Raw genomic sequence first — 283105 nt, forward strand, 5'->3', positions numbered from 1 at the left:
CATCCAAAATACCTTGCTCTGGACAGGCCACAGACAGCCAGGTAGAGGCTGGGGAGCCCTCTTTCATCAGCCCTGTTATACAGGAGATGCACGAAGTTCAAGTTAGTAAATGAGTCCAACTAAAACCATGGAAGGGAACAAAAAAGGAAGATCAGACCTTTCCTATGGCTGTATGGGCAGTGTGCTGCAAGCCTGCAGCAGCAAGGAAGCCAGCATCACCTCATTCCCCTACTGGAGTAAAGACAACAAATCAGAGCAGTTGTCGGGTCACCAAAAGGTTTCAGCTAACGATTTAGAGAAGAAATATATCCAGCTTTACTGGGGTCTCCCCTTGCTCCACAGTGAGTCCCTAGTGGCTCCTGTCAACATGGCAGTGTCCCCACTAGATCCAACTTGTTTAATGGACTCTCTACTTACAGCCCGTTACACGGTAACACTAAAGGCCTCTGTTCTCCAAAGCCCTTGCTTCAACACTTGGTCAAATCCGATCCTTTGACTCTAAATTTTTCTTAGTCCCGAACACCATCAGAGACTAGAATCCAAGCAGAGGCCCATGACCCATCCTCTCTCTCTCAAATCTGTCGTGCAATTCAGCTCCACTAGGAAATATGGGACTTCTTGTCCTATGCCTCTGAGAGCCCAATTTATTGTCTCACCTAATGATCGACACCTAGAACGCCACCTTTTGAAGAAAGACCAAGAAATCTGGAGTGATTTGCCAGTATTGGTTAAAAAAATCACAGGAAGCATTTAATCAACAGACTTCCAACAGTTGGGGCTTGCAACAGCCAGGGGCCTGTTGTCCATCTCCAGGGGGATTACATTATCCCCAAGCTATGGGAGCAGACAGAAGAAGATTTCAAAAAGAGACTCATACAACACCAAGGTCAATGGCCCCCCAAAGTCCAGCTATCTCTTGGCTTGGGTCAGGCAGAAGTTAATCATAGGACTTCATGTCCCTCAGCACAGGCAAATGAAAGTGGTTAGCATCTACAGACTGTCTCATTAAAAGGTCAAAAGATGTTACAACCATGGAGGACCCCACACAAAGATCTTCTAACCCCTCTGGGAAGAGCTCTGGAAAAAGATCTGCAAAGGCCCCCAGAAGGTTCCCTGGGCAAAATTCTTGAGGCCTTCTCTGAGACAAAGGGGGAATCTTGACACATGAGATGCCAAACAAGTGACCTGCAAAGTGTTTCCCCAGTGGGACCAGGAAACAAACAGCTAGGAGGCACCATGAGAAAAAACGCAAATCCTAACAGAAAGCAGACCAGTGACACTGAGTTGTCAGGAGGAGTCTGTTATGACAAATGTGTAGACCATGTACTCATTGGTCCCATCTGAAATCTCCAAGCCAAATCTGGAAACTTCAAACAAACCATCCTTCAATGGAGCAATCACTAAAAAGAACTCTACTAATGGGCCTTCCTTCCTAGATCTGGGCACCCAGAAGGTGCTAGATGCACATATTACAAGACACCTAGTAAGGCACAGATGGCGCCTGCAACCTCAGAGGCCTCAAGACCATACATATTTTGAAGATGAAGAAGGACACAACTTTACCCTTTCCACAGTCCTCCAATGATTCTCTGTTTTGTGACTCTACAGACAACTCTATCATGCAACTGGCCAGTAACCTGGGAGAACCCATTCAATAATCCCCATAATGAGACGTGAAGACAAAAGCTTTCTCTGTGAAATCTCAGTCCACACAGAACTGTCCTGCCCTCCAGACAGCACTCCTGAGAGATTCTCCACCTAGTAACATTTCTGGGCCCTCTGAAGCCCCTACAACTGCCCTCGGGTACAATGTGACTTCGGTGTCCACTTGAGAGAGCCTTGTGGGTAGAGCGTGGCACAAAGATACACTTGTTAGATCTTGGGAAGAATACCTAGAGCCTAATCAGGCCGAATCCAGAAGAATGAGGGCTAGACTTTAAGACATTATGACAACGAGGTCTCAGTTTGAGAGATCAGTGGGGCTTCTCAGTCCTCAAGGAACAGGGGTACCAGAAAGCTGGAGGAGACAGAGGAGGAAGAATCTTGTGAGTGGACAATCCCCATGGAAGCTGCGAAGATGGCTGATTTTCAAATCAATCAGTTTCTGGAGGCAAGTGGAAATCTACCTAAAACCTTTCCCAGGATGCAGAGGACTTGGGCCTGAGCACACCTCACTGCTCAGCTGCTGCCGTCATCCTGCAGGATTGTGCCACTGGCGAGTTATGCCAAGACTGAGACCCCGAGGTTGTGATTGCTGCAGAGATCCTGGCTTCCAGGGCCGCCCAAAGCAACCTCAAGACTGAGCCCGCTACAATCAAGCCAACCTTCCATTACAGGTCCCCTTTTCTTAGGAAGCGATAGCAATGCCCTCAAGTATTATAATTTACAGTAGCCACGCGCATAGATATAGATATGTCACAAATATCCAAAATGATAAATACAGAAGTTCTCCCAGGCAGATTATACAACTTAAAGGGATAAAGCCTGACTAAGCATACACATCAAATAATGTAAAGTTTGGAGACAGAATGAAGACAGTTTTACTATCAATTTTAAACCCAAAATATAAAGTGTCAGACAACTCCAAAGAAAAATGCAAGGGTGTACCATCAATGACCCATAGCCAGAGATTCAAAAAAACATTAGCACAGTTTGTCATGCAAAGCTCAAGATTCAGAGTCAACCTTAACCTGATGGAGGGATGCCCTATGGTAACAAGCAGGCCCTGGCATCCAGAGACCTTGTCTACCTAGCTAGCTCCTATCAGGACAGAGCCCATGTTGCACATGTTCCAGGGATCCCTGGCTACTGTCCGGGGCATGAACATTGCATTAAAGTATGATCTACAAAGAAGTCTATCCCCAAATTAAACTTTTAGACATTACTTCCTCTAAGTATGTTTTATTGTGAGGTTATATCTGCTTGCTAGGCCACAAAGAAATGTCTGCATGTGATCCACCTTAGAGTACTGCTTCAGGAGAGGACATGGCTCCACAAAGGGGGGACAGAACCATCCTCAAGATCCATCACTGTTATTAGAGTCAATTATACTGTAAATATGGAAATAAAGGGCTTTAGGATTTGTGTGTGTGTGTGTACATGCGTGCCCGCGTGTGTATGTGTGTTTGTGTGTATGCAGGGAGGAGTCAAAATGAACCCTAGAAGACATAAACAAGAAGTCTTTAGGACTCGGGCACGTGAAGAGTCAACCAGGTAAGACCCTACCCTAAGGTTCAGCTTCCATCCCAACCGCCACATGCCTTGACCACTGAAGCTGGTCCACCTCATTCTCTACAAGCCTTGATGACACAAGTAGGCCTGCCTCAGGCTTTTCCAGGTACCAGGTAGCTGCCAAAACCTGGTGCCACCCCAAATCCTCACATGGTGAGTCCTAGCAAGAGAATCTTTCCCTCAGCATCCACGAAGCCACGCTATGGACAGGCCCCACATACAGGCAGATGGAGCCTGGGAACTCTCTTTTATCAACCCTGATATCCAGGAGATGCTGGAAGTTCAGATTCGGATTAGCGTTCAACTGAAAGTTTGGAAGTGGAAATAAAAAGAGATCTGAGTGTGCCTTAAGCTGCATGGACCATATCCTATAGTAGTAGAGCCGGAAGCAGGTCAGCACCACCTCATGCTCCGTTTGGAGATGAAACTGCAAATCAGAGCAGTTTTCAAGTTCTTGAAAGTTCCCTTACCAGGTTTTAGACAACAATTTACAGCAGAAATGGTCCAGTTTTTCTGGGACTTCTACTTTCTCTGCAATGAGTCCCCCGTGGTTACTGTCAACACGGCAGGGTCCCCACTAGATCACCTCTCCATCTAAATCAATGGACGCTCTATTACACCCCTAAACAAGTGAGGACTATCATAGCTCCACAGCTCTTTCTCAGAATTCCTTGTTTCATCAATTGTCAAATCCAAACATTTGACTCAGAATCAGTCCTGGTCCTGATTGCTACCAGTGGCTTAATCCAAATCTAGGCCCATGATCCATCCTCTCTCCCAAAGCTACAGCACCAATCAGCTCCAACAGTACTTTCAGGAGTGAGGCCCCATTGTTCTGCTGGCTGCAGATATCCTGTCCGACCACCATAACAAAAGTTCTCAAATGTGGACTCAGATTCTAGGCATATTTTCATAGTACTGGGAATAAAATAGGGCTTCCCATATGATTAAGCAAGCGGTCTATACATAATTATATTTTGTAATGACTCTAACTCACCATTTTTAAATCACAAATGAGGAAGAAGGCAGGAGGGGACTCAGATCAAACAAGCTAACTGCTAACTGTCATAATAAATGAGCTGCCCAAATGGTGCTTCTCTGAGGATAACACTCACCTATGGGTTGTTCCATTTCTTTCCTTCTTCTGTCAGACACAATGCAACAAGAAGTTATTACCCTACGAGTCTGGGGACTGTACAAATAATGTCCTTCCTTAGCAACAAAGACTCACAATGTGTTGCAGTTTTTAATGCATCATGTTAGAAATTCATGGCAGATAGCTAAGACAACGAAGCCTTCATGTAGGAATAGTTTTATGACTCACAGTTGCTGTGATTTGTAGTCCATGATTCCCTGGTCCCATAGTTTTGGGCCTGCAGTAGAAGATATGCAAAGTTGCACATGATGGACTAGCACAGTTTAATTCAACACTTCCTGGAAGCAGAGAAAAATGGAAACATTGAAGAAGGACACCAAACAATCTAGCTTTGAGATTGACCTAAGACAAAACCATAAAAGACATTGGCACCTCAGGAGTTTTCTCTCAGCTTTCAATAATGCCCCTAACTTATGACATCATTAGTGGATCAGTCTCGTGATCGTGTCAGAGCTGTCACCGTTCAATCCCCTCTCTGTGATCAGATCCACCCGCTAGGACCAACTTTCAATACAAGACCTTTTCAGAAACTCTTCATATCCAACCTGTAGTATATGTTAACAACTAAAAACAGCTTCCCGAGTTTTCAGGTCTGTGATACACACATAACAATTACTATACAATCCTAAAGACCTCTGTTCAAACCCGAGAACATCCAAATAAAGCTACATACATACACCTATGATGTTATGACTCCTAAGGCCAAATAGGAGATAAGCACAGGAGATTTCAACACTCCTCTCACCAATGGACAGGTCAACCAGACAGAAACTTAACAGAGAAATAAGAGAACTAACAGATGTAATGAATCAAATGGACTTAACAGACATCTGTAGAACATTCCCCCCAAATAGAAAAGAATATACTTTTCTCTCAGCATCTCATGTAACCTTCTCAAAAATTGATCACATTCTCGGAAACAAAGCAAACATCCACAGATACAATAACAATTGTAGTAACCACCTGTGTACTAACAGATCACCATGGAATAAAGTTAGAATTCAACAACAGTTCAACCCCCCAGAAAGTCTACAAACTCATGGAAACTGAACAGTCAACTACTGAACCACTCTTGGGTCAAGGAAAAAATAAAGAAAGAAATTACAGTCTTCTTTGAATTCAATGAAAATAAAGACACAACATACCCAAACCTATGGAACACTATGAAATCAGTGCTTAGAGGAAAGTAAGCACTAAGTGCCCACATAAAGAAAATGGAGAAAGCACACATTAGAGAATTAATAGCACACCTGAAAGCTCTAGAAAAAAAAAGAAGCAGACTCACACAGGAGGAGAAGATTGGAAATACTCAAACTGAGGGCTGATATCAACTAAATGGAAATAGAAAACATTTCAAAGAATCAATGAGAAATGGCTCCAGAGGTTAAGAGTACTGAATGTTCTTCCGGAGGTTCTGAGTTCAATTCCCAGCAACCACATGGTGGCTCATAACCACTTGTAATGAAATATGGTGCCCTTTTCTGGCCTGCAGACGTGGAGGCTGAACACTGAGTTACATAATAAATAAACAAATATTTAAAAAAAAGAATCAATGAAACAAAGATCTGGTTCTTTGAGAAAATCAACAAGATTGACAACCCTGTGCAAACTAATCAAACGGCAGAGAGAGAACACACAAATTAACAAGATCAGAAATGCAAAGGAGGACATAACAACAGACACTGAGGAAATTCAGGAAATCATTAGGATTTACTACAACATATGCCACAAAATTGGAAAATGTAAAAGAAAAGGACATGTTTTAGATAAGATCCATATACCAAAATTAAATCAAGACCTGGTGAACAATTCAAATAGACCTATAAGTCGCAAAGAAATAGAAGCTGTAATCAAAAACCTCCCAACCAAAAGAGACCAGGACCATGTGATTTTAATGCCGAATACTACCAGAACTTCCAAGAAGAGCTAATACTTATACTCCTTAATGTGTTTCACAGAATAGAAACAGAAGAGTCATTACCAAACTCTTTTTATAAAGCTACAGTTACCGTGATCCAAAACCACAAAAAGACTTAATCAAAAAAGAGGATTACAGACCACTTGCACTTATGAACATTGACACAAAACTTCTCAATAAAATACTGGCAAACTGAATCCAAGATAATATCAAAAATTATTGATTATGATCAAGAAGGCTTAATCCCAGAGACGCAGGGCTGGTTCAACATATGAAAATCTATCAATGCAATCCATCATATAAATAAGCTGAAAGAAAAAAATACATATGATCATTTCATTAGATGATGAAAAAGTATTTGACAAAATTCAACACCCCTTTATGATAAAGGTCTTGGAGAGGTTAGGGATACAGGGTTAATACCTAAATATAATAAAAGCAATACACAGATAGCCGATAGCTAACATCAAATTAAATGGAGAGAAACTTAAAGCCATTCCACTAAAATCAGGAACAAGACAAGGCTGTCCACTCTCTCCATACTTTTTCAATATAGTTCTTGAAATTCTAGCAATAGCAATAGGATATCATAAGGAGATCAAGGGGATTCGAATTGGAAAGGAAGTCAAACTTTGTTATTAGCAGACGATATGATAGTGTACATAAGTGATCCCAAAAACTCTACCAAAGAACTCCTACAGCTGATAAACACCTTCAGTAATGTAGCAGGTTACAATATCAACAAAAAAAATCAGTAGCCCCACTATACACACAAAGAGAATAAAGAGGCAGAGAGAAAAATCAGAGAAACCTCACCTTTCTGGATAGCCACAAATAGCATAAAGTATCTTGGGGTTACACTAACCAAGGAAGTGAAAGATCTATTTGACAAGAACTTTAAGACTTTGAATAAAGAAATTGAAGAGGATACCAGAAAATGGAAGTATCTCCCATGCTCTTAGGTTGGTAGGATCAATATAGTAAAAACGGAAATTCTACCAAAGGCAGTATATATATAGATTCAATGCAATCCCCATCAAAATCCCAACAAAAATCTCCATCAAAATCCCAACAAAATTCACAAACCTTGAGAGGACAATAATCAGATTTATATGGAAAAACAAAAAAACCCAGCATAGCCAAAACAATCCTATACAATAAAAGTATTTCGGGAGGCATTACTATCCCTGACTTCAAACTCTATTACAGAGCTACAGTAATGAAAACAGCTTGGTATTGTCATAAAAACAGAGATGTCGACAAACAAAATCGAATGGAAGACCTGGATATTAATCCACAAACCTGTGAACATCTGATAAAGGAGCTAAAATTATACAATGAAAGAAAGAAAGCATCTTTAACAAATGGTGCTAGCATAACTGGAGGGCAACCTGTAGAAGAATGAAATAGATTCATATCTATCACCATGCACAAAACTCAAGTCCAAATGGATTAAAGACCTCAATATAAATCTGACCACACTGAACATGATAGAGGAGAAAGTGGGAAGTAGTCTGCAACACATGGACAGAAGAGACCACTTCCTACGTATAACTCCAGTAGCACAGACAATAAGAGCATCAGTGAATAAATGGGACCTCCCGAAACTGAGATTCATCTGTAAAGTAAAAGACACTGTCATTAAGACAAAAAGTCAACCTACTGAATGGGAGAATATCTTCACCAACCCCACATCAGACAAAGGCCTGATCTCCAAAACATATAAAGAACTCAAGAAACTAGACATTAAAATTCTAAATAACCCAGTTTTAAAAATGGGGTTCAGAACTGGATACAGAATTCTCAACAGAAGAAGTTCAAATGGCCAAAGGATACTTAAGGTCATGTTCAACTTCCTTAGCATTCAGGGAAATGCAAATCAAAACAACGTTGCGATACAATCTTACACCTCTCAGAATGGTAAAACCAAAAACACCAATGACAACACTTGCTGGAGAGGATGTGGAATAAGGGGAACACTCATCCATTGCTGATGGGAATGCAAACTTGTGCAACCACTTTGGAAATCAGTGAGCAATTTCTCAGGAAACTGGGAGTCAATCTACCTAAGAATCCAGCAATTCCACTCTTGGGAATATACCCAAGAGATGTCCAATCATACTACAAAAGCATTTGTTCAACTATGTTCATAGCAGCACTATTTGTAATAGCCAGAACCTGGAAACAACCTCGGTGCATTCAATGGAAGAATGGATAATGAAAGTGTGGCACATATACACATTTTTACTACTCAGCAGTAAAAAAAAAAAAACAATTACATCTTGAGTTTGCATGCATATGGATGGAAATAGAAAACACTATACTGAGTGAGATAAACCAGACCCAAAAAGATGAATATGATATGTACTCATTCATTAGTTGAATCTAGCAAAAAACAAAGGACCTTTAGCTTATAGTTCATGATCACAGAGAAGCTAAATAATATGGTGAACCCAAAGAAAAACATATATAGATCCTCCTGGAAACTAGAAGCAGACAAGATCATTGGGCAAAAGTTGGGAGCATGGGTGTGGGGGTGTGGTAGAGGGGAAAGGAGAAGGGGAGGATAAAGGCAAAGAGGAGGATTGGGGAGAGCTTGGGGGAGTGGGATGGTTGAGATGAAGGGTGGATATGGGAGCAGGGAAGATGATATCTTAATTAAGGGAGCCATTTTAGGGTTGGCAAGAGACTTGGCTCTAAACGGGCTCCCAGGTGTCCACGGAGATGTCCCCTGCTTGGTCCTAGGACAGTGGAGGAGAGGGTGCCTAAACTGGCCTTGTCCCATAGCTACACTGATGAATATCTTGCATATTACCATAGAACCTTCGGAAAGTCCAACAGTCATTTTTCTGTGAATCCTGCATGTCCAGTTTATATAGTGTATCCTTAAGCAGTCCAGACAAGAGTAGTTTCTTGCCCAAATGGCTAGCTTGTCACATTGAAGGCAAATTCCATAACGAATTTCTTCAATGCCCATCAATCTCTCAGAAGTAATTGCTGCTGCCAGAAGCAGACATGTTTCACTGTCAAGAATATTCTAAGTTCCTAAAAAAATTTAATAACATATTCTATAGGTCTTTGAGGTGTTGAAGATTACCTTACAGATCTATGTATATCCAGAAAATGTACAAAATGTAATTAAAAGTTTGATTACTATAGAAGAATACCTACTAATCTGTATTTCTTAACTATATATTGCATTTTTAAATAAGCTGTCTAAACATATCTTAAACAAGAGTAGAAACATGCATATAACAAGCTGACCTTAAATTTATATCCATAAACCAATGTCCATAACAAGAAAAGCATTCATTTCTATTTTTATATACATCCCCCACCATTTTTTTTGAGATAGAGATTGTCTGTGACCATTAACCTATTATAATCAACCACTTTAAATAAAAACAAAACCTCACAAAAAATCATTTTGGGAATTTGGGTCTTGTTTTGCTCAAACTACTTCGTGCTGATCATTGGGCAAAATATTTTTAGGGTTCAAAGAGAACTCTCAGGGGTCCTTTTCCAAAACCATTAATCTTGAAGGAATACATAGGTTCTGTTCTTCTGTGAAAACAAACACAGAATCTCTTTTCCAAACTAACATATACTTCAACTCAAAATCTAAAGTCAAGATACATTTAAAATAAATATGTTGGCCTAACTTTGCAGTCCGTATAATGAAGTTTCTCTCTATAGTTAGCTTAGTCACAATCAAAAAATTCAAAGAAAATACAATATTATACATAATCTAGACCCTTTGTCTATTTTCCATCTTTATGTAATTTTTACTCTATTTTTTTATTGATAAGTTTTTTTAGAAAATGTTTTTTCTGGGTAGCACTGGCTACCCTTGATCCCACTTTGTAGACCAGGCTGCCTTTGAACTCAAGATATATGACTGCCTCTGCTTCCCAAGTGCTGGAATTAAAGGCATGTGCCATACCCAACTACTCTTTTTCTTTTCTTTTAATGGACTTTCTCTATTCTTTTCTTTTTTCTCCCAAGCCTATGTATATTTTAAGCACACTGTAATTTAATCACACCGTAATCACCCTGTGTTTAGAGGTTCTTTTTTTTTTAATGAATTCTTCTTTCCTGCATATTTCTATTTTTTTCTAAGCACACAGGCCTTTAATTTGCTAAGTGATGTATCTAGTATTAAAGCTTTGGCCTTGGTGGTTTGCTTCATCCTTTTCCTTAGCTTTTTGAGAGTCCAGCTTCGTGATGGAAATTTAAGTAGAAGCCACATTAATTGCCACAACTTGGATCTGTTCTTTTCTGTCTAGAATCTTTTTGTTGTTGTTGTTGTTTGCTCAGGCTTTATGTGGAAACTTGTGCCAAATAACTGGACACCATTTTCTGGACAGAGACTGTGCTTTCATTTCCTGGTCTCCCAGACCTGAATGATTACACAAAACTATATTAATTACAACACTGTTTGACCAATGGCTCAGCCATATTCCCAGCTAGCACTTAAATCTTAAATTAACCCATTTATTTTAATTTGTGTATCACCATGAGGCTGTGGCTTACAAGTAAGATTCTGGCATCCTTCTCCTTTGGCAGCTACGTGGTTATCTGCCTGGAACTGCCTTCTTACTTTCTGCATTCAGTTTAGTTTTCCTTCTTAGTCATATTCTTCCCTGCCATAGGCCAACAAACCTTCTTTACTATGCAATGGTAATAAAACTTATTTACAGAATACAGAGTGGAATCCCACACCAGGCACTTGGGGAAGAGTCCATGCAGGAACACACCAAGGACTCCATGATCATAGGTTCTTTGCTATATTAATCCCACCAATCACAGAGGACTAAATTGAATGCAGGATAGGAGACTGGAGTTGACATCCACCCACATGGTCACCTGGGAGGCTGAAACCCCATCTAAATCATCACGTAGCCTTTTGGGGATCCTTTCTTCTTTCTGCAAGTTTATTCATTCTCCTCCCTATTTCTCTCCTTGCCTAGGGAGGTCAGAGAAGCTTCCAGATTCATCTAGGATTAGGGATGCCTTCTTTGCTTTGATGATATCTTTGTTAATCCTCCCTCCATTAATATGTCTACAATTCTCTTACAGACCATGTGCTGAAAACTGTTGTGTGGTGTTTTTGCTTTTTTTTTTCAGGGGGCCCACCAAGCTGCCAAGTAAGCATATGTAATGGATTATTCTTGTTTATGAATGCCCAGCCTTAGCTTGGCTTGTTTCTTGCCAGCTTTACTTAAATTAACCTGACTACCTTTTGCCTCTTGGCTTTTATCTTTCTCTACTTCTGTATACCCATCTTTGCTTCTTTCTTCATAGTTGAGTGTGTAGCTGGATGGCTGGCCCTGGTGTCTTCTTCTCCTTGTTCTCCTGCACCTTGTTCTCTCTTCTCTCAGAATTTTCCTTTTATTTATGATTTCTGCCTGTTAGCCCCAACTATTCTTATTCCAGCCTTTCTATTGACCTTTCATCTCTTTATGAGGACCATCAGGTATTATAGACAGGCGCATTAACACAGCTTCACAGAGTTAAACCAATGAGGCATAAACAAAAGTAACACCTGAAATTAATATTCCCCAATATTTCCTCTTTTTCTAAATATAGTAACACTGGATATAATAGGAACAATTATCAAGTAAAGATTACATTCATAATGTAATGAATTCTAGTTGATTTGTGTCTGGCACACTAAAATAAAATACCCCATTATTTCCTATCTTATTCAATCTACAGTTTTATACCTCATTTACTTTCTATTATAACAAAATAAAACCCTGTAACTATATCTGGTCTTCAACTTTATCAAAGACTCCAGATAATTAAAAAACAAAATGTGCATTGCAAATGACTTCAAAAATCTTTAGAAATGACAAAAACATCTGAATGCCTGGACAGACACTCAAATTTCCTTTCCAATGTTGGGGAATCCATCAACAGCATACAGGCCCATAGAATCCAAAAGGCCTTTAAATTAAACAGAATATTTGGATGACTGTCACCTCTATATTAGCTGTTGTAAGTCACTTTCCTATGTGTCCTGCAGAATGTCTGGCAGTTTCTTCTGTAAAGCAGGAACCCTGAAGGACTTTCCCACCTTTTTCAGTCTGGCAAAGTTCAATGATCCCTTTCCTGTTGGTCCAGCATGCCCAGTATATACAATATACTTTCAAGTAGTCCAAGCCAGAACATCTTCTTGTTCGACTGGCTAATCTCGTCACAATGACAGCAAACTCCATTAGGAGATTCTTCAATACCCATCATCTCTGAAGTAAATAGTGCTGCCAGGAGCAAGTGTATCTCATTGTCATAAACAACCCTAAATTGACAAGCATTCAAAATTCTATATGTCTTTGAAAGGATTAAAGTCCATCTATCTATTTAAAATAAATCTTATATGATATGGAAAACAAACCTAGCATATCTACAAATTAGAATATTATAGATGATTAACTACTGACCTGTGTTTCTTGATTATCCTAAATAGTTCATAATAACACTTTTTAAAAACTAGTATTTTTTACCTTACATTTTTAAAATGAACTGCATAGGTATAGTACCTTAAGAAAGAACAGAAGCATATATACAATATGTTGTAACAAAAATAAAGGTAAATCTTATCAACAAAAAATTCTTTAAACAAGAATAGAAACATATACACAGTGTTGCAACAAAAAGTGTCTTAAATTTGTATCAACATGAAATTCTTTTAAACAGGAATAAAAACATATATACAATGTAACAAAATTGACTTTGAATATGTACCTACATACCAAAATGCATGCTGATACAAAATATCTGGGATAGTTTTCTTTTTATTCTATATTCCTATATAAACAGTATAATAACAAACATCAATGAACCACAAGATAACCAAAGACCACCCACATCCCCTTTCCTCTTGGGAATGTGGACGTTGTGTTCTCTAGACTACTTCCTGCTGAATGTGGGCGAAGTATCTTTAGGGTCCCAGAGAAAGAGTTTGAGATGGTGACCAAGCCCTGGGTATATCAGTTATAACTTTTTTTGATAGGTATCACCTGGCAAGTTTCAGGAGGCCTTCCCTGATCAAACTAGATCCAAATCAAGCTGGATCAAACACATAGCCTCTTATTTCCTGCGAAAACAGAAGAAAAGTCTCTTCTCCAATGCATTTGTGATTTCCATTTGACAAATACATTTCTTTTTATCATTTTTTAAAGTTAGACATTCTTAAAATAACTAGACTGGTTTATTTCCACAATCCCTCTTTTAATTCTAGAACTCTTAGCCGCTGACCTTTGCTTTTCAGCAATCAAAAATAATTAAAAATCAACACAATACAATACAGGAACCAGACTCCCTGTGTGTTTCCCATCTTCATGTGGCGGCTTATTTTTAAGCTTTTAAAAACACTTTATTATTTTTAATTTATTTCTCGCTATGACTGCCATTACACATTTTTTTCTTTCTAGAGTCAATGCACATTTTAAGACACACTGCAATCTATTTAGAGGATTTTTTTCTCCACCTCTTTTACTGATAGTTTTTTTTTAGCCTTTTTTGACCATACCAGCTAACTGTAGACTGCTAAGCTACAGTTGGATCCTCCCAATGCTCTGGCAGTGTCTCCACCCACTCTCACACTTGGTCATGAAAGCCACTCCCAAACTTACAGAAAGGTCAGAAGTGGGGACCAGGAGCTGCATTCAACCTTCCTAGACTCTAGAATGATGACAGTTGTGCTGTTGCAGGCATTTTTCTTCATTTCTGATTCGTACTAAATGTACTGGCTGCTCAAGGACTTTCCAGGAGGCACAAACTCTTAATAATCAAACAATGAGTAAAGAAATAGAACAGTATCTTAAGTGCCTCTTTCTTCTGAATAGGAATGACAGAGGTAGTACAAACCACCAAAACAATAATAGTCAGGAAGCTCAGTCAACAGAACGTCCATTTTTATCCCTGGAAAACTCAAGAGTATAAGGAAACGAGGAGATAACCTTTTCTGAATACCTCAACAAGCTGCAAGAGAACTTCTAATGGGCCTTCCTTCTTAGATCCCAGCACTCACAAGTTGCTGGAAACACTTCTTACAAGAAGCCTGGAGTAGCACAGATGGAGCCTGCCCCTCAGAGACTGCACACCATATTTGTTTTCAATTGAACAAGGCTTTGCCATTTCCACAGTCCGGCAATGCCTCTTTGTCCTTCTGGGATTCTAGAGATTGTCCAAATGTCCAATGCGGGGAAAACCTTTTCAGAAAGGCCCAGCAGAGGACGTGACATAAAGAACTCGCACTGTGGAATCTCTGTCCACATGTAACTGTCCTTCTGCCCTCCGCTAGGATTCCTCACGGGCAGAGCCTGGCACAGGGATGCGGTTCTTGGATCTTGGACAGACAATCCAGAGCCAAGTCCAGGCCTAGTCAAGGAGGCCTCTGGGTCACAGGAGAGTGAGGGTGTGGTGGATACAAGTGGAGTGATTTGAGAGAAATGTACCAGGGGTGTCAGTTTGGAAGATCAGTGTGGCATCCCAATCACCAAGTAGCAGGCACACAAGGGTGCTGGAAGAGGCAAAGAAGGAAGAATCCTGAGAGTGGGCACTCCCCGTGGAAGCTGGGGAAATGGCTAACTGTCTCTGACATCAATAAAGAATCGCTGGAGACCAGTGAAGTCCATCCACTTGGAGAACTATTTCCCAAGATCCAGAAGACCGGAGCCTGAGCCCACCTCATTGCTGGGCACTGGGGCTGTCCCGTAGACTGTTGTACAAAATATTCTCCAAGACTGTGCCCCAGAGCTTCGGTTTGCTGCAAATATCCTGGCTGCCAGGACTTACCAGTCCAGCTTCAAGACTTTGCCCACTACAACCCAGTCATCCTTCCAGGACAGGTATCCTTTCTTATCAAGAGAAGGGAACATCCCTACCATTTCCAAACTCCGGGACACATGGTATAGTCATATTTTTTGTCCAAATAATGACAAAACTGAATATACAAGTCACAGAAAGGACATACAGCTTATAGAGATGAGGCCTATAGAAGCCTACAATATAAATAATAATGAAAAGAATTCTGGGGACAGGATAAAAGGCTTTTTATTGTCATACTGACCCCAAAAAACGGTGCAGAACAACTCTCCACGGAAAGTCAATGGTTTATCAGCCACGACACAAACACAACAATCAGTATGAGCCGACTATTCTCCCCCCACAGGCCACTGAAGGACATGACCCCATGACCTCCGATGACAGAAAAACATAGAACAAACGAACACTAGCGATTGTTCCCAGGCCAATCCTAAAGTTACAGTCAACCTTTCCCAGACAAATGGATTGCTATGGTCAACCTATGTGCAGAGAAACTGGGTCCGTAGACAGCCACTCTCAGCGCAGGGCACTGGCACCACGGGCCCCAGGCTTCCCTGTCCATTGTCATAGGCACTGCATAATGGTATGATCTAAAAAAGCAAATGCTTTTCCTCATTTAAGGTAATGAAACAGAACTAACCATGAGTAAAGTAAGACTTTAGTGTCCACCTCACAGAGCATCGTGTGCAGAGCCTGGAACAGTGATATGGTTCTTGGATTTTGAACAGACCATCCAGAGGCAAATATACCCTAGTCAAGCCATGTCTGTGAGTCACAGGACAGTGAGGATGTGGCTTTAGGAGAATGAACAAAGAAGTTTCAGTTCGGGAGATCAGTGTGACATGCCAGGCATCAAGCACCAGGGATACCAGGGGCTGGAGGGCACAGAAGAGGAAGAGTCCTGTGAGTGAGCACTCCCCACGGAATCTGCAGAGATGAGGGTAAGTCTCAAAACAGTGAATTGCTGGAGACTTTTCCCCAGGATCCAGAAGACTCAGGCCTGAGCACAACTCACTGCTCGGCCGCTGGCGTTGTCCTTTAGGACTGTGCCACTGGGAAGTCCTTTCAAGACTGTGCCTTCGAGGTTCTGCTTGCTGCGGATATCCTCACCTCCAGAGCCTCTCAGTCAGGCTTCACGACTGTGCCTGCTACAACCAAGTCAGGCTCCCAGGACAGGAATCCTTTCCTCTCTAGAGAAGGGATCGTCCCCAAGATTTCAAAACCCCAGGAGCATGGCATAGCCATGTGCTTAATGCAAACAGTAAAATAGAGGGGCCTGGAAGTCCCAGGCAGTCCTGGGCAAACTGAGAGGTCACATGACTATCAAAAGATCGTTGGGCACAGCATAAAAAGATTTGTATTTTCATTTTGACCTCCAAAGTTAAAGTGCAAGAGAACTCTGCACAAAAGCTCAAGGGCTTATCCTCCAAGACACAAAACCAAGGGTCAGTCCTGAGCAGACTCTTCATGACCCAACAGGTCGCTAAGAACAGGACCTCACGAGCTCTGTTGGACAGACTCCAGTAGAGAAATTGGGGATTATCCATAGATGTGCTCCTGCAAAGAAAACTCTATACAATGAACCAGCCCAAGACCCAGTGTGTTGGCATGTCTGCCACCACAGGATTCCCAAAAAACACAAAACATTCAAATACTAGCTGTGTTCATCACTCTAATCCTAAAGTACATGGTCAAGCAGCCAAAGGCAAATGGAAGCCGTGGGTCATCCTATATGCAGAGATCCTGTGTCCTGAGCCAGCGATTATCAGCACAGGGTACAGGCACTATGTGTCCCAGGCATCCCTGTCCATTTGTCTGAGGCACTGCCTCTGTAGAAGGGTACTATCTGGAAAAGCAAATGCGACCCCATCTGAAAGCAAGGAAACCTTTAGGCATTACTTCCTCTGTGTATGATTTATCTTGAGGTCCTGTCTGCAGTGCAAGGCCACAGGGAAAGGTCTGTATCTGGTCCACCTTGGAGTACTGTTTCCGGAGAGGATATGAATCGACAAAGAGGTGATAGTGGCGTTTGAGGTCTCACCATCTCCTAGTTCCGTCATTGTAGTTAGTGCCAATTATACTGTAACGAAGGAAACAAAAGTCTTTAGATTTCCTTCTGAGGGTGGTGTTTGGGCTAAGTCAACCCTACAGGACCAAAACAAACAAATTTTTAGGACTGGAGAGAGTGCTAAGTCAACCACGTAAGACCCCAGCCTAAACGTCATCTAACCTTGTCTTTCTCCTGATTTGCTCTCACTTGATCTTTGTGTGGCTGTGTACAGAGGCACCAGAGAGCCAGCCCAGTGTCTACCCAAGTCACAAAGTAGGCACAGTCATCAGGACAGTAGTGTGGCATTCTTGAGTTCACAGCAGATGAATTTCTGGATATCATGACAAAGAATAAAGGACCTAGGGACCCTAGGGACTTCATACTCAACTAATTGGAGATGGGCAACCAGCTGAGTTTTCCAGGCCCTCCGGGCTCGGCCTGGATATCAAAGCCAAGTTACTCTATCCTATGTCTGTCTTCAATCTCAGAATGGTGGCCTGCATGTCACTGACAACTTTTCATGACATGGCAGTTGCAGAGACCCATGGTCATATGTGATTTCTTCTGGTACATTGTGTATACAGTACCCATCTGACTGTGGGTACAATGAGCATAAGGTGAAGGTAGAAATACAAAGGTTAGAGCTAAGGCAGGAAAGGCCAGAAGTTAGGAATGAGTAATGTTAAAATATAAGAGATAACTAGAAATAAGCTTGAGACATTGACCAATCAGTTTTGTAATTAATATAGTTTCTTTGTGATTATTTCAGATCTGTGGGCTGGGGAATGAACTAACTATTAGTGTCCATTTAAATAATGGTGCAAACATAGGCCAATTACATCCACATAAAACCTGAGAGAACTTGGGAAGGAATCTGAGACACAAAAGAACAGAGTTAAGAGACGAAAGAGCAGTGTTAAGGACGGCTTATTGTTAGCAGCATTTTCTCAGGTAGGCTCTGCTTGCTGGCCACGAACAGAGGCACATCTTCTTTAAGAGAAGGCTTCCAGACTCAGCCTTAGCAGCAAAACTGACCAGCTTCTTTAAGAGTCGGCTTCCAGGTTTGTGCTGATTGCATGAAACTCTGGCTCTTGCTGGGGGTCTTGAACTTAAATAGGCTCTGTGAACAGTGTGCTATAAACTGCTCATGGTGACATAGACCCACTGTGTCCCTGGAGCTGGGACAGTGAGCATGACAAAATTGGGAGCATGGAGATGGGGGAAGAAGGGAGGGTGGAAGGGGAGGAGAACTTGAGGGAATGGGATAGTTGAGATGAGAGCATGGAAAGAGATATTTTAACTGAGGGAGCACTATGGGGGCTAGCAAGAAACCTGACTCTAAATTCACAGAATTAACAAGGAGGGCCCTAGCTAAGACCCTAGGCAATAGAGGAGAGTGTGGACAAACTAGCCTTTCCCTGTATTCAGACTGATGAATATCTTGATTGTCACCATAGAACCTTCATCTAGCACCGGAATGAAACAGAGGCAGAGACCCACAGCAGAACATTGGGCTGAGCTCCCAAAGCCCAATGGAAGAGTAAGGGGAGTGAGAATATGAGCAAAGAGGTCAAGACCATGATAGGGACACCCACTGAAACAGTTTATCCGAGCTGATGGGAACTCACCAACTCCAGCTGGACAGGAAAGGAATCAGCATAGGACCAAGCTAGAGCCTCTGAATGTGGTTGACCATTGGATGGCTGGAGCAGACTGCAGGGCCACTGGCAGTGGCACCAGGATTTATCCCTACTCCATGTACTGGCTTTTGGGGAACCCATTCTCATTGGATGGAACCTTGCTCAGTCTGGATATAGTGGGGAGGCCCTTGGACTTTCCACAAAGCAATGTGCCTTACCCTCTTTGTGGAGTAGATGGGGAGATGGGGGCCATGGGGGGAAGGTGGAGGGAATGGGAGGAGTGAAGGAAGTGGAAACTGGGATTGGTAATAAAATGAAAAAAGATAGTTTTTTTCCTTTTTTAAAAAAGCAAAATAAAAATTAAATGGGCCTAATTATCATTTTAATTGAGAAGTAGCATTTTCAAAAGCCATATATTCAATTATTATTTGTATTGCTTTTGAATTTCATATCATTCTATTTACTGATATATTTGGTCGTTGGAAGAAATCTGTGAAGCCTTCCTTTGGCCTGCATGATTTTAGTAGATGACTCATTTTTCTTTCCTATTTCTCCAATTCTGTCCCAAGCTTTCAAAGCTGCTGCATGGCAAAAATCCATGGCATGGTCATCATATAGAGAATGCCATGGTGCATCATCATAAACTCCCTCTCTAGCAAGTTGATCTTGGGAGATTTCCATACCTCTAACCCTATTTTGTTGTTCAATGGTCTAAGCCTCTTCTCAGAATCAGGTACATCATTGCAATTGTTGGCCAGGCCCTGAGAAAGCTTTAATCAAGTCTATGCTGTCTTTAGGGAGAATTCTATTACAAACTGACCATGAGTTTAACACCTATTTCACAAAAGGTGAATGCATGCTATATGAGACTATTGCTTCCTTGAACCTTCTTAAATCCAACATTTTCACAAGAGTCCATTTAACTCTTGCATAGCCTTGGGGAAATCTATCATTTGGCAATTGTTCCTGTAAGATGACTGGATAAATTAAAGTTGACTGTTTGAAAACCTTATGCTCTCTTCCTCTCTGTTCTTATACTGCAATACTGAACTTGTTTCTCCATCAAATTCCTCTGTCTGGATTTGACTCTCTCTGTGATACGTTTTATTAAGTTTTTCTAAAACTTCTTAGGACTCAGATTTGCCAATATTTTTAGTGATATTTACATCACTAAAGCAGATATTTATGACTGACATTAAGTAAATCCCATCTACCATAGTTCTACTCTCATTTAATCATCCCAGTTTCAAACTGTCCACCATATAATCATCCAGAGATTGAAATTCCTCCTTTGAGATGTGTGGGATTAGAGGAGGAGAGGAAGATAGGGAAGGAGAGAAGCCCTGGCTCTAGAGTCCTACTTCCTCAGATTGTTTCTTTGAAATCTTGAAACCATATACAGATGGTCCTCATCTCAAGACGGGGGCACATGCCAAAACCCCATCCAGGTATGAATTTCCTGATTTTGATATGGAATGATCAGACCTATCAAGATCACAGCTCAGGCCTGACGAGCTTGTGTTCAGAACACTTGCTTCAACTAACTGCAGTTAGGCAAAGCCAAGCCACACAAACCCTCATTGATAATTAAGCGCTCAATAAGGTAAATGATTGACAATGGCACTGAAAGAAACACAAAGTGTTGATAGTTGTGGACTCACCTGCCTGGAAGGCTGAAAATGTGTGCATAGGACCATGCATGTCAACCTCTTCTTTATTCTTCTCCAGTGAGAACAAGTGTCTAGAACAGAGCAGGTGGCATGGACTCTGAAATCAGAGAGAAATTCAACCTTTATGGCTATGGGGAGGGGGAGTCAGGAACCTGGAGGTGGTGTCCATTTAACCTGCAATGTGGAGGCCTTCACCTTCCTGGGAGTCCACCGGTGTGGTGTAGAGCCAGAATGCCAAGGACCCCTTCAGCTCTCCCTGTCTGCACTGCCCTAGCAACCTCCTCCCCTTTCTGGTCCCCTCAGCCTCCTCCACCCCTCCCATGCTTTGAAATCTGCTGTCACCATCTCCTCCCAATGCCAGATGCTGCAAGGCTCTCAGGCTGGGCTACAATTAACAGTGTAACACTGAGCTCTGGAGAGGTGAGAGGCCCCAGATACTGTGACTTCTATACTGCTAGGCAACTCAGCTTCTCATTCAAGACTCAGCAGCTCCAGCACCTCTGAATTCCCAGCAAACGCCACGGAGGACAAAGACAGGTTCTCTGCTGGTGTCTGGGTGGGGATCCTTACAGGACATCTGTCAGCAGACAGATTAAGAAGGGCTGAGCGCTTCTCCATCCTGCAGCACCAGAGACCAGGCCGTTAAACCGCCAAAGAGCAGGGACCAGTTCAGAAACAGGCAGCCCGATTGGCTGCAGACAGCTGGTCCTACCATGTGATTCAATGGTAGCCTGTGATTGGCTGAAGCATCATTGCTGGGATTGGCTGATCGATGGCTACAAGAGTCTCCTGTAATATTAAGCTACAGGTTACTCAGTAAATCGGGTTACAGATGTCTTTGTGTGGTGGCCACGTGAATACAAACTATCAGCCAAAGCCTGGATAAAGGTGCAGGTCAAACAGGTTAGAATTTCACAGCCTCAGGCTGATCATCCTTTTCCTGTCTTGAGGGACTAAAACAAAACGTGAGTTTGACCAGTGAACCTTCTGCCAGGATCACAATGATCTGCGGCACTCCAGATAGACATCTTGATCCCACAGTGTCAAGTTAGCCAAACATTCCTGGATTTTACCCTTTTGTTATTCAGAGGCCTTCAAAACACAAGGACTGTTGGCTACGGCTGTTTACATTGGAAAGGAACTTGTATAAAAGTGTAAACCTAAAATCAATTGTGTTGCAAAAAGAATAAACACCAGTGAATATATATTTTAATCTTTGAAGTGTCTGCTAGATGATACAGTGCAGAAGGAACAGGTCTTTTGTTGTTGTTGTTGTTGTATCGTTAGCTTTTTTGTTTTGTTTTGTTTTGCTTTGTTTTTACAGAAGCCACCATGAGACAGTTCAAGCAAATCCACTGGAGGGTCTGATGTGGGAGTCCCCTCTGTGATTGCCATTAATGAATAAAGAAAACTGCCTTGGCCTATTGATAGGGCAGAACTTAGGTAGGTGGGGAGGACTGGACTGAATGCTGGGAGAAAGAAGGGTGGAGTCAGGGGACGCCATGGATCCCCTGCTGAAATTGTGCAGGTAGACTATGACCTCATGTTGTTATACAGATTAATAGAAATGAGTTAAATTCAGATGTAGGAGTTAGCCAATAAGAAGCCAGAGCTAATGGTTCAAATAGTGATATAATGAATACAGTTTCTGTATGGTTCTTTTGGTTCTGGGTGGCCGGGTTGAACGGGTCAGCTCTCAGAGGCAGCTCAGCAGCTGGTGGGTGATGTGGTGCAGGCTGAGAACCACACGTCCTTTACTGCTCTTCTCCTCTTCCCAAAATGGGAGCTCCACGAGGCAGCAGCCACACTCCTTCCTTCTCTACTGCTCTTCTCCTCTTCCCAAAATGGGAGCTCCACGAGGCAGCAGCCACACTCTTTCCTTCTCTACTGCTCTTCTCCTGTTCCCAAAATGGGAGCTCCACGAGGCAGCAGCCGCACTCCTTCCTTCTCTACTGCTCTTCTCCTCTTCCCAAATGGAAGCTCCACGAGGCAGCAGCCACACTCCTTCCTTCTCTACTTCTCTTCTCCTGTTCCCAAAATGGGAGCTCCACGAGGCAGCAGCCGCACTCCTTCCTTCTCTACTGCTCTTCTCCTCTTCCCAAAATGGGAGCTCCACGAGGCAGCAGCCACACTCCTTCCTTCTCTACTGCTCTTCTCCTGTTCCCAAAATGGGAGCTCCACGAGGCAGCAGCCGCACTCCTTCCTTCTCTACTGCTCTTCTCCTGTTCCCAAAATGGGAGCTCCATGAGGCAGCAGCCACACTCCTTCCTTCACTGCTGAGTTCTCAGGAGACCTGGTCAGATAATGACTGACCACATTTACCTGACAGTCTGTCTCTGCTCTAACTTCTGCTTGCATGAGCCTGTGTGCGCGCGCGCGCACACACACACACACCTGCAGTGCAGGGAACATCAACCTTCTTACTAAACCTGACCATTTCTTAACTGATCCCCTCATGTGACTTTTGTTTATCTGTCGTATAGACACTACAATTTCTCTAAGATTTTCAGAACTTAGAAAGGAAGCCATGGTTGTTTATTATTGTTGTTGTTGTTGTTGTTATTTTGGCCTCATCTTGCTCACTTGACAGGCTTGTACACACGCTACTTCCTGTCTGGAATGCCCCTTTTTCTCCTCCTCTCTTCCACCTGCCATAGCTAAATTCTTACAAATATCTGGGTATTTCATGATTCAGGTCTGTCTTTCCTGAATTTGATATTTGTGCCTTTGGGGCATCTTCAGAGTCCTAGTCAAATAGTTCTGAGTGAAGAAATACAACTTTAAAGCTACGGCATGGAACTGTAATGCTTCTGTAAGAGACATAAGGAATGCACTCATGAATATGAGCAGGCATGCTCTGAAAGATCTCAGAAAATGCAGGCCAGCATCTGTGAAGTCTCTGCTGGGAGACGGAGTGAGGGGGCAGACTCAAGTTATCAGGCAGAAGTGGCTTTTATGTTCTGAGCCATCTTGAGGACCCTACATTCTTTTACTGTGGGTTCCCTGTCTATTCAAGGATGTTTTACATGATTTCTTATGAATTTTTCTGACTTCCATAACTGCTACCCCCTTTTTTTTGCCAATCTTCTATTTTTGTCATGATTTCCTTTTATTTTATTTGTATTGGTGTCTGTCCCATGTCAGTGAGGTACCCCCGGAGGCCTGATGTTGGATTTCCCAGGACTGGAGTTAGAGACGGTTTTGAGCCACGGTGTGGGTGCTGGGAATCAAGCCCAGGTTCTCTGGAAGAGCAGCCAGACTCTTAACTGCCATCTTTCCATCCTCCCAGGCAAGCTTCTTTGTTTTCTTTCCTTTCCCTAGTTCTTTCATTCCAGTTCTCTGTATCCACAGATATTTTGCCCTGTCTGATCACAAGGAAAGGATATATTTTTCAATTTTGAAAAAATAACTATTGTCTTTTTATTCAACTTTTTTCCCTGACAATTTTGTGCAGTTGTCTCTTTCTAGTAGGGATTTTAAATTTCCAAATTACAAAGATTATTTTTACATCCCTTATTGGAGTTAATTCACTTGGGAGCATTGTTTTTTATCCTTCATGAGTTCCTTAATAAATATTTTCACTGGACAGAGAAGTCTGATCTTCTCTTTTTGTATTTGGTGTTAGGTTTGCCCTTGTGTTGAATTTTTCCTTCTAAGCAGTAGTGCTGGGTATGAGATGTCTTGCTAATTCAGTTTTTTAGTTCATGAGTGCCCTCTTGTGTTGATACAATGAACTGTAGTTTAGAGAAAGCGTTTTTATCTTGTTTGCTTAGCTTGCTGGTTCAATATTTTTCTTATGCTTTGATATCTTCATGTTACTATAGAATTTTAGCTCCATCCCTTTCTTTCTTCAGCCATTTGCCCTTTATTTTTAAGTTGGTGCAAAAGTTGGTGTCTTCCCAACTTTTCTCTGTTCCCTCAAGAATTTTATATCCTTCTGGTTAGTGCTGGTGCACGTCTTAAATCTCACTACTTGGGAGGCAGAAGCACATGGATCTCTGTGAGTTTGAGGCCAGCCCGAGGTATAGAGCTAGTTCCAGGATATCCAGGACTACAAAAACCAGTCTTGAAATACAACACACACACACACACACACACACACACACACACACACACAATTTCTTAATCTTTTCTTGTGGCTCCAGCTGTAATTAGCTCAGCTCAAATTCTTCATTTATTGAAAGAAGAAAACTCTGTGATTCATACATGAATGGATTTTAATGACATTATTCTAAGTACTCTCATTTATTTGAAAAGGATGCTATTTAGTTTGCTTTCTGTGTCTCTGATAAAGACCATGACCAAAAGCAGCTTGGGGGTAAAAAGCGTTTATTTGGCTTACACTTCCGGAATAGAGTCTATTGTTGAGAAAAGTTAGGGCAGGAACTCAAACAGGAATGCAGGCGGGAAACCACCTGGTAAAACTGTCACACACCCATCAGAAGCACGTCTTCTACTGGCCTCCAGATCCATGCTGCTTCTTTGACATCATGTGAATAAAGGCCTTTTACAAGGCCATGGCATCTCATCCATCTGTGTTAACCTGTTTACAGCGTCTCAGAGTCCTCTTTGTGTGTAAGTGACGTTCTCTTCCAGTGCATTCGGTAAGGCTGGCTGGAAGAGAAACTCGATCCCAAGAAATGTTTGCAAGTGACATCTGCCAGATAGTTGATGAAATTGTGCCTGCTCTGCTTCCCGTTGTCCAGGATAAAGCTTTTGCATTTTTTGGCCACAGGTATTTAACTTCTGTTGTACACAGAAAGGTGCCTCTCTGTCTCTCTGTTTCTCTCTCTCTCTCTCTCTCTCTCTCTCTCTCTCTCTCTCTCTCCTCTCTCTCTCTCTCTCTCTCTCTCTCTCTCTCTCTCTCTCTCTCCTCTCTCTCTCTCTCTCTCTCTCTCTCTCTGTGTGTGTGTGTGTGTGTGCACGCATGCACACATGCACGTGCGCATGAGTTTATATTTATAGAAAAATACAGGCCAGGTGGGGGTGGTGCACTCCTTTAATCTCAACATTAAGCACTCAGGGGGCAGGTGGATCTCTGAGTTCGAGGCAGGCCTGGTCCACAGAGTGAGTTCCAGGACAAACAGGGCTACAGGGTGAAACTCTGTCTTGAAACCTCACCCGAAAGAAAAGAAAGAATGGTATAGATCAGCAGTTCACAGAGGATGTGCATACGAGAATCTAATACTCTAAAGGCTGTATTCAGTTAGGATCTAAATACTCCATTTAGTGCCCATTAACATTCTAGTGATAGTCTTCATAGGAATAGAGAAATAATTCTTAAAAATCATATGGAAGCACAAAAGACCAAATTTCTAAAGCAGTCCTGAACAAAAACAAACAAATAAGCAAACAAAAAACAATGCGACACCAGGTCTCGCCACACCTGATTTCCAATCACACTATAGAGCCATAGGAAGCAAGGCAACTAGAGAACACACGCAGGTCTGTGGAAGAGTCGGTGCCAACGGCGGCTACAGTCGGGAACTCTATGTTGTCGTCTTGAGGTTTGCTAAGGGCAGTGTTTTAAGACATTCTTGTCACAGAAAGATCAGTTTGTGTAGTAATATGAACAGCGGCGGGGCTGCGTCCCCAAACACCCCAGCTGCCTGCTCCGGCTAGCTTATGCCCCAAAATAATTACACAGACACTGTATTCATTTAAACACTGCTCTGGCCCATTCCTATCTAGCCTCTTCTAGGCTAATTCTCACATATTAATTTAGCCCATTTCTAATCATCTGTGTAGCGCCCCTAGGTGTGCTTACCGGGAAGATTCTAGCCTAAGTCCATCCTGGGTCGGAGCTTCATAGCGTGCGTCTTCCCTGGAGCAGGTAGCATGGCGTCTCTCTGAAGAGTCTGCTCAGGAAAGGAGAGCTGCGGAGTAGTCTGAGCTCACTTTCTCTTTCTCCCGGCATTCCGTTCTGTTTAGTCCACCCACCTAAGGGTGGGCCTATCCAATGGGCCTAGCAGTTTCTTTATTGCTCAGCCAATGAAATCAACAAATTGATATATGACACTCCCACATCAAGTTTGTGTTCAGCTGTCTTCACCATCCCTCTGCCTTTGTCATTCAAGCAGTAACGTGGAAAGAAGCGTCCATTGGGATGGCAAGGGGCTGCCAAGAGCAGGGACAACGAGACACCTCTGCGGCCTCTCCTTTCCCTTATCACCTAAAATCCTTTTCAAACTTTATTAACTAAAAACTAAGCTTTAGGAATTGAAACAGAATAGTACTGGCATAAGAAAAGACATACCAACTAATGCAGAGAATTAGAAGGGGCACAAATAAATTACATATTTATGCTAAATAGCAAAATATAAATAGAATATACTATGGGGAAAGGATGTTCTAATACATTTAAACTATTATTTATTCGTTAATTTATTTACTCTCAGTGTGGGAGGAAAGTGTATGCTCATGCATAAGTATACATGAGGAAGTCAGATAACTTTGGAAACTTTTGAAACTTGGTTCTTTCCTTCCACCGTGTGGGTCCCAGAAATTGAACTCAGGTAATGAAGCTTGGTTGCAAGCATCTTTGCTCACTGAGTCATCTTTAGCCCAGTACAGTCTCTTTAATTAATAAACAATTTTGGGATCCTGGATATCCAATGTAAAAGTAGAAAATTGGATTTTTACTATACACACACATCATACAATAGTATATGTGTATGTTTATATATGTACAAAAATCATGTGAAATATATGTGTATATATATGTAATTCAGAATTACACGAACATAAAGTCACACAGGGATGGCCCTCTCCACGTGAGAAGTGCCCTCAACATTCATACTCTTCTTAGGGACTCACACTGGGCTGTCTCCTCACAGTTAGCTTCCTCCACACTCCAAAGGCGCTTTCCAATCTGCCCTTGAATCTTCTCTCATCTCCCTTCCTTCTTCCTGTTTCCAAATCTGCCCTGCCCTCCCCTCTCCTTAGCTCTCAGCTTCTTAAAATATATCACACGAGGCCCACAGGCATCTCTCGGCCCTCCCCATCTCCATCACCAAGGTGCAGACCATTAGCCCACTTTAAGCTGGGAGAGATCAAAGCCTGTGACCCCTCCCCCAGCTCTGTCTCCTTCCCCATGAACTTCACATTTGTTCTAATGGAGAGAGGAAATCGCTGTGATTGTCTTCCTTGTTGGGACCAGCAGAAGAAGGGGAAGAAGCAAGGCTGTATACCCTGTTTCCTTTCAGTGAAGTCGGGAAGAGGAGAAGACTGGGATGTTAAAATGAAATTACAAACAGCCTTTTCTCATTTACAGCTTTGACATGCCCTCAGAGGCTCTTCTTTCTCAGGACATAACATGCTTTTTCGGATCTGAAGATACAGTAAAGGACATAAAAGGTGAAATTGCTTTTATATTTCGGGGTATTTTCTTGAAAGATGTGTTGGAGGGTTCTCGGCATATGTCAGCTAACATTCACTGAAACACATAGAAAATCAGCCTAAGATTTCCTGTGTGTAAACAAAGAGATGCTGGTCTCCAGTAAAATTTAAGATACGGGTCACACCACTGAATACCGGTAGGTCTTAAAGAAACAAAAAAACACGGGATACACAGAACCTGAGACCCTGGATGTAACTCTATCACTGAGTGTCAGCTTTTAGTGAAATAGTACCTGGAAGTAAGTCTGCTGTCATTGGCTGATGCCATTGGTTACTAAATACAATGCTGTATATTCCTTAGGTTGGGAAGACATAACCAGCGGGAAGGTTGACAGCCACGTGCTGCCAGGTGACCACTTTTATCTGTTGGAACCTGACAACGAGAACTTCATCAAGAACTATATAACCAAGTGTTTGGAAGTGTCGTTACTTGCTTGCTTTAGATGGGCCTTCAATATGCAAACCAATCACAAGCTGTCCCTCTAGCTCCTGAGATGGAGCACTTTAGTGTCCAGAGATTGGTAGGTGCACATTGATGGATTTCTGTTGAGGGAGCTGCGGGCTGCGTTCCTGCCACCCAGCTCCCAGCCACCGGCTAGCTTATGACCCAAAATAACAACACACAAACTGTATTCATATAAACACTGCTTGGCCCATTTCTATTAATGTGTGTAGCACCACGAGGTGCGCTTACCAGGAAGATTCTAGCCTACGTCCATCCTGGGTCGGAACTTTATCGTGTCTGCCTCAAAGAGCAGAGCTATGGCGTCTGTCTGAGGCATCTTACCTCACTTCCTCTTCCTCCCAGCATTCTGTCTGTTTACTCCACCCACCTAAAGGCTGGCCTATTAAATGGGCCAAGGTAGTTTCTTTATTAGCCAGTGACCTTCCTCCACCAGATTTCTTCATGGAGCATCTCTCTATCTGGGGAAATGGCTAATGCTAAGGGTCAGGGAGGTGAGGAGCTGCCGTAGTTGACAGCTGCAGCAGGAAGGGGCTGCTTTTCTTTGGGGGACGTGGCCAGCAGTCGGTTACTCCTGCTCCCTGTGCACCCACTGATGGGTTACTCCTGCTCCCTGTGCACCCACTGGTCGGTTACTCCTGCTCCCTGTGCACCCAGTGGTCGGTTACTCCTGCTCCCTGTGCACCCACTGGTCGGTTACTCCTGCTCCCTGTGCACCCACTGATGGGTTACTCCTGCTCCCTGTGCACCCACTGGTCGGTTACTCCTGCTCCCTGTGCACCCACTGGTGGGTTACTCCTGCTCCCTGTGCACCCAGTGGTCGGTTACTCCTGCTCCCTGTGCACCCAGTGGTCGGTTACTCCTGCTCCCTGTGCACCCACTGGTCGGTTACTCCTGCTCCCTGTGCACCCACTGGTGGGTTACTCCTGCTCCCTGTGCACCCACTGGTCGGTTACTCCTGCTCCCTGTGCACCCACTGGTCGGTTACTCCTGCTCCCTGTGCACCCACTGGTGGGTTACTCCTGCTCCCTGTGCACCCAGTGGTCGGTTACTCCTGCTCCCTGAGCACCCACTGGTCGGTTACTCCTGCTCCCTGTGCACCCAGTGGTCGGTTACTCCTGCTCCCTGTGCACCCACTGGTGGGTTACTCCTGCTCCCTGTGCACCCACTGGAGGGTTACTCCTGCTCCCTGTGCACCCACTGGTCGGTTACTCCTGCTCCCTGTGCACCCAGTGGTGGGTTACTCCTGCTCCCTGTGCACCCACTGGTGGGTTACTCCTGCTCCCTGTGCACCCAGTGGTCGGTTACTCCTGCTCCCTGTGCACCCACTGGTCGGTTACTCCTGCTCCCTGTGCACCCACTGGTGGGTTACTCCTGCTCCCTGTGCACCCAGTGGTCGGTTACTCCTGCTCCCTGTGCACCCACTGGTCGGTTACTCCTGCTCCCTGTGCACCCACTGGTCGGTTACTCCTGCTCCCTGTGCACCCACTGGTCGGTTACTCCTGCTCCCTGTGCACCCACTGGTCGGTTACTCCTGCTCCCTGTGCACCCTGGTGGCACAGCAGGCAGCTCGAATTGGACTCAGTGCGCTGTTTAAAAAGAAGATGAGAAGAGCGGCACAGAATTGGGAGGGGTACACATTGAAGGACATCCGTGGGGGGTGGGTTGGAAAGGCCAGTGACGGGTGGATATGATCAAAACACATGTATGCATTTAGGAAAAGTTCAAAGGATAAATAAAAATATTGTTAGAGGAAGAAAACTTCTGCTAGTGTCCTTTATCTTTTTATTAAAATCGAATTTGATTGACTTTTATATAAAGTTTTATCAACAAAGTGTCTTCAGGTGGGGTTACACCTGAAGTCTCTTGCATTATTCTAGGGGCAAGAGTGATGGACAGAAGGAATTGATCATTTCTCCATCACCACACTGTGACTCAAGGTGTAATGTAGTCTATAGAATCTATAGAAATATACACTACATCTACTGCATAAGAAAGAGGACTTGCTCATTTTTTTTAAATGAAAATACAATACTAAACAATTCCTGTCCATCATGATAGGAAGACCTCGGGGTGCTTACAATCCACCTGTCCTGTGTTCCTGCTGCCCTGGCAGGGATTGGAGGGCACTCAGCCCTTCCATGGGCAGCCAAACCACAGCCTGGTTAGGTAACTTGTCCATATCATTTAGGAAGCCAGGAAGTGGCCAGGAGGCAAATCCACCCATCACTCCAGAGCGCCCACATTCATGGAGCCCGCAGTACATGGTGCAGCAAAGGAACTGAACTGTTCTGTTTCTCCAACCTACTCACCCTTTCCTTCAGTATTAGGCTTTCCAGTTTTGACACAGGGTCTCATGAAGTTAGGTTGTCCTTAACCCATGACTCTCCTGGCTCCACTTCCTGAAGCATCCAGAATAGTCTGCCTGCTATTCATTCTGAGCAAACTTTTCTTTATGCCCAGTAGCACTAACTCGTCGTATATGAACAGATTAAATCAAGAAAACAAACACTGAGGCTGGGAGATGGTTCAGTCAGTAAAGTGCTTGCCTTATAAACAAGAGGACCTGAGTTCAAGCCCCAGATCGCCAATCATGATGGAACACATTGTAACCCCAGTCCTGGGGAGGCAGAGGGAAGAGGATATCTGGGGCAGTCAGTCGAGCATACTTGTTGAGCTCCAAGCAAGGAGAGACCCTGCCTCACAGGAAGCAAATAACATATCGTAGAAAAACAGCCAAGGTTATTCTCTGGACTCCACATGCGTGCATACATGATGTGTAACACACACATATGAACACCCATACACAGACATAAATGCAAAAAGGAAACAGGTATTTATTTAAGTTTATATGCAGACTACAAAATGACTTTTTAACGTCACCTTTCACAAGCAAGTAAAATTAGGTAATTATGTTGACATAGTCCAAAGTATTAGAATGCATGCTATTAGGAAAATACACAAGATTTATACAGCTGTCAATGCATTTCCCCCTACACACCATGTGGCTATTACGAAAGCTTTCAAAGGAGATCTGTCTCCCAAGTCAAGTTCTAAATTCCGTATTTCTCGATCAGCTCTCTTGCTTTAGAAATATAGGCACTCATGGCATCTTCCTTCGACAACCCTAGGAGATACAAACACGTTATCCAACTGACTTGTGTAGGTTGAGGTTAAGAAGGTTTTTTTTTTTTATCTTATTTAAGAGTTAAAAACCTTTTTGGAGGCTCCATGCTTCCCACTTGGCCTTGCCCTTCATATCTAACATTACTGGACATGCTGTCAAGAGGAGGAGAGAGTTGCAATGTTACTTTTCACTGTGCACTTCTACAGACACTCAAGCAAGCCCATCTATTTGTCTAAAACAAGCACCAGGTACCACCAATGTTGATGTCTCCGATGATGGACTGTTTGTAGAGCCCGTAGAGTTCTTTGAGTTCTTCATCTTCCGGTCTTCTTTTCAGCTTCCTCACGTCTTGTGCGGCCTGGTCAAACTTAGCCTAAGACAAAAGACAACAAGAACACAAAACGTGCATATGTGGTATGTACATACACCTGCAAGCAAGACATGCACATGAAATCTAATTCTTTTTATTGTAAGTCTCATGCCAACTGTCTTCCAGTAAAGCTGTTTAGCTTACATTGGGTTGAGTGGCAAATGTGTCTTATCACGAGGAAAAATTTGTTTTGCAATATCTCCCTCTCTTCCCCTCTCTGCTCTCCTCCCTCCCTCTATAACAAATGCTGAAGAGAAATCACTGTAGAAAAAAAAAAGTTGCTTAGCAGCCATTGGTTTGAGCACAGAGCCGGATTATAGCTACCGGGAAACACATCTGGAGGAACCTGCCTCAGAGGCTGGTGCTTGCAGTGACTCCTGGGAAAGGGTGCACAGGTATCCAGTGAGAAGACAAGAGCTGGCAAAGGCGGTCCTGACCATCCAGACAAAATTCACCAGGGTCGAACATAAAGGGTGGGTCGAATCACATCAGTTTGTTCCCCTGAACATCCACAATAAAGGGCAGACACAACTCTTCACCCCTGTCTGCTGACTGTTGGCAAGAACCTGATCACAGACCATTATTAGATCCTGGTGGGTGGATCAGAATATTACCACAGTTGACATATCTTTATGTGTAGCCATTGGCAGTGAATTTCAAAGCATTCTGGGCAAAGGGAATGGCACACTCCTTATGTTCCCATGCCCAGGGAGCTGGACTCTGTGTGGCAGGCATCTCTATTTTGGCTATGTGAGTGTCCCGCATTCTTATTGAATGTGTGTCGTGATTCCTCTCACTTGCGAACAATGCCCCTCTCCTGGTCACGGGTGTGCTCCAATGCCATCTTGTTCCCACCCTTCCTGTGGTTGTGATGATTCCCATAACGAGCACAGGACAGAATCTCAAAGAATGACCTGTGGCCTCAGGATCCTTCCATTCAAAGCTCACCCCTCTGAAGACAGCCTCTGAAGGGGGCTCACAGTTTGCCTCCCTTCACTTTTGTAGAGAGTGAACTGAGCAGTCAGCTTACATATCAGCCTGGTAAATCCTTTTGAGCAAGTCTCCCTTGATGAAGAACTGCATTAGGAAGATAAATCCCTCAGTTATTTGAGTCACACAAGTGTGTGTGTGTGTGTGTTCTGGGTATAAACATCACCACTCCCCTGCAGCCCCACCATTTTTTGTTGTGTCTTGGAATCAAACCTAGGGTCTCTGGCAAGCCTTTTATTATTGAGCTGCATCTACTGCCCAGAAAACACACAACACCCAGGCCACTGCTTTAGCGCCATGGTCAAGCAAGGAAACGTGTCTGAATAAGCTGACAGTCCTGCCAGGTGTGAAAGCAACACCTGTAATCCTAGCAACAGAGAAGCCGAGGCGGTAGGATTAGGCAAAGGTTGAGGCTAGCTTGAGTTAAATAAAATAAAATAAACAAAAGACCTATATTACAATTTACATATAAAATTGGGAGATTATAACTGAATTAGGAATTCCATCCGTGTTTTCACTTCTAGAACAATAGTGAATGCACCCTCACTGCCCCTTCAACTAGTGAGCCACTAACAGCTCCCAGGAGGTACATAATGTCTATCTCCTTCCATTTCCATTTTGAAGAGAGAAGAGCTTTGAATATGCTAACCAGCTACTAGATGTTCGCTTTTCAGCATATTGTTTACTTTATTTACAATTTTGATTTTTGAAATAATTTCAGACCCAGGTACAATTTATAAAAATACCACATCTTTATTACCTGCCAGGTTTTCCTGGGTATCGTCTTTGTAACAAGTCCTTACTTCCCGTTCTCTCAGTGTGCAAATGAACTAACAGTATAGACGTGTGTGTGTGTGCATGTGTGTTAAGCCCAGGCTATCCCAGAACATCCAGGTTTAAAACATCCCACCCCCTTCAGTTTTCCTAGTGGTGGCAAATGACTCCAGGGACCTCCCGCATACTAAGTGCCCTACCAACTGAACCAGACAAGCCAAATCCCCTTTATTTCTTAAATGGACTTCCCACCTGCCTTCATCTTTCTTTTCTGCTCAGACTACTTTGTTTTGGTGTGTGTTTTGTTCTGAGACAGGGCCTCATTAGTACAGTGTAGCTTTGAAGCTGCTGTGTAGCGAAGGGTGGGTGTTGATTCCTGATCCTGCTGTCTTCAAGTCCTGAGTGCTGTGAGTAGAGGTGTGTACTACTACACCCGGCTTGAACTACCGCTCTCCCCCAGAACATATTGTATTTATTGTTACATTATTACTTTTGTAAGGATTTCAAATTGAAATAATAAGCATATGTTTTAACAAAATTTCATCTGTAATACTTTATTCAAGTATAAACAATTGCAGTGGCTATAATTCAAGCATTCTTTGATCATACTGATGCTGATATCAAGTAAGCGTGTGTTTTAAAACTACAATCTTTGTTTCCTTCTTTTTTGTTTTTGTTTTTGGTGACAGGGTTACTGCATAACACTCTTGGCTGTCCTGGAACTGGATTTGTAGACCAGGATGGCGTTGAACTCACTGAGATCCACCTGCCTCTGCCTCCTGAGTGCTGGGATTAAAGGCACAGGCCACCAACGACCCAGGCTAAGTAAAGATATCTTACTTAGAAAGTTTCAGGGCAGCCAGGATGGTCTCGAACAAAACAAAACAACAAGAAGAAGATATCCATACCTACTGCTGCTTTAAATGCTGCCTATGTAGATCATCCAATGAGCTCTCTCCTCTACTTTATTTGTCATACATTTACTGTTGTGTGAGTTTGCATGCACAGGGACCATGGTGTGGATGTGCAGCTTAGGGAACAATGACAACAGTCAGTTCTCTGTCAACTACATGGGTGCCAAGGGTTGAATTCACATAAACAAGTTTGCCAGAAGGCACCTGGCCCCACTCCTCTACTCTGAGAGAAGACGATAACTGAGGTGTACAAACACACACACACACACACACAAACACACAGAAAGAGAGACAGAGAGAGAGAGAGAGAGAGAGAGAGAGAGAGAGAGAGAGAGAAGGAAGGAGGGAGAGAGAGAATTAACATGCCACAGTCTAAGAGGGAGATGCAAACCACAATGTCTCTGGGGAATGTCATTCAGCCGTGATATCATCTTGCCTGAAGAAATAGTTAAAGAAGTTGGCTATACTCATGATAGAATATGGTAAGCATTAACAATGTGCATCTTATAAGGTGACATAGTGAGGAAGTGTTCCTAAGGTAACCGCTACATAAGCAAATCGCGAATGTATAATGCTCACATACCTATAATCACACAAATGGAAAAAAGACCTAAGAAAGCAACCTACCATGTGGGTGTCTACTAGGGGAAGGCTCTCCTGGTTTTTAATTTATTCATCTGTATTCTCTCCACTTCTGTCAATAAAACGGTAGGTTATACTTCATAGAGGAACTAGCCATGCCAGTCACCAAACCCTTGCCTATGAGAACCTCTGGAGGTCCCAAGAGCAAGGGGACTTGAGACCCCTGTGGATGTCACCTGCTTGCCCGAGTTGTTGAGAGAGAGGTGAAGGAGGGAAGCTTGTCAATTTTTCAGGTCTGGGTAATTTAAACCATCCCTGGAGCCCAGAGGGGTTGCTATGGAGAACCTGGGTCCTTGTCAACAGATGGCGCAGTGCAGTCTAAGGTGAAATAACAAGACACTTAGGCAGGTGTGGGGAGGGACTGCAGGGTCACAGCTGGGCGCCCCTGAGCGCTCCACTTGCCTCTGCCCTGCCCCAGAGCTGTCATGCCTCCTCTCGCTCCATCAGAGCACTCCTTGGAGAGTTGTTCCTGCAAAGCCTCCCCAGATCTGGCTTACCTGCAGGGACATAGTGATGAGGAAAAGTAGGCTGTGGCTCTCCAGCTCTGGGTCCCAGTCCCCAGGGTTTGGCCACTTGCTTAAAGAGAAGAGCTCCTCCTCCGGCCTCTCCTATAGGTTGTGCTCTCGGCATGGGAGACTCTAACTGGTCACAGAAGCTGAGGGGCGGAGCCGGACGATGGCTTGTACCAGCCCAGTCTCTCAGAGGAGGGGCCTAGGCTGCCTCTACTTGGAAAAAGTTGCTAGATTATTATCTCTCTGCTCCTGGCTCACACTTCAATTTTTTTCTTTTTCCTCAAGAGGTGGTTTGCAGGAAGCTAAGAGAGGTCTCCCCAGGCTTTGGAACTCACCTGGGAGTCCTGAGATCTTTCCTCTGTGAGTCTAGAAATCTGGACGGTGAGTGAGTGGCCTTTTCATTAAGAAAGTACAAGCTAGATTGAGTGGCAGGGGTCAGAGCAGGGCAGGGGTATGGCAGTTGGTGCGCAGTTTGCCACTTTCAGAGCTGATTGGCACTGCCGGCTGGCAAGTCCTCCGTGGTCTGTTGAACAATGAGCATGAGGCTTTGAAGAACAGAAACCATAACATCTGCACTGTGTAAGCTAAATACTCGGTGGTTTTTCTCGAGTGTGCTTTCTACACCGGATACCATGACTACACATGAACACAGGGCTCTGAGGATCCCAACAGAGGGATTCTCCAATCTTTCTGGATGGGACAAGGAAAGACTGCAGCAGCAGTGGTTTGCCCTGTGTGCGGTCCTGTAAACTGTCTTAGTGGGCTTGTTCCTCCCACCCTTCGCCATTATGCTTTTGACACACCGTCCCTGAAATAAACGCTTAGGGTGCAGAGCAGAGTCTTACATTAACGACGCTGTTCATTTTCTTGTTGATCCTGATGAAGAAACTGTCTTCTGCTGGGTCTTGAGGTGGTTAATTCCCAGTTTCCAGATACACTGCCATACTGATTTCCAGAGGGGTTGTACAAGTTTGAACTCTGGCCTGCAGTGGAGGAGTGCTCCCCTTACTCCACATACGCTCCCCAACATAAGCTGTGACCACTGTGTTTCATCCTAGCCATTCTGAGAGGTGTAAATTGCTATCTATTGTCATTGCCCTTTGCACTATCATGATGCCTAAGGAATTTGAAATGTCTTTCAGCCATTTGAGATTCTTCTGTTAAGAACACTCTATTTAGATGTGTACCTTATTTTTTAATTGGATTATTTGGTATATCGATGTCTAGTTTTTTGAGTTCTTTATATATTTTGCAGATCAACCCTCTATCAGATGTGCAGTTGATGAAGATCTTTTTCCATTCTCTAGGCTGCCATTTTGTCTTAAAGACCTTGTCTTTTGCCTTACAGATGCTTCTCAGCTTCAGGATGTCCAATTTACTAATTATTGCTCTCGGTGTCTGTGCTACTGGTGTTATATTTAGGAACTGGTCTCCTGCGACAAGGCATTCAAGGCAGAGAGGTTTCAAGACAGTTTACTCTTGTCTCTGTTGTGTGGTTTTTAAAGATCAATCATTGCTATGCACATCTACAATGAGAAAGATCAAGCACGGAAGAAGGAAATACAAAGGTACAGTTAGAAGGGACGAAGAGCACCAGAAATGTAGTGTTGGAGCCTTGCTTGGTGCTGAAGAGATAAATTAGAAGGAAGTAAAGGGAGGGGTCCCCACAGGGCAAGGCCCCAGCCAGCTAATCCTGCAACTGTGGGAAGAAAATGCCTTAAGGAATGACTCTTCCCTAAAGATTCAAGAAGGGTCCAGGCTAAGCGGCCAGCAAAGCTTGGCTACTTTGGTCATGTGGTTCTGGTGATAGAGTCACGAAGGGAACCTGAGTAAGGGGTAGTGGGATCATCCTCTGTGCTTAAGGAAAGCTGCTGAGACCAGGCATAGTCGGGGATGTCCCTGCATGGAGGCCTAGAGAGGACAATCCGTGAGCTATAAAGGTGAAGCCTAGAATCCTTGGAGACCCTAGGATGTTGGAGATGCCAGAGCTGTGGATCTCTGCCAAGGAAAGCTGCTGACAGGAGTGGACACAGCCCAAGAGAAGGAAGTGTGCTGCAGTCAACTAAGCTGAGAGGACTGGAGAGCTGAAGAGCCCTTTGATATCAGACATGGACATGCAGAGTCTGGGCTTTGCCCTGCTGGGTTTTGCTTTTGCTTTGTTCCAGCCTTTCTTCACAACACCCTCTTTTCTCCCTTTAGGAATGGAAATATGTTTTCTGTGGCATTGTATGTTGAAACCGGCAATTTGAGTTTTACTTATATATTGTGTTTCACTTAAGAGATTGACTTGAGTCTCAGAAGAGATTTTGGACTTTGAAATAGTGTTAAGACTGTGAAAGACTATGGGGACTTTTGAACTTTGACTACGTGAATTTTGCTTTATGATCGCTACAAGCCTATGGAGGGCCAGAGAATGGACTGTGGTGGGTGGAATAAACCCCCATAGGCTCATATATTTGAGTGCTTGGTCTCAAGTTGGTAGAACTTTTGGAAGGGATTAGGAGGCAGGGCCATTTGAAGGAGGTATGTCACTGGAGGAGACAAGGAGGTCTGAAGCCCACAGAACATGGACAAGCCTCTGTCTGGGCATAGGAGAGGAAGAGAAACTGGACAAGACTCTATTTCTGATGGAGTGTGCAGATGGAACTGGAAACAGACACAAAGGGCTGTGGAGGATGGAGCCCATCCAGGCTGCAGGACAGGGAGTGATTGTTTGGTAGACTCTTCCTAGCGCCCCTCTCCCACACCCAAGGGCCCTTTGTGACAGGGAGACAGGAGCTCTGTGATGTGGACCTGACCCAGCTGCCAACTCCCAGAGAAAACTCTCAGAGTTCAGTTGCCTGAGAGCAACAGGGCGATTCAGATGGAGAATTTTCTCTCTCTACTTGAAAGCGTTGAAACTTCATGGCTGACCCTCAGCTCCACCACTTGGGCAATGGACATGATTCTTGCCTTTGTGTGTGGGCTGGGGCTCTTCTGCCTTATATTACCCCTCCTCCCCCTTGACTCACCCTCACCTACACCAGCAGAAAACACCACCCCACAGAAGGTAAGTTTGCCTTAGGTCCAACCCAAGGAAGAATAGTTCCTTCTCTCCAGGCTTCACGTTCTGAATCAATTAGGGAGGTGAAGAGAGGGCATCTCAGCCAAGAGCCGGACCTTATCCTCTTGAGACCTGGCAGGTAGGGGAGAGGAAGAGTGGGCTCCAAGATGTCTGCTCTCAGAACATCCATACCTGGGAGAAGCCCTGTGACTTGATGGTCGGGGGGGGGGTGTTCTTGGGTTGGATAGGGATCTCAGAGAAAGGAAAGCTTCTGAGCCATGGTTTCTATGTCCCCTTCTAACATACAAGCTTATAGGGTTGATCGAGCTGATATGAAGGGGGCCATGACCTCCAGGACATCAGGAAGTGACTGCTGGTACTTCAGAGCTGAGCCTCTGGTCCCTAAGCAGAACAACACTGACATCCATGTGGCTCTCACAGAGACGGTCCCCATTTGAGTTTTCCAAGAGAAAAAGAACACATATTTGCCCACAGAATGGAGCGGCAGGTTCTCTCTCTCTCTCTCTCTCTCTCTCTCTCTCTCTCTCTCTCTCTCTCTCTCTCTCTCTCTCTCTCTCCCCTCTCTCAGGTGTTGAGGAAGGAGCACAGAAAAGTCAGGAAGAAAATCAGGACTGTAAAAGGTAGGCCACTTTCTCCCCCTGGCGAGGTGACTTCAGCCCCCCATCCCACTATAACACTAATGAGTTGCAGGACCCTCGAGGAGACAGCTCCTGGGAAGGAACCCAGAGTTGAAGACATTTCCCAGGTCCTGTGCTTGGAATGAAGCTATGGACCGCCAGACTGGGTACTGCCTGGGGAGGGATGGTGTGGCAGGAAGTGGTGCCATGGGATGAAGTGGGGCCATGCTGCCTGGATTTGGAGGTAAATTGGTGGTTTGCCCCTTCTGAGAGACAATTTCCTCTCTCAGAGCCCTGGTCCTTCCCTGCCCTCCACAGGGAGACAATGACGCCTATGGAGGTCATTAGAATTGGAGGCTCCTGGTTCATGGCATTGTCCTGCCCAACATGTGCCCAGCTCTCCATGCATTTGGTCGCCCGGCCTTGCTCATGGATAACAGAGCTCCTGTTTAACTTTCATTTCTCCGGAAAGGACAGTTCATTCAGCCTCGGGTAAGATACCCAGTCCCTCCTATACCCACCAATAACCCAGTCTCCAACTCCAGCTTACAGAGGCAGCAGGAAGAAACCTAAGGAGGACAAGGTCCTGGGTTCACATCTGCACAGGTGAGCCATCTCCAGTTCTGTCTGGCTCACTCCTCCTGTCTCTATGTGATCACCACTGACCAGGGCATAGTTATCCTGGGAATAGGAACTCTCTGAATGGGTGGGAAATGAGTACAGCCCTGGAGGTTAAGATAACAAGGTCTCCTAAGACCAGAGTGTTGAACAATGGTTCTGATGGGCTGCGAGGGTCCTTCCCTATTCATCTAGCCCCACCCCCTGGCCCCATGAGCTCCTGCTTGCAATCATCTCTCCTGCCTCTTACAGCATGCCAGAGAGGCTTGTCAATTCCATCAGCATTTGCCAGCATTTAGGACAAGATGCCTCAGGTGAAGCCTTCAAACCTGATGCTGTCAAAGCCCACCTGCCACCTAGGCAGCCGACAGGGAAGTCTGTGGCCACCTTGTCATCCCTAGAGACTTCCTCTGCTCCTTGCAACGAACACCTGTTGCTCAAGGCTTCTAAACCATTGTCTCCTGCCCTGCTGAATTCCTCACCGATTCAGTCACAGACTTCTGAGTGGACCTCTTGGCCACCAGAGACCTTGACAACGGGAAGACGGCATTCACCACCACAACAATGGGCACCTTCCTACCCATCTCAGCCTCTGGATCCTATGGCTTATCCTCCACCCATGCCAGATCTCGGAATGGCAGTGACCTCACAGAGCTCACAAACTCTGCCAGGTTTGCCTTCTCCCATGCCAGGCACCCCAGGCATTAACCTTTCAAGGAGGCCTACCTTGACCACCCCAGGCCTTAATTACTCTAGCAGGTCTACTTCAACCAGCCTAGGCCTTAACCATTTAAGCAGGCCCACCTCAACCACCCCAGGCCTTAACCATTTAAGCAGGCCTACCTCAACCACCGAAGGCCTTAACCATTTAAGCAGGCCCACCTCAACCACCGCAGGCCTTAACCATTTAAGCAGGCCCACCTCAACCACCGCAGGCCTTAACCATTTAAGCAGGCCCACCTCAACCATCCCAGGCCTTGACCATTTAAGCAGGCCCACCTCAACCACCGAAGGCCTTAACCATTTAAGCAGGCCTACCTCAACCACCTCAGGTCTTGACCGCGTAAGCAGGCCTACCTCAACCACCTCAGGCCTTGAACACTCAAGAAGGCCCACCTCAACCACCGAAGGCCTTAACCATTTAAGCAGGCCTACCTCAACCATCCCAGGCCTTGAACATTTAAGCAGGCCTACCTCAACCACCGCAGGCCTTAACCATTTAAGCAGGCCCACCTCAACCACCGAAGGCCTTAACCATTTAAGCAGGCCCACCTCAACCACTGCAGGCCTTGATGTCTTAAGCAGGCCTACCTCAACCACCCCTGGCCTTAACCATTTAAGCAGGCCCACCTCAACCACCGAAGGCCTTAACCATTTAAGCAGGCCCACCTCAACCACTGCAGGCCTTGATGTCTTAAGCAGGCCTACCTCAACCACCCCAGGCCTTAACCATTTAAGCAGGCCCACCTCAACCACCGAAGGCCTTAACCATTTAAGCAGGCCCACCTCAACCACTGCAGGCCTTGATGTCTTAAGCAGGCCTACCTCAACCACCCCAGGCCTTAACCATTTAAGCAGGCCCACCTCAACCACTGCAGGCTTTGATTTTTTAAGCAGCCCTACATCAACCATCACAGGCCTTGACCAATTAAGCAGGTCTACCTCAACCACCTCAGGTCTTGACCGCTTAAGCAGGCCTACCTCAACCACCTCAGGTCTTGACCGCTTAAGCAGGCCTACCTCAACCACCTCAGGCCTTGAACACTCAAGAAGGCCTACTTCAGGCCCTTTCAGGGACCAGGTTACTTCCAGAACCTTGTGCAGCTCAACCTCCTCACCGAGTGAGTCCTTGCAAAAGGATCTTTCTCTCACCATCCACAAGGCCTCATTCTGGACAGGCCCCACAGACAGCCAGATAGAGCCTGGGGAGCCCTCTTTCATCAGCCCTGTTATACAGGAAATTCTTGAAGTTCAAATACGCCGAAGAGTCCAACTAAAACTTTACCAGGAAAAAGGAAAAGGAAGATCAGACCTTTCCTATGGCTGTATGGGCAGTATGCTGCATGTCTGCAGCAGCAAGGAAGCCAACATCACCTCACACCTCTTCTCGAGCAAAGACAACAATTCTAAGCAGTTGTCGGGTCACCAGAAGGTCATAGCTAATGACTTAAAGGACAAATATATCCAGCTTTACTGGGGTCTCCCCTGGCTCCACAGTGAGTCCCTAATGGCTCCTGTCCTCATGGCAGGGTCCTCACTAGATCCCCCCTCCATCTTGTTTAATGGACTCTCTACTTACAGCCCGTTACACGGTAACACTAAAGGCCTTCCACAGCTCTGTTCTCCACAGCCATTGTTTCACCACTTGGTCAAATCTGATTCTTTGATTCCAAAGGTTTCCTGCTCCCAAACACCATCAGAGACTAGAATCCAAGCCAAGGCCCATGACCCATCCTCTCTCTCAAAGCTGTCGTGCAGTTCAACTCCAATTAGGAAAGATGGGGCTTCTTGTCCTACACCTACAAGAACTGAAGTTATTGTCTCACCGAGTGTTCGACAGCTAGAGTGCCACCTTGTAAAGAAACATCGAGAAAGTAGGAGCAATTTGCCAGTCATGGTGAAAAATTCACAAGAAGCAGTTAATCAACAGACTTCCAACAGTTGGGGCTCGCAGGGCCAGGGGCCTGTTGTCCATCTCCAGGGGGATTACATTAGCCCCAAGCTACGGGAGCAGACGGAAGAAGATTTCAAAATGAAGCTCACACAACATCAAGGTCCATGGCCGCCAAAAGTCCAGCTATCTCTTGGCCTGGGTCAGGCAGAAGTTAATCCTAAGAGGAAGCAGACCAGCGACAGTGAAGTACCTGGCGGAATTTGTTATGATACATGTATAGACCATGCTTTTGTCCCGTCTGAATTTCCCAAGCTTAATCCGGAAACTTGGAACAAACCATCCTTCCATGAGTCAGTCACCAACAAGAACAATACTAATGGGCCTTCCTTCGTAGATCTGGGCACTCAGAAGTTGCTAAAAGCACATATTAAAAGACACCTAGTGAGGCACAGATGGCGCCTGCCCCTCAGAGGCCTCAAGGCCATCCATATTTTAAAGATGAAGAAGGACACAACTTTACCCTTTCCACGGTCCTCCAATGATTCTCTGTCTTGTGACTCTACAGATAACTCTATGATCCAACTGGCCAGTAACCTGAGAGAACCCATCCAGCACGCCCCAGAAAGAGAAGCGAAGACAAAAACTTTCTCTGTGGAATCGCAGTTCACACAGAACTGTCGTGCCCTCCAGCCAGCACTCATGAGAGAGGCTCTGCCTAGGAACGATTCTGGGCCCTCTGAAGCCCCTACAACTACTCTGGGGTACAGTGAGAATTTGTTGTCCACCCCAGAGAGCCTCGTGGGCAGGGCCTGGCACAAAGATACACTTTTTAGATCTTGGGAAGAATTCCCAGAGCCCAATCGAGGCCGAATCCAGGAGAGTGAGGGTGGGACTTTAATACATTACAATGAGGTTTCAGTTCGAGAAATTAGTGCGGCTTCTCAGTCCTCAAGGAACAGGGCTACCAGGGAGCTGGAGGAGACAGAGGAGGAAGAATCTTGTGAGTGGACAATCCCCGTGGAAGCTGCGAAGATGGCTGATTTTCAGTTTCTGGAGGCCAGGGGAAATCTATCTAAGACCCTTCCCCAGAATGCAGACGGCTCGGGCCTGAGAAGAGCTCACTGCTCAACTGCTGCCGTCATCCTGCAGGATTGTGCCACTGGCGAGTTATGCCAACACTGGGACCCCGAGGTTGTGATTGCTGCAGAGATCCTGGCTTCCAGGGCCGCCCAGGGCAAACTCAAGACTGAGCCCGCTACGATCAAGCCAACCGTCCATTACAGGTCCCCTTTCTTAGGAAGAGACAGCAATGTCCTCAAGAATCACAAATTAGAGGAGCCACAGCACACCAATAAATATGGCACAAACATCCACAACGAGAAACACAGGAGTCCTCCCAGGCACAACATACAACTCAAAGGGACGAAGCCTGACCGAGCTTACATACCAGATAATGTAACGTTTGGGGACAAAATGAAGAGAGTTTTACTAACAGTTCTAAACCCAACACATAAAGTAACAAACCACTCCATAGAAAACTGCAAGGGTGTACCATCAATGACCCCTAGCCAGGGAAACCAAAAACATCTTAGCACAGTTTGCCATGCAAAGCTCAAGATTCAGAGTCAACCTTCTCCTGACGGAGGGATGCCCTATGGAAACAGGCAGGCCCGGGCATCCAGAGACCCTGTCTACCTAGACAGCTCCTATCAGGACAGAGCCCATGTTGCACATGTCCCAGGGATCCCTGTCTACTGTCCGAGGCATGGACATTGCATTAAAGTATAATAAACAAGTCTATCCCAAATTAACCTTAAACTTTTAGACATTACTTCCTCTGAGTATGTTTTATTTTGAGGTTATATCTGCTTGCTATGGCACAAAGAAATGTCTACATCTGGTCCACCTTAGAGTACTGCTTCATGAGAGGATATGGCTCCACAAAGTGGGGACAGAACTATCTCCAAGTTCCATCACTGTAATTAGAGTCAATATACTGTAATTTTGGAAACAAAAGACTTTAGGATTTGTGTGTGTGTGTGTGTGAGAGAGAGAGAGAGAGAGAGAGAGAGAGAGAGAGAGAGAGAGAGGAGAAAGAGTTGACAGGAGAACAAAATCAGCCCTACAAGACACAAACAAGAAGTCTTTAGTTATGGGGAGCATGATAAGTCAACCACGTAAACCCTACCCTAAGGGTCAGTTCCCATCCAGACTACCCCAGGCCTTGACCATTCAAGCAGGCCTTCCTCAACCATCCCAGGCCTTGACCATTCAAGCAGGCCTTCCTCAACCACCCCAGGCCTAGACCACACAAGTAGGCCTTACTCAGGCATTTCCAGGTACCAGGTAGCTGCCAAAACCTGGTGCCACCCCAAATCCTCACATGGTCAGTCCTAGCAAGAGGATTTCTCCCTCAGGTTTCAAGAAGCCTCGCTATGGACAGGCTCCACCTACAGGCAGATGGAGGCTGGGAACTCTCTTTTATCAACCCTGATATCCAGGAGATGCTGGAAGTTCAGATTAGGATTAGGGTTTAACCGAAAGTTTGGAAGTGGAAATCTGACTGTGCCTTAAGCTGCATGGACCATATCCTCTGGTAGTGGAGGCGGAAGCAGGTCAGCACCACCTCATGCTCCGTTTGAGCTGAAACTGCAAATCAGAGCAGTTTTCAAGTTCTTGGAAGTTCTTTTACCAGAAGGTTTTAGACAATGATTTACAGCAGAAATGGTCCAGTTATTCTGGGGACTCTCCTTTCTCCACAAGGAGTCCCCCTTGGTTACCGTCAACACGGCAGGGTCCCCACTAGATCACCTCTCCATCTAAATCAATGGATGATCTATTACACCCCTAAACAAGTGAGGACTATCATAGCTCCACAGCTCTTTCTTAGAATTCCCTGTTTCATCAATTGTCAAATCCAAACATTTGACTCAGAATCAGTCCTGGTCCTGATTGCCACCAGTGGCTGGAATCCAAACCCAGGCCCATGATCCATCCTCTCTCCCAAAGCTACAGCACCAATCAGCTCCAAGAAGGGAAAGTTCCTTCAGGAGTGGGCCCCCGAGGCACCAGAGAGCCAGCCCAGTGTCTACCCAAGTCACAAAGTAGGCACAGTCATCAGGACAGTAGTAGTGTGGCATCTTTGAGTTCAAAGCAGTCGAACAGTCACCTCCAAATATCCTGCCGAGGCATAAAGGACCTAGAGATCATAGGGACCTCCTACTCAACTCATTGGAGACAGGCAACCAGCTGAGTTCTCCAGGCACTTCCAGCTGGGCCTGGATGACAAAACCATGTCCCCCTGTCCTATGTCTGCCTACAATGCCAGGTTGGTGGCCAGCATGGAACAGACAACTTTCATGACGGTGGTGGTTGCAGAGACCCCTAGTCATTTGTCATACACTCTGGACAACTGTATATACAGAACTCATCTGACCATGGGCATGACTATCCTAAGGAGAAGGTAGAAAATACAAAGTTTAGAGCCAAGGCAGGTGGCTATGTAATGTGAGGATGACCTAATAGTTTCCATGCATGCGAATCCCCTGCCCCTCCAGGACAGACTGTTGACATGGGGGTCAGAGCCACACACCTAACTTCAGCCCAGTCTCTTTGCCATGGACGAAAGGAGCCCTTTAGCTTGCAGGGACTTTCCATTGTCACAGTCCTGAGGACAACGCCAGCAACTGAGCAGTGAGGTGTGCTCAGGCCCGAGTCTTCTGGAACCTGGGAAATAGTTGTAGAATTAGATAGATGTTTCTTTTCTCCAGCATTTCATTGATTTGAGAGTTACCCATCTCCAGAGCTTTCACGGGGAATGCCCACTCACGGGACTCGTCCTTCTTTGTCTGCTCCAGCTCCCTGCTATTCCTGCTATCTCTGCTATCCCTGTTACTTGGCAGGTGGGATTCCATATTGATCTCCTGAATTGACACCCCTTTGTACATTTTTTTAAAGCCAAAACCCTCACTCCTGTAGCTCATAGATATTATTGTGTAGGCCTGGATTCCTCTGGGTTGCCTGTCCAAGATTCAAGAACTGTATCACTGTGTCAGGCTCTGCCCACGAGGCTCTATGGTGTGGACTCAAAAGTCATCTTGTCCTCCTGGATAGTTGTGTTTAATTAATTTATGTTGGGTAAAGCACTTGCTTTCCCAGATAGTACATTTCTGCAGAGGCAGCGCCTTCGAGAGTGGATAGGAATCCCTGTGATGCATGGTGCCTGTACCCTGTGATAATACAGGATAGCTTAAAACCCAGGTTCTCTGCACATACAATGATCATAAGGCATCCAGTTGTCTGTGGAAAGTTGGCTGTGCACCTTAGGGTTGCTTTGGCTAACACAGTTACTGTTTCCGTGAATCTTCTTAGATTGTACCATAGTAATCCTGTGGTGGTAGACATGCCGCCTTGCTGGATGAAGCGTTGGGTGTTTCTTTGTTCATGTTTTCTTTCGGACCTCTTGTGAAGCCCCAGTTTCTATTCTGGATTGAATCCAACAGAGGTCATGAGGTCCTTTCCTTCAGTAACTTGTTGAGGCATGAATAATCTGCTCACAACTGACCCTTGTCTTTGTATCTTGGCTAATAAACCCTTGACTTTTTGCAAATAGAGGGTAGCTTCCCAACAGCACATCCAGCAATCTGCATGTTCTTCCCTCTGAGTTCTAGAGATGAGTTGCTGGAAAGACCAGAAGGTCGGGATTCTGAATGTCCCTCACAGCCTGGGGGTCTTCCCATGCACATTGTCCTAGAATTACTCTCAAGGGAATAGAGGGGACACCTGGAAATCTTTGAGGGGAAACTCTGTGTTCACACAGCAAGGCATTCTAGGCCTTCAGCCCTTGTCTTCCCACGAGACCAGCAGAACAGGCCATCTCATAGTGCTGGTTCACACAGCAGAAGAGACTTGTCTAAAATGTGGCTCTGGACTGGCATAATGTGTCCCTTCCTGAGCATTGCTTGGCTACCTTCCGTGGTTTCCTTGCCCCAGTCTCTGTTTCTTAGGAAACTCGTGGGCATAACTGCATACAACTGCACACAAGAGCAGCCTAGTCCCAGGGTGGCCCGCACTGTTCCTCACAGAAGGCAGCCAGGAAACAGCTCCAGCAGCATCACTTATGCCCTGGTAGAAAATGTGCTTCTAGAAGGTGTCATCAAGGACATGGCCATGGGGCCTGCTCCAGCACACTTCAGCAGAAACCCACTCAGCCCTCCACGGGCATGCGCACAGAAACCCAAGGCAGACCTCTACTGAGACCCACACAGAGAGATGTCACCCCCAGAGTTTCAGAATTCCACAGAAATACACCAACAAAGATCAGCACTAAAACCCTGACAATGACCCCCAAAGAGACTTCTGATGGTTGGTACATCCTACAACATGCAAAAGGAACAAACTTCAGAGTACACACAGAGTTTTCAAAGACACTTTTGATGGAGACACTAAGGGAGACCTCAGAAGCTTCCCTGGACTTAAGTAGAGATGTCACTTGGTAGCTTAAGGGTGCCGCACACACTCCTTCACAGTGATACCTCTCGGCCTTCCAGACCCTCACACAGCCCCTTCAGATGGACAATCAGACAGACTTTCTCCATACCCAGAGACCTCTCGTGACACATGGAGGTGATGCAGACTTCCAGAGACCTCACATCGTCCCTTGGGGTTCCACACAGAACATCTGTATGTCTCACAGAGAGTTTTCATGGAAAGACCTATCACAAAACTCATACACAGTCACCTGCTGAGATCGCAGGGGACTATCAACAAGACCTCATGCAGCCCCACAGGAAAGGTTGCTGTAGGAAGTATTACACCTTGTAATTACCTGCCTTCTGGGGTGTGGTCTCATATACAATATACATGGAAGCCGACCGGGTGTCAGTCCCTTTGTTCTCCTTCTCCTTGCTCTTCTGCCAGCTGCTTCTTTGGATCACGTGATTCAATCCATTAAGCAGAGGATTCTGATTTGTGAGTTTACCCCGTAATAATAATGGACTTTATATAATAAATAAATTTCTTGATTTTGAGGTAGTGTGGGATTTCTTTTAAGCATACAAAAGGTCTCAGATGTGGACCCAGGAGGGACATTGACATGGGTTGTTAAGGATCTGGAGTGTATTAGAAGGGATGTTAATGCCATGAGCAGGCCAGCAGCCTATCCTGATGGAGGCTCTGAAGAGAGTTGGGGAATAGGTTTTGCTTTGGTTTGCACAGGAGAAGAAAAGCTATGCATATCATCAAAATTAATAAAGATTCTATTTGAATATGAAAAAATCACTTAGCATAGTTGTATGCTGTACCAAAATGTATTATTTATGCCTTCAAAAATGCAAAACGATGTTCTCACCACCACTGCTATAAAGATGTGGCTCTTAGACTTAAAGGACATTTGAAACTGTGAGCATTGATGTCTTCTGTTGGTCACTGAATTACTGTAGAGCAGGAACTCCCTTATTCATTAAAATCGTCTGTGAGAGACAACTGTCATGTATGACATAACATGACAGCTGTGACAGTTGTGCACCGTGTAAGCACACCATGCATGTTCCAGTAATCTGTCGAGGCCACCACGTCAGCCAGACGACATCGCTATTGATGAACTTGTCATTGACTGTGTTTTACTTCTAAAGTAGCCTTCCAGAGATCTAACAATTATCCATGATCTTTTCAATGCTCTAATAGGAATTGGAGATTTCTATTTTACATTTAATAAAACTAAGTGTTTGTGTTGAACAACTTACAGCACACTGTGTAATTTCATATTCTCTGAAAATAATGTACACTTTCCCCATGTATTTTGAAAAGTCTTTTTGTAAAACATGCCTCCAGAACATCATGGGGTTCTTCACACAGCACCAAGAACCTGGCAAGAGGCTAGCTTTGGCATTGTTACTTGAAAACCCTAAAATTCTTAAATGACTACAAAAGTAATAAAATGATCACAGGATTATATGGTGATATTTATAATTTTTTACAAGTTACGTATCAATGATAATTAAATGTTATGTTTATTTTGAAATGACATTTTCCTAAAATATCAGACCTTTATAACATAATTAAAGGTTTTCTCATTGTAATGGTGCCCTATTGTAACATGAAGGGGGCCTGTTTGTTTGTTACACCAACGGAGCCTGCTTGTTGTTGGTGTTTTTGTCGTGCCCGGTACCCCACAACTGTTTAGCCCCAAAGAAAATCACACATAGGTCTCCATAAATTATAAGCTGGTTGGCCCATTAGCTCTAGCTTCTCACTGGCTAACTCTCACATCTTGATTAGCCCATTTTTTTGATCTATGTTAGCTATGTGGCTCAGTACCTTTTTTAGTGGGGCAGATCACATCCTGCTGCTTTGGTGGTCTGGACAGGAGTGGAAGGAATCAACTTCCTCTTCCCAGAATTCTCCTGTTCTCATTACATAATTTCTACTTCCTGTCTTGTTTTCCCACCTATATTTCCTGCCTGGCTAATCAGCGTGGTTTCTTTGGGGCTTCCTGTCTGTGGAAACTAGGGCAGGACATAAACCCAAACAGCCCAGCCCTCATGTTACAACAGTGGTCTTTAACTCATAGTAAACTATCATGATTCTAGAGTATATCACAAACTCTTATAAAGAAATAAGTATAATATATGGGTCAGTTTCAAATGTAATGAAATACAAAACTAACTCTGTAGAGTAGTTCAATTTTACAAGGAAACAGGTTCAAAGTAAATGTGCACTAGAATATCCAAGACACACATTAAAACAATTTTTAAGCAGAAGAGTCAATGATAAGCTCAGAGATAAAATAAAGTATGCAGAATCCTCCCTGACTACCAGAGAAGCACACATTGAGGACAGGTGAAGTGATGTATATGCTAAAAAAAGGGGGTAATTACAGTCATGATATACATTAAACAGATACATCAATAGTCAATATTAATGTGAGTGTCTAAAATAGAATCAAATATAGCAGGTCTTATAGAACATAAGATAGACATAGGTATGAGGTATCTTCAGTAATATTGCTTGAAGTATAAAATACAGGCTCAAATGTCTCTGTATGTCAACATTTTGAAAAATGTAACACTTGAACCTCTGATTTCAAAATCATTTTCTGCTCAGGTGATAAGGCCATCAGAACGTAAAACCAACACAATTTTACTTCCTTGTCTCATCGCCCCAGGAATATTTTCAATTTCTCTTCAACTACGGTGTATAAATTTTGCTAGGTCACAATATTTGTTGGAATTGGCTTTTGTATTTTCAAACTTTTCATTTTATGTTATTTTTTCATAATTTTACAAATATCTCCTGGGTATTAATCACTTTGCCTCCTTGAGTGTACTCAATCCTTCATTTTTCAGTAATTCTGTATTTTAGTCTCTTATATATTTCTGGGAGAATTATTTCATCAAAACCAGTTCTTTACTACATTTTTTCATCTGAACATAGCTGTGGATAACCTACGCCTTGTTTACATATCTCATGTATTTTGACATATAGAACTTTGTATTCTTAAATATCAAAGCTCTTAGGCTTGGCTTGTTTCTTGCCAGCTTTTCTTATGTTAAATTATGAGAACCATTTGATTTCATATTCTAACCAAATTTTCATGTTACTGAAACTAAAATAGGGCTTCCCATTTGTTTAGGCAAATAGTCTATGCTGAATTATATTTTGTAATGACTCTAACCATTTTTAAATCACAAATGAGGAAGAAGGCAGGAGGGGACTCAGATCAAACAAGCTAACTGCTAACTGTCATAAAAAATGAGCTGTCAAAATGGTGCTTCTCTGAGGATAACACTGACCTATGGGATGTTCCATTTCTTTCCTTCTTCTGTCAGACACAATGCAACAAGAAGTTATTACCTCAAGGTTCTGGGAACTGTACAAATAATGTCCTTCCTTAGCCAACACAGAGTCACAATGTGTTGCAGCTTTTAATGCATCATGTTAGAAATTCATGGCAGATACTAAGACAAAGAAGCCCTCACATAGGAAGAGCTTTATGACTCACAGTTGCTGGGATTTGTAGTCCATGGTTCCCTGGCCCCATAGTTCTGGGCCTGCAGTAGAAGATATGCAAAGTTGCACATGATGGACTAGCACAGTTTAATTCAACGCTTCCTGGAAGCAGAGAAAAATGGAAACATTGAAGAAGGACACCAAACAATCTAGCTTTGAGATTGACCTAAGACAAAACCATAAAAGACATTGGCACCTCAGGAGTTTTCTCTCAGCTTTCAATAATGCCCCTAACTTATGACATCATTAGTGGATCAGTCTCGTGATCCTGTCAGAGCTGTCACCGTTCAATCACCTCTCTGTGATCAGATCCACCTGCTAGGACCAACTTTCAATCCAAGACCTTTTCAGAAACTCTTCATATCCAACATGTATTATATGTTAATGACTAAAAACAGCTTCCCGAGTTTTCAGGTCTGTGATACACACATAACATTTACTATACAATCCTAAAGACCTGTGTTCAAACCCCAGAACATCCAAATAAAGCTACATACAGCTGCACTCACCTATGATGCCATGGCTCCTAAGGCCAAATAGGAGACAGGCACAGGAAAGGCCTAGAATCTCACTGGTTAGCTTGCCCAATGAGCAAGGGACCCTGCTTCAAAATGAAGGGTGGCTACTGGATCTGGATCTCCTCTGACCTCCACATGTGTACCATTATCAGGTTTCTGTCCACATTCACACACAAACAATCATACACACATATATACCATGCATATACAGAGATAAACTTAAGAAAATTAGCTGGGGTGCCAGTGGTACACACCTTATAATCGAGCACTTGAGAGGCAGAGGAAAGCAGATCTCTGAGTTTGAGGCCAGTCTGGTCAACAGAATGAGTTCATGAAAGCTGGGGCTGCACAGGAAAATCTGTCTCAAAAATGGGTGTGGGGTGACACCTGGAGGGATGGGTCAGCATTAAGAGCACTTGCTGCCGTCTCACAGACCTAGGGTCTGTCCCCAGCTTCCACATGAATAAACTCATAACCAGCAGTTCCAGGTTTAGGGCATCTGGCACATTTTTATCCTCTATTGATACATGCATTCAGCATTTACATTCATACAAGCAAAACTCATTCATGGAAAATAAATTAAGTAATTCTTTAAAAAGAAAATAAGAAGCAATTGGTCTCCTTTTATATTGGGCATGTCTAGTCTATCTCTCAGCTATTGGTTTCCAGACCTCCTTCCGTTTCTCTTGAATATGCGCTGTGAAGGGTTGTTATGTGCATGGTGCTTATTATGGATAATTGGAGGACTTTTACTCTTCCTTCTGTGGTTGGGAGCCAAACCACTGAAAAGAAGGATCAAAATAAAGCTTCCAGCATGTTGCAGTGTGTGTCAAAGAACCAAGTTATAGTAATTAGTTATCTGGATGCCGTGTGAGCTCTGGATTAGTTGCCAGAGTTTAGGACTTTTAATTTTATATTCCAAGTATCGCTGTTATCACTTCCAGCTATTACGTGTCTCTTGCACTACACTCAGATGCGAGGCCCATCAGCTCCCTGTTGATTTACGTTAATCACTCAGATCTCACATGGCACCTGTCTTTAAGTCATTTCCTAAATGTCAGCTAATCGCACACCCTCAGGAACTGTTCAGCATTGTCATGTGTATCACATGTATAACAAGACCAATGTGCAACGTGGTTAAAAGTCTCACTAAAGGCTTTGCAGGGGTTGGTATCAAAGGTCAACCCCCAATCCCTCCCAGTTTCATTTCTTAGCCCAATATTTGAAAACTAGAGGCTGCTTCATGCTCAAAAAAATAAAAAGTATCACGTGGTGTTTTTTAGTACAGAGTGTTTGGACATCAGCAATGAAGCATCTTATTGATTGATACCTTAGCATCTTTGTTGCCACTGGGGGATAAACAGACTAACTAATCAAGCAGTTCATTTGGAAGGCAACTGTCAGATCTAACAGCTCAGTGCTCCAAGGTGAGCCACCATGTTGTTATCCTACAGTCCCATCACCATTGTCACAGTACTGCATTTTATTGATGTTCAGGAGCGATTGTTGTCCACATACATGGCTTCAAGGCCTGTAACTGAATATTAAGTATTACTTTCTTTGAAACATGAGGGCCGACTTGTTGGGGTTTCTGTCCTGCCCAATTCCCATAGCAGGCAAGTCAAAGAAAATCACACAGAGGTCTCCATAAGATTATTAACAGATTGGACCATTAGCTCAGGCTTCGTATTAGCACTTAAAACATATATTAACCCATTATTCTTATCTATGTTAGTCACATGGCTCTGTACCATTTTGATGGGACACATCACATCTTGCTTCTTTGGTAGTCTGCACAGGACTGGGGAGAGAGCTTCTTTCTTCCCAGAATACTCCTGTTCTCATTTCCTCACCTCTAATTCTTGTCTGGTTTTCCCGCCTGGCTACTGGCCAACCAGCATTTATTTAAAACGTAATTGATGGAATATAGAATTCTCCATATGGTGTAGGAGATACTTCTGTCTATGTGTTGCTTTCATTGGTTGAATAAAAAAACTGCCTTGGCCTATTGATAGGGCAGCACTTAAGTAGGTAGAATTGAATGCTGGGATGAAGGGCAGAGAGAGCTGCCATGGAAGTGCCAGGTCAGACATGCTGAATCTTTCGCGGTAAGTCATGACCATGAGGCCACATACAGATTATTAGAAACGGGTTGAATCAAGATGTGAGAGTTAGCCTATAAGAGGTTAGAACTAATGGGACAGGCAATATTTAACTGAATACAGTTTCTGTGTGATTATTTTGGGTGTAAGCTAGTGGGACTGAAAGGAGCCCCGTGCACCCCTTCAACACTTCTTGGTAACCTATATATCAGAATATGGTCTGAGGTCATTGGACAAACTACTTCTGTCTGCTGTAAGCATTTATCTTGTATCTCTAGGGAAAAGAAAAAGAACATTGCTATTCTAAGTCAGGGTTCTGAGACATTCTTTTGAAGCAAAGCAAACAAAATAAAAATGCATTTAGGGGCTCTTAGAATGATCTTCACACACAAATTGTAGACCGAATACCACATTTCTTTATTCTTCATGCTCTGTTATTGTAACTGAAAAATTGCCTTAGCAACCATTATTTGTTTATTTTAGCAAGGAATTTTTAAAAGAAGCTAGCTCTATTTACTCTGGTTTTTTCATCTGTTTCAAAGGCTTTTTTGAGGAGCCCCATTATCATTTCACACATGTCTGTGTCCCTGTATAACATCATTACTAATAAAATAAGAATAAATACATATTAACACCCAGAGCAGTAATTACCATGAATATTGCATGAATAGTGGTTCCAATTCATCAGTATACAAAAGTCAGCTAATATAATAAGGGGGAAGAGAGTAGAAAATTAAAATATGAACACACTAAGGACTCAACGCAAAATTAAATGCTCCAAATAGACTCACAATGAAAGAGTGAAGGATACTGTAACATTGCATCCTGGGATAGAACAATGCAGGGATACTTTCAAGGCTGAAATGCTTTTAGAATGCTAAGGCCTGTCTCTGGTTTGGATATGTTTCAACCAGAGGTCCACATGTGAAGAGGACTTGGTACACAAGTTGGCACCTCTGAGAGATGCTCAGGACCTGAGTACTTCAAATGTCATTGGAGGCCCTTAGATGACCCAGAACATCCTCTCTCTCTGGGTATTGCAGCCTCTTCATTCTACTCTTTGTTCTTTTCCTTTCTGGTAATGAGGTGAGCAGTTTGCTTGCCTCTGAGCTCTACCTACCATCGTCTGAATTGTCAGAGGAAGAAAGCAATAAGATAATTTAATCTGTGGCTAAAATGCCCCCCTCCAAAATGAAATAAATATATTTTATAAATTAATTGATCCTGGTATTTCATTTACATGTTGGTAAGGTGACCAATGCAAACTCCATCTTTTGTAAAATGTGTTAGCAGCTGCATATGAATCAGTACCTCCGGTAATACCTTGCATTTTTCTTGTAATTGAGTTTATAAAAACTTTAAAACTATGATTGAGTTTTTCTTTTTCTACACTAAGCTTTTCACTTTAAATAGAAAGTAAATCGTAACAACTTCGAAAGTTCTTAAAATGACAGAAGCATCTCACTGCCTGAACAATCACCCAAAGTTCTTTTGTAATGTTGGGGCCTCTATATAGAGCCTATAGGCCCATAATATCTGGCAGTCTATTCAAGGTAGAAGGACATTTGAAGATCTGTTCTGCCTACATTGGCAGTTTGTCACTCACTTTCTTCTATGTCCTGCCAAATGTCTTGCAGTTTCTTTGGTGGAGCAGGAACCATGTAGGGCTATCCTGCCCTTTTCAATCTGGCAAAGTTCACAGATCCCTTTTTGGTCGGTCCTGCATGCCCAGTATATACAATATACTTTCAAGAAGTCTTAGCCACAACATCTTCTTGTCCAACTGGCTAAACTCATCAAAATGACAGCAAACTCCATAAGGAGATTCTTCAATGCCCATCATCTCTGAAGTGAATTAGTGCTGCCAGGAGCAAATGTATCTCATTATCATAAACAACCCTAAATTGACAAAGCATTTATAATGCCATATTCTGTAGGTCTTTGAAAGTTTTAAAGACCATCAGTCTATCTAAAATGAATCTCATATGATATGGAAAACCTACCTAGCTTATGTACAAATCTGAATATTATAGATGATTAACTACTGACCTGTGTTTCTTGATTATCCTAAATAGCTCATAATAATACTTTTTAAAAACTACTATTTAACCTTACATTTTTTATATGAACTGCATAGGTATAGTACCTTAAGGAAGAACAGAAGAATACATACCATATGTTGTAGCAAAAATAGCCTTAATATCTTATCAAAATACAAAAATCCTTTAAACAAGAATAGCAACATATACACAGTGTGTTGCAACAAAAATTATCTTAAATTTGTAACAACATGAAATTCTTTTAAACAAAAATAAAAACACATATACAGTGTAAAAAAATTGACTTTGAATATGTACCCACATACCAAAATGCATGCTAATACAAAATTTCTGGGATTAATTGTTGTCTTTTTATTCTATACTCCTTTTTAAACAATAGAATAATATAATAAACATCCCTGACCAATAAGATAAAAGAGACCACCCACATCCCCTTTCCTCTTGGGAATGTGGACGTTGTGTTCTCTAGACTATTTCCTGCTGAATGTGGGCAAAGTATTTTTAGGATCCCAGAGAGAAAGTTTGAGATGGTGATCAAGCCCTAGGTATATCAGTTATAACGTTTTTTCATAGGTATCACCTGGCAAGTTTCAGGAGGCGTTCCCTGATCAAACTAGATCCAAATCAACCTGGAACAAACCCATAGCCTCTTGTTTCCTGTGGAAACAGAAGAAAAGTCTCTTCTCCAATGCATTTGTGATTTCCATTTGACAAATACATTTCTTTTTATTATTTTTTAAAGTTAGGACATTCTTAAAATACCTAGACTGGTTTATTTCTGATGGAGGAAGGACATTGGTTAATAAAGAAACTGCTTGGCCTGATAGGTTAGAACATAGGTGGGTGGAGTAAACAAACAGAATGCTGGAAGGAAGAGAAAGTGAGGTGAGACACCATAGACAGACGCCATTTCCTCTCCTCTCTGGAGCAGACACAATGAAGCTCCGACCCAGGGTGGACATAGGCTAGAATCTTCCTGGGAAGTGCACCTCGTGGTGCTACACATATTAATAGAAATGGGCCAAGCAGTGTTTATATGAATACATTTTGTGTTTCATTATTTTGGGGCATCCGCTAGCCTGGCAGCCAGGAGCTGGGAGGCAGGAATGCAGTCCGCAGCACCTTCAACATATTTCACAATCCTTCTTTCAATTCCAGACCACTTATCAGCTAACCTTGTTTTCAGCAATCAAAAAAATTCAAAATCAACACAAAACGATACAGGATTGTCACGTGGCTGCCTATTTTTAGCTTTTTAAAGGCTTTATTTTTTTTAAATTATTTATTTTTTTCTATGACTACCATTACCCATTTTTTTTCTATCTAGAGTCTATGCACATTGTAAAACACACTGGATTTTTCTCTCCCGCCCTTTTTTACTGCATTTGTTTTAGCCTTTTCTGACAATCCAGCTGACTGTAGACTGGTAAGCTGCACTGGATGCTCCCAGTGCTCTGACAGCAGTCTCCAACCACTCACAGGTTGCATCATGAAAGCCACGCCCAAACTTGCAACCAGGTCAGAGGTGGGAACCAGGAACTGCATTCAAACTTCTTAGACTCTCGAAAGATGACAGTGGTGCTGTTTCACACAATTTTACTTCATTTCTTATTCCTATCAAATGTATGGGCTGCTCAAGGACTTTCCAGCAGGCACAAACTCGTAATAATAAAACAATGAGTAAAGAAATAGAACAGTATCTTAAGTGCCTCTTTCTTCTGAGTAGGAATGACAGAGATAGCACTAACAGCCAAAGCAATAATAGGCAGGAAGTTCAGTCAACAGAACATGCGTCTTATCCCTGGAAAACTCAAGAGTAATAAGGAAATGAGAAGACAACCTTCTCTGAATCACTCAACAAGCTGCAAGAGAACTTCTAATGGGCCTTCCTTCTTCGATCCCAGCACTTACAAGTTGCTGGAAACACATCTTACAAGATGCCTGGACTAGCAAAGATGGAGCCTGCCCCTCAGAGACTGCACACCATATTTGTTTTCAATTGAACAAGGCTTTGCCATTTCCACAGTCCGGCAATGCCTCTTTGTCCTTCTGGAACTCTAGAGATTGTCCAAATGTCCAATCCCGGGAAAACCTTTTCAGAAAAGCCCAGCAGCGGACGTGACATAAAGAACTCGCACTGTGGAATCTCTGTCCACATGTAACTGTTCTTCTGCCCTCCGCTAGGATTCCTCACGGGCAGAGCCTGGCACAGGGATGCGGTTCTTGGATCTTGGACAGACAATCCAGAGCCAAGTCCAGGCCTAGTCAAGGAGGCCTCTGGGTCACAGGAGAGTGAGGGTGTGGTGGATACAAGTGGTGTGATTTGAGAGAAATGTACCAGGGGTGTCAGTTTGGAAGATCAGTGTGGCATCCCAATCACCAAGTAGCAGGCACACAAGGGTGCTGGAAGAGGCAAAGAAGGAAGACTTGTGAGAGTGGGCACTCCCCATTGAAGCTGGGGAAATGGCTAATTGACGCTGACATCAATAAAGAATCGCTGGAGACCAGTGAAAGTCCATCCACTTGGAGAACTATTTCCCAAGATCCAGAAGACCGGAGCCTGAGCCCACCTCACTGCTTGGCCACTGGGGTTGTCCAGTAGACTGTGGTACAAAATATTCCCAAGGTTCTGTACCCCCAAGGTTCTGCCTGCTGCAGGTATCCTGGCTGCCAGGACTTCGTAGTCCAGCATCAAGACTGTGCTCACTACAAACCAGTCACCCTTCCAGGACAGGTATCCTTTCTTATCAAGAGAAGGGAAGGTCCCTGCCATTTCCAAACTCCAGGACGCATGGCATAGCCGTATTTTTTGTCCAAATAATGACAAAACTGAATATAGAAGTCACAGACAGGACATACAGCTTATAGAGATGAGGCCTGTAGAAGCCTACAAAGCAAATAATAATGAAAAGAATTTTGGGGATAGGATAAAAGGCTTTTTATTGTCATATCGACCCCAAAAATCGGTGCAAGAGAATTCTCCACAGAAAGTCAATGGTTTATCAGCCACGACACAAACACAAGTATTAATATGAGCAGACTCCTCACCCTTCACAAGAAACTGAAGCCAGCCCAGTGTATACCCAAGTCAAAAAGTAGGCACAGTCATCAGGACAGTAGTGTGGCATCTTGAGTTCACAACAAGAGAATCATGACCTCTGTATATCATGACAAAGAATAAAGGACCTGGGGACCCTAGGGACTTCCTACTCAAATAATTGGAGATGGGCAACCAGCTGAGTTTTCCATGCCCTTCCAGCTCAGCCTGGATGACAAAGCCTTGTCACTCTGTCTTATATCTGCCTTAAATCTAGAATGGTGGCCTGCGTGGCACTGAAACTTTTCATGACGTGGTAGTTGCAGAGACCCCTGGTCATATGCAATTTGTTCTGGTACATTGTGTATACAGTACCCATCTGACTGCGGGTACAATGAGCATAAGGTGAAGGTAGAAATACGAAGGTTAGAGCCAAGGCAGGCAGAAAGGCCAGAATTTAGGAATTCTGGATGTCCCTATGGCCTGTTGGTTTTGCATGCACACATTGTGCCAGCATTACTCTTAAGGGAAGGACACCTGAGAAGGGTTGAGGGATGCGCTGTGCTCACAGAGCAAGTCTCTAGGCCTCCAGCCCTTGACTTCCCATGAGACCAGCAGAACAGGCCCCCTCACAGTGTTGGTTCACACAGCAGAAGGGACTTGTCTAAAATGCCGATGATCCTTGGTCCTCTGGGCTGGCCAGAGTGGATCCCTTCCTGGGCATCACTCAGCTACTTTCCAGGTTTCCTTGACCCGGGCTCTGTGGTGTTAGGAAACCCGAGGAGGTCACTGCACACAAGAACAGCCATTTCCCAGGGAGGCCTGCATGGTTCCTCACAGACGGCAGCCAGTGAACAGCTCCAACAGTGTCACGTATTCCCTGGGAGAACACTAGGTTCCAGAACGTTCCACCAAGGCAGAGAACATGGACATGGGGCCTGTTCCAGCACATGACCTGAGACTCTCCATGTGATACTCAGCAGCTAATTAGTGGACATGGAAACACAGGCCTCTCCTGAGCAGCTCCATATCAATGATAGCAGCCTCTCCAGTAGTATGAGAACTGGGAGACTGGTACTTCTCTGTCCTCTCAGAAGCCCAGGAGGTGCATCTGGTTAGGAAAGTCTTCCGATTGGGTCCCAGGAAGCCTCAGGATACAAGGGCTGGAGGTAGTGGTCCCAAGCGAGCAGGCAGCATCAGGAACGGAGCTGCCATCATCAGCCCTGTTGACTATAATGGATATGCTTTGGGACTGGAGAACCTCACAGAAACATCTACAATATTCTATCTGATTGACCTCAGAAGAGCTCTCTACAGAGCTGCTGACACAGATTCACACTGAGAAACATCCCAGAATTTCAGAAACTAACCTTAGTGAACTTCATGAATAAAGTCACCAGATCCCAAAACCTATCCACAGAGACTTCCACACACTCTGTTAATGGAGGAGGGTCATCTGTCTATGTGTTACTCTCATTGGTTAATAAAGAAACTGCCTTGGCTTCTTTATAGGGCAGGATATACATAGGTAGAGTAGACAGAACAGAATGCTGGGAGAAAGAAAGCATAGTTGGTCAGACGCCATGGAGACAGCTGCCAGGTCAGACATGCTGAATCTTTCCTGGTAAGCTACACAGATTATTAGAAATGGGTTAATCAAGATGTGAGAGTTAGCCAATAAGAGGCTAGAAACTAATGGGTAAGGCAGTGTTTAAAAGAATATGATTTGTTTGTTGTTATATTGGGTGTAAAGCTAACCATGTGGTAGCCGTGTGGGACGAAAAGCAGGCCTGCTTGCCTCATCACTACAAATGGCGCCCAGACATGGATAACTGAATCCACAAAAAGCCTGAGAAAGCTTGGGAAAGAATAGAGTTTAAGCATGTTTTCTTGGTATCAGCAATTTCTCAGGTCTGCTCTGCTTGCTAGAGGCAAGCAAGCACTCTCATCTAAGAGAGTCCTCCTGAGTCAGCTTTACCTGCAAAACCCTGCAGCTCTTTTAAGAAGTCCTGCCACAAAACACTTAAATGGTACTGATGAAAAGCTGAATGCATGCTTTTCAGTTTTCAGTTGTAGCAGGACAAAAGCTGTGCCGTTGTAAAATGCTAGCTTTCTGGGCCATCCTGCCAGGGCAAAATCTTGACTCTTTCGGGCAGGTAGTCCGACTGAGTGTGGTCTGTGAGCAGAATCCTGGAGCTTGCTGGCTGTCAGGGACCTTGGAAAGCCATAGAGTTGTGGCAATAAAAATGGCTATAGCCAGTGCCTCTGCTATGAGACTGGAAAGCTAAGGAATGGGCTGGATATAACTGGCAAAGCTACAGATTTAATCCTACCCATATTGCTCATTAATTTAAAGGTTCATGTGGTCAGAAAAAGACAGAGAGATACAGTAAAGAGAGATTCAAAAACAAAGAAAACCTCTAAATGATTTACAGTGTGTTAAAAATATATGCAAGCTAAAAGTTAAAGTTCTTAAGGTAAAAAAAGAAAGAAAGAAAGAGAGTAGTTGGGTGTGGTAGTACACACCCTTAATCCCAACATTTGGGAGGCAGAGGTAGATTGAGCTCTGTGACTTCAAGGAGCAGAGGTAGATTGAGCTCTGTGACTTCAAAGTATGGCAGGAAACATCTTTAATCTTAATGCCTAGGAGGTAGAGACAGATGGATCTCTGTGAGTTCATGGACAGCCTGGTCTACAGTTACTCCAGGACAAAGATATACAGAGAATCTGTTTCAAAAAATAAAAGTAAAAATAAATGAAATAGAGGTTAAAATAAAGCCGCACAAAGATGGAAAATACACACATAATCTTGATACTGTATGCTATTATGATCTCTTTGAACTGTGTGAATGCTGAGGAAGGAGCAACAGCTGCCAAAAGATATTTGTTTATACGTGTGGCTGAACTAATCCAAGATAGATATTTTGAAAAAACCTTGACTTCAAAATCTGGATCTAAGGTTATGATGCTTTCAAAAAGTCCTTCTTATGTTTTCACAGAGGATGGAACCCTGTGAGTTGCTTATATCCCAATATGGTATGATAGACCATGCCGTCCTGAAAGGTTGCTGTGAACACCCTCAAAAATTTACTTCACTCAACTGCCTACTGAGATGAACCTGGCACACAGGTTATACCATGAAAGACCTGATTAACAGCACCCTTACACATCAGGAAGCAGTTTGTAGAGAAATAACTACATATATATTCCCAAATATTGTTTATAAATCTTCTTTTACATTTAAAAGGGGATATGATATAGATATGAATAATTTGCATTGGTATGGATATTAAGGTCAATTTTGTTACATGTATATGTCTTTCTGCTCTTGATTAAGGTATTGAGATTGTATAGTTCATTTAAAAATGTACTATAATTAGCAAAAATAGGTTGTTAATGGATAATCATCAATAATAGTCAAGCTTATACTCATATTGGTTAGATATTCTAGATGTGCATAGATATATTTCAGATAGGCATTCTTCATATCTTTCAAAAACTATAGAATATGGCATTTAAATGTTTTAATAACTTAGGGCTTTTCATGACAATGATACACACCTGCTCCTGGCAGCACCAATCTACTTAGAGAGGAAGATGGGCATCAAAGAGGATCCTTATGGAGTTGGTTAGCCTTTTGGGCAAGAAACTGCTCCTGCCTGGACTGATGCATGAGCTGGACACAGAGCACCCTCAGAGAGAGGACTGCTGAACTTGCCTAAAGGTGAGATCATCTTTCGGGGTTCCTGATTCATTGAAGAGTCTGCGAGACATTCTGCAGGACACAGCAGACAGTGACTGAACTGCCTTTGAAATTTCCTGCTTCATGGAAATGTCTCTAGATACTATGGGCATGAAGGCTGAGGATGAATGCCCCAGTCCTACAAAAGAGTTTTGGGTGACTGTCCAGGCAGTTAGATATCTCTGTCACTTCTAGAGTTTTGGAAGTTTCTTACTTCTTGTAAGATAATATTAAATCCTTCTGGACTCTTTGATAGACTTGAAGAATAGATAGATAGTTATTGTTTTCCTTAGTTAAGATAAACGATAAAGTAGATATAAATATTGTACCTATAATTCGTGCTTGATAACTGTTTTGTTATGTGTAATTTTACATGTTAAAGAGTTTCTTTTTTTGTTTAAACAGAAAATGGGGAAATGATGGAAGAGGGTCATCTGTCTATGTGTTACTCTCATTGGTTAATAAAGAAACTGCCTTGGCTTTTTGATAGGGCAGGATTTAGATAGGTGGAGTAGACAGAACAGAATGCTGGGAGAAAGAAAGCATAGTTGGTCAGATGCCGTGGAGCCAGCAGCCAGGACAGACATACTGAATCATTCCTGGTAAGCCATCACTTTGTGGTGCTACACAGATTATTAGAAATGGGTTAATCAAGATGTAACAGTTAGCCAATAAGAAGCTAGAAACTTATGGGCCAAGCAGTGTTTAAAAGAATACAATTCGCGTGTGTTTTTTTGGGGGGGGTGTAAAGCTAACCATGCAGGAGCTGGGCAGGGTGAAAAGCAGGCCTGCTTGCCTCATCACTACACTCTGGCTCTTTCCAAAGGACTTGAACTTAAATGGGGTCTGTGAACAGTGTGCTATAAATTTCTTAATGGCGACATAGACCTACTGTGTCCCTTGAGCTGGGGAGGAGAGCATGACAAAATTGGGAGAATGGGGGTGGGGGAAGAAAGGAGGATGGAAGGGGAGTTTTGAGCAGAACTTGAGGGAATGGGATAGTTGAGATGAGAGCATGAAAAGAGATATTTTAATTGAGGGAGCACTATGGGGGCTAGCAGGAAACCTGACTCTAAATTCACAGAATTAACAAGGAGGGCCCTAGCTAAGACCCTAGGCAATATAGCAAAGTGTGGACAGACTGGCCTTCCCCTGTAGTCAGATTGATGAATGTCTTAATTGTCACTTTAGAACCTTCATCTAGAACTGGAATGAAACAGAGGGGGGGAGGACCCACAGCAGAACACTGGGCTGAGCTCCCAAAGCCCAATGGAAGAGTAAGGGGAGTGAGAATACGAGCAAAGAGGTCAAGACCATGATAGGGACACCAAATGAAACTGTTTATCCGAGCTGATGAGAACTCACCAACTCCAGCTGGACAGGAAAGGAATCAGCATAGGACCAAGCTAGAGCCTCTGAATGTGATTGAACATTGGATGGCTGGAGCAGACTGCAAGGCCACTGGCAGTGGCACCAGGGTTTATTCCTACTGCATGTACTGGCTTTTTGGATGGAACCTTGCTCAGTCTGGATATAGTGGGGAGGCCCTTGGACTTTCCACAAAGCAATGTGCCTTACCCTCTTTGAGGAGTAGATGGGGGGCAGTGTCATGGGGGAAAGGTGGATGCAATGGGAGGAGTGTTGGAAGTAGAACCTGGGACTGGTAAGTAAAATGGAAAATGTTTGCTTTCTTTTTAAAAAATAAAATAAAAAATAAAAGGGCCTAATGATTATTTTTATTCAGAATTAGCATTTTCAGAAGCCATATATTCAATTATTATTTGTATAGCTTCTGAATTTTCTATCATTCTATTACTGATGAAGTCAGTCTTTGGAAGTAATCTGTGAAGACTTCTTTGGCCCTGCATGATTTTAGTAGCTGACTTTATTTTCTTTCCTATTTCTCCAATTCTGTCCCAAGCATTCAAAGCTGCTGCATGGCATAAATCCAAGGAATAGTCATCAGATAGAGAATGCCATTGTTCATCATCATGAGCTCCCTCTCTAAGAAGTTGATCTTGGGAGATTTCCATACCTCTAACCCTATTTTGTTGTTCAATGGTCGAAGCCTCTTCTCAGAATCAGGTACTTCAGTGGAATTGTGGACCAGGCCCTAAAAAAGCTTTAATCAAGTCTATGCTGTCTTTAGGGAGAATTCTATTACAAACTGACCATGGATTTAATACAACTTTCACAAAAGGTGAATGCATGCTATGTGACACTACTGCTTCCTTGAACCTCCTTAAATCCAACATTTTTACAAGGCTATGCAGCCTTGCTGTTACAATGTAGCAAGGCTACCAGAAACAGTTGTAGGGACAGATGTATCTCAATAGGATTTCACACACTAAACAGAAAAACTGGAATTGGTTACTATAAATATCTGTCATCATTAAAGGGGGCTGGTTACAAATTTTTATTTGTAATGTCTGTAAAAAGAAAAAACTACTATTAGTCTCTACTGTTTCACACTGGTAGAGGATTTTGCGTGATATAAACTTAAAGGTTTTTTTTTCTTCTCTCTTTTTTTTCCTTATTACTCTTCATTTTCTGAACTCAATGGAGAAGTATGTTTTCTTTGAGTGAAAAAAATATTCCCTCTTTAGAGTAGGCGATGTTTCTCTTTTCTCTGGGTTGCTTCCTATTTGAGTTCCCACAAAGACACTTATCAGGTGGGTCACATCTGAATTCTGCATGATCATGAATTTTGAGGGAACACTTAACTCATAAATGACTAGATGAGGTGTAGGAAACCAAGGGACTCACATTGAATAAGATGTAACCTAGCCAGTGCAGAGATTCTGTTGACCGAGTCTGGTGGGGCCATCCCTGAACATGGAGTCTAAGTAAGGAGTGGCCTGAGTGGGTCCTGAGTCTTAGTGATGGGCTGAGAAGGAATGCGTGTGTGCCCAGTTCCATAGGATTCCTTATCTATAAGGGGAAAATAAATAACTAGGCCAGAGAGAGGAGCTGTGACCTTCTCTGGGTATCCAGGAATCTCACCAGCTTGGGCGATGGACAACCTAACCAAAAACAAGAATCAGGCCATACAGCAAGATTGGCAGATTTGGAAGGTTCCTATTTGGAACAATAATGTTGTATTGCTAACTTTCAATGTTGTTTAAGGTAGGTAGTTCACAGAACAATGAATAGAAAAGGCAACTAAATACAAAAGGAGTTTGACCTTTTAATCAAGACATTACAAGCTAGATTGAGTGGTGGGGGTCAGAGCAGGGCAGGGGTATGGCAGTGGCATGCAGTTTGCCACTTTCAGAGACGATTGGTGCTGCCGACTGGCACATACTCCGTGGTCTGCTGAACAATGAGCATGAGGCTTTGGTAAACAGAAACCATAACATCTGCACTGTGTAAGCTAAATACTCAGTGGTTTTTCTCGAGTGTGCTTTCTACACCGGATACCACGACTACACATGAACACAGGGCTCTGTGTATCCCAACAGAGGGATTCTCCAATCTTTCTGGATAGGACAAGGTAAGATTGCAGCAGCAGTGGTTTGCCCTGTGTGCGGTCCTGTAAACTGTCTTAGTGCACTTGTTTTTCCCACCCTTCTCCATTGTTCTTTTGACGCACCATCCTTGAAATAAATTCATAGGGTGCTGTGGGAGCTATTTTAGCTCCTTCAGCCAATATACTTTAAGATACCAGACCTCTTGATCGTGGTAACTTTTCTTCTAAAAAGCAGCTTAGCCGTGTGCTTGCTTGGTTCTTCTTCTGGCTACTAGACTCCTTTCCTGTTCACGGTGAGGGCTGTTGTCTAGGATGGTAATCTGTAAGCTTTTTCCCTTTAAATAAATAACCATTTTATTATTCATAATTCCCAACTGGTATCATATTATTTGCGACTTAAGCCTTCATCTGGTACCCAACATTTGGTTTTAGAAACCCCCCATCCACCGGATCGGCTGCCTGCACCCAGCTTGGCTTGGCAAGAGTCCTCCCTTAGCCATGACCTGTGTGGGGGGTGAGCAGTTCAATATAGAATACCAAACAGTGGCTTTTCTAGTTGCAATTCTTTATATTTTCGCTTTACATGCCTGGGATTAGCTTCAAGTCCTGACACACACTATCATTTGCCTCCCCACGTGGATTTAAACTCCACACCTCCTGGGCTCCATGGGCCTGGAAAATCTCTGCCCTCCTAGTCTGCTCTCTTCTGAGGGTTTTCTTAAATGCCCCTTGCAATGCAGCGCTTAAGCAGCGCAAGTCAGAGTGCAAGTGGTTGCCGAACCCTGCGACCCCTCAGGGCGACTCTTTGTCAAGTAAAGGCATTCACGGCTTCTGTTCTCTACCCCTAATTCTGGGTTTCTGGTTCCATGTATGTATTACCAAAGGGATGGCCTCTTATAGTTATTGATTTGAAAGATTGTTCTTTTACTATACCTTTACAAGAAATGTATAGAAAAAAATTAGCCTTCACAATGCCTACTTATAATAATTCTCAGCCTACTAGGATATTTCAATGGACTATCCTCCCACAGGGGATCCTCAATAGTTCCACATTGTGCCAAAATTTTGTAAGTCAGCCATTGAAAATAACTCATAAGCAATTTCCTAAGTCTATAATTTATCATTACATGGATGACATTTTTTATCTGATTCAAATTAAGATACTGTAGAAAGGATGTTTGAAGAAGTAAACAAAGTCTTGACTAAATGGGGATTACAAATTGCTCCTGAAAAGATTCAAAGAGGAGATTCTGTTAATTACCTAGGTTACAGAATAGGTTTACAGAAAATTAGAACACAAAAGGCACAAATTAGGAGAGACTGGTTACAGACTCTTAATGACTTTCAAAGATTGTTAAGAGACATTTCCAGCCTACCACCAGCTCTTGGGATAACACCTGATCTAATAATTCATTTAAAGAAAACCTTAGATGGTGATAAAGATTTGAATAGTCCCAGAGAATTAACAGCTAAAGCAGAAAAGGAACTGACAAGGGTTGAGGAAAAATTATAGGAGACCCATGTGGATAGGGTGGGTTTAAATCTTAGTTGTATCCTAGTCATATCACCTTTCAGAATTTCTCCTACTGGAATTTTAATACAGAGGGAAGATATTATTTTAGAATGGATATTTATATCACATAAACCAAGTAAAAAATTAAAAACTTACATGGCAAAAGTCTCTGAAATAATTATAAAATGAAATCTGAGACTTTGTCAACTAGCAGGTATAGACACAGCAGAAATTATAGGCCATTTACTATTGAAGAAATAAAAAAAGTTATGGGAATGCAATGAACCATGGAAAAGATCTTATGATAATTTTTTGGAGAAATTAATAGCTGTTATCCCAAAAGTGATAGATTTAACCTCATAAAAAAAACTTCTTGGATTTTTCCTTGAATTGGACATGATGCACCGACAACTGGAGCCTGTACATTTTATACTGATGCAAATAAATCAGGGAAAGCAGGTTACAAATCAGAAGAATTGAGTAAGGTGGAACAAAGCCTTATAATTCTGTCCAGAAGGCAGAATTATATGCCATTCTTATGGTGCTAAGGGATTTTAAAGAACCTGCTAATATAGTTAAACATTCATAATATGCAGAAAGAGTTATCTTGCATATTCAAACTGCTGAATTTATACCAGATGATACAGAATTGACTTCATTGTTTATCCTGGTTCAAGACATAAACAGGAATAGGCTTTGTCCTATGTACATGACACACATCTGGTCCCATACAGGTCTGCCTAATCCTCTCGCACAAGGCAATGCAAAAATTGATCAATTATTGATTGGAAGTATGTTGCAGACCTCAGATTTTCAGTATAATGACACCAGGGTTTGATTCTACTGCATGTACTGGCATTTTGGGAGCCTATTTGTTTGGATGCACACCTTCCTAGACCTGGATGGAGGGGGGAGGGCCTTGGACATCCCACAGGGCAGGGCACTTCTGTTAGGACTTCTCTTAGGACTGGAGAGGGAGGAGTAAGGGGAGGGTGGCGGGAGGGAAATGAGAGGATGGGAGGAGGTTATAGTTTTTTAAAAATAAAAATAGAAACAAAACTCAGAAAGCCTGAAAAATTATTTGAAAAGCAAAAAAGAGAAAAGAAACTTATTTGGCATGGAACTTAACATGTGCAAGAAATCCCCACCCTCTCTTTTAACTTTTCATTTTCTTTCCTGCTTTTTCTATTTTATTTTTATTTTTCGAGACAGAGATTCTCTTTAGCTTCTGACCATGTCCTAGAACTAGCTATTGTAGACCATGCTGGCTTCAAACTTCCAGAGATCTGCCTGCCTTGCCTCTAGATTGCTGGAATTAAAGGCCTGTGCCACCACTGCTCAGCCGCTTTCGGCTTCTCTACCTTCTACTTGTCCTATCTTCCTCATCCCCTGTGACCTTCACCATAGGACTCTGTCACTGCTTCATGCCATTGGTGTACTTAAAAAATTGTTCTTGGAATATCTTTGCTGTCTAACCCTACTGTCTGCCTGGGTGGCTAGACGTACAAATTGCCTCTCTCTTTTGAATTGTTCAAAGTCTAACATGGAGCATGAACCCAAAAGACACGTGAGGACGACAGCACATGTGGAATGTGAAATCTGTCTGAGTTTCAGGCAGAGATGGCTGTGTACCGTCATTAAAGAGATATTTCTTTGTTAAAAAAATCATGTCAATAGTACAAGTTTAAAGAGTTTTCTATTACATGGCAACAAGGAGATTATAAAGAGGCGTCCTACTTGTTTTTTCTATAATTAAACACCATTGTCTGCAGGGAGTAACCCAAATGGTACTCAAAGGAATAAAATCTGACAGATGGATGTGGTCCACGTTATGCAATTTGGAAAATTGAAATATGTACACCACACCATAGACACCTATTCAGGTTTTCAATTGGCAACTGACCGAGCTCAGAAAAGGCTGATTCACGAATCACACATTTATTGGAAGGTATGGTCATCATGGGTATTCCTGCACATTTAAAGACCAACAATGGTCCAGCATATGTATCTAGAAAAATGAAACTTTTTTTGCTTATTATACTATAAAGCACATTACAGGTATACCAAATAATCCTAAGGTCAGGCAGTTATAGAAATTGTACTAAAAAGGATATGCTGAACAAACAAAAAGGGACTGAAAATACCCCCAGAAATAGATTGCAAAATGCTTTATTAACCTTGAATTTTCTATTTTTTTCTTTTTGGTTTTCCATTCAAATATTTACAGTTCCTTCCCTCCTCCCAACCCCCTCCCACTTTCCCCACTCATCTTTCTCCCTTCCCCTCCCTGCTTGAGAGAGAGCAGGGAACCTTGCCCTGTGGGAAGTTCAGGGCCCTCACCCCCTAGAACCAGGCTTAGGAAACTGTGCATCCATATAGACTAAGTTCCCAAACCAGCAGAACATGCCATAAAAACAAGTCCCAGTGTCTTTATCAATGGCTTCTCAGTCAGTCCCCATTGTCAGCCACAATCAGAGAGTCTGGTTTGATCACAAGCTTGTTCGGACCCGGTCCAGCTGGATTTGGTGAGCTCCCATTAGAACAAGCACACTGCCTCAGTCAGTGGACCAACCCATCGCGGTCCTGACTTCCTTGCTCATCTTCTCTTTCCTTCTGCCCTTCAACTGGACCTTGGGAGCTCAGTCCATTGCTCTGATGAGGCTCTCTGTCTCTATCTCCATCAGTCACCAGATGAAGATTCTATGGTAATATTTGAGATAATCATCAGTGTGATAGTGGGGCAAGGACAGTTCAAGCACCCTCTCCTCTGCTGCCCAAGGACCTAGCTGGGGACATCCCCGTGGACAACTGGGAACCCCTCTAGAGCCAAGTCTCTTGCCAACCTTAAAATGGATCTCTTAATGTAGATATCTTCTTCCCTGCTCCCATATCTGCCCTTCCTCCATCTCCACCATCCCTCTTCCCCAAGCTCTCCAGTCTTTCCTTTCTCCCTTCCCTGATGGAGGAAGGCCATTGGTTAAAAAATAAAGAAACTGCTTGGCCCTCATAGGTTAGAACATAGGTGGGTGGGAGAATGCTGGGAGGAAGAGGAAGTGAGCTCAGACTCGATAGCTCTCCTCTCTGGGGCAGCCACGATGAAGCTCCGACCCAGGATGGACATAGGCTAGAATCTTCAGCGTAAGTGCACCTTGGGGTGCTACACACATTATTAGAAATGGGCTAGTCCAGGAGCGAGAGTTAGCCGAGAAGAGGCTAGATATAACGGGTCAAGCAGTGTTTAAAAAATACAGTTTGTGTGTTGTTATTTTGGGGTATAAGCTAGCCAAGGGGCAGGGAGGTGGGTGGCAGGAATGCAGATCCCACAACACTTCCCTCTCCTCTCTTCCCTTCTGCCAACCTCAGCCCCACCCCTCCCCCACTCCTATGTACACACCTTTGCCCAGCAATCTTGTTTGCTTCTAATTTCCAGCAGGATCTATATGTTTTCTTTGTGTTCACCACACAAAGAAAATGTGTTATTTGCCTTATCTAGGCTCGTGAAATATAGGCTTGTTGTTTTTGATTTATGGCTAGAGACCAGAAATGAGTGAGTACATTCCATATTCATCTTTTTGGGTCTGGGTTATCTCACTCAGTATAGTGTTTTTCTATTTTCATCCATTTGCGTGCAAAATTCAAAATGTCATTTTTTTTTACTACTGAGTAGTACTCTAATGTGTATATATTCCACAATTTCTTTATCCGTTCTTCCACTGAGGGGCATCTAGGTTGTTTCCAGGTTCTGGCTATTACAAATAATGCTGCTATGAACATAGTTGAACAAATGCTTTTGTAGTATGATTGGACATCTCTTGGGTGTATTCCCAAGAATGGAATTGCTGGATCCTGAGGTTGGTTGACTCCCTATTTCCTGAGAAACTGCCACACTGATTTCCAAAGTGGTTGCACAAGTTTGCATTCCCATCAGCAATGGATGAGTATTCCCCTCATTCTACATCCTCTCCTGCAAGGGTTATCATTGGTGTTTTTGATTTTAGCCATTTTCCAACTTTGTGGCATACAGTATTTTGTAGTAGGACTTAATGATTCTCTGAATTTCCTCAGTGTCTGTTGTTATATCCCCCCTTTCATTTCTGATCTTGTTAATTTGCGTGTTCTCTCTCTGTCTTTTGATTAGTTTGGATAAAGGTTTGTCCATCTTGTTGATTTTCTCAAAGAACCAGTTCTTTGTTTCATTGATTCTTTGGATTGCTTAATGTGTTTCTATTTTGTTGATTTCAGCCCTCAGTTTGATTATTTCCAGTCTTCTACTCCTCCCACGTGAGTTTGCTTCCTCTTTTTTATCTAGAGCTTTCAGCTGTGTTGTTAAGTCTCTAATGTAAGCTTTCTCCGTTTTTTTTTTTTAATGTGAGCACTTATAGCTATGAACTTTCCTCTTAGCCCTGCTTTCATAGTGTCCCATAAGTTTGGGTATGTTGTGTCTTTATTTTCATTGAATTCAAGGAAGACTGTAATTTCTTTATTTCTTCCCTGAACCGGGGGTGGTTCAGTTGTTCGCTGTTCTGTTTTCACAAGTTTGTAGAATTGTTGTTGAATTCTAACTTTATTCCATGGTGATCTGATAGTACACAGGTGGTTCCTAAAATTTTTTTTGTATCTGGGGAAGTTTGCTCTGTTACCAAGTATGTGATCCATTTTTGAGAAGGTTCCATGAGATGCTGAGAAGAAGGTATATTATTTTCTATTTGGGTGGAACGTTCTATAAATGACTTTTAAGTCCAGTGGATTCATTTCCTCCATTAGTTCTCTTATTTCTCTGTTAAGTTTCTGTCTGATTGACCTGTCCATTGGTGAGAGAGAAGTGTTGAAGTCTCCTACTATTAGAGTGTGGGGTTTGATGTGTGCCTTGAGTTCTAGTAATGTTTCTTTTACATAAGTGGGTGATTTTATATTAGGGTCATAGATATTCAGGGTTGAGACTTCATCCTAATGAATTGTTCCTGTTATGAGTATAAAGTATCCATCTGACTTCTCTATGGAAACCATAAAAGCCAGATGGTCTTGGATAGATATGCTGCAGAAACTAAGAGACTATGGATGCAAGCCCAGACTACTATACCCAGCCAAGCTTTCATCCACCATCAATGGTGAAAACAAGATATTCCAGGATAAAAACAAATTTAAACAATACTTAGCCACAAATCCAGCCTTACAGAAAGTAACAGAAGGAAAATCACAACCCAAGGAACCCAACAATGCCCACAATAACTGAGACATCTAACAACCCTCCACCAGTACAACACAACGAAGGGAAACACACAAACTCTACCACCAAAATAAATAAACAAATAAATAAATAACCCGAGTTAATATTAATATCATTAATATCACTTAATATCAATGGACTCAATTCACCTATAAAATGGCCCAGGTTAAGAGATTGGATGTGAAAACAGGATCCAACATTCTACTGTTTACAAGAAACACACTTCAACCACAAAGACAGACATCTACTCAGAGTAAAGGGTTGGAAAAAGGTTTTTCAATCAAATGGACCTAAGAAACAAGCGGGTGTGGCTGTATTAATATCTAACAAAATTGACTTCTAACTAAAATCAATCAGAAGAGACCTTGAATTTTTGTAACGCTAATGAGAAAGGAACAACAGCAGCGGAGAGGCATTGGATAATTGGGAAAAAAAGTATATTGAATTGAATCAACCAGTATATTTAAGGATGTGTTGACCTCACCATAGAAACCATGGGATGTACTACGTTTGGGAAGTGGTTTGCTCTTGTTTCCACAGAAGATGAAAAATTATGGATACCACCAAAATTAATAAATATTTGCTTTGAAAAGGAGAAACCTCTTGAAACAGAGAAATGGTAGCTCATCCACACTGCTGATAACCATACAGGTGGTAAGAAAAGCATTTAGGATGGGGGCAGGTTCCTGTTCTTGTCTTTGCAGGAAAATACTCATCTTCCAAAATTCAAGAAACCCCTGATGTTTGAATGATGACAGGTAGAAAAATAACTATCCCATAAGGATCATCAAAACAATAAAATATGATTTGTAAGTACAAATGATAAAATGTACACATATTTATATGTATATGTATGTATGTATATGTTTATGTATAGAGCTGGTTTTAGATTTGCAGTAATATTTGAAGTTTCCAGGAAGAAATGGGGCCCTGTAGTAATATGGGGCGGCGGCAGGGCTGCGTCCCCAAAACCCCAGCCGCCTGCTCCGGCTAGCTTATGCCCCGAAATAATTACACAGACACTGTATTCTTTTAATCACTGCTTGGCCCTTAGCTCTAGCCCTTACTGGCTAATTCTGATATCCCAATCAACCCATCTCTAACAATCTGTGAGCACCGGTCTTACCGGGAAGATTCTAGCCTAAGTCCATCCTGGGTCGGAGCTTCATCACGTGTGTCTGCCTGGGAGCGGGTCATGGCGTCCCTCTGAGGCGTCTGCTCCGGAGAGGAGAGCTGTCGAGTCTGACCTCACTTCCTCTTCCTCCCAGCGTTCTGTTCTGTTTACTCCACCCACCTAAGGGTGGGCCTATCCAATGGGCCTAGCAGTTTCTTTATTGCTTAGCCAATGAAATCAACAGATTGATATGACACTCCCACATCTGGGCCCCATAACAACAACTCCACCTAGTTGATATGATGTCATGATACTGATAGCGCTGCTACAAGACCTGTTTTGGGTACCAGCTGCACAAGATGGTTCCATCTTGGTTAGCTGATATGGTGCACATCTTTTCCAATGTTTTGGCCAGAACTCCACAAAATACTCAGAGAATAATTGCAATATTACCAGACATGAATCTTGAAATTTAACTATCATTTTACTTTCACAGGATCCCCTAGAAACAACGTCGCCCCCATGACAGCTGGAAGTAATTCTAGAGGACAATGTCGCCTCTCCCAGCAAAGTTAGTCCTCAGGCTTAGGCACATGATTTAGGGGTTGATTATAATTGGTATACGGTTGAGGGTTGGGAGAGGAATTTTTTAAGCTCAGGGAACTTTCTTTAAAAAAAAAGAGGGAGAATTGGATAATAGATTGGTATTTGTGAGTTATTGTTTATAGACAATTACATTGGTATAGATTCTTGTATATTGATACAAAGTTAAATTATATTGAATATTGTATGCATGCATGCATCTATTTCTGTTTAAAACCTTTTTATGTATTGACAAATATATATACATATGTACTTACTATATTGCAGTGTACATTTCTACCTCTGACCAAGATACTTATACACTGTTTACATTTGGAGTCATTGTCCTCATTTATTGCACTGTTGTTTATTGTCTTAGCCTTTAAAAGTTAGATAGGTATTGAGAATTATAGATCAATAGTCATCTATGTTTGTCATACATAGACTAATTAAGTTCTTTTTTTTGTTTTTGTTTTTTTTAATTTATTTATTTATTTATTAAGGATTTCTGCCTCCTCCCCTCAACCGCCTCCCATTTCCCTCCCCCGATCAAGTCACCCTCCCTCATCTGCTCGAAGAGCAATCAGGGTTCCCTGACCTGTGGGAAGCCCAAGGACCGCCCACCTCTATCCAGGTCTCCAAAGTTGAGCATCCAAACTGCCTAGGCTCCCCCAAAGCCAGTACGTGCATTAGGATCAAAAAACCACTGCGATTGTTCCTGAGTTCTTTAGATACATAGAGATTATATTCTGTATAGATACATAATCTTCTACCACTTCAAGGATCTATGGAACATAACATTTAAATAACTTAGGGTTTTGTTGACATGAGACATAACTGCTCCTGGCAGCACTGATCTATGCCTTAGAGAATGTTGAGCACCAAAGACACTCCACTTGGAGCCTGTTTTCTTTTTGGCAAAAACTGGCCTTTGGGCAAAGAAATGCCCATGCATCAACCACTGATAAGATATAGTATACAGAAATGAATAAACAGAACTGTCACATCTTGCCATTACAGGATAGACAGTTTTGAAGATTTTCTTGCAGGACTGTCACATCTTGCCATGACAGGATAGACAGTTTTGAAGATTTTCTTGCATTTGAAAATGGTCTGTCAGTTATTCTAGACCATAGCCAAAGTTGGTCGCTTCAATGTTGCAAAATGAGACTTTGAGTGATTGCTCAGGTACCTAATTGTCTCTGTCATATATTGCTCCCTTTGGAAGCTACTTGATTGTACTTCCTGCCCGCTCAAGTAATAATATCTCCCTTCTCAGGCAGTCAATAGGGTTGAAGATTAGATAGTCATAGTTACTGTCCTCTTATGATCTCGCCAAGCCGTCTCCAATACAAGACTTAGAATCCTTAGAATAGAATGTTTATTAAAACATTTAGCATATGTTCCTTGCTTAATATTGTTTATGCTGATTGTCAGTCTAATCTTATACTTGATATCTGTTTCTAGTGTATATTGTTTTGAATTGGGTTTGGAACTCTCTTTCTTAAACAAAAGGGGGAGGTGCTGTGGGAGCTACTTCCATTCCTTCAGCCAATAGCCTTTAAGATACCAGCCCACTTGCACATGGTCTCTTTTGTCACTGGAGGTGGCATGGAGGTCTGAAGGCCAACAGAATGTGGACAAGCCTCTGTCTGGGCATAGGAGAAGAAGAGAAAATGGATAAGACTCTATTTCTGATTGAGTGTGCAGATGGAATTGGAAACAGACACAAAAGGCTGTCCAGGATGGAGGTCATGTGATGCCTGGAGGACAGGGTGTGATTCTTTGATCAGCTCTTCCTACCACCCCTCCCAGGCACTCAGGAGCTCTTTGTGACAGGAAGACAGGAGGTCTGTGATATGAACCTGACCCAGCTGCCAACTCCCAGAGAAAACTCTCAGAGTTCAGTTGCCTTAGAGCAACAGGGCAATTCAGATGGGGAATTTTCTCTCTCTTCTGGAAAGCATTGATCCTTCATAGCTGACCCCCAGCTCAACCACTTGGGCAATGGACATGATCCTTGCCTTTGTGTGTGGGTTGGGGCTCTTCCACCTATTATTACTCCTCCTCCCCCTTGACTCACCCTCACCTATACCAGCAGAAAACACCACCCCACAAAAGGTAAGTTTGCCTTAGGCCCCAAACAAGGAAGATTAGTTTCCTTTCTCTGCTGGATTCACTTTCTGAATCAAATAGGCTGGTGGCTGACAGGGGACCTCAGCCAAGAGCTGGACTTCATCTTCTTGAGACCTGGCAGGTTGGGGAGAGGAAGAGTGGGCTCCAAGATGTCTGCTCTCAGACCATCCATACCTGCAAGAAGCCCGGTGCCTAGGTGGTCAGGGGCGGTGTTTCTAGTTTGGTTAGAGACCTCTGAAAAAGTAAAGTTTCTGAGCCATGGTTTCTATGTGCCCCTCTAACATACATGCTTATAGCGTCTATTGAGCTGATATGAAAAGGGCAATGACCTCCAGGACATCAGGAAGCAACTGCTGGTACTTCAGAGCTGAGCCTCTGGTCCCTAAGCAGAACAACACTGATATCCATGTGGCTCTCACAGAGACGTTCCCGATTTGAGTTTTCCAAGAGAAAAAGAACACATATTTTCCCACATTATAGATGTGAATGGAGCTGCATTCTCTGTCTGTCTGTCTCTCTCTCTCTCTCTCTCTCTCTCTCTCTCTCTCTCTCTCTCTCTCCCTCTGTCTCTCCTCTCTTTCTCTCAGGTGTTGAGGAAGGAGCACAGAAAAGTCAGGAAGAAAATCAGGACTGTGAAAGGTAGGCTACTTTCTCCCCCTGGTGAGGTGACTTCAGCCCCCCATCCCACTATAACACTAATGAGTTGCAGGACCCTCGAGGAGACAGCTCCTGGGAAGGAACCCAGAGTTGAAGACATTTCCCAGGTCCTGTGCTTGGAATGAAGCTATGGACCGCCAGACTGGGTATTGCCTGCGGAGAGATGGTGTGGCAGGAAGTGGTGCCATGGGATGAAGTGGGGCCATGCTGCCTGGATTTGGAGGTAAATTGGTGGTTTGCCTCTTCTGAGAGACAATTTCCTCTCTCAGAGCCCTGGTCCGTCCTTCCCCTCCACAGGGAAATAATGACGCCTATGGAGGTCATTAGAAGTGGAGGCTTTTGGTTCATGGCATTGTCCTGCCCAACATGTGCCTTGCTCTCCATGCCTTTGGGCACACGCCCTGGCTCATGGATAACAGAACTGTTTAACTTTATTACTAAATGGACAGTTCATTTGGTCTTGTGTAAGATACCCAGTCCCTCCTATACCCACCAATAACCCAGTCTCCATTTCCAGCTTACAGAGGCAGGTTAAGAAACCAAAGGAGGACAAGGTCCTGGGTTCACATCTGCACAGGTGAGCCATCTCCAGTTCTGTCTGGTTCACTTCTACTGTCTGCTATGTGATCACCACTGACCAGGGCATACAGTTATCCTGGGAATAGGGGCTCTCTGGATGGGTGGGAAATGAGTACAGCCCTAAAGTTTAAGGCAACAAGGTCTCCAAAGAGCAGAGTGTAGAACAGTGGTTGTGATGGGCTGCGAGGGTCCTTCCCTATTCATCTTGCCCCACCTTCTGGCCCCATGAGCTCCTTCCTGCAATCATATCCCCTGCCTTTACAGCATGCAAGAGAGGCTTGTCAATACCATCACCATTTGCCGGCACTTAGAACAAGATGCCTCAGATGAATCATTCATACCAGATGCTGCCAAAGCCTATGTGTCACCTAGGCATCCCACAAGGAAATCTGTGGCCACCAAGTCATCCCCAGAGACTTCCACTGCTCCTCGCAATGAGGTCAAAGATTCAAAACCCTTGTCTAAGGTCCTGCAGAATTCCTCACCGATTGAGTCACAGTCATCTGAGAGTGCTTCTTGGCCACCAGAGACCTTGACAACTGGAAGATGCCATTCACCACTCCAAAAGGAATCTTCCTACCCATCTCACCCTCTGGATCTGGTGGCTTGTCCTCTACCCATGGCAGATCCCAACATGGAAGTTCATGAGTTTGACTGGAAAATACTAGTGATCACAAAGAGCTCACAAACTCTGCCAGGTTTGCCTTCTCCCATGACAAGCACGCCAGGCATTAACTTCTCAAGAGGCCTATCTCGACAGCCCCAGGCCTTAACTACTATAGCAGGTCTACTTCAGCAAGCCTAGATATTGACCACTTAAGCAGGCCTACTTCATCCATCTCAGGCCTTGACCATTCAACCACCACAGGCCTTGACCATTTAAGCAGGCCCACTTACTAACCCGGGCCTTGATTTCTTAAGCAAGCCTACCTCAACCACCCCAGGCCTTGATTTCTTAAGCAGGCTTACCTCAACCACTTCAGGCCTTGAACACTCAAGTAGGCCTACTTCAACCATCCCAGGCCTTGACCACTTAAGCAAGCCTACGTCAACCACCTCAGGCCTTGATCTCTTCAGCCGGCCTACCTCAAACACCTCAGGCCTTGAACACTCAAGTAGGTCTACCTCAACCACCTCAAGCCTTGAACACTCATGAAGGTCTACCTCAACGACCTCAGGCCTTTATCCCTTCAGCAGGCCTACCTCAACCACCTCAGGCCTTGAACACTCAAGTAGGTCTACTTCAACAACCTCAACCCTTGAACACTCACGTAGGTCTCCCTCAGGCCCTTTCAGGTACCAGGTAGCATCCAAAACCATGTGCCACTCAACCTCCTCACTTGCAAGAGGATCTTGCTCTCACCATCCACAATACCTTTCTCTGGACAGGCCCCAGACAGCCAGGTAGAGGCTGGGGAGCCCTCTTTCATCAGCCCTGTTATACAGGAGATGCAAGAAGTTCAAGTAAGTAAATGAGTCCAACTAAAACCATGGAAGGAAACACAAAAGGAAGATCAGACCTTTTCTATGGCTGTATGGGCAGTATGCTGCAAGCCTGCAGCAGCAAGGATGCCAACATCACCTCATTCCCTACTGGAGTAAAGACAACAAATCAGAGCAGTTGTCGGGTCACCAAAAGGTCTCAGCTAACGATTTAGAGAAGAAATATATCCAGCTTTACTGGGGTCTCCCCTTGCTCCACAGTGAGTCCCTAGTGGCTCCTGTCAACATGGCAGGGTCCCCACTAGATCCAACTTGTTTAATGGACTCTCTACTTACAGCCCGTTACACGGTAACACTAAAGGCCTTCCACAGCTCTGTTCTCCAAAGCCCTTGCTTCAACACTTGGTCAAATCAGATCCTTTGACTCTAAATTTTTCTTAGTCCCGAACACCATCAGAGACTAGAATCCAAGCAGAGGCCCATGACCCATCCTCTCTCTCAAAGCTGTCGTGCAATTCAGCTCCACTAGGAAAGATGGGACTTCTTGTCCTATGCCTCCGAGAGCCCAATTTATTGTCTCACCTAATGATCGACACCTAGAACGCCACCTTTTGAAGAAACACCAAGAAATCTGGAGTGATTTGCCAGTATTGGTTAAAAAAATCACAGGAAGCATTTAATCAACAGACTTCCAACAGTTGGGGCTTGCAACAGCCAGGGGCCTGTTTCCATCTCCAGGGGGATTACATTATCCCCAGGCTATGGGAGCAGACGGAAGAAGATTTCAAAAAGAGACTCATACAACACCAAGGTCCATGGCCCCCCAAAGTCCAGCTATCTCTTGTCTTGGGTCAGGCAGAAGTTAATCATAGGACTTCATGTCTCTCAGCACAGGCAAATAAAAGTGGTTAGCATCTACAGACTGTCTCATTAAAAGGTCAAAAGATGTTACAACCATGGAGGACCCCACACAAAGATCTTCTAACCCCTCTGAGAAGAGCTCTGGAAAAAGATCTGCAAAGGCCCCCAGAAGGTTCCCTGGGCAAAATTCTTGAGGCCTTCTCTGAGACAAAGGGGGAATCTTGACACATGAGATGCCAAACAAGTGACCTGCAAAGTGTTTCCCCAGTGGGACCAGGAAACAAACAGCTAGGAGGCACCATGAGAAAAAACGCAAATCCTAACAGAAAGCAGACCAGTGACACTGAGTTGTCAGGAGGAGTCTGTTATGACAAATGTGTAGACCATGCACTCATTGGTCCCATCTGAAATCTCCAAGCCAAATCTGGAAACTTCAAACAAACCATCCTTCAATGGAGCAATCACTAAAAAGAACTCTACTAAAGGGCCTTCCTTCCTAGATCTGGGCACCCAGAAGGTGCTAGATGCACATATTACAAGACACCTAGGGAGGCACAGATGGCGCCTGCAACCTCAGAGGCCTCAAGACCATACATATTTTGAAGATGAAGAAGGACACAACTTTACCCTTTCCACAGTCCTCCAATGATTCTCTGTTTTGTGACTCTACAGACAACTCTATCAGGCAACTGGCCAGTAACCTGGGAGAACCCATCCAATAATCCCCATAATGAGACGTGAAGACAAAAGCTTTCTCTGTGAAATCTCAGTCCACACAGAACTGTCCTGCCCTCCAGACAGCACTCCTGAGAGATTCTCCACCTAGTAACATTTCTGGGCCCTCTGAAGCCGCTACAACTGCCCTCAGGTACAATGTGACTTCGGTGTCCACTCGAGAGAGCCTTGTGGGTAGATTGTAGCACAAAGATACACTTGTTAGATCTTGGGAAGAATACCTAGAGCCTAATCAGGCCGAATCCAGAAGAATGAGGGCTAGACTTTAAGACATTATGACAACGAGGTCTCAGTTTGAGAGATCAGTGGGGCTTCTCAGTCCTCAAGGAACAGGGGTACCAGAAAGCTGGAGGAGACAGAGGAGGAAGAATCTTGTGAGTGGACAATCCCCATGGAAGCTGCGAAGATGGCTGATTTTCAAATCAATCAGTTTCTGGAGGCAAGTGGAAATCTACCTAAAACCTTTCCCAGGATGCAGAGGACTTGGGCCTGAGCACACCTCACTGCTCAGCTGCTGCCGTCATCCTGCAGGATTGTGCCACTGGCGAGTTATGCCAAGACTGGGACCCTGAGGTTGTGATTGCTGCAGAGATCCTGGTTTCCAGGGCCGCCCAAAGCAACCTCAAGACTGAACCCGCTACAATCAAGCCAACCTTCCATTACAGGTCCCCTTTTCTTAGGAAGCGATAGCAATGCCCTCAAGTATTATAAATTACAGGAGCCACGCGCATAGATATAGATATGTCACAAATATCCAAAAAGATAAATACAGAAGTCCTCCCAGGCAGATTATACAACTTAAAGGGATAAAGCCTGACTAAGCATACACATCAAATAATGTAAAGTTTGGGGACAGAATGAAGACAGTTTTACTATCAATTTTAAACCCAAAATATAAAGTGTCAGACAACTCCAAAGAAAAATGCAAGGGTGTACCATCGATGACCCCTAGCCAGAGATTCAAAAAAACATTAGCACAGTTTTTCATGCAAAGCTCAAGATTCAGAGTCAACCTTAACCTGATGGAGGGATGCCCTATGGTAACAAACAGGCCCTGGCATCCAGAGACCCTGTCTACCTAGGCAGCTCCTATCAGGACAGAGCCCATGTTGCACATGTTCCAGGGATCCCTGGCTACTGTCCGGGGCATGGACATTGCATTAAAGTATGATCTACAAAGAAGTCTATCCCCAAATTAAACTTTTAGACATTACTTAATCTAAGAATGTTTTATTGTGAGGTTATATCTGCTTGCTAGACCACAAAGAAATGTCTGCATGTGGTCCACCTTAGAGTACTGCTTCAGGAGAGGACATGGCTCCACAAAGGGGGGACAGAACCATCCTCAAGTTCCATCACTGTTATTAGAGTCAATTATACTGTAAATATGGAAATAAAGGGCTTTAGGATTTGTGTGTGTGTGTGTACATGCGTGCCCGCGTGTGTATGTGTGTTTGTGTGTATGCAGGGAGGAGTCAAAATGAATCCTAGAAGACATAAACAAGAAGTCTTTATGACAGGGGCACGTTAAGAGTCAACCAGGTAAGACCCTACCCTAAGGTTCAGCCTCCATCCCAACCGCCACATGCCTTGACCGCTGAAGGTGGTCCACCTCAATCTCTACAAGCCTTGATGACACAAGTAGGCCTGCCTCAGGCTTTTCCAGGTACCAGGTAGCTGCCAAAACCTGGTGCCACCCCAAATCCTCACATGGTGAGTCCTAGCAAGAGAATCTTTCCCTCAGCACCCAAGAAGCCTCGCTATGGACAGGCCCCACATACAGGCAGATGGAGCCTGGGAACTCTCTTTTATCAACCCTGATATCCAGGAGATGCTGGAAGTTCAGATTCGGATTAGCGTTCAACTGAAAGTTTGGAAGTGGAAATGAAAAGAGAGATCTGAGTGTGCCTTAAGCTGCATGGACCATATCCTATAGTAGTAGAGCCGGAAGCAGGTCAGCACCACCTCATGCTCCGTTTGGAGATGAAACTGCAAATCAGAGCAGTTTTCAAGTTCTTGAAAGTTCCCTTACCAGGTTTTAGACAACAATTTACAGCAGAAATGGTCCAGATTTTGTGGGACTTCTACTTTCTCTGCAATGAGTCCCCCGTGGTTACTGTCAACACAGCAGGGTCCCCACTAGATCACCTCTCCATCTAAATCAATGGACGATCTATATACCCCTAAACAAGTGAGGACTATCATAGCTCCACAGCTCTTTCTCAGAATTCCTTGTTTCATCAATTGTCAAGTCCAAACATTTGACTCAGAATCAGTCCTGGTCCTGATTGCTACCAGTGGCTGGAATCCAAACCCAGGCCCATGATCCATCCTCTCTCCCAAAGCTACAGCACCAATCAGCTCCAAGAAGGGAAAGTTCCTTCAGGAGTGGGCCCCCGAGGCACCAGAGAGCAAGCGGTCTATACATAATTATATTTTGTAATGACTCTAACTCACCATTTTTAAATCACAAATGAGGAAGAAGGCAGTAGGGGACTCAGATCAAACAAGCTAACTGCTAACTGTCATAATAAATGAGCTGTCGAAACGGTGCTTCTCTGAGGATAACACTCACCTATGGGTTGTTCCATTTCTTTCCTTCTTCTGTCAGAGACAATGCAACAAGAAGTTATTACCCCACGAGTCTGGGAACTGTACAAATAATGTCCTTCCTTAGCCAACACAGAGTCACAATGTGTTGCAGTTTTTAATGCATCATGTTAGAAATTCATGGCAGATAGCTAAGACAAAGAAGCCTTCACGTAGGAATAGTTTTATGACTCACAGTTGCTGGGATTTGTAGTCCATGATTCCCTGGTCCCATAGTTTTGGGCCTGCAGTAGAAGATATGCAAAGTTGCACATGATGGACTAGCACAGTTTAATTCAACGCTTCGTGGAAGCAGAGAAAAATGGAAACATTGAAGAAGGACACCAAACAATCTAGCTTTGAGATTGACCTAAGACAAAACCATAAAAGACATTGGCACCTCAGGAGTTTTCTCTCAGCTTTCAATAATGCCCCTAACTTATGACATCATTAGTGGATCAGTCTCGTGATCGTGTCAGAGCTGTCACCGTTCAATCCCCTCTCTGTGATCAGATCCACCCGCTAGGACCAACTTTCAATACAAGACCTTTTCAGAAACTCTTCATATCCAACATGTAGTATATGTTAACAACTAAAAACAGCTTCCCGAGTTTTCAGGTCTGTGATACACACATAACATTTACTATACAATCCTAAAGACCTCTGTTCAAACCCCAGAACATCCAAATAAAGCTACATACAGCTGCACTCACCTATGATGTTATGGCTCCTAAGGCCAAATAGGAGATAAGCACAGGAGATTTCAACACTCCTCTCACCAATGGACAGGTCAACCAGACAGAAACTTAACAGAGAAATAAGAGAACTAACAGATGTAATGAATCAAATGGACTTAACAGACATCTGTAGAACATTCCCCCAAACAGAAAAGAATATACTTTTTTCTCAGCATCTCATGTAACCTTCTCAAAAATTGATCACATTCTCGGAAACAAAGCAAACATCCACAGATACAAAAACAATTGTAGTAACCACCTGTGTACTAACAGATCACCATGGAATAAAGTTAGAATTCAACAACAATTCAACCCCCCAGAAAGTCTACAAACTCATGGAAACTGAACAGTCAACTACTGAACCACTCTTGGGTCAAGGAAGAAATAAAGAAAGAAATTACAGTCTTCTTTGAATTCAATGAAAATAAAGACACAACATACCCAAACCTATGGAACACTATGAAATTAGGGCTTAGAGGAAAGTAAGCACTAAGTGCCCACATAAAGAAAGTGGAGAAAGCACACATTAGAGAATTAATTGCACACCTGAATGCTCTAGAAAAAAAAAGAAGCAGACTCACACAGGAGGAGAAGACTGGAAATACTCAAACTGAGGGCTGATATCAACTAAATGGAAACAGAAAACAATTCAAAGAATCAATGAGAAATGGCTCCAGAGGTTAAGAGTACTGAATGTTCTTCCGGAGGTTCTGAGTTCAATTCCCAGCAACCACATGGTGGCTCATAACCACTTGTAATGAGATATGGTGCCCTTTTCTGGCCTGCAGACGTGGAGGCTGAACACTGAGTACATAATAAATAAATAAATCTTTAAAAAAAAGAATCAGTGAAACAAAGATCTGGTTCTTTGAGAAAATCAACAAGATTGACAACCTTGTGCAAACTAATCAAATGGCAGAGAGAGAACACACAAATTAACAAGATCAGAAATGCAAAGGAGGACATAACAACAGACATTGAGGAAATTCAGGAAATCATTAGGATTTACTACAAAATATGCCACAAAATTGGAAAATGTAAAAGAAAAGGACATGTTTTAGATAAGAACCATATACCAAAATTAAATCAAGACCTGGTGAACAATTCAAATAGACCTATAAGTCGCAAAGAAATAGAAGCTGTAATCAAAAACCTCCCAACCAAAAGAGACCAGGACCATGTGATTTTAATGCCGAATACTACCAGAACTTCCAAGAAGAGCTAATACCTATACTCCTTAATGTGTTTCACAGAATAGAAACAGAAGAGTCATTACCAAACTCTTTTTATAAAGCTACAGTTACTGTGATCCAAAACCACAAAAAGACTTAATCCAAAAAGAGGATTACAGACCACTTGCACTCATGAACATCGACACAAAACTTCTCAATAAAATACTGGCAAACTGAATCCAAGATAATATCAAAAATTATTGATTATGATCAAGTAGGCTTAATCCCAGAGACGCAGGGCTGGTTCAACATATGAAAATCTATCAATGTAATCCATCATATAAATAAGCTGAAAGAAAAAAAAACATATGATCATTTCATTAGATGATGAAAAAGTATTTGACAAAATTCAACACCCCTTTATGATAAAGGTCTTGGAGAGGTTAGGGATACAGGGTTAATACCTAAATATAATAAAAGCAATACACATATAGCCGATAGCTAACATCAAATTAAATGGAGAGAAACTTGAAGCCATTCCACTAAAATCAGGAACAAGACAAGGCTGTCCACTCTCTCCATACTTCTTCAATACAGTTCTTGAAATTCTAGCAATAGCAATAGGACATCATAAGGAGATCAAGGGGATTCGAATTGGAAAGGAAGTCAAACTTTGTTATTAGCAGACGATACGATAGTGTACATAAGTGATCCCAAAAACTCGACCAAAGAACTCCTACACCTGATAAGCACCTTCAGTAATGTAGCAGGTCACAATATGAACAAAAAAATCAGTATCCCCACTATACACACACAGAGAATAAAGAGGTAGAGAGAAAACTCAGAGAAACTTCACCTTTCTGGATAGCCACAAATAGCATAAAGTATCTTGGGGTTACACTAACCAAGGAAGTGAAAGATCTATTTGACAAGAACTTTAAGACTTTGAAGAAAGAAATTGAAGAGGATACCAGAAAATGGAAGTATCTCCCATGCTCTTAGGTTGGTAGGATCAATATAGTAAAAACGGAAATTCTACCAAAGGCAGTATATATATAGATTCAATGCAATCCCCATCAAAATCCCAACAAAAATCTCCATCAAAATCCCAACAAAATTCACAGACCTTGAAAGGACAATAATCAGATTTATATGGAAAAAACAAAAAAACCCAGCATAGCCAAAACAATCCTATACAATAAAAGTATTTCGGGAGGCATTACTATCCCTGACTTCAAACTCTATTACAGAGCTACAGTAATGAAAACAGCTTGGTATTGTCATAAAAACAGAGATGTCGACAAACAAAATCGAATGGAAGACCTGGATATTAATCCACAAACCTATGAACATCTGATAAAGGAGCTAAAATTATACAATGAAAGAAAGAAAGCATCTTTAACAAATGGTGCTAGCATAACTGGAGGGCAACCTGTAGAAGAATGAAATAGATTCATATCTATCACCATGCACAAAACTCAAGTCCAAATGGATTAAAGACCTCAATATAAATCTGACCACACTGAACATGATAGAGGAGAAAGTGGGAAGTAGTCTGCAACACATGGGCACAAGAGACCACTTCCTACGTATAACTCCAATAGCACAGACAATAAGAGCAACAGTGAATAAATGGGACCTCCTGAAACTGAGATGCATCTGTAAAGTAAAAGACACTGTCATTAAGACAAAAAGTCAACCTACTGAATGGGAGAATATCTTCACCAACTCCACATCAGACAGAGGCCTGATCTCCAAAACATATAAAGAACTCAAGAAACTAGACATTAAAATTCTAAATAACCCAATTTTAAAAATGGGGTTCAGAACTGGATACAGAATTCTCAACAGAAGAAGTTCAAATGGCCAAAAGATACTTACGGTCATGTTCAACTTCCTTAGCATTCAGGGAAATGCAAATCAAAACAACTTTGAGATACCATCTTACACCTCTCAGAATGGTAAAACCAAAAACACCAATGACAACACTTGCTGGAGAGGATGTGGAATAAGGGGAACACTCATCCATTGCTGATGGGAATGCAAACTTGTGCAACCACTTTGGAAATCAGTGAGGCAGTTTCTCAGGAAACTGGGAGTCAATCTACCTAAGAATCCAGCAATTCCACTCTTGGGAATATACCCAAGAGATGTCCAATCATACTACAAAAGCATTTGTTCAACTATGTTCATAGCAGCACTATTTGTAATAGCCAGAACCTGGAAACAACCTCGGTGCATTCAATGGAAGAATGGATAATGAAAGTGTGGCACATATACACATTTTTTACTACTCAGCAGTAAAAAAAAAAAACAATTACATCTTGAGTTTGCATGCATATGGATGGAAATAGAAAACACTATACTGAGTGAGATAAACCAGACCCAAAAAGATGAATATGATATGTACTCATTCATTAGTTGAATCTAGCAAAAAACAAAGGACCTTTAGCTTATAGTTCATGATCATAGAGAAGCTAAATAATATGGTGAACCCAAAGAAAAACATATATAGATCCTCCTGGAAACTAGAAGCAGACAAGATCATTGGGCAAAAGTTGGGAGCATGGGTGTGGGGGTGGGGTAGAGGGGAAAGGAGAAGGGGAGGATAAGGGCAAAGAGGAGGATTGGGAAGAGCTTGGGGGAGTGGGATGGTTGAGATGGAGGAAGGGAGGATATGGGAGCAGGGAAGACGATATCTTAATTAAGGGAGCCATTTTAGGGTTGGCAAGAGACTTGGCTCTAAACGGGCTCCCAGGTGTCCACGGAGATGTCCCCTGCTTGGTCCTTGGGCAGTGGAGGAGAGGGTGCCTAAACTGGCCTTGTCCCATAGCTACACTGATGAATATCTTGCATATTACCATAGAACCTTTGGAAAGTCCAGCAATCATTTTTCTGTGAATCCTGCATGTCCAGTTTATACAGTGTATCCTTAAGCAGTCCAGACAAGAGTAGTTTCTTGCCCAAATGGCTAGCTTGTCACATTGAAGGCAAATTCCATAACGAATTTCTTCAATGCCCATCAATCTCTCAGAAGTAATTGCTTCTGCCAGAAGCAGACATGTTTCACTGTCAAGAATATTCTAAGTTCCTAAAAAAAATTTAATAACATATTCTATAGGTCTTCGAGGTGTTGAAGATTATCTTACAGATCTATGTATATCCAGAAAATGTACAGAATGTAATTAAAAGTTTGATTACTATAGAAGAATACCTACTAATCTGTATTTCAGGGAGAAGGGGAGGAAGGGGAAAAAAGGAGGATTGGGATAAAGGAAGGTTGGATAGGGGAGCACGGAAGCACAATTCTTACTTAAGGGAGCCACCTTAGGGTTGGCAAGAGACTTGAACCTAGAGTGGCTCCCAGGTGCCCAAGCCGAGGTCCCCAGTTAATTCCTTGGGCAGCTGGGGATAGGGAACCTGAAATGACCCTATCCTATAGCAATACTGACGAATATCTTGCATATCATCACAGAACCTTCATCTGGTGATGGATGGAGATAGAGACAGAGACCCACACTGGAGCACTGGACTGAGCTCCCAAGGTCCCAATGAGGAGCAGAAGGAGGGAGAACATGAGCAAAGAAGTCGGGACCACGAGGGGTGCACCCACCCACTGAGACAGTGGAGCTGATCTATTGGGAGCCCACCAAGGCCAGCTGGACTGTGACTGAAAAAGCATGGGATAAAACTGGACTCTCTGAACATGGCGAACAATGAGAGCTGATGAGACGCCAAGGACAATGGCAAGGGGTTTTGATCCTACGTAATGTGCTGGCTTGGTGGGAGCCTAGCCAGTTTGAATGTTCACCTTCCTAGATATGGACAGAGGGAGGAGGACCTAGGTCTTACCACAGGGCAGGGAACCCTGACTGCTCTTTGGACTAGAGAGGGAGGGAGAAAGGAGTGGGGGGAGGGGGGAGAAGGGTGGGAGGAGGGAGAGAAGGGTGGGAGAAGGGGGAGGGAAATGGGAGGCTGGGAGGAGGTGGAAACTTGTTTTTTTTCTCATTTTCTCAATAAAAAAAAAGATTTAAAAAAAAAAGAAAACAGTACTGAAGGTAATAAAGAGGCAATTTTGAAATTTCCAAATAAATAAATATAGTAACACTGGATATAATTGGAACAATTATCAAGTAAAGATTACATTCATAATGTAATGAATTCTAGTTGATTTGTGTCTGGCACATTAAAATAAAATACCCCATTATTTCCTATCTTATTCAATCTACAGTTTTATACCTCATTTACTTTCTATCATAACAAAATAAAACCCTGTAACTATATCTGGTCATCAACTTTATTAAAGACCCCAGATAATTAAAAAACAAAATGTGCATTGCAAATGACTTCAAAAATCTCTAGAAATGACAAAAACATCTGGATGCCTGGACAGACACTCAAATTTCCTTTCCAATGTTGGGGAATCCATCAACAGCATACAGGCCCATAGAATTTAAAAGGCCTTTAAATTAAACAGGATATTTGGATGACTGTCACCTCTATATTAGCTGTTGTAAGTCACTTTCCTATGTGTCCTGCAGAATGTCTGGCAGTTTCTTCTGTAAAGCAGGAACCCTGAAGGACTTTCCCACCTTTTTCAGTCTGGCAAAGTTCAATGATCCCTTTCCTGTTGGTCCTGCATGCCCAGTATATACAATATACTTTCAAGTAGTCCAAGCCAGAACATCTTCTTGTTCGACTGGCTAATCTCGTCACAATGACAGCAAACTCCATTAGGAGATTCTTCAATGCCCATCATCTCTGAAGTAAATAGTGCTGCCAGGAGCAAGTGTATCTCATTGTCATAAACAACCCTAAATTGACAAGCATTCAAAATTCTATACATCTTTGAAAGGATTAAAGTCCATCTATCTATTTAAAATAAATCTTATATGATATGGAAAACAAACCTAGCATATCTACAAATTAGAATATTATAGATGATTAACTACTGACCTGTGTTTCTTGATTATCCTAAATAGTTCATAATAACACTTTTTAAAAACTAGTATTTTTTACCTTACATTTTTAAAATGAACTGCATAGGTGTAGTACCTTAAGAAAGAACAGAAACATATATACAATATGTTGTAACAAAAATAAAGGTAAATCTTATCAACAAAAAATCCTTTAAACAAGAATAGAAACATATACACAGTGTTGCAACAAAAAGTGTCTTAAATTTGTATCAATATGAAATTCTTTTAAACAGGAATAAAAACATATATACAATATAACAAAATTGACTTTGAATATGTACCTACATACCAAAATGCATGCTGATACAAAATATCTGGGATAGTTTTCTTTTTATTCTATATTCCTATATAAACAGTATAATAACAAACATCCATGAACCACAGGATAACCAAAGACCACCCACATCCCCTTTCCTCTTGGGAATGTGGACATTGTGTTCTCTAGACTACTTCCTGCTGAATGTGGGCGAAGTATCTTTAGGGTCCCAGAGAAAGAGTTTGAGATGGTGACCAAGCCCTAGGTATATCAGTTATAACTTTTTTTGATAGGTATCACCTGGCAAGTTTCAGGAGGCCTTCCCTCATCAAACTAGATCAAACTAGATAAAGGTGAAGGTCAAACAGGTTAGAATTTCACAGCCTCAGGCTGATCATCCTTTTCCTGTCTTGAGGGACTAAAACAAAACGTGAGTTTGACCAGTGAACCATCTGCCATGATCACAATGATCTGCGGCACTCCGGACAGACATCTTGATCCCACAGTGTCAAGTTAGCCAAACATTCCTGGATTTTACCCTTTTGTTATTCAGAGGCCTTCAAAACACAAGGACTGTGGGCTACAGCTGTTTACATTGGAAAGGAACTTGTATGAAAGTGTAAACCTAAAATCAATTGAGTTGCAAAAAGAATAAACACCAGTGAATATATATTTTAATCTTTGAAGTGTCTGCTAGATGAAACAGTGTAGAATGAACAGGTCTTTTGTTGTTGTTGTTGTATCGTTAGCTTTTTTGTTTTGTTTTGTTTTGCTTTGTTTTTACAGAAGCCACCATGAGACAGTTCAAGCAAATCCACTGGAGGGTCTGATGTTGGAGTCCCCTCTGTGATTGCCATTAATGAATAAAGAAAACTGCCTTGGCCTATTGATAGGGCAGAACTTAGGTAGGTGGGGAGGACTGGACTGAATGCTGGGAGAAAGAAGGGTGGAGTCATGGGACGCCATGGATCCCCTGCTGAAATTGTGCAGGTAGACTATGACCTCATGTTGTTATACAGATTAATAGAAATGAGTTAAATTCAGATGTAGGAGTTAGCCAATAAGAAGCCAGAGCTACTGGTCCAAATAGTGATATAATGAATACAGTTTCTGTATGGTTCTTTTGGTTCTGGGTGGCCGGGTTGAACGGGTCAGCTCTCAGAGGCAGCTCAGCAGCTGGTGGGTGATGTGGTGCAGGCTGAGAACCACACGTCCTTTACTGCTCTTCTCCTCTTCCCAAAATGGGAGCTCCACGAGGCAGCAGCCACACTCCTTCCTTCTCTACTGCTCTTCTCCTGTTCCCAAAATGGGAGCTCCACGAGGCAGCAGCTACACTCCTTCCTTCTCTACTTCTCTTCTCCTCTTCCCAAAATGGGAGCTCCACGAGGCAGCAGCCACACTCCTTCCTTCTCTACTGCTCTTCTCCTGTTCCCAAAATGGGAGCTCCACGAGGCAGCAGCTACACTCCTTCCTTCTCTACTGCTCTTCTCCTGTTCCCAAAATGGGAGCTCCACGAGGCAGCAGCCACACTCCTTCCTTCACTGCTGCTCTTCTCCTGTTCCCAAAATGGGAGCTCCACGAGGCAGCAGCCACACTCTTTCCTTCTCTACTGCTCTTCTCCTGTTCCCAAAATGGGAGCTCCACGAGGCAGCAGCCACACTCCTTCCTTCTCTACTGCTCTTCTCCTCTTCCCAAAATTTGAGCTCCACGAGGCAGCAGCCACACTCCTTCCTTCTCTACTGCTCTTCTCCTCTTCCCAAAATGGGAGCTCCACGAGGCAGCAGCCGTACTCCTTCCTTCTCTACTGCTCTTCTCCTGTTCCCAAAATGGGAGCTCCACGAGGCAGCAGCCGTACTCCTTCCTTCTCTACTGCTCTTCTCCTGTTCCCAAATGGGAGCTCCACGAGGCAGCAGCCACACTCTTTCCTTCTCTACTGCTCTTCTCCTATTCCCAAATGGAAGCTCCACGAGGCAGCAGCCGCACTCCTTCCTTCTCTACTGCTCTTCTCCTGTTCCCAAAATGGGAGCTCCACGAGGCAGCAGCCACACTCCTTCCTTCACTGCTGCTCTTCTCCTGTTCCCAAATGGGAGCTCCATGAGGCAGCAGCCACACTCTTTCCTTCTCTACTGCTCTTCTCCTATTCCCAAATGGGAGCTCCACGAGGCAGCAGCCACACTCCTTCCTTCACTGCTGAGTTCTCAGGAGACCTGGTCAGATAAATGACTGTCTCTGCTCTCTCTAACTTTTGCTTGCATGAGCCTGTGCGCGCGCACACACACACACACACACCTGCAGTGCAGGGAACATCAACCTTCTTACTAAACCTGACCATTTCTTAACTGATCCCCTCATGTGACTTTTGTTTATCTGTCGTATAGACACTACAATTTCTCTAAGATTTTCAGAACTTAGAAAGGAAGCCATGGTTGTTTATTATTATTGTTGTTGTTGTTGTTGTTATTTTGGCCTCATCTTGCTCACTTGACAGGCTTGTACACACGCTACTTCCTGTCTGGAATGCCCCTTTTTCTCCTCCTCCCTTCCACCTGCCATAGCTAAATTCTTACAAATATCTGGGTATTTCATGATTCAGGTCTGTCTTTCCTGAATTTGATATTTGTGCCTTTGGGGCATCTTCAGAGTCCTAGTCAAATAGTTCTGAGTGAAGAAATACAACTTTAAAGCTACGGCATGGAACTGTAATGCTTCTGTAAGAGACATAAGGAATGCACTCATGAATATGAGCAGGCATGCTCTGAAAGATCTCAGAAAATGCAGGCCAGCATCTGTGAAGTCTCTGCTGGGAGACGGAGTGAGGGGGCAGACTCAAGTCATCAGGCAGAAGTGGCTTTTATGTTCTGAGCCATCTTGAGAACCCTACATTCTTTTACTGTGGGTTCCCTGTCTATTCAAGGATGTTTTACATGATTTCTTATGAATTTTTCTGACTTCCATAACTGCTACCCCCTTTTTTTTGCCAATCTTCTATTTTTGTCATGATTTCCTTTTATTTTATTTGTATTGGTGTCTGTCCCATGTCAGTGAGGTACCCCCGGAGGCCTGATGTTGGATTTCCCAGGACTGGAGTTAGAGACGGTTTTGAGCCACGGTGTGGGTGCTGGGAATCAAGCCCAGGTTCTCTGGAAGAGCAGCCAGACTCTTAACTGCCATCTTTCCATCCTCCCAGGCAAGCTTCTTTGTTTTCTTTCCTTTCCCTAGTTCTTTCATTCCAGTTCTCTGTATCCACAGATATTTTGCCCTGTCTGATCACAAGGAAAGGATATATTTTTCGATTTTGAAAAAATAACTTTTGTCTTTTTATTCAACTTTTTTCCCTGACAATTTTGTGCAGTTGTCTCTTTCTAGTAAGGATTTTAAATTTCCAAATTACAAAGATCATTTTTACATCCCTTATTGGAGTTAATTCACTTGGGAGCATTGTTTTTTATCCTCCATGAGGTCCTTAATAAATACTTTCACTGGACAGAGAAGTCTGAACTTCTCTTTTTGTATTTGGTGTTAGGTTTGCCCTTGTGTTGAATTTTTCCTTCTAAGCAGTAGTGCTGGGTATGAGGGGATGTCTTGCTAATTCAGTTTTTTTTATTTTTTTATTTATTTTTTTTATTGATAAAAGAAGAATAAAGAAAAAAAACAAATTTCCACCTCCTCCCAGCCTCCCCTTCCCCTCCCCCTCCTCTAACTCTTCTCCCCCTCCTCCCACTCTTCTCCCCCTCCTCTCACCCCTCTCTCCTTCCCCCCACTCCTCTCCCCCTCCCTCTCCAGTCCAAAGAGCAGTCAGGGTTCCCTGCCCTGTGGTAAGTCCTAGGTCCTCCCCCCTCCGTCCATATCTAGGAAGGTGAACATCCAAACTGGCTAGGCTCCCACAAAGCCAGCAGATTGCATAGGATCAAAACTGCGTGCCATTGTCCTTGGCGTCTCATCAGCCCTCATTGTTCGTCATGATCAGAGAGTTCAGTTTTATATCATGCTTTTTTTGGTAATAGTCCAGCTGGCCTTGGTGAGCTCCCAGTAGAGAAAGTGGGAAATACCCTACAACAGATGGGCACAGGTGATCGCTTCTTAGGTATAACCCCAGAAGCACAGGCATTAAGGGCAACATTGAATAAATGGGACCTACTAAAACTGAAAAGCTTCTGTAAAGCAAAGGACACTGTCACTAAGACACAAAGGCAACCTACTGACTGGGAGAAGATATTCACCAACCCCGCAACAGACAAAGGTCTGATCTCCAAAATATATAGAGAACTCAAGAAACTAGACTTTAAAATGCTAATTAACCCAATTAAAAATGGGGCACTGAACTGAACAGAGAATTCTCAACAGAAGAAGTTCAAATGGCCAAAAGATACTTAAGGTCGTGCTCAATTTCCTTAGCAATCAGGGAAATGCAAATCAAAACAACTTTGAGATACCATCTTACACCTGTCAGAATGGCTAAAGTCAAAAACACCAAGGATAGCCTTTGCTGGAGAGGCTGTGGAGGAAGGGGTACCCTCATCCATTGCTGGTGGGAATGCAATCTTGTGCAACCACTGTGGAAGTCAGTGTTTCGGTTTCTCAGGAAATTCGGGATCAACCTACCCCTGGAAACAGCAATACCACTCTTGGGAATTTACCCAAGAGATGCTCTATCACATGTCAAAAGCATTTGTTCAACTATGTTCATAGCAGTATTATTTGTAATAGCCAGAACCTGGAAACAACCTAGATGCCCTTCAATGGAAGAATGGATGAAGAAAGTATGGAATATATACACACTAGAGTACTACGCTGCGCTAATTCAGTTTTTTAGTTCATGAGTGCCCTCTTGTGTTGATACAATGAACTGTAGTTTAGAGAAAGCGTTGGTATCTTGTTTGCTTAGCTTGCTGGTTCAATATTTTTCTTATGCTTTGATATCTTCATGTTACTATAGAATTTTAGCTCCATCCCTTTCTTTCTTCGGCCATTTGCCCTTTATTTTTAAGTTGGTGCAAAAGTTGATGTCTTCCCAACTTTTCTCTGTTCCCTCAAGAATTTTATATCCTTCTGGTTCGTGTTGGTGCACGTCTTAAATCTCACTACTTGGGAGGCAGAAGCACATGGATCTCTGTGAGTTTGAGGCCAGCCCGAGGTATAGAGCTAGTTTCAGGATATCCAGGACTACAAAAACCAGTCTTGAAATACAACACACACACACACACACACACACACACACACACACACACACAATTTCTTAATCTTTTCTTGTGGCTCCAGCTGTAATTAGCTCAGCTCAAATTCTTCATTTATTGAAAGAAGAAAACGCTGTGATTCATACATGAATGGATTTTAATGACATTATTCTAAGTACTCTCATTTATTTGAAAAGGATGCTATTTAGTTTGCTTTCTGTGTCTCTGATAAAGACCATGACCAAAAGCAGCTTGGGGGTAAAAAGCGTTTATTTGGCTTACACTTCCGGAATAGAGTCTATTGTTGAGAAAAGTTAGGGCAGGAACTCAAACAGGAATGCAGGCGGGAAACCACCTGGTAAAACTGTCACACATCCATCAGAAGCACGTCTTCTACTGGCCTCCAGATCCAATCAAGTGACAACCAAGCTTGACCTCAGAGCCACCATGCCGTGCTTGACCATTATCTGCTTCTTTGACATCATGTGAATAAAGGCCTTTTACAAGGCCATGGCATCTCATCCATCTGTGTTAACCTGTTTACAGCGTCTCAGAGTCCTCTTTGTGTGTAAGTGACGTTCTCTTCCAGTGCATTCGGTAAGGCTGGCTGGAAGAGAAACTCGATCCCAAGAAATGTTTGCAAGTGACATCTGCCAGATAGTTGATGAAATTGTGCCTGCTCTGCTTCCCGTTGTCCAGGATAAAGCTTTTGCATTTTTTGGCCACAGGTATTTAACTTCTGTTGTACACAGAAAGGTGCCTCTCTGTCTCTCTGTTTCTCTCTCTCTCTCTCTTCTCTCTTCTCTCTCTCTCTTCTCTCTCTCTCTCTCTCTCTCTCTCTCTCTCTCTCTCTCTGTGTGTGTGTGTGTGTGTGTGTGTGTGCACACGCATGCACACATGCACGTGCGCATGAGTTTATATTTATAGAAAAATACAGGCCAGGTGGGGGTGGTGCACTCCTTTAATCTCAACATTAAGCACTCAGGGGGCAGGTGGATCTCTGAGTTCGAGGCAGGCCTGGTCCACAGAGTGAGTTCCAGGACAAACAGAGCTACAGGGTGAAACTCTGTCTTGAAACCTCACCCGAAAGAAAAAAAAGAATGGTATAGATCAGCAGTTCACAGAGGCTGTGCATACGAGAATCTAATACTCTAAAGGCTGTATTCAGTTAGGATCTAAATACTCCATTTAGTGCCCATTAACATTCTAGTGATAGTCTTCATAGGAATAGAGAAATAATTCTTAAAATTCATATGGAAGCACAAAAGACCAAATTTCTAAAGCAGTCCTGAACAAAAACAAACAAATAAGCAAACAAAAAACAATGCGACACTGGGTCTCGCCACACCTGATTTCCAATCACACTATAGAGCCATAGGAAGCAAGGCAACTAGAGAACACACGCAGGTCTGTGGAAGAGTCGGTGCCAACGGCGGCTACAGTCGGGAACTCTATGTTGTCGTCTTGAGGTTTGCTAAGGGCAGTGTTTTAAGACATTCTTGTCACAGAAAGATCAGTTTGTGTTCAGCTGTCTTCACCATCCCTCTGCCTTTGTCATTCAAGCAGTAACGTGGAAAGAAGCGTCCATTGGGAGGGCAAGGGGCTGCCAAGAGCAGGGACAACGAGACACCTGCGGCCTCTGCTTTCCCTTATCGCCTAAAATCCTTTTCAAACTTTATTAACTAAAAACTAAGCTTTAGGAATTGAAACAGCATAGTACTGGCATAAGAAAAGACATACCAACTAATGTAGAGAATTAGAAGGGGCACAAATAAATTCACATATATACGCTAAATAGGAAAATGCCGAGAATATAGTATGGGGAAAGGTCGTTCTAATACACTTAAACTATTTTTTATTCGTTTATTTATTTACTCTCAGTGTGGGAGGCATGTGTATGCTCATGCATAAGTATACATTTGGAAGTCAGATAACAACTTTGAAACTTGGTTCTTTCCTTCCACCGTGTGGGTCCCAGGAATTGAACTCAGATAATGAAGCTTGGTAGCAAGCATCTTTGCACACTGAGCCATCTTTAGCCCAGTACAGTCTCTTTAACTAATAAACAATTTTGGGATATGAGATATCCAATGTAAAAGTAGGAAATTGGATTTTTACTTTACACACACATACATTAATATATGTGTATGTTTATGTACAAAAATCATGTGATATATATATATATATATATATATATATATATATATATATATATATATATGTAATTCAGAATGGATTTAAGGAAACCATAGAAACCATAGATCTGAATTTAGGAAACTTCTGGAAGGAAATATACAGAGAAATTTCATGACTATTTTTAAGTGATAAATTTTTTATATGATCTGAAAACACAGCAAAGAAAACAATCAACAAAGAAACCTACAGATCTGGAGAAAGTATTTACAAATTATATATCTGATAACATGGCACAGCCTCGCATATATGGATCTATAAAAGTCAACAGATAGATGTAGGGATAGATGGAGGCGTCCATCTGCCAGAGGGTAGGGGAGGAATGGGGAGTCACTGAGCAGAGCCCTGAGCTCCACTTGACAAGAACACAGTTTTAACAAGATCCATTGGGCGCCATATCGTACAGCTGATATGAGGACAGCAGGTTCTAAATATTCCCTCCGTCACAAAGTCAAGTGTATGAGACGGTGGATAGCGTCACTTCCTCGCTATAGTCTTGGGCAGTCATACAGGTCAGCTTATGAATTCTGGGTGGTGTGGGAGGTGCACAGCCCGCAGCTTTGTGCAGCCTAAACAAGCATTCTCCTACTGCGGCACTGCTCCAGCTCCTGGGTTTCTGATATATGAACCTACTGTGTAGCCCAGGTTAGTCATGAATTTGCTCTGTAGGCCTGATGGGTATTGAACTTGCTATCCTCCTGCCTCAGCAGCCTGACTGCTGGGTTTATTCTAGGCACAAATAATTTTTAATTGAGAAACAATTTATTTTTTATGTTCATATGTTAAATATTTTTTAGTATGTATTTATTAAAGATTTCGGCCTCCTCCTCGCCACCACCTCCCATTTCCCTCCCCCTCCTCTGATCAAATCCCCTCCCTCGTCAGCCCAAAGAGCAATCAGGGTTCCCTGCCCTGTGGGAAGTCCAAGGACCACCCACCTCCATCCAGGTCTAGTAAGGTGAGCATCCAAACTGCCTAGGCTCCCACGAAGCCAGTACGTGCAGGAGGATCAAAAACCCATTGCCACTGTTCTTGAGTTCTCAGTAGTCCTCATTGTCCACTATGTTCAGTGAGTCCGGTTTTATCCCAGGCTTTTTCAGACCTGGTCCAGCTGGCCTTGGTGTGTTCCCGATAGAACATCCCCATTGTCTCAGTGTGTGGGTGCACCCCTCGCGGTCCTGAGTTCCTTGCTCGTGTTCTCTCTCCTTCTACTCCTGATTTGGACCTTGAGATTTCTGTCCGGTGCTCCATTGTGGGTCTCTGTCTCTGTCTCCTTTCATCGCCTGATGAAGGTTAATATTCAGGAGGATGCTTACATGTTTCTCTTTGGGTTCACCTTCTTATTTAGCTTCTCTAGGATCACGAATTATAGGCTCGATGTCCTTTATTTATGGCTAGAAACCAAATAAAAGTGAGTATATCCCATGTTCCTCTTTTTGGGTCTGGCTTACCTCACTCAGGATAGTGTTTTCTATTTCCGTCCATTTGTATGCAAAATTCAAGAAGTCATTCTTTTTTACTGCTGAGTAGTACTCTAATATGTATATATTCCATACTTTCTTCATCCATTCTTCCATTGAAGGGCATCTCAGTTGTTTCCAGGTTTATATCATCATGTAAGTTTAATGAAATTATGTATGAAAAAAACTTGCCTTCATAATGAAAATGTACTCAGTGGACAAACATGTCCTCCTCAGAGCCCATCCTTTAAAATAAAATTTTCTATCCAGGTTGTTAGCAGCTGTGAGATTTTGAGCATATGCATTTACAAGTTTGGGTTTCTTCTATGCAGTGAAATGTTAGTAACACCTTATGGGGTTATAATGATTAAATGATATCACGCTAGGTTTAGCCCATTTCTTACCCAAAGTCACATTAAAGATTTATTGTATGTGTGTGGGTGTTCTGTCTGCATGGATCTAAGTGTCATATACATGTAGTGCCTGGGGAAACCAGAAGAGGGCATCGGTTCCCCTGAAAGTGAAGACAGACAAGTTTCCAGCTATCTTGTGGGCACCAGGAACCAAACCCTGGGTCCTCTGCAAGAGCAGAAACTGTGGAGCCATCTCCACAGCCCCAGAAAAAGTCACTTTGAAAGGAATATACAACAAGCATGGCACCCATTGAACTTTTTCACTCCAAGTAGCCTGAGTAGCACAAACATAGAGTCACCCAGGGATGGCCCTCTGCACGTGAGAAGTGCCCTCAATATTCACACTCTTCTCAGGGACTCACACTGGGCTGTCTCCTCACAGTTAGCTTCCTCCACACTCAAAGGTGCTTTCCAATCCGCTCTTGAATCTTCTCTCATCTCCCTTCCTTCCTTCCTGTTTCCAAATCTGCCCCGCCCTCCCCACTCGTTAGCTCTCAGCTTCTTAAAATATATCACACGAGGCCCACAGGCATCTCTCGGCCCTCCCCATCTCCATCACCAAGGTGCAGACCATTAGCCCACTTTAAGCTGGGAGAGATCAAAGCCTGTGACTTCTCCCAGCTCTGTCTCCTTCCCCATGAACTTCATGTCTGTTCTAACGGAGAGAGGCAGTCCCTGTGATTATCTTCCTTGTTGGGACCAGCCAAAGAGAGGAAGAAGCAAGGCTGTATACCCTGTTTCCTTTCAGTGAAGTCGGGAAGAGGAGAAGACTGGGATGTTAAAATGAAATTACAAGCCGGGCGGTGGTAGCACACGCCTTTAATCCCAGCACTTGGGAGGCAGAGGCTGGCGGATCTCTGTGAGTTCGAGACCAGCCTGGTCTACAAGAGGTAGTTCCAGGACAGGCTCCAAACCCACATAGAAACCCTGCCTCGAAAAACCAAAAAAAAAAAAATGAAATTACGAACAGCCTTTTCACTTTTACAGCTTTGACACGCCCTCGAAGGCTCTTCTTTCTCAGAACATAACATACCTTTTTGGATCTGAAGATACAGTAAAGGACATAAAAGGTGAAATTGCTTTTATATTTCGGGGTATTTTCTTGAAAGATGTGTTGGAGGGTTCTCGGCATATGTCAGCTAACATTCACTGAAACACATAGAAAATCAGCCTAAGATTTCCTGTGTGTAAACAAAGAGATGCTGGTCTCCAGTAAAATTTAAGATACGGGTCACACCACTGAATACCGGTAGGTCTTAAAGAAACAAAAAAACACGGGATACACAGAACCTGAGACCCTGGATGTAACTCTATCACTGAGTGTCAGCTTTTAGTGAAATAGTACCTGGAAGTAAGTCTGCTGTCATTGGCTGATGCCATTGGTTACTAAATACAATGCTGTATATTCCTTAGGTTGGGAAGACATAACCAGCGGGAAGGTTGACAGCCACGTGCTGCCAGGTGACCACTTTTATCTGTTGGAACCTGACAACGAGAACTTCATCAAGAACTATATAACCAAGTGTTTGGAAGTGTCGTTACTTGCTTGCTTTTAGATGGGCCTTCAATATGCAAACCAATCACAAGCTGTCCCTCTAGCTCCTGAGATGGAGCACTTTAGTGTCCAGAGATTGGTAGGTGCACATTGATGGATTTCTTCATGGAGCATCTCTCTATCTGGGGAAATGGCAAATACTAAGGGTCAGGGAGGTGAGGAGCTGCTGTAGCTGAAAGCTGCAGCAGGAAGGGGTGTAAACCTCACCACTCCCCTGCAGCCCCACCATTTTTTGTTGTGTCTTGGAATCAAACCTAGGGTCTCTGGCAAGCCTTTTAGTATTGAGCTGCATTTACTGCCCAGAAAACACACAACACCCACGCCACTGCTTTAGCGCCATAGTCAAGCAAGGAAACGTGTCTGAATAAGTCCTGCCAGGTGTGAAAGCAACACCTGTAATCCTAGCAACAGAGAAGCCGAGGCAGTAGGATCAGCCAAAGGTTGAGGCTAGCCTGAGTTAAATAAAATAAAATAAACAAAAGACCTATATTACAATTTACATATAAAATTGGGAGATTATAACTGAATTAGGAATTCCATCCGTGTTTTCACTTCTAGAACAATAGTGAATGCACCCTCACTGCCCCTTCAACTAGTGAGCCACTAACAGCTCCCAGGAGGTACATAATGTCTATCTCCTTCCATTTCCATTTTGAAGAGAGAAGAGCTTTGAATATGCTAACCAGCTACTAGATGTTGGCTTTTCAGTATATTGTTTACTTTATTTACAATTTTGATTTTTGAAATAATTTCAGACCCAGGTACAATTTATAAAAATACCACATCTTTATTACCTGCCAGGTTTTCCTGGGTATCGTCTTTGTAACAAGTCCTTACTTCCCGTTCTCTCAGTGTGCAAATGAACTAACAGTATAGACTGGTGTGTGTGTGTGTGTGTGTGCATGTGTGTTAAGCCCAGGCTATCCCAGAACATCCAGGCTTAAAACATCCCACCCCCTTCAGTTTTCCTAGTGGTGGCAAATGACTCCAGGGACCTCCCGCATACTAAGTGCCCTACCAACTGAACCAGACAAGCCAAATCCCCTTTATTTCTTAAATGACTTCCCACCTGCCTTCATCTTTCTTTTCTGCTCAAACAACTTTGTTTTGGTGTGTGTTTTGTTCTGAGACAGGGCCTCATTAGTACAGTGTAGCTTTGAAGTTGCTGTGTAGCGAAGGGTGGGTGTTGATTCCTGATCCTGCTGTCTCCAAGTCCTGAGTGCTGTGAGTAGAGGTGTGTACTACTACACCCGGCTTGAACTACCGCTCTCCCCCAGAACGTATTGTATTTATTGTTATATTATTACATTTGTAAGGATTTCAAATTGAAATAATAAGCATATGTTTTAACAAAATTTCATCTGTAATACTTTATTCATGTATAAACAATTGCAGTGGCTATAATTCAAGCATTTTTTGATCATACTGATGCTGATATCAAGTAAGCGTGTGTTTTAAAACTACAATCTTTGTTTCCTTCTTTTTTGTTTTTGTTTTTGGTGACAGGGTTACTGCATAACACTCTTGGCTGTCCTGGAACTGGATTTGTAGACCAGGATGGCGTTGAACTCACTGAGATCCACCTGCCTCTGCCTCCTGAGTGCTGGGATTAAAGGCACAGGCCACCAACGACCCAGGCTAAGTAAAGATATCTTACTTAGAAAGTTTCAGGGCAGCCAGGATGGTCTTGAACAAAACAAAACAACAAGAAGAAGATATCCATACCTACTGCTGCTTTAAATGCTGCCTATGTAGATCATCCAATGAGCTCTCTCCTCTATTTTATTTGTCATACATTTACTGTTGTGTGAGTTTGCATGCACAGGGACCATGGTGTGGATGTGCAGCTTAGGGAACAATGACAACAGTCAGTTCTCTGTCAACTACATGGGTGCCAAGGGTTGAATTCACATAAACAAGTTTGCCAGAAGGCACCTGGCCCCACTCCTCTACTCTGAGAGAAGACGATAACTGAGGTGTACAAACACACACACACACACACACACACACACACACACACACACACACACAAACACACAGAAAGAGAGACAGAGAGAGAGAGACAGAGAGAGAGAGAGAGACAGAGAGAGAGAGAGAGAGAGAGAGAGAGAGAGAGAGAGAGAGAGAGAGAGAAGGAAGGAGGGAGAGAGAGAATTAACATGCCACAGTCTAAGAGGGAGATGCAAACCACAATGTCTCTGGGGAATGTCATTCAGCCTTGATATCATCTTGCCTGAAGAAATAGTTAAAGAAGTTGGCTATACTCATGATAGAATATGGTAAGCATTAACAATGTGCATCTTATAAGGTGACATAGTGAGGAAGTGTTCCTAAGGTAACCGCTACATAAGCAAATCGCGAATGTATAATGCTCACATACCTATAATCACACAAATGGAAAAAAGACCTAAGAAAGCAATCTACCATGTGGGTGTCTACTAGGGGAAGGCTCTCCTGGTTTTTAATTTATTCATCTGTATTCTCTCCACTTCTGTCAATAAAACGGTAGGTTATACTTCATAGAGGAACTAGCCATGCCAGTCACCAAACCCTTGCCTATGAGAACCTCTGGAGGTCCCAAGAGCAAAGGGACTTGAGACCCCTGTGGATGTCACCTGCTTGCCCGAGTTGTTGAGAGAGAGGTGAAGGAGGGAAGCTTGTCAATTTTTCAGGTCTGGGTAATTTAAACCATCCCTGGAGCCCAGAGGGGTTGCTATGGAGAACCTGGGTCCTTGTCAACAGATGGCGCAGTGCAGTCTAAGGTGAAATAACAAGACACTTAGGCAGGTGTGGGGAGGGACTGCAGGGTCACAGCTGGGCGCCCCTGAGCGCTCCACTTGCCTCTGCCCTGCCCCAGAGCTGTCATGCCTCCTCTCGCTCCATCAGAGCACTCCTTGGAGAGTTGTTCCTGCAAAGCCTCCCCAGATCTGGCTTACCTGCAGGGACATAGTGATGAGGAAAAGTAGGCTGTGGCTCTCCAGCTCTGGGTCCCAGTCCCCAGGGTTTGGCCACTTGCTTAAAGAGAAGAGCTCCTCCTCCGGCCTCTCCTATAGGTTGTGCTCTCGGCATGGGAGACTCTAACTGGTCACAGAAGCTGAGGGGCGGAGCCGGACGATGGCTTGTACCAGCCCAGTCTCTCAGAGGAGGGGCCTAGGCTGCCTCTACTTGGAAAAAGTTGCTAGATTATTATCTCTCTGCTCCTGGCTCACACTTCAATTTTTTTTTTTCCTCAAGAGGTTGTTTCCAGGAAGCTAAGAGAGGTCTCCCCAGGCTTTGGAACTCACCTGGGAGTCCTGAGATCTTTCCTCTGTGAGTCTAGAAATCTGGACGGTGAGTGAGTGGCCTTTTCATTAAGAAAGTACAAGCTAGATTGAGTGGCAGGGGTCAGAGCAGGGCAGGGGTATGGCAGTTGGTGCGCAGTTTGCCACTTTCAGAGCTGATTGGCACTGCCGGCTGGCAAGTCCTCCGTGGTCTGTTGAACAATGAGCATGAGGCTTTGAAGAACAGAAACCATAACATCTGCACTGTGTAAGCTAAATACTCGGTGGTTTTTCTCGAGTGTGCTTTCTACACCGGATACCATGACTACACATGAACACAGGGCTCTGTGTATCCCAACAGAGGGATTCTCCAATCTTTCTGGATAGGACAAGGAAAGACTGCAGCAGCAGTGGTTTGCCCTGTGTGCGGTCCTGTAAACTGTCTTAGTGGGCTTGTTCCTCCCACCCTTCGCCATTATGCTTTTGACACACCGTCCCTGAAATAAACGCTTAGGGTGCAGAGCAGAGTCTTACATTAACGACGCTGTTCATTTTCTTGTTGATCCTGATGAAGAAACTGTCTTCTGCTGGGTCTTGAGGTGGTTAATTCCCAGTTTCCAGATACACTGCCATACTGATTTCCAGAGGGGTTGTACAAGTTTGAACTCTGGCCTGCAGTGGAGGAGTGCTCCCCTTACTCCACATACGCTCCCCAACATAAGCTGTGACCACTGTGTTTCATCCTAGCCATTCTGAGAGGTGTAAATTGCTATCTATTGTCATTGCCCTTTGCACTATCATGATGCCTAAGGAATTTGAAATGTCTTTCAGCCATTTGAGATTCTTCTGTTAAGAACACTCTATTTAGATGTGTACCTTATTTTTTAATTGGGTTATTTGGTATATCGATGTCTAGTTTTTTGAGTTCTTTATATATTTTGCAGATCAACCCTCTATCAGATGTGCAGTTGATGAAGATCTTTTTCCATTCTCTAGGCTGCCATTTTGTCTTAAAGAACTTGTCTTTTGCCTTACAGATGCTTCTCAGCTTCAGGATGTCCAATTTACTAATTATTGCTCTCAGTGTCTGTGCTACTGGTGTTATATTTAGGAACTGGTCTCCTGCGACAAGGCATTCAAGGCAGAGAGGTTTCAAGACAGTTTACTCTTGTCTCTGTTGTGTGGTTTTTAAAGATCAATCATTGCTATGCACATCTACAATGAGAAAGATCAAGCACGGCAGAAGGAAATACAAAGGTACAGTTAGAAGGGACGAAGAGCACCAGAAATGTAGTGTTGGAGCCTTGCTTGGTGCTGAAGAGATAAATTAGAAGGAAGTAAAGGGAGGGGTCCCCACAGGGCAAGGCCCCAGCCAGCTAATCCTGCAACTGTGGGAAGAAAATGCCTTAAGGAATGACTCTTCCCTAAAGATTCAAGAAGGGTCCAGGCTAAGCGGCCAGCAAAGCTTGGCTACTTTGGTCATGTGGTTCTGGTGATAGAGTCACGAAGGGAACCTGAGTAAGGGGTAGTGGGATCATCCTCTGTGCTTAAGGAAAGCTGCTGAGACCAGGCATAGTCGGGGGTGTCCCTGCATGGAGGCCTAGAGAGGACAATCCGTGAGCTATAAAGGTGAAGCCTAGAATCCTTGGAGACCCTAGGATGTTGGAGATGCCAGAGCTGTGGATCTCTGCCAAGGAAAGCTGCTGACAGGAGTGGACACAGCCCAAGAGAAGGAAGTGTGCTGCAGTCAACTAAGCTGAGAGGACTGGAGAGCTGAAGAGCCCTTTGATATCAGACATGGACATGCAGAGTCTGGGCTTTGCCCTGCTGGGTTTTGCTTTTGCTTTGTTCCAGCCTTTCCTCACAACACCCTCTTTTCTCCCTTTAGGAATGGAAATATGTTTTCTGTGGCATTGTATGTTGAAACCGGCAATTTGAGTTTTACTTATATATTGTGTTTCACTTAAGAGATTGACTTGAGTCTCAGAAGAGATTTTGGACTTTGAAATAGTGTTAAGACTATGAAAGACTATGGGGACTTTTGAACTTTGACTACGTGAATTTTGCTTTATGATCGCTACAAGCCTATGGAGGGCCAGAGAATGGACTGTGGTGGGTGGAATAAACCCCCATAGGCTCATATATTTGAGTGCTTGGTCTCAAGTTGGTAGAACTTTTGGAAGGGATTAGGAGGCAGAGCCATTTGAAGGAGGTATGTCACTGGAGGAGACAAGGAGGTCTGAAGCCCACAGAACATGGACAAGCCTCTGTCTGGGCATAGGAGAGGAAGAGAAACTGGACAAGACTCTATTTCTGATGGAGTGTGCAGATGGAACTGGAAACAGACACAAAGGGCTGTGGAGGATGGAGCCCATCCAGGCTGCAGGACAGGGAGTGATTGTTTGGTAGGCTCTTCCTAGCGCCCCTCTCCCACACCCAAGGGCCCTTTGTGACAGGGAGACAGGAGCTCTGTGATGTGGACCTGACCCAGCTGCCAACTCCCAGAGAGAACTCTCAGAGTTCAGTTGCCTGAGAGCAACAGGGCGATTCAGATGGAGAATTTTCTCTCTCTACTGGAAAGCGTTGAAACTTCATGGCTGACCCTCAGCTCCACCACTTGGGCAATGGACATGATTCTTGCCTTTGTGTGTGGGCTGGGGCTCTTCTGCCTTATGTTACCCCTCCTCCCCCTTGACTCACCCTCACCTACACCAGCAGAAAACACCACCCCACAGAAGGTAAGTTTGCCTTAGGTCCAACCCAAGGAAGAATAGTTCCTTCTCTCCAGGCTTCACTTTCTGAATCAATTAGGGAGGTGGAGAGAGGGCATCTCAGCCAAGAGCTGGACCTTATCCTCTTGAGACCTGGCAGGTAGGGGAGAGGAAGAGTGGGCTCCAAGATGTCTGCTCTCAGAACATCCATACCTGGGAGAAGCCCTGTGACTTGATGGTCGGGGGGGTGTTCTTGGGTTGGATAGGGATCTCAGAGAAAGGAAAGCTTCTGAGCCATGGTTTCTATGTCCCCTTCTAACATACAAGCTTATAGGGTTGATCGAGCTGATATGAAGGGGGCCATGACCTCCAGGACATCAGGAAGTGACTGCTGGTACTTCAGAGCTGAGCCTCTGATCCCTAAGCAGAACAACACTGACATCCATGTGGCTCTCACAGAGACGGTCCCCATTTGAGTTTTCCAAGAGAAAAAGAACACATATTTGCCCACATTATAGATATACGAATGGAGCTGCAGGTGTTCTCTCTCTCTCTCTCTCTCTCTCTCTCTCTCTCTCTCTCTCTCTCTCTCTCTCTCTCTCCTCTCTCTCTCTCAGGTGTTGAGGAAGGAGCACAGAAAAGTCAGGAAGAAAATCAGGACTGTGAAAGGTAGGCCACTTTCTCCCCCTGGCGAGGTGACTTCAGCCCCTCATCCCACTATAACACTAATGAGTTGCAGGACCCTCGAGGAGACAGCTCCTGGGAAGGAACCCAGAGTTGAAGACATTTCCCAGGTCCTGTGCTTGGAATGAAGCTATGGACCGCCAGACTGGGTACTGCCTGGGGAGGGATGGTGTGGCAGGAAGTGGTGCCATGGGATGAAGTGGGGCCATGCTGCCTGGATTTGGAGGTAAATTGGTGGTTTGCCCCTTCTGAGAGACAATTTCCTCTCTCAGAGCCCTGGTCCTTCCCTGCCCTCCGCAGGGAGACAATGACGCCTATGGAGGTCATTAGAAGTGGAGGCTCCTGGTTCATGGCATTGTCCTGCCCAACATGTGCCCAGCTCTCCATGCATTTGGTCGCCCGGCCTTGCTCATGGATAACAGAGCTCCTGTTTAACTTTCATTTCTCCGGAAAGGACAGTTCATTCAGCCTCGGGTAAGATACCCAGTCCCTCCTATACGCACCAATAACCCAATCTCCAACTCCAGCTTACAGAGGCAGCAGGAAGAAACCTAAGGAGGACAAGGTCCTGGGTTCACATCTGCACAGGTGAGCCATCTCCAGTTCTGTCTGGCTCACTCCTCCTGTCTCTATGTGATCACCACTGACCAGGGCATAGTTATCCTGGGAATAGGAACTCTCTGAATGGGTGGGAAATGAGTACAGCCCTGGAGGTTAAGATAACAAGGTCTCCTAAGACCAGAGTGTTGAACAATGGTTCTGATGGGCTGTGAGGGTCCTTCCCTATTCATCTAGCCCCATCCCCTGGCCCCATGAGCTCCTGCTTGCAATCATCTCTCCTGCCTCTTACAGCATGCCAGAGAGGCTTGTCAATTCCATCAGCATTTGCCAGCATTTAGGACAAGATGCCTCAGGTGAAGCCTTCAAACCTGATGCTGTCAAAGCCCACCTGCCACCTAGGCAGCCGACAGGGAAGTCTGTGGCCACCATGTCATCCCTAGAGACTTCCTCTGCTCCTTGCAACGAACACCTGTTGCTCAAGGCTTCTAAACCATTGTCTCCTGCCCTGCTGAATTCCTCACCGATTCAGTCACAGACTTCTGAGTGGACCTCTTGGCCACCAGAGACCTTGACAACGGGAAGACGGCATTCACCACCACAACAATGGGCACCTTCCTACCCATCTCAGCCTCTGGATCCTATGGCTTATCCTCCACCCATGCCAGATCTCGGAATGGCAGTGACCTCACAGAGCTCACAAACTCTGCCAGGTTTGCCTTCTCCCATGCCAGGCACCCCAGGCATTAACCTTTCAAGGAGGCCTACCTTGACCACCCCAGGCCTTAATTACTCTAGCAGGTCTACTTCAACCAGCCTAGGCCTTAACCATTTAAGCAGGCCCACCTCAACCACCCCAGGCCTTAACCATTTAAGCAGGCCCACCTCAACCACCGAAGGCCTTAACCATTTAAGCAGGCCTACCTCAACCATCCCAGGCCTTGACCATTTAAGCAGGCCCACCTCAACCACCGAAGGCCTTAACCATTTAAGCAGGCCTACCTCAACCACCTCAGGCCTTGAACACTCAAGAAGGCCCACCTCAACCACCCCAGGCCTTAACCATTTAAGCAGGCCCACCTCAACCACCGCAGGCCTTAACCATTTAAGCAGGCCCACCTCAACCACCGCAGGCCTTGATGTCTTAAGCAGGCCTACCTCAACCACCGCAGGCCTTAACAATTTAAGCAGGCCTACCTCAACCAGCCTAGGCCTTAACCATTTAAGCAGGCCCACCTCAACCACCCCAGGCCTTAACCATTTAAGCAGGCCTACCTCAACCACCCCAGGCCTTAACCATTTAAGCAGGCCCACCTCAACCACCGAAGGCCTTGATGTCTTAAGCAGGCCTACCTCAACCACCCCAGGCCTTAACCATTTAAGCAGGCCCACCTCAACCACTGCAGGCTTTGATTTTTTAAGCAGCCCTACATCAACCATCACAGGCCTTGACCATTTAAGCAGGTCTACCTCAACCACCTCAGGTCTTGACCGCTTAAGCAGGCCTACCTCAACCACCTCAGGCCTTGAACACTCAAGAAGGCCTACTTCAGGCCCTTTCAGGGACCAGGTTACTTCCAGAACCTTGTGCAGCTCAACCTCCTCACCGGGTGAGTCCTTGCAAAAGGATCTTTCTCTCACCATCCACAAGGCCTCATTCTGGACAGGCCCCACAGACAGCCAGATAGAGCCTGGGGAGCCCTCTTTCATCAGCCCTGTTATACAGGAAATTCTTGAAGTTCAAATACGCCGAAGAGTCCAACTAAAACTTTACCAGGAAAAAGGAAAAGGAAGATCAGACCTTTCCTATGGCTGTATGGGCAGTATGCTGCATGTCTGCAGCAGCAAGGAAGCCAACATCACCTCACACCTCTTCTCGAGCAAAGACAACAATTCTAAGCAGTTGTCGGGTCACCAGAAGGTCATAGCTAATGACTTAAAGGACAAATATATCCAGCTTTACTGGGGTCTCCCCTGGCTCCACAGTGAGTCCCTAATGGCTCCTGTCCTCATGGCAGGGTCCTCACTAGATCCTCCCTCCATCTTGTTTAATGGACTCTCTACTTACAGCCCGTTACACGGTAACACTAAAGGCCTTCCACAGCTCTGTTCTCCACAGCCATTGTTTCACCACTTGGTCAAATCTGATTCTTTGATTCCAAAGGTTTCCTGCTCCCAAACACCATCAGAGACTAGAATCCAAGCCAAGGCCCATGACCCATCCTCTCTCTCAAAGCTGTCGTGCAGTTCAACTCCAATTAGGAAAGATGGGGCTTCTTGTCCTACACCTACAAGAACTGAAGTTATTGTCTCACCGAGTGTTCGACAGCTAGAGTGCCACCTTGTAAAGAAACATCGAGAAAGTAGGAGCAATTTGCCAGTCATGGTGAAAAATTCACAAGAAGCAGTTAATCAACAGACTTCCAACAGTTGGGGCTCGCAGGGCCAGGGGCCTGTTGTCCATCTCCAGGGGGATTACATTAGCCCCAAGCTACGGGAGCAGACGGAAGAAGATTTCAAAATGAAGCTCACACAACATCAAGGTCCATGGCCGCCAAAAGTCCAGCTATCTCTTGGCCTGGGTCAGGCAGAAGTTAATCCTAAGAGGAAGCAGACCAGCGACAGTGAAGTACCCGGCGGAATTTGTTATGATACATGTATAGACCATGCTTTTGTCCCGTCTGAATTTCCCAAGCTTAATCCGGAAACTTGGAACAAACCATCCTTCCATGAGTCAGTCACCAACAAGAACAATACTAATGGGCCTTCCTTCGTAGATCTGGGCACTCAGAAGTTGCTAAAAGCACATATTAAAAGACACCTAGTGAGGCACAGATGGCGCCTGCCCCTCAGAGGCCTCAAGGCCATCCATATTTTAAAGATGAAGAAGGACACAACTTTACCCTTTCCACGGTCCTCCAATGATTCTCTGTCTTGTGACTCTACAGATAACTCTATGATCCAACTGGCCAGTAACCTGAGAGAACCCATCCAGCACGCCCCAGAAAGAGAAGCGAAGACAAAAACTTTCTCTGTGGAATCGCAGTTCACACAGAACTGTCGTGCCCTCCAGCCAGCACTCATGAGAGAGGCTCTGCCTAGGAACGATTCTGGGCCCTCTGAAGCCCCTACAACTACTCTGGGGTACAGTGAGAATTTGTTGTCCACCCCCGAGAGCCTCGTGGGCAGGGCCTGGCACAAAGATACACTTTTTAGATCTTGGGAAGAATTCCCAGAGCCCAATCGAGGCCGAATCCAGGAGAGTGAGGGTGGGACTTTAATACATTACAATGAGGTTTCAGTTCGAGAAATTAGTGCGGCTTCTCAGTCCTCAAGGAACAGGGCTACCAGGGAGCTGGAGGAGACAGAGGAGGAAGAATCTTGTGAGTGGACAATCCCCGTGGAAGCTGCGAAGATGGCTGATTTTCAGTTTCTGGAGGCCAGGGGAAATCTATCTAAGACCCTTCCCCAGAATGCAGACGGCTCGGGCCTGAGAAGAGCTCACTGCTCAACTGCTGCCGTCATCCTGCAGGATTGTGCCACTGGCGAGTTATGCCAACACTGGGACCCCGAGGTTGTGATTGCTGCAGAGATCCTGGCTTCCAGGGCCGCCCAGGGCAAACTCAAGACTGAGCCCGCTACGATCAAGCCAACCGTCCATTACAGGTCCCCTTTCTTAGGAAGAGACAACAATGTCCTCAAGAATCACAAATTAGAGGAGCCACAGCACACCAATAAATATGGCACAAACATCCACAACGAGAAACACAGGAGTCCTCCCAGGCACAACATACAACTCAAAGGGACGAAGCCTGACCGAGCTTACATACCAGATAATGTAACGTTTGGGGACAAAATGAAGAGAGTTTTACTAACAGTTCTAAACCCAACACATAAAGTAACAAACCACTCCATAGAAAACTGCAAGGGTGTACCATCAATGACCCCTAGCCAGGGAAACCAAAAACATCTTAGCACAGTTTGCCATGCAAAGCTCAAGATTCAGAGTCAACCTTCTCCTGACGGAGGGATGCCCTATGGAAACAGGCAGGCCCGGGCATCCAGAGACCCTGTCTACCTAGACAGCTCCTATCAGGACAGAGCCCATGTTGCACATGTCCCAGGGATCCCTGTCTACTGTCCGAGGCATGGACATTGCATTAAAGTATAATAAACAAGTCTATCCCAAATTAACCTTAAACTTTTAGACATTACTTCCTCTGAGTATGTTTTATTTTGAGGTTATATCTGCTTGCTATGGCACAAAGAAATGTCTACATCTGGTCCACCTTAGAGTACTGCTTCATGAGAGGATATGGCTCCACAAGTGGGGACAGAACTATCTCCAAGTTCCATCACTGTAATTAGAGTCAATATACTGTAATTTTGGAAACAAAAGACTTTAGGATTTGTGTGTGTGTGTGTGTGTGTGTGTGAGAGAGAGAGAGAGAGAGAGAGAGAGAGAGAGAGAGAGAGGAGAAAGAGTTGACGGGAGAACAAAATCAGCCCTACAAGACACAAACAAGAAGTCTTTAGTTATGGGGAGCATGATAAGTCTACCACGTAAACCCTACCCTAAGGGTCAGTTCCCATCCAGACTACCCCAGGCCTTGACCATTCAAGCAGGCCTTCCTCAACCACCCCAGGCCTTGACCATTCAAGCAGGCCTTCCTCAACCACCCCAGGCCTAGACCACACAAGTAGGCCTTACTCAGGCATTTCCAGGTACCAGGTAGCTGCCAAAACCTGGTGCCACCCCAAATCCTCACATGGTCAGTCCTAGCAAGAGGATTTCTCCCTCAGGTTTCAAGAAGCCTCGCTATGGACAGGCTCCACCTACAGGCAGATGGAGGCTGGGAACTCTCTTTTATCAACCCTGATATCCAGGAGATGCTGGAAGTTCAGATTAGGATTAGGGTTTAACCGAAAGTTTGGAAGTGGAAATCTGACTGTGCCTTAAGCTGCATGGACCATGTCCTCTGGTAGTGGAGGCGGAAGCAGGTCAGCACCACCTCATGCTCCGTTTGAGCTGAAACTGCAAATCAGAGCAGTTTTCAAATTCTTGGAAGTTCTTTTACCAGAAGGTTTTAGACAATGATTTACAGCAGTAATGGTCCAGTTATTCTGGGGACTCTCCTTTCTCCACAATGAGTCCCCCTTGGTTACCGTCAACACGGCAGGGTCCCCACTAGATCACCTCTCCATCTAAATCAATGGACGCTCGATTACACCCCTAAACAAGTGAGGACTATCATAGCTCCACAGCTCTTTCTTAGAATTCCCTGTTTCATCAATTGTCAAATCCAAACATTTGACTCAGAATCAGTCCTGGTCCTGATTGCCGCCAGTGGCTGGAATCCAAACCCAGGCCCATGATCCATCCTCTCTCCCAAAGCTACAGCACCAATCAGCTCCAAGAAGGGAAAGTTCCTTCAGGAGTGGGCCCCCGAGGCACCAGAGAGCCAGCCCAGTGTCTACCCAAGTCACAAAGTAGGCACAGTCATCAGGACAGTAGTAGTGTGGCATCTTTGAGTTCAAAGCAGTCGAACAGTCACCTCCAAATATCCTGCCGAGGCATAAAGGACCTAGAGATCATAGGGACCTCCTACTCAACTCATTGGAGACAGGCAACCAGCTGAGTTCTTCAGGCACTTCCAGCTGGGCCTGGATGACAAAACCATGTCCCCCTGTCCTATGTCTGCCTACAATGCCAGGTTGGTGGCCAGCATGGAACAGACAACTTTCATGACGGTGGTGGTTGCAGAGACCCCTAGTCATTTGTCATACACTCTGGACAACTGTATATACAGAACTCATCTGACCATGGGCATGACAATCCTAAGGAGAAGGTAGAAAATACAAAGTTTAGAGCCAAGGCAGGTGGCTATGTAATGTGAGGATGACCTAATAGTTTCCATGCATGCGAATCCCCTGCCCCTCCAGGACAGACTGTTGACATGGGGGTCAGAGCCACACACCTAACTTCAGCCCAGTCTCTTTGCCATGGACGAAAGGAGCCCTTTAGCTTGCAGGGACTTTCCATTGTCACAGTCCTGAGGACAACGCCAGCAACTGAGCAGTGAGGTGTGCTCAGGCCCGAGTCTTCTGGAACCTGGGAAATAGTTGTAGAATTAGATAGATGTTTCTTTTCTCCAGCATTTCATTGATTTGAGAGTTACCCATCTCCAGAGCTTTCACGGGGAATGCCCACTCACGGGACTCGTCCTTCTTTGTCTGCTCCAGCTCCCTGCTATTCCTGCTATCTCTGCTATCCCTGTTACTTGGCAGGTGGGATTCCATATTGATCTCCTGAATTGACACCCCTTTGTACATTTTTTTAAAGCCAAAACCCTCACTCCTGTAGCTCATAGATATTATTGTGTAGGCCTGGATTCCTCTGGGTTGCCTGTCCAAGATTCAAGAACTGTATCACTGTGTCAGGCTCTGCCCACGAGGCTCTATGGTGTGGACTCAAAAGTCATCTTGTCCTCCTGGATAGTTGTGTTTAATTAATTTATGTTGGGTAAAGCACTTGCTTTCCCAGATAGTACATTTCTGCAGAGGCAGCGCCTTCGAGAGTGGATAGGAATCCCTGTGATGCATGGTGCCTGTACCCTGTGATAATACAGGATAGCTTAAAACCCAGGTTCTCTGCACATACAATGATCATAAGGCATCCAGTTGTCTGTGGAAAGTTGGCTGTGCACCTTAGGGTTGCTTTGGCTAACACAGTTACTGTTTCCGTGAATCTTCTTAGATTGTACCATAGTAATCCTGTGGTGGTAGACATGCCGCCTTGCTGGATGAAGCGTTGGGTGTTTCTTTGTTCATGTTTTCTTTCGGACCTCTTGTGAAGCCCCAGTTTCTATTCTGGATTGAATCCAACAGAGGTCATGAGGTCCTTTCCTTCAGTAACTTGTTGAGGCATGAATAATCTGCTCACAACTGACCCTTGTCTTTGTATCTTGGCTAATAAACCCTTGACTTTTTGCAAATAGAGGGTAGCTTCCCAACAGCACATCCAGCAATCTGCATGTTCTTCCCTCTGAGTTCTAGAGATGAGTTGCTGGAAAGACCAGAAGGTCGGGATTCTGAATGTCCCTCACAGCCTGGTGGTCTTCCCATGCACATTGTCCTAGAATTACTCTCAAGGGAATAGAGGGGACACCTGGAAATCTTTGAGGGGAAACTCTGTGTTCACACAGCAAGGCATTCTAGGCCTTCAGCCCTTGTCTTCCCACGAGACCAGCAGAACAGGCCATCTCATAGTGCTGGTTCACACAGCAGAAGAGACTTGTCTAAAATGTGGCTCTGGACTGGCATAATGTGTCCCTTCCTGAGCATTGCTTGGCTACCTTCCGTGGTTTCCTTGCCCCAGTCTCTGTTTCTTAGGAAACTCGTGGGCATAACTGCATACAACTGCACACAAGAGCAGCCTAGTCCCAGGGTGGCCCGCACTGTTCCTCACAGAAGGCAGCCAGGAAACAGCTCCAGCAGCATCACTTATGCCCTGGTAGAAAATGTGCTTCTAGAAGGTGTCATCAAGGACATGGCCATGGGGCCTGCTCCAGCACACTTCAGCAGAAACCCACTCAGCCCTCCACGGGCATGCGCACAGAAACCCAAGGCAGACCTCTACTGAGACCCACACAGAGAGATGTCACCCCCAGAGTTTCAGAATTCCACAGAAATACACCAACAAAGATCAGCACTAAAACCCTGACAATGACCCCCAAAGAGACTTCTGATGGTTGGTACATCCTACAACATGCAAAAGGAACAAACTTCAGAGTACACACAGAGTTTTCAAAGACACTTTTGATGGAGACACTAAGGGAGACCTCAGAAGCTTCCCTGGACTTAAGTAGAGATGTCACTTGGTAGCTTAAGGGTGCCACATACACTACTTCACAGTGATACCTCTCGGCCTTCCAGACCCTCACACAGCCCCTTCAGATGGACAATCATACAGACTTTCTCCATACCCAGAGACCTCTCGTGACACATGGAGGTGATGCAGACTTCCAGAGACCTCACATCGTCCCTTGGGGTTCCACACAGAACATCTGTATGTCTCACAGAGAGTTTTCATGGAAAGACCTATCACAAAACTCATACACAGTCACCTGCTGAGATCGCAGGGGACTATCAACAAGACCTCATGCAGCCCCACAGGAAAGGTTGCTGTAGGAAGTATTACACCTTGTAATTACCTGCCTTCTGGGGTGTGGTCTCATATACAATATACATGGAAGCCGACCGGGTGTCAGTCCCTTTGTTCTCCTTCTCCTTGCTCTTCTGCCAGCTGCTTCTTTGGATCACGTGATTCAATCCATTAAGCAGAGGATTCTGATTTGTGAGTTTACCCCGTAATAATAATGGACTTTATATAATAAATAAATTTCTTGATTTTGAGGTAGTGTGGGATTTCTTTTAAGCATACAAAAGGTCTCAGATGTGGACCCAGGAGGGACATTGACATGGGTTGTTAAGGATCTGGAGTGTATTAGAAGGGATGTTAATGCCATGAGCAGGCCAGCAGCCTATCCTGATGGAGGCTCTGAAGAGAGTTGGGGAATAGGTTTTGCTTTGGTTTGCACAGGAGAAGAAAAGCTATGCATATCATCAAAATTAATAAAGATTCTATTTGAATATGAAAAAATCACTTAGCATAGTTGTATGCTGTACCAAAATGTATTATTTATGCCTTCAAAAATGCAAAACGATGTTCTCACCACCACTGCTATAAAGATGTGGCTCTTAGACTTAAAGGACATTTGAAACTGTGAGCATTGATGTCTTCTGTTGGTCACTGAATTACTGTAGAGCAGGAACTCCCTTATTCATTAAAATCGTCTGTGAGAGACAACTGTCATGTATGACATAACATGACAGCTGTGACAGTTGTGCACCGTGTAAGCACACCATGCATGTTCCAGTAATCTGTCGAGGCCACCACGTCAGCCAGACGACATCGCTATTGATGAACTTGTCATTGACTGTGTTTTACTTCTAAAGTAGCCTTCCAGAGATCTAACAATTATCCATGATCTTTTCAATGCTCTAATAGGAATTGGAGATTTCTATTTTACATTTAATAAAACTAAGTGTTTGTGTTGAACAACTTACAGCACACTGTGTAATTTCATATTCTCTGAAAATAATGTACACTTTCCCCATGTATTTTGAAAAGTCTTTTTGTAAAACATGCCTCCAGAACATCATGGGGTTCTTCACACAGCACCAAGAACCTGGCAAGAGGCTAGCTTTGGCATTGTTACTTGAAAACCCTAAAATTCTTAAATGACTACAAAAGTAATAAAATGATCACAGGATTATATGGTGATATTTATAATTTTTTACAAGTTACGTATCAATGATAATTAAATGTTATGTTTATTTTGAAATGACATTTTCCTAAAATATCAGACCTTTATAACATAATTAAAGGTTTTCTCATTGTAATGGTGCCCTATTGTAACATGAAGGGGGCCTGTTTGTTTGTTACACCAACGGAGCCTGCTTGTTGTTGGTGTTTTTGTCGTGCCCGGTACCCCACAACTGTTTAGCCCCAAAGAAAATCACACATAGGTCTCCATAAATTATAAGCTGGTTCGCCCATTAGCTCTAGCTTCTCACTGGCTAACTCTCACATCTTGATTAGCCCATTTTTTTGATCTATGTTAGCTATGTGGCTCAGTACCTATTTTAGTGGGGCAGATCACATCCTGCTGCTTTGGTGGTCTGAACAGGAGTGGAAGGAATCAACTTCCTCTTTCCCAGAATTCTCCTGTTCTCATTATATAATTTCTACTTCCTGTCTCGTTTTCCCACCTATATTTCCTGCCTGGCCAATCAGCGTGGTTTCTTTGGGGCTTCCTGTCTGTGGAAACTAGGGCAGGACATAAACCCAAACAGCCCAGCCCTCATGTTACAACAGTGGTCTTTAACTCATAGTAAACTATCATGATTCTAGAGTATATCACAAACTCTTATAAAGAAATAAGTATAATATATGGGTCAGTTTCAAATGTAATGAAATACAAAACTAACTCTGTAGAGTAGTTCAATTTTACAAGGAAACAGGGTCAAAGTAAAACTGCACTAGAATATCCAAGACACACATTAACACAATTTTTAAGCAGAAGAGTCAATGATAAGCTCAGAGATAAAATAAAGTATGCAGAATCCTCCCTGACTACCAGAGAAGCACACATTGAGGACAGGTGAAGTGATGTATATGCTAAAAAAGGGGGTAATTACAGTCATGATATACATTAAACAGATACATCAATAGTCAATATTAATGTGAGTGTCTAAAATAGAATCAAATATAGCAGGTCTTATAGAACATAAGATAGACATAGGTATGAGGTATCTTCAGTAATATTGCTTGAAGTATAAAATACAGGCTCAAATGTCTCTGTATGTCAACATTTTGAAAAATGTAACACTTGAACCTCTGATTTCAAAATCATTTTCTGCTCAGGTGATAAGGCCATCAGAACGTAAAACCAACACAATTTTACTTCCTTGTCTCATCGCCCCAGGAATATTTTCAATTTCTCTTCAACTACGGTGTATAAATTTTGCTAGGTCACAATATTTGTTGGAATTGGCTTTTGTATTTTCAAACTTTTCATTTTATGTTATTTTTTCATAATTTTACAAATATCTCCTGAGTATTAATCACTTTGCCTCCTTGAGTGTACTCAATCCTTCATTTTTCAGTAATTCTGTATTTTAGTCTCTTATATATTTGTGGGAGAATTATTTCATCAAAACCAGTTCTTTACTACATTTTTTCATCTGACCATAGCTGTGGATAACCTATGCCTTGTTTACATATCTCATGTATTTTGACATATAGACCTTTGTATTCTTACTCATCAAAGCTCTTAGGCTTGGCTTGTTTCTTGCCAGCTTTTCTTATGTTAAATTATGAGAACCATTTGATTTCATATTCTAACCAAATTTTCATGTTACTGGGACTAAAATAGGGCTTCCCATTTGTTTAGGCAAGTAGTGTATGCTGAATTATATTTTGTAATGACTCTAACCATTTTTAAATGACAAATGAGGAAGAAGGCAGGAGGGGACTCAGATCAAACAAGCTAACTGCTGTCATAAAAAATGAGCTGTCAAAATGGTGCTTCTCTGAGGATAACACTGACCTATGGGATGTTCCATTTCTTTCCTTCTTCTGTCAGACACAATGCAACAAGAAGTTATTACCTCAAGGTTCTGGGAACTGTACAAATAATGTCCTTCCTTAGCCAACACAGAGTCACAATGTGTTGCAGCTTTTAATGCATCATGTTAGAAATTCATGGCAGATACTAAGACAAAGAAGCCCTCACATAGGAAGAGCTTTATGACTCACAGTTGCTGGGATTTGTAGTCCATGGTTCCCTGGCCCCATAGTTCTGGGCCTGCAGTAGAGGATATGCCATGTTGCACACGATGGACTAGCACAGTTGAATTCAACGCTTCCTGGAAGCAGAGAAAGATGGAAACATTGAAGAAGGACACCAAACAATCAAGCTTTGACATTGCTGGTGACCTAAGACAACCATAAAAGACATTGGCACCTCAGGAGTTTTCTCTCAGCTTTCAATAATGCCCCTAACTTATGACATCATTAGTGGATCAGTCTCGTGATCCTGTCAGAGCTGTCACCGTTCAATCACCTCTCTGTGATCAGATCCACCCGCTAGGACCAACTTTCAATCCAAGACCTTTTCAGAAACTCTTCATATCCAACATGTAGTATATGTTAATGACTAAAAACAGCTTCCCGAGCTTTCAGGTCTGTGATACACACATAACATTTACTATACAATCCTAAAGACCTCTGTTCAAACCCCAGAACATCCAAATAAAGCTACATACAGCTGCACTCATCTATTATGCCATGGCTCCTAAGGCCAAATAGGAGACAGGCACAGGAAAGGCCTAGAATCTCACTGGTTAGCTTGCCCAATGAGCAAGGGACCCTGCTTCAAAATGAAGGGTGGCTACTGGATCTGGATCTCCTCTGACCTCCACATGTGTACCATTGTCAGGTTTCTGTCCACATTCACACACAAACAATCATACACACAGATATACCATGCATATACAGAGATAAACTTAAGAAAATTAGCTGGGGTGCCAGTGGTACACACCTTATAATAGAGCACTTGAGAGGCAGAGAAAAGCAGATCTCTGAGTTTGAGGCCAGTCTGGTCAACAGAATGAGTTCATGAAAGCTGGGGCTGCACAGGAAAATCTGTCTGAAAAATGGGTGTGGGGTGACACCTGGAGGGATGGGTCAGCATTAAGAGCACTTGCTGTCGTCTCACAGATCTAGGGTCTGTCCCGAGCTTCCACATGAATAAACTCATAACCATCAGTTCCAGGTTTAGGGCATCTGGCACATTTTTATCCTCTATTGATACATGCATTCAGCATTTACATTCATACAAGCATAACTCATTCATGGAAAATAAATTAAGTAATTCTTTAAAAAGAAAATAAGAAGCAATTGGTCTCCTTTTATATTGGGCATGTCTAGTCTATCTCTCAGCTATTGGTTTCCAGACCTCCTTCCGTTTCTCTTGAATATGCGCTGTGAAGGGTTGTTATGTGCATGGTGCTTATTATGGATAATTGGAGGACTTTTACTCTTCCTTCTGTGGTTGGGAGCCAAACCACTGAAAAGAAGGATCAAAATAAAGCTCCCAGCATGTTGCAGTGTGTGTCAAAGAACAAAGTTATAGTAATTAGTTATCTGGATGCCGTGTGAGCTCTGGATTAGTTGCCAGAGTTTAGGACTTTTAATTTTATATTCCAGTGTCGCTGTCATCACTTCCAGCTATTTGCAAGTCTCCTGCACTGCACTCAGATGCGAGGCCCATCAGCTCCCTGTTGATTTACATTAATCACTCAGATCTCACATGGCACCTGTCTTTAAGTCATTTCCTAAATGTCAGCTAATCGCACACCCTCAGGAACTGTTCAGCATTGTCATGTGTATCACATGTATAACAAGACCAATGTGCAACGTGGTTAAAAGTCTCACTAAAGGCTTTGCAGGGGTTGGTATCAAAGGTCAAACCCCAAATCCCTCCCAGTTTCATTTCTTAGCCCAATATTTGAAAACTAGAGGCTGCTTCATGCTCAAAAATACAAAAAGTATCACGTGGTGGTTTTTCGTACAGAGTGTTTGGACATCAGCAATGAAGCATCTTATTGATTGATACCTTAGCATCTTTGTTGCCACTGGGGGATAAACAGACTAACTAATCAAGCAGTTCATTTGGAAGGCAACTGTCAGATCTAACAGCTCAGTGCTCCAAGGTGAGCCACCATGTTGTTATCCTACAGTCCCATCACCATTGTCACAGTACTGCATTTTATTGATGTTCAGGAGCGATTGTTGTCCACATACATGGCTTCAAGGCCTGTAACTGAATATTAAGTATTACTTTCTTTGAAACATGAGGGCCGACTTGTTGGGGTTTCTGTCCTGCCCAATTCCCATAGCAGGCAAGTCAAAGAAAATCACACAGAGGTCTCCATAAGATTATTAACAGATTGGACCATTAGCTCAGGCTTCGTATTAGCACTTAAAACATATATTAACCCATTATTCTTATCTATGTTAGTCACATGGCTCTGTACCATTTTGATGGGACACATCACATCTTGCTTCTTTGGTAGTCTGCACAGGACTGGGGAGAGAGCTTCTTTCTTCCCAGAATACTCCTGTTCTCATTTCCTCACCTCTAATTCTTGTCTGGTTTTCCCGCCTGGCTACTGGCCAATCAGCATTTATTTAAAACGTAATTGATGGAATACAGAATTCTCCATATGGTGTAGGAGATACTTCTATCTATGTGTTGCTTTCATTGGTTAAATAAAAAACTGCCTTGGACTTTTGATAGGGCAGCACTTAAGTAGGTAGAATTGAATGCTGGGATGAAGGGCAGAGAGAGCTGCCATGGAAGTGCCAGGTCAGACATGCTGAATCTTTTGCGGTAAGTTATGACCTTGAGGCCACATACAGATTATTAGAAATGGGTTGAATCAAGATGTGAGAGTTAGCCAATAAGAGGTTAGAACTAATGGGACAGGCAATATTTGACTGAATACAGTTTCTGTGTGATTATTTTGGGTGTAAGCTAGTGGGACTGAAAGGGGCCCCGTGCACCCCTTCAACACTTCTTGGTAACCTATATATCAGAATATGATCTGAGATTATTGGACAAACTACTTCTGTCTGCTGTAAGCATTTATCTTGTATCTCTAGGGAAAAGAAAAAGAGCATTGCTATTCTAAGTCAGGGCTCTGAGACATTCTTTTGAAGCAAAGCAAACAAAATAAAAATGCATTTAGGGGCTCTTAGGATGATCTTCACACACAAATTGTAGACCGAATACCACATTTCTTTATTCTTCATGCTCTGTTATTGTAACTGAAAAATTGCCTTAGCAACCATTATTTGTTTATTTTAGCAAAGAATTTTTAAAAGAAGCTAGCTGTATTTACTCTGGTTTTTTCATCTGTTTCAAAGGCTTTTTTGAGGAGCCCCATTATCATTTCACACATGTCTGTGTCCCTGTATAACATCATTACTAATAAAATAAGAATAAATACATATTAACACCCAGAGCAGTAATTACCGTGAATATTGCATGAATAGTGGTTCCAATTCATCAGTATACAAAAGTCAGCTAATATAATAAGGGGTAAAGAGAGAAGAAAATTAAAATATGAACACACTAAGGACTCAACGCAAAATTAAATGCTCCAAATAGACTCACAATGAAAGAGTGAAGGATACTGTAACATTGCATCCTAGGATAGAACAATGCAGGGATACTTTCAAGGCTGAAATGCTTTTAGAATGCTAAGGCCTGTCTCTGGTTTGGATATGTTTCAACCAGAGGTCCACATGTGAAGAGGACTTGGTACACAAGTTGGCACCTTTGAGAGATGCTCAGGACCTGAGTACTTCAAGTGTCATTGGAGGCCCTTAGATGACCCAGAACATCCTCTCTCTTTGGGTATTGCAGCCTCTTCATTCTACTCTTTGTTCTTTTCCTTTCTGGTAAGGAGGTGAGCAGTTTGCTTGCCTCTGAGCTCTACCTACCATTGTCTCAATTGTCAGAGGAAGAAAGCAATAAGATAATTTAATCAGTGGCTAAAATGCCCACCTCCAAAATGAAATAAATATATTCTTTTTATAAATTAACTGATCCTGGTATTTCATTTACACATTGGTAAGCTGACCAATGCAAACTCCATCTTTTGTAAAATGTGTCAGCAGCTGCATATGAATCAGTACCTCCGGTAATACCTTGCATTTTTCTTGTAATTGAGTTTATAAAAACTTTAAAACTATGATTGAGTTTTTCTTTTTCTACACTAAGCTTTTCACTTTAAATAGAAAGTAAATTATAACAACTTCCAAAGTTCTTGAAATGACAGAAGCATCTCACTGCCTGAACAATCACCCAAAGTTCTTTTGTAATGTTGGGGCCTCTATATAGAGCCTATAGGCCTATAATATCTGGCAGTCTATTCAAGGTAGAAGGACATTTGAAGATCTGTTCTGCCTACATTGGCAGTTTGTCACTCACCTTCTTCTATGTCCTGCCAAATGTCTTGCAGTTTCTTTGGTGGATCAGGAACCCTGAAAGGCTATCCTGCCTTTTTCAATCTGGCAAAGTTCACAGATCCCTTTTTGGTCGGTCCTGCATGCCCAGTATATACAATATACTTTCAAGAAGTCTTAGCCAGACCATCTTCTTGTCCAACTGGCTAAACTCATCAAAATGACAGCAAACTCCATAAGGAGATTCTTCAATGCCCATCATCTCTGAAGTAAATTAGTGCTGCCAGGAGCAAATGTATCTCATTATCATAAACAACCCTAAATTGACAAAGCATTTATAATGCCATATTCTGTAGGTCTTTGAAAGTTTTAAAGACCATCAGTCTATCTAAAATAAATCTCATATGATATGGAAAACCTACCTAGCTTATGTACAAATCTGACTATTATAGATGATTAACTACTGACCTGAGTTTCTTGATTATCCTAAATAGTTCAAAATAATACTTTTGAAAAACTACTCTTTTACCTTAAATTTTTAAATGAACTGCATAGGTATAGTACCTTAAGGAAGAACAGAAGAATACATACCATATGTTGTAGCAAAAATAGCCTTAATATCTTATCAACATACAAAAATCCTTTAAACAAGAATAGCAACATATACACAGTGTGTTGCAACAAAAATTATCTTAAATTTGTAACAACATGAAATTCTTTTAAACAAAAATAAAAACACATATACAGTGTAAAAAAATTGACTTTGAATATGTACCCACATACCAAAATGCATGCTAATACAAAATTTCTGGGATTAATTGTTGTCTTTTTATTCTATACTCCTTTATAAACAATAGAATAATATAACAAACATCCCTGACCAATAAGATAAAAGAGACCACCCACATCCCCTTTCCTCTTGGGAATGTGGACGTTGTGTTCTCTAGACTATTTCCTGCTGAATGTGGGCAAAGTATTTTTAGGATCCCAGAGAGAAAGTTTGAGATGGTGATCAAGCCCTAGGTATATCAGTTATAATGTTTTTTTCATAGGTATCACCTGGCAAGTTTCAGGAGGCGTTCCCTGATCAAACTAGATCCAAATCAACCTGGAACAAACCCATAGCCTCTTGTTTCCTGTGGAAACAGAAGAAAAGTCTCTTCTCCAATGCATTTGTGATTTCCATTTGACAAATACATTTCTTTTTATTATTTTTTAAAGTTAGGAATTCTTAAAATACCTAGACTGGTTTATTTCTGATGGAGGAAGGACAGTGGTTAATAAAGAAACTGCTTGGCCTGATAGGTTAGAACATAGGTGGGTGGAGTAAACAAACAGAATGCTGGGAGGAAGAGGAAGTGAGGTGAGACACCATAGACAGACGCCATTTCCTCTCCTCTCTGGATCAGACACAATGAAGCTCCGACCCAGGGTGGATATAGGCTAGAATCTTCCTGGGAAGTGCACCTCGTGGTGCTACACATATTAACAGAAATGGGCCAAGCAGTGTTTATATGAATACAGTTTGTGTGTTGTTATTTTGGGGCATCAGCTAGCCTGGCAGCTGGGAGCTGGGAGGCAGGAATGCAGTCCGCAGCACCTTCAACATATTTCACAATCCTTCTTTCAATTCCAGACCACTTATCAGCTAACCTTGTTTTCAGCAATCAAAAAAATTCAAAATCAACACAAAACGATACAGGATTGTCACATGGCTGCCTATTTTTAGCTTTTTAAAGACTTTATTATTTTTAAATTATTTATTTTTTCTATGACTACCATTACCCATTTTTTTTCTTTCTAGAGTCTATGCACATTGTAAAACACACTGGATTTTTCTCTCCCGCCCTCTTTTGCTGCATTTGTTTTAGCCTTTTCTGATTATCCAGCTGACTGTAGATTGGTAAGCTGCACTGGATGCTCCCAGTGCTCTGACAGCAGTCTCCACCCACTCGCAGGTTGCATCATGAATGTCAAGCCCAAACTTGCAACAAGGTCAGAGGTGGGGACCAGGAACTGCATTCAAACTTCTGAGACTCTCGAAAGATGACAGTTGTGCTGTTGCAGACAATTTTACTTCATTTCTTATTCCTACCAAATGTATGGGAAGCTCAAGGACTTCCCAGCAGGCACAAACTCATAATAATAAAACAATGAGTAAAGAAATAGAAGAGTATCTTAAGTGCCTCTTTCTTCTGAGTAGGAATGACAGAGATGGCACTAACAGACATAGCAATAATAGACAGGAAGTTCAGTCAACAGAACATGCGTCTTATCCCTGGAACACTCAAGAATAATAAGGAAATGAGAAGACAACCTTCTCTGAATCACTCAACAAGCTGCAAGAGAACTTCTAATGGGCCTTCCTTCTTCGATCCCAGCACTCACAAGTTGCTGGAAACACATCTTACAAGATGCCTGGACTAGCAAAGATGGAGCCTGCCCCTCAGAGACTGCACACCATATTTGTTTTCAGCTTGAAAAAGGCTTTGCCATTTCCACAGTCCGGCAATGCCTCTTTGTCCTTCTGGGATTCTAGAGATTGTCGAAATGTCCAATCCGGGGAAAACCTTTTCAGAAAGGCCCAGCAGAGGATGTGACAAAAAGAACTCGCACTGTGGAATCTCTGTCCACATGTAACTGTCCTTCTGCCCTCCGGTAGGATTTCTCACGGGCAGAGCCTGGCACAGGGATGCGGTTCTTGGATCTTGGACAGACAATCCAGAGCCAAGTCCAGGCCTAGTCAAGGAGGCCTCTGGGTCACAGGAGAGTGAGGGTGTGGTGGATACAAGTGGAGTGATTTGAGAGAAATGTACCAGGGGTGTCAGTTTGGAAGATCAGTGTGGCATCCCAATCACCAAGTAGCAGGCACACAAGAGTGCTGAAAGAGGCAAAGAAGGAAGACTTGTGAGAGTGGGCACTCCCCATGGAAGCTGGGGAGATGGCTAATTGATGCTGACATCAATAAAGAATCGCTGGAGACCAGTGAAAGTCCATCCACTTGGAGAACTATTTCCCAGGATCCAGAAGACCGGAGCCTGAGCCCACCTCACTGCTTGGCCACTGGGGTTGTCCAGTAGACTGTGGTACAAAATATTCTACAAGACTGTACCCCCAAGGTTCTGCCTGCTGCAGGTATCCTGGCTGCCAGGACTTCGTAGTCCAGCATCAAGACTGGGCTCACTACGAACCAGTCACCCTTCCAGGACAGGTATCCTTTCTTATCAAGAGAAGGGAATGTCCCTGCCATTTCCAAACTCCAGGACGAATGGCATAGCCATATGTTTTGTCCAAATAATGACAAAACTGAATGTAGAAGTCACAGAAAGGACATACAGCTTATAGAGATGAGGCCTGTAGAAGCTTACAAGGCAAATAATAATGAAAAGTATTTTGGGGACAGGATAAAAGGCTTTTTATTGTCATATTGACCCCAAAAATCGGTGCAGGAGAACTCTCCACGGAAAGTCAATGGTTTATCAGCCACGACACAAACACAAGTATCAATATGAGTAGACTATTCACCCTTTGCAAGAAACTGAAGTACGTGACCCCATGACCTTTTGACAGAAAAACATAAAACAAATGAACACTAGCGGTTGTTATTATAACGTAATGAAGGAAACAAAGTCTTTAGATTTCTTCCTGAGGATGGTGTTTGGGCTAAGTAAACCCTACAGGAACAAAACAAACAAGAAATTTTTAGGACTGGAGAGAGTGCTAAGTCAACCATGTAAGACCCCAAGAGCCTAAATGTCATCTAACCTTGTCTTTCTCCTGATTTGCTCTCACCTGATCTTTGTGTAGCTGTGTACAGAGGCATCAGAAAGCCAGCCCAGTGTCTACCCAAGTCACAAAGTAGGCACAGTCTTCAGGACAGTAGTGTGGCATCCTTGAGTTCACAACAAGAGAATCATGACCTCTGGATATCATGACAAAGAATAAAGGACCTGGGGACCCTAGGGACTTTCTACTCAAATAATTGGAGATGGGCAACCAGCTGAGTTTTCCAGGCCCTTTCAGCTCAGCCTGGATGACAGAGTCTTGTCACTCTGTCCTATATATGCCTTAAATCGATGATATTGGCCTGCATGGCACTGAATCTTTTCATGACGTGGTAGTTGCAGAGACCCCTGGTCATTTGCGATTTGTTCTGGTACATTGTGTATACAGTACCCATCTGACTGCGGGTACAATGAGCATAAGATGAAGGTAGAAATACGAAGGTTAGAGCCAAGGCAGGCATAAAGGCCAGAATTTAGGAATTCTGGATGTCCCTATGGCCTGGTGGTTTTTCCATGCACACATTGTGCCAGCATTACTCTTAAGGGAAGGACACCTGAGAAGGGTTGAGGGATGCGCTGTGCTCACAGAGCAAGTCTCTAGGCCTCCAGCCCTTGACTTCCCATGAGACCAGCAGAACAGGCCCCCTCACAGTGTTGGTTCACACAGCAGAAGGGACTTGTCTAAAATGCCAATGATCCTTGGTCCTCTGGGCTGGCCAGAGTGGATCCCTTCCTGGGCATCACTCAGCTACTTTCCAGGTTTCCTTGGCCCGGGCTCTGTGGTCTTAGGAAACCCGAGGAGGTCACTGCACACAAGAGCAGCCATTTCCCAGGGAGGCCTGCATGGTTCCTCACAGACGGCAGCCAGTGAACAGCTCCAACAGTGTCACGTATTTTCTGGGAGAACACTAGGTTCCAGAATGTTCCACCAAGGCCAAGAACATGGACATGGGGCCTGTTCCAGCACATGACCTGACATTCTCCATGTGATACTCAGCAGCTAATTAGTGGACATGGAAACACAGGCCTCTCCTGAGCAGCTCCATATCAATGATAGCAGCCTCTCCAGTAGTATGAGAACTGGGAGACTGGTACTTCTCTGTCCTCTCAGAAGCCCAGGAGGTGCATCCGGGTTAGGAAAGTTTTCCGATTGGGTCCCAGGAGGCCTCAGGATACAAGGGCTGGAAGTAGTGGTCCCAAGCGAACAGGCAGCATAAGGAACGGAGATCCCATCATCAGCCCTGTTGACTATAATGGATATGCTTTGGGACTGGAGAACCTCACAGAAACATCTACAATATTCTATCTGATTGACCTCAGAAGAGCTCTCTACAGAGCTGCTGACACAGATTCACACTGAGAAACATCCCAGAATTTCAGAAACTAACCTTAGTGAACTTCATGAATAAAGTCACCAGATCCCAAAACCTATCCACAGAGACTTCCACACACTCTGTTAATGGAGGAGGGTCATCTGTCTATGTGTTACTCTCATTGGTTAATAAAGAAACTGCCTTGGCTTCTTTATAGGGCAGGATATACATAGGTAGAGTAGACAGAACAGAATGCTGGGAGAAAGAAAGCATAGTTGGTCAGACGCCATGGAGCCAGCTGCCAGGTCAGACATGCTGAATCTTTCCTGGTAAGCTACACTGATTATTAGAAATGGGTTAATCAAGATGTGAGAGTTAGCCAATAAGAGGCTAGAAACTAATGGGTAAGGCAGTGTTTAAAAGAATATGATTTGTTTGTTGTTATATTGGGTGTAAAGCTAACCATGTGGTAGCCGTGTGGGACGAAAAGCAGGCCTGCTTGCCTCATCACTACAAATGGCGCCCAGACATGGATAACTGAATCCACAAAAAGCCTGAGAAAACTTGGGAAAGAATAGAGTTTAAGCATGTTTTCTTGGTATCAGCAATTTCTTGGGTCTGCTCTGCATGCTAGAGGCAAGCAATCACTCTCATCTAAGAGAGTCCTCCTGAGTCAGCTTTACCTGCAAAACCCTGCAGCTCTTTTAAGAAGTCCTGCCACAAAACACTTAAATGGTACTGATGAAAAGCTGAATGCATGCTTTTCAGTTTTCAGTTGTAGCAGGACAAAAGCTGTGCCGTTGTAAAATGCTAGCTTTCTGGGCCATCCTGCCAGGGCAAAATCTTGACTCTTTCGGGCAGGTAGTCCGACTGAGTGTGGTCTGTGAGCAGAATCCTGGAGCTTGCTGGCTGTCAGGGACCTTGGAAAGCCATAGAGTTGTGGCAATAAAAATGGCTATAGCCAGTGCCTCTGCTATGAGACTGGAAAGCTAAGGAATGGGCTGGATATAACTGGCAAAGCTACAGATTTAATCCTACCCATATTGCTCATTAATTTAAAGGTTCATGTGGTCAGAAAAAGACAGAGAGATACAGTAAAGAGAGATTCAAAAACAAAGAAAACCTCTAAATGATTTACAGTGTGTTAAAAATATATGCAAGCTAAAAGTTAAAGTTCTTAAGGTAAAAAAAGAAAGAAAGAAAGAAAGAAAGAAAGAAAGAAAGAAAGAAAGAAAGAAAGAAAGAGAGTAGTTGGGTGTGGTAGTACACACCTTTAATCCCAACATTTGGGAGGCAGACGTAGATTGACCTCTGTGACTTCAAGGAGCAGAGGTATATTGAGCTCTGTGACTTCAAAGTATGGCAGGAAACATCTTTAATCTTAATGCCTAGGAGGCAGAGACAGATGGATCTCTGTGAGTTCATGGACAGCCTGGTCTACAGAGTTACTCCAGGACAAAGATATACAGAGAACCTGTTTCAAAAAATAAAAGTAAAAATAAATGAAATAGAGGTTAAAATAAAGCCGCACAAAGATGGAAAATACACACATAATCTTGATACTGTATGCTATTATGATCTCTTTGAACTGTGTGAATGCTGAGGAAGGAGCAACAGCTGCCAAAAGATATTTGTTTATACATGTGGCTGAACTAATCCAAGATAGATATTTTGAAAAAACCTTGACTTCAAAATCTGGATCTAAGGTTATGATGCTGTCAAAAAGTCCTTCTTATGTTTTCACAGAGGATGGAACCCTGTGAGTTGCTTATATCCCAATATGGTATGATAGACCACGCTCTCCTGAAAGGTTGCTGTGAACACCCTCAAAAATTTACTTCACTCAACTCCCTACTGAGATGAACCTGGCACACAGGTTATACCATGAAAGACCTGATTAACAGCACCCTAACACATCAGGAAACAGTTTGTAGAGAAATAACTACATATATATTCCCAAATATTGTTTATAAATGTTCTTTTACATTTAAAAGGGGATATGATATAGATATGAATAATTTGCATTGGTATGGATATTAAGGTCAATTTTGTTACATGTATATGTCTTTCTGCTCTTGATTAAGGTATTGAGATTGTATAGTTCATTTAAAAATGTACTATAATTAGCAAAAATAGGTTGTTAATGGATAATCATCAATAATAGTCAAGCTTATAGTCATGTTAGTTAGATTTTCTAGATGTGCATAGATATATTTCAGATAGGCATTCTTCATATCTTTCAAAAACTATAGAATATGGCATTTAAATGTTTTAATAACTTAGGGCTTTTCATGACAATGATACACACCTGCTCCTGGCAGCACCAATCTACTTCGAGAGGAAGATGGGCATCAAAGAGGCTCCTTATGGAGTTGGTTAGCAATTTGGGCAAGAAACTGCTCCTGCCTGGATTGATGCATGAGCTGTACACAGAGCACCCTCAGAGAGAGGACTGCTGAACTTGCCTAAAGGTGAGATCATCTTTCGGGGTTCCTGATTCATGGAAGGGTCTGCAAGACATTCTGCAGGACAGAGCAGATAGTGACTGAACTGCCTTTGAAATTTCCTGCTTCATGGAAATGTCTCTAGATACTATGGGCATGAAGGCTGAGGATGAATGCCCCAGTCCTACAAAAGAATTTTGGGTGACTGTCCAGGCAGTTAGATGTCTCTGTCATTTCTAGAGTTCAGGAATTTTTTTACTTCTTGTTTACTTAGATAATATTATATCCTTTTGGAGTCTTTGATGGACTTGAAGAATAGATAGATAGTTATTGTTTTCCTTAGTTAAGATAAGCGATAAAGTAGATATAAATATTGTACTTATAATTCTTGCTTGTTAACTGTTTTGTTATATGTAATTTTACTATGTTAAAGACTTTCTTTTTTTGTTTAAACAGAAAAAGGGGAAATGATGGAGTAGGGTCATCTGTCTATGTATTACTCTCATTGGTTAATAAAGAAACTGCCTTGGCTTTTTGATAGGGCAGGATTTAGATAGGTGGAGTAGACAGAACAGAATGCTGGGAGAAAGAAAGCATAGTTGGTCAGACGCCATGGAGCCAGCAGCCAGGTCAGACATGCTGAATCTTTCCTGGTAAGCCCCTACTTTGTGGTGCTACACAGATTATTAGAAATGGGTTAATCAAGATGTAAGAGTTAGCCAATAAGAAGGTAGAAACTTATGGGCCAAGCAGTGTTTAAAAGAATACAATTTGTGTGTGTGTGGTTTTTTTGGGGGGTGTAAAGCTAACCATGCAGGAGCCGGGCAGGATGAAAAGCAGGCCTGCTTGCCTCATCACTACACTCTGGCTCTTTCTAAAGGACTTGAACTTAAATGGGGTCTGAGAACAGTGTGCTATAAATTTCTTAATGGTGACATAGACCTACTGTGTCCCTTGAGCTGGGGAGGTGAGCATGACAAAATTGGGAGCATGGGGGTGGGGGAAGAAGGGAGAGTGGAAGGAAAGTTGGGAATGGGATAGTTGAGATGAGAGTATGGAAAGAGATATTTTAATTGAGGGAGCCTGATGTGGTCCAGCAAAAACTGAAACTAAATTCCCAGGAATTCACAAGTATGGCCCTAGCTAAGACCCTAGGCAATAGAAGAAGTGTGGACAAACTGGCCTTCCCCTGTATTCAGATTGATGAATGTCTTAATTGTCACTTTAGAACCTTCATCTAGCCCTGGAATGAAACAGAGGAGGGGAGGACCCACAGCAGAACACTGGGCTGAGCTCCCAAAACCCAATGGAAGAGTAAGGGGAGTGAGAATATGAGCAAAGAGGTCAAGACCATGATAGGGACACCCACTGAAACAGTTTATCTGAGCTGATGGGAACTCACCAACTCCAGCTGGACAGGGAAGGAATCAGCATAGGACCAAGCTAGAGCTTCTAAATGTGATTGAACATTGGATGGCTGGAGCAGACTGCAGGGCCACTGGCAGTCGTACCAGGGTTTATCCCTACTCCATGTACTGGCTTTTTGGATGGAACCTTGCTCAGTCTGGATATAGTGGGGAGGCCCTTGGACTTTCCACAAAGCAATGTGCCTTACCCTCTTGAGGAGTAGATGGGGGGCAGTGTCATGGGGGAAAGGTGGATGCAATGGGAGGAGTGTTGGAAGTAGAACCTGGGATTGGTAAGTAAAATGGAAAATGTTTGCTTTATTTTTAAAAAATAAAAATAAAAGGGCCTAATGATTATTTTTATTCAGAATTAGCATTTTCAGAAGCCATATATTCAATTATTATTTGTATAGCTTCTGAATTTTCTATCATTCTATTACTGATGAAGTCAGTCTTTGGAAGTAATCTGTGAAGACTTCTTTGGCCCTGCATGATTTTAGTAGCTGACTTTATTTTCTTTCCTATTTCTCCAATTCTGTCCCAAGCATTCAAAGCTGCTGCATGGCATAAATCCAAGGAATAGTCATCAGATAGAGAATGCCATTGTTCATCATCATGAGCTCCCTCTCTAAGAAGTTGATCTTGGGAGATTTCCATACCTCTAACCCTATTTTGTTGTTCAATGGTCGAAGCCTCTTCTCAGAATCAGGTACTTCAGTGGAATTGTGGACCAGGCCCTAAAAAAGCTTTAATCAAGTCTATGCTGTCTTTAGGGAGAATTCTATTACAAACTGACCATGGATTTAATGCAACTTTCACAAAAGGTGAATGCATGCTATGTGACACTACTGCTTCCTTGAACCTCCTTAAATCCAACATTTTTACAAGGCTATGCAGCCTTGCTGTTACAATGTAGCAAGGCTACCAGAAACAGTTGTAGGGACAGATGTATCTCAATAGGATTTCACACACTAAACAGAAAAACTGGAATTGGTTACTATAAATATCTGTCATCATTAAAGGGGGCTGGTTACAAATTTTTATTTGTAATGTCTGTAAAAAGAAAAAACTACTATTAGTCTCTACTGTTTCACACTGGTAGAGGATTTTGCGTGATATAAACTTAAAGGTTTTTTTTTCTTCTCTCTTTTTTTTTCCTTATTACTCTTCATTTTCTGAACTCATTGGAGAAGTATGTTTTCTTTGAGTGAAAAAAATATTGCCTCTTTAGAGTAGGCGATGTTTCTCTTTTCTCTGGGTTGCTTCCTATTTAAGTTCCCACAAAGACACTTATCAGGTGGGTCACATCTGAATTCTGCATGGTCATGAATTTTGAGGGAACACTTAACTCATAAATGACTAGGTGAGGTGTAGGAAACCAGGGGACTCACATTGAACAAGATGTCACCTAGCCAGTGCATTCTGTGGACTGAGTCTGGTGGGGCCATCCCTGAACATGGAGTCTAAGTAAGGAGTGGCCTGAGTGGGTCCTGAGTCTTAGTGATGGGCTGAGAAGGAATGTGTGTGCACCCAGTTCCATAGGATTCCTTATTTATAAGGGGAAAATAAATAACTAGGCCAGAGAGAGGAGCTGTGACCTTCTCTGGGTATCCAGGAATCTCACCAGCTTGGGTGATGGACAACCTAACCAAAAACAAGAATCAGGCCATACAGCAAGATTGGCAGATTTGGAAGGTTCCTATTTGGAACAATAATGTTGTATTGCTAACTTTCAATGTTGTTTAAGGTAGGTAGTTCACAGAACAATGAATAGAAAAGGCAACTAAATACAAAAGGAGTTTGACCTTTTAATCAAGACATTACAAGCTAGATTGAGTGGTGGGGGTCAGAGCAGGGCAGGGGTATGGCAGTGGCATGCAGTTTGCCACTTTCAGAGACGATTGGTGCTGCCGACTGGCACATACTCCGTGGTCTGCTGAACAATCAGCATGAGGCTTTGGTAAACAGAAACCATAACATCTGCACTGTGTAAGCTAAATACTCGGTGGTTTTTGTCGAGTGTGCTTTCTATACCGGATACCATGACTACACATGAACACAGGGCTCTGAGGATCCCAACAGAGGGATTCTCCAATCTTTCTGGATAGGACAAGGTAAGATTGCAGCAGCAGTGGTTTGCCCTGTGTGCGGTCCTGTAAACTGTCTTAGTGCACTTGTTCTTTTGACGCACCATCCTTGAAATAAATTCATAGGGTGCTGTGGGAGCTATTTTAGCTCCTTCAGCCAATATACTTTAAGATACCAGACCTCTTGATCGTGGTAACTTTTCTTCTAAAAAGCAGCTTAGCCGTGTGCTTGCTTGGTTCTTCTTCTGGCTACTAGACTCCTTTCCTGATCACGGTGAGGGCTGTTGTCTAGGATGGTAATCTGTAAGCTTTTTCCCTTTAAATAAATAACCATTTTATTATTCATAATTCGCAACTGGTATCATATTATTTGTGACTTAAGCCTTCATCTGGTACCCAACATTTGGTTTTAGAAAACCCCTCATCTGCCAGATGGGCTGCCTGCACCCAGCTTGGCTTGCCATGAGCCCTCCCTTAGCCATGAACTGTGTGGGGAGCCAGCAGTTCAATATAGAATATCACACAGTGGCTTTTCTAGCTGCAATTCTTTATATTTTCTCTTTACATGCCTGGGATTAGCTTCAAGTCCTGACACACACTATCATTTGCCTCCCCACGTGGATTTAAACTCCACACCTCCTGGGCTCCATGGGCCTGGAAAATCTCTGCCCTTCTGGTCTGCTCTCTTCTGAGGGTTTTTTTTTAATGCCCCTTGCAATGCAGTGCTTAAGCAGTGCAAGTCAGATTGCAAGTGGTTGCCGAACCCTGCGACCCCTCAGGGCGACTCTTTTTCATGTGAAGGCATACGCGGCTTCTGGGTTGCTGTTCTCTACCCCTGGATTCTGGGATTCTGGTTCCATGTATGTAGTACCAAAGGGATGGCCTCTTATAGTTATTGATTTGAAAGACTGTTCTTTTACTATACCGTTACAAGAAAAGTATAGAAAAAAATTAGCCTTCACAATGCCTACTTATAATAATTCTCAGCCTACTAGGATATTTCAATGGACTATCCTCCCACAGGGGATCCTCCATAGTCCCACATTGTGCCAAAATTTTGTAAGTCAGCCATTGAAAATAACTCGTAAGCAATTTCCTAAGTCTATAATTTACCACTACATGGATGACATTTTTTATCTGATTCAAATTAAGATACTGTAGAAAGGATGTTTGAAGAAGTAAAGAAAGTCTTGACTAAATGGGGATTACAAATTGCTCCTGAAAAGATTCAAAGAGGAGATTCTGTTAATTACCTAGGTTACAGAATAGGTTTACAGAAAATTAGAACACAAAAGGCACAAATTAGGAGAGACTGGTTACAGACTCTTAATGACTTTCAAAGACTGTTAAGAGACATTTCCAGCCTACCACCAGCTCTTGGGATAACACCTGATCTAATAATTCATTTAAATAAAACCTTAGATGGTGATAAAGATTTGAATAGTCCCAGAGAATTAACAGCTAAAGCAGAAAAGGAACTGACAAGGGTTGAGGAAAAATTATAGGAGACCCATGTGGATAGGGTGGGTCCAAATCTTAGTTGTATCCTAGTCCTATCACCTTCCAGAATTTCTCCTACAGTAATTTAATGCAGAGGGAAGATATTATTTTAGAATGGATATTTATATCACATAAACCAAGTAAAAAATTAAAAACTTATGTGGCAAAAGTCTCTGAATTAATTATAAAATGAAATCTGAGACTTTGTCAACTAGCAGGTATAGACAGCAGAAATTTTAGGCCTTTTACTATTGAAGAAATAAAAAAAGTTATGGGAAGACAATGAACCATGGAAAAGATCTTATGATAATTTTTTGGAGAAATTAATAGCTGCTATCCCAAAAGTGATAGATTTAACCTCATAAAGAGAACTTCTTGGATGTTTCTTTGAATTGTACATGATGCACCAACAACTGGAGCCCATACATTTTATACTGATGCAAGTAAATCAGGGAAAGCAGGTTACAAATCAGAAGAATTGAGTAAGGTGGAACAAAGCCTTATAATTCTGTCCAGAAGGCAGAATTATATGCCATTCTTGTGGTGCTAAGGGATTTTAAAGAACCTGCTAATATAGTTAAACATTCACAATATGCAGAAAGAGTTATCTTGCATATTCAAACCGCTGAATTTATACCAGATGATACAGAATTGACTTCATTGTTTATCCTGGTTCAAGACATAAACAGGAATAGGCTTTGTCCTATGTACATGACACACATCTGATCCCATACAGGAATGCCTGATCCTCTAGCACATGGTAATGCGAAAATTGATCAATTATTGATTGGAAGTATGTTGCAGACCTCAGATTTTCAGTATAATGACATCAGGGTTTGATTCTACTGCATGTACTGGCATTTTGGGAGCCTATTTGTTTGGATGCACACCTTCCTAGACCTCGATGGAGGGGGGAGGGCCTTGGACATCCCACAGGGCAGGGCACTTCTGTTAGGACTTCTCTTAGGACTGGAGAGGGAGGGGTAAGGGGAGGGTGGCGGGAGGGAAATGGGAGGATGTGAAGAGGTTAAAGTTTTTTAAAAATAAAAATAGAAACAAAACTCAGAAAGCCTGAAAAATTATTTGAAAAGAAAAAAAGAAAAAAGAAACTTATTTGGCATGGAACTTAACATGTGCAATAAATCCCCACCCTATCTTTTATCTTTTCATGTTCTTTCTTGTTTTCTTTTTCTATTTTTTTTTTTATTTCAAGACAGAGATTCTCTTTAGCTTCTGACCATGTCCTAGAACTAGCTATTGTAGACCATACTGGCTTCAAACTTCCAGAGATCTGCCTGCCTTGCCTCTAGATTGCTGGAATTAAAGGCCTGTGCCACCACTGCTCAGCTGCTTTCTGCTTCTCTACCTTCTACTTGTCCTATCTTCCTCATCCCCTGTGACCTTCACCACAGGACTCTGTCACTGCTTCATGCCATTGGTGTACTTAAAAAATTGTTCTTGGAATATCTTTGCTGTCTAACCCTACTGTCTGCCTGGGTGGCTAGACGTACAAATTGCCTCTCTCTTTTGAATTGTTCAAAGTCTAACATGGAGCATGAACCCAAAAGACACGTGAGGACGACAGCACATGTGGAATGTGAAATCTGTCTGAGTTTCAGGCAGAGATGGCTGTGTACCGTCATTAAAGAGATATTTCTTTGTTAAAAAAATCATGTCAATAGTACAAGTTTAAAGAGTTTTCTATTACATGGCAACAAGGAGATTATAAAGAGGCGTCCTACTTGTTTTTTCTATAATTAAACACCATTGTCTGCAGGGAGTAACCCAAATGGTACTCAAAGGAATAAAATCTGGCAGATGGATGTGGTCCACGTTATGCAATTTGGAAAATTGAAATATGTACACCACACCATAGACACCTATTCAGGTTTTCAATTGGCAACTGACCGAGCTCAGAAAAGGCTGATTCACGAATCACAAATTTATTGGAAGGTATGGTCATCATGGGTATTCCTGCACATTTAAAGACCAACAATGGTCCAGCATATGTATCTAGAAAAATGAAACTTTTTTTGCTTATTATACTATAAAGCACATTACAGGTATACCAAATAATCCTAAGGTCAGGCAGTTATAGAAAGGTCAAATTGTACTATAAAGGATATGCTGAACAAACAAAAAGGGACTGAAAATACCCCCAGAAATAGATTGCAAAATGCTTTATTAACCTTGAATTTTCTTTTTTTTTTTTGTTTTCCATTCAAATATTTACAGTTCCTTCCCTCCTCCCAACCCCCTCCCACTTTCCCCACTCATCCTTCTCCCTTCCCCTCCCTGCTTGAGAGAGAGCAGGGAACCTTGCCCTGTGGGAAGTTCAGGTCCCTCCCCCCCTACGACCAGGCCTAGGAAACTCTGCATCCATATAGACTAGGTTCCCAAACCGGCAGAACATGCCATAAAAACAAGTCCCAGTGTCTTTATCAATGGCTTCTCAGTCAGTCCCCATTGTCAGCCACAATCAGAGAGTCTGGTTTGATCACAAGCTTGTTCGGACCCGGTCCAGCTGGATTTGGTGAGCTCCCATTAGAACAGGCACACTGCCTCAGTCAGTGGACCAACCCATCGCGGTCCTGACTTCCTTGCTCATCTTCTCTTTCCTTCTCCCCTTCAACTGGACCTTGGGAGCTCAGTCCATTGTTCTGATGAGGCTCTCTGTCTCTATCTCCATCAGTCACCAGATGAAGATTCTATGGTAATATTTGAGATAATCATCAGTGTGATAGTGGGGCAAAGACAGTTCAAGCACCCTCTCCTCTACTGCCCAAGGACCTAGCTGGGGACATCCCCGTGGACAACTGGGAACCCCTCTAGAGCCAAGTCTCTTGCCAACCTTAAAATGGATCCCTTAATGTAGATATCTTCTTCCCTGCTCCCATATCTGCCCTTCCTCCATCTCCATCATCCCACTCCCACAAGCTCTCCAGTATTTCCTTTCTCCCTTCCCTGATGGAGGAAGGCCATTGGTTAAAAAATAAAGAAACTGCTTGGCCCTCATAGGTTAGAACACAGGTGGGTGGACTAAACAGAACAGAATGCTGGGAGAAAGAGAAAGTGAGCTCAGACTCAATAGCTCTCCTTTCTGGGGCAGCCACGATGAAGCTCCGACCCAGGATGGACATAGGCTAGAATCTTCACCGTTAGTGCACCTTGGGGTGCTACACACATTATTAGAAATGGGCCAGTCCAGGTGTGAGAGTTAGCCAAGAAGAGGCTAGATATAACGGGTCAAGCAGTGTTTAAAAGAATACAGTTTGTGTGTTGTTATTTTGGGGTATAAGCTAGCCAAGCAGCCTGAAAGCGGGTGGCAGGAATGCAGCCCGCAGCTCCCACAACACTTCCCTCTCCCTCTCTTCCCTTCTGCCAACCTCAGCCCCACCCCTCCCCCACTCCCATGTACACACCTTTGCCCAGCAATCTTGTTTGCTTCCAATTTCCAGCAGGATCTATATATGTGTTCACCGTGTAATTTGCCTTCTCTAGGCTTGTGAAATATAAGCTTAATGTCCTTGGTTTATGGCTAGAGTCCAGAAATGAGTGAGTACATTCCATATTCATCTTTTTGGGTCTGGGTTATCTCACTCAGTATAGTGTTTTCTATTTTCATCCATTTGCGTGCAAAATTCAAAATGTCATTTTTTTTATTACTGAGTACTACTCTAATGTGTATATATTCCACAATTTCTTTATCCGTTCTTCCACTAAGAGGCATCTAGGTTGTTTCCAGTTTCTGGCTATTACAAATAATGCTGCTATGAACATAGTTGAACAAATGCTTTTGTAGTATGATTGGACATCTCTTGGGTGTATTTTCAAGAGTGAAATTGCTGGATCCTGAGGTTGGTTGATTCCCTATTTCCTTAGAAACCGCCACACTGATTTCCAAAGTGGTTGCACAAGTTTGCATTCCCACCAGCAATGGATGAGTGTTCCCCTCACTCCACATCCTCTCCAGCAAGGATTACCATTGGTGCTTTTGATTTTAGCCATTTTCCAACTTTGTGGCATACAGTATTTTGTAGTAAGACTTAATGATTCTGAGAATTTCCTCAGTGTCTGTTGTTATGTCCCCCCTCTCATTTCTGATCTTGTTAATTTGCGTGTTCTCTCTCTGTCTTTTGATTAGTTTGGATAAAGGTTTGTCCATCTTGTTGATTTTCTCAAAGAACCAGTTCTTTGTTTCATTGATTCTTTGGATTGCTTAATGTGTTTCTATTTTGTTGATTTCAGCCCTCAGTTTGATTATTTCCAGTCTTCTACTCCTCCCGCGTGAGTCTGCTTCTTTTTTTTTATCTAGAGCTTTCAGCTGTGTTGTTAAGTCTCTAATGTAAGCTTTCTCCGTTTTTCTTTTGTTTTGTTTTTTTTAATGTGAGCGCTTAGGGCTATGAACTTTCCTCTTAGCCCTGATTTCATAGTGTCCCATAGGTTTGGGTATGTTGTGTCTTTATTTTCATTGAATTCAAGGAAGACTGTAATTTCTTTATTTCTTCCCTGAACCGGGGGTGGTTCGGTTGTTGACTGTTCTGTTTCCACGAGTTTGTAGAATTGTTGTTGAATTCTAACTTTATTCCATGGTGATCTGATAGTACACAGGTGGTTCCTAAAATTTTTTTTTGTATCTGGGGAAGTTTGCTCTGTTACCAAGTATGTGATCAATTTTTGAGAAGGTTCCATGAGATGCTGAGAAGATGGTATATTATTTCCTATTTGGGTGGAACGTTCTATAAATGACTTTTAAGTCCAGTTCATTCATTTCCTCCATTATTTCTCTTATTTCTCTGTTAGGTTTCTGTCTGATTGACCTGTCCATTGGTGAGAGAGAAGTATTGAAGTCTCCTACCATTAGAGTGTGGAGTTTGATGGTGCCTTGAGTTCTAGTAATGTTTCTTTTACATAAGTGGGTGATTTTATATTAGGGTCATAGATATTCAGGGTTGAGACTTCATCCTGATGAACTGTTCCTGTTATCAGTATAAAGTGTCCATCTGACTTCTCTATGGAAACCATAAAAGCCAGATGGTCTTGGATAGATATGCTGCAGAAACTAAGAGACCATGGATGCAAGCTCAGACTACTATACCCAGCCAAGCTTTCATCCACCATCAATGGTGAAAACAAGATATTCCAGGATAAAAACAAATTTAAACAATACTTAGCCACAAATCCAGCCTTACAGAAAGTAACAGAAGGAAAATCACAACCCAAGGAACCCAACAATGCCCACAATAACTGAGACATCTAACAACCCTCCACCAGAACAACACAAAGAAGGGAAACACACAAACTCTACCACCAAAATAAATAAACAAATAAATAACCCGAGTTAATATTAATATCATTAATACCACTTAATTTCAATGGACTCAATTCACCTATAAAAAGGCACAGGTTAAGAGATTGGATGTGAAAACAGGATCCAACATTCTACTGTTTACAAGAAACACACTTCAACCAAGAAGACAGACATCTACTCAGAGTAAAGGGTTGGAAAATGTTTTTGAATCAAACGGACCTAAGAAACAAGTGGGTGTGGCTATATTAATATCTAACAAAATTGACTTCTAACTAAAATCAATCAGAAGAGACCTTGAATTTTTGTAACGCTAATGAGAAAGGAACAACAGCAGCGGAGAGGCATTGGATAATTGAAAAAAAAAGTATATTGAATTGAATCAACCAGTATATTTCAAGGATGCGTTGACTTCACAATGGAAACCATGGGATGTACTACGTTTGGGAAGTGGTTTGCTCTTGTTTCCACAGAAGATAAAAAATTATGGATACCACCAAAATTAATAACGATTTGCTTTGAAAAGAAGAAACCTCTTGAAACAGAGAAATGGTAGCTCATCCACACTACTGATAACCATACAGGTGGTAAGAAAAGCATTTAGGATGGGGGCAGGGTCCTGTTCTTGTCTTTGCAGGAAAATACTCATCTTCAAAAATTCAAGAAACCCCTGATGTTTGAAGATGACAGGTAGAAAAATAACTATCCAATAAGGATCATCAAGACAATCAAATATGATTCGTAAGTGCAAATGATACAATGTATACATATTTATATTTATATGTATGTATGTATATGTTCATGAATATATAGAGCTGGTTTTAGATTTGGACAACAGCTCTGTCCTTCTTTAAATCTAAAAATGTTGTTAAAAGAAAAACCCAGAGTTTCTATCTCATGTTAAAAGCCATTTGATATGGGAAAGAAAGAAAAAAGAATTTAGAAAACATCTTTGCTTTTCTTCATATCTATTTTTGTCATTATCATACCTTTCATTGAATATATGTATCATGTGTAAGTTTTCCACAATGAACAATGAATTTTCCTGCAGTAATCTTTGAAGTTTCCAGGAAGAAGATGGGGCCCCATAACAACAACTCCACCTAGTTGATATGATGTCATGATACTGATAGTGCTGCTACAAGACCTGTTTTGGGTACCAGCTGCACAACATGGTTCCATCTTGGTTAGCTGATATGGTGCACATCTTTTCCAATGTTTTGGCCAGACCTCCACAAAATACTCACAGACTAATTGCAATCTTACCAGACATGAATCTTGAAATTTAACTATCATTTTACTTTCACAGGATTCCCTAGAAACAACGTTGCCCCCATGACAGCTGGAAGCAATTCTAGAGGACAATGTCGCCTCTCCCAGCAAAGTTAGTCCTCAGGCTTAGGTACATCATTTAGTGGTTGATTATAATTGGTATAGGGTTGAGGGTTGGGAGAGGAATTTTTTAAGCTCAGGGAACTTTCTTTAAAAAAAAAGAGGGAGAATTGGATAATAGACTGGTATTTGTGAATTATTGTTTATAGACAATTACATTAGTATAGATTCTTGTATATTGATACAAAGTTAAATTATATTGCATATTGTATGCATGCATGCTTCTATTTCTGTTTAAAACATTTTTATGTATTGACAAATATATATACATTTGTACTTACTATATTGCAATGTACATTTCTACCTTTGATCAAGATACTTATACACTGTTTACATTTGGAGTCATTGACCTCATTTATTGCACTGTTGTTTATTGTCTTAGTCTTTAAAAGTTAGATAGGTATTAAGAATTATAGATCAATAGTCATCTATGTTTGTCATACATAGATTAATCAAGTTCTTCAGATACATAGAGATTATATTCTGTATAGATACATAATCTTCTACCACTTCAAGGATCTATGGAACATAACATTTAAATAACTTAGGGTTTTGTTGACATGAGACATAATTGCTCCTGGCAGCACTGATCTATGCCTGAGAGAATGTTGAGCACCAAAGACACTCCACTTGGAGCCTGTTTTCTTTTTGGCAAAAACTGGCCTTTGGGCAAAGAAATGCCCATGCCTCAACCACTGATAAGATATAGTATACAGAAGTAAACAAACAGGACTGTCACATCTTGCCAAGACAGGATAGACAGTTTTGAAGATTTTCTTGCATTTGAAAATGGTCTGTCAGTTATTCTAGACCATAGCCAAAGTTGGTCGCTTCAATGTTGCAAAATGAGACTTTGAGTGATTGCTCAGGTACCTAATTGTCTCTGTCATATATTGCTCCCTTTGGAAGCTACTTGATTGTACTTCCTGCCCGCTCAAGTAATAATATCTCCCTTCTCAGGCAGTCAATAGGGTTGAAGATTAGATAGTCATAGTTACTGTCCTCTTATGATCTCGCCAAGCCGTCTCCAATACAAGACTTAGAATCCTTAGAATAGAATCTTTATTAAAACATTTAGCATATGTTCCTTGCTTAATATTGTTTATGCTGATTGTCAGTCTAATCTTATACTTGATATCTGTTCCTAGTGTATATTGTTTTGAATTGGGTTTGGAACTCTCTTTCTTAAACAAAAGGGGGAGGTGCTGTGGGAGCTACTTCCATTCCTTCAGCCAATAGCCTTTAAGATACCAGCCCACTTGCACATGGTCTCTTTTGTCACTGGAGGTGGCATGGAGGTCTGAAGGCCAACAGAATGTGGACAAGCCTGTGTCTGGGCATAGGAGAAGAAGAGAAAATGGATAAGACTATTTCTGATTGAGTGTGCAGATGGAATTGGAAACAGACACAAAAGGCTGTCAAGGATGGAGGTCATGTGACGCCTGGAGGACAGGGTGTGATTCTTTGATCAGCTCTTCCTACCACCCCTCCCAGGCACTCAGGAGCTCTTTGTGACAGGGAGACAGGAGGTCTGTGATATGAACCTGACCCAGCTGCCAACTCCCAGAGAAAACTCTCAGAGTTCAGTTGCCTTAGAGCAACAGGGCAATTCAGATGGAGAATTTTCTCTCTCTTCTGGAAAGCATTGATCCTTCATGGCTGACCCGCAGCTCAACCACTAGGGCAATGGACATGATCCTTGCCTTTGTGTGTGGGTTGGGGCTCTTCCACCTATTATTACTCCTCCTCCCCCTTGACTCACCCTCACCTATACCAGCAGAAAACACCACCCCACAAAAGGTAAGTTTGCCTTAGGCCCCAAACAAGGACGATTAGTTTCCTTTCTCTGCTGGATTCACTTTCTGAATCAAATAGGCTGGTGGCTGACAGGGGATCTCAGCCAAGAGCTGGACTTCATCTTCTTGAGACCTGGCAGGTTGGGGAGAGGAAGAGTGGGCTCCAAGATGTCTGCTCTCAGAACATCCATACCTGCAAGAAACCCGGTGCCTAGGTGGTCAGGGGCAGTGTTTCTGGGTTGGTAAGAGACCTCTAAAAAGTAAAGTTTCTGAGCCATGGTTTCTATGTGCCCCTCTAACATACATGCTTATAGCGTCTATTGAGCTGATATGAAAAGGGCAATGACCTCCAGGACATCAGGAAGCAACTGCTGGTACTTCAGAGCTGAGCCTCTAGTCCCTGAGCAGAACAACACTGATATCCACGTGGCTCTCACAGAGACGTTCCCGATTTGAGTTTTCCAAGAGAAAAAGAACACATATTGCCCACATTATAGATGTGAATGGAGCCGCATTCTCTCCCTCTCCCTCTCCCTCTCCCCCTCCCTCCCTCCCTCCCTCCCTCCCTCTCTCTCTCTCTCTCTCTCTCTCTCTCTCTCTCTCTCTGTCTATCCTCTCTCTCTCAGGTGTTGAGGAAGGAGCACAGAAAAGTCAGGAAGAAAATCAGGACTGTAAAAGGTAGGCTACTTTCTTCCCCTGGCGAGGTGACTTCAGCCCTCCATCCCACTATAACACTAATGAGTTGCAGGACCCTCGAGGAGACAGCTCCTGGGAAGGAACCCAGAGTTGAAGACATTTCCCAGGTCCTGTGCTTGGAATGAAGCTATGGACCGCCAGACTGGGTACTGCCTGGGGAGGGATGGTGTGGAGGGAAGTGGTGCCATGGGATGAAGTGGGGCCATGCTGCCTGGATTTGGAGGAAAATTGGTAGTTTGCCTCTTCTGAGAGACAATTTCCTCTCTCAGAGCCCTGGTCCGTCCTTCCCCTCCACAGGGAAATAATGACGCCTATGGAGGTCATTAGAAGTGGAGGCTTTTGGTTCATGGCATTGTCCTGCCCAACATGTGCCTTGCTCTCCATGCCTTTGGGCACACGCCCTGGCTCATCGATAACAGAGCTCCTCTTTAACTTTCATTACTAAATGGACAGTTCATTTGGTCTTGTGTAAGATACCCAGTCCCTCCTATACCCACCAATAACCCAGTCTCCATTTCCAGCTTACAGAGGCAGGTTAAGAAACCAAAGGAGGACAAGGTACTGGCTTCACTTCTGCACAGGTGAGCCATCTCCAGTTCTGTCTGGTTCACTCCTACTGTCTGCTATGTGATCACCACTGACCAGGGCATACAGTTATCCTGGGAATAGGAACTCTCTGAATGGGTGGGAAATGAGTACAGCCCTAAAGGTTAAGGCAACAAGATCTCCAAAGAGCAGAGTGTAGAACAGTGGTTGTGATGGGCTGTAAGGGTCCCTCCCTATTCATCTTGCCCCACCTCCTGGCCCCACGAGCTCCTGCCTGCAATCATATCCCCTGCCTTTTCAGCATGTAAGAGAAGCTTGTCGATACATAGCATTTGCCGGCACTTAGGACAAGATGCCTCATATGAAGCATTCATACCAGATGCTGCCAAAGCCTATGTGTCACCTAGGCATCCCACAAGGAAGTCTGTGGCCACCAAGTCATCCCTAGAGACTTCCACTGCTCCTCGCAATGAGGTCAAAGATTCAAAACCCTTGTCTAAGGTCCTGCAGTATTCCTCACCGATTGAGTCACGGTCATCTGAGAGTGCTTCTTGGCCACCAGAGACCTTGACAACTGGAAGATGCCATTCACCACCCCAAAAGGAATCTTCCTACCCATCTCACCCTCTGGATCTGGTGGCTTGTCCTCTACCCATGACAGATCCCAACATGGAAGTTCATGAGTTTGACTGGAAAATACTGGTGATCACAAAGAGCTCACAAACTCTGCCAGGTTTGCCTTCTCCCATGACAAGCACGCCAGGCATTAACTTCTCAAGGAGGCCTATCTCGACAGCCCCAGGCCTTAACTACTACAGCAGGTCTACTTCAGCAAGCCTAGATATTGACCACTTAAGCAGGCCTACTTCATCCATCCCAGGCCTTGACCATTCAACCACTACTGGCCTTGACCATTTAAGCAGGCCCACCTCAACTAACCTGGGCCTTGATTTCTTAAGCAAGCCTACCTCAACCACCCGAGGCCATAATTTCTTAAGCAGGCTTACCTCAACCACTTCAGGCCTTGAACACTCAAGTAGGCCTACTTCAACCATCCCAGGCCTTGACCACTTAAGCAAGCCTACCTCAACCACCTCAGGCCTTGATCCCTTCGGCCGGCCTATGTCAACCACCTCATGACTTGAACACTCAAGTGGGTCTACCTCAACCACCTCAAGCCTTGAACACTCATGAAGGTCTACCTCAACCACCTCAAGCCTTGAACACTCATGAAGGTCTACCTCAACGACCTCAGGCCTTGATGCCTTTAGCAGGCCTACCTCAACCACCTCAGGCCTTGAACACTCAAGTAGGTCTACTTCAACCACCTCAAGCCTTGAACACTCACGTAGGTCTACCTCAGGCCCTTTCAGGTACCAGGTAGCATCCAGAACCATGTGCCACTCAACCTCCTCACTTGCAAGAGGATCTTGCTCTCACCATCCACAATACCTTGCTCTGGACAGGCCACAGACAGCCAGGTAGAGGCTGGGGAGCCCTCTTTCATCAGCCCTGTTATACAGGAGATGAACGAAGTTCAAGTTAGTAAATGAGTCCAACTAAAACCATGGAAGGGAACAAAAAAGGAAGATCAGACCTTTCCTATGGCTGTATGGGCAGTGTGCTGCAAGCCTGCAGCAGCAAGGAAGCCAGCATCACCTCATTCCCCTACTGGAGTAAAGACAACAAATCAGAGCAGTTGTCGGGTCACCAAAAGGTTTCAGCTAACGATTTAGAGAAGAAATATATCCAGCTTTACTGGGGTCTCCCCTTGCTCCACAGTGAGTCCCTAGTGGCTCCTGTCAACATGGCAGTGTCCCCACTAGATCCAACTTGTTTAATGGACTCTCTACTTACAGCCCGTTACACGGTAACACTAAAGGCCTTCCACAGCTCTGTTCTCCAAAGCCCTTGCTTCAACACTTGGTCAAATCCGATCCTTTGACTCTAAATTTTTCTTAGTCCCGAACACCATCAGAGACTAGAATCCAAGCAGAGGCCCATGACCCATCCTCTCTCTCAAAGCTGTTGTGCAATTCAGCTCCACTAGGAAAGATGGGACTTCTTGTCCTATGCCTCCGAGAGCCCAATTTATTGTCTCACCTAGTGATCAACACCTATAGCGCCACCTTTTGAAGAAACACCAAGAAATCTGGAGTGATTTGCCAGTATTGGTTAAAAAAATCATAGGAAGCATTTAATCAACAGACTTCCAACAGTTGGGGCTCACAGGGCCAGGGGCCCGTTGTCCATCTCCAGGGGGATTACATTATCCCCAAGCTATGGGAGCAGACGGAAGAAGATTTCATAAAGAGACTCATACAACACCAAGGTCCATGGCCCCCCAGAGTCCAGCTATCACTTGGCTTGGGTCAGGCAGAAGTTAATCATAGGACTTCATGTCCCTCAGCACAGGCAAATGAAAGTGGTTAGCATCTACAGACTGTCTCCTTAAAAGGTCAAAAGATGTTACAACCATGGAGGACCCCACACAAGGATCTTCCAAGCCCTCTGGGAAGAGCTCTGGAAAAAGATCTGCACAGGCCCCCAGAAGGTTCCCTGAGCAAAATTCTTGAGGCCTTCTCTGAGACAAAGGGGGAATATTGACACATGAGATGTCAAACAAATGACCTGCAAAGTGTTTCCCCAGTGGGACCAGGAAACAAACAGCTAGGAGGCACCATGAGAAACAACACAAATCCTAACAGAAAGCAGACCAGTGACACTGAGTTGTCAGGAGGAGTCTGTTATGACAAATGTGTAGACCATGCACTCATTGGTCCCATCTGAAATCTATAAGCCAAATCTGGAAACTTCAAACAAACCATCCTTCAATGGAGCAATCACTAAAAAGAACTCTACTAATGGGCCTTCCTTCCTAGATCTGGGCACTCAGAAGGTGCTAGATGCACATATTACAAGACACCTAGGGAGGCACAGATGGCGCCTGCAACCTCAGAGGCCTCAAGATCATACATATTTTGAAGATGAAGAAGGACACAACTTTACCCTTTCCACAGTCCTCCAATGATTCTCTGTCTTGGGACTCTACAGACAACTCTATCATGCAACTGGCCAGTAACCTGGGAGAACCCATCCAATAATCCCCATAAAGAGACATGAAGACAAAAGCTTTCTCTGTGAAATCTCAGTCCACACAGAACTGTCCTGCCCTCCAGACAGCACTCCTGAAAGATTCTCCAACTAGTAACATTTCTGGGCCCTCTGAAGCCCCTACAACTGCCCTCGGGTACAATGTGACTACTGTGTCCACTCGAGAGAGCCTTGTGGGTAGAGCGTGGCACAAAGATACACTTGTTAGATCTTGGGAAGAATACCTAGAGCCTAATCAGGCCGAATCCAGAAGAGTGAGGGCTAGACATTAAGACATTATGACAACGAGGTCTCAGTTCGAGAGATCAGTGGGGCTTCTCAGTCCTCAAGGAACAGGAGTACCAGGAAGCTGGAGGAGACAGAGGAGGAAGAATCTTGTGAGTGGACAATCCCCATGGAAGCTGCGAAGATGGCTGATTTTCAAATCAATCAGTTTCTGGATGCAAGTGGAAATCTACCTAAAACCTTTCCCAGGATGCAGAGGACTTGGGCCTGAGCACACCTCACTGCTCAGCTGCTGCCGTCATCCTGCAGGATTGTGCCACTGGCGAGTTATGCCAAGACTGAGACCCCGAGGTTGTGATTGCTGCAGAGATCCTAGTTTCCAGGGCCGCCCAAAGCAACCTCAAGACTGAGCCCGCTACAATCAAGCCAACCTTCCATTACAGGTCCCCTTTTCTTAGGAAGCGATAGCAATGCCCTCAAGTATTATAATTTACAGTAGCCACGCGCATAGATATAGATATGTCACAAATATCCAAAAAGATAAATACAGAAGTCCTCCCAGGCAGGATATATAACTTAAAGGGATGAAGCCTGACTAAGCATACACATCAAATAATGTAAAGTTTGGAGACAGAATGAAGACAGTTTTACTGTCAATTTTAAACCCAAAATATAAAGTGTCAGACAACTCCAAAGAAAAATGCAAGGGTGTACCATCGATGACCCATAGCCAGAGATTCAAAAAAAACATTAGCACAGTTTGTCATGCAAAGCTCAAGATTCAGAGTCAACCTTAACCTGATGGAGGGATGCCCTATGGTAACAAGTAGGCCCGGGCATCCAGAGACCCTGTCTACCTAGACAGCTCCTATCAGGACAGAGCCCATGTTGCACATGTTCCAGAGTTCCCTGTATACTGTCCAGGGCATGGACATTGCATTAAAGTATGATCTACAAAGAAGTCTATCCCCAAATTAAACTTTTAGACATTACTTCCTCTGAGTATGTTTTATTTTGAGGTTATATCTGCTTGCTAGGCCACAAAGAAATGTCTACATGTGATCCACCTTAGAGTACTGCTTCAGGAGAGGACATGGCTCCACAAAGGGGGGACAGAACCATCCTCAAGTTCCATCACTGTAATTAGAGTCAATATACTGTAAATATGGAAATAAAAGGCTTTAGGATTTGTGTGTGTGTGTGTGTGTGTGTGTGTGTGTGTGTGTTTGTGTGTGTGCATATGCATGCCCGCGTGTGTATGTGTGTTTGTGTTTATGCAGGGAGGAGTCAAAATGAACCCTAGAAGACATAAACAAGAAGTCTTTATGACTGGGGCACGTGAAGAGTCAACCAGGTAAGACCCTACCCTAAGGTTCAGCCTCCATCCCAACCGCCACATGCCTTGACCACTTAAGCTGGTCCACCTCAATCTCTACAAGCCTTGATGACACAAGTAGGCCTGCCTCAGGCCTTTTCAGGTACCAGGTAGCTGCCAAAACCTGGTGCCACCCCAAATCCTCACATGGTGAGTCCTAGCAAGAGAATCTTTCCCTCAGCACCCAAGAAGCCTTGCTATGGACAGGCCACACATACAGGCAGAATGAGGCTGGGAACTCTTTTATCAACCCTGATATCCAGGAGATGCTGGAAGTTCAGATTAGGATTAGCGTTCAACTGAAAGTTTGGAAGTGGAAATGAAAAGAGAGATCTGAGTGTGCCTTAAGCTGCATGGACCATATCCTATAGTAGTAGAGCCGGAAGCAGGTCAGCACCACCTCATGCTCCGTTTGGAGATGAAACTGCAAATCAGAGCAGTTTTCAAGTTCTTGAAAGTTCCCTTACCAGGTTTTAGACAACAATTTACAGCAGAAATGGTCCAGTTTTTCTGGGACTTCTACTTTCTCTGCAATGAGTCCCCCTTGGTTACTGTCAACACGGCAGGGTCCCCACTAGATCACCTCTCCATCTAAATCAATGGACGCTCTATTACACCCCTAAACAAGTGAGGACTATCATAGCTCCACAGCTCTTTATCAGAATTCCTTGTTTCATCAATTGTCAAATCCAAACATTTGACTCAGAATCAGTCCTGGTCCTGATTGCTACCAGTGGCTTAATCCAAATCTAGGCCCATGATCCATCCTCTCTCCCAAAGCTACAGCACCAATCAGCTCCAACAGTACTTTCAGGAGTGAGGCCCCATTGTTCTGCTGGCTGCAGATATCCTGTCCGACCACCATAACAAAAGTTCTCAAATGTGGACTCAGATTCTAGGCATATTTTCATAGTACTGGGAATAAAATAGGGCTTCCCATATGATTAAGCAAGCGGTCTATACATAATTATATTTTGTAATGACTCTAACTTACCATTTTTAAATCACAAATGAGGAAGAAGGCAGGAGGGGACTCAGATCAAACAAGCTAACTGCTAACTGTCATAATAAATGAGCTGTCCAAATGGTGCTTCTCTGAGGATAACACGGACCTATGGGTTGTTCCATTTCTTTCCTTCTTCTGTCAGAGACAATGCAACAAGAAGTTATTACCCTACGAGTCTGGGAACTGTACAAATAATGTCCTTCCTTAGCCAACAAAGACTCACAATGTGTTGCAGTTTTTAATGCATCATGTTAGAAATTCATGGCAGATAGCTAAGACAAAGAAGCCTTCACGTAGGAATAGTTTTATGACTCACAGTTGCTGGGATTTGTAGTCCATGATTCCCTGGTCCCATAGTTTTGGGCCTGCAGTAGAAGATATGCAAAGTTGCACATGATGGACTAGCACAGTTTAATTCAACGCTTCCTGGAAGCAGAGAAAAATGGAAACATTGAAGAAGGACACCAAACAATCTAGCTTTGAGATTGACCTAAGACAAAACCATAAAAGACATTGGCACCTCAGGAGTTTTCTCTCAGCTTTCAATAATGCCCCTAACTTATGACATCATTAGTGGATCAGTCTCGTGATCCTGTCAGAGCTGTCATCGTTCAATCACCTCTCTGTGATCAGATCCACCCGCTAGGACCAACTTTCAATACAAGACCTTTTCAGAAACTCTTCATATCCAACATGTAGTATATGTTAACAACTAAAAACAGCTTCCCGAGTTTTCAGGTCTGTGATACACACATAACATTTACTATACAATCCTAAATATCTGTGTTCAAACCCCAGAACATCCAAATAAAGCTACATACAGCTGCACTCACCTATGATGTTATGGCTCCTAAGGCCAAATAGGAGATAAGCACAGGAGATTTCAACACTCCTCTCTCAGCAATGGACAGGTCAACCAGACAGAAACTTAACAGAGAAATAAGAGAACTAACAGATGTAATGAATCAAATGGACTTAACAGACATCTGTAGAACATTCCCCCCATATAGAAAAGAATATACTTTTTTCTCAGCATCTCATGTAACCTTCTCAAAAATTGATCACATTCTCGGAAACAAAGCAAACATCCACAGATACAAAAACATTTGTAGTAACCACCTGTGTACTAACAGATCACCATGGAATAAAGTTAGAATTCAACAACAAGTAAGCACTAAGTGCCCACATAAAGAAAATGGAGAAAGCACACATTAGAGACTTAATAGCACACCTAAATGCTCTAGAAAAAAAAAGAAGTAGACTCACACAGGAGGAGAAGATTGGAAATACTCAAACTGAGGGCTGATATCAACTAAATGGAAACAGAAAACATTTCAAAGAATCAATGAGAAATGGCTCCAGAGGTTAAGAGTACTGAATGTTCTTCCGGAGGTTCTGAGTTCAATTCCCAGCAACCACATGGTGGCTCATAACCACTTGTAATGAGATATGGTACCCTTTTCTGGCCTGCAGGCGTGGAGGCTGAACACTGAGTACATAATAAATAAATAAATCTTTAAAAAAAAGAATCAGTGAAACAAAGATCTGGTTCTTTGAGAAAATCAACAAGATGACAACCTTGTGCAAACTAATCAAATGGCAGAGAGAGAACACACAAATTAACAAAATCAGAAATGCAAAGAAGGACATAACAATAGACACTGAGGAAATTCAGGAAATCATTAGGATTTACTACAAAATATGCCACAAAATTGGAAAATGTAAAAGAAAAGGACATGTTTTAGATAAGAACCATATACCAAAATTAAATCAAGACCTGGTGAACAATTCAAATAGACCTATAAGTCGCAAAGAAATAGAAGCTGTAATCAAAAACCTCCCAACCAAAAGAGACCAGGACCATGTGATTTTAATGCCGAATACTACCAGAACTTCCAAGAAGAGCTAATACCTATACTCCTTAATGTGTTTCACAGAATAGAAACAGAAGAGTCATTACCAAACTCTTTTTATAAAGCTACAGTTACCGTGATCCAAAACCACAAAAAGACTTAATCCAAAAAGAGGATTACAGACCACTCGCACTCATGAACATCGACACAAAACTTCTCAATAAAATACTGGCAAACTGAATCCAAGATAATATCAAAAATTATTGATTATGATCAAGTAGGCTTAATCCCAGAGACGCAGGGCTGGTTCAACATATGAAAATCTATCAATGTAATCCATCATATAAATAAGCTGAAAGAAAAAAAAACATATGATCATTTCATTAGATGATGAAAAAGTATTTGACAAAATTCAACACCCCTTTATGATAAAGGTCTTGGAGAGGTTAGGGATACAGGGTTAATACCTAAATATAATAAAAGCAATACACAGATAGCCGATAGCTAACATCAAATTAAATGGAGAGAAACTTAAAGCCATTCCACTAAAATCAGGAACAAGACAAGGCTGTCCACTCTCTCCATACTTCTTCAATGTAGTTCTTGAAATTCTAGCAATAGCAATAGGACATCATAAGGAGATCAAGGGGATTCGAATTGGAAAGGAAGTCAAACTTTGTTATTAGCAGACGATACGATAGTGTACATAAGTGATCCCAAAAACTCGACCAAAGAACTCCTACAGCTGATAAGCACCTTCAGTAATGTAGCAGGTCACAATATGAACAAAAAAATCAGTATCCCCACTATACACACACAGAGAATAAAGAGGTAGAGAGAAAAATCAGAGAAACTTCACCTTTCTGGATAGCCACAAATAGCATAAAGTATCTTGGGGTTACACTAACCAAGGAAGTGAAAGATCTATTTGACAAGAACTTTAAGACTTTGAAGAAAGAAATTGAAGAGGATACTAGAAAATGGAAGTATCTCCCATGCTCTTAGGTTGGTAGGATCAATATAGTAAAAACGGAAATTCTACCAAAGGCAGTATATATATATAGATTCAATGCAATCCCCATCAAAATCCCAACAAAAATCTCCATCAAAATCCCAACAAAAAGTTCAGTTTTATCCCATGCTTTTTTTGGTAATAGTCCAGCTGGCCTTGAATGAGGGCTGATGAGACGCCAAGGACAATGGCACGCAGTTTTGATCCTACGCAATCTGCTGGCTTGGTGGGAGCCTAGCCAGTTTGGATGTTCACCTTCCTAGATATGGACGGAGGGGGGAGGACCTAGGACTTACCACAGGGCAGGGAACTCTGACTGCTCTTTGGACTGGAGAGAGAGGGGGAGAGGAGTGGGGGGAAGGGGAGAGGGGTGGGAGGAGGGGGAGAAGAGTGGGAGGAGGGGGAGAAGAGTGGGAGGAGGGGGTGGGAAAGGGGAGGCTGGGAGGAGGTGGAAATTTGTTTTTTTTTCTTTATTCTTCTTTTATCAATAAAAAAAATGTTAAAAAAATCCCAACAAAATTCACAGACCTTGAGAGGACAATAATCAGATTTATATGGAAAAACAAAAAAACCCAGCATAGCTAAAACAATCCTATACAATAAAAGTATTTCGGGAGGCATTACTATCCCTGACTTCAAACTCTATTACAGAGCTACAGTAATGAAAACAGCTTGGTATTGTCATAAAAACAGAGATGTCGACAAACAAAATCGAATGGAAGACCTGGATATTAATCCACAAACCTATGAACATCTGATAAAGGAGCTAAAATTATACAATGAAAGAAAGAAAGCATCTTTAACAAATGGTGCTAGCATAACTGGAGGGCAACCTGTAGAAGAATGAAATAGATTCATATCTATCACCATGCACAAAACTCAAGTCCAAATGGATTAAAGACCTCAATATAAATCTGACCACACTGAACATGATAGAGGAGAAAGTGGGAAGTAGTCTGCAACACATGGGCACAAGAGACCACTTCCTACGTATAACTCCAATAGCACAGACAATAAGAGCAACAGTGAATAAATGGGACCTCCTGAAACTGAGATGCATCTGTAAAGTAAAAGACACTGTCATTAAGACAAAAAGTCAACCTACTGAATGGGAGAATATCTTCACCAACCCCACATCAGACAAAGGCCTGATCTCCAAAACATATAAAGAACTCAAGAAACTAGACATTAAAATTCTAAATAACCCAATTTTAAAAATGGGGTTCAGAACTGGATACAGAATTCTCAACAGAAGAAGTTCAAATGGCCAAAAGATACTTAAGGTCATGTTCAACTTCTTTAGCATTCAGGGAAATGCAAATCAAAACAACTTTGAGATACCATCTTACACCTCTCAGAATGGTAAAACCAAAAACACCAATGATAACCCTTGCTGGAGAGGATGTGGAATAAGGGGAACACTCATCCATTGCTGATGGGAATGCAAACTTGTGCAACCACTTTGGAAATCAGTGAGGCAGTTTCTCAGGAAACTGGGAGTCAATCTACCTCAGAATCCAGCAATTCCACTCTTGGGAATATACCCAAGAGATGTCCAATCATACTACAAAAGCATTTGTTCAACTATGTTCATAGCAGCACTATTTGTAATAGCCAGAACCTGGAAACAACCTCGGTGCATTCAATGGAAGAATGGATAATGAAAGTGTGGCACATATACACATTTTTTACTACTCAGCAGTAAAAAAAAAAACCAATTACATCTTGAGTTTGCATGCATATGGATGGAAATAGAAAACACTATACTGAGTGAGATAAACCAGACCCAAAAAGATGAATATGATATGTACTCATTCATTAGTTGAATCTAGCAAAAAACAAAGGACCTTTAGCTTATAGTTCATGATCATAGAGAAGCTAAATAATATGGTGAACCCAAAGAAAAACATATATAGATCCTCCTGGAAACTAGAAGCAGACAAGATCATTGGGAAAAGTTGGGAGCATGGGTGTGGGGGTGGGGTAGAGGGGAAAGGAGAAGGGGAGGATAAGGGCAAAGAGGAGGATTGGGAAGAGCTTGGGGGAGTGGGATGGTTGAGATGGAGGAAGGGAGGATATGGGAGCAGGGAAGACGATATCTTAATTAAGGGAGCCATTTTAGGGTTGGCAAGAGACTTGGCTCTCAACGGGCTCCCAGGTGTCCACGGAGATGTCCCCTGCTTGGTCCTTGGGCAGTGGAGGAGAGGGTGCCTAAACTGGCCTTGTCCCATAGCTACACTGATGAATATCTTGCATATTACCATAGAACCTTTGGAAAGTCCAGCAATCATTTTTCTGTGAATCCTGCATGTCCAGTTTATATAGTGTATCCTTAAGCAGTCCAGACAAGAGTAGTTTCTTGCCCAAATGGCTAGCTTGTCACATTGAAGGCAAATTCCATAACGAATTTCTTCAATGCCCATCAATCTCTCAGAAGTAATTGCTTCTGCCAGAAGCAGACATGTTTCACTGTCAAGAATATTCTAAGTTCCTAAAAAAATTTAATAACATATTCTATAGGTCTTTGAGGTGTTGAAGATTATCTTACAGATCTATGTATATCCAGAAAATGTACAGAATGTAATTAAAAGTTTGATTACTATAGAAGAATACCTACTAATCTGTATTTCAGGGAGAAGGGGAGGAAGGAAAAAAGGAGGATTGGGATAAAGGAAGGTTGGATAGGGGAGCACGGAAGCACAATTCTTACTTAAGGGAGCCACCTTAGGGTTGGCAAGAGACTTGAACCTAGAGTGGCTCCCAGGTGCCCAAGCCGAGGTCCCCAGTTAATTCCTTGGGCAGCTGGGGATAGGGAACCTGAAATGACCCTATCCTATAGCAATACTGACGAATATCTTGCATATCATCATAGAACCTTCATCTGGTGATGGATGGAGATAGAGACAGAGACCCACACTGGAGCACTGGACTGAGCTCCCAAGGTCCCAATGAGGAGCAGAAGGAGGGAGAACATGAGCAAAGAAGTCGGGACCACGAGGGGTGCACCCACCCACTGAGACAGTGGAGCTGATCTATTGGGAGCCCACCAAGGCCAGCTGGACTGTGACTGAAAAAGCATGGGATAAAACTGGACTCTCTGAACATGGTGAACAATGAGAGCTGATGAGACGCCAAGGACAATGGCAAGGGGTTTTGATCCTACGTAATGTGCTGGCTTGGTGGGAGCCTAGCCAGTTTGAATGTTCACCTTCCTAGATATGGACGGAGGGGGGAGGACCTAGGACTTACACAGGGCAGGGAACCCTGACTGCTCTTTGGACTAGAGAGGGAGGGAGAAAGGAGTGGGGGGAGGGGGAGAAGGGTGGGAGGAGGGAGAGAAGGGTGGGAGGAGGGGGAGGGAAATGGGAGGCTGGGAGGAGGTGGAAACTTGTTTTTTTTCTCATTTTCTCAATAAAAAAAAGATTTAAAAAAAGAAAACAGTACTGAAGGTAATAAAGAGGCAATTTTGAAATTTCCAAATAAATAAATAAATATAGTAACACTGGATATAATAGGAACAATTATCAAGTAAAGATTACATTCATAATGTAATGAATTCTAGTTGATTTGTGCCTGGCACATTAAAATAAAATACCCCATTATTTCCTATCTTATTCAATCTACAGTTTTATACCTCATTTACTTTCTATCATAACAAAATAAAACCCTGTAACTCTATCTGGTCATCAACTTTATCAAAGACTCCAGATAATTAAAAAACAAAATGTGCATTGCAAATGACTTCAAAAATCTCTAGAAATGACAAAAACATCTGGATGCCTGGACAGACACTCAAATTTCCTTTCCAATGTTGGGGAATCCATCAACAGCATACAGGCCCATAGAATTTAAAAGGCCTTTAAATTAAACAGGATATTTGGATGACTGTCTCCTCTATATTAGCTGTTTTAAGTCACTTTCCTATGTGTCCTGCAGAATGTCTGGCAGTTTCTTCTGTAAAGCAGGAACCCTGAAGGACTTTCCCACCTTTTTCAGTCTGGCAAAGTTCAATGATCCCTTTCCTGTTGGTCCTGCATGCCCAGTATATACAATATACTTTCAAGTAGTCCAAGCCAGAACATCTTCTTGTTCGACTGGCTAATCTCGTCACAATGACAGCAAACTCCATTAGGATATTCTTCAATGCCCATCATCTCTGAAGTAAATAGTGCTGCCAGGAGCAAGTGTATCTCATTGCAATAAACAACCCTAAATTGACAAGCATTCAAAATTCTATACATCTTTGAAAGGATTAAAGTCCATCTATCTATTTAAAATAAATCTTATATGATATGGAAAACAAACCTAGCATATCTACAAATTAGAATATTATAGATGATTAACTACTGACCTGTGTTTCTTGATTATCCTAAATAGTTCATAATAACACTTTTTAAAAACTAGTATTTTTTACCTTACATTTTTAAAATGAACTGCATAGGTATAGTACCTTAAGAAAGAACAGAAGCATATATACAATATGTTGTAACAAAAATAAAGGTAAATCTTATCAACAAAAAATCCTTTAAACAAGAATAGAAACATATACACAGTGTTGCAACAAAAAGTGTCTTAAATTTGTATCAATATGAAATTCTATTAAACAGGAATAAAAACATATATACAATGTAACAAAATTGACTTTGAATATGTACCTACATACCAAAATGTATGCTGATACAAAATATCTGGGATAGTTTTCTTTTTATTCTATATTCCTATATAAACAGTATAATAACAAACATCAATGAACCACAAGATAACCAAAGACCACCCACATCCCCTTTCCTCTTGGGAATGTGGACGTTGTGTTCTCTAGACTACTTCCTGCTGAATGTGGGCGAAGTATCTTTAGGGTCCCAGAGAAAGAGTTTGAGATGGTGACCAAGCCCTGGGTATATCAGTTATAACTTTTTTTGATAGGTATCACCTGGCAAGTTTCAGGAGGCCTTCCCTGATCAAACTAGATCCAAATCAAGCTGGATCAAACACATAGCCTCTTATTTCCTGCGAAAACAGAAGAAAAGTCTCTTCTCCAATGCATTTGTGATTTCCATTTGACAAAAACATTTCTTTTTATCATTTTTTAAAGTTAGACATTCTTAAAATAACTAGACTGGTTTATTTCCACAATCCTTCATTTAATTCTAGAACTCTTAGCCGCTGACCTTTGCTTTTCAGCAATCAAAAATAATTAAAAATCAACACAATACAATACAGGAACCAGACTCCCTGTGTGTTTCCCATCTTCATGTGGCGGCTTATTTTTAAGCTTTTAAAAACACTTTATTATTTTTAATTTATTTCTCGCTATGACTGCCATTACACATTTTTTCTTTCTAGAGTCAATGCACATTTTAAGACACACTGGAATCTACTTAGAGGATTTTTTTCTCCACCTCTTTTACTGATAGTTTTTTTTTTTTTAGCCTTTTATGACCATACCAGATAACTGTAGACTGCTAAGCTACAGTTGGATCCTCCCAGTGCTCTGGCAGTGTCTCCACCCACTCTCACACTTGGTCATGAAAGCCACTCCCAAACTTGCAGAAAGGTCAGAAGTGGGGACCAGGAGCTGCATTCAACCTTCCTAGACTCTAGAATGATGACAGTTGTGCTGTTGCAGGCATTTTTCTTCATTTCTGATTCGTACTAAATGTACTGGCTGCTCAAGGACTTTCCAGGAGGCACAAACTCTTAATAATCAAACAATGAGTAAAGAAATAGAACAGTATCTTAAGTGCCTCTTTCTTCTGAGTAGGAATGACAGAGATAGTACTAACCGCCAAAACAATAATAGTCAGGAAGCTCAGTCAACAGAACGTCCATTTTTATCCCTGGAAAACTCAAGAGTATAAGGAAACGAGGAGATAACCTTTTCTGAATACCTCAACAAGCTGCAAGAGAACTTCTAATGGGCCTTCCTTCTTCGATCCCAGCACTCACAAGTTGCTGGAAACACTTCTTACAAGAAGCCTGGAGTAGCAAGATGGAGCCTGCCCCTCAGAGACTGCATACCATATTTGTTTTCAATTGAACAAGGCTTTGCCATTTCCACAGTCCGGCAATGCCTCTTTGTCCTTCTGGAACTCTAGAGATTGTCCAAATGTCCAATCCGGGGAAAACCTTTTCAGAAAGGCCCAGCAGCGGACGTGACATAAAGAACTCGCACTGTGGAATCTCTGTCCACATGTAACTGTCCTTCTGCCCTCCGCTAGGATTCCTCATGGGCAGAGCCTGGCACAGGGATGCGGTTCTTGGATCTTGGACAGACAATCCAGAGCCAAGTCCAGGCCTAGTCAAGGAGGCCTCTGGGTCACAGGAGAGTGAGGGTGTGGTGGATACAAGTGGTGTGATTTGAGAGAAATGTACCAGGGGTGTCAGTTTGGAAGGTCAGTGTGGCATCCCAATCACCAAGTAGCAGGCACACAAGGGTGCTGGAAGAGGCAAAGAAGGAAGAATCCTGAGAGTGGGCACTCCCCGTGGAAGCTGGGGAAATGGCTAACTGTCTCTGACATCAATAAAGAATCGCTGGAGACCGGTGAAGTCCATCCACTTGGAGAACTATTTCCCAAGATCCAGAAGACCGGAGCCTGAGCCCACCTCATTGCTGGGCACTGGGGCTGTCCCGTAGACTGTTGTACAAAATATTCTCCAAGACTGTGCCCCAGAGCTTCGGTTTGCTGCAAATATCCTGGCTGCCAGGACTTACCAGTCGAGCTTCAAGACTTTGCCCACTACAACCCAGTCATCCTTCCAGGACAGGTATCCTTTCTTATCAAGAGAAGGGAACATCCCTACCATTTCCAAACTCCGGGACACATGGTATAGCCATATTTTTTGTTCAAATAATGACAAAACTGAATATACAAGTCACAGAAAGGACATACAGCTTATAGAGATGAGGCCTATAGAAGCCTACAATATAAATAATAATGAAAAGAATTTTGGGGACAGGATAAAAGGCTTTTTATTGTCATACTGACCCCAAAAAACGGTGCAGAACAACACTCCACGGAAAGTCAATGGTTTATCAGCCACGACACAAACACAACAATCAGTATGAGCCGACTATTCTCCCCCCACAGGCCACTGAAGGACATGACCCCATGACCTCCGATGACAGAAAAACATAAAACAAACGAACACTAGCGATTGTTCCCAGGCCAATCCTAAAGTTACAGTCAACCTTTCCCAGACAAATGGATTGCTATGGTCAACCTATGTGCAGAGAAACTGGGTCCGTAGACAGCCACTCTCAGCGCAGGGCACTGGCACCACGGGCCCCAGGCTTCCCTGTCCATTGTCATAGGCACTGCATAATGGTATGATCTAAAAAAGCAAATGCTTTTCCTCATTTAAGGTAATGAAACAGAACTAACCATGAGTAAAGTAAGACTTTAGTGTCCACCTCACAGAGCATCGTGTGCAGAGCCTGGAACAGTGATATGGTTCTTGGATTTTGAACAGACCATCCAGAGGCAAATATACCCTAGTCAAGCCATGTCTGTGAGTCACAGGACAGTGAGGATGTGGCTTTAGGAGAATGAACAAAGAAGTTTCAGTTCGGGAGATCAGTGTGACATGCCAGGCATCAAGCACCAGGGATACCAGGGGCTGGAGGGCACAGAAGAGGAAGAGTCCTGTGAGTGAGCACTCCCCACGGAATCTGCAGAGATGAGGGTAAGTCTCAAAACAGTGAATTGCTGGAGACTTTTCCCCAGGATCCAGAAGACTCAGGCCTGAGCACAACTCACTGCTCGGCCGCTGGCGTTGTCCTTTAGGACTGTGCCACTGGGAAGTCCTTTCAAGACTGTGCCTTCGAGGTTCTGCTTGCTGCGGATATCCTCACCTCCAGAGCCTCTCAGTCAGGCTTCACGACTGTGCCTGCTACAACCAAGTCAGGCTCCCAGGACAGGAATCCTTTCCTCTCTAGAGAAGGGATCGTCCCCAAGATTTCAAAACCCCAGGAGCATGGCATAGCCATGTGCTTAATGCAAACAGTAAAATAGAGGGGCCTGGAAGTCCCAGGCAGTCCTGGGCAAACTGAGAGGTCACATGACTATCAAAAGATCGTTGGGCACAGCATAAAAAGATTTGTATTTTCATTTTGACCTCCAAAGTTAAAGTGCAAGAGAACTCTGCACAAAAGCTCAAGGGCTTATCCTCCAAGACACAAAACCAAGGGTCAGTCCTGAGCAGACTCTTCATGACCCAACAGGTCGCTAAGAACAGGACCTCACGAGCTCTGTTGGACAGACTCCAGTAGAGAAATTGGGGATTATCCATAGATGTGCTCCTGCAAAGAAAACTCTATACAATGAACCAGCCCAAGACCCAGTGTGTTGGCATATCTGCCACCACAGGATTCCCAAAAAACACAAAACATTCAAATACTAGCTGTGTTCATCACTCTAATCCTAAAGTACATGGTCAAGCAGCCAAAGGCAAATGGAAGCCGTGGGTCATCCTATATGCAGAGATCCTGTGTCCTGAGCCAGCGATTATCAGCACAGGGTACAGGCACTATGTGTCCCAGGCATCCCTGTCCATTTGTCTGAGGCACTGCCTCTGTAGAAGGGTACTATCTGGAAAAGCAAATGCGACCCCATCTGAAAGCAAGGAAACCTTTAGGCATTACTTCCTCTGTGTATTATTTATCTTGAGGTCCTGTCTGCAGTGCAAGGCCACAGGGAAAGGTCTGTATCTGGTCCACCTTGGAGTACTGTTTCCGGAGAGGATATGAATCGACAAAGAGGTGATAGTGGCGTTTGAGGTCTCACCATCTCCTAGTTCCGTCATTGTAGTTAGTGCCAATTATACTGTAACGAAGGAAACAAAAGTCTTTAGATTTCCTTCTGAGGGTGGTGTTTGGGCTAAGTCAACCCTACAGGACCAAAACAAACAAATTTTTAGGACTGGAGAGAGTGCTAAGTCAACCACGTAAGACCCCAGCCTAAACGTCATCTAACCTTGTCTTTCTCCTGATTTGCTCTCACTTGATCTTTGTGTGGCTGTGTACAGAGGCACCAGAGAGCCAGCCCAGTGTCTACCCAAGTCACAAAGTAGGCACAGTCATCAGGACAGTAGTGTGGCATTCTTGAGTTCACAGCAGATGAATCATGGCCTCTGGATATCATGACAAAGAATAAAGGACCTAGGGACCCTAGGGACTTCATACTCAACTAATTGGAGATGGGTAACCAGCTGAGTTTTCCAGGCCCTCCGGGCTTGGCCTGGATATCAAAGCCATGTTACTCTATCCTATGTCTGTCTTCAATCTCAGAATGGTGGCCTGCATGTCACTGACAACTTTTCATGACGTGGCAGTTGCAGAGACCCATGGTCATATGTGATTTCTTCTGGTACATTGTGTATACAGTACCCATCTGACTGTGGGTACAATGAGCATAAGGTGAAGGTAGAAATACAAAGGTTAGAGCTAAGGCAGGAAAGGCCAGAAGTTAGGAATGAGTAATGTTAAAATATAAGAGATAACTAGAAATAAGCTTGAGACATTGACCAATCAGTTTTGTAATTAATATAGTTTCTTTGTGATTATTTCAGATCTGTGGGCTGGGAAATGAACTAACTATTAGTGTCCATTTAAATAATGGTGCAAACATAGGCCAATTACATCCACATAAAACCTGAGAGAACTTGGGAAGGAATCTGAGACACAAAAGAACAGAGTTAAGAGACGAAAGAGCAGTGTTAAGGACGGCTTATTGTTAGCAGCATTTTCTCAGGTAGGCTCTGCTTGCTGGCCACGAACAGAGGCACATCTTCTTTAAGAGAAGGCTTCCAGACTCAGCCTTAGCAGCAAAACTGACCAGCTTCTTTAAGAGTCGGCTTCCAGGTTTGTGCTGATTGCATGAAACTCTGGCTCTTGCTGGGGGTCTTGAACTTAAATAGGCTCTGTGAACAGTGTGCTATAAACTGCTCATGGTGACATAGACCCACTGTGTCCCTGGAGCTGGGACAGTGAGCATGACAAAATTGGGAGCATGGAGATGGGGGAAGAAGGGAGGGTGGAAGGGGAGGAGAACTTGAGGGAATGGGATAGTTGAGATGAGAGCATGGAAAGAGATATTTTAACTGAGGGAGCACTATGGGGGCTAGCAAGAAACCTGACTCTAAATTCACAGAATTAACAAGGATGGCCCTAGCTAAGACCCAAGGCAATAGAGGAGAGGGTGGACAAACTGGCCTTTCCCTGTATTCAGACTGATGAATATCTTGATTGTCACCATAGAACCTTCATCTAGCACTGGAATGAAACAGAGGCAGAGACCCACAGCAGAACACTGGGCTGAGCTCCCAAAGCCCAATGGAAGAGTAAGGGGAGTGAGAATATGAGCAAAGAGGTCAAGACCATGATAGGGACGCCAACTGAAACAGTTTATCCGAGCTGATAGGAACTCACCAACTCCAGCTGGACAGGAAAGGAATCAGCATAGGACCAAGCTAGAGCCTCTGAATGTGGTTGACCATTGGATGGCTGGAGCAGACTGCAGGGCCACTGGCAGTGGCACCAGGATTTATCCCTACTCCATGTACTGGCTTTTGGGGAACCCATTCTCATTGGATGGAACCTTGCTCAGTCTGGATATAGTGGGGAGGCCCTTGGACTTTCCACAAAGCAATGTGCCTTACCCTCTTTGTGGAGTAGATGGGGAGATGGGGGCCATGGGGGGAAGGTGGAGGGAATGGGAGGAGTGAAGGAAGTGGAAACTGGGATTGGTAATAAAATGAAAAAAGATAGTTTTTTTCCTTTTTTAAAAAAGTAAAATAAAAATTAAATGGGCCTAATTATCATTTTAATTGAGAAGTAGCATTTTCAAAAGCCATATATTCAATTATTATTTGTATTGCTTTTGAATTTCATATCATTCTATTTACTGATATATTTGGTCGTTGGAAGAAATCTGTGAAGCCTTCCTTTGGCCTGCATGATTTTAGTAGATGACTCATTTTTCTTTCCTATTTCTCCAATTCTGTCCCAAGCTTTCAAAGCTGCTGCATGGCAAAAATCCATGGCATGGTCATCATATAGAGAATGCCATGGTGCATCATCATAAACTCCCTCTCTAGCAAGTTGATCTTGGGAGATTTCCATACCTCTAACCCTATTTTGTTGTTCAATGGTCTAAGCCTCTTCTCAGAATCAGGTACATCATTGCAATTGTTGGCCAGGCCCTGAGAAAGCTTTAATCATGTCTTTAGGGAGAATTCTATTACAAACTGACCATGAGTTTAACACCTATTTCACAAAAGGTGAATGCATGCTATATGAGACTATTGCTTCCTTGAACCTTCTTAAATCCAACATTTTCACAAGAGTCCATTTAACTCTTGCATAGCCTTGGGGAAATCTATCATTTGGCAATTGTTCCTGTAAGATGACTGGATAAATTAAAGTTGACTGTTTGAAAACCTTATGCTCTCTTCCTCTCTGTTCTTATACTGCAATACCGAACTTGTTTCTCCATCAAATTCCTCTGTCTGGATTTGACTCCCTCTGTGATACGTTTTATTAAGTTTTTCTAAAACTTCTTAGGACTCAGATTTGCCAATATTTTTAGTGATATTTACATCACTAAAGCAGATATTTATGACTGACATTAAGTAAATCCCATCTACCATAGTTCTACTCTCATTTAATCATCCCAGTTTCAAACTGTCCACCATATAATCATCCAGAGATTGAAATTCCTCCTTTGAGATGTGTGGGATTAGAGGAGGAGGGGAAGATAGGGAAGGAGAGAAGCCCTGGCTCTAGAGTCCTACTTCCTCAGATTGTTTCTTTGAAATCTTGAAACCATATACAGATGGTCCTCATCTCAAGACGGGGGCACATGCCAAAACCCCATCCAGGTATGAATTTCCTGATTTTGATATGGAATGATCAGACCTATCAAGATCACAGCTCAGGCCTGACGAGCTTGTGTTCAGAACACTTGCTTCAACTAACTGCAGTTAGGCAAAGCCAAGCCACACAAACCCTCATTGATAATTAAGCGCTCAATAAGGTAAATGATTGACAATGGCACTGAAAGAAACACAAAGTGTTGATAGTTGTGGACTCACCTGCCTGGAAGGCTGAAAATGTGTGCATAGGACCATGCATGTCAACCTCTTCTTTATTCTTCTCCAGTGAGAACAAGTGTCTAGAACAGAGCAGGTGGCATGGACTCTGAAATCAGAGAGAAATTCAACCTTTATGGCTATGGGGAGGGGGAGTCAGGAACCTGGAGGTGGTGTCCATTTAACCTGCAATGTGGAGGCCTTCACCTTCCTGGGAGTCCACCGGTGTGGTGTAGAGCCAGAATGCCAAGGACCCCTTCAGCTCTCCCTGTCTGCACTGCCCTAGCAACCTCCTCCCCTTTCTGGTCCCCTCAGCCTCCTCCACCCCTCCCATGCTTTGAAATCTGCTGTCACCATCTCCTCCCAATGCCAGATGCTGCAAGGCTCTCAGGCTGGGCTACAGTTAACAGTGTAACACTGAGCTCTGGAGAGGTGAGAGGCCCCAGATATTGTGACTTCTATACTGCTAGGCAACTCAGCTTCTCATTCAAGACTCAGCAGCTCCAGCACCTCTGAATTCCCAGCAAACGCCACGGAGGACAAAGACAGGTTCTCTGCTGGTGTCTGGGTGGGGATCCTTACAGGACATCTGTCAGCAGACAGATTAAGAAGGGCTGAGCAGCACCAGAGACCGGGCAGTTAAACCGCCAAAGAGCAGGGAACAGTTCAGAAACAGGCAGCCCGATTGGCTGCAGACAGCTGGTCCTACCATGTGATTCAATGGTAGCCTGTGATTGGCTGAAGCATCATTGCTGGGATTGGCGGATCGATGGCTACGAGAGTCTCCTGTAATATTAAGCTACAGGTTACTCAGTAAATCGGGTTACAGATGTCTTTGTGTGGTGGCCACGTGAATACAAACTATCAGCCAAAGCCTGGATAAAGGTGCAGGTCAAACAGGTTAGAATTTCACAGCCTCAGGCTGATCATCCTTTTCCTGTCTTGAGGGACTAACACAAAACGTGAGTTTGACCAGTGAACCTTCTGCCAGGATCACAATGATCTGCGGCACTCCAGACAGACATCTTGATCCCACAGTGTCAAGTTAGCCAAACATTCCTGGATTTTACCCTTTTGTTATTCAGAGGCCTTCAAAACACAAGGACTGTGGGCTATAGCTGTTTACATTGGAAAGGAACTTTTATAAAAGTGTAAACCTAAAATCAATTGCGTTGAAAAAAGAATAAACACCAGTGAATATATATTTTAATCTTTGAAGTGTCTGCTAGATGAAACAGTGTAGAAGGAACAGGTCTTTTGTTGTTGTTGTTGTATCGTTAGTTTTGTTTTGTTTTGTTTTACAGAAGCCACCATGAGACAGTTCAAGCAAATCCACTGGAGGGTCTGATGTGGGAGTCCCCTCTGTGATTGCCATTAATGAATAAAGAAAATTGCCTTGTCCTATTGATAGGGCAGAACTTAGGTAGGTGGGGAGGACTGGACTGAATGCTGGGAGAAATAAGGGTGGAGTCAGGGGATGCCATGGATCCCCTGCCAGAGACAGACGTGCTGAAATTGTGCAGGTAGACTATGACCTCATGTTGTTATACAGATTAATAGAAATGAGTTAAATTCAGATGTAGGAGTTAGCCAATAAGAAGCCAGAGCTAATGGCACTAGAATTTCTCTAAGATTTTCAGAACCTAGGGAAGGAAGCCATGGTTCAATTTTTTTTTTTTTTTGGCCTCATTTTTCCCACTTGACAGGCTTATACACTTGCTACTTCCTGTCTGGAATGCCCCTTTATCTCCTCCTCCCTTCCACCTGCCAGAGCTAAATTCTTACAAATATCTGCGTATTTCATGATTCATGTCTGTCTTTCCTGAATTTGATTTTTGTGCCTTTTGGGCATTTTCACAGTCCTAGTCAAATAGTCCTGAGTGAAGAAATACAACTTTAAAAAAAAAGAAATACAACTTTAAAGCTACAGCATGGAACAGTAATGTTTCTGTAAGAGACATAAGGAATGCAGTAATGGATATGAGCAGGCGTGCTCTGAAAGATCTCAGAATGTGCAGACCAGCGTGTGTGAAGTCTCTGCTGGGAGAGGGGGTGAGGAGAACGTGTGGGTTAGGACGCACTAGATTCTTCTGTCCCTTGTTCTATAGCCTTTCTTTCTTTTCCACAGCAAGGATGCACGTGACTCACAAGGCAGCGGAGGTGGAGCCCAGAAACAGAAATGGAGCCTATGCCATGGTTACAGGGCTCATTTTCCTCTCCATGGAGTGAGGTGTATTAGAATAGTCCTAGTCACCTGCTCCCCCTCTTGTCAGTCCCAGAAGGCTTAGAATTCCCATCACGTTAACAATGGCTTACATTGAGAAAACCCTTACTTCAATATAAAGGCTGTTCTAGGATTTAAATCCTCATTTAATTCCAAGAACAAATGGAACATATTAAGACATTAACCTTTGATGTTGTTCAAGCCTGCTCTTAGGAAATCCAGGTTGAACAACTGCAACAAAGGAGAATATGATGTTACCAAACACAACCCCACGCCTGTGGACCCCAAATGATCTTACAGAAGTCCGCACTTGATTCTGGAGGAGACACTTGAGAAGATCTGAGGCTCCTGATTTCCTGTTTCCTTCATTTGCTTCCGTAAGCCTGATGCTTTCGAGACTACCCTTCCCACACAACTGAATGCTTGCAATAAAGAAAGAGTGGTAATTACATAAACTCACTAACTGTGGCATTAAGAACAAGTCAGTGTGAGAACCTGGGTTTCCAAACACACAGATTGACCAGCATTTCAGGATAAAAATCTACTTAAGGGTTGTGGAGATGGTTCACTGGGTACAGTGTTTGTTGAAAAGGCATGAATGCCTGGGTTTACATCACTAGCAACCACGTAAAAACCTAGATGTGGTGGAGCAGGGGTCCATAACCCCAGTGCTGAAGGGCAGAGTCTAGCAGATTCTGGGAGCTCAGCCAGTCTAGCCAAACTGGCAAGCTCCAGGTTCGGTGAGAGACTGCGGCATAACATACGGTGGGAAGCAATGGAGGAAGATGTTCTAGGTCAGTCTGTGGTCACCACACGCCCCAGCAGGGGACTGCTCCTACACACATACTCAAGCATATAAACTCCAGTGTAGCACAGCTCAGTCTAGACTTCATCTGGAAAAGGTTAGAACATGTGCACACTGCACCGGGTGAGGACTGGAGGTGGGATGAGGACTTTAGCTCAGTGGACTGTCTCTTGCTCAGGCCTGGCCCCTCCTCTTTGAAACTTCTTGTCTCTGCTAACTGAGCAAGCAATATGATATGATCTTATGATATGCTCTAGTTTTTACTCTTCCTTTGGTGTACCTGAAAGTGTTTTTCCAGGCAGGTTAATTTTTTTGCTTCTTTGGTTTTTGTTGTTGTTTTGTTATGTTTTTTGCACAGGGTTTCTGTGTATAGCCCTGGGTGTTCTGGAACTCACTCTGTAGACCAGGCTGACCTCAAACTCACAGAGATCTATGTGTCTAAGCCTTCCAAGTGCTGGGATTGAATGCATGCACCACCACTACCTAGAAGGTTCATTTCTTTTTAACTAACGCTAAGCCTCACCAGTGGCAAGAGATAGCAATGCCTGAAAGGTGATTCAGAAATAGGCTGTCTTAGGAAACACCTGGCAGAGTCCCTAGGCGCACACTCCAGGGAATTCAGGCCATGAGAAGTCACCTGACTCCTCTGGGAACACCAAGGGCAGAAAAGCAGATAAGGAAGTTAGGTCCAAAGAGTTCCCCCTTGAGACACTCATTGAGTCCAAGAGAACTGCACCAATGTTTGCCAGGCCTGACACTGAACAGGGGCTGCTGTTGTGGAGGAGGAAGGGAGCTGAAATCCTCAGCTTATTTTGGATTCTTTTTGTCTCATCAGTGGTGCGCAGGTTTGCTCAGTGTGAATACTTCCTCCTCTGAAAGACCCAAACAAAGTCATAGTAGGCAAGCCATGGGCCATCCCTGCTGGGGATCTTCTGAGGTGCTTTAAATGCTCCCGGCACTCTGACCCCATTTGTCCTGGGACTCTCTAATGACAGCTGCTGTCAGTTCCTACTGCCGGCTGCTGGCTGCTTCCGAGAGGTTAAAGAATTTCATTTCACAGTTCTCCAACTTCGTTGCACAAAAGAGAAAAAGAAAACCCACCAGGCTCTCTATTGTATGTGCAGAGTGATTTAAAGGAAGGCTTGAACAAATAGCATAAAATATCTTGGGGGTAACTCTGACCAAGGAAGTGAAAGATCTATTTGACAAGAACTTTAAGTCTTTGAAGAAAGAAATTGAAGAGGACACCAGGAAATGGAAGGATCTCCCTTGCTCTTGGATTGGGAGGATCAACATAGTAAACATGGCAATTCTACCAAAAGCAATCTATAGATTCAATGCAATCCCCATCAGAATCCCATCAATATTCTTCACAGATCTGGAGAAGACAATAACCAACTTTATATGGAAAAACAAAAAACCCAGGATAGCGAAAACAATCTTATACAATAAAGGATCGTCTGGAGGCATTACCACCCCTGACTTCAAACTCTATTACAGAGCTATAGTATTGAAAACGGCTTGGTATTGGCATAAAAACAGAGAAGTCGACCAATGGAATCGAATAGAAGACCCTGACTTTAACTCACAATCCTATGAACACCCGATTTTCGATAAAGGAGCTAAAAATATACAATGGAAAAAAAGAGAGCATCTTCAACAAATTGTGCTGGCACAACTGGATGTCAACCTGTAGAAGAATGAAAATAGACCCATATCTATCACCATGCACAAAACTGAAGTCCAAATGGATTAAAGACCTCAATATCAGTCCGAACACACTGAACCTGATAGAAGAGAAAGTGGGGAGTACTCTACAACACATGGGCACAGGAGACCACTTCCTACGTATAACCCCAGCAGCACAGACATTAAGGGCATCATTGAATAAATGGGACCTCCTGAGACTGAGAAGCTTCTGTAAAGCAAAGGACACTGTCACTAAGACAAAAAGGCAACCCACCAACTGGGAGAAGATCTTCACCAACCCCGCAACTGACAAAGGTCTGATCTCCAAAATATATAAAGAACTCAAGAAACTAGACCATAAAAGGCTAATCAATCCAATTATAAAATGGGGCACTGAGCTGAACAGAGAATTCTCAACAGCAGAAGTTCAAATGGCCAAAAGACACTTAAGGTCATGCTCAACTTCCTTAGCGATCAGGGAAATGCAAATCAAGACATCTTTAAGATAGCATCTTATACCTGTGAGAATGGCTAAAATAAAAAACACCAATGATAGCCTTTGCTGGAGAGGTTGTAGAAAAAGGGGTACACTCATCCATTGCTGGTGGGAATGCAAACTTGTGCAACCACTTTGGAAAGCAGTGTGGCGGTTTCTCAGAAAATTCGGGATCAACTTACCCCTGGACCCAGCAATAACACTCTTGGGAATATACCCAAGAGATGCCCTATCATACAACAAAAGTATATGTTCAACTATGTTCATAGCAGCATTGTTTGTAATAGCCAGAACCTGGAAACAACCTAGATGCCCTTCAATGGAAGAATGGGTGAAGAAAGTATGGAATATATACATATTAGAGTATTACTCAGCAGTAAAAAACAAGGACTTCTTGAATTTTGCATGCAAATGGATGGAAATAGAAAACACTATCCTGAGTGAGGTAAGCCAGACCCAAAAAGAGGAACATGGGATGTACTTACTCATATTTGGTTTCTAGCCATAAATAAAGGACATCGAGCCTATAGTTCATGATCCTAGAGAAGCTAAATAAGAAGGTGAACCCAAAGAAAAACATATAGGCATCCTCCTGAATATTAACCTTCATCAGGCGATGAAAGGAGACAGAGACAGAGACCTACAATGGAGCACCGGACAGAAATCTCAAGGTCCAAATCAGGAGCAGAAGGAGAGAGAACACGAGCAAGGAACTCAGGACCGCAAGGGGTGCACCCACACACTGAGACAATGGGGATGTTCTATCGGGAACGCACCAAGGCCAGCTGGCCTGGGTCTGAAAAAGTATGGGATAAAACCGGACTCGCTGAACATAGCGGACAATGAGGACTACTGAGAACTCAAGAACAATAGCAATGGGTTTTTGATCCTACTGCACGTACTGGCTTTGTGGGAGCCTAGGCAGTTTGGATGCTCACCTTACTAGACCTGGATGGAGGTGGGTGGTCCTTGGACTTCCCACAGGGCAGGGAACCCTGATTGCTCTTTGGGCTGACGAGGGAGGGGGACTTGATTGGGGGAGGGGGAGGGAAATGGGAGGCGGTGGCGGGGAGGAGGCAGCAATCTTTAATAAATAAATAAATAAAAATTAAAAAAAAAAATAAAGGAAGGCTTGAAGCCAGAACCTTGGAGCTGGCACTAGCAAGCGTTATTGCTCCCTGTCCTGTGACCTCCTTCCCGGTCCAGGATCCTGCCAAAGAGTACACCAATGTACTCACCACAACTCATCCCTGGTGGATGCAGAGTGCCCTGGGCTTTGGCAGCTTAAGGGAGGCTTTACTCAGATATTTTCAGTGTCTACTCTAGACAAGCACAATAGGAGATGAAAAGGGTAACAGAGAGAGAGAGAAAGAGAATGCTAAAAAAAAAAAAACTATGTTAGGTTTTTCATTACCTGGAACTATTCATAGCAGACAGCCAATAGAATATATATAGAGATAAACACAATGCTGTGTTCATATATGTAGATATACATATAAATAATTAATGCACACAGTCTGTCCTAGAATCCTGTAGTTCCACATCTGTGAATTCCACCAACCTCAGAACAAAAATATTAGTAAAACAGTTTGCATCTGTATTGAATACATAAAATTTTCTTTTCCTATAAATAACCCCTAAATTATACAGTCTACCAACTATGCACACTGCCCTTCCTCTGTCTTAGAAGCAATCTGGAGTGGTTTGAAGTATCGTTCACAAGTGCACATTCTCTGCCATTCTGCCATTCTGTACAAAGGACGTTACTTCACAGTGCTTAGATTTGGGTCTCCATACAACGTAACTCATTCCTGTAGATGCTCAAGTCCCTTGAAGAAAATAGTGGAGTGTTCGCAGTAACCTATAGGTTTTATCCCTGTTGTATGATAATCTTTTGGTACACTGCGAAGATGTGCTACTCTCCTTGATTTAATAAAGAGCTAAGTGGCCAATTGTTAGGCTGGAATAGGTATATGCAAGAGAGCCAGGCAGCCAGAACTCTGGAAAAAGAAGGGCAGAGTCACCAGTCAGGTGGAGATGGAACAAGACATGGAAGAGGACAGGTAAATGTCATGAGTCATGTGGCTACTTGTAAATTGATAAAAATGGGTTAACTGAAATTGCAGCAGTTAGTTACAAGCCTAAGCTACCAGCCAAACTTTTATAACTAATAAGAAGTCTCCATGTCGTTATTTGGGAGCTGGATGATGGACAGATCTTCCACCTACATCTCACATAAGTCTTAAGCCCGCTCTAGATCATTTCAACTCCTAAGTTGAACAGCTGTCCCGTTCCATTGCAAAACAATAGGAAAACATTTACACGCACTGAAAACAGGAACAGCTTTTTTCCTGGTTATTTTTTACAGTCTCCATGTGTATGTGCATTCATGTGTGTGGTGTATGCATGTGCATGTGTTCGTGTGTAGGTACATTTCTTGTGGAGGCAATGTTGGCCATCATCTGTTTCTCTTTACTTTGCTTTTTGAGGCAATGTCTCTTATTGAACCCAGAGATCACCTATTTCACTAGACTGGCTGGCCAATAAAGCCCTCAGATCATCTTATCTTTGCCCCCAGTAGCAAGGAGATTAGAGCCATGCGCTGTTATAACAGGCTTTCATGGGTCACCAGGGATCCAAACTCAGGTCTTTGTTCTTCCACAGCAGGCACTTTATTACTGAGTCATCTCTCTGGCCATGGTTCTGAGTATCTTCATCTTGCGGTTGTTTGAATGCACTGGTGTGCTACCCCAGAATGCACAGAGAGGCTGGGCAAATGGTGTAAAACACAGGCTCCTGTGACAGCTTTCTTCTTCAGTTTGTCTGTCTCCAACCAGTTAGATGTCTTCCATCAGCCACTTTGTTCCTACTCCGCCAGCCATGTCTTTGCTCTGAAATATGACTGAACTTGAAGGTTCCCATGTTCCCTCCTGCACTACAGTCCCAGGAGCTCAGGCCTGTTGTATGGTGGAGGATGGCTTCCTGTTGGCTGACCCTTCTCAGAACCCATAGAGGGAGTAATACTATTTACTAGGCCCACACACCTCTGCTCAATTTCATACAGCTCTCTATTCATCTTGACTGTATTTTATGAAGAGAAGGCAGAGGCTCAAAGACCACCATACTTAGAGGTGGTTACAGGCAGAATCTGGCTACAGGCATCTGAAGATTAGGGAGTCGTGGTCCAAAAGGGAAAACTCCTTGTCTTTTGTAGGAATGAAGGTAGGAAGGCCAGAAGAGGGAAACTTTGACCTCTCAACTGTCTATTGAGTCAAGAACATAATCTATGGGTCACAGGGGCATCCTGACAGGTCCCTTATATCACCACCTGGCAATACCTTATAGAAAACCCCCTGCACAGCTAAAACCCTTTCTCCCTCCCTTAGGGGCATTTGTGGCTGTGACTGAAGAACAAAAAGGAAAAACTAAAGGAGGAGAACAGGCCACTGTCTACTGCATCCCTGTACCCTGTCTTCCTTCTCCAGGCAACTTGAAGAGTTCCTTTCAATCCAACCACCTTACCCAGAGGCATGCTGGGATGGGAAAAATTGGAAGGTTGGGGGCATGGAGGAGCCTTCTCTTACACGTGTGCATTCTCAAAGGTAGGACCCACCAGCTGGGACTGACTCCATGACCCTTTCATTGCATGCTGTGTGCCCACCTGATGCTGAGGGAAGGCAGCACTGAGTCATTGGCCCTTTGCTGCTAGCGACTTTCATAATTGGAAATGACAAAATCCTGAGCTTTCTGAAAAGCCTTCAGGCTTACTGACCTGTTGTTGGATTCTGTCCCTCTCACTTACCAGACAACATGGGATGATTGTTTCCAGCTGCTCCAAGTCCTCTTCGCTACTGAAGAGAGGGGCCATATTATAACAGAGGCTCAGAAACTGGTTCCAGGCCCAGATGGAAGACCTACCACCAATGCAGACCTCATAAATAATGGTTTTCCTGTGACACAACACAACTGGGATTTCAACACAGAGGAAGGTAGGGAAAGGCCAAGTCTACCGCCAGACTCTAACAGGGGATCTCCAGGCTGCCTCAAATTGGCCCACAAATTTGTCCAAAGCCAGTCAGATACTCCAAGGGGCCTGAAGAAACAGCAGGAGCATTCCTAGAGAGGCTGATAGAAGCTTGTAAGACCTATATACCCTCGGATCCGAAGCACCTGAGAATCAGTCTGCAGTCAGCCTGGCCTTTGTCAACCAGTCAGCACCAGATATCTGCCGAAAGTTGCAGAGAACAACAGGTTTTGAAGGCAAGAGGTTGGCTGGATGCTTTGCGGTTGCTGAGAACGTACTTCATAATAGGGAAACCCTGGAAGGAAGGCAGACAAAGGGGCTCACAAGAGTTTTAGAAAGACAGACACAGGGGCACACAAAGTCCTTCTAGCTGCCTCAAGAAGCCCAGAGACTAGAAGACAGGCACTGACCTTTGCAGATTCACCTATTAAGGGAAAGGTCTAAAGCAAAGATTGTGCAATAGTCCTAGTCTGCAGAAAGACCAATGTGCCTGCTGTAGGAAGTTGGGTCACTGAAAGAATAAATGCCCTGAATTACAGGGCTAAAGAGTGAAGGTCGTGGAACTGGAAGAGATAAGTGATTGAAGGCGACAGTGCGGAGAGCCCCTTCCTGAGCCTGGGGTAACCCTAAAGGTGGAGGGTAAACCCATAGATTTTTCTGGGGGATACAGGAGCACAACACTCTATTCTAAAACAACCCCTAGCAAAATGTCACCGACACAGTCCTGGTTGCAAGAGGCTAAAGGGATGAACCAGCACTTGTGGACTACTGGAAGATCAGTGGACACAGGACAGGGCCGAGTGCCCCACGTTTTTATAGTCATCCCTGAGAGCCCATATTCACCACTGTTAGAAAGAGACTTACTAACTAAAATGGGGGCCCACATCCATTTTGACCAGACTGGAATATCAGTGATTGATCAAAAGGGAGAGTCAATACACGTGCTCACCAGGTCACTAGTGGATGAATACAAATTTTTTTGTGGGCCCCTCAAATCAAAGAGACAGTAGAGACCTGCTTCAAAATTGGCTCCCAACAATTCCACAAGCATGGGCAGAAACCGGGGGACCTGGGATTGCAGCACAACACCCCACTACCAATACAACTGAAGGCTGGTGTAATGCCAACGCATGTCAAACAGCACCCAATGCCCAGAGAGGCCCACAGGGGATCACTCCCCATATTAAGTGCCTCAGAGACCTGGGACCTGGAATACGCCCTTGTTACTGTTGAAAAGCCCAATTCCGATGACTATAGACCAGTGCAGGACCTCCGGGAGGTGTAGAAGGGTTGAGGACATTCCTCCAACACTTCCCAACCCCTATACTTTTCTAAGTGTCTTGCCTCCAGAACAGGTCATCTACACTGTGTTCGTTGGATCTTAAGGATGCCTTCTTTAGCCTGCCACTGGCTCTAGCCCGTCAGCCTATGTTGGCTTTTGAATGGATGGATCCAGAGGACAGATTCAATGGACAGCTGACTTGGACACGACTGTCTCAAGGGTTCAAGACATCTCCTACCATCTTTGATGAGTCCTCCATGAGGACTAGAGTGACTACCGATAAGCCCAACCCAACATCAGCTCATGACAGTATGTGCATGACCTCCTGATAGCAGCTGACTTAGAAGCTTGCAAAATTGCCACTGAAGGGCTGCTTAGAACTTTAGGAGACTTGGAGTATAGTGTATTAGCAAAGAAGGCTCAACTCGGCCTGATTGAGGTAACTTACCTGGGGTACATGCTGACGCGGGGGGGGCGCAAAAGATGGCTGTCAAAAGCAAGGAAAGAGACCATCGAGAGGGTCTCCAGACACAGCAATTGCCAAGAGGTGAGAGAATGGGGTCCACTGGGTTCTGTAGGCTCTGAATCCCTGGGTTTGCTGAATTAGCTCGCCCTTTATATGAGGCCACGATGGGAAGGCACTCCCCTCAATTAGACCCCACAGATAGAAAAGGCCTTCAGTGAAATTAAGGTAGTTCTGCACCTGCTTTGGAGCTACCAGACACCACCAGACCCTTCCACCTGATGTGGATGAGAAGAAGGGAGTGGCCAAAGTGGTCCTGATACAAACCCTGGGTCCACAGAAAAGACCAGTAGCCTCCTTGTCCAAAAGGCTGGATCCAGTGGCTACTACTTGGCCTCCTTGCCTATGCATAATGGCAGCATCAGCTTTACTAAACAAACTAACTTTGGGGCCAACTCTTAAAGTGGCCACACCATGCTGTTGAGGGGGGTCCTTAAACAAACATCCTCCTAGTAGATAACTTACTAATGCTCCGCTGACTTATCATCTGGCTTGGCTCTTAACCCCACCCAGGATCAATACACCCACAGCAGTGCCTCGAACTCTGCCGTTCTCCCAGACCCGGACCTGGATTGGCCTGTCCATGATTGTCTGGACATCCTGAGCCATCTCCATGGATCAGACCAGACCTCAAGGACACCCCTTTGTGAAGGGCTAAGCTAACAATGATCTAACAGTTGGCAGTAGCTTCATCAAAAATGGTATCAGATATGCAGGAGCAGAAGTTACAACTGAAGAAGAAGTCATATGGACAGAGGCCCTACCTCTTGGGACATCAGCCCAGAGGGCTGAGCTGATAGCTCTAAGAAAGGCAGTGCAGTGGATAAGGGGAAAAGATTTAATATCTGTACTGATAGCTGGTATGCATTTGACATGATCCATGTCCATGGTGCCATCTACAGGGAGAGGGGAATGGTGAACGAGGAAGGAAAGACTATTACAAAAGAACAAACAGGAGATTTTATACCTCTTACAGGCAATATGGCTACCCCAAGAGAGCGCTGTCATACACTGCCCCAGGCACCAGAAAGGAGAGGACCCAATCTCAAGGGGGAACAGTCGGGCAGACATGGCAGCAAAGCAGGCTGCCCTCCAGAGAGCAGCCATCCTGTTGACCACACCACCAAAGATGGGAACACCCACACTGCTAGAATTTCCAGCTTACACTGACCAAGGGCTCCAGAGAATACGCTCGTGCACACGGGACCCCGATGAATGGATCATCCTCCCATCAAACTTTGCCACTCAGTCAGTCCGACAAATACACCAGAGTACTCACTTGGGAGAAAGAACAACACAGGACCTCTTGAGAAGAGTGTATCTTAAGGTCTTTGACCTTAAGGCCAAAACAGCAGAAGCTGTAGGTCGATGTCCCGCATGCCATCTTGTTAATGCAAAAAGTGGAGTCATGAGAACGGGACACCAAGAGAGAGGAACTTGGCCCAGAGCTAACTGGGAAGTTGACTTCATTCAGAGAGGCCAAGCCAGGCCTGTATGGCTATAAATAATTGTTAGTTTTTATTGATACCTTTTCATCATGAACTGTGGTTTTCCCAACTAAGCACGAAAAGCCTGCCATGGTGGTCAAGAAGCTGCTGGAAGAAATTATCCCAAGGTATGACCTCCCTGTGCTCTTGGGCACAGATAACGGGCCTGCATTCATCTCTCATGTAACACAAAAACTAATTAAGGCTATGGGGACCAATTGGGAAACTTCATTGTGCTTAGTGTTTCTAAGGTTTGGGTCAGGTAGAAAAGATGGACCCAGCCACAAAGGAGAACTTAACCAAATTACCCCTTGAGTCTGGCAGTGACTAGGCGTCTCTCCTCCCCTTTGCTCCCTATTGGGTTTGCCATTCTCCTTAGACTCTAGGCAGGACCACACTGGTGGTCATGTATGTCAGGTCACTACCCATTCTGCCTAATCTTAGGGCAGAATTGCTGGCTGAATTTGATGACCAAAGATTTCTCTCCTCCCTTAAAGTTCTGTCTCAGGTGCAGAAACAACTCTGGCCACAGCTGTGTGCAATCTATAAGAAGGCACTGTATCCTGTGCTGCTGCAGCCAGTGCAGCCTGGATAGCTGAGACTGGGGGGGGGGGCTTCGCCAGGATTGAGACACGAAGTCTTTCAGGTGGAAGAACAGCAAGCTTTATTTTCCCCAGTGCTAAAGCCTTTTATACCTCTACTGCTTCTGTGGAAAACCACCAGGCAGAAAGAACACAAACATCCTTGTCAATTACAGACCACAAGGAAGTTCCACTGTCAGTCACGGGGAGTGAGGACAGCTGGATCACAACACTGTGCCCCACCGGTTCTGGCCAGGAGATCTGGTGATCATCAAGAGACACAGAAAAGAGCCCTTGGGTGGTTGGAAGGGACTTTACACTGTCATCCTGACAATGTTCACAAAGTAGATGAGGTACCTACTTGGAGTCACCATCCCTATGTGAAGCCCGTAGACCCACACGCTGATCCTAAGGGCTACGCTCCAGAGGAAGTCAACCCTGGAGAGCCATTGCACCTCCATGAGATTCTTTAAAATTGAGAATTCAGAAACTCACCAATCCAGCTAAGTGACGGGCTTGTCCCTATGCTTCCTCAGCATGTGCCTGCAGGGGCTTTCCAGTCTGGTCACTCTAGGGGACCACAACCCCCACCTACCCTTTATTCTCACCTAGGAAATCATCAATGCTGGCACAGGAAGGATCCTGAGCTGGACTTCCCATGCAGTACCTACAGGGACCTGATCTATACTTTGACTTGGGGATGCTTTATGATTGGACTGAGGTGTGTGATGCTACATTACAAGAAGTCACCATTTTAATGTTTGTCCTGGGTATAACAGATAAAGAGACAGGTAGAGGCCAGTGGAGGAGTCAGTGACTATTTCTGTGCTTCATGGAGCTGTGTCTCCACGGGTCATATCTGGCAGAAGGCCCCAAAGGATGGAGACCTTGTCAAGGGAAAGTAGGTAGACCAACCAAGATGTTTGAGTGCTTGATGAACTAAGTTTGCTGGAGAAGGGACATGTAACCAAATATTAATTCAATTCACAGGTGCTGATAGAAAAATGTTTAGTTGGGCTTCAGGAAAAACCTGGGTTTAAGGTTGTATGACCAGGTGGGATGATATAGAGGAAGACCCAGGAACATTGTTCATCTCCAGTTAGACGTTCAGCCCCTACAGCCACAAAAGCCTTTGGGCCCCAATAGGGTAATGAACACCCAAATGTCAAAAAGAGCAAAGCCTAAGAAATCTAACCCTTTAAAACTAAGACCTTGTCTCTGACAACTGATTCTACCCCCACAAATCAACCCTGTAATCCAGGCCTCTTTAATCTACTAAGATCTACCTATCTGGTTCTGAATGCCTCAAAGCCAAGACTCACCAGGGCTCGTTCACTCTCTCTAGACACAAGACCACACTATTATGAGGAGATTGCAACACAGGGACGTTATACCAGCTCCCCTGACACACAGTCATGCAGATGGCAACACTCAGGCAGAGGGAGACTAACACTACAATCGGTAACAGGAAACAGCCTCTGCATGGGCCGAACCCCACCTAACTATGTTGATTCTGCAGTGAAACTCAACCCACTGGGGACAGGATATTTAATTCTGCCGGATGATACTTGGTGGGCCTGTACCACAGGTTTAACTCCTGGCATACATGCCCAAGTTTTAACTGATATTCAGGGTTTCTGTCTTGGTGCAGCTGGTCACAAAAATAGCTTGTTTCCCTGAGGAAGTCTCCATCAGTTAGAACCAGTTGGATAAGCCAAATGTGAGGTTTTCCCAGCTGTCCTAATATCTATTCTCATAGGCGCTGAAACCTCAGCTCTAATCCTCCAAGATCGGAATTATAAGATTTCAAGCACAGCCATAGATGCATCACCCATCTGGAGGAATCACTCTCTTCTTTAGCTGGGGTGGCTCCCCAGAATAGGAGGGGGTTAGACTTACTGTTCCTTCAATGGGGGGAGGTTCTATATCTGGCTCTGGGAGAACAATGCTGTTTTTATGCTAACCACTCAGGTGTCATAAAAGCCTCCATAAACCTAATCAAATAAAACTAGGAAACCAGGAAAGAAGCATATTATAGTATAAATCCTTATTCAATTGGTCACCCTAGTTAACTATACTCCTTTCGGCTCTGAGTGGGCCCTAGGTCTTACCATTGGCCTTGACTTATGGACCTTGCATCATTAACACTATCGTAAGATTTATAAAGGAAGGGATCTCTACGGTCCAGCTGATGGTTCTGGGACAGCAATACAAGCCTATAGATATGGAGGATGAATTTCCAGGATTTGAGGAAATACACAGAATCATAAAGACATACTTTAAAAACTTATACTCTGCCAAGGTGCAAAAGCTAAGAGAAATGGATTATTTCCTTGATATATACCACCTATCAAAATTAAATCAAGATCAGTTAAACAAGTTCAATGAACCTATAAACCCTAGTGAAATAGAAGCAGTCATTAAAAGTCTCCCAAGCGAAAATCCACAGGTCAGGTGGTTTTATATGGTTTAGTGCAGAATTCTACCATACCTTCAGAGAAGAATTAATACCAATACTCAAATTATTCCACAAAATAGAAACAGAAGGAACATTGTCTGGTTCATTTTATGAATCACAGTTACCCTGCTACCAGAACCACAGAAAGACTCAACAAAGAAAGAGAATTACAGACCAATATCCCTAAGGAAAATAGACTCAAAATTTTTCAATAAAATACTTTCAAAAACCAAATACATGAAACATCAAAAAGACCATCCGCATGATCAAGTAGTCACTAATGAAGCTTCCAGTACTGGGAATGGGTGACATTTAATTGAAGTGTTGGCCAAAGTGGCCTCGTGGGGACTCCTGAGAAACTAGGCTATCGTCAAGGTTAATGGATGTTCTACACAAACTGATGGTAAGGTCCTCTTGCTGAGGACAACACCCACACAACCCAATGAACACAGACGTCAAGCTGTTGCCTACCTAGAGCCTTAACCCATACCGACTAGAGATAGTGGTCCTGGAAGGTACTCTGCCCATCACCAAAGGAGAAAGGTTAACATCAACCCAGCTGCAACCCCCCACCCCCACCCCGTCTACATGCAAGCTACACTGGCTCAATTGTGACACAAAGCTCATGAGAGTAACCACCCAATACCTGACTGGATTAACTGGATTACTGGATGTAACCCATACCTGCCACTGCTTAGGTGGCCAAGAACCAGAGTCTAGATAAGCTGGGGACCTAGGGGAAACCAAATACTGATTCTGCAAAAGGAGCATAGCAATAAAATGTTTGCCAGTGACATTCTGCTATACTCGTACGTAGATCAACGCCTTCCTCAGCCTTCATCAGAGAAGCTTCCCCCTGCAGCCAATGGGAACAAATACAGAGGCCCACAGCTGAACAATGTGAAGCCGAAGTCCCGCGTGAATGGGCACAGTTGACACTTGCACCACCACGTGTCTCACTCACGGGAACGTCACTGCCTTCCTCTGGTGGGAGTACAGATATTGACAAGTGGGTGACCTGCAGCAAACTCAACATGTGTAGAAAGTACTGGCTGCAGCTTCTTCCACCAGGACTATGCTGACCTGAGCCTGTACAGAGACCCCCTCCTGAGATCAGCCAACCCACTTCCTAGTTCATGCTGTGTATGATCACAACTACAATTGTGTCCAGAGCCTGACGTATTGTTTTCTACTTATTTCTGGCCATATGAGTTGAAGGATCAAATATATCCCGTAGATCTGAGGTGAAACACATGGCATATGTAACAGATGTCCGCCTCAAATGCTGCCTCTGCGGATTCAAGGTGGTCCATTTACTCTTTAAAAAGTTTATATTTCCTTGGTTTATGGCTAGAAACCAAATATGAGTGAGTACATCCCATGTTCCTCTTTTTGGGTCTGGCTTACCTCACTCAGGACATTGAGCCTATAATTAGTGATCCTAGAGAAGCTAAATAAAGAAAAACATATAGGCATCCTCCTGAATATTAACCTTCAGCAAGCGATGAAAGGAGACAGAGACAGAGACCCACATTGGAGCACAGGACTGAAATCTCAAGGTCCAAATCAGGAGCAGGAGGAGAAAGAGCACGAGCAATGAACTCAGGACCGCGAGGGGTGCACCCACACTGAGACAATGGGGATGTTCTATCGGGAACTCAACAAGACCAGCTGGCCTGGGTCTGGAAAAGCCTGGGATAAAACCGGACTCTGAACATAGCGGACAATGAGGACTACTGAGAATTCAAGAACAATGGCAATGGGTTTCTGATCCTATTGCACGCACTGGCTTTGTGGGAGCCTAGGCAGTTTGGATGCTCACCTTACTAGACCTGGATGGAGGTGGGGGTTCCTTGGACTTCCCACAGGACAGGGAACCCTGATTGCTTTTCGGGCTGAGGGGGGGGGGACTTACTTGGGGGAGGGGGAGGGAAATGGGAGGCGGTGGCGGGGAAGAGACAGAAATCTTTAATAAATAAATAAATTTAAAAAAAAGAAAAAAATAAAATTATATTTTCCTTTCCAAAAAAAAAAAGTTTATATTTCCTTATGTGCTAATACTGAGTTAGTGCCTAAGCCAGCGATTTCACTCCTACAAAGTTTGTAGTGAATGGACTATGCCTTATTAGATGGAAGTGGGTCTTTGAGGACCAGGGTAGGAGACTATGATTTTAAAGAGACATGCTGGGCTGTCAAGATGACATAAATCGTAATTACATTCAACCCTACAACCCCTGTTTATTTAATTTTCGTGGCGCAGGGACATGTGCAGAGAATGGATAACTAAAAGGGTTGGAACTTTGTGATCCTAGAACGAAAAAAGATAGCGGGCCAGAATTCCAAGGCTAAGGCAACTGGGCTAAACCAGAAAGACAGGATCCAAGAACTGGTTGGTTCATCATCTTTAAACAAGCATCCGGAGCGAGAGCGGCTGGTTACTACAGCAACCACAGACTCTCGCGAGACAGATTAAAAGCCTGCGCAGTGCTGCTCTGGAGCATTGTTCCGCGCTTAGGGATTCCTCCCACTCCCACCCCCACCCCCACCCTCACCCGGATCGACCTGTCGCCAGCTGCAGTTTAAGTACCTTACTGGGTGTGACGTCATGCCGAGGGCAGGCAGCCAGGGATATCCTTCTGCGCAGGCGCGGCGCAGGCGCACGTGGACGCGACTCTTGTGCCCTCAGTGACGGCGGAGTCGCAGCAAGGAATCCATCTGTCACGTGGTTTCCGCAGGGAGCTTCTGCAAAGGTGGGCACGCGCCCGTGGTCCGAGTCCCAGCCCGTGGGCACCCCGGTCACCGCGGGGCGGGGCGGGTGGGAAAGGGGCTGTGCCCGCTTCTGTGGCCACCCAACTCCAGGTCTCCCTGCGGCCCTTTCCAACTGTTCTCACGATTCACCCCGGGAGGGGGCATTCCTTCGTGTGGTGGAACGTGAGTGTCCCTGAGTCTCCCGAAACCACGGGAGCTTCTGTGCTGCTGACAGCCTTTCCAGGGTCCCTTCCCAAAGTCAGCGTCTTTTCTGCGACGCCTTTCTAATCGCGCTAAACACTGCAAGACTCTAGAGCCCACCATCTTGTCTTTATCCTGTAACTCCAAGTTCAGCACCTCTGTCCCAGCGACACTAAACTTGCTTTTAATACTCTTCTGGGATTCGCCGCTGCCCACTTCCTACTTCGTTTGGAAGCAATTCTTAGATAGCATTCGCTTCTTTTCCTGACCCTAAGGAAAAGGCCTCTCCTGCCTTCTCACTACTCTGGTTTTAAAGTGAGCCGGCCGCTCTTATTACCCGCAGAGACTTTTGCTTTGCTTAAAGCCTAATGGCTTCGGGCATCAAAGATAATCCTTAAGAATTTGATGAAGAAACGATGTGGTGGTATGAGTAGTATCCTAGGCAGGGTGTACGCGAATACGGACATGAGAAACCAGAAGCTTCATTAAATAGGCCGAGTCTATAATATGCCTGGTGGGTGAAAGGAGAAAAGCTTATGAGAAATGGGAGGGTAAAAAAGGGAACCCTTGAGTTTGCAGTTGATCCTATAGGCACTAGCAGCTTGCAGTCATAGATGACAAGGCACTTGCAAGTCCACCCTGTTTTTCTGTGAAGCTCCGTTCTTATTAATCAGCATTTAAAAAATTCATATGGCATGGCAGTCACCTTATGCAGACAGAGCTTTTAAAGCTCCCCTTTCAGGTTCTGTGTATCAGAGAAGTGATCCCAATCTTGCTGCCCCTTGGTTGCAGCACATCTTAAGTGTGAATGTCCCTCTTACACCAATGGATGGTTTAGTCAGATACAGTAACTGATTTGCATTTTGGTAAAAACTGTAGCCGGGCGGTGGTGGCGCACGCCTTTAATCCCAGCACTAAGGAGGCAGAGGCTGGCGGATCTTTGTGGGTTCAAGGTCTACAAGAGCTAGTTCCAGGACAGGCTCCAAAGCTACAGAGAAACCCTGTCTCGAAAAACATAACCAAAAAAAGAAAAAAGGAAAAGAAAAAAGCTGTCGTGGGGCCGTTATCTTTCCAGTTCCTGGCAGTCACCTCACTAGATTTGGATGACTTTTTGTTTTTCAATCTGAGTTTGTGGGGAGCAGGGCTAATAAGGAGTTGACTGGGAGAGTGCAGTGCAGTAATGGGAAGGAAAAAGTATTAATACCAGTGGGTAGCACTGATGGGACCAAGGCTGCAGGTCTCATTGGAATGAAGGTGACTAGAAGAATCAGGATAGGGAATGAGTCTGCAATACCATTTCTTAGGGCTGTAGTTCGGAAAGGCAACCCAATTCACCTGGGCATCTTCTTACCAGCCCCCATGGCTCGGGAGCACCCCCACAGCTCAATAGCTCTAGGGTGAGAATAAGCCAGCCTTATGTTCTTAAAAGCTACCTGTTATTTCTGAGATGGAGCCGTAATTCAAAGAAGTCTTCAGAAAAACCAATTCTCAGTTTGGACTGTGAGTCTGCTTCCTAACCCACCCACACACTGGGGAACCCTACACATGGGTTAGGGAATTGGGTTGTGGAAAGTGCCCTGAATTAGAAGACCCTTAATCAGAGGGGACTTCCTTAAAGTTTGTCAACTGGGTCTTTACAGCCCTCCGATGAACTCTAGGAATGAGAAAACTAAGGAAGTATGCAGTTGCCTTTGGGAAAGGGAAACTGAATCTAAATGAATGAATGCTCAACTAGAGAGCGATTGAGAACATCCTAACTAACTCTAAGGTTAATACCATAGTCTCTAGATTATGAATAGGACAATGGCTTTTAATATGCTTTCAGAAGGAGCCTAGCCCTTTATTTCTCCCTAATGGATTAATTTTTATTTCATCACAAATAATTTTTTTTTTAGTTTTCATGAAATTGCCTGCCAAAGCAGTAGTCATGTGATCATGTAAAGGGAAAAATGTGCCAGTATATCCTGAGTGTTTTAGGAAGGAACCTGGGAGATCATGGGAGGAAGACTTAACAAAGTATAGAAGTTTTTGCCATGGAAATAGGTTATTACTTTCAGAAATTAAAGGGTATAAGCTCTGTGTGGGCAGACACAGGGTCTTGTTGCCCACCAGCAGCTGTGCCTAGAACACCATCTGCCCAATGGAGAAGCTCAGTGCATATGTGCTGATAGATGATTCAGAGAATAAAGGCCTGTGACCAGAGTTCTCCCTGTGACTTCCATGGTAGAAGGAGAAAACCTCTGACCCCTACGTGTGCTCTATGATGTGATCCACAAACCTATTCAATGTTACTAATTTTTTTAAAAATAAATGAGTGGAAGGCACCAGCTAGAGTTTAGAAGAAGCTAACAAATTAACATCAGCCATTCACACATTGCCTGATACCATGAAAAAATAGGGGAAATTAAAATTAGTTCATTTTACCATAAAAGTTATCTTTCTGGTTACCTCGTTGGGCCTTAGACTTGCTATTGCAGTATATCAATCTGGAATAAAAAAACGAGACTGGAGAATAGAACCAAAATACTCTCAGAACCTGCCTTGCTAACATGAGAATCTCATCATCTTGCTTCTTTCTGAAGGGTTTTCAAGATGGCCGCAGCCCCTCAAGCACCAAAGAGGGGATCTGTTCGGAAGACTAGACCTCTGGTTGTAAAGACATCACTGAACAATCCATATGTCATTTCCTGGAGCACCTTGGAGAGAGAGGACATACACTTTATATTACAGACCCTCGAAGACAAGTTTAAATCAATTGGATTTCAGAAAATTGAAGATAAGAAACGGAAGAAAGCACCTTTTGTAGAAAAGCAAAGATGTACCCCAGATGTTGAGATTAGTAAGCATCTGAAGGAGAAGGAGCACGATGGGAGTCTACAGGTGTCAGGGTGGACGCCAGCCCATGTCAGAAAACAGCTGGTCATTGGTGTTAATGAAGTCACCAGAGCTCTGGAGAGGAATGAACTGCTGCTGGTTCTAGTGTGCAAGTCAGTCAAGCCTGCCATCATCACCTCACACATGATTCAGCTGAGTATAAGCAGAACTGTTCCTGCTTGTCAGGTTCCTCAGCTCAGCGAGAGAATTGCTCCTGTCATTGGCTTAAAATGTGTGCTAGCCTTGGGCTTCAGAAAGAACACCATGGACTTTGCTGAGGAAGTAAGAGCCATCATTCCCAGGGTGCCCAGCTTACATGTGCCATGGCTTCAAGACAGAACCCAAGATCCTAAAGACAATTTAGAGATTGAATTGTTGGAAAGCCAGGACAAAGAGATTTTGGATACTTCATTTGATGACCTTATAAAACTTAGTAAGAGAAAGATTGCTGAAGGTGGGCAGGACTCAGCTGTAATACTACAACCCCTTAAAATAAAGAAACTCATTCCCAACCCTAATAAGATAAGGAAACCACCCAAAAGTAAAAAATCCATTTCAAAGTAGTTTGTATGAACTTATCATTTCATTAAAGGATATGGTCTAAATAAGGTTTATAACAAATAAAGTATGTTTACATATATTCTTAGGATCCTGCATGGAGTTGTTCTTTCAGATATGGCAAGTCTTTCTAACTGGGTGGAACAGGTACACTGAAACAAAACCATGAAGTACAGAAAACACTCAAAAACGATGATTAACAAAACCAAAGTTTATTGAGACTAATGTCCATGCGTGTATAAATTCACTGCTTTAAAGGCTGGTACAATGCTTGCTTGCAAGAACATCAGTTTCCTACAGCACTTAACATTTCTCTACCAAACTTGGAAAATGGGCCACAGACATGGTCTAATAAGGTGGGTGAAACAACTGGAGAAGGTGCTCAGTTGTAAGGGAGAGACACTAAATGCTAAGCAGTACACTGTCTTCAAAAGCGGCATACCATTTTTACTTGTGGTAATTTGGCTTTCTTTGTAGGTAAGCATTGACACAAGCTTGGAGAAAGACTTGATTGATACAGGAGGGGAAAGCCTGATAAGGTTATTTCAATAAGAATTCCCTCCCTGCATATCATTAATTTCCTTACAATACTTAACACATCTATCAAAATACATTGGGGGGTATAGCTCTGTGATAGAACATGTACTTAGCACACATAATCCCTGGCTTGATCCCCAGCACCAAAACAAAAAAAAGTAAAACTAACAACAAAAATTAACTACAGTAGTAACTTAGGTGAAATGTGGCAAGAGGAGAGATTCAATGGGTCTTCCGGCTAGGAAACGAAGCTGCCAGTGCTTTAGATAGGAACTGACTATGTGTCTTGAAAATCATTCTAGGAGGAAGTAAATGGGATATTACAATTTTTACCTCAAGTTCTGGTTGAACTCATGGGCTGTGCCACCTTTGTTCTATCTGACAAATTTCCATTTTTTGAAGAAAAGAAACCTTATAATACATTTTGGATATAGAGACAGGGCAACTTAAACACAACTCTGAAGACTTTGCATTTGTATCTGGTTTTAACAGCTATTTTTATATCCGAGCAGTTGCACTGGTTACTGATTTGTAAAATACGGATCATGTGCTTAAATTATGAATATGCCAATGTTAACTATTAGTGTATTTAAAGCGATGAGTTCTTTAACAACTGCAATGTGCAGTAAACCTCTAAAGGGATGGTTTAAAAGCTTCCTCATGAGGTAAATAAGCCCATGAAAAAATTCCTGACTGGCATTTCTAACTGAAAACTCAATTTGTTTAAGACAAAAAAAGGAGTGAAACAATTTCCAAAGAGCTGTAAATCCAGATTCACTAAACTCGCTTACCTAATACTGTCTTTCTAAACAGTATTCCAATGAATAGGTAGTTTAATTTTCTGAAGATGTTCTGTTAAAAATGTGACAGTTGGGCATGAACCATATGAAATAAGAAATCTGTCATGTGTCTTTAGGGACAGACAGTACTGGTCCCACTTCTGCACCACTTGTGAGGCCCAGGTGCTCCCTCTAGTGGTGCTATCAGGTCTGGCACAATTCGTGGCCTACTTAGGACCTCAGTCCATAAATATGCTAAGAGGCCAGCCAGACAGCAACTATTTTAACTTTGCAGGCAATACAATCCAGTCTATCACAACTACTTAATTTCCCTTTGTAGCATGAGGCAGCCATAGGTAGGTTATAAATGAAGATGTGGCTGTATTCTGATAAAACTTGAATTTCCTAAGATTTGCATGCTACAAAAATGTCATTTTTTTGGCCATTTCCCCTAATCATTCAAAAAAAATAACGACCATTCTCAACTTGTTAGCTGTACAGAACAGCCAACAGGTAAGACTCGACCTAAAAGTAACATTTGTTGAGTCCTTTCTAGTAGGGAAGGAAATGCCATATTGTCTGAAGTAGTGTTCTGGACTGGGGCGGAGGCACTGTAGTAAAGGCAGGAAGAAGTATCTACTTTGCGGCATCTGACTCAAAGGCCAGTCTATACAATGGCCTTATTTAGTATTTTACTTTCCCTTGGATTAGTGGCAGCATATACACACATATGTACACTGAAACTTGTTTTTCAAATTCTAGGTAAAAACAACATCAGTAACAAAATTATGAATACGTATTTACAAGTAAGACATTTTCCATTAGCATGACAATTTTCATGATAAATTAAAGTCAGCATAAAGGAACATGTGCAATTTTGCATAATAAAAACATTCAAACCATCTGTGTGCTGACAGCACTACTATACTCCTGGGCATTTAATCTGACCTTAGAGCTTTTACTTCCTTTCCCTCACACATCCTTGACACTGCTGAGTAATGAGATTGCAAACAGTCTCAAGGTCTGGTCAGTCGGTGTGTACTCTTTAGTGAGCATGCTGAACATTTGCCCAAATTTTGCTTTTGAAACAATCCACTGACCTGCCGAAGAGCAAAGGACAGACCTGCATATTTACTGATTTGGCTACTATGCTTATGGGATAGACCTGTTATGTTTGCTGATTTGGCTACTATGCTTCTTATGGAATAATAAATGTGCTAAGTCACTGGTACATTTTCATATTGCTCCATACGTAATTATCTACCACATGTCAATTCTATAAACATTCCCAGTAGCATTATGTAAGGTGATACACATATGGATCCTTGTTCTGTTATACAAGTATATCACCACTTAATAAACAGAAAAGCAGCAGTGACTCTCCTAACAGCAAAGGTTTTCTTAACATGATGCCACCACTTCATGTTTGGTTCACAGAGAAACAATCTCACTTCTAGAGTGGAAGAACAACATCCTCTCTTTACCATGAGAACTCTGTGGACACCTTCATCTCTCCCACACATCAGTCAACAGCAGAGATTGGCTCTCAACATCCTAACTAGGTATGTGTAATATTGGCCATCTGTCCTGATTGTTAGCAACTACTTCAATTTCACTCAACTTGTGCTTTTATTCTTCTTTGGAATGGCAGTTCCAGGATTCACTAAATCGAGTATTAACAAATGAGAATGTCAGCCTTCTATAAGTAACATATCCACTTACTGTAGAACAAGTCCAACCTAAAGAAAGAAAAAAAATGGGATTAGACCAAATAAATGGAAGAGGAAATTGAGTTATAATAGAGCACACTATATCTCTGTTTTTAAAAGCTCCCTTGAGCCATAATGCTGGCTATGAAGGTAAAGGCACTTGCCACACAAGCCTGATGACCTTGGTTCAGTCCTTGGAGCCCTGGTAGAGGGCGAGTACTGACTGACTTCTCATAGCTGTCCTCTGACCTCCATATATGCTGTACCACATATGTACCACATATTATATATACATACACAGAAAAGTCCCCTTCCTCCTATAGTAGTAGGGGACTGAGTTAACTGATTGTAATTGATTCCATTTACAATCAATCAATTTCTCTCCTCTCCTCTCCTCTCTCTCTCTCTCTCTCTCTCTCTCTCTCTCTCTCTCTCACACACACACACACACACACACACACACACTCACACACACACACACACTCACACCAGAAATAGTTAAAGCCCCTTTATCCTGAAGGAAGCTGGTATGGAACTGTCATAACAAGCTTACTCACCTTTTCCGAGTCTGTCCCTGGACACCTCCAGTTGTACAAATAATACTGTAAGTTGCCATCTCCTATACCAAACTTGAGTTTTTCCAAGAAGGTTTTATTTTCCATCAAATCTAGTGCATTGAATACATCAAATCCTTTCTGCCAATATAAAAAGTTTAAAATACCAATGGCTTAATGTATTCTTTGTGTATATATTCCTGTATAACATCATTTCCTCTACAATAACTTAAATATGCACTTATAAGGCTAAGTATCTACAATATAAAGCCAAAGACTAAGAACCACCTTAGAAGATTGTATTATAAAGACAATTGGGGAAGGGGACCAGACAGGTGGCTTCATGGTCAAGAGCTACACTGCTCTTGCAGAGGACCTTTCTGTTAAGTTGACTTGCTTAAGGAGAGCCCTGTAGTAAAAAAGCAACAACACTCACCAACTTGGCTATAATGAGCGCATCATTCATGAGGTCCAGCAGGGGAGTCTCTGTGTGAATGTTGTAGAAGGAATAGGCAGCCTTGAGGCTCTTGTGAGCGGGATGGTGCATAACCGTGGAGGGGAGCGTGTAAAAGCTCAGGAAATCAGTCAGCTTCCCACTAGGGCTCTGAAGGACAGAGGTAAGCAACAGCAAGTGAGTGCTTCCTTGAACAAGCATTCAGCTGATGCTGACCTAAGACTTACACCCAACTTTCTGTCTAAACGAGCAACAACTGAGATTTTCTTTTCTATAACCCAGTTTAAGTCCTTTATACTAAGTAAAGACCAATAAGTGGACTGCAGTTTAGTCAAAGTGTTAGTGGGAGATATTCAGACTCTTCCAAAGCAGGTCCTAAAGGAAAGTTACTCCAGGCCGACTGATGAGTCAATGCTCACACTGACAAGGACAGTCACAGGAGCAGATTTGCAGCCTCTAAGCTGAGGACCAGAAGCTGCCTTCCTCACTCACACTGGAGTATATATGGTCTGCTGCCAGGAGGAAACAAAGCTGTATGCCAAGTTAGCCACCCAGTGATGAATAGAACACCATTTCAAAGCACATGGCCACTTAGCCTTGGTATCTAGTACTTTTTCTTAGAAGTGAATAAGATTTGTTAATAACATTTGAGATCTCAGGCTCTAAGCTAAACTTTTAAAGAAGGATAAAAAAAATCATATTCTCTACCATATGGTACCTTATAATCTTTCTGATGACAAAGGTCTTACCCATGAATGTAATTTTAAATACTATCAAATGAAATGTTAGTATTTGAAAGATCTATGTAGCTCAGTAAATCTACATTTTCCAAGAAGCCAATGCATGATGTTGCAAACTTGTATGTAAATAAGATTCATTTGAAGAACCAGATATAAGTTAGTGGTAGAGAATCTGCTTGGTGTGTATAAAAACTGCTGGGGAGAAGGGGCACACAGAGAAAAAAAGAGGACAAAGATGGGGGACAACAGACCAATGAGTTTCAGATCAAGAGAATAGAAAGTTCACTGATAATTTCCGGTGACGTATTCATAATTATCTTAAAAGAGTTGTGTGTGGTACTATACATTAGTAATCAGGACACTCAGGCAGGAGAATCAGCAATCTAAAGCCAGAGGCTGGAGAGATGGCTCAGTGCCTAGGAGCACTGGTTGCTCTACCAGAGGCCCAGGTTCTCTTCCCAGCACCCACGTGGAAGCTCACAACCTTCTATAACTCCAGTTCCAGGGGATCTCTTCTGGTTTCCAAAGACACAGATATAATGTAATGCACAGACATGCATATAAGCAAAACACCCATACTCATAAGATAAAAAGAATCTAAAAGTCAGCCTGAATTACATAGTGGGCCTGAGTTGGTGACATACTGAGACCCCATCTCACAAGGGAAAAAAACAGCAATTATATGAAGGATTAAATTACCCACTATTTTCAAATCTTCATTACTTCTTGGGAGATATCTTCTTCGTGTAATTCAATCATGGTAGTAGTATGTCACAATGAATTGAAAGCAAAACCAAGGAAAGGGCACGCACTTTTAAAAACGTAAAATTGTTCTTTCACTAATCTTTGTGGTTTGAGAAAAATAGTTTTCATGTATTGATGTTCTTTAGGTAACATGCAATGGCTTTACTATTGTTACATTATTGAGTATGGTAAATAACTATTGACCTAATCCATAGCAGAAACTCTTTTGGGTTCTGAGTAATTCTTTAGCGATTAAGTCCTGAGATTGGACAGTTTATGAGGCTCTGGAGACCTACAAGTATAAAAGGATTTGTGTACAAAGAGTTTTTAGAAATACAAATTTTGAAACTGTCTGCTCACTTGTTCTTTATAAATGTCTTGTGGATCATTCTCACCACGGGCCAGTCTCTCTAAGACTGCCCTAACTGGACCTATGATCATAAGTTCTGACAATGCTTGACAGTGCTAAGTAACAGTTCTGTTTACAAGTGATATAAACAAATCCCTAGAATCACTTCTATTGGCCTTCTCCACTGTCTTCAAATTGCTTGCCAAAAAATCCCATTTTCTTAGTTCAACCCCACTTCAATCCACCGAGCGAGATACCATCTGAACAACCAATTCCAAGCTTTGTAATCAAGGTTGAAAAAAAGGTGTTAAGTCCCACTAAGACAACGGTCAGAGAATACAGACGGCTCCTTTTCCTTCCCTTCCTTGAACAAGAGTTAAGGGGCTGAATCTGTGTCAACTAATGACAGTTCAGATCCAGCCAGCTATACACAACTCCAAATAATATTAAACTCTGGAATATAGCTATCTAGGATGAGGCAAAAGTAATTACTAGCTTTTCAAAATGAGAAGACCAAATGCACAGCAAAGAAAAGCACCCTAATTTCCCTTTAGTAACTAGGGAAAACGCTCAAACCCAGGACTAGAAGCAGTTGTGATAGGGCTAGCAAAGGCAGTAGTCATGGATGAAGGACATGGGCATGCTGCAATCCTCCTCAAAGAAGCTTATCTTTACCTCCACCACAAATGTGTCAATGATGTGTTCCCTGGGGAGGAACCAGTGGGCCACTTCCTCTTCATCCATCACAGGAGCTAGATGAAACTGCTTCAAGTAGCTGTTGATCAGTTCTCGGACTGCTTTGATATCTTTTGGTTCCATTGGTCTCAAACCTGAAGTCTTTGTAACCTTGTTAGAAGGAAAATAAAGCAAAGTCAGAAGTACAATGAAGAGGAATAAAATAAAATTACTTCGTGCTCAGTGTGACCCACAGGCCTGGAGTACCTATGGGAAATTTTCAGAACTGAAAACTCTTGGCTCCAGACCTGCCTTAGTGAATCAGAACCTGCAGTATACCATGAATCCATTAAAACCCAAAGCTGGGTCTAAATGGTTGGGCCCATATAATCCCAGCTACTTGAGAGGATAAGGCATGGGAATTAATTGCAAGGTCAAGGCCTGACTGGAATATACAGTGAGTACAAAGCTAGTCTGGGCAACTTATTGAGCCTGGATAAAAAGAAAGATGATGAGGACTAGTGAGATGGTTCAGGGGATAAAGAAGCCCACTGCCAACCCTGAGCACATAAATTCAACTCCAGGACCCACATGATGGAAGGAGGGAAGCAACACTTGCAAGCTGTCCTCTGAACTCCACCAGTGCACCTGGCAAACATATGACAGACAGCCTGCACTCTCAACGAAGATAAAGTCGATAAGCAATGTGTGTCCTATATTCTTGTTGCTGTTGTTATTTTGGTTTTTCAAGACAGGGTCTTTCTATGTATCCCTGGCTGTCCTGATACTTGCTCTGTAGACCAGGCTGGCCTTGAACTTACAGAGATCTGCCGGCCTCCAGGGTACCGGGACTAAAGGCGTGTGCCACCACTGTCCAGGTTGTGTCCTATCTTCGTATCCAAACAAACTAAATGGAACATTACAAACTGCTATAACAAGAATTTAACAGATATGAATAACAGCATCAAACTTTATGCTTTTTCCACTTGAAGAAATATTGGATAATTTTAAGAAGTAGCACAAATATTGCTAATATACTTTTTTGCTCTCAATTACTTGTGAATATTTCTAAACTAAAAATCCCTAGTACCTGGGAGAAGACTAGGCAAGTAAAACTACTTGCCATACAAACCTAACAACCTGGATTTGATCCACGGAAACCACATTTTTATAAAGGCTAGATATGGTAGTGTGCATCTGTGATCAACACTATAAAGCTATTCTTTGACCTCTACACATGCACCATGCATGCGAATGGATACACATACACACAACTAAATAGGTAAATTTGAAAAAAAAAACACAAAACAATAAAACTCATAGAATTAGAGTATTATGATTTCTGAAGTACCCTATTATCTTGTGGCAGCTATAATCAACTACTACTGAGGGTTAGAGATGTTTCCAAGGCTCTATGACCAAACAGTGTTGATTGATTACTGGTTAGTGTGGGGGAAGGCAAGGAAGCTAGCAATGGATGCTTTACATTTCCAGGCCCAAGGGTTGAGCGTTTACAACAAGCTGCTCAAGGATGGAGTACGTACTCTATAAACACATGGAACCTCAACTAAAATACCATTTAATTATCTAAAGTTGGAGAACTAAATCCCTAACACTGAATAAGCAGCTCACACTTTTATTAATCTTTTTGTGGCTTTCGAAAGATCAGAAACATCTAGTCTCAGTAAAATGCTTGCCTAGTGTGCACAAAACAATGGATTAAATCCTAGTACTGCAAAAAGAAATGTCCAGTCCCACATGGAAATAAGTAAAATAAATATATATTTCTGAATGCTAGTTAAAGACCAAAACCATCTAAAATGTGTCTATATGCCAAAGTTACCTAAAAATTCTCTTGTGCCGAGTTATGTAGTTCAGTACAGAAGGCTTGAACAGCACATACAAGCGGCACAAAAGAAGACAATTATTTTCAGCTAGGATGCTTCATAGATCAGACAATTATGACAGTCTTCATAACTGGGAAGACCCAAACTGAGGTAAAAATAGGATGCTTTTGTATAACTGAATAAAACACTCAAGTTTTCTGGGAGTTCAATATAAAGCAAAGAAACTTTCCTGGTTAATAGGAGCAAGTTACATTTCCTAAGCAAATTCTGTGTCTGAATTAGGTACTTTCTCAGCCTCAACTAGTATCGATTATTTTTTCAACTCCACATAATCTGAAGCTTGTATGTACAATTGTATAAGGAAAAAACTCAGACTCCACTGAAAAACAAAAATGTTACCTGTCAACATGGTATGAGCTGATTTGGAGATAGTTGGCAGTAATGGTTATGGTTACTTATATGATAAAGAAGGGAGTTTCTAAGTACTAAGATCATCTAGTGCTATTAAAAATATAAAACACCATATGCTTTAATGCGCCCTAGCAAGTGTATCCCTTTTAACAGCACAAAGCATAGACATACTGGTTGATTAATCCTACTTTTTAATCTACTTCAAATTATTTTTAAGCCCCTCCCTCCATCTGAACTTCAAATAAACAAGCACATCAAACAGCAGGGAGAAACAGGAAGATATATTTCTTAGGTAAGCCTAGCCTTTGGGAAATGCTAGCCACAATGAGTGCCAGGCTAGCTCTGTTCTTACAAAGCAGACTCCACATGCCAATCTTGGTTTTCCATGTCAGCTTCTATGATAGGGATAATAGCCCGCCATCCTCTGACTGCTCAGGCAAGTGCATGAGATAATAAATGTTCATTCTCTAGTACAATGCTGGCCTGATAAACATTAGTACCTAGGTTCAGAAGTCTATGCCTAAGACACAAAAGCAAGAACTGTAAGAAAAATGGTAATGGTAAAAATGAAACAACCATGGTGTATATTCCAGAAGGTTCCCTTATACTGAGTGGTACAAGTGGCTTGATTGTTAGCAGCTGCACCATCTATCCTTAATCAAGAGTCATCAGGGTGATTGCTTGTTGGCATCTTTCAACTTTCTATTATCTGTATTTTTATTTCTTTTGCTCTCTCTTCCCTCTTTATTTACCAACTACTACGCTATTCAGTCTATACGGTCAACCTGACACAACCCAGAGTTACCTGGGAAGAAGGAACCTCAACCAAGGGATTGCCCAGATCCTGTTGGCTTGTACCTATAACCTGAGGGACTCTTCTGATTGATGATTGAGGACCAGCCAACTGTAGGCAGCACCATCCCTGGGGAGGTTGGCCTGGTCTATATAAGAAAGTTAACTGAGCATGAGGCACAGAGTAAGCCAGTAAACAGCATTCCTCTATGAGTCTTGCTTCAACATTCCTGCTTCAAGTTCCTGACTTGACTTTCCATAATGATGGGCTGTGACCTGGAAGTCTGAGTGAAATAAGCCCTTTCCTTCCAAAGCTGTTTCTGGTCATTTTGTGTTTTATTTTGTTTTTTTTTTTAAATCAGCAACAGAATGAAACTAAACTATTCTTCATTCCTCTTTCCTATAACTGAATAGAAGAAAGATGCTTAGACTTAGAACATGTTAACGAAATCTGCCTGAACCTTGATAACTGTTCTTTTCTGATCTCACGTATATGCTAATAACGGCACAGTGGGACACCTTGCAAGCCTGGGCCATGGTACTCCTACAGGAATGTGTGAGAGCAAGCACATAAGGAAAGGGGTCTAACGGAAACCTTTGAAGCTTAGGATGGGACATCACAGGTCTTACTGTTTTTGGTTTTATAGCCTGAGCTGAATATCAACCTTCCTAAATCTCAATTTTTCATGTGTATGATAGAAATAAGAAGTACTAACTTCTAAAGATATAAGAATAAATTGATTAATGTATGTAAAAGCATATTATAAACCTAAGCTTACTAGGCAAAAAAACTCAACACTTTGACAACATGGCTGCTACAGAAGGAACATTGCCAACTGTTAGAACCATGCCAAAGTCTGCTTTTAGAACAAAAGCTTGTTTGTGATTCACCACCAATTTACCAAACTTTGTTGTCCGTGAGATTAATTTTTATGCAAGAACTATAAAGGCCAAGTTGAGTATTTTTACTAGCCAAAATAAACTTGGGATAGGTAATACAACTGCTTTTCCTTTGTTCCATTTTAGGTAACCTCCATGTGAATATTTTCCTTACATATACACTAGACTGCTTTGTGCCTAATACGAAGTCCTGGGAGACTAATGTGGAGCAGCATTCCTTCCTGGTGAAAAATTAAGCATGGATGCAGTTTTAATTTCAATTCGCATAACAAAACAGCACATCAGAGATCTTATCTATAGCTGAGACTGTCTGGACAGTCCACCTTTTAGAGATCATGTCTGGTTTGAACTGTTCCTATTGAACACAGAGGGACCTGTGATTTGCTGCTAACCAATCAACAGTAGTGACTGGACATCTCTTTTAGGACTTGGCTGTACAGGGTTCTGGTTTTCTTTCTTTCTTTCTTTGGAATGTTTTTTAAATTGTTTTTATTGCACTATACATTGTTCTCTGCTCCCTTCCATCTTCTCCCCTCTCCATGGAAGAGGGTTTTGCTTTTCATCTAATTGGCACAACCCCCCTTCTATAAACAGCTCTTACTGGCTTTGAGATAAGTTGCCAGGCTATGGGTTGCCCTGTGGAGAAGACCCTGTGGCAAGGAACTGAGAACAGCCTGTGGCAGCTGACAAGCAGAAATGGCTCTGAGCCTACCAACCAGAAGGTAAATCAGTCCTTTTAACAGCCCTATGAGCCGAAAAGTGGCTCTTTCCCCAGTCAATGTATACACAACTCTGGTCCTGGCTGACTGACACTCAGATGGCCAGAAGCAGAAGATTCAGTCAAGTGGTGGCTTGCTCTTTGGAACACATATGAAAACAAATGTGCATAGTGTTTTTGTTTAGACAGGACATGTTTTTTTTTACTTAATTATTTATGTGTGTGGATATTTTGCCTGCATGTATATTTGTGCACTATGTGTAAATGGCACCTACAGAGGCCAGAAGTTACAGATGGCCACGAGCTACCATGTGGAGGCCAGTGCTCTTAACTGCTGAGCCACCTCTCCAATCCCAAATCACAGTATTTTTATGTAACCCAAGCTGGACTTCAACTCTTTATTTTCCTGCCTCAGTCTTCTTCTGAGTGCTACGATTATAGGAATGTGTCACAATGACTGGTTTAAACATAACTGTTTAAAAGAAAAGAGAGAGAGAGAGAGAGAGAGAGAGAACAGGGTAGTGGTAGCTCACATCTTTAATCTCAGGAGGCAGAGGCAGGCAAATCTCTGTTGAGTTGTGTTGAGGCTAATAGTCTACAGTGTGAATTCCAGGACAGCCAGGACTGTTACATAGAGAAACCCTGTCTCTGAAAAACAAACAAACCAAGCAGCTGTTTGAAGCTGTTTGGTTTGTGACAATCAGCAAAAGATACATAATGTATCACTCAACTATATTTAAATTTTTTATGCGACAACAATTTTTCATATCATGACTCTAGTAGTTTAAAAAGATGAAGGGAGGGGGGGCAGCTCAATGGATAAAGTGCTTGCTGAACCTGAGAACTGAAGTTTGGATCCCCAGCACCCATATGGGTCTGGTGGCCCACTTGTAATCTTAGCATTCAGAAAGCAGAGATAGGGAAGCCCTAGAGTAAGCTTGTTAGCTAGTCTAACCAAATGTGAGAGACCCTACCTCAGTAATTAAAATGGGGTGGTAGAGAAAGACATTGATATCAATCCCTGACTTCACATCAATATTTACTCCATGGGCACCCACAGACGTTATGAGCACGTTCCACACTACATACACCGAACAAAATGAAGCAAGGTAGCTTCCAGGATTGGTGCCTATGCCTGTAACCCCAGACATTAAAGCAGGTAAATTTTAAGATTTTTGAGGACAGTCTAGGCTATATACAGTCACTTCTATACAGCAAGATTCTGTCTAAAAAGTTTTTTTAAAAAAAAAATCAATAAGATAGAAAAAAAACAGATAAACGAATACATTATTTTCACCTCCCAAATCTCTTTTTTTTTTTTTTTTTTTTTTTTGAGACAGGGTTTCTCCGTAGCTTTTTTGGTTCCTGTCCTGGAACTAGCTCTTGTAGACCAGGCTGGCCTCGAACTCACAGAGATCCGCCTGCCTCTGCCTCCCGAGTGCTGGGATTAAAGGCGTGTGCCACCACCGTCGGGCCCAAATCTTTTCTTTAAGCTTGGAATCTGAGTTCTGTGGGACAAAGTGTAACATGATGGTGCACTCCTTTAAACCCAGTCCTCAGGAGGCAGAGGCAGGGAATCTCTGAATTTGAGGTCAGCCTGCTCTACAGACCTAGTTCTATAGGACAGTCAGGACTTCATAAAGAAACCCTGTCTCAAAAACAATCAATCAAACAAAAACATTAACAATTGAGAAAAAAAAAAAGACTTTTCTCCCTCATTAAGTGGCAACGCTCAAAAATTATGGCATTCTCCTTTCCCAGCTATAGGCACAGCTTCAGTCTGACGTCAAAAGCGTCAATGGTTACAAACTTAGAAAGTAGCACATGCCTCTTACTTACATCCGGAAGTCGATAAAGCTTCATTGTTCTCTGTAAGGTCATGTTTCTACTCAAGTGAGAAAATTTCACTTCTACCAGTTTCCTGGGGTTTAGGGATCGATGCCAATACCTGGAAGACAATGGAGGTTTTACTCTGTCTTAGCTGTTCTAGAAGCATCTATTTAACACTTACGTTGTACCAGATGCACTGATGGCGCTGGCCATTTTGTATGTATTAATTTGTCTGAAGATATAAAGAAAAACAAAGCCCAAGGCATAAAATTGACTTGCTGCTAGTTACGTTCCTTTGGAGTTTGTGGTCTTTCATATCTTCCCCTAAATAAGAATATTACACATTTTATATTTTGTATTTTATTTAATAAAAGATGTATGTAAATTTTAAGGAGCCTCGTGATTTTATGTGAGGCAAACCAAACAAGAAATTTAAGATCATGAAAATATTCCTGCAAAATAAACCGTACCTATTAGTAGATACCATCAAAGAAAACTAATTCTGAGGAAATCCTTCAATTTGATTTCAGTTTTGGTATATAATACATTATTTTTACTGAAATATACCTATGATGCCAATTTTTCTGTTTATTTACTAATGTAATAATTTAGTAAGCTATAGTGATTTTACAGTTTTGTACTATATTCAAGTTTCATCCTACTTGAATCAAGAGAATTTGTGGAGGGAAATTATTTTTTGATGTCTTAAAAGCAGGTTAGACCAGTAACAGTCTGATTGCACTCCCTCTGGAGTAATCTCTGCGAGCCTGGTTAGCCAACAAGAACCCTCAGACTTCTGACAACATGTCACATTTAGCAGTGTGACACTGGATGGGCATTTCTAGACTGCGACACCACAGGTTTCCCCATGCACAGACATCAGACGGAGCAGACATGGAAACGTGAATCCAGCATCATTAGTGGGTAAATTTTACACTTAATAACAACCGAGAGTGCTACAAGATATACTGAATACTGGAGTCAATGGCTTGAGTTTTGTCTCTACATCAGCTACCAACAAACTACTATCCCCAGCAAGCCCAATCCCTGTGGATTAAATCAGAGGAGAACAGTTACGACCCATCCCATCTGGCAAAGGGGAAACTTCTGATGTTTGTGTAGTGCTATTACCTGCATGTGGCAACAGGTTTAGGAAGAACCACTCCGGCAGTATAAACAGCCTGGAAGATCCCTTCTAGGTTCACTCTCCTAGTTATCTCTCGAATTAACACTGGAGCTACCCGTTTGGATCTCAGCTTCTTATGGACACAGAGAAAGTTGATCTCTACCATCCTCTTCACGCTGACAAACAGACGGGACAATTAGAGCACACTTTAAAAAGCAGGGCAACATTTTTATAAAATTCCAAAAGAAAAAAGACCATGAAAAGCATCCTGAAAAACACTGCATTGTGCAGGCATTTCACAAAATCAGACTAGATACCATTTTCTATACCCATTGTCAAAATGGTCAACTTTAGGTCAGGGAGATCTAGATTACAATGATTAATCAAATTCTAATTGACCTCAATTAGAATTTAAAACTTTGGTCTATTTTTATTTTTATAATTTTAGATCAGATAGGTCTCAAGAAGTGTTCCTATGTTTTTTCCTGCAACATATATAATTATGGCAAACAAATATAGCAAATAAAAACCCCAACACAGCAATAACAACAACAACAAAACCAACTAAATAATATCCCACCACTCCCATCCACTCTAAAGTAGAAATGGCAAGGTATTGTTCAAACATGACAGATTCCCCAAGATCCCTGGAGAAAGGCCTTCATCAGACCAGAGCTGACACTATTCCAAGCTACCATAATCCTCCCAGAGCTTCAAAGCTCAGTTCTAACGTGAGGTATGTGTGTATTTTAAGTGTTCTTGAGAGCACATGCTTTTATCAGTTCAGCTAGGCAGCTCACTATGGTAAACAGACATATTAGCTATTAGACCTCTGATTTTCTTATCTGTGTATCTGACTTAGGGCTGGCAATCCAGAGCAAATATGTAATACATTTATCCTTTGGACAGAGTTTATAATCGCCTTTAAAATTGCTAATTTTTTCTGAAATACCTGTTGATGGCTTTGATTATTCTATGAACATAATTATATACATAAATAAAGCTGTGTGCATGTATGAGATTGAGAGGCAGAGAGTAAAATAAAAATAAGGAGGGAGAGCTGGGTGGTGGTGGCGCACGCCTTTAATCCCAGCACTCGGGAGGCAGAGGCAGGCGGATCTCTGTGAGTTCGAGGCCAGCCTGGTCTACAAGAGCTAGTTCCAGGACAGGAACCGAAAGCTATGGAGAAACCCTGTCTGGAAAATCAAAAATAAATGAATGAATGAATGAATGAATGAATGAATGGATGAATGGATGGATGGATGGAGAGAGGATCAATGGGAAAGTGGAGTGAGGTATATAGTTGGACAGATGGAGGGATAGAAAGACAGCACTGTTCCCTCACCTCTTGTCCAAGTTTTCCTTTAACTAAAAAAGAAAAACCTAAATAAATCTAACTATTGGACTTCTTAAGTTTACAGTATCAGTGTACAAAGAGCTCCTAAACAGCTCTCCCAAGCAATCTTGCTATCAACAGCCAAGTTTAGTAATCATTGACTTACTTATTTTAGCACCAGAGACCCAAAGCCACACACATGCCAGGCAGACACTCTACAATTGAGCTACATTTCTTGTCCTTTGGTTCTTTTGATTTAGAATTTTACCACATGGCACAAGCTGGCAACACTGAAGGTAAACATCTACTGTCTTTCTCAATGGTGCTCCACAATTTTATTTATTTATTTTTGAGGCAGGACTGGCACTATACCTGGAGCTTACAGATTCAAATAACTTGACCAATCAAGAAGCTCTTGGCACCCTCCATTTCCCTGTCTCTGCTACCCTAATTCCAGGATTACAGGCATATATCATAGCAGTTGGCTTTTAATATGGGTGGTGGGGATGGGATCCAAGTTCAGGTCCTCATGCTTGCATAGCAAGCACTTTTTACCGAGCTCCATCACCCTGGTTCTGTACTGTGTAACTTTTAAAAGCCTGTTTTAATTACAATTTGGAGTGCACAAACACACATGCACAGGCTTTAACACGTACCTGTCATAAATTCGAATGTTTGCTGGGATGGCACTTATGAAACCTACTAGCTTTTTATTTGAAGACACTCGGACCCCACAGTGCCACTGCAGAAGCCAGCCTGGGGGACGCAGAGCCCTGAGGTAGAGAAAAGAAACACCAGTCAGGATCCAAGAACAAAGGAACAAAACAAAACCTCCTCAGTCAACAACCAATCAATGGCCCATGACCAGCCAGGCATACCACAAGAGAAACTCAGGCGAATAGTCGAAGCGGAACATATTGTCATCATCTTCCACGTAATTCTCGTTCAGCAAAGTGTACAACTCCTTCAGCTAAAAGACAAAAAAAGTGTACTGTCTAAGGTGCTCAGAGCACCATGTTAGTAAATGTACCTTAGAACAATGACAGTGAATGTAGCTGTTGAATTAAAGTCTTACCACTTCAGCATTACTCAAATCTAAAGTGTCCCACATAAAACCCTGTGGCAAAGAATACGGTTCCTGGCGGATATTGTCCTTGTCTGGTTCAATTGCACCATGAGATGTTATGACTTCATCTGGGAAAAAAAAAAGAAAAAGAAAGGATATCATAATACATAATAGTCTGACAATCCCACAAATAGCAACAGAAGTTAAAGGACACTTTCAGATTTTGGACATTTGAGCTCAAAATAATCCAAATGGTAAGAGCAGCTATATTAGTGCATGCTATGTAGGAATAACTAACACATTGTTGATTCCTTTGGACTGTTATTTCACCAGTTAAGCAAAAGAGAAACTGAATGTCACATAGTGACATTATAAAATAATTTCTCAGCCTCAGCCCTAGGTTGCACTACACTACAACCACAACCATAAACGATACAAGCATGATACAACAGCTTTAGAAATGGTCTCTTTTTTATTTCACGTCCACAAATTGAGGGTGTGGAGGCCTTCCAGCAGCAAAACCTAACACAAATTTCTAAACTGATTACTTCTCCCTACCTGTCTTAGTTAGTGTTCCTACTGCTGTGAAGAAACACCATGACCACATCAACTCTTACAAAGGAAACATTTAATTGGGGTGGCTTGTTTACAGTTCAGAGGTTCAGTCCATTGTCATCATGGTGGAACATGGTGGCACACAGGTAGACATGGTGCTGGAGAAGTAGCTGAGATTCCTATAGGCAACAGGATGTGGTCTGAGACACTGGGCAGTACCTTGAGCACATGAGACCTCAAAGCCCACCTTCACAGTGATATACTTCCTTCAACAAGACCACACCTACTCCAACAAGACCCTAACACTTCCTAATAATGCCACTCCCTAAGAGATTATGGGGGCCAATTACAATCAGACTACCACACTACCTTTACTATCTCTTACTTCCTTAATGCTAGGATTACAGGCATGTAACCACATCTGGTTGATACGGTGCTGAGAATAAAACTCAAGGTTTTGTTTGTAGTTGGTAAGCACACTACAATTATATCAGCCCAGCCCTTAACTTCTCTTTTCCAATTCTTTCTCTGAATTAAGTGTGTAATTTAGAATAAAATGTAGACGCTTCTCTGTGGCTCTAGCCTGCCTGGCCTCTCTGCATACCTCCATAGTCCTGCTCCCAGTATGATAGCCTCTGACCTTAAGAATTTGTCTTAGTTCAGGGCATTCCTTTTTGCTGAGGCCTTGTCCTCTGGTCATTAAGAAGTTGGTCCCTGGGAATGTCTCGGTTCACAAGTCATTTTCTCACAGTATCTTTCAACAATTAAAGCTTTTTTCCTATGAAAGATATAGAAGCTCTCTGTTCTGCTTGATCACCTTATATAACTCCTTTCTACCTCTGTCCCACTTTCCATGACCATTTCTTGACCTGTGACCCTGGCAATTACTTACTATCTGCGGAGTATGGATCCGGTACATCTAGTTATAGAAAACTTCTACAAGAAGTGCACGACTTGCACCAGGTCCTCAGACTTTCTCCTGGGAACCCTTGTGGCTCAATTCCTGGTCACTCATATATAGTATCCCCATGAAGCCTATATAACGCTTACAAGATGCAGGCACCTTGGAACAGCTGGGTGTGTTTAGCCTGGACTGTGTCACACCCCAGACTGAACTAGAGAGGCAGTTTCTATGTATTCTGTCAGGGCTCCTTTTCTGCACCAACATGACTCCCTCAGCAGACATGGTCTCTGACTGAACTGAGGTATACTAGGAGCTCTAGCATTCTGAGAACCCTGACAAAAATTTAGGGCAAGGGCTGGGGGCAGGGAGAGGAAAGGAGGATGAGCCCCAGGAAATTCTTCCCAAAAGGAGCCCTGAGATTAGGTGTCTTCTCTAGAGGGCAAGAAAGCAGCTTAGTGAACCACATTCACCACAATCAATAAATCTAGATCCTTCAACTAATACTTATTTAATTAGGTGTCATTAAAGACTTTGTAAATTTATTCTAAAGAATATTCCTCCATTACCAGACACATTTCTAGAAGCTGAAAGAAAAAAGGTAGACCCACACCCATCCTTCCCAGTATAAGAGATGAGTCCAGGGCCTCATATCCTAGGCAAGTGCTCTAGCACTGAGGCATACTCCCAATTTTCAGTCTTATTCCTTTCTTGCCTACTTAGATGCTGTCCTTCTCTAACTGTTGGTGTGGATATGTGTGGGAAAGGATTGGAAAAACATAACTGATACTTCCAATGCTCAGGAAAACATTACTCGAGTCATATCATCAAAATGGATTATCTGTATATAACTGGGATGTTTAGAGTTTTAGGTGCAAGTGACCCTTTATATACTGACTGGAACCTAAATAATCAACATGTTAGTAGGCACAATTCTAAGTCAAAGTAGGACATTTATGCTGTCATGTAATTTGAATGCTTTCATATTATTAATAATCTCACCTTTGTAAAATAGGAAAGAAAAAAAGGGGAAACTGAATGGGATAATAGGAATAATAATAGTGAGTAATAGCGTGCATACTTGTGAGCTATTTGTGGACAATTTACATTGGTATAGATGCTTTTTTTTAAAATATTTATTTATTTATTATGTATACAATATTCTGTCTGTGTGTATGTCTGCAGGCCAGAAGAGGGCACCAGACCTCATTCCAGATGGTTGTGAGCCACCATGTGGTTGCCGGGAATTGAACTCAGGACCTTTGGAAGAGCAGGCAATGCTCTTAACCACTGAGCCATCTCTCCAGCCCATAGATTCTTACATATTGATATAAGTTCAAATTATATTTGTTGTATTGAATATACTCCTATTTCTGTTTATAATATTTGTACACCTATGCAAAGTTATTTTGTCATATTGTATGCGTGCATGTTTCTACCTCTCTTTAAGAAATTTTGTATACTGATATATTTTAGGATATATTTATCATATTGCACTATACATTTCTACCTCTGATGAAGATACTTGTACATTTTGAAGTCACTGTTCTCATTTGTTGCACAGTGGTTTAAAGATTGTTTAATATTCATAGAAATCTTAGTATTTAAGCTATATAGGTATTAAGCAGTTATAGGTCTATAGTCATCCATATATAGTTAGACTAATCAGGTTCTTTAGATACATAGAGATTGTATTCCACATTGATAGGTAATTTTCAACTACTTCAAATAACTAGACTATGGCATTTAAATAATTTAGGGTTCTGTTGACATGAGACACAATTGCTCCTGGCAGCACTGATCTATGCCCAAGAAAAAGTTGAGCACTGAAGACACTCCACTTGGAGCTTGTTTTCTTCTGTCCAAAACTGGCCTTTGGGTAAGGGACTGCCCATGCCTCGACCACTGACAAAATACACATTGTCTGGACTAGACAAACAGGGTAAAAAGACTGTCAAACCTTGCCAAGATAGGGTAAGATAGTTTTAATAATTTCCTGCCTCTAAAAATGGTCTGTCAATTACTCTAGGTCTTAGCCAACGTTGGTTGCTCCAACACTGCAAATGAGACTTTGGGTGACTCATCAGGTAGCCAGTTGTCTCTGTCACCTACTGTACATTTTGAAAGCTGTCTGATTGTACTTCCTGCCTACTCAAGTAATATTATCTCCTCCCTTCGAAGAGGTTAAAGATTAGAAAATCATAGCTACTTTCCTCTTATGATTTAGCTAAGCCATTTCTAATACAAGACAGACTCCTTAGGATAGAATGATTATTAAAACATTTAGCATACGTTCCTTGCTTAATAGTTTATGCTGGTTATAATTCTAATTTTTATACACGATATCTGTTCTTATTGTATACAATTCTGTAGTGGGTTTGAAGCTCTTATTTAGACAAAAGGGATGATGAAGAACCTCCTTCAGCCAATGGCCTTTGAGAGGCTGGACCAGGTTGAAGCGTGGCTTTGGGGTGCCAAAAGGTCACAATCCCACCCACTCACCCCTAGCTTCCTGTGCTCCACACCTTGATTTTTGACACCCGTTCCTGTTCTGTAAGCTTTCCCTTTTAATAAAGAAAAACCTTAGAATACTCTATTTGGAGTTAGTTTGGGATCATCTGTGTTCCCCCTATTCTACATGTTCAGCACCACACAATTATCCACTTAGTGAGATATTATAGAGAAGTTTTTTTTTTTATCTGAGTCCTTTAGAATTCCTGAGGTGTAAGAAATGCTGAAAAACAAAGTGGTGGGAGACAGAGGGGGTTGCTAGAGTGATGGCTCAGAGGTTCAGAGCATTTGCTGCTCTTGCAGAGGACCCAAAGTTTGGTTCTCAGCACCCACACAATACCTCACAACTAACTATCTTTAACTACACTTTCAGGTGATCCATTGCCTTCTTCTGGCTTCCATGGACACCACGCATACAAATGGCTCTTATGTATGTATGCAAGCAAAACAGTCGTATGCATCCAATAAAAAATTTTAAAAATTCTTCAAAATACAATAATACCTAGGAAAAAAACAACTTCATGAAGATCAGAAGCAACAGCAATGAGAGAAAAAAACCAACTCTCTTTCTGTATAATATATGTAGGTTATATATCATATAAACTATATATTAGTTATATTGTAGAACGTAGCACATTTTTATGTATTATATACAGTATATTTTAGTATACAGTGTATTATATATTTTATTGTAAACATACATATAGGAAAGTCTAATAGAAAATTTATGATATATACATATTTCAAATATGGGACAGTTGGATAACATAACAGAAACAGCAATTAGGCTACAATCAGTGTTATTGAAAACAAATGTCCCTACTAGTGTATCTATACTTCAAGAAGACAGATACTATCTTTTGTGTTAATTTTGAGTGTATGACACAAGACTGCGTCCAGGTCTCTTCACGCTGGATTGTGGAAACACGCATATGAGCTTACTCAATTTGGGTACTGGCTGTGTGTCCCAGAACTGGTATCTGCGCTTTGTGGCCTCATCAATGTTCCTGGCTGGGCCTTGGCATGCAGACAGCAGCTCCATTGCTCTCTGGATGTCCTGTAGCTTCTGAATAGGGATGGTAGGATTCTAGGAGAGCAGAGACACAGACACATGATATGAGGAAGCTGCCACCACTTTGGAACACAGGGCAACTCTGTGTATTGGCCTCAGAGGCTGCAACTCCTAAACACTGTCCCACCTCCTGGAAGCCTGCTGAAGGCTCTCTGTGAATATACGGAGATGAAACACCTGCACTGTTGCAGATGACCACTGTGATGGAGTTTCAATGGGGACTCTGGTGGTTTGGGAATGCTAAGTACACAGAAGCACCCTTTGCTTCAGATTCCCGCCCATCTGTGCTGGTCCCACTGTTCCTTTGGGAAAAAAAGGCAAAAAGTGACATGCAGGCATGCATTACTGTCACACAGCAGCCAGGCAGCCAGGAGCCTCGGTTGTGCTGTTAGCGTTAATGCTCTGCAGCAGCAATGGAGGGGCAGAGGAAACAACTTCTAGAATAGAAACTAGACAGACAAGAGATGATTAGAAGGGAAAGAGGGAAAAAAAGAAAAGAGAACCTTAGGGCTATGCTGGGAAGGAAATGGTTAAGAAGAAACCACTAACCCTGCTACTACTCTCTCCTGGACCACACCCAGCCTTTCTCACACTAGAGGAGCCCTGAGACAGAAGGCAGAAAAAAAGCTGCTCTGCAAACCATAATCCTTGGCAACCACTGCTTATTCACTCAACAGAAGTATGGAAAACTAGCCTCATTTTTAAGTAAAACATATTCTTATCTATAAAGTGGGCAGTATTTTAATTCCAAAATTCCTTTCTCAAAGTCCATATTCCAGGTTTTCTCTTACAGATTCCCATCTACTTAATTCTTCAAATGTAATAATAATACACAGAAACTGAGATTACATTCAAAATGAGACACAGAACCTGGGACTGGATATAGAATCAGTAGCTTTTTCCCCCAATATGTAAAACAACTGAATTTAAGGATTTTGATACCACTCAAATAATACTTTCCATTGTGATTTAGAAATGGATGGAAGAAATTTCAGAGCCATTAGATTTTGCTGTGTATCAGTACACTGAACATGAAGCACAGGGACAATGGACTCTCCAACAACTTTGGATTTCTGCTCAATTTTGAGTCTGAAATCTGTGCTCTGAACAAGCACTTTATAACTTGAAAAGCTTCTCTAATTGAAGTACAAAACAGGCTGTCCTGTGGCTGCCTTATTTACTGGGTTTCTTTAGGTTCTTGACATTACCTAGTAGATAAAGCTATGAAGTCTAACTGGAGCAGGCCAACAGCTTACTGCCTCCACTCAGCTCCCATGAGCACAGCCCTACTGCCACTGAGTCTAGAAGCTGTTTTAAAGATAGGGCCATACCTTAACGACACATACAAATTATAGCGAATACTTTCCTGTTCTAATCATTGCATTCCTTTTCTCTCTCCTCTTCCTCCCTCCTATCCCTTTTGGAAGTGGTACTAAGAATTGAACCCAGAGCCACATACATGTTAGACAAAAAAGGCTCTACCACTATCTATCTCAGCTTTTTGATAAATTAGAGATAGGGTTTACTAAGTTGGCCACACTGACCTTAAATATGAGATCTTCCCACATCAACCTCTCAAATAGAAACTGTTACAGGCATGAACCACAACATATGGCCCTGCATTTTTTTTCAGCCACGTTGTCAATTTTTCTTAGCGTAAATACTCAAATGTAATTATTCTCTTATAACAACAAAATAGTGTGTATCTAGCTATTCTTAGTTGATGTATGTAAGTTGTTTTAATTCCAGTTTTCTTTTGGCCTGCTGATTTCATACATAACTTCATGTGAAGTGCTTAGTTTTAATTCAATCATTTTTTGCATTAAAAAAAACAACCACCTTTGGTCTGTTTTATTTTCTAACACTTTAAGTAACTGATTTCTAAGATAAGAAAATTAATAACCACTTGAACTTCCAACATAATCTACTAAGATACCTACAACAGGAACCGAGCTTACAACACAGTTCAACTAATGCTTGAATACATTTAACCTGACTTGAAAATGCAAAGTAGAATCTAGGCTTAAAAAAATCTGTCTACAGAGCCTGTACTAAGTTTGTTATAGTAAATTTTCTTTTCTGATAGTTGGGTTAAATCTTCCAAGACACAGCAAAAAGGAAATTATTTTGAAGTAATCATGAAGCAACATCTCGTTGCTGTAGGAGCCAATGATATTCCAGCTCCAGGGAGTCCCTAGAGTAGTTTATATGTGCTATCTGCGCAGTGTCACCAGGCTGACTTGTGCTACAAATAATGGCCATTTGTGACACATTTTCCCCCAATGTTCACTATTTAAGTGCTTTCTAAAATTGGTACAAATAAACATACAATTTTTAAACTTATGTCAAAGTAAGGAAATTCACAGTTAATTTTTTTTTAAAGACTGTGATTATTTGAAATGCTGGGGATTAAATGCAAAAACCTTGCACATCATGTTTGGCAAATGCTCAACCACTGGGCCACACCCTCGGGCTTAGGATTAATCTTTTCTTCTTTTTTGAAACAAGGTCTCCCTATGTAGCTCAGGCTGGCCTGAAACTCACAATCCTCCTGCCTAGGCCTCCTGGGTGCTGGGATTACAGGCGGGCGCCACCACGCTCACCTTATGATACATTCTTAAATCTATCCATTCACCTTCCATAGTATCACCACCTGGGGAGAAAGGCGAGAATGTGCATTAGCCCCCAATTAACTGCCCACTATTATGTTCTTACCTAAGAGGCAGAAATTCATACTTCTTTCCATATCTGCTTCCTAAAGAATACTAAATATCAGCTACATTCTTTGCCCATTATTTTCCAAAATGAATACCTTAGGAGAAATCTGTCCAAGTCTTCTGCCACTAGAATGTCTGTAAAAAAGGGTTGGGGTTGTGGCTCAGGCAGTAAAGTGCCTGCCTGGCATGCACAAGGCCCTGGGCTCAATCCCCCACACCACATATAGAAATCTGTTAAGAATTCAGACAAGTATTTTAATTTTAATCCTTAAGTGTAAATCAGATAATTCTCTAAATATATCTACTGTCATAGTATGGCATTATCTATATCTGCTATAAATTTACAGGAGTGGGGTGGAAGAAACTTCAGCTTTTAAGAAAAATGTAATAAAATCCCACATTAAAACAGTTTCATTAAACATTAGCTCCTAATGTTTAAAAAACAAACTCTCTACCATATATATATATTAGCAGTAGTAGTTCCTCTCACTCAGTTGGCTGCAGTTTCTTATCAGTACCCAGAGTGAGTGCTTAGAATCCCTGAGGGTAAAGCCAATGGCGTGGTAGAAGCAAAGAGCTGCCCACAACTGCAGGTAAGTGATGCGTTTATCTGCTGAAGCAACACCAAGAAATGGGAAAATATTTGCAAGCTGATGGTGAAAGTTCTGTCCAGTGGAACATTGATCACCTGAGGTCAAGAGGAAAGCTAAGGCAAAAGATTCAACTTTGTTCTTTCCCTCAGAGTCACTCAGGGCAAGAGATTCCTAGTTCTTTCATATAAAGCAGGTAGCAACAACAAAAGTATCCAAAGACTGATTTATGTGACATAATATAAACTTCATATAAAAACTGATATCCACACAATTTACAGGTGCTGTTTGCCATGTGCACTGTACTTTAGAAAACAAAGCAATCTTCATTAAAAAGGATGTCACTTTAACTTCATGACAACTCTACAGACTGGGGGAAATGGGCTTTCCAGGATAAGGAAACAGATTCAAAGATAAGCAATACGACGTGAGGAATGGAGTCAAGGCCATGTGCCAGATCTTGGCGCTACTGGCCCAGAAAGATTGACTTGAAGCTACAACCATCTGTCATATTTGTTGTTATTTTCTATTCAGTTTGTTTGGCTCTGGTTTCCTGTACCACCAGGGCCGTGTTCTCCTGTGTGACAGAAGTAGGGATCTCCACAAACAGGTAATTGCCAACTGCATCACCAGACCTATGTACAGCACAACTAGCTCTTCAGCAGGCTATCTGCCAACATGGGACCCAGAAGAACAAGTTTGGTCTAAAATAGGGGTGTCCTAAGGGAGAACATGAGGAGGTGTTTCCCACCCTTAGCAATGGCATGAGGGATGGCCACTGCAGACCAGGCTGATTCAAAGTCAACAGAAGACTTACCCATGGTTGCTCCCGCTGAAATCTGCTGCCAGATGGCGTTGTGCTATGCAGGTAATTAGACAGACACCCAGAAAAATTAAAATGTGAATATCTTCTGAACTAAAAGTAATCACAGATTAAGTGTAACTTCAAAACAACAAAGCAAAAACAGAAAAACAAAAACAAAAAACAAAAAAACAAAAAACTCCTACCAGGCTCCCAGAGAGACATTCTTCTATGACTATGATTTACACACAGAGGAGAGATGAGATGTCTGCACACATACAGAAGCCCAGTGTGTACCTCTTGGTTATGCAGATATCACCATGAGCTTCAGGGAAGCTATATTTATAGCTCCAGTTACTACTGCCATTCAACACAGCCAAATGAATCACTAGCTACACATCTAACCCAAAGGGCACCCAAACCCATTTCTTCTGTATTGGGAAACAACAGCTGTGGCAAGAAAACAGGCTCTCACTTTTGAAGACTGCTGAATTTTAATCTCCTGGGAGTCAGATGCAGAGTCAGACTTGGCACCCCCAGAATTCGGCTTCTCCTTTTTTCTCTTCTGTTTCTTCTTTTTCTTTTTTGCTCCCAAATCCCCTCCAGGGCTTCTGTAGGAAATGCAAGGAGAGAAAAACAAAGTAAAGGAAAAAAATCATTATATAAAACTGAGTTCATAAAAGCCATTACTTAGAAAAACCTATGTGATCTTCACAGTGAAGGACAACTATGTTAGGATGCATGGGATATGAGAGTGTCAGGTTTAAATGTCCATGATCAAACACTGGTTCTTGCTCTGTCATATAGCTAGTGTTCAGATGCTTCCTAAACATAAAAACTGTAGATACAAACCACATTTATAACCGAAATCAAAGAACATTCACAATCACTCCAACTCTAACTAACCTACTTTTTACTTAGCCCTTAAGACATACATCTGGGGTTAGTGATGGCTCAGAGGTTAAGAGCACTGGCTGCTCTTGCAGAGAAACTGGGTTTGGTTCCAAGCACCTACACTGTACTCACAACTGCCTGTAACTCAGTTCCAGAGAATCCAATGTTCTCTTTAGGCCAGTAAGGGCACCAGACATGGTGCACAAACTTTTAAAACACTCATAGACATTAAAAATAAATCTTAGAAAAAGACCTACGTGTATAAAAATATTATAGGTACCTCTTTGGGGTGACACTATTCATCCTTTTCATATTTATTTGGCTTTGAACATACTAGATAAACACTCTACTACTGAGCTATATCCCTAGTACATCAAACTACTTACCTTAAAGCAATAGAAACTGTTTTTCCACATGAGAAAGTTTCTTTTAATTAAAAATTTTATGTTGATCAATAAAATCTTTAAGGTTTGTGGCAGTGAAATGACTCAGTAGGTAAAGATACCTGCTACTAAGCCTGACAACCTGCGTTCAATCCCTGGGACTCACAGGGTGGAAAGAAAACTGATTTCCTTTCCTCCAGTTGTCCTGACCTCCACAGGCACACTATATCATGTGCACGCATGCACACATACATACATACACACACAAACACACTGCCGCCGCCACCACCACCACTAAATAAAAACCTAATATATTTTCAAAAAAAATTCCTAAGTATCAAAAATATTATTGAATAAAATATTTTTGTTTGGAACCCTTCCCATTGCTGTATTCTGAAAAAGAAAGAATACCAAAGAGACACAAGATTAAAAATTTTCACTTACTATCTAACTCTACCATGAATTTCATAGAAGGTACAATAAAATTTAACATCAAAGATTATCATTACATTTTTTGCCTATGTGGAGAAAGTAATGGAATCAACTGGTTTTGCTCCACTGTTGCAAATCAATTTGTCCCTGGTTATTTTATTTCCTGATTTCTACCTAATTAGAATATATACAGTCATCCTCCAAGATTCAAAGTCATTAATGTATACTCAAAGCCTTATGATACTCTCTCAAAGACAGTAGTTTTCCAGTATATCTGCTTACAAATGTGTCTTCTTTAATCATATTTTCATTTTCCTATCATTTTCTAACAAAATCGGAAACGTAAAATTGTGAAACCTACTCTAGTCTCTTCTTTTCCTGGCAGTCTACACTAAGTAAGCTACATCTGCCCAGGAGCTGCATGGAGACTGGCCAGATTTTGCTGAAACATTCCTGTACAAAAAAAGGCTGTTAATGCAGAAGTATTTCAGCACATCTATCTTCCTACTTTTGGGTCGGCTTGTCCACAGGTAGAAATGCTAGTTCAAAGACCATGCTTTGAGTGCTGGTAAGTAATTAAGACTCTCCCCTAAATACTACACTGATTTCCATTTGCATCAGCAGGAAATAAGAGGGTATCACTGTCTTCCCCCTTCAGGAGTACTGTACTTGTATCATGTTTTCTCATTTGAAATAGTCTTAAACACAGAGTTGGGAGAAATTCACCACAGACTTCATTTATTTAATCATTTAATCAAGACTTGGGCTAGACATTTTCCCTATTGATTATTTATGTCATTTCAAGAATTGGTTCTTTATGCCTCCTTTCTATCAGCCATTCCCTAAAAATAATGTACAGGTTCCCTTTATGAAAGCATCCATCCATACCTATTTATTTAGTACTCAGAATACACATTCTCATTTTTCTAATGTATATGTATATAGTGTGCATACATGCACAAATACATGCACATGTATCAACCCAAAGCTGACATTGGATATCTTTCCTGATTGCTTTCCTCTTTGCTAAGTGAGGCAGGGTCTCTCACTGAACCAAAAGTTCACATATTTTAGACAGTCTTGGTAGCCCGCTAACTTAGGGGATTCCCCCAGTTTGCCTCTCAAGTGCTGGGATTACAGCTGGTGACCATGCCTGCCCGGTTTTTATGTAGGTTTTGCGGGATTCTCACAAGTACTTTATACATTGAGCCATCTCTCCAGCTGCACTTAATCTCATTTGAGCCTCACAAAACCCCAGACTGTTATCCTCTGGCTTCTGCTAGCTGTTTCGATCATAAATACTTTATTCAGTGTAACTGTTTAAAACTTTACGGTAAAATTATGAATAGGGCATAGATTGTATTTTAAATTAGACCACCACCGCTTCTTTTCTCCCAGCATGCATAGAGGATATTGGGTAACCAGGCATCTACGTAAACAGTCAGGAGAAGCTAATGGCTCCTGATCTGATTAGCATTCACCAGATGCTGCAGTTTCTATGTGCTTAAGTCTGGAGTTTATGTTTATTGCTCTAGGCAGTAGAAACAGAGGAGACCCAGACCTCTAAACTATCATACTAACAGAGTATGCTGTTATAAGCTGTTCTGATTGTGGGCATAGTGGGTCTGTGGTTCTAGATCTCTTCTGCTGTTCTTGAGAGTAAAACACAAGCAGTAAACTTCCTGAACAAAGGTCATCAGTAAACTGAGGTGAGGTCAAAGTGAGTGTAAGGAATTAAGAATTTTTTTTTTTGTTTTTGCTTTTTGTTTTTTGGTTTTTCGAGACAGGGTTTCTCTGTGGCTTTGGAGCCTGTACTGGAATTAGCTCTGTAGACCAGGCTGGTCTCGAACTCACAGAGATCCGCCTGCCTCTGCCTCCCGAGTGCTGGGATTAAAGGCGTGCGCCACCATCGCCCGGCTAGGAATTAAGAATTTTTTAATGAGGTAAAACCAGAGCAGCAGCTTGGGCAAGCAGTAATTCTATGTCCTTGGATATCTGTGAATATCTTAAATGGAATGCTCTTGCCTGAACCCTAAACACTGACTGCTGATAAAGATAATTGCAGAAGGCAGATCTCTGCAATTACCCAGGAGAGAAGAACAAAGGCTTGGCAGAGGGAAACTGTATTCACACGTAGTAGGGGAATGTGATTAGTAAGCCCCCAAAACACAGGAAACAATTCTGAACTGTGGGAATTAATTCCCAAATATGTAACAGAAAGGGAATTAGAGCTACAGTGAAAATCTACAGCAAAAAAACAAAACAAAAACCATTACTTTATTCACAAAGCAGTAACGTCAAAATTTCCTTGAATTACGGTTTAACCTTTACCACCTAGCTCTGATAAATTGCTCGGGAAAAGATGACTAATTACTGTATGTTGTGGCTTGTAGCATCCCTAGATGCTGCTGCAGCTGTGAGCAGATTTAAAGCAAGTCCACATATTTTTTTTTTTTTTGACATCTTTCATGGAGAGCTGGAGCTCGTTCTCTCTTCCTTTGGGACTAAGTGACCTTTGACTTGCTCTGTAGTAGAAGTGGCACTATGTGACTTTCAGGTCACAAAAGGCCATGCATCCCTTCTTCTAACACTCTCATAAGCCTGGCTCCCTTAAGTATCTGCCATGATGATGAGGCCCATGTTGACTCTCTGGTTGAGTTGGAAACTGAGCTCCTGGCTCAGGTCCAGCATAGTGACCAGTCATGTAAGTGAATGACATAGATCCAGCTCAGGGGGCCCAAAGTCAGACTCCAACTGTGACTTTGTAGAACTTACTTTTGTGGTGCTGTAATGAAAACATCTGACAACGACATAAGAGAGTAAAGATTTGTTTGGACTCTGGGTTTTAGAAGGTTCAATTTATGGCTAATTGGCAACCATGCATGTGGGCAGAAAGCCATGGTGATTGGAGTATCTTCAGACTACAATGGGCCACCAGCACACATAGAAAGGAGAATATGGGAAGGGGCAAGGGTAAGATATTACTCACAAGGATACCCCCAGTCCACATGACCAACATCTTACAACCAAGTTCCAACCCCTACCTTTCAGCACCTCTCCATTTTAGGAACCAAAGGTCCTTTTCTTTCCTTCCCTTTTGTTTTAAAGACAGGATTCTCAGTATTTAAGCTGGGCAGACCTCAAATTTAGTATGTATCCCAGGCTGGTTTTTCAGTTTGTGCCTTATAAACAAACAGAGCCATACACTCTCTTTTGGCTGTCCTGACTTCCATGCCAAGGAGTCTTTTGTCCTGGAGCCAAGGTCTCTGGGTGAATCAGAAGCTGAAGAGCTCTGATTTGTGCAGTAAGACAGAAATATACCTTCACTGACTTAAGCAACAACTGTGAGGTTGTCCATTACTATTTCATACTCCAGCACACAATAATCTTTATGCCCACCATCATACAGGATTCCTTCTTTTATCAGTTATTCATGTGTTAAAGTAATAAGCATTACATTTTACATGGATAATTCATTCCTTCCTAAATCCAAAATACAAAAACATATGCAGCTGTAGATTCATGTTTCCCTGTTCCTAACCCTAAAATAGAAAGCAGTATTTACTGCTGAGGATCTATTAAGACCTTGTCAAGTGGTACCCTAGTGGCCTAAAAATAGTAATGCATTCCCACCCCAAAATGAGCAGTTTATTTTCATCGGTAGAATCAAACTTACGATCAACATATTTATATTTAAATTTAAAATTATCTGGTGATTAAGGGGGCCCATAAATAGTTGACTGACAACTGGACTGAAATGAGTTATCAGAGCCAGGTACTGGAGCTAGAAACATGCTGTAGATAAGCCTGGTTTGGGATATTCTGATTTGGAACAAGGATACTTTAGGTTTTCCTCCTAGATGTTTTTAAGTTGGTACCTTATGAAGTGGTGACAGTACTGTGATTATGTGGGAGTCACATGTAGATGCATGTGTATGTGCATGGAATAAAAGAAATCAGTTCATACTGGCATCAAGAGTTCCTAATGCCGCCTGTTAAAAGATATAATAACAAATACCTTCTTTCTTTCTTTTTTTTTTTTTTTTTTTTTTTTGGTTTTTCGAGACAGGGTTTCTCTGTGGTTTTGGAGCCTGTCCTGGAACTAGCTCTTGTAGACCAGGCTGGTCTCGAACTCACAGAGATCCGCCTGCCTCTGCCTCCCGAGTGCTGGGATTAAAGGCGTGCGCCACCACCGCCCGGCTGAAAGAGTGACTGGTGTATAATGTTTGGCTCTCAGGGTAGCTCCAGTCATGTACTGCCAGACAGTAAAACCCCCCTGAAAAGTAACAATTTGCCCCACCTTTCTTGTAAAGATTACTGAACCTAATACCAAACATTCTCTAAATTTTTACTTAATATTCAGCAGTGTATTGTGTTCATAGGGAAGCTGAAGTCCCTGAAGAAATACCCTTGCTTCTTAAGACAGGCAGCACCTCTCTGTCAGAACCCTTTTCTAGAAACCACCAGGAGTCTAAATAGCCCAGATTTCTAAAGCACTTTCTTACAGTAGGATAGGGAATGAGTATCCATGATTGTGTGCATGCTTGAAACTTTATGAAATCATCTTCAGTGTACACACGTTTGTCATGTGTGGCTTTCAAGCAAATATATATTTAAGATATTGGAGAGAATACAGAGACATCAGAAGCAAAAATACCAGATTATCTCATAAAAAAATCCTTAAATAAGTTTAAATCACCTATAATATAAACTAGGACTGTAATGTGATGAAACTTTGTATTAATTAAACTCTGAGAGTTAATTAATACTACTCACCCAAACTTCTTCCCTAAATTCTTTGCTGAAAGAATTCTTCTTTTTCTTCTTCTTTAAAGACAAGGTCTCTACTGTACAGTCCTGGCTTACCTAAAACTCACAACGTAGACCAGAATGGCCTCAAACTTATAAAGACACATCTGCCTCGATCAGATTCATCCTGAAGGCTGAGATTTAAAGTGTGTGCTACTACGCCCACTTAAACTGGTACTTTTTAATTTTGGTATAATGAAGAAAATATACTCAACTTTAACTAGGCCTTGTTTATAAATTCTCCCTTCCCATGTTCACCTAATCATCAAAAACTGGCAATGAACTACAAAAGCTGGCACCAAATGCTTTATCTCTTCTTCGAATTTTGTATACCTATTCCAACCTTCCCAATCCTTAAATGAGGTCAAGCTACTTTCCATTTCTCAGAAGCCTTAAGGAAACTAGGGTAGGGAGTAAGAGTTGACAGGGGTATATCCTCATATTACTTAGTAATATTAGTAATCCTCATATTATTATGACAACAACAATAAAAAACAGTGAAGGGATCAAAATGGTGTGACTGCAATGCCAACATCCAAGACAGCAAGGCTAAAAGAAATCATGTGTCTGGGGCCAGCCTACTCCTCAAAATATGACTACTGGCAGTGACAGTAAGTAGTGGCTGAAGAGCAGCTCATTACAGTTCTGCAAAAGACCCAGGTTTGGGTCCCAGCACCCACACTGGGCAACTCACAACCTTCTATAAAGCCAGTTCCAGGAATTCTGACACCTTCTTCTGGCCTCGATGGGCACCTACAGACAAGCAGTCATAGACATATACACAACTAATAATAATAATAGTAAGAGTAGTAGTGGTAATACTGAAGATAAATAATACAAAGACAAAGATAAGCTGAACTATAGAGAATTCAAAACAATAATCCATTTTGGAATTTCTGAGTTCCTCAGAACTGATTTATTTATCTGTGATTGTACACGCATGTTTGTGACTGTGTGCTCTTTTCTAAACACTCAAGAGGCCAGAAGAAGGTGTCAGATATCCGTCTCTATCACTCTCTGAACAATCCTCTCAGGCCAGAATCTCTCCCTGTACCTGGAGTACACATTTCCTACTCTAGGCTAGAAGCCAGTAAAGCCCCAAATCCTCCTGTTTCTTCCTCCATGGGAGTTGTGGTTAAAGCCGTATGCAAGGTACACCTGGATTCTTATGTGCCTGCTCAGCAGCAGGCATTGTTAAATACAGAGTCAGCTCTCCATCCCCTCCTCAGAACTTTCAACAATAATCCTAATGTAATTCAACAATTATACTCTCAGGTTTCTAAACAAACAAACATAAAATATATCTACACAGAAATTTGTATGTGAAAATTCATACCTCAAATGGAAACCTATCAACTGATGAACAGATAAGGAAAGTGATGCATATCCATATAATAGATTACTATTCAAAAATTTAAAAATGCAGCACTTATACACACATATTTCAGTATAAGCCAGTGTTGTAAAGCTCACATATTAAATGGTTCTATTATATAAAATGTCCAAACAGGAACAGGATAGATTTGTAGTTGTCAGGAGCAGAGCAGGAGGGTAGGATGGTTAATATTGTCAATTTCACATGGTCTAGAATCACCAAAGAGATGCCTCTGAGCTTTTGTGAAGGATTAAATAGATTAGGCTAAATGAGGTGAAAAGGCCCACACCAAAAGTGGGTGACTCTGCTTCATGGACTGGGGTCCTAAAGTGCATAAGGAGGAGAAACAAACTGAGCACCAGCATGCAATGATGTCCTCCTGACTGTGGATGCAATGTGGGCACTCTGCAACTGCTCCTGTTGCCTTCCCTTCCTCACCATAAACTTTACAAAGAAAAGCTGCCTTGAACTGCTTTTGTTGCAAGTAGAAAGTGACTAGTAGAGAGCGCCTAGGGGATGAATTGATGTGGATACTTGTACTTTGCATGAAAATGTATTGCTGTGAGCGGTTTAATAAAAAGCGGAATGGCCAATAGCTAGGCAGACGTATAGGCAGGACTTCCAGGTAGAGCGAGAAATCTGGGAAGAAGGTAGGAGTTGCTAGCCAGATACCAGCCTTGGAGGAAGCAGCATGGGCAGTATGAAGAAATGGGGTAAGGGGCTATGTGACAGAACCAAGATTAAAATAAATGGGTTAATGTAAATTATAAGGGCTGGTGGGATGAGTCTAAGCTAAGGTCAAGTGTTCATAATTAACAATAAGTCTCAGTGTCATTATCTGTGAGCTGGCGGCCCAAAGAAAGAAAGATCTGACTATAACGGACTGCTTAGGGATGTGGGTTTCATTCTAGGATGATAAAAATCATTTCTAAAATGGACTGTGGTTATGGTTGTACAAGTCTGTTGATGTTATAAAGGCCACTAAATTGTAAGCTTTCAATGGGAAAATTGCATGGTATGTAAATTTTATTTCAATGAAACCTTTTAAAAATATTAGCTAGTGAACTACTATGCCTAGGGTACCAGGATCAGGGAGACCTAAACAGATCGAGAACCGTAAGAGCTGCTTAATTGGAATTTGCTTGCTACAGAAGGCCACAGGCTCTGAAAGAACACATATAACAGAAAGAGATGTCACAAGCCTGGGTAAACAAAATGCTGAGCAGGCACTGGGACAGTAAAAGAGGAAAGAAACCCTGTTAGAAAAAGGTTCCACACGGAAATTCAGTGAAGTCTGATTCAGAATCCTGTTTGATCACTAAGTCCAGAAACACAACTGTGGAAATGATGTTGCCTCTTCATAAAAATCTCTCCAACTCTAAGAAGAGCTACATGTCCCTCTTCCCTGAGATTACTCACGAAAGATCCACATAAATTCTGAACTTTGCTATCTTGAGCTGGAAATGTGAGGTGGGGATGGATTTTGGGCCTTGGTCAAACCTGCCACTGGAACCAGCTCACTCCATCTCTGACATGGAAAGGTCAAATAATATAGCAGCCTGGACAGACTTGAGAAGAACCATGGATATTTATCATCTATTAACTATAGTATATGCCATTTTATCTTGCTTTAAAAACAAAAGAATAGTGATATAGAAAGAATAAGGATATTCAAACCCCTTGGTTATAGTATATGGTATTTTTTTAAGAAAAATGGCCCCCAAAAGGAGTGCCATCATTAGGAAATGTTGCTTTATTAGAGTAGATGTTACCTTGATGGAAGAAGTATGTCACTTTGGGGGTGGGCTTTGAGGTCTCCTTTGCTCAAGCTACTCCCAGTGAGACAGTCCATTTCCAGTTGCTTGTAAGACATAGAACTCTCAACTACCTCTCCAGCACCATGTCTGCCTGTATGCCTGATGTGGGAGGTAATGTATGCTGTGAATATGTTTTATTGCCATTGGTTAATAAAGAAGTTGCTTTTGGCCAATGGCTTAACAGACTAAAGCCAGGCTGAAAGAGATATATGGAGAGAGTTGACAGAGTCAAAAAGAAGCCATGTAGCCCCACCAGAGACAGACGCCAGGGATGGAATTTACCCAGTAAACCACAGCCACATGGCATATACAGATTAATGGAGATGGGTTAGTTTAGAGTTAGCTAGAAATATGCTTAAGTTATTGGCCAAACAGTGTTGCAAATAATATAGTTTCTGAGTGATTATTTCGTGGTCTGGGCAGCTGGTAATGAACAAGTGGCCTCCTACTACAAATTGGTGCTCAACGTGGGTTACGACTCCAGGACCCTAAGATTAAGAGTCTCATGCTCTACCAACTACATATGCCACAATGTCACACCATGATAGTGGACTGAACCTCAAAACTGTAAGCCAGCCCCAATTAAATTATTTTCCTTTATAAGAAAAACGTGGTCACGGTGTCTCTTCACAGCAATAAAAACCCCAAGACAAAGCCGGGCGGTGGTGGCGCACGCCTTTAAACCCAGCACTCGGGAGGCAGAGGCAGGTGAATCTCTGTGAGTTCGAGGCCAGCCTGGTCTACAAGAGCTAGTTCCGGGACAGGAACCAAAAGCTACGGAGAAACCCTGTCTCGAAAACTCAAAAAAAAAAAAAAAGAAACAAACCCCAAGACAAAAGTTGGTACCAAGGACTAAGGTATTGCTTTGATAGACCTGACCATGCTTTTGTTTAGAGGAATCTGGACTCTGGTGAGCATGGCATACAGAGGTGCTAAGAATGATTTGAATAGGGGTAAGGGGTGAAAGATGGAGCGGAGTGGGAGGAAGTTCAAGAAGTTTCACATGAAATGAAGTTTAAGTTGCCTAGAAATCAGTCTTATGATATTTTGGTGACGTAAGTGGTTGCTTCTGCCCTGGTCTGAAAGTCTGCCTGAGGCTAGAGTTAGGAGTTCTGGATTGATTCAGTTGGCAGAGGAAATTTCAAAAGTCTACTATAGATTCTGTTATGTGGTTATTAGTGGTAACTCTAATGAAGATTTATAATGAAAAAGGAGCAAGCTGAATAGGGTAAATTACAAAATAAAAAAATTAAGAAGGAGCACCAAAAATAAAATTGAGTGGTAAAAGCAATGGTGGTACACACCTTTAATTCCAACACTTGAGAGGCAGAGGCAGGCTCTGAGTTCAAGGCCACCCTAGGCTACAAGAGCTAGTTCCAGGATAGGCCACAAAGCTACAGTAAAACCCTATATCGAAAAACCAAAAACAAAAACAAAAAGTAAAATGGTATAATGTTTTAGACAGTGGTTACAATTTTGTTTTTGTTTTTCTAAGTTTCATGGAGCTCAGCCTGACCTCCAATTTACTGTGGGGCAAATGACCTTTAATTCCTGATCCTTCTGCTTCTAACTCCCAAATGCTGAGACTGCAGGGACATGTCACTGTGCCTAGCTGGTAGTGGTTAAAAATGTGACAATGATAAAGAAATATGGTTAAAACATGCTTGTTAAAAATTTAACGAATTCCTAGAAGGAAAAAAAATGAAAATGTTGTAGTCTGCTAAAGACGAAAATAAATGTTTAAGTATTTAAAAACAGGAAACTCAAAGGTACATATTATTTGAGTTGTATAATATGACAGTCACCATCTGTGGAAGGCTTTTTTTGGTAAGTTAATGAATTGAAATGTTTGTTCCTCAGGCACTCTAGCCACATTCAAGTGCTCAACAGCTCCATATGAATAATGACACTGCACTGGGCATTTCTACACTCTCAAAACATGCTAGCAAACAATCATGGTACAAAAACAAGGCTGCTAATGAATCCCATAAAGCATGATCTTATTTACATTGACTGGGCAAATACTAAAATGTGAATCAATACACTATCAATTAAACTGGGGTACAAAGAAATAGGATAACCAAGGAATTTTGCTTCCTGTATACTTTTATATTTTAATCTGCGAGTTTTACGAGTTTTACTTATATAACCAGTAACTCATATAATCATTCAAATGTAATGATGACAAACCAATTGATTTTTTTTAACTTGAACAGCTTTTCACTGTTAAAGTGCTATACATTGACAATGATTAACAAAGATGGCAAAGTAAGTATCCTGTCCTTAGAAACTCTGTATTTCAGCCAGCTTCTGGGGAAAGTCTGCTCTGGGCCAAAGGTGACATCATCCTCAAAGATGCAAGTCCTAACTGATATCTGAGCACTGTTTTCAGTATTTCTTGATCGAGGAGATCCCTTGGACTGGGGCTGTTTATCTTACCATCTATACATTTGATAGCAGATCACATTTCAAAAAGAGCAGCTTTGAATAACCCCTTAAATTTCCCATGATGAGAATTTAGAGCTACAGTTATGTTTCTGCATTTTCTCACTGATTCCATGCAGTTGACTAAGGGAAGTGGTCATAGCCAGTTTTAACAATAGCCAGTACACTGTTATCTTCAACTCCCTCCCCCAATTCGAGGGTGGTACAAGAAGGTTTATTGTTTTTGTTTCTTAATCCCAAAGTATGTGACAATTCATACCTGTAATCCTAGAACAAGGAAGGCTGAGGGAAGGGGGTTTGGTCCAGACTACACAGTAAATTCCAGACTAGACTGGCCTGATTAACACTGAGACCCTGTCTCAAAAACAAAACAAACAACAAAAGATTTGATCTTCAGGACATACTGGATCTTCTCTCTCTCTCTCTCTCTCTCTCTCTCTCTCTCTCTTTTGGTTTTTCGAGACAGGGTTTCTCTGTGGTTTTGGAGCCTGTCCTGGAACTAGCTCTTGTAGACCAGGCTGGTCTCGAACTCACAGAGGTCCACCTACCTCTGCCTCCAGAGTGCTGGGATTAAAGGCGTGCGCCACCACCGCCAGGCTCTCTCTTTTTTTGTTTGTTTTTTTTGTTTGTTTGTTTTTGTTTTCAAGACAAGGTTGCTCTGTAGCTTTGGTTCCTGTCCTGGAATTAGTTCTTGTAGAACAGGCTGGCCTCCAACTCACAGCAATCCACCTGCCTCTGCCTCGAGTGCTGGGATTAAAGGCACGTGCCACCACCGCCCGGATCGGATTTTTATTTTTCTAAGAAAAGAATTTTTAATATGTTTTACCAAAAGCAGTCTACAGATTCAATGCAATTACTGTCAAAGTCGCAACATTTTTCATAGACACAACAACAAAAATTCAAAAAATTCATTTGGAAGCACAAAAGACACCAAATAACCAAAGCAAGACTGAGCAAAAAAAACAAATAAATAAATACTGGTGGTACTTTACTTCAAGATACACTACAGGCCATAACAAAAAGAGCATGCATGGTAGAGGCACAAAAACAAACTTGTAGATCAGTGGAATAGATAGAGGATACAGAATAAAATCCACAATGACATCCACCTGATTTTTTTTTAAACAAAGATGCTAAAACTCTACTTTGAAGAAAAGCCAGCCTTTTCAATAAATGGCACTGGCAAAACTGGATATCCATATGTAAAAGAATAATACTAGATCCATACCCCTTACTTTGTACCCCCCCCAAAAAGAAAAAAAACAATAGAATATCTTAATGTAAGATTGAAACTTTGAAATTGTTAGAGGGCAAGGTAAGGAAAGTACTTAAAGGGGGCTGGAGAGATGACTCAGTGGTTAAGAGCATTGCCTGCTCTTCCAAAGGTCCTGAGTTCAATTCCCGGCAACCACATGGTGGCTCACAGCCATCTGTAATAAGGTCTGGTGCCCTCTTCTGGCCTGCAGGCATACACACAGATAGAATATTGTATACATAACTAATAAATAAATATTTAAAAAAAAAACATACTGGCAAAGGCAGGGACTTTCTGAAGCAGCTCAGTAGGAGCTGGCAAATGGGACTGATGAAGTTAAAAGGCTTCTATACAAGTGAAGAGATGCTTACAGTGGGAGAAAATCTTTGCTGCTTTGTAGCTGACAGAAGTATTGAGACTCCATAAAGAATTCAAAAGACCACCAAACCAAGGAACCAAACAATCCACTCAGTAAATGGGCTAAGGGAATGAACAGGCAAGTGTGATGAAACACAAAATGTCAATAAATCCAAAAACAAAAAAAGAAAGAAAGAAAACCAATCAACATTCTTCCATTAGAATTAAAAATTAGCCGGGCGGTGGTGGCGCACACCTTTAATCCCAGCACTCGGGAGGCAGAGGCAGGCGGATCTCTGGGAGTTCGAGGCCTGCCTGGTCTGCAAGAGCTAGTTCCAGAACAGGCACCAAAGCTACAGAGAAACTCTGTCTCGAAAAAACAAAAAAAATAAAATAAAAAATAGAATTAAAAATTAAAACATTGCAATTTCATCTCACCCCCAGTCTGAGAGGCTATCATTAAGAAAGCAAACGCCAACAAATGGTAACCAGGATGGTTGTGGGAAGGCAGCTCCTATATGTTGCTGGTAGGAATGTAAGTCAGCCTAACCTGTATGGAAATCAGTATAGAGGTTTCTAAATAATACTAATAAAATAGAAACAGACTACATTATGGATCAGCTATGCCACTCCTGGGAATATATCCAAAGAACCCCAAATCAACATAAAATGACTTATTGTTTGTTTCAAGCTTCCTTTTCTTTCTTTCTTTTTTTTTTTAATAATGTCTGGCTATGAAATCCAGGTTAGTGTCAAACTCAAGGTTCTCCTCAGCTTCCTTAGGCCAGGACTGTTGATTGAGTCCTGCAGCCATTCAGTCCCAAAGAAACACACAGAGGTCTATCTTAATCATAAACTGGTTGGCCTATTAGCTCAGGCTTCTTATTAACTCTTACATCCTACATTAACCCATAATTCTTGTCTGTGTTAGCCATGTGGATTGGTACCTTTTATCAGCGAGGCATTCTCATCTTGCTTCCTCTGCAACTGGATGAAGACTGCAGACTAAGTTTTTTCTCTTCCCAAAATTCTCCTATTCTCATGGCCCCTCCTGTACTTCCTGCCTGGCTATTGGCCAAATTAGCCAATACAAGACCATTTCTGTCCCACAGCACAGGATTGCAGACATGTGCCACCATACTTGGCTAAAGCTTTTTGTGGTATCAGGTATCAAACTCAGAGCAAAATGCATGTGCTCTACCAGGGAGGTACATCTTTATACTTGCCACCCCCATTCCTGATAGTCACGGGTGAGCAACTTTACTCCTTCAAATCATTCTATCCTGGGCTTCTGTCCTAAAACACTGAACAGGCCATGGACAGGAAGCCCTGAAATTCTGAATCAAAATCAATCTTTCAATCTTAAACTGTTTCTCTCAGGTATTTATCTAGCACAGTACTCAGTGTAGGGTAAAGCTTAAGGAACCCTCTAGGATGTAGTTTACAACTAGAGAAACACACCTCAATGGAGCAAGATCATGAGCTTTAGTGGACTTAACATTGTGCCCAATTTCAACAGTTTTACCAAGTCCCTTCAGAAACTGAGAAGGCGGAACAAAGAATGAGAGGAATATTTAGCATGAAGGATCTTGGATTACCTCCTTAGTCTCACACCTGGGTTGGCAAGTTCCTAGTAATGTTGTAGATAACCTCTTTCCTGCCATTGCTTCTCAGGACAGAAATGGAATCTTCAGTCATCCTGACTTTTAATTTGCCTGGAAATTTTCAAGATTCCTCAAGCTCTTTACTGATACCTATTTATTTTATCCCACTTTTAAATCATGTGGTAAAGCAAGTTACTAAAACAGGTCTTAATTACCCTACTTATAATTTTCTACATATTATTTGAAAATAATAAAACTACATTATCTGAGCTATCACCTCACTAGTTAAAAGTGGCAATCTCTCCCTTTGGCAATATTTTGAGAATGCATATACTTTTTAGAGTGATATGCTGTTACCATCTTGGTTTATGGACCAAACAGTTAAAGAGTACATTTTCAAAAAAAAAAAAAAACATGAAAATGGTGACCTTCAAGTATTTTGTACTTAAACTATTGTTTTAAACATAAAACTTCACATTTTGTTTATGGGCTTTCATATTACTCATAAAGTAAAATAAAAAGTCAATAAGTTCCACAAAACCAAAAGCATAGTAATATCTTACTGGGTAGTCTTCCTTTATTTGAACCTAGTTTCAACGTGGTAAGCTAAAACGATTTGTAAATGCATCATACTGAATGCTGGGTGCATATTAATCCTTTCAGGCCACAGGGGAGCTATTGAACAAATTACTGCTCTACATACTGACCACTGTCTACTGGCTCAGAAGCAATACTCTGCCTATTTGAGGTAAAGCATTATCTACTCATTCTCCAAAGGCTCATTGTTGTTTATTTAGACTAGTGGAGAATGAAAAGGCTAAATGAGGAGGGAAAAGTTTCCCATATTTTAACATTGACAAACCTGAGCTACTTAAAAAAAAAAATCTGGGTTTCTACAGAGCACTATCAATTCGTGAGCCAAATAAAACAGGATGACTTCCTTAAATTGTACTGTTTAAATTGCAATATAAAAATAAAAAAGGCATTTCACCGAGAACAACAACTTGAGTTTTACTATCTCTCTACATTTTTAACAGATAACAATAAATCTATTACATTAATCTTTTCCAACTACAAGCTGTTATCACATTGCCTATTCCTGGTTTAAAACAATCCAATCCACTGGGCAGCTTTTAATTTTGATTAAACATAGTAGCATATAATTAATGTGCTGATGCATAAATCAGGAAGCCTCTGAAGAGGGCCCCAAAATACCTTTGGATGCTCTTCTGGGAACTTCAACAGCCTACAGAGCAAGTTATCAGATAGTCCCATTTCCACACTAGTAATTCTTTGTATCAAGGGTATCCTCGACTGTGTAGGCAAAGAAGCTTTAATTAAAACCCCAACCTAGAATATCAAGCAGTCACAGAACAAGAAGAAACTGGAAGAGAGGTCCAGGGTCTCCCCAGAAAGATAAGACAGATGCTGAAGTTATTTGAGGTATCTATCAGCGTTCATCTGGACCGATTTCTGGCAAGAGAGCTAGTGTTTCAAAAATACATTCATATTTGGCTATCACAGACAAATTTCTATTACTCATAAACAGAACTAAAGCTCAGATTTCTGTAGAATTTCCTCTTCTGGCTTAAAAAAAATCTAGACTTGAATGACAACATTCAGTACTTGCAGCTGCCACTAAACTGTTCACTGAAAAAATTAAAAATCAACTTGCCAAAGGGAGATACATATGGTCAGCTTTTTTTTCTTCATTTGTCATCTAATATTTTATAACATATTCAAGATCAATAAAGCCGCCTCTCTTAAATATAGCTTAAAGTAAACGTTGAATAAAATACAAATACTTGAAAGATTCTCCATGAACTGAATAAGCCATCTGTGACTCAGGCTCCCCTAGCGTGTTTTTGGGTTGACCCATTTCTAAAGTCACCATCGTTCGCAGGATCTCACTTCTAAGGGGCAGCAGTAGCGGCTCTGTGCCAGCGCACAGTTGAATCCAACAGGGTAAAAGGCTGAGGCAAACAGTACCTACAAAAGACCACGGGGCTTTATTTAAAATGATCCCCCAATCCCCGCCTCTAAACCAGAACTTCAATACCAGCCTTAACCAGAAGCAGTCTTTTCTCCAAGAGAGGAACGAATCGGGTCTGCAGGGGAGAAAAGAGGGCAGGCACAGATTGAGAAAGCGGTCAAGTGTTAAAAGAACTTGGTACATTTGGCTTTGGGGGTCAGTCGCCAGGTCTGCAATCAGGATAAGGTCGGGGCCGCGGGAACTCAGTCCGCCCGTCGGCTCGGATCTAGAAAGCTTCACGGACTAGCTCAGAGGCCGCAAAGCTGAATGTCCTCGGGCATCGCGGCCCGGACCTGGACCCGCCCCCCCCCCAGGCGCCCTTCGCGGGGCCTAGGAGGCAGAACTTTGCGCAACCCGGAGATCGCCAAGGGCGCATCCCTCTCCCACTCCGCACGCCTGGCCTTGCGGGTTTCGTCTCCACAGGGGCGGCTGGGGGGGGGGGGTGGCGAGAAAGTACTAGAAGGATGCCGAGGCGCAAGCGGCACTTCTTGCATCCCGCACGCCCCTGCGGCCCAAGACGCCGCCGCCACAAAGGGAAGGAAAGGCCTGGCGCCCCTGCTGAGCTCCCACCCGGAGCCGCTCGCCGCTCGCCGCAGCGGGGTGAGGCCGGCCGGCGGGGGCGCGCGGCAGGTGACAGCCGAGACGCGGGTCCCCGGGCCCGAGTCGCAGTCTCCCCGCCCACCTCGGGCCTCGCCCACCCCGCGCGCTCCCCGAGAGCCGGGAGCCCGGCACCTCACAATGGTCTCGGGACGCGACGACCGCCGAGCAGAGCCTCCGGGCGAGGGGCTCCCGTTCCCCGCACCCCCCCCCCGGGGCGAGCCGGCGCTGGAGCCGAGGTGCGCGCGGTCCCCGCCCTGCCGCCCGTCGCGCCCGCGCGCCCCCTCCTACCCTTTGGCGTGTTCCATCTCCTCCTCATTGTCTCCGTCTATTCCGCACGTGTCCTGGTCGTCCAGCTCGAGGCTCTGCTGGCTGGCCGCAGACTCGCTGTCCTCCGCCATCGCGGCGGCTCCGAGCGGCTGGGGAGGCGGCGCTCCGAGCGGCAAGCGAAGCGCGACAGGGCGGGCGCGGCCGCGGCTCTCTCTAGTGCCGCCCACCCTCGGGCTCCCGAGTGTGGAGCCCGCTGCCACGCCCACCTTCACAGGCCCCGCCCACCGCGGCCGGCCCGGCCCCGCCCGCTCGCTTGCGGCTCCCGCCCGTCTCCGCCGTCCGGCCCGCCTCAGTCGGCGTGGACCCCGCCCACGTGTCGAGTCCCCCCCCCCCCCCTCAGCGGCTCGCCCGCCTCTCCCGTCCGCTCCGGCCCACCTCGGCAGCCATGGCCCCGCCCAGCTCGCCTGCCCACTTCCGCCTGTTTCAGCGGGTGAGGCGCCGCGGGTCTCGCGTTCGCGCTTCCGCCTCAGCCGCCGAGGCCCCGCCCATCCCGCTAGCCCGCTTCGGCCGCATTCGGTCGACACTGCCCCGCCCACCTCGCTGGCAGGCTCGCGCCCATTCAGCCGGCGCGGCCCCGCCCACCTGGAGGGCTCGACCAGGCCTGCCCTTTCCTCCTCTGTCTCGAGCCCTGAGGTGTGAGCGTGGGGGCGGGGCACAACTGGCGAGCCAAGCCCGAGGCCGCAGGGGGTGGGGCGTGGCCTGCCCCGGGCTGCGTTCGTAGCCCTGCTCCTGGACTTAGGATGTCTAGGTCACCGGGTACTGGATTTCTGTGCTGGACGTCAGCGTTTGCGAGGACTGGTTACGCGATCCTCTACGTCCATGTGTTCCTCAGCTGCCGGGATTTTTTTCACTCAGGCCTGCGATTTCCTGACGCTCTCCCTGCCTTCTCTCCCACACGTACTTGAAAATTTTCCGTTCTCTGTTTCCATATCTAATGCTTATCAAGACAAAGTCAGAGTGCTCCAACCTCCCCACCTCCCTGTTGCAAGCTACCTCAGCCCTAAACAGAAAATTACCACAGCGGTTCTTATTTGATCTAGATGGGTTCCGCTGAGAACAGAACATTTTGACTTCCAAATCAGGGGGATTGGGTAGTTTCTGGCCAGTCAACCTGCCTTCTACGTGAAGGTCGTGACCTAGACCTCCAAGCAAACGAGTCTAATTGTTGTTGAAATCCTCCTCTTATAAGGAAACAGGCAAGGAAGGAAGCCAAGCTTGGTGGCCCAAGCCTGGTAAAAGGATTAGGAGTTCTTGGGACCAGCGTCCACCACTTACACAGGTCAAGGACATCTTAGGCTACAAGAGAGTTGTCTCAGGGAAAAAATAAAAGGACTGGGGATAGAGGAAGGAAACTCTCCCTTGTGTCCCAGATAAGATGCAGGTGAAAGTCACTGCTGGTAAATGCTTCCCACAGCAACTCTTTGCTCTCCAGAGATGGGAAAAATTAAAAGATCCTGCCAGACCACCGGAAGTCTGTGAGGCAGTCTTATGCTGGCAATTGCTGAGAAAGTTACCAAAACTCTATGAAGAGGGAAAAATCCTTACAAGCCTCCCGAGAATTTTAATGCAATGAGGGGAACCCGCCCCCCCTCTTCTCTCTCTCTCTCTCTCTCTCTCTCTCTCTCTCTCTCTCTCTCTCTCTCTCTCTCTCACACACACACACACACGAGAATATGGTTAAAATGCTATGAGCTAGAATGCCTGAGAGACAAAAATTGCAGAGCAACTTCAAAGTCCAACATTTGTTTAATGTTCTTGGAAAAAGTATAAATGGGACCCAAACATAGAGAAAATGCATTTTTGCCCTTAACAATTGCAACCATTTCTGAGACAGTCAGTGAGGCCAGAAGATTCAGACTTGAGGGTAAAGGCAGACACAGATGAGTGAGATTCCTGCCCTCATCTCTATGAACATAAGCAGCTGAATAACTAACCTGGCAACGGAGACCTAGCCAGGAGGGATCCTATGAGAGCAGCTTTTTAACCTGTCCCAGGGGTCTGTGACAGGAGAATGGACTGGGAGTTAACATCAGGATTATCATGTGAAGGAAAGTAGGCAGACAGCCTGGGAGCCTTTCTTCCCCTTGGCTCACAGAGCATGGGATTGAAAACCACAGAGAGAGCTGACCTGAGCTAGTGGGAGCTCACTGACTCTGGACTGGCAGCTGTGAAACCTGCATAGGACCAAACTAGGCCCTCTGAATGTGGGTGACAGATGTGTGGCTTGATCTGTTGGGGCAGGACTTTTCCTGGGTTCATGAACTGGCTTTTGGGGGCCCATTCCCTATGATGGAATGCCTTGCTCAGCCTTGGGGAGGGGGAGGGCTTGGTTCTGCCTCAACTCGGTATGCCATTCTTTGTTGACTCCCCCAAGGGAGTTCTTACCCCATCTGAGGAATGGATGGAGGGTGTGGGATGAGGGAGATGGGGGAGGTGGGAGAAGAAGAGGGAGGGGTAACTGGGCCTGGCATGTAAAATAAAAAGCAAAATTTTAAAAAAGAAAAGGAAAGAAAGAAAAACATATTGTATTCAAATATGTGCGAGGTTGGTGCTCTGTAAGGGTCCTGCAAAGGGTCATATGACTTGTGGCCTCACGTTTTCTTAATCAACTTTCTCTACGTCTAACCATGTGGTGCAGTCTTTTATCCTGGGACACATGAGTCAGGTGTCCTCTGAACTCAGATCCGTGCCTACAACAGGTTCTCTCAAGCAGTTTTCAAACTCCAAGGCATAGGAAAAGGAGCACATTTTTATTTCAGCTTTCAAGAAACACTGCCTAAGGGGGGAAGAGACTGAGGAAACAATCCTGGAGAAGAGGGCATCAGAATCCAGTGAACATCAGGAAATAATGACAAGCAGGGAGCGGCTGTTCTGTGGCATGGGAAGGAGCTGTGCCAGACACTTACACAGTGCTAGATTGAAGCCTTATATAAGTCAAACGTTTTTTGGCAGAATACTAATCTTTTCCAGGAGATAACAGTTTCAGGACAGCCCTGGAGGAGCCCTAAATTCTATTATCATGTCCAGAAACAGTGTCTCAAAGGGGCTTTACTCCTCTGTGGCTTCATCCAGGAGTCTGGGGAGTCAGAACCAAGTGGCAGCTTCGGGGAGATGAAATCCAAGGTTTAGTTGAGGGGAAAACACTTCTGCAGAGTGCTCGCCGGTGTGTTAAAAGTGACTCTTGGGACTTTCACCTCCCGCTTGGCTCATCTTCTATGAGAAGAAGACACGATTGTGTAGATGGTCTTGTTTGCTTTTTTTTTTCCCCATAAAATACACAACATAAAAGTTCCTGTCAGCCATTTTCAGAGTATGGAGTTTGCTTTCACAGCATACTTCTGATGTCTAGAACATTTGTCCTCCTGCTGAACTGCACCTCTATATCATTAAACAGCTCCCGTTTCCATCTTCTGTGGCAACTACTGTTCTACATTCTGTTTACATAAATTTGATTATTGTGAAAAAATCATATAAGCTCTTCAATTTTTTATACTGATTTATTTCACATAAATCAACATCTTGTATGTTAAAGAGTGTGTTGGGTTTCCTCTTCCATTTGAAAGCTACATTGCGTTCTGTTGTGTGCGTGTTTTAGGAGTTCACCCATTGGTGGGCACTGTGTTTCTCCCATGCTTTAGATACTGTAAAAGCCAGACCTTGCTTTCAGTTCTGCCAGAAACTACAAGCAGAAGTAACGTTGCTGAATTGTACGGTGTTGAAGTGTGTGAGGAACGGTCGTTGGCGTCCATATCAACTGTTCCATGTATGTTCCTAGTGTTGGACTAGATGTCCAAACATCAGGGAAGAGTTGCTCCAGACACAATTCACATAACCACAAATTGATGCAAAAGCAAGAGGATTTTTATTCTGTCATGACAGGGCCTTTCAGGTTCGGGATATGAAGGACATCGATAGCTGTTACAGCCCATCTTTTAAAGCAAAAAGCCACAGACACAAGGGGAGGGGGGTCTGTAGGTTGTTTTCCAACTTATTGGATTGGCTTATTCAAAGGGTTACTAGCAGTAATTGGTCTATTCCAGGGCAGGAGAATAGCTGCATGGTCAGGTGATAAGGGAGAGCATCTGTGGTTCATCCTGACCTTTGGTTCAGTGACTAAATTAATACATCAGGAACTGAGTCAACATCTGTGGGCTGTATTTGCCTCAATTCCCAAAATGGAGTTACGTTTGAAGATTATTCTCAAGGACACAGGGGGATGAGCAGTCCAGCATGTGGTTATTTACAAGGACACAGGGGGATGAGCAGTCCAGTATGGGGGGGGAGGGGGTGTGACTGTCCCTTTCCAAGATAGAGTGAGTGTAAGGTTTTAGAAAAATGTCTTAGGGTTGAGGGGGCTTACAAATGCATTTAGAGTCTTTCACTAGCAAGAATACCAAAGGGTTTTTCTCTGTCTTCTCCATGCCTGTTGTCCCTTCCCTGGCCCACTTCTTTCTTTTCTGTTCTCCAGCAGTAGCAATCCTAGTAGGTATGGGTGATACAACTCAGTGTAACCAGGGACACAACACTTATATAACGTACAATTTAAAGCCAAAACAATTATAAAGGTTATGTGTATGTGTCCATGTTCATGTGTGCAGATGCACATACAGGTGTGCCTGGGTATTTGGAGGCCAGAGGACAACCTTGGCACTCATTCCTCGGATGCCATCTACTAGTTGTTTTGCGACAGGGTCTCTCACGGACTTGGAATTCAGCCATGTATGCAAGGCTATGAAAAAGTATACAAATGAATCTGTCTATGGGAGAATAGTCATGTTAGTTGTAAAGCGACGTAGCGCTGGACCTCAAAAATACATTTGAGTCTTTTTTCTCTTTTTTTTTCTCTGACACCATAATGTAAATAATAAGTGGGCTGGGGACGTCTAGGACTATAGAGAATCAAGAGAGAGAGATAACAATAAGTATCCAAAGGAAATACCTGATTAAAACTGAACTTTAGAGATTCATCTTGAGTCTGTACGTTTGTTTACCAAACTAACTTGTTTCTCCAGAAGATAGGAAATATCAAAACACCTGAAGAGAGGTTTAAGGAACTGAGCCTAGAATGTGAGGATATGGTCCAAAAGTCAGTAGAGAGAAATGAGTATAAAGTTGTAAGGGGACTAAGAAATGGGGTAACTGAGGCCTTTTATGGTTCTTCTCTGTTTCTTCGAGTACTTCCCTACGGTGAGCAAAAGCTTGGCTTAGCCACATCTGGTCTCCAGTCCTTGATTAGTCCACCAGCTGGCCACAGATATGTGCGGGAGACCAGCAGAAGTCAACACCATGCCTCACCCCCACAGACTTGTGGGGAATAAGTAGGCGTGGTGTTACGACCCCGAAATTCCAAGTATCTGACTACACAGCAGTACCTGCCATCCTAAATTAAAGCAGAGACCAAGAGGAAGTCTTTTTTAAATGACTCGTTTCTTACTGCTAACTGTGCTCACTGCCTATGCCCCTGAGTATGCCTCAAAATCTCATTTCAACCAAGAGTTTACGGTGACATCCCTGACAATGGATCTCTGGACTTGTATTTGCCTTCTCCATCTCTTTTGAAAAGTAATTCCACACCACTCATGCACTTCTGCAAATTACGTGTTTGCCCTGAGCCTTGGAGAACATACCTGTAATCCCAATTCTAGAGAAACTGAGGCAAGATTACTAGTTCCAAGCCAGCATGGGCTAAACAGAAGACCCTATCCAAAATAAGAAAAAGATGAAAGGGAAGGAAGGGAAAATGAAGAAAGTGTACATTTGAAATGCATTTTTATGGCAATTCAGATTCTGCTTTTTACTTCACATTACTGACTATTCTGTGTATATTATTCTTATTGTTAGTGGCACAGTAGGTAATACAGATTAGCTATACTATAAAACCCCAGTGTTGGTGCATTGATCTGGCCTTCAAAGTATAACCTCACTGAAAATTCTAGAAGACACAGATGATGCCATGGAGAAGGATGACTGTTCTTATTTTGGAGCTGGGAGGTTCCTTCCTTCTGTAAACAAGGGCACTTTTAAACCACACTGCTTTCTGATCTCTATAAACACAGGCCTGGTCTACCAGCAGTTCCCTGGGAGCAATGCTTCCAAAGCTCATATTTCAAAATAAACACAGATGACATCTATGAAGCATGCGGCGTAGTTACAGTTCTTTCTAGAAGTGCTAGAAAGCTGCCAAATTGGTGACTCTATTGCCTTATTTCTCCTGGTTTGTAAGCAGAGACTATGGAAACTGTGAGCTCAAGGAACAGTGGTAGGAAAGAGAGATGCAATCGATTCATTTCTTAAATGGAGACTTCTCCCAAGAATTACATGTGAGTACCTGGTTCTCATGTCTAGTCCTCCAAAGGCCAGAGATGGGAGGAGTGGAAGGGAGAAGATTGTCTAAGATGCCATAGAGGCAAAGGTGCTTCTTCATGATAAACCTTCAATTGGTGTGTAATGGAATGCAGTCTTTTTAGCTCTGAAGCAAATGATGGGATGGATTTGTTATTCCCAGGGAAGGAGACCGAGTATGGTACCCACTTGAGTTACTCTGAATGATTAGGACTTTTGGCTGTCCCTGGAAGATTGTCTTAAAGGTGAAGTTACTATGAAGGACAGAGGAGGCATGGAAGACACTCAGCTATCTTCACTTGAGACACTAATGTCCATAAACTAACAGTGGCAAAGAGAGCTAGGGTGCCTCTCAGCTGCTGAACACTTTTCTAGTATACATAGCATTAGGCTCTGCCTCATCCCCTCAAAAAAAAAAAAAAGGAAGGAAGGAAAGAAAAAAAGAAAAAGGAAAAGCTAAAGCCATAAAAATGAGCACACATTTTATGGTGCTGTACCACACTGACTTCTACAGAGCTCAGACATACCAATCTCGTCTCAACTGTGAGCTCGGTGATGTTGACAAGCTACAGGACAGAAATCAGCCTTTGCTACAAATCAAGGCTTCCACTCGGGACCCAGATTGCCACCATTTAGCAACACATTGATTCTGCGCTGCTTCAGAATCTACTGAGTGTGGATAGATGAGGGGGCGGTGGGTGGTTATGTGACAAAGCAAATAGAGCCCCAATGTTTCTTGCAGAACGCCAAAGCAAATAGAGCCCCAATGTTTCTTGCAGGTCTAGGGAGGCTTACTGTGCGATGCACTTTATTTCTCTATCAAAGTTCTTCTAAAAACATGAAAGACAGCTAATCAAATCCTGACCTCACAAAGGAGTAAATAATGTCTTTAAACAACTAAGGTTTCACGCTCACTGGTGCCAAATCCCAAACCAGACTTTACAGCGTCCAGCTTCCAGAAGGTATGCTAGAAGAAGCTCTCCAACTTGGATTCAGACCAAACTTCACACCTAAACTGTAGTGAGAAGGTAGACTGTGCTCAGGAAGGGTCTTCCGGCTGCAGTCAGGACAGCCATCTGCAAAGCCTGCAACTCTGGCAGTTTATAACAGAATCCTTGCCACAGAAGCTGTTTGCTAATCTTGACTTTACTGTCTATTGAAAGATAAGGAAACCAAAAAGAAACAAAACAAAACCCTTTCTCTGTGGTTGTTTTGTTCCTGAGACAGGGTCTCACACCTCCCAGACTGGCCTCGCAGTTTGCTTGTGGCCATGGATGACCTTGAACCAGGTTTTAGGCTTTGCTGGGCTATTAAATTCAGGACTTTGTGTTAGGCAAACAGTCCATCAATTCAGCTACATCCTCAGCCCATATAACCAAAATTTAGCAATATTTAACTACTACTCACTCTTAAAAGTCCTTCGTGATTCCTACATCTATTTTGTATGTATGTATTATTATTATTATTATTATTTTTGGTTTTTCAAGACAGGGTTTCTCTGTGGTTTTGGAGCCTGTCCTGGAACTCGCTCTTGTAGACCAGGCTGGTCTCGAACTCACAGAGATCCGCCTGCCTCTGCCTCCGAGTGCTGGGATTAAAGGCGTGCGCCACCACCGCCCGGCTATTTTGTATGTATTATTACTTGAAATTTTAATTGTGACAAGAACACAATATAAGATTTTCCCACATAATCCATCTTAAAATGCCCAATAAAGTATCATTAACTATAAGTATAGTCTTGTATAACAGAACTCTAGAACTTCCTGTTAGGAAGTTTCCTAATACAAGCTCTCTGCCAATGCAAAAATCCCAATCAAGCCAAATCACAAGCCAAATCCAGGTTTTAATGGGATTCCTGCGCTCTTGGGTAGCCCCGAGGGGAACGCGGAAACCAAGGAGGCGGCCATGGGGTGGGGGTTAGGGGAGACCACACAGGGACTTTCCGGGGAGCAGTTTAAATAGACTGGGGAAAAAGTGGTCAAAGATTTTGGCAGGCTACCTTGCCCCTCCTTGAGGGAGGGGCCAAGGTTTCGCGGGTTGCCTTGCCCCTCCTCGGGGATCAAGGTTTTGCTGGCTCAGGGATCGGGATGGAGGCGCGAGACTGGGACTTACACTTCCTCTAAACATGTTGGAAAATAGGTTTTGCATTTACTTTGCCTGTACAATTTTCCAATCGGAAAATAAAGAGTAAGAGATGTTAAAAGAATTTACCCACACTCCAGTGCAATCTTGTACAGTCACTATGGAAATCAGCAGGACAATTCCTCAGAAAGATGGGAATCAATCTTCCTCAAGATACAGTTATAGCACTAACCAAAGAATGCTTCATCTTACTAAAGAGACTCTTGCTCTTTGCTGCTCTGTTCACAATAGCCATAAATTGGGAACAACCTAGATGTCCCACAACTGAAGAATGGATAAAGAAAATGTGGTACATCTACACAATGGAGTATGACTCATCTGTTAAAATACTGACATCATGAGATTTACAGGCAAATGAATGGAACTGGAAAAAAAATCATCCTGCATGAGGTAACCCAGACCCAGAAATATAAATATGGTATGTATTCACTTCTATGTGGATATTAGCTGTTAAGTAAATGTAAGCAAGCTACAATTTGTAGACCCAGAAAGGTTAGGTATGAAGGAAGGGACTGGAGGGGTAGACACAGATTCCCTGAGAGGAGGAAATACAACAGATGTTCCAGGTGAACTGGGGGCAGGCAGCACTGGAACTGGGGCATCAGGAAGTGGGGGATGCGGGAGAGAGAGAATTGAGGGCAATTTGAGTTGTATGGAAACAGTGCAGTAGAAACTTCTTAAAATATATAAAGCCAGTCCTAATGAGTCTCCAAAGAGTGGGAGAGACAGAGTCACAACTGGCCATCTCTTGTTGCCATATGAAACTTCAGCACTGGGATTAGGTTACATTCAGTTGAGTTGTTGGCCGAAAGGGGTCCCATGAAAATCCCCAAACAACTCGGGCTGTTGTCAAGACTATAGGTTGCTCTGCACAACATGACAGCAAGGCCCCAGTTTTGAAGACAATACCAGCATAACTCATTGAACATTGAGTAGCTGAGCTGGTTGAGCTGAACATAGAACCTTCATGCCTGTGTTCTAGTGTCTTTGGTATGGGAAGGTACTCTGCAGGCTACCACAGGAGAAATATATACACCAACCCAGCCACAAAACTTTTGATTTACAGTGCTGTCCTGAATGCAAAATATGCCAGGGCAATGGTGGCACAAAGCTTGTGGGAATAACCAACCAATGTCTAATTTGATTCAAGGCCTGCTCTTCAAGATGGACCTCATACATGACACTGCCTGGGTGACCAAGAACCATAGACTAGATAGCCCAAAGACCTAGGGTAGAACAAATACTACTCATCTTAAAAAAAAAAAGGAGTGAGCTGGGCAGTGGTTGTGCATGCCTTTAATCCCACAGCACTCGGGAGGCAGAGGCAGGCAAATCTGTGACTTCCAGGCCAGCTTGGTCTTTAAGAGCTAGTTCCAGGACAGGCTCCAAAGCTACAGCAAAACCTTGTCTCGAAAAATCAAAAAAAAAATAAGTGATATAATGACTCCTTATGACATTCTGTTATACTCATTGATCGGTGCCTTATTCAGCTGTCATCAGAGAAGCTTCCTCCTGAAGCAGATGGGAACAAATGCAGAAACCCACAGCCACATGTGCGCACGCGCGTGCACACACACACACACACACACACACACACACACATACACACAGGATGGGGGGTAGAAAGAGAGAGAGCGAGCAAGCATGGAATATACAGCTCTAAATGGACTATATCCTTCAAATCCCTCCCCTCAAGGCTCAGGGAACCCTGAGGAAGAGGCTTTGAAGAGTAAGAGTCAGAGGGGCTGGGGGACATCAAGAAAACAAGGTCCTCCAAACCAACTGAACAAGGCTGGTATGAACTCACTGAAGCAGGAGACTCAGACCTGCACAGGTCTGCCCCGGGTCCTCTGCATATACACTCTGGTTTTCAGGTTAGTGATTTTTAGTGTTAGTTCAGGGACTCCTGAGTGTATGAATGAGTGTGTCTCTGATTCTTCTTGGGCTCTTTTCCTTCTGTTGGTTTGCCTTGTGTAATTTCGAAATGATGGGTTTTGTTTTATCTTATATATTATTTTGTTATGTTTCATTGTTATCTCTTAGAAGCCTGTTGTTTTCTAATGAGAGACAGAAAGGGAATGCATCGGAGGGGAGGGGAGGTGGGGGAGGACCTGGGAGGATTAAAGAGAGGGGAAACTGTATGAGAAAAGAATCTGTTTCAGTAAAAAGGGAATACACTTTGATATGAAAGCTAAAATAAACTAGCCACACTCACTCATGAGTGTGAATCAGGGTTCAAAACCATGCCTGTGTATCCTAAAGCCTTCCTGTCTTCTGTCTGCCCAGTCTTTGCTAGTGCCCCTAGGAAATGTTTCTTTCAATGTTATTAAGCAGAACTCTTCTAACAAGAGTTTTACATTCTATTTGTAATTATTGTATCATAATAACATATTACATTAATACAGTATGTAATGCAGTGAAAAAATTATATCTATATAATGATTACTTTGGTAATTGAATTACATGTAATTATGATGTTACTCTATCATGATTATACATTACCACAGTCCTTTTTTTCTTCAAAGTACTTCTACTTCTGCTTTTTTTTGTTTCATTTCTATGGCTTCTTTTTTTATATAGCTCACATAGTCATTAACATTTCTCATAATAGGTGATAACTGAAACTGGGGGAATTGCATCCCTGACCTAAGATAAAAATAGGTTCGTTGTCATTGGCGAAACCAGAGACACTTTGATCCTGATCGCAGGGCCACATTCTATCCACAGCTGTTTCATCATCATTATGTTGTTTTATTTGCTTGTTTGTTTGAAACAGGCTCTCTCCATACTGCCGTGGCTGCCCTGGAACTCTGCACCAAGCTGGCCTTGACTCACAGAACTCGGCCTTTGCCTCCCAAATGCTGGGATTAAAGGTTTCTCAATTGTTGTAATAAGGAGCGGCGGGGCTGCGTCCCCAGCACCCTGGCCGCCTGGCTAGTTTATGCTCCCAAATAACAACACACAAACTGTATTCTTTTAAACACTGCTTGGCTCATTTCTATCTAGCCTCTTCTAGGCTAATTCTCGCACCTGGACTAGCCCATTTCTAATTATCTGTGTAGCCCACGAGGTGGCTTACCAGGGAGATTCTAGCCTACGTCCATCCTGGGTCGGAACTTCATCGCGTGTGTCTGCCCGGAGCGGGGAGCATGGCGTCTCTGCTCCAGAGAGCAGAGCTGTCAAGTCTGAGCTCACTTCCTCTTCCTCCCAGCATTCTGTTCTGTTTACTCCTCCCACCTATGTTTTAACCTATGAGGGCCAAGAAGTTTCTTTATTGCTTAACCAATGAAATCAGCAGATTGATATATGACACTCCCACATCACTTCCCCTTTTTCTGTTTAAACAAAAAAGGAAGGCTTTAACTTTAACATAGCAAAATTACATATAACAAAACAGTTATCAAGTAAAATTACAATATTTACATCTATTTTATCTTTATCATAACTAAGGAAAACTATAACTATAACTATCTATCTATTCTGCAACTCCATCAAAGACTCCAGAAGAATACAGTATTACCTAAGCAAACAAAAAGTAAGCAATTTTCAAAACTCTAGAAATGACAGAAACATCTCGCTGCCTGTACAGTCACGCAAAGTTCCTCTGTACTGTTGGGGCATCAATCTTCAGCCTTCAGGCCCATGGTATCCAGCAGACATTTCCATGAAGCAGGAAAATTCAAAGTCAGTTCAGTCACTATCTGTTGTGTCCTGCAGAATGTCTTGCAGACTCCTTCATGAATCAGGAACCCCGAAAGATCATCTTACCTTTAGGCAAGTTCAGTAGTCCTCTCTCTGCGGGTTCTCTCTTTCCAGTTTATGCAATAGTCCAGGCAAGAGCAGTTTCTTGCCCAAATGGCTATCAAATTCCATAAGGATCCTCTTCGATGCCCATCTTCTTCTTGAAGTAGATTGGTGCTGCCAGGAGCAGAGTGTCTCATTGTCATGAAAAGTCCTAAGTTATTAAAACATTAAATGCCATATTCTGCAGTCTTTGAAAGATATGAAGAATGTCTATCTAACTGAAATGTATCTCTATATATCTAGAAAATCTAACTAACATGACTACAAGCTTGACTATTACTGATGATTATCCATTAACCTATATTTCTTAATTATACATTATATTTTTTAATGAACTACACAATCACAATATCTTAATCAATAGCAGAAATATGCATATACATATAACAAAATTGACCTTAAATCTCTATCAATAAAGCAAAATCTATACTAATACAAATTATTCATATCTATATCATATCCCCCTTTAAATGTTAAAGAATGTTTATAAACCATATTTGGGAACATGGGCGCAGTTTTTTCTCTCCAAACTGCTTCCTACTGAATGGGGGCATCGTTAATTAGGTCTTTCATGGTATAACCTGTGTGCTAGTTTCATCTCAGTTGGCAGTTGAGCAAAGCAATTTTCTGAAGATGTTCACAGCAACCCTTCAGGAGGGCGTGGTCCATCATACCATATCGAAATAGAAGAAATGAACAGGGTCTCATCCTCTGTGAAAACAAAATAAGAAACTCCTTTCCAAAGCATCATGTTCTTAGATCCAAATTTCAAAGTCAAGGCATTTTCAAAATATCTATGTTGGATTAGTTCAGCAGCATTTATAAACAAATATCTTTTAGCAGCTGTTGTTCTTTTCTCAGCATTCAAACAATTCAAAGAGAGCATAATAGCATACAGGATCAAGATTCTCTGTGTATTTTCCATCTTTGTGTGGCTTTTTAAAACTCTATTTTGTATATTTTTACTTTTATTTTTTGCTTTTTGAGACAGGTTCTCTGTATCTTTGACCTGGAATAACTCTGTAGACCAGGCTGTCCTTGAACTCTCAGAGATCCGCCTGTCTCTGCCTCCCAGGCATTGGGATTAAAGGTGTACCCTACTACACCTTGAACTCACAGAGATCTGTTTGTCTCTGCCTTCTAGGCACTGGGATTAAAGGCGTGTGCTACCACACCTTGAAGTCACAGAGGTCAATCTCCCTCTGCCTCACAAGTGTTGGGATTAAAGGTGTGTACTACCACACCCAACACTTAATGTACCAGCTGTCATACTTTTTAGTGATCAAACAAGATAATAGTTTTCTTTATAATATTTTCATACATTTATATCATTGTGCTTTGCTCCTATTTTCCCCCATCATCTTTCCTTATTCCCCTTACCAATTTCTGATGATTCCTACATAATCCACTTTCTGCTTTCACATAGTATATAAGCACATATATGCAATATTCATATATATTTAAATACAAGTTCTGCATATGAGACAGAACATGATATTTTGCTGTTTTTTTCCCTCTTGTTATCATTTTTGTTCTTGCTTACCCCTTCCTTTAGGCCCCTTCACCCTCCCCCCCATGTAGCTCCCTTTCTACTTTTTTTTTAATTTTTTTTTTTTTTTTTTGGTTCTTTGAGACAGGGTTTCTCTGTAGCTTAGGAGTCTGTTCTGAAACTAGCTCTTGTAGACCAGTCTGGCCTTGAACTCGTGGAGATCCACCTGCCTCTGCCTCCCGAGTGCTGGGATTAAAGGCGTGTGCCACCACCGTCCGGCAATCCCTTTCTACTTTCAAATCATTTCTGTCTGTCTGTCTCTCTCTGTCTCTCTGTCTCTCTCTCTCTCTGTCTCTCTGTCTTGATACCACAAATTGTGGTTTTTAACTAGAATATCCTTCCTAGGCACGTACATTCTAATGTTTGGTTCCCAGGTGGTGGACTGTTGGGAAGAATGAGAGGCGTGGCTTTTCTGGAGAAGGTGTGTCATTGAGGGTGGGCTTTGAGGTTTCAAAAGCCCTTGACAGGTCTTGTCTCCTCCCCACCCCTTGCCTACCACTAATGAATCAGATGGGAGCCCTCAGCTTCTGTTCTAACACCATACCTGCTTGACTTCCTCTGTGCTTCCCAGCAGGATGCTCATGGACCAACCCTCTGGAACTGTAAGGAAGCCCTCAATTAAATGCTTTCTGGCATAGTTGCCTTGGTCATGGTGTCTCCTCACAGCAATAGAAGAATAACTAAGACTGTATACGACAGAAAACATATTAATAATTCTGAATCTGGCTTATTTCATTTAGCATGGTTATTTCCAGTTCTGTCCATTTTTCCTACCAGTTTTGTTATTCTTGATGGTCAATGCAATACCATGGTGTGTGTAAACTATGCTTTCCTCATCCATTGAACTGGAGATGGGTTCCATGCCTTGCCTATTGTGATAGCATGGCACCTACAAATTGTTCATACTTACTTACATATTTACTATCTTAGATCCACTGACATAAATGAGTTATGTTTCCTGACCCTGTGAAATTTTACTGTGGCTTTTTCTGACCAAAAAGTGGCAGAGAAGATGTCCCCAGGCTCAATTGTTCTTAATCATGAATATACAATGAATGTCCCAGTGCTTTTTCTTTCTTTTTTTTTTCCGCATTGCCACATTTTTTATACTTTTTTTTATTGATAAAAGGAGAATAAAGAAAAGCAAGAAAAAAAAAACAAATTTCCACCTCCTCCCAGCCTCCCATTTCCCTCCCCCTCCTCCCATTCTTCTCCCCCTCCTCCCACCCCTCTTCACAGGGATTCTAAAGGTCCCCTCAGGGGCAGAGGGGCTTGATTTCAAAGTGAAAGAAAGAGTTAAGTGGAAAGTTCTTAGCATAAAGAAACGTGCGTTTTCTTTGCACGTGTTCTTCCTGATGATAGTTTGAAGAGGGGACTCTAGAGAATCCAAACACTATTGGTCCATACAGATATCTAGTAGCTTTCCCTGAATGGGAAGTCATGGAGTCAGCAGAAGTCCGATTTGCTTGGAGGCTGTCATAGATCCCTGGTTTTGACTAATTCTGAAGACATATTTTGTTCAAAAAGTGCCTGTTTCAATGTAGTGAAAATGCAACATGGAGACAGGGTTAGCTCACTTGTTTGCTGGCATCGTCTGTGTTAGTTACTTGTCCGGGTACTGAGACAAAACCTGACAAAATCAGCTTGCAAGATGAAGAGGCCATTTGGTTTCTAGTTCCAGGGGTCACAGTCCACGGTGACATCAGGGTGTGGCAGCTGATCACACCTTCCCAAAGTCAGGAAGCATAGAGGGATGGAAGCTTGTGTTCATCTTACTTCTTCCCTTTTTTTTCACTTCTAGATCCCAATGCATGGAATGGCTCTGCTCATATTTAGGATGGGTCTTCCTGCTCAATTAGTCCAATCCAGATAATTCCTCAAAGAAAGGTCCGGAAATTGATTCCCCTGGTGATTATAAATTCCATCAGGTTGACGAACATGATTAACCACCTCATCAGCTCAACAGTAAAGTGTCACTGCTGATACAAGATTAGAAGCTCACTCTCACCATGGGGAGCAGTGTGGCCCAAGTCTACACACAGGAGACCAAGTTCACATCCACCTAGTGTCGTAGCCTCACCCCGGTCAGGTTGTAATCCAAACATAGGGCATCATTTCCTATGTTGAAGATATTTATTCTCTCACCTTTTCTTTCTTTCTCTTCTTTCTTCCTTCCATGTTTCCCTTCTCTCAGAACATCTAGGCGGGTTCAACTTTACCTATCTGGGATGACGTATCCATCCAGTCTTCTGACTAAGCGAGTTGGTTTTCTTAAGCAGGCTTCTGGTCTGTGGTAAAGGCCAAAGAATGAGCATGCATGGTGACCATGTAAGGAAATGGATAGGATTCTGTACTGCTGGCCAAAGTAGCAATTAGTGCAGATCCTTTGGAGAACAATTTTGCCATATCTATGGAGAACTTACCCTTTGTACATCTGGTAAGCCCTCTGAATCTGAGAATTCTACATCTATTAATTAGATCAACTAAAGGTGGAAAATATTTTTATTATTATTGTTTTTATTATGAAGTCTATATTGAACATGGACAGACTTTTTTGTTCCTAGAACAGTATGATATAATGACTATTTTACATTGTACCGGGCATTACGTGTCATCTAGAAATGACAAAGTATAGGGACAAATGTTCATGGGTTATATGCAAATGCTACATCATTTCATATAAAGGATTTGAGCATCCATGAATTTGGGTAACTACAGGGTATCATTATCTCAGGACCAATCTCCCATGGTGAGAGAGGCAAAACTACTATGAGAAACTTGCAAAGACATTAACTGCAACATTATTTGAAGAACAAGACATTAATGAGAGATTGTTACTGTCTTGGAATTGAGGTTCCACCTCCAAAGTTGAGAGGAAGAGGTGACAGACCAGTCCAGAGACCAACGGCACCTCTGCCACCCAGCGCAGAGTGCCAGAAGACCACTAAGGTTTAAGGTGAGAGTTATCTCTTTCTTCCTTTGAGTCAGTGTGAGTTGGGCTTTGAGAACTTTAGGGACTAGGGAGATGGTTCAATGGGTAAAGTGCTTGCCCTGCAAGCTTGAGGACCTGAATTCAGGTCCCCAAAACCCATATAAATATCTAGTTGTGACCACAAACGTCAGTAAGCCCAACACAAGGGGGGGTTGTGTGGAGACTAGCCAACCTAAATAAAACAGTGAGCTCCAAAGTTAGTGAAGAAATCTTGTTTTGAAAAAGTAAAGTAGACACTGCAGAAGATATCTGACATGTACATACGCATCTCTCTCTCTCTGTCTCTCTCTCTCTGTCTCTCTCTCTGTCTCTCTCTCTCTCACACACACACACACACACAGAGAGAGAGAGAGAGAGAGAGAGAGAGAGAGAGAGAGAGAGAGAGAGAGAACACTGTAGTCTAGACCTCATAGCAAGCCTGAAAGGGTTCTAGTTCATTGAAAAAAGCTTATTATTATCTGTTGCTTTTCAGCCTTGTTCAATACCAGACATTCATCTGGTCTTGTTTTGTAGATCGGAAACAAAATTCACACTCTACTGATTCAGGTTTCCCGGAGAAGGTGGGCTTTGAGAGGAGTTTTGACTCCTAGGAAGAATTGTGGGATCCTGGGCAGACAACAGGCACCTGTGATGACAAGTTGTGGGAGAAAGAAGAGAACGGAAGGTCTTTTGCATGGCTGACAAGGAAAGGACCCATAAATGGAGCTGGAACGTAATTATTCAGGGATCATCTGATAGAGTTTTTTTTTATATCAAATGTGAATAAGTTGAACCCATTACAGAAAATTTCCTCTGTTATCTTGTCAAAGATACAGGCGTGAGAATTGGATGTTAAACTGTTTTGGACAATTTGGACAAAAGCAAACCTGGAGGCAAAACTGGAGTTGATGTGTTCTGTTTCAAATGAGAAATGACCCTAACTGTGGTTCCTGGGACTTTGCAGTAGAGGGCTTGGGAGAGTGCACAGGACATTAAGAGTTTAAGTTGCTACAGTTCCAGCAAGGAAGGGAAGATTGCTCCACAATGCCCAGCCTCAGGGTGGGGGACAATGGGTAAACCAGGTGAATCCAGAAGAGGTTGTGTTAGATGCTTAGATGCAGTTGTGAGTTTTTCCCTAAACACAATGAAGTATGATTGCATTATAAATGAATTCCTATCTTGTCTGTGTTTAAATTTTCTCATGTTTACTTTTACTTTGCATGTCAAATTGACCTCGTTTTATTCCTTTTTACAAACAACAAAAATGGAAAGGATAATATTCCAGATAAACAATGTTGATTCTTGACACATATTTTATGCAACAAATACATATATACTCATTATATATCTTGATATAGAAATCTTGATATGTATCAGTATTTGTTATATATGTATACATGTATTTATATATATATCAAGTATGAAAGCTGACTTTTAAAATCTATTATTTAAAAATATATCATTTAAACATACATTATTTAATATCAGTCAGGAGTCTTCATTTTCCATTTTAGGAATCTGAGCCTCAAATAGATCTCATAACTTATCCAAAGTGATGTTTTAGTAAGCGACTCTATCCCTTGCAGTAGTGTGTTGCAGTTGTCTATTTGGGCAGGGACTTGACCTACACAATGTGCCACCTTGACTTTGTCATTAGAGTTCACTTTCCCCTGGTGACATTGCAAAGCTATCTACCAACTCACTTTCCCTAACCCCCCTTGCAGCTGGAAGTGGGACTGTGACTCATTTGTTGTTGAGACAGAATATTTTCTCCAGAAGGCATCAGCAGAAGTTTTAAGAAAATGATGTGTTCATTCAACTACACCCACTGTTTAGAAACTGTGCATAGGCAAAAAGATGTCCCTGTCAGGGTCTCAGAGTCACTGAAATCTAGAACCATCCATTTCAGATTTCTTGTTCTCTAAGAAAATGAGCATTCGGTTTCGGTCCATTATGTTGTGTCACTCACAGTTGAAACCATTCTGCTCAGTACTGGCAGGGCAGTGTCTCAGTTAGCCTGGTTTCTCACCGCCCTCTTGGATGGGAAGGACCCCATCACATGTCACTTCTAGGAAGGCAGGGAGAGGGTCTCTACAGGGTCACACCATCAAGGGGTCCTGAGAGAAAGCAGCACTTCAAAGAAAGTTTGGGAGCCACATTAGATTCTCTCTTGGAGAGCTGAACTTGTGATGCATGGGTGGTTGCTCATTTAGCTGAGGAAGAAAATAGAAACAGAGGCTGAGAGAAAAGTAGAGTCGAATGGAGTGCGACCTCAGTGAAGAAGCCAGAGGTCGCGATCACAGTGTGTCTTAGTTGTCCTTGTTCATCCCAACAGCTGCAAGCTTGTCATAGAGAAAAGGTGTGAGACCTCGGCAGCTGAATTTTGAGTAATGAGCCACTGTTCTGAAATTCATTCATCTATCTTCTCTGGCTAGCCTGGAACTCACTGTGTAGCCCAGGCTGGTCCCACTCTCATGCACAGTCCTGCTGCTTCAGCCCCCTGAATGCTGGGATTACAGAAATAAGCCAGTTGGTCCAGCTCTGAACTTTATTTTGGTTTCTCAGGAGACTGGCTGAGGAGAGAGGGAGATCACACACTGCCGTCTCTGCTGGGATACATGTGTTCCTCTGTGTGCTCCTCCATGTTGAAGAGCTAAGTCATGCGGAACTGGCTCATGCCCTGGAAGTCACAGCTGCTCACCTGATACGGAACTGGAGGAGGAATAGGTGACGTCTTCCCTCCGTGAGCATGATTACAGCGGCAGGATACAGAACGGAAATAGTGTCTGAAGCATCGTGTCTTGGCCATCAAGGAAATAGACAAGGGGTGTGAGAAGAGATGAGACATGAGCTGACCCTAAGTTGCTGGGTTGTTTTTTTTTGGGGGGGGAGGGGGAGAAGGATGGGGAGGAAAGTGTGCCCCAGCCAGAAAACGTTAGAATTTGAGATGTAAACGCTGAGCTTCCAGAATTGAAATGCTGTAGTTTCGTGAATAAAATACCTCAACGAAAAGTGACAAGGTGAAAGGATTTATTTTAACTTATGGTTCCCAATTATAGTTTATCGCTGGAGGAAAATTGAGATATTATCGTATCACATCCATAGACATCCTCATTTGCTTGCTTGATGGTGCTCAACTTGATTTTTTTATTTTTTATTTTTGTTTTTTGGATTTTAGAGACAGGGTTTCTCCGTAGCTTTTTGGTTCCTGTCCTGGAACTAGCTCTTGTAGACCAGGCTGGCCTTGAACTCACACACGTCCGCCTGCCTCTGCTGGGATTAAAGGCATGCGCCACCACCGCCCGGCTCAACTTGATTTCTTATCCAGTTCAGGATGTCTTGTGTCGGGATTGGTGCCTCTTACAGTGGACTGTGTCTTTCTGGACCAATTAGCTCAGTTAAGACAATGCCCCTGCTGTCATGCCCACAGACCATCACAATGTAGAAAATCCCTTACTGAAAGCCTCTTCCCAAGTGATTCTCGATTGTGTCAGGCAGGCAAAGCTCACCACCACAGTGGTTTAGGGTGTGATGAGGAGACTGTGGATCCAAAGCTGGAGATGTTGAACAGGAGTAAACGAATTTATGGGGGGAGGCCACCACCAACGAGATTAATTTCTCAGTAACTCTGGAAACCCTTAACTAGAGGATGATATAGAGAGTAACCTTTCTAATTGGAGCAGAAGTGCTGACCTCCTAATCACCCATTTGAGACAGAAGGGAAAATCTGGACACGGTGGCACACACCTGCAGGCCCAGCCCTTTGTGGGGCTGAGACAGGAAGATGAGTTACTTCCTTGGGTACTTATGAAGACCTTAATTTTAAAGCAAAGATTAACCTATTGAGAGGGAAAAGAAAGAAAGACGTAAGGAAGGAAGAACATAATCCTCTTCTTTAGAGAAAGTTTTAAGGGTGTGACAATGGCCAACAGTTTAGGAAATGTTTTTAGCTCCATGGATTATGGATGCAGTTTGGCAGGAAGTTAGAATTGCATTCAATATTCAGAACGACGCTTTAAGTGAATTGTTTGTACAGCTGAATGTGTCTTTTTCATCCCTTGTATTGGATTATATAACACCTACAGTTATGGCTTATATTTCAATTTGTACTTAATTCTTCTATAATGATTTATTGTTTAGAAAAATCAAGTATCTTTTAGAAATCAAACAGGTCTCCAAAATTTTAATATATGTATTAAGGAAAAATTCTAAGAATGTAAACATTTCTTTAATAAAAACCAAAAAAGAAAGGAAGGAAGAAAGGAAGGAAGGAAGGAAGGAAGGAAGGAAGGAAGAAAGAATAACAAAAAGGACTCACTGTTCCATCCCATGCAACTCCTTAGCAAAATTATTGAAAATCAGACTCAATCTTGGGAAAATATTCAGATAATGTGATAAAATGTAGTTTTCTCTAAATGTCAAGGAATTCAAACCTCAAAGGCCGCTACCCTCCCATCCCTCACTATCTTCCACATGTCATCACATTCAGCAATTCAACACCCCTTTTGGGTTTGCCCATCAATGAAATAGTGAGGTTTGAAACTGGTTGATGAGACATTTAGGCTTTTAGTAGAAATTGCTGTATAGACACTGCAGAAAGCCATTTTCCACCCCTTCATAAAAAATAGATTCTTTTCTCATACAATATACCCTGATTATAGTTTTCCTTCCCTCTACTCCTCCCAGTTCCTCTCCACCTTCCCTCTCACCCAGATCCACTGTCTCTCATTAGAAAAGAACAGGCATCTAAGAGATAACAATAGAATAACAAAATAAAATATAATAAAAGAAGACAAAACCCATCATATTGGAGTTGGATAAGGCAAACCAATTGACCGAAAAGAGCCCAAGACTAAGAGTCGCATTTGCTCACACACTCTGTTGTCTCATAACAACCCTAAACGAAAAGCCATCCCGTGTATGCAGAGGAGTTGGTGCAGGCCTGTGCAGGCCCTGTGCTTGCTGTTTGAATCTTTGTTCTCCTGCTTTCCTTCATCCCCTCTGGCTCATACACTTTCTGCCACCTTTTCTTCGGGGTTCCTGAGCTTCTGAGGGGAGGGATTTGATGAAAACATCCCATTTACAACTGTATATTCCAAGATTTCTCTCTCTTTCTGCATAATATCGGGCTGTGGGTCTCTGTATTTGTTCCTATCTGCTGCAGGAGGAAGTTTCTCTGATGGTGGTTGAACAGAACATAGCAGAATATCATTAGGAGTCATTTTATCACTACTTTTTTTCTTTTAAGGCCAGTAGTATTTGTTTTACCCTAGGTCTCTGGGCTATCTAGTCTATGGTTCTTGGTCACCCAAGCAGTTTCATGTGGAATAGGATATCTCATACAGTGAGCCTTAAGTCAAATCAGACTTAAGCTTGGTTACTCCCATAAGATTTGCCTTAGTATATTTTGTACTCAGGACAGTGTTGTAGATAAAAAATATTTTTGGCTGGATTTCTGTATATGTTTCTCTTTTGGTAGCCTGGAGAGTATCTTCCCATACCAAAGACACCACAGCATAGGGGTGAAGGGTTCCATGTAGGCACCAGCTCTACCTCTCCATGTTCAATGAGTTGTGTGGGTGTTGTCTTCAACAATGGGGCCTTGCTGTCATTTTGTGGAGAGCAACCTACAGTCTTGACAATAGCCAGGGTTGTTTGGGGATTCCTATGGGATCCTTTGGCTAACAACTCAATTGGATGTAACTCAGTCTCTGTACTATAAGATTAGTTTGGTAGCAAGATATGGTCAGTTGTGACTCTGTCTCCTCAATGTTTTGGAGAATTCATTAGGATTGCCTTTATATATTTTAGGAAGTTTTTACTGCACTAGTTTTCCATATCCACCCCCAAACGCTCCTCAAGTCTGCTGTCTTTTCCTGCATTTGCTCCTTCAATCCTATTTCCCTCCCCCCCCCAGATCCTTCCATCCCTGACCTCCCTACTCCCAGTCCATCCATAAAATCTATTCTATTTTCCCCTTCCAGGAAGATTCATGCATTCCCGCCTTGCTCCTTTCTCTGTATCTAACCTCTCTGGGTCTACAGATTGTAGCCTGGTTTTCATTTACTTGATGGCTAATATCTATAGATAAGTAAATATATACCATATTTATCTTTCTGGGTCTGGGTTGCATCACCCAGGAAAAGTTTTTTTCTAGTTTCGTCCATTTGCCTGCAAAGTCCATGATGCCATTTTTTAACAGCTAAGTAATACTCCATTGTGCAAACATAGTTCATTTTCTTACACATTCTTCTGTTGAGGAACATCTAGGTCATGTCCAATTCCTGGCTATTATAAATAGAGCAGCAATGAACACGGTTGAGCAAACAGTCTTGTCATAAAGTGTCTTTTGGGTACATGCTCGAGAGTGGTATAGCTGGATCTTGAGGTAGATTGGTTTCCATCTTTCTGAAGAACTACTGCACTGGTTTCCATAGTGACTATACAAGTTTCACTCCCACCAGCAATGAAGGAGTATTCACCTTGTTACACATCCTTCTCCAGCATGAGCTGTGTTATTGACCTTCGATATTCTGACAGGTGTAATGTGGTATATGTCTTAGTTGGGGTTCCTATTGCTGGGATGAACACTGTCATCAAAAAGCAAGTTGGAGAGGAAAGGGTTTATTCAGCTTACACTTCCACAGCACTGTTCAAGGAATTCAGGACAGGAACTCAAACTGGGCAAGAACCCAGAGGCAGGAGCTGACGCAGAGGCCGGGGAGGGATGCTGCTTACAGGCTTGCATTCCCTGGCTTGCTTTGCCTGCTTTCTTACAGAACCCAGGACCACCAGCCCAGGGATGGAATCACTCACCATGGGTTGGGCTCTCCCCATGAATCACTAGTTAAGAAAATGCCTTACAGTCAGATCTTATGAAGGCATTTTCTCAATTGAGGGTTTCTTCCTTTGAGATAACTCTAGTTTGTTTGTCAAGTTGACGTAAGTCTAGCCAGCACAGTAATATTTCATAGTAGTTTTGATTTACATTTCCCTGATGGATAAGGATGTTGAACATTTCTTTAAGTGTTTGTTTCTCAGCCATTTGCTTTTCTCTATTGAGAATTCTCTGTTTAGATCTGAACCCCATATTTTAAAATGCTTATTTTTTTAAGCCTAGTTTCTTAAGTTCTTTACATATTTTGGACATTAGTCCTTTATTGGGTATGGAGTTGATAAAAATCTTTTCCCACAGTCAAGGCTGCCACTTTGTCCAAAAGACTTAAAGTATCCTTTACCTTACAGAAACTTTTCAGTTTTATGAATTTCTATTTATTAATTTTTGATCTTTGTGCCTGTACTAACAGAAAGTCTTCTCTTGTGCCAACAAGTTCAAGGCTATTCCCTACTTTTCTTCTGTCAGGTTTAGTGTATCTGCTTTTATCTTGAAGTCTTTGGTCCATTTGGAGTTGAGTTTTGTGCAGGGTGATAGATATGGATCTATTTGCATTCTTTTATATGAAGGCATGCAGTTTGACAAACACCATTTGTCAAAGATGTTTTCTTTTTTTCAGTGCATATTTCCGGCTTGTTTATCAAAAATTCAGGTGGCCATAGGTGCGTGGATTTATGTCTAGTCATAATTCCATTCCACTGATCTACTTTTTTATTTCTATGCCAATGCCATGCTGTTTTTATTATTATAGCTTTGTAGTACAGCTTGAAATTAGGAATAGTGATACCTCCAGCAGTTCTGTTATTGTTCAGAATTGCTTCACTTACTCGGTTGTGTGTGTGTGTGTGTGTGTGTGTGTGTGTATGTTTCTATATGAAGCTAAAAGTCATCCTTTCAAGATCTGTGAAAATTTGTGTTGGAATTTGGTAGTTATTGCATTGAATCTGTAGATTGCTTTTGGTAGTATGGACATTTTTACTGTGTTAATCCTATCGAACCATGAGCATGGAATATCTTTCCATCTTCTGATATCTTCTTCAAGTTCTTTCCTCAAAGACTTTAAGTTTTTTTTTAAAAATCATACAAGTCTAGAGTTAGCCCAAAATATTTTAGAATATCTGAAGCTATTGTGAAAGGTGTTATTTCCCAGATTTCTTTCTCAGTCTGTTTGTCATGCATATATAGAAGGACTCCCCTCTTTTCCTCTCCCCCTCTTTCTACTCTCTCTTGTGACCCCCAGTCAAGATCTCCTGAGTAAATTGGGAGCATGAGGGTCACGGTTTGAAAGTGTTTTATTGAGTATTTTTGGATTTATATTCATAAGGGAGACTGGTCTATAATTCTCTTTGTTGGATCTTGATTTGGTTTGTGTAGTAGGTAACTGTGACCTCATAAAACGAATTGGTCAATGTTCCTTCTGTTTCTGTTTTGAGTATTAAATTGAGGAGTGTTGGCATTGGAAGTCTCGTAGAATTCTGTGCTAAAATCATCTGGCCCTTGCCTTTTTCTTGGTTGAGATTTTTCCCCCATTTTACTAGGGGGTCATCTCTTTCTCATATGTGTATGTGTCTATGAATTTGCATTTTTAAAATTTGTTTATTTTTATCTTATGCATGTGTGTGTTTGCTTGCTTGTATGTCTATACATCACATGCATGCAGTGCCTGCAGAGGTCAGAAGAGTGTATCAGATCCCTTAGAATCAGAGTTGCAGATAGTTATGAGCTACCATGTGGGTGTTGAGACACAAACCCAGGTCCTCTTGAAGAGCAGCCAGTGCTTTTAAATATTGATCTGTCTCTCTAGCCACATTTGTGACTCTCTTAATCATAGAAGGAGCAGCTCTTTTATTTTTACCTTAAGATTTTCCCTTTTTGATGAGATTACACAGCTCCATACTTAGTTGATTGACTGATGCATATATTCATTTATTCTTTTCTCTTTTTAGAGACACGTTTCTTTGTGTAGCCCTGGAAGCCCTGGAACTCTCTCTGTCCTGGAGCCAGGCTGACCTTGAACTCACAGAGATCAGCCTGCCTCTGCCTTCCAAGTATGGGATTAAAGGTGGGGACCACTACCACCTGTCCATTTATTCTTTTTAAAAAGAATTCAATATAGATCACCAGCCCAACTTTGTGAGGGCATATTTGATTCATGGGAAACAGCTATTCGAACTGTCTTGTGTAGTTTTTTCTCTGAGTTGGGACATTCTGAAACTCTTGGAGAGAAAAGAGGACCTCATAAGACTCAGGAAGTCATTAAAACTTAGAAGGCTCAAGAACATCATGAAACTTACAAGACTCAGGAAATTTAGAAAGCGATGACTTTCATGGCCACTCCAGGAAGTTACAGAAGCAGTAGATAATTGGTAACGAAACGGAGACTCCTTCCTGAAGCTCTCTGCACGTTAGACAAGGATCTCCAAGGATGCAACATGATGAATCTTCACCCTTGTTGGAGCGAGTTTTTCAATGTTGCAGATTGAACCACCCATGCTCCTGTAAGTAATTCCCACAGCTCTGAGATAGACTTGACTTGGGTGGAATTGTTTCTTTGGTTTATTGCTGGTGCTTTATCTGGGGTGCAGACTTTTGTTCATGTCACTCAGGAAGAGTCACACACAGGAAGTAAGAAAGAACTGAATCTTACACAACCAACCGTCATTAGGTTTAGTTTAATTAATTAATTAAAGATTAATTAATTAATTAATTGTGTGTGTACACATGGATATGCGTGTGCACATGCATGCATGCAAATGTGAATACAGGTGTCCACATAGTCCAGAAGAGAGCATGGGATCTCTTGAAGCTGGAGTTAAAGGCTATTTTGAGCCGCTGGAGTGGGTGCTGGGAACTGAACTTGGGCACACAGCAAGAATAGCATATACTCCCAACTGCTGAGCCACCCTCTCTAGTTCCTAGGTTAAACTTAAGTCAGTCTGGGGCTGAGTGTTCCACGTTCCCATTATGCCACACAAGCTCGGTTTTGCTTTTGTTCATCTTCATGTACATCAGTATCTAACTGCCCCGCTGGCCTCCTTCCTTCAAGTCTCATACTCCTTCCTTTCTCTTCCTCTGGGAAACAGAAGAAGAAATGATGACAGGAGTGATTTTGCTTCTTAGAGGCTTTCTAGAAGTCATGCTTTACTGGAGAGAAAAGGCACGATGAAATGAAGGCCAAGTTGACTGCAGTGAGGTTCCGCTTTTGCTTGGCCTACAAGGTCCTCTGTGTGGTCCAGAACCCACCAGGTCCTCTGTGTGGTCCAGAATCTTTGCTAACTCCAGCTATCAGGATATGGAATTTGGTGCTTAAAAGTCCTTCTGTTGCTTCATCTTGATGGAGGTGAGAGAATAAGTTTGGCTTTAGTGAAAATTGAATTTCTAGTTCTTCCTTAAACTTTTGGTGAGCTAGCCTCAATTTTTGGATAAGAAACTGAACAGCTGAGGGTTAACAAAACTTGGCTCTTACATTCTACTTGTAGATCTTCCAGTCTGACCATCTTGCATCCTATTCAATAATTAATATCACTCAACCAGACCAAGGCTATGATTTGATGACTTGGATCTGGACTGTAAAGTTGGGGTCATTTGACTCCTGGCTCTAAACGCTGGCTTCTTCGTTTATTCCTTTCTGGCAGCTTGCATCTGGCTTTCATCCTTAGACTTCAGAACTTGATACTGACTCTTTCCTCCTGTTTTCTAGCCTAGATTTTTCCCTTTTGCTGTTCTGGATTCTCAGCCTTGATCAGGGCTGAGAAATGTAATTGGGTTTTGGCTGAGGATGTGTATCCTGGGTGCTCTGTATGGCTGACTATTGAGCTTTAGCCAAGTAGATATAGTTAGTCTAAGAGTCTCTTGTCCTCAGTAGTTAGTCACCCCACAATGGTCGTGTTTGGCCAAAGGGTGTACACAGTTGGCAGTGAGTGTGTAGAGGGGTACTCGAAGAGCTTGGCACCATCAGTAGAAGCCTGGACAGAAAAAGTAGATGAGACAGCAGAGCTCCATTGCTTGTGATATCAGTGACATCAGCCTGCGAACACCATCTGTTGTGGCCTGAGTGTGAAATGTCCCCCACAGGCTCACGTATTTGAACAGTTGGTCCCCAGCTGGTGGCATGTTTTGGGGGAGATTGTGAAACATTTTGGACACTCAAACTACCCAGTAAACACAGGACTGTAGAGTTGGTGCTTATGGGTTCTAGCTAAAGCTCTGGTTCAGCCTGACCCCTCTGCTTTTGATCTTCTGAGACATGAGCAAGCTATTCTGCAAGCTTCTGTCACAACAGAGGGTGTTGCTCTCTGCCATGCCTTCCATGCTATGAACCTCAATGAATGTCTCTTCCCTAAAGTTGTTTGCTGTCAGGTATTTGGTCGGTCACAGCACCTGAAAAGTGACTATCACACCGTATTTCTGTGTCCGTGCTTGTGTGAAGAGTCTTGAGCAATGACCCTGCCTGTGTGTGCTGTCCAGGCTGTAAGTTTATACAAGGAAGGAAAAAGTTTGAGCTAGCATCTACTTCTTCCTGCTCATGGCATCCTGAATTTCTACCTGTGGAGTCCCTTAGAGACAGTGAAGCATCTCTACCTCCTAAGTTACTCAAGACTTCAGTTTTTGCTCAGCTTTGCAAAATGCCACAGTGCTGTCAGGATCAGTCTCTACCCCTCGGAGCAGCATAAGCAGGAACAAGTCTGACCTGTTCCTCTCTGCCCTGAAGGCAGGCCTTGGGAGCTGCCTGCCTCTCTCCACTGCGAGGCGCAGACAGCTGGACACTTATTGGAAGTCTGGAACTTTAACACAGACACCTGTACTCCCAGGACAGGAACTCAGTGTCGCAACTGCCCTGGGGAGTTCTGTGATCATTCTTGCTCACTTAGGATTCCCCTGCACAGCCTCTTCCTGAGTTCTTCCAACAGAAGCTTTGCCATTTTGCTGGGAGAGTCATTCCTACCTGACTTTGCCCTCTGTCTTGGTGCAGTGGCCTACAACCTGATAATATGCTTAATTATAAAATGTCCCCCCCCCCCCCGCAAGATCCACGTGTTTAAATGCTTGGTTTCCAGAGGGTGGCACTATTTTGCAAGGTTCTAGAAACTTTCAGAGGTTAAGACTGTATAGAGGGAGTGAGTCACTGAGGGCATTCTCTGGAAGGCCTACTCTCCCAGATCTGCCTTCTTCTCTCTCCTCGGTACCAGGAAGTGATCTGTCCTCTGCCACATAGTCCCATGGCCATGATGTTCTGCTTAAGTGGCAAAACCAAGTGACTGTGAACTGAGCCTTCTGAAATCCTGAGCAAAATAAATCTTTTCCTCTTTCAAATGGTTCACTCTGTTATTTTGGTCATTGGTATGTATGTGAAAATAATTAGTACTCTGGGTTCATGTCTCTCAATGCTTATTATTATGCTCATTTTAAGGATCTTATAACTCCCTATTGACATATGTTTGTTTTGTTTTAAAGATTCATTTTTATGTATATGTGTAAGTGCCGGATATATATATGTGCACTGTGTGTACAGAAGCCCAAGGAGATCTAAAGATGGCATCAGACCCCCCTGGAACTGGAGTTACAGGAAGGAGGTGGATGCTGAGGACTGAACCCAGGTCCTTTGTAAGAATCAGTGCTCTTAACATCTCTCCAGCTCCAATGTTTTGCTTTGTTTGCAAAGTTATCAGGTACAACTAGAGATTTTGTAATTTAGAGAACTAAAGAGAAGGGTATGGAATGTGGATCTCTAATGGACCTAGGGACCATAAATAAGTAGATCAAACAGTTCTCTGGTGGGATTTATTTGCCACTTCAAGGCAAAGGTCCTCGTAGACACTTCTTCCAGGCTGGTACTTGCTGCTCATATGACATGTATGTAACATCAACGATTCTTCCAAGAATTAGAAAGGCTCACCCTGTCTGATCCTATTAACTTTACATAGAACTATGGTCTTTATTCATATTAGACCTCAATGCTTTTCTTTATAGATCTTTGTTGACCAGTATAATCCATACCTGACAGTCATGCAAATGTGGAAGATTCTGTTTTGTTGTTGTTGTCTTTATTGAGCTATGAATTTTTCTCCGTTATAAGAATTAAAGAAGGTCTTGCCAGGCAGATCTCCACTTCCAGTCATTAGAGGTGAGCAGAGTGAATAACAGCTTCTGCTTTTGTAAAAAGCTGGGCTCTGTCCCACAGGCACCTCTGCATGTCCGCACCCTGTCCTGCCCTCTGTTGATGACTAGAGAAGGGAGATTCAAGTCTCACAACAGCTTCTGTGAGCTCTGTAGCCCAGGCTGGCTCCAAACTCTTAGGTGTAACTGTTCCTTCTGCTTTAGCTTACTTACCAAATAGCTGGGACCCTCAGGGACATTCTATCACAGGCTAACTAGATGTTTCAAGTGTTCTAACTGAGCCCTGAGGATCAATGTGGCCATGGCAATATTCCACATGCAAAGGCCCAGGATCCAGGTAAACTGGTCCGTATTTCATGCTTCTAACAAGGGAAGACCATCACAGGCAGGATTGAGAATTACTCATTACTCTTGTCTCTGCGGTTGCCAGTGGTGGGAGCCGTGAGGACAGAACCTGCCTTATTCAAGTGTGTTGCTGTGATTTAGTGCTCAGGACAGAGTTGTACCAAAAAAGTGACAGGGAAACAGCAAATGATATTGAAAGCATTAAAGCAGTACACGCTATTATTAGATGATTTATCCTCTCCCGTTTCAGCCTTCAAAGATCTGGCTATGAATAAGAGGACTCATTAGAAAAACTGGAAAGAGAAAGACACATCAATTAACTGTTACTTAACAGAAGAGTATTGCTTAGCAAAAATTACCCACCTTCTTTATTGGAGAGGCAAACAGGGAATAGTTAATGCAAATTCAAATTAAAAATAGCAATGGATAATTTATGCATGGATATTTTTCAGCCATGGATTCTCCCAAATAGCTTCAGTGTTGAGTGCTTTGGATAGGCGATGCCAGAGATTCCATATGTAGGGCGAAAAACACAGAGGAGGAAAAAAAAAAAAACACCAGGGATATCATGCTTCTGAGGCATTATCTTTGAAGGTCCCAAAATAATTCTTTTTAGGATAGAAGATCTATTTTGAAAAGATTCCACTTGGGGTAGGCAGCGCTCCATCAGCAGATGTAGGTCACCCGTACATAGACAGTGAACCCAACGCCCTTCTAGCCTTTCCTTATGTTTGGAAATGAGACTGGCCCAGGTGACCTTGTAGGGGCTTTCAAATGTGTTCTGTGACAGTATCAAAGTATCAGAACTATGTCTAAAACAGTGGTTTCAATTGTCCTAGTGCCGAGACCCCTTAAATACAGTTCCTAGTGTCGTGGTGACCCCCAACCATAAAATCATTTTCATTGCTATTCAAAACTGAAATTTTGCTGCTGCTGTGAATCGTGATATAAATATCTGATATGATGATGGTCTTAGGTGAGCCGTGGAAAGGCTTGGTTGTTTGATCCACAAAGGGGTCACGACCCACAGGTTGATAACCAATGGTCTAGAAGCAGAGACTCTTTCTGAATACTTTTCTTCAGTTCTGGATTACAGCTATTAAAAAATAATTTAACATTTAAAAAAGTTGGTGGGTATGTGTTTGAAATATGGTTTTGCTATGTAGCCCAGGTTGGTCACAACCTCATGATTCTGCTGTCTCTGCCTACAGAGAAATTTAACTGCGGGTGTGTGCTGCCTCGCAGTGATTGGCTATATCTCTGAGAGAGTTTACTGAGGTTTTGTTTCTGAGAACTTGCTTTGCTTTTAACTCTTCCCACTGAGAACTGAGGTAGCAATGCTGCTGCTGTTCTGGAAGATGGGGATTAGGCCCAGCCCCTTCATCTCTTTTCTCCCTCCAGATGTTAAGTCCACACTCCCACTACTTTAGGAGCTCGGCTGTCATTATCCACCCTCTGTCCCACACTTGTGCACTGTGGGATTTCTCTCTCTCTCTCTCTCTCTCTCTCTCTCTCTCTCTCTCTCTCTCTCTCTCTCTCTCTCTCTCTCTCTTTTTTAAATTTATTTATTTATTAAGGATTTCTGCCTCCTTCCCGCCACCACCTCCCATTTCCCTCCCCCTCCCCCGGTCAAGTCCCCCTCCCTCGTCAGCCCAAAGAGCAATCAGGGTTCCCTGCCCTGTGGGAAGTCCAAGGACCGCCCACCTCTATCCAGGTCTAGTAAGGTGAGCATCCAAACTGCCTGGGCTCCCACAAAGCCAGTACGTGCAGTAAGATCAAAACCCAGTGCCATTGTTCTTGAGTTCTCAGTAGTCCTCATTGTCCGCTATGTTCAACGAGTCCGGTTTTATCCCAGGCTTTTTCAGACCCAGGCCAGCTGGCCTTGGTGGGTTTCCGATAGAACATCCCCATTGTCTCAGTGTGTGGGTGCACCCCTCGCGGTCCTGAGTTCCTTGCTCATGCTCTCTCTCCTTCTGCTCCTGATTTGTACCTTGAGATTTCTGTCAGGTGATCCAATGTGGTTCTCTGTCTCTGTCTCCTTTCATCGCCTGATGAAGGTTAATATTCAGGAGGATGCCTATATGTTTGTCTTTGAATTCACCTTCTTATTTAGCTTTTCTAGGATCGCGAATTATAAGCTCAATGTCCTTTATTTATGGCTAGAAATCAAATATGAGTGAGTACATCCCATGTTCCTCTTTTTGGGTCTGGCTTACCTCACTCAGGATAGTGTTTTCTATTTCCATCCATTTGTATGCAAAATTCAAGAAGTCCTTGTTTTTTACTGCTGAGTAATACTCTAATATGTATATATTCCATACTTTCTTCACCCATTCTTCCATTGAAGGGCATCTAGGTTGTTTCCAGGTTCTGGTTATTACAAACAATGCTGCTATGAACATAGTTAAGCATAAACTTTTGTTGTATGATAGGGTATCTCTTGGGTATATTCCCAAAAGTGGTATTGCTGGGTCCAGGGGTAGGTTGATCCCGAATTTCCTGTTCTCTCTCTCTAAACAAAACAATAACGACAACAAAACAACCTTGATTGAATCTAAAAACAAGACCATGTTTTCACTGTCTAGGAAAAATGGTTTTCAAGTGTTACTTAAACAACAATAATATTTTTGAGACATTAATTGCACATGATTCTGAGCATATGAAGCAATAAAGACTGGCAGCAGTTGGGGGGCAGACACAGGAAAACTGAAAGTTCAATGTTGTAGAATGTTATTTTAAGGTGTGCTACGTTTGTTTATGCTGCGGAGCATTTGTTTAATGATGCAAAGATGTGTTGCATTCCTTTATGTTGTTTTGTTTACCTCTGTGAAGCTGTGTTACTTTCCCTGTTTAATAAAGAGACAAACGGCTGATGGCTGGGCAGAGAAAGGATAGGCGGGGCTGGCAGGCAGAGAGAAAAAATAGGAGAAAAAGGAGGCAAAAGAAGAAGCAAGACAAGGAGGAGAGGAGGACTCTAGGGGCCAGCTACACAGCTACACAGTCAGTCAGAGTAAGAAGTAAAGAAAGGTCTACAGAACAGAGAAAGATAAAAGCCCAGGGGCAAAAGATAATCTAAGAAAAGTTGGCAAGAAACAAGCCAAACTAAGACTGGGCATTTGTAATTTATAAGCGATAATAAGTCTTTGTGTTTATTTGGGAGCTGGGTGGCGGGCCCCCAAAAGAGTAAGAAAGCAACCAACAACAGTTCAAGGCCAGACTGTATTATGCAGAGACAAACTGTCTCTGAACAAAGAAGCTGGGTAAGATTCTCTAGTGGTTTGTAAAGCACCCGCACAGTGAGCCTCGTGACGTAATTCTATGCTCAAAACTCACCGAGAGGTGGCAAGAGAGAACTGACCCCAGATGTACTGGGCAGGTACCCTCCCCCATGACATGTAATACACAGTAGATAACACAAAACTGAAAATGCAGTGTAGGGCCAGCGAGATGGCCTGGTGGACGGGGCATTTCCCACCAAGTCTTACAGCCTGAGTTCAATGTGGCCCCAAACGGTGGAAGAAGAAAAATTCCCACAAGTTGCCTGCTGCCGTTCATATGCATGCATGTATGAGAGGCACATGGGTGCACGCACTCGCGCGCACACGCACACACACACACACACACCGCTCAAAACAAACAAAAATATACTAGATAAATGAGATCAGAAGAAAGCCAGCTTTCTCAACTTCCCTCCTCAGGGAACTCGTGTGCGCTTCAGAATAATTTTAAAATTGATTGCTCTAGGAATGAAAGAGAGGAATTATGGGAGACATAAACATCAAGGGAAACTGTCTGTCTTCCCTTAGATGTTACAAATGAGGAGTAAAAGGGAACAAGAGAGCTTAGACCTGCTCCTAAGACAGCTCTGCTTTTAGTGCTTTCGTTTTCCCACTCATAACTGTGGACACATTAGGATCTGGGTCAAGTGGGGGAAAAAATAAAACAAAATAAAGTGGATTAGGAATCCAGAGGGTGAGTCATAGAGAATGGTATATTTACCAGAACTAGATCCAAGTAAAAGATGGATGAACAGATGTCCAGCATCACAGTACGCAGGAGACATTTCGAACCAATTCTCCTCTACTATACCAAACTGCATTTTCACTCTGTTTGCAACCAGAACCAGAGAGCACCCTAGTGCCTGTAATGTGGACTTTATTGCTTGCTGCATTTAATCTCTCTGTGTGTGTGTGTGTACATACAGGTGTTCATGCATGTATGTGTATGTGTGTAAAGGTGTTCATGCATGAGTTTGTATTTACATGTGTTCATGTATGTGTGTGCCTATGTGTGTGTGACTGTGTTTATATGTTCATACATGTGTGCGTATATAAGTGTTCATGCAAGTGTGTGTATGTACAGCTGTTCATGCATGTGTGTATCTATGTATGTATGTGTACAGATGTTCATGCGTGCATGTGTATGTGTGTATAGCAGCCAGAGGTAGATGTTACTTGTTTCTATGTTGTTTATTTGAGACTAAGTCTGTTACTGAATTGGCAGCTCACTGCTTCAGTTAGACAGGTCCCTGTTATGATCTGTCCTGTCAACTGGATACCCGGTCCCCTTAAGAAACAAGCCCTGACCACCCCCCTCCATTCTGCCTAGGCCAGAGGATCTTCAAATACTCTGCTTCCTTGAGCCTGTACTCTCTCTCTCTTCCTATTCCTCTTCTGAAGAGGTGGCTGTTGCTTCTCTCTCACCCCCTTCCCCCTCCTCTACCCCCCCTTTCGCCCTTTCCCCCTTCCCTTCCATAACCCACTAAATAAACTCTATACACACAATCTCTCTCCGCATGGTGTATTTGTCCATCTCTCACCCGCCGTGGTCTGCCACCGCTGCAGCCCCTAGTGGGACAGGTTGTCCCATTGAGACCTGGGGTCACCATTGCTGCTCTGTGGAGCCCTCAGGTGGTAGGACTGGCTGCCCCTGTGGCCTGCTGCTGCTGCTTGGGTCACCAGACATGGCCTCTGGGTCACCCTCTGCTTTAAAAGAATAATAGCCGGGCGATGGTAGCTCACGCCTTTAATCCCAGCACTTGGGAGGCAGAGGCAGGCGGATCTCTGTGAGTTCGAGACCAGCCTGGTCTACAGAGCTAGTTCCAGGACAGGCTCCAAAGCCACAGAGAAACTCTGTCTCGAAAAACAAAAACAAACAAAAAGAATAATAACTGCAACCCTCAGGTTTAGTGAATATGACTTAAAGTCAAAAATCATAAATTTTATCTCCCTCAGTTCTTTAGTGGGGCAGGGCAACCTTTCTTTGTCTATTGATGAAAAACTGCCATGTTGTTTCTGAGGTAGTACATGGCTGCCAGGCCAACAGTTGGAAGGTAGAGGCAGGAAGACAGGCTAGCACAGGCTACATAGCTAGATCCTATCTCAAGCAAGTTGTTGACATTTCTGGTCATAGAACACGACAAATGTTCAGTCCTATGAACAGTCAAATTTTCTGCTCTCTCTCTCCCTCTCCCTCTCTCTCTTTCTGTCTTTTTGCATGAATCCTTTTCTCTTCCTCCTGGGAGGGGACAACCTTAATGGAGAACCTGAAGTGAGAGGCCACCTGTGCTCTGTGTCCTTTCCTCTTGTGTCTTTAGTTTCTTTACTCAGAAGTTTGGGCCCCTTCACACCGAGCCTGAGAGTGGTAGTCAGTGGCATGAGTGGAGGGAGCTGGCGGTCACAGCCCAGCATTGTTCATCAGGAAAAGTCCTCCTCCCAGATTAGGAGTGAGCTAAGAGCTATAGGAGTGGTTCCCAGGTTCCCAACACTGCCTTTGTGAATCCTGCACACCACACACCAATCATCAAATTCCAGAGGACTCCTTCCCTTTTCTGATCCATTTAAAGGATTTGTCTTAGACTAAGTCCTCTGGAAAGGAGGAAAAGTTGGGGTTGGGGAGATTGCTCAGTGGTTAATAATAATTGCTGTGAAAAGATAAAGACCTGAGTTCAAATCCCCAGCGTCCACATAAAAACCAGACCCATGTACAAGCATCTGTTATACCATCCCTACTACAGGGAGATGGAAAGTGGAGACAGGACAATCCCTGGAGTCTCACAGGCCAGCTAGCCATGATATACAGTGGAAAAACAATAAAGTCTCCAATGAGGACACCCAGTGCTGTCTTCTGACCTCCACGTTTGCTATGTTATTCACGTCTACATTCACACATGCTAATGTGCACACAGGCACACATACAAAACACTGTCTACATATATACACATGGTTATGCCCAAAGTCCTGATTCCCAAAACATCGTCAGGAGACCGTATCCAATGGGTAAGTAAAGAGTCTTTATTGTGAGTTATCTTGGGTTCCTCTGTCCTAAGTGGCAGCAGCAGCAAGAACAGTGACAGGAACAGCGCAGGAGAGCCCGAGTGGTGAAAAGAGGGGTGGGGTTTATATAGGGGAAGAGGTTTGGAGACCTCCAAGGCTCTGGGTTTATGATTGGCTGCCCCCAACTGGGACGAGGGGAATTCCAGACTTCCAGGCTCGTGATTGGCTGCCCCCTATGATGTAACCGGATTTCCAGGCCAGAGGGGAATCCCCAACAGTTGGTACCTGCCTGAGGGGAGGTCAAGCCTCTAGGGGCTCAGTGATTGGTCCATTTTCCCTGCTTAGGGATTGGATAGTTTTGTGTCAGGGACAGAGATGGCTCTGATTCTGAGGCCAGAATGTGTTTCTTTCTTTGGTTCTTTTTACCTTTTTGAGTCTAATTTTTAGACCAGGGCAAATATCTTTGTCACGCTCTGAATCTAGGGGCTTAGTGCGTTCTTTTGGTCCTGGTTTCAGGGTCTGGGGACTTTTCTCTGGCTCTAGGTTTAGGGACAAAGTATCTCTTCCCATGGCTCTGGTCCCATTTTTAGGGTGTGTTTCTTTCTGGGGCTCTGAACACAGAGCCAGGCTGCTTGGAGGTTGTGCTAGGGATACGGGAAAGCTGATATATTGTGTGTCAGCCTGACAAAAGCTAGCGTCATCAGAGAGGAAGGAGATTCAGTAGAGAAAATGTCTCCATGAGATCCAGAGGTAAGGTATTTTCTTAATTAGTGACCAATGAGGGAGGCCCAGCCCATGGTGGTTGGTGCCATCCTTGGACTGCTGGTCCTGAGTTCTCCAAGAAAACAATCTGAGACAGCGCTGTGGAAGCAAGCCAGTAAGCCCCCCCCCATCCGCCCCCCCATAATCTCCGCACGAGCTCCTGCCTCCAGGACCCTGCCCTGTTTGAGTTCCTGTCCTGACTTCCTCCAGTGATGAACACTGATGTGGAAGTGGAAATCAAATTAACCCTTTCCTCCCCTACTTGCTTTTGTTCATGGTGTTTGGTCACAACAGTAGAAACCCCGATGAAGATAGCTGGGTCCTCGGGATGTAGATCAGTTAGAAGTGTTTCGATGCATTTACTAGAGTGCATAGATTCCTGGCTGTGAATGCTGGCACCTCATAAACCAGGTGTGGGCGTGTACACCTCTAATATTAACCCAGGTAGAGGAAGGATGAGAAACTCATACACCAATCTAAGACATGAGACATAAAAGAGAAAGGTAGGGAGGGACACACACACACACACACACACACACACACACACACACACACACACACACGAGCTGATGTTTGCAGTTAAATCTGTCTCTCGCCTCATTGTCACCGTTGCTGCAATGTGGGCTCTTCCACATGGAGGTAGCGATGTCCCACGTTGAAGTGCTTCTCCTCATTGCTCACCTCAGGATCTGTGTCAAAGGTACTTGCATTATGTCTCACCTGGAATTTCTCAGGCAATTTTAAGACTTGGGTCTTGGAACCCTGACAATGGGCAATGAGGGAGTGAAGAAAAGACAGACACACAGACGCGTGTAGGGGAAAGCTGTGGTCCTGTGGCGGGCCCCTACTACACCAGCAACCTGAAACCTCTGTGTCTTTATTAGATGACCACACAAGGCGAGGTTAGTTAGTCTCTGTAGGGGGTCTCTGCAGGCCCCTAGTCTGTGGCTGTCTGTAAGTGTCCTGAAGGAGGAAGCTGCAGGTGCTTTTTTTTTTTATTTTTTTAAGACAGGGTTTCTCTGTATACCTCTGACTGTTCTGGAACTCACTCTGTAAATAAGGCAGGCCTCAAATTTACAAAGATCTGCCTGCCCCTGCTTCCTGAGTGCTGGGACTAGATTAAAGGCGAGGCTCCTATGACCTGCAGTTGCTATTTGCACACGCTGATCATTCACCCACACTGGGACTCCCCAGGAAAACTCTGCCCTCCATTTTGAGCCTCACTTGCCTCAGTGAGATTGTAACCCCATTAGCAGAAACAAGGCTGATAAACCCCTTTTGTGTGAGAAGGAGCTAGCCTGCTTTGTGTTTCGGCAGCCTTGCTTGTGAGATAGTTTCAACATCTCCCTGAGAGGCAAAAGGTCAAGCAGTCCTAGCTGGTTCCAAGCCTGTGTGCTCCACACCCAGAACCAAGGGAATGGGAACAGGGAATTTTATTGACAACTTTATGCAACTTAAAAGCTTCATATTGTGACTTTTAATACTTGGACCCACCATGGGATCATCATCTTGCTTATCAACATGCTAAGAGTATGAATAATAACGAATGTTTGATGATTTGATTCTGTCCGTCTTGAAGTCTTGAGGCCATCCGGGTAATTGTGTTAAAGGAAGCAGATAAGAGAATAATGGTATTTGTGAGTAATTTGACAGGATGTGGTGACTTCATACACTAGAAATTTCTGGAATCCTGAATTCCCCAGGCAGGTCACAAGGCCTCAGAGAACAGAGGTGTGAGGAGAAGTATTGAGATACCATTTTTGGTTTTTTTTTTCCTAATTAGCTCACAGGTTTTCTCAGTGAGACAAAGAAAAAACTATTACTATCCTTTTCCTAAAAAACGAAGAGATTCCGATGCACAAAGTAGATGCTATCATTACACAGCTAATGTCCCCAAGGATAAGTTTTATGTAAAATTAATTCAATTAAGATAATTAACATTCAGATGGAAAAACTCAAGATGTTCTGTGAGGTTTGTTCAACTCTACAACTTTTAGCAAGAGTTGCAGGCGTAAGATATAGCTGCACACTCCGACTTGCGCATTTCCTCCTGAGTCCTAATCAGGAGTATCAGCAGGCTGCCTCACCCCGCCTTTGCTTCCAATCGCCTCCTCCCTACTTATAAAAATCTCTGACTTGACAACATGAGTGAGATACAAGGCTCCTTGGAAGCAGCTGATCCTCCCGTCACTAAATGCCACCACGACCTTCATTTAGTCTTAGACTGTCCTTAGACCATATGGGGCCAGGTCTCAGCAGAGAAGATAGCATCCCTATAATGAAGAGCTGTGGTTGACATTCATTCCCAGACTCCTAAGCCAGGGAAGTTGGTTATATATTTTTATTCTGTTTTGTGGACTCATTATTTGTGGAGAATAAACCAATCAAAATATCAATCACAGATGGATTGGTCCCTAAGTAACTATATAGGTGTCCCTGAAAGGTATATAAAAAGTTTCAAAGAGGTTGTTATGAAAAAAAAAGGCTTTAAAAACAAACTTTTAAACGATGAATAAATTAATTTAAAAGCTCATTTTCTATTTGATGAAAGTTCTTTAGATCAATCCAATTTAGTAGAATTTATTGGAGCAAAACACAAGAAAAGAGTTTTCTTTATCAACAAGAGTTGAATAAGGCAACTCTCAGAGTCAGTGCAGGTTCTAACAATGCCAAGCATCGTGATCAGGTGATACAGAAGGGGCAGGGATCTGGGGGTAAAGAAAACCACTGGATTGGCTACCACCTAGTCAGTCAATCAGGTGGTTAGAGCCTAACTGCTCAGTTGTTATTATTATGCCCAAATTTAGGATCCCTGAATTACCACCACGAGACCTAATTTGATGCAAAAGCAAAGAGTGTTGTGAGTTAAACAGGGTCCCTTTGTCCCTTGAAAGCACAGCGCAGCAACAGGAACAGAGCAGAAGAGACCCCCTAGTGGTGTGGGGAGGGGTTTTCATAGAAGAGCAGGCTTGGGGAATTGCAAGCCTATAGGCTTACGATTGGCTGCCCTCAGGGTGAGGGGAATTTCAAGCCTGCAGGCTTGTGATTGGCTGTCCCCTCTGGGCTGAGGTTCAGAAAGGTCATGCCTCTGGACTATAAGTTACTCAGGGATTGGTTGGTTTTTCCTGCTCAAGGATTTTTTTTTTTTTAATCAGGGGCAGAATCTGCTCTGATTTAGGGCCAAACTGTTTCTTTCTCCAGTCCTATTTGACTTTTAGGCTCCAATTTTAGGAACAGGGCAAATTTCTTTAACAGGCTCTAATTCTAGGGGCAAAGTGGGTTTTTCCGCTCCTCTGGTTCTGGGTTCAGGGTAAAGTGTTTCTTTCTCTGCCTCAGGTCCCAAATCCAGGGTGTGTTTCTTTCACTGGCTCTGGGCTCAGAGACGGGGTGGTGTTCATGGATTGTGCTAGGGCTATGGATCTGCTGGGGCCTTGGCCTTTCAGTTATAGCTTGTATACTTGGCCACAAGGCGTTGAGTCCACCAACCACTTTCAGTAACTGTGATTGAATTCGCTCAGTTTGGTCAGTTGGGACCATTGTGTATGTCCAGTCCAATCCAGTCCATCCCATGGCCTCCTGTGTGTGTGTGTGTGTGTATTTTATATTTATTTATTTTTTTGAGACAGGGTCTCACTTAGTAGTTCTGGCTGTCCTGGAACTCACTTTGTAGACCAGGCTGGTCTGGAACTCCCAGAGATTCTCTTGCCTCTGCCTCCCAAGGGCTGGGACTAAAGGTGTGCACCACTGTGCCTGGCTTACACAAAAACTTTTAAACATGTTTTCAGACAATTTCTGTACCTCAGCTTTGATGGAAATCTTTGTTTCCATTCTGTTCTTAATACTGAGTGCTAAGAAGTATTTCCTGGTGAGTTAGAGAAAGGCTATGATTAACATTCTCAAAATTTAGCATTTATATGTACCTTTTCTGTATCTGTCATGTAGAACTACTGTAACTTAGGTAAGTGAAGACAGTTCTTAGCTTCGTTTATCGATTGGAGGACAGGTAAAAGGCAGCACGATAAGAATCTGTTGCTTTGTCACCGTGGGTGATAGAGGCAAAATAATTGGGGAGCTGGAATTATACTTCTTGATTGTAGCTAAGGCTTCTCTATAGACATGGAACCAATCGGATATATGTTATACATAATTACATATTATGTATTATATAAGCCATGTTTACATATGGGTTTTGTTTTTCTGGTACTTACAGTCTAGAATCCTAGGTATGCTGTTAGTATAACTTGGTTTCAGCTTGAAGCCTCAACATCAAGAGAATGGATGATCAGTCTCCATCCAATGGTGGGTGCGGCAGACTTCTCGACCAGCAAGAAAGAACAACCACCACACGAGGATTCTTCTCAGATCACGCTTTATTGGAGTGCCCTTGGTTGAGAGAGAGCATGAAGCGAAGGGGGCAGGAAACGAGGGGCAGGAAGCGAGGGGCAGGAAACGAGAGAGAGAGAGAGAGAGAGAGAGAGAGAGAGAGAGAGAGAGAGAGGCCCAAGAGCACTAAAGCAGCTGCTTATATAGGGAATTGGCACGTGGGTCACCCTGTAATTGGCTGCCACCATCAGCTGACACCAGACTGCATCGGGATAGGCCCAAGGACCCTTAAGCATGCCGGAAGCAGGGGACACTTAGCTCCCAAAGGCAGAGCCAAATATGGAGTTGTTTATTTCCAACAAGACAGGATGTCGGCGCCATCTTGTAATGGCAATCCTGTCCGGCTCACTACAGGTGGGACAAGATGAGAGGAAATTACTCAAGCCAAACAGTGCAGCAGAACAGAGGAGCTTGTCATTCCTCTTTCCTCTGTCTTTTGTCCTGTTCAGCCCTCGGTGTATTGGATGATGCCCACCACAACGGGGAGAGGTCTATCTTCTCCTCAGCCCTGTTGGTCTCACCCCGAAATACCCTCGTAGGTGGGGTTTTCTGTTGGGACTGCCAACTCCTCAGTAATTGACACAGAGACATTATTAATTATAAATACTCAGCTGACAGCTTAGGCTTATTGCTAACTAGCTCTTACATATTAAACTAACCTATATTTCTTATCTATGTTCTACCACATGGCAGTACCTTTTTTCAACATGGCATATTCACCTCCTGCTTCCTTTGTGTCTGCCTGGTGACCCCAACCTTCTTCTTCCCTGTGGTCTCTTTTTGTCTACAAGTCCTGCCTAACCTCTACCTGCCTAGCTATTGGCCATTTAGCCTTTTATTAAACCAACCAGAAGGCACCTTGGCAAAGACACATCTTCACAGTGTACAAAAATATTATGCCATAACACACCCTCATAGATATATTTAACTAGACAGTGTGGGCACCCTTCACCCAGTCTAGTGTCACCTGCCTCCCAAATGCCCTTAACAGTGAAGTCCTGTCACCTGCAACCACAGGAAAGTTAGCAAATTGTAAGTCTTTATTTCTTAAAGATTTATTTTATTTTTATTTATATGTATGCGTGTATGTCTGTAGATATGTATGCACATATGTGTGCAGCTTCCTTGGAGACCAGAAGAGGGTGTTGGATCCCCAAAAACTTGATTTACAATTGGTTGTGAGTGGCCCAACATGGGTGCTGGGAATGGAACTTCTGTCCTCTCCAAGAGCTGCGAGCTGTCTTGCTGAGAGCTGTGCCTCTTCTCAGCCCCTGAAATTTTTATGTAAGTATTTACAGTAGACTTCCTCTTTCTGATCATTTCCATTCTGTGGTTTCAGTAATCCTATGCTTAACCACAGTCAGAATGTATTAGGGAAAATTGTAGAATAAGTGTCTAGAAAGCTTTAGGTTGTAACTTTCATGGAGCTGTGTAATGACATTTTATGCCACCACCACTCTCCTTCCTGTTCAGGATATGAATCATTCTGCTATCCACCATGTCCAAACTACATATGTTGCCCACCTATTATTAATTTACAAACTGTCTTTTTTCATATTTAATGCATGTAGTTTAGGATTAGCTTAAATTTTATTTTTCTTTGTTAGTGATTGCTATCAATCTCCTGCTGTGCACAATTTGTAAATCAAGCTTTATCATATGCATGTCCTATATGGAAAAAATCTATTTCATATTTAGATTTTCAGGACTGTCTGTGTTTTCAATCAGCTGTTGAAAGTCTTGTCATGTATCCCTATGGGTGTAGGGGACATGCTTGGCTTCTCAGGCTTTGAAGGAGGCAGCACCTTCATTGACCCTCTTGCTTAACCTCAAATAGCTGGCAAGCTGCTACTTCCACAACTGAAGCATGTAGGAAGCTGCAAGGCGAAGAAGAAATGCTATTGTTTTTTTAAATAACATTTTCTTATACAAGAACACAAAGCATTGGGAGGATGAGACTACAGGACACAGAATAAGAGGAATCCCACCCAACACTTGTGCATTAGTTTATAGTTTACAAGGGATCTTAATGCTCACTGTTGTAACTAAATCCAACTCACTAGTGGTCTGAGCAAATATTTCCTTTTGCTTTTTGATGAGCAGATGTTTGCCATCACCAGTCTTATCAGCTGAGGAGGGACAGCACCCAGATCTCTGGAACGTGACGCCAAGCCCAGTGTCCTTCCTACCTTCCTAGACATTGACTGGTCATCATGGCTTATAATACTTGAGATTAGTTACTGGCTATTTACTGTGTTTGACCGAGCATAGGAAAGAGCAAAAGATGGACAGGTAGCCTGCAAAGATGGCTGCACACTGGGCCAGGTGGCAGCAAATGGGGCCCAGTGCTCATACATTCACTCACTGCTCTCACGTCAAATGGGGCCCAGTGCTCATACATTCACTCACTGCTCCCATGTCACCTTTTCGTTCTTCCCACATGAGATCATCATGGACCTTCCATTTTCCAAATTGACAGGCTCTTCAATACCTGTTTATCTTGGGCGTGTGCAAATGGTTTTACAAGAATGGCCGTCATGTTGCAAGGACCAGAACACCAACATTCAATAAGTCATAATCGCTGTGAAGGACAGAAGCCATTTGGCTAGGTATTTCGGTGTGTGTCTATATTCACAGCTTTAAAAATAGTTTCAAAAAGTTTTCTCACTGAAGACTCAGCTGGATATTTTGCCATCTGTTTGGAATTGACTGTCTCCTCTCATTGTAGGAGGCCTCTTGTTTGTTCCCAGTTGCCCAGACTCGAAATAACCACTCAGAAACTATATTAATTAAATCACTGCTTGGCCAATCACTTAAGCATATTGCTAGCTAGCTCTTATATCTTTGGATTAACCCATTTCTATTTATATTTTACCACGAGGTTCAAGGTTCCAGCTGGTCTGTCTCCGGCGGTGGCTTCATGGTTTCTCTCCGACTCTGCCTTCTTTCTCCTAGCATTCAGTTTAGTCCCCCTCTCTCCCCGCCTATCTCTATTCTGCCCTGTCAGGTCCAAGATAGATTCTTTGTTCATTAACCAATAAAAGCAACACATATACAGAAGGACTTCCCACACCAACCTTATCACCTGCTACCTTCTCCCATTTTATGGACCATAACAACCTACATGCCTGTTCCAACAATTTTCCATGGTATCAAAGCTTATTATAAAAATTCTCCAAAACATGGGCCTGGAGTTATGGCTCAGTCGGTAAAGGGCCTACCTCATCAATAAGAGGACTTGAGTTGGGGTTCTTAGCACATATAAAACGTTGTATGTAGTAGGGAATGCCTGTAACCCAGTGCTGGGAGACAGAGACTGGCAGATACGATCCTGGAGGTCATTGGTCAGCCAGTCTAGCTGAATCCATGGGCTTCTTGTTCAGTGAGAGACACTGTCTCAATGAAATTAAAATAAAATAAAACAAAGACAGAAAGAGATCAAAGAAGGCACCTAGCATTGGCCTCTTTTGTTTCCATATGCATGAGTGGGTACATATGCATACACACTCATATGAGAGAGAGAGAGAGAGAGAGAGAGAGAGAGAGAGAGAGAGAGAGAGATATTTGAGAAATGGTGGACTCTGATCTTTAACATCACTTACTTGCTTTCTTCATGTTGATTGCACTAAGAGGTGTCTAGAAGATGAAAAGCACGCTGAGGTGCTGGGAGCCATCCCAACAGTGGGCAGGTCCCAGGGGAGGATGGAAGGAGTTGGTGAGGGAGGGAGGGAGGGAGGGAGCCAGGTCATGATGGTCAGGAGAATCTTACAGCCTGACTGACTGGCAGCCAGAGTGCTTCTTTATTTATATAGAACATAGTAAGCAGGGACATATTCATGTTGTTCCAAAGCATAGATCACATCATTTTTGTTTATGCACATGCGTTTCATTTCCTCTTGCTCAGTTTTTAATCATCATTAATAAACAGGCAGAACAGAGTTATCATTTCCAATCATTTTCCCTTAAGTTTTGACATCATTGATAAACAGAGTTATCATCTTTACTCATTAACCAATTAACCCAACTTTTAAGAATCTAGAGGCATATGACAAGTTGTTCTCAGGCTGGTTGCTTCTCTGACTACAGGGATTGTTTGACCAAAACAATCTTCAAGTCATTCCGGACATACTACCATGTCCCAAAACAGTGTATTATTAACTCTTAATGGTCAGAGTGCCCCCAAAATATTCTCAGGCCCAAGCTTCTGCAGCTATTATTCAAATTCTGGCATAATATGTTTATGTTTTATATCCTTATAGAATAATTTTATTGTCTTTCTACATCATTCTTTGTCCATCAGAATAGGTCTCTTTGTAGGACAGAGATAACTCTAGCTAGTCTAACTTTGTTGCTGTATACGCCACACAATTGCCTGGGTGCATAGTAGGAAGAGGCTTGCAATCTGAGCCGTGACCAATTCCTCCAGCCCACCGAATCTTGTTGACCTTTTTCAGTTTTCTTTGTTTTGGTTACCTTGTTTCTAAGTAAGTACAGGAACAGATGTTTCAAAACTGTCTCACAGCCTCATAAAGAGACCTCTGGCTTCTTTATGTGTGTCACAGCCTCCAAGGCTTAAGGAAGATCTTCAAGTAGATAAGGATATCCCCCTAAAGCAGGGGGAATAGAATATTCAGGACTGTCTTGGGGAAGCTTGGACATAGCATTCCTAGGAGAAGACATAAATGATTCATAAGAAATTTTCCATCAACCCAATTTTCCCAAATTGTACAAATATAAAATAAGAAAGGTAAAGTGGTCAGGTTAGAATATACCTAGAGTTGACCTCTGGTCACACACCTGTGTACATACATATACACACATGAACAAACACATATAACTACATATAAAAAATAAAGCCAAGAAATCAATGTTTGTACAATAATGTGAACTCAACTACAAACTATCCCACTTTACCTCATTTTCCCCATTAATATCCAAAAGGTACATATTTTGGTTATATTTGTCTACGTTTATCATTCTTTTAAAAATTAAAAGAATAAATGGAAGAGAAAAAATCAAAAGCTACCATGCAGAGATGACCATTGCTGGTGTTTTGGGGTTTCCCTTGGAGTACTCTACCCACGTAAATGTATTTCCTTAAGTGTTTTTACTTTAGTGACCAGAAGATGACTTCATCAGTGAAGTGCTTGCTGTACAGTCTTGATTGACCTGAGTCTGAGCCCCAAAATCTAGGTGTCAAGTTGGGTGTGGTAGCATGTACTGCAAGCCTAGTTCTGGTATATTCTACCCTGACCACTTTACCTTTTTATTTTATGTATGTGAGTGTTTGCCTGCTGTGTAAGTGTACCGTGTGCATGCTGTATCTACTGGAGATAGTAGCCTACATCTGTTATTACAGGGCTCCTGCAGTGGGAGATGGGGGCTAGTGTAGAAGGAGCTGTGGCCCGGCTCCTGGCCACCGGCTAGCTTTATACCCGAAATAACGACACACAAACTGTATTCATATAAACACTGCTTGGCCCATTTCTATTAATGTGTGTAGCACCACGAGGTGCGCTTACCAGGAAGATTCTAGCCTATGTCCATCCTGGGTCGGAGCTTCATCGCGTCTGCCCTGGAGAAGAGCGGCATCGGATCTCTGACCTCACTTCCCTTCTTCCCAGCATTCTATTCTGTCTACTCCATCCACCTAAGGGCTGGCCTATCAAATGGGCCAAGGCAGTTTCTTTATTAACCAATGACCTTCCTCCATCAGGATAGAGATAGGAAAACTTTCCTGAAGCTTGCGGGCCAGCTGGCTTGGGAAATGCATGTGATAGCAGAAACATGACAGATCCTACTCTAACAATGTCAAAGGTAAAAACTGACTCCTGAAAAGTTCCTTTGACCTCCACACATCTGCACAAACACATGTTATATGTACACATAGAAATTAAGTAAATAAGTAAAAAGAAAATAAGCCAAAAAGTGAGAGGCCATGTATGGGGGCAGGGACACTTTGGTTAATTTATTGCTTTCTGTTCCCAGCAGTGAGTTAAGACACCGTTAAACGTTCTCAGACTTGCAGGTCACCTGTCAGGCACCGTTAATGTAAGTGAATTCTGCAAATCTATAGTTCAATCATATTGAAATAAACATTTTCAAACTTCAAACTCATCACTCCCAATTGTTTCCTATGGTTGATTCTTACTGTCTGCAGAAGCTATAGTTTGTGATGTTCTACTAGCATGAAGTCGTATAAACCAATGCTCCTGCGAGAGTAAGAGAGAGGTCCCTGCCAGCCCGTTAGTGGATCAGTCACACAACCTTGTTTTGTGTGTTTTCTGTTTAAGGACACCCTGTTTATTATCCATTCTCTGTCTCTGTCTCTCTGTCTCTGTCTTTCTCTCTCTCCAATCTCCCATGTAGGCCCGTTAAAATTTACTTGTAGCAGAAGATGACCTTGACCTTGAACTTCTGTTTCTCTTGCCTCCGCCTCCCAAGCGCTGGGGTTAACTTTGCGCATCACTACACCCTGTTTGTCCAGTGGTGGGAATTGAGTTTAAGGCCCCATGGATGTTAGTCAAGAACAACCAACCGAGCTACATCCCAGCACTGACTCATTAACTACGTCATCAGTGGAACTCAGACCTGAGCAAACACTCTCTTCTGCAAAATGCATCAGAGTCTTCTCATGCTCAAAAACAATGCAGGACTTCACATTATCCTTGGATGCTATTTGTGGCTGCAAAGCTGCTGTCACAGACACAGACGGGAAACGTGACCATAGCATGTGAAAGGACACCTCTTCAGAGGGTGAGAGCTAATGCCAGAAGACAGGGCACTGACTTCTTACACCATTGGAAACATGTGCCTTCACAACTCAGGATTCTATACTCTCTGCAGGCCTCTGAATGACCCACAATAGACAGTGAAGCTGGTTTTGGTCATAGTTGTCTGTTGACACAGCACTTCAGAGGATGGAGTAGGATCAGTGCAAAGTCCAGACAAGTCTGAGGCTACAGGGAGACCCCGTCTCAAAAGATAACAGAAAAATGCAGCAAGGGCTGGCAAGGTGACTCATGGGATAAAGGTGCCTACCACTGAGCCTGCCCACCTGAGTTTAATTCCTGGCACCCACGTGATAGAAGGAGACAATCTACTGACCCCAGTAAGTTGTCCTTTAATCTTCATAGGCATACTGTGGTGAGCACACCCCACCCCCCCAAAAAATAAATAAATGCAATAAAAAAATTGAAACTGCAGTGACTGTTTTCTTGGGGTTTGCAGATACATTTTTGGAGAGGACGCATATTTGCAAATTTTTGATCCCTGAACAATGTGGATTAGCTATTTTGCTATTACCTATGCTTCACTGTGTGTTCAGTGGGCAAATGGTGTAACTGAGAAAAGCAAGCATCTATTCCAAACTTGTGGGTACTGAGGTATCACACTGGTTGCCTGAAATCGGCCACAGAGGGAGTTTTATACCAACCACAGAAACAGACAGAGTACCCAAAGAGGCTTAATCTGTTTGTTAAGAAGAGCAAAGGAGAACATGCTGATTTTCTTTTAGAGTGATCTCACAGTGGTGTAATGTCGAGGCCCATTATGAAGTGGAGAACACTGAAGAGTCAGGGTGTTTCCATCCAGATTCTAAAATTGGCTCAGTAAAGATATCACTCCATGACTGCGATTAAGAGAGGCACTGGCCTTCAATTTCATCTTAATCATTAATTCAAGAATATAACAATGTTCATGCCAGATCGTCCATGTCAGTGACATGGGTTAGCTAAGATAAGGACAGATTCAACTGTCAAAGTATTCTGTACTTTATTATTAAGAACATCTGTAACCTCAATTCCTTCCTAGAGAGATGTCTGTATAAGCAATGCAACTGCTCACAGTCGAGTA

General features: G+C 42.9%; 3 protein-coding genes across 10 annotated transcripts; 1 reads left to right on the plus strand and 2 right to left on the minus strand.

Annotated features, from left to right (window-relative positions):
• Positions 1-31201: 31201 nt before the first annotated feature.
• Positions 31202-185937, minus strand: LOC142848437 (acyl-CoA-binding domain-containing protein 7). 5 transcript variants are annotated; one of them, XM_075970491.1, is made up of 5 exons: positions 185828-185937; positions 167675-167780; positions 31741-31858; positions 31575-31637; positions 31202-31485 (listed from the first exon to the last, which is right to left on the minus strand). In XM_075970491.1, the coding sequence occupies exons 1-5, from the start codon at positions 185845-185847 to the stop codon at positions 31412-31414; spliced, it is 381 nt and encodes a 126-aa protein (XP_075826606.1). In that variant the 5' UTR covers positions 185848-185937; the 3' UTR covers positions 31202-31411. The 5 variants fall into 5 exon arrangements, with proteins under 5 accessions (XP_075826606.1, XP_075826605.1, XP_075826609.1 ...); XM_075970490.1 differs by having other exon boundaries at positions 31738-31858; XM_075970492.1 differs by having other exon boundaries at positions 31426-31485; positions 31731-31858.
• Rpp38 (ribonuclease P/MRP subunit p38) lies at positions 185841-189703 on the plus strand. Its single transcript, XM_075970489.1, has 2 exons — positions 185841-185990; positions 188772-189703. Exon 2 carries the CDS (start codon positions 188782-188784, stop codon positions 189625-189627), a length of 846 nt encoding a protein of 281 aa, XP_075826604.1. The 5' UTR covers positions 185841-185990; positions 188772-188781; the 3' UTR covers positions 189628-189703.
• Positions 189704-189817: 114 nt separating this feature from the next.
• Positions 189818-233869, minus strand: Nmt2 (N-myristoyltransferase 2). 4 transcript variants are annotated; one of them, XM_075970498.1, is made up of 14 exons: positions 233628-233869; positions 215812-215947; positions 215352-215394; positions 213831-213880; positions 211098-211242; positions 206198-206316; positions 206001-206092; positions 205779-205895; positions 203792-203962; positions 202670-202778; positions 196163-196333; positions 193637-193804; positions 193204-193341; positions 189818-192676 (listed from the first exon to the last, which is right to left on the minus strand). In XM_075970498.1, the coding sequence occupies exons 1-14, from the start codon at positions 233735-233737 to the stop codon at positions 192656-192658; spliced, it is 1590 nt and encodes a 529-aa protein (XP_075826613.1). In that variant the 5' UTR covers positions 233738-233869; the 3' UTR covers positions 189818-192655. The 4 variants fall into 4 exon arrangements, with proteins under 4 accessions (XP_075826613.1, XP_075826611.1, XP_075826612.1 ...); XM_075970496.1 differs by having other exon boundaries at positions 213863-213880; positions 233628-233797; XM_075970497.1 differs by lacking the exon at positions 213831-213880 and having other exon boundaries at positions 233628-233797.
• Positions 233870-283105: the final 49236 nt, after the last annotated feature.

The sequence above is a fragment of the Microtus pennsylvanicus genome, chromosome 4 (genome assembly GCF_037038515.1).
Source record: "Microtus pennsylvanicus isolate mMicPen1 chromosome 4, mMicPen1.hap1, whole genome shotgun sequence".
Classification (NCBI taxonomy): Eukaryota; Metazoa; Chordata; class Mammalia; order Rodentia; family Cricetidae; genus Microtus; species Microtus pennsylvanicus.

What these genes read in the sequence shown, in the direction of transcription:
- LOC142848437 (XM_075970490.1), bottom strand. Translation starts at nt 185,847, where the DNA reads ATGACGTCACACCCAGTAAG. An exon ending in CGGAGACATCAACATTGGTG is followed by an intron (nt 31,638 to 31,737) that starts GTACCTGGTGCT and finishes TCCTCTTGACAG; the next exon opens with CATGTCCAGTAATGTTAGAT. An exon ending in AGCATGGAGCCTCCAAAAAG is followed by an intron (nt 31,486 to 31,574) that starts GTTTTTAACTCT and finishes TGTATCTCCTAG; the next exon opens with GGTTGTCGAAGGAAGATGCC.
- Rpp38 (XM_075970489.1), top strand. Translation starts at nt 188,782, where the DNA reads ATGGCCGCAGCCCCTCAAGCACCAAAGAGGGGATCTGTTCGGAAGACT.
- Nmt2 (XM_075970498.1), bottom strand. Translation starts at nt 233,737, where the DNA reads ATGGCGGAGGACAGCGAGTCTGCGGCCAGCCAGCAGAGCCTCGAGCTG. An exon ending in TTCAGCGGGAGCAACCATGG is followed by an intron (nt 213,881 to 215,351) that starts GTAAGTCTTCTG and finishes CTTTCTCCCCAG; the next exon opens with GTGGTGATACTATGGAAGGT. An exon ending in AACATTCGAATTTATGACAG is followed by an intron (nt 203,963 to 205,778) that starts GTACGTGTTAAA and finishes TCTGTTTGTCAG; the next exon opens with CGTGAAGAGGATGGTAGAGA.